The 214,787-nt window shown below is 43.6% G+C and overlaps 2 protein-coding genes and 1 non-coding gene across 4 annotated transcripts; 2 read left to right on the top strand and 1 right to left on the bottom strand.

Moving 5' to 3' along the window:
- Positions 1–10,733: 10,733 nt before the first annotated feature.
- Positions 10,734–128,757, bottom strand: thbs4a (thrombospondin 4a). The gene is made up of 22 exons (XM_041186018.1): positions 128,628–128,757; positions 123,070–123,276; positions 113,745–113,992; positions 96,060–96,162; positions 91,525–91,607; positions 77,474–77,525; positions 67,894–68,081; positions 67,575–67,712; positions 59,356–59,433; positions 56,601–56,753; positions 54,842–54,946; positions 48,464–48,571; positions 37,782–37,941; positions 32,918–33,036; positions 30,109–30,161; positions 27,279–27,472; positions 25,345–25,523; positions 24,452–24,500; positions 23,213–23,409; positions 21,001–21,173; positions 15,505–15,644; positions 10,734–10,955 (listed from the first exon to the last, which is right to left on the bottom strand). Exons 1-22 carry the CDS (start codon positions 128,707–128,709, stop codon positions 10,909–10,911), a joined length of 2,856 nt encoding a protein of 951 aa, XP_041041952.1. The 5' UTR covers positions 128,710–128,757; the 3' UTR covers positions 10,734–10,908.
- On the top strand, positions 90,442–90,544 carry LOC121277517. Its single transcript, XR_005942897.1, has one exon. It is a non-coding gene; the product is annotated as a U6 spliceosomal RNA (small nuclear RNA).
- A 31,090-nt stretch (positions 128,758–159,847) lies between the features above and the next one.
- mtx3 (metaxin 3) lies at positions 159,848–190,698 on the top strand. 2 transcript variants are annotated; one of them, XM_041186945.1, is made up of 9 exons: positions 159,848–159,996; positions 162,210–162,279; positions 164,129–164,205; positions 174,371–174,463; positions 177,850–178,032; positions 179,504–179,580; positions 184,178–184,335; positions 188,034–188,104; positions 189,199–190,698. In XM_041186945.1, exons 1-9 carry the CDS (start codon positions 159,916–159,918, stop codon positions 189,298–189,300), a joined length of 912 nt encoding a protein of 303 aa, XP_041042879.1. In that variant the 5' UTR covers positions 159,848–159,915; the 3' UTR covers positions 189,301–190,698. The 2 variants fall into 2 exon arrangements, with proteins under 2 accessions (XP_041042879.1, XP_041042880.1); XM_041186946.1 differs by lacking the exon at positions 188,034–188,104.
- The last annotated feature ends 24,089 nt before the right edge of the window (positions 190,699–214,787 follow it).

The raw sequence follows: 214,787 nt of genomic DNA, 5'->3' as shown, positions 1-214,787 counted from the left end.
ATCTTTAACATCCACTCCAGAAGGCAGGCAAAGCCTGCCTTATGTCTCATCTGAAAGACTGCCCTTTGACAGTGCAACGTCCTCTCACTACTACTTTAAAATGTCGAACTAGATAACATGCTGAAGTCTTTGGAGTGGGAAATGAGCTCACATCCTTCTAACCCAGATGCATGATTATTATCTGAGGCATGACTGCTGTGTGCCCTGCTTAAAACAAACCTCATTATTAGGGTAGTACACTGCCCACTTTTCTCTGACATCTGGATTTACTTCCATTCTGCACGCTTTACTTGCCCTTGGTTTACTAGACTGATTCCTGAGATGAGGGGATTGTTCTGAAAAGAAACTGAGTAATTAGGCCTATATTCCCTAGAGTTTGTGGAACAAGAGGGGATCTTACTGAAACATACATTTCTTAGGGGACTTGGGAGGGTATTTCCCTTGGGTGGGGACTAGAACCAGAACAGTCTCCGTATAAGTGTTGGACCAAGATGAGGATTTTTTTCAGTGTAGTGAAGCTTTAAAATTCTCTACCTCAGAAACCTATGAATATATTCAAGACAAAGAGATATGGCTTTTTGGATACTAAGGAATTTAGTGATAATGCAGGAGGTTGTAGCTGAGATAGAAGATCAGCCATGGTCTTATTGGATGGTGGAGAAAGTTTGAAGGGCTGAATGGCCTACTCAGATTTCTAATGATCCAAAGTGAAATGCGTTTGAGCAATCTGTTATGATCTCGGTAGATGAAATTTGAAACCAAGAGTTATTTACTAAAAGAATGAAGCCACAAGATTCCACAGTTTAAAACTAGAATTTTTACCTCACAAGAGTCAACGAAGCAAACACTAAATACTATCTATCCTATACTCCAACATCCAGAATTTACATGAATTAAACATGGCAGATACAACTAAAACAGAACTTACGAAGTGGCTCAGCAGTCCACTCCTTCAATTTCTGTCACCCTCGTGAAGAATTTCAGCTCTGATCCCTCCAGGAGCTTGTCTGATTTTCCAGCTGACAGCAGCACACAACCAACCTGAGTTTTGTCTGGAATTTACACTGCATGAGTTAGGCTCATAATGTGGCTCTCTTACACTTGCTAAAAGCTACATATATTCATTCACCAGGATCTGACCTTTGCAGGAAAAAGCAACATGTCCAGGCATTGCGCTTTTTTTGAATTAAACAAAAGTTGGTTGCGGGGGGGGGGGGGGGGGGGGGGGGAGATTAGTTCTCTGGTGCGTTCTCCATAGCAACACCTCGACCAATCAGAGTTGACTTGCCAATCAATCAGTACCCTTTTCTCATGCAGTATAAATTGTCACTCCCTTTGAAATTTGACATTCTTGCATCTATCCTGATGAGTTGCAAGATGAAAAGCTTTAACAGTATGTCTTTTTTTCAGCAAGATTCATAAATTAGGGGATCAGCAGGAAGGTGATGAGGGAGAATCCCCAAATGGGCTCTGCGGGGAGTAGGTTTGATGGGTCAAATGGCCTTTCTTTGCTCTAGATTTTCTCATGTTTTTGTAGGTTTTGCAGAATGTAATGAGGATAGCAATATCAGCCAATTTGTAAATGAAGTGTAATTCAACTTGTTTATATTTTAAAACGTTTTGGGTATATGTTGTAAATTAATGTAATTAACTCCCATAGAATTTACTACCAACTCACTTTCATTATAAATTGTTACAAAGAAGGGATATTTAGTTGCATAAAAGACTTCCAAAACCAAAGAGATTTACAGCACAGAGTTGTATAGAACCTTGGTGAGGCCACAGCTGGAGTACTGTGTGCAGTTCTGGTCTCCACATTATAGGAAGGATGTGATTGCACAGAGGAGATTCACCAGGATGTTGCCTGGGATGAAACATTTAAGTTATGAAGAGAGGTTGGGTAGACTTGGGTTGTTTTGGTTGGAGCAGAGAAGACTGAGGGGCAACCTGATCGAGGTGTACAAGATTATGAGGGGCATGGACAGGGTGGATAGGGAGCAGCTGTTCCCCTTAGTTGAAGGGTCAGTCACGAGGGGACATAAGTTCAAGGTGAGGGGCAGGAGGTTTAGGGGGGATGTGAGGAAAAACTTTTTTACCCAGAGGGTGGTAACGGTCTGGAATGCACTGCCAGGGAGGATGGTGGAGGCAGGTTGCCTCACATCCTTTAAAAAATTCCTGGATGAGCACTTGGCACATCGTAACATTTGAGGCTATGGGCCAAGTGCTGGTAAATGGGATTAGCTAGGTAGATCAGGTGTTTCTCATGTGTCAGTGCAGACTCGATGGGCCGAAGGGCTTCTTTTGCACTCTGTGATTCTGTGATTTTGCCTTTTGTTCCTGTCACAGCACTTTTGGTAGAGTAATCTAAAATTGCCCTGATCGTTTCCTGTAACTGATTCTGCTTCAAATATTTATCTGTTTTTCCCTTAGAAGATGCAATGGTCTCTGCTTCAACTAGTCCCTGCACAATGTATTCCATTTTCCAATAACTGAAAAGGAATTTCCCCAAATACCTCTCCCACATGTTGACCAATTTAAATTTACAACCCCTTATAGTGACTCCAACAATCAAAGGAAATTGTCTTTTCTTATTCACCTCATAAAGCCTCATAACATATTTTTGAAACAAAAAATTAAATCTCCTCTTAGCCTCTCTGCTCCAGTGAGAGAAATCCTAGAATAGTAAACCTCATATCATTATCTCCCATTCTAGGCATTCTGGTGAATTTACATCATATGTTTTCAATGGTTTTAATGTCCCTTCCATAAAGCGATACCCAGACCAGCACACTGTACTCTGACTGTGGCCCAACTAATGTTTTGTACAAATTTATCATTGCCTCTTTATTCTTGTAAGCCATGCCTCCATTTCTAAATCTCAAAATGCTATTGGCTTCCCTTTATAGCTTTATCTACCTGCACTGGTACTTTCATGGAATTATACAATTGAAATCCTAGGTCTGTCCATTCATCCATATGTTTTCATTCCTTGTTTTAACTCCTAGATTGTACTAGTTCTTGTTTCTCCACATTAAATTTAACCTGCTATTCCTAGATTCTTTTAAAATGTGCAATGTAGGCTGTCTGGTCCCGGGGGTTTTTCCTCTTTAAGTTTGATTAGTTTATTTAATTTGTCATTTTTTATTTTTAGAGCAGTTTTCTGAATTTTAATCCATCATCTGATAATGTGCACAAGATCCATCTCCCTGGTTAATATTGAAGCGAAGTAATAATTGAATATTTCTCTACAATTGCCTGTGATATTATCCTGTCCATCATTAATGACCCTATTCCCATTTCCTTTTTGTACTTAGGTGGCTGTAATATTAATATTTTGTTTTATGTTTCTTGATTAAATTCATAGTTCCTTCTAATTTTATTTTACTTATCTTTTCATATTCCCCATTGCCGCGGTCTCACCTGCTGTCAATGTACTTAGTGTATGCCTCTTTCCTTAACCTCAATTTTTTCTTATGTCTTTAATCATCCATGGTGACTCATTAGTGTTTAGCTTGTTCTTGTTTTTTAGTAGATTATATTTTTCCCGGGCTCTTTGAACACTGTTATAAATGCTGTCCATTGCTGTTCTACATCATTATCTACTGACATTGTCCATTTTATTTTCCCACTCAACTTTTCTTCATAAGCGGGTGTCTTGACAAAGTAACAGAGAAACCTCAACAATAGAGCCCTCAGACCTCAATTAGATCTCCCAGACCCTTCTCTGTCTTCTCTGTGGACCACCACCTTGACATGGTGGAAAGGCTTGAGCGTGTCGATGATCCTTTGATGCCGACGGGAGCATCTTGCTCCTGGTAGGGTCATCTCTGGTGGCGAAGTTGCAGGGCAAGTGCCAGACAAAGTGTGGTCCAAAATGTCCTTGACACATAACAGGCAAAGGAATACTGTGCGCATCCTCTGGATTCAATGGGAGGATCATCGAATGAATGCTAGTGTTCTTCTTGAAGGTAGGCCCACAAGCATTTAGGCAAAACTCCTACAAAATTAACCAGGTCCTGTTCTCTCAGCTTTCAAATGGCCAGCATTCCAGGGGAGGATAAAGAAAATGCTTCAAAGACACTCTAAGTATCTCCTTGAAGTGCAGCAGCATTGACATTAATGACTGGGAGAAGCTTGCTACCAATCGTTCAAAATGATGACAAACTGTCCATCAAACTGCTTCACGCTTTGAGACAATATCTTAATGAAGAAGCAGAGCAACGGCAGAGGTGGAAAGAAAAAGAAGTAAATCCTGCATTCCGGATCCCACTATCTGTGCGATGTTCTGCCCCATATGCCCAAGATCCCTGGGTTGAAAATCGTCCTGCTCAGTTACATGAAGATTCATGTTAGAAGATCACGACCCTGAACAGACATCATCCTTGAATCGAGGAACAGCGATCAACAACAATGACCTTTCTCTGTTCCAGTCATAATTTTTTTGAGTCTAGGCTACCTTAGCTCCTCATTCTTGATATCAACAACAACAACTTTGTATTTATGGAAGAACGTAAGGAGTAGGACCAGGCAGAGGCCTTATGTCCCATTGAGCTTGCCCTGCCATTCAAAAAGATCATAGCAGAATCTTTGACCGCAACCCCACTTTCCCACCTGATCCCCATATCCCTGGATTCCCTCGGTGTCCAAAAAATGTCTTAAACGTATCATCTTTAACATGGTACAATGCCCCAAGGCTTTTCACAAAGAATTATTGAACAAAATCTTTCTAACAGAAGCTCATTTTACCCTATCCATGTCTTCATTATCCTTCTAAATAAGCGTCCAAATCTGCATACAATGTTCCAGCTGTGGTCTAACTAATGTCCTGCAACAATTCAGCATTTCTTTACTTCTATGTATAAAACTCAGAATTCTAGATATTTATCTGCCCTCTCCTATCCACCCTGCCACCTTCATCCACCTCCCTTCATCTCTGTTGCTCCATACAACTATTGTTATCGCATCCTTTTTCACTACTTTTTCCTCAAGTACACTTATTACATTTTACTATGTTAATTTGCATCTACTTAATCTTCTAACCCATCTGACACATGCCCTAATTTGTTCTCAATATCAATATTTCCCATGACAAATCATTTATATAAATGGAAGCCAAGAGGTGGGTTATACCACAAACCATATCTTGCCATTATGAAAAGCATAAATCCTGCTGCTTAGCTATCACTCTGTACAAGTGTAGCTATACTCTTTGATGCTGCCAGCCTTACTACTTATAACTGAACTCTTAGCAAATGAAAACCTATATATGCAACACGCATTACATTTCTTTAATCCATGATTTCCTCAACTTGTCATCATTGGCCGGGATTTTCCACGTCTGCTGACGTTAGATGTGTTTGGTGGTGTGAGCAGACAATATAGCGAGAAGGCCAAAAATAGGTTTCACGACATTGTGAAACTAGTTTGTGATCGTCCGCTCAGCCTGTCGTTAGTGGGCTGGATTCCCCACCATTGGATGCTGGGAACCTCATCAGCATATCATTATAAGGCCAGCCCACTGGACTCATTTTCCCACCCTGCTGGATCATCTGGCCACGTCAGCGGGAAAACATGCCAACGTGTTTCACCACATCATATATAAGGTGTGCACTTGGCAGGCTGCATTTCGCTCAGGATTTGAAAGTTTGTTTGCCCACCTTGTTTCAGTCAGCACTCGCAGTCATCAGCGCCAGGCTTCATAGGCAGCGCCACATCACTTTTAGGGGGGGATCACGGCAGGTCTCTACCTACCAGATCAGCTATATGTGGGTGGCTTTTCAACAGCTGCAGGGCTAGAGCTTGCTTGGGGAAGGGGGAAGAAGTGACCTCAGGCAAGGGAAGAGGCTGCAGAACGAGAGCTGTACCGGGGAAGGAGGGTATCCCAGGGTTTGTGTGGGGGGCACATGTTGATCTGTGCAAGTGGCCTCAAGATGGTGAGGGCTGAGGAGGCAGATTCCTGAGGAGATGAGGCTAGGTGGACATGTGAGGGTGTGTGTGTGAGAATGGGTGGTGATTTCCCTTGAACTGACAGTGAGTGAGATGCCAGTGAATGCGTGATGGGCTTGAGTGTGTGAGTTTAGAGTGATGAGGTGGTTACCATACCCTAGCTGCATGGATGAGATCATTCATCCTCTATCTGCATTAGATGACCAACCTCTTCTGTGCAGCATTGTCACTGATCCCCACTGCCATTGCCTACCAAGCCAGAGTGGTAATGTAGCTGCCCCTCCTGTGGCTAGAGCGAGGATAGAGGACATCACAGCGGCCTCCACGGCATCCAAAAGGCGCTCGAGGTCTGCAGTCTTCTTGTTTTTGGGGGCCATGTCTCCTTTGTAGGAGCCCTGAGCTCGTAGCATTGCCCATGGCTGTACTTAGGTGTCATGCCTGGCATGGTGAAGTGGCGAGGTGACAGCTGGAGCCCGCCTGCCATGGAAACGGCATGCATCCCGGGAATGCATAATTAACACGGCGGGTTTGGGATGTTACAGCGTGAAAAGCTGCCATTGTGGCCGGTGGATAAAGCGTCATTTGCACTTAGTGCAAATCTGGGACGATTCCACCAATTAACTTTCAAGTACGCCTACGTAAGTGAGAAAAGGACAGGATAAGGCCATGAAGCTCTCGGATGATTGAAAAGCCTGATGTCTTTACTTAAGTATAAAAAATGGGCTTGGAATCAGAGACTGAGGCTTTCAGGAGAGGAGGGAAAATGATCTGTGGAAAACACTCCCAAGTCACATAGACATTGCTGTTTCCTTTGGTTTCTGTATGGCCTCTTTAGCATAGAATTTGGGGAAAAGGTACTGTTGATGCTTGTCTTTGTGAGGAATGCGTCCTCTCTCACTTCTGGCCCTGAAGTGCACGTCCCTGAGCAGATTCCTCCCTCACCCTTCCCTCTTCCCATTATCTCTGGTTTTGGTGGCCACAGCATTTGGGCATGACCAAAAGAATCAGTTTTAAATAGGCACAGCCTGTAAAAATGCATGTATAAGCTTCCTGTCTGGGAAATTCATGAGAATTCGTCAGGGATTTACAAGAGATTTGTTATTAGTCACAGTGCCTTTTATGCAGAAAAGCTTAGTGTGAAGAATAATAAATAATAAAAAACAGGCGAAATCCCTGAGAGTCAAGACTGTATTGTCCCAGAACGTCCAGGCATTGGATTGTATTTGCCTTTATAGGTAAATTACGGAAAAGCTATTTCCCAGAATTCGCTGTCTATTCACCGGCCTACAGTTGGAAATGCTCAGTGATGTTACACCGAGTTCTCTGCACACTAGAAACAATTGATTTGAAGTTTTTATTTTTGATAGATACAGGTTAAGAAATACAATACGCCTCTCTGACTTCAATACCTACGAACTAGGCCAGTTCAAAATAGATATAAACATTTAGTAAAGTGGTTATTGGTACTGAACTAATCCAAACAATGTGAGTTCAAATTCCAGCATGATAGTTTGTAAACTTAAATTCAGTACTGAAAATATGGAAATAAAATACTGAATAGGGAATATAGAGGTGGTGGCATAGTGGTATTGTTGCTGGACTAGCATTGCAGCAACCTAGGGTAATTCTCTGAGGACCTGGGTTCAAATCCCACCACAATCAATAAAAGTCTGGAATTAAAAGTCTGACAATGTTGGAAAAACCCATCTGGTTTGCTAATATCCTTTAGGGAAGGAAATCTGGCCTGCATGTGACTCTAGGTCCACAGAACTGTGGTTGACTCTTGACTGTCCCTCTGAACAAGGGCAAATGGGGATGGGTAATACATGCTGGCCTTCCAGTGACACCCACATCCCATGAATGAAGTGGGATTGTCATAAAAACATAGCTGTCTAATTGCTTTAAGAGCAGGAAACACTCAGCAGGTCTGGCAGCATCTGTGAAGAAAGAAACAAAGTTAACGTTTCAAGTTGGCCTTTTAACCTTCCCAGTTCTGATCATATATCAGAATTGGGAAGGTTAGAGATGTAATAGGCTTTGAGCAAGGGGCGGGTGGGACAAGGACAAAGGAAGGTCTGTGATAGGGTGCAAGACAGGAGAGATTGAATAACAGAAGAGTTAATCTTCTAGGGTCAAAGGGAATGGCGATGAGGCAAGAAAAGAAACAAAAGATGTACCTAGAGCAGGTGTGCTGTCATCTGAAGGCAAAAATAAGAGAAAAAGTGAAACATGCAAAGAAAAGGAAACAAAATGGGGAGGACAGAGATGGCACCTTTCCATGACAATGCAGGAGATGTAACAGCTGCGAGCAGCGATTTATATGTCCTTCTTTCAATTTAGTCTACTGTATTTGCTGCTCACACTGTGGTCTCCTCTACACTGGGGAGACCAGACTCAGATTGGGTGACCACTTTGCGGAACACCTCCGTTCAGTCCACAAGCATGACCTTGAGTTTCCGAGGCCTAACATTTTAATCCTCTACCTTGCTTTCACACTGACTTCTCTGTCCTTCACCTGCTGCACTGTTCCGGTGAAGCTCAACGTAAGCTTGAGGAACAGCACCTCGATCTTTCGATTAGACACTTTACAGTCTTCAGGCCTCAACATTGAAGCACAATTTCAACCTGTAATTCCAAATTCCAAAGGTACACATCCCTTTGAGTAAAGAAATTCCTCCTCACCTCAGTTCTAAATGATTAACCCCTTACCTAAGACTATGACTCCTACTTCTAGACTCTCCAGTGAGGGGAAACAACCTCTCTGTGTCCTCCCTGCAAAGGTCTGTAAGAATATTTATACGTTTCATTGAGATCACCTCTCATTGATCAAAACTCCAGAGAGCTCAGGCCCAATCTACTCGATCTCACCTCATAAGATATCCGCCTCATCCCAGAAATCAGTCCAGAGGACATTTGTTGCACCTCTGCCAAGGCAAGTATATCTTTCTTAGGTAAAGAGAGTTTGTTTTCATTATTGAGCTCTTTAGTATACCCCTTATACCTCATAATTAACCACAAACCAAACACACAGCAGAATTTTCGAGGGTAGAATTTTCACTCCCATTTGGGGGTGAGTGCAGAGGCAGATAGACATGAGAACTTGTGCTGCTTACCAGTGCGTCATTTTGCCATCATCATCCTTTTCCTGGAGGCCGGATTAAGGCGGAAGGACTAGCTTCTCGCAAGTGTTGGGAACTGGGCCAGTTGCCTGGAGGTAGCCTTCCAGTAAGAGATCGGAGATTGGGGGAGGGGTGGGATCAGTACTTCAGGAAGGCTTTGAGGCCCACCCCACCTACCCGGTCAAATCTGTGGCCGGAGGCCATTCTGTGGAGGGTACTTAGAGGATGCCTTATGATGGAAGCACTCTCTCTCTCCTACCTGAAAAGGCAGGCTGCAGCTTGCCTGAGCTCTGGATGACCTCCTATTGGCCCTCCAGCTTCAACAGCCCGTCCACCAACCTTAATTGGATGGTGAGCCAACCCTCTGACCACTAATTGGTCAATCAAGGCAAAATCACTGTCAAGTGACTATTTCATTTTAATTTTTTTATTGAAGGCTGACTATCAAGGTTTGCTGCACATTTACAATAATGACATAGAATCACTTTAAAACCATCCACTTGCCATGGCACTTAAATGTTGTGTTTTGAGTTGCTTAAACATAACAATCCTGTACAATGCTCAGAGATGTTTTGCCCTTTGAGGGCATATTGTTGTACTTTGGGCTGCATTTTATGGGGAGGCAGACTGCTCGCCATTGGAGTGGTGATTGCATGGAAGGTAGGGGGAGGGGTGTCGCCTTGGGGGAGGTGCCCCTGATGCACACAGAGCACCTCCTCAATGAAGTGCTCCCCCTCCTTCCTGCCTTTTTCTGATCTAGGCCACAAAAAAAGGGCTTGTCCAATCCCACCCACCTGCCCATACCAACCGTATTGTGCTATGGTGTCAGGTTTTCTTCTTCAGCAGTTTGGTATAATTGAAAGGCTTGCTAGGCCAATTAGAGGCAGTTAAAGAGTTATTCACAATAGTGTTGAACTGAAGCCACAAATGGGCTGAACCTGGTAAGGTCAGCAATTTTCCTATCCTAAAGAACATTATTGAACAGCATCTTTGGACAGCACCTTCCAAACTCACGATCACTACCATCTAGAAGGACAAGGGCAGCAGATACATGGAAACACCATCACCTGGAAGTTCCCCTCCAAGTCACTCACCATCCTGACTTGGAAATATATCGCTGTTCCTTCACTGTTGCTGGGACAAAATCTTGGAACTCCCTTCCTAACAGCACTGTGGGTGTATCTACACCACATAGACTGCAGCGGTTCAAGAAGGCAGCGCATCACCACCTTCTCAAAGGCAACTAGGGATGGGCAATAAATGTTGGCCCAGCCTGTGAAGCCCACATCCCGTGATTGAATAAAAAATAAATTAGTAGGACATGGGCTTAAACTGGACAATTGCAGTTCTGTGCAATTTTCTTCAGATTTATGGTAGTAGTGCTTTATCTTGCTTCAGCCACCAGCAAACCAACGTCATTTCCTAAACAGCAGATAGGATAGGGATGGGCAGTATAACCAAGCTCGTCAGCGTCACCCACATCCAAGAACAAATTAGAAAAAGAAAATGGACATTTTATACAGTGTGATATATTATGGAGCAAAATCTGCTTTAGAATAAATAAGTATGCCATTAATAGTTGATTTAATTAACATTTTGAAAGTCATACAGTTTCTGCTATAGTGTTAAACTAAAAAACACAAATAGAGCAATGTGGTTAAACATGGCTTCTTAAAATATTTTATTGGAATGTCTCATATAAGTGTCAGAGACAGCTCTGTAACATAAACTATGTTTACATTACTTGTTAAGCACAATTCTTCCTTTCCCAGCTGTTTTATCCCCCAGATAGTCAGGACTAGCTTCTCGTGGACCTCTCTGCTACAGCCTCTTCAAGAAGTGGCTACAACTGCTGTGCCCGAAACTCCTGGAAATCTTCAGGAACTGTATCTGAAAAGAAAGTTACTGATTGTTAACTCAAATCCTCACAAAAGAAGTTATACTCTGGACACTGAGGATCTCTTCAGAAGCAGGGGCGGGGTATTTGATATTCCCCAGTGGTTTTGGAAATTGATGTTGTGATTCTGTTGGCAGAGGTGCCAGAGACTTGGCACATGTGGTGTGCCCTAATTATTCCGACACCAGTTATGTGCTTTAGGCAATGAATATGAACAGCAAATAGATATAAATAATCATATTAATTTTTTAACTCAAATGATTTGTAATAATAATTATGAGGGGCAACCCTTCATTCTTTCATAAGAACATAAATGTCATCAGTTTTCTCATAGGCAAAATCTGAGCAGTATACATCATGGTGGCCATGGTGACACCCTCTAAGATCGTGTCAGTGGTCGCTGCTGGGACTGCAGCCGAAGGATACCTAGAGCAATTAAGTTTGGGGTCTTGGGTCAGGATAGTTTGGGTAGGTTAGGGAGAGAGGTGGTGGGTGGGGGGGCGGCGGCCGTTGGGGTGAGGGGTGGGTTTAATAGCAGGAACGGGTAGGAAGGAAGTGGGTGCTCAAACTTAGGGAGGCCGCTCCGCAATCGGCAAGGGCAGCCCCTGAAGGGCGACACCCACCACCCCCCCTTCCTACCCGCCCTTTAACCATCTCAGGGAGAAAAAAATCGGGCTGCCCACTCCTGCCTGACTGCCCATGCCAACCGTTTAATGGTGCGGTCAGCGTATTATCAAGGCCAGTTGGCTTGATAACAAGCCTAATTGACCTTTAGGTACTTATTTAAATATGGCGGGTGGGCTGCCGATTTTGGCGCCTGCCCAACCTTCATATTATGAGGCTGAGCTCGAGATTGGGTGGGAAGGTGGTGGGGTGGGCACCCAGCTGGGGGCACGCAAAATTCAGCCCCGTTAAATTTCCTAGTTTGTTAACGATGAAGGAAGAAACTCTTTCATAAAAGCCCCTGGATATCCTCATAGATTTTTATGACATGGATGTCGAACTATCATTTAATCTAGAGATTATCTATTTAATAAGTGGAAACTGAAATTCTAAATGTCAATCTTTTTATCATGTTCTGATTCACACAAAGTTGCGTGGCAGAGAAATACAGCCCATTGCCTGTGACATGATTAATTTATTTCTCTGCAACACATTATTGAGAGTAATCTCTGCATCTGGCTGGAGCTCCCCAGTCACACTACAAACTCCACATTGCTGGCTTTGAAATGGCAACAGATTCCTTTTTTAATAAACCAAAATGTTGTATGGTTAATAATAGCTATAAATCAGGCACAGTGTCCCATATAATTCACTGTGAGACATAGCAGTGATGTCAGGAGTGGAGAGGGAATGTCACAGTACAAACCTTTAAGAACAATTGTGAGAAGCAGAAAGCAACCAGGCTTCCACTGGTGATGTAAAAATGCAAAGGTTTCGAATAGCCACGCATTTTCTTGTGTTCCTCAGGAACTGTCTGGGGCCAGGGTCAGAATGTTGGCTGGGATCCAGTTACAGTGAGTCTGTGCCCCCGCTTAATACGGTGTGGAAGTTCCTGCCAAAAGTAGGGGCAGGTACTTCATGCGCTCCACCCGAGCAGACAGAATTGGCAGGATGATGTCTTCTGCCCGAATTCCTGCCTCCGACATGGCCACATGGGGCATTTTTGCCAGCACCTCACCTTGGCAGAAATGAAGCCAAGGGGCCAGTTTGCTGTGGTAGCTGAGCATGGAGCAGATTGCATAATTAGGAACCAGTCATTTAAAAAAAATGTTCAAAGTTTCTGGTTGGTTGCATCCCAGTTCTTTAGTGCTGTGGACTGGCTCCAAAAGCAGTTTCCCTAGCTATACTACCAATGATAGGGCTGCCCATCCAATGACTCCAGGAATTCGAGCAGGGTCTGGGATACAAATAGTCAATGAGCAGAAGTCCAGTTCTGTCTTTGGTGAAGGGGACCCACAGATTTTTTGGGTTTGTGTCTGTGCCTGGATCTCTCCAAGACAATTCTATGTTACGATGGGTAAGCTGCTTTAGCTCCCATTAAAATGTGAGGCAACAGTGAAAGGGAAAACAAACTCAATGCAGTGCAGTAACTGTCTTACACATAGCAAAATCTCATCAAAAGCAAAAAGATTAATGAATGGTCAATTAATCTGCTTTTTGGTGGCATTAGCTGAGGGATAAATGTTGGGCAGGATATTAGGAAAATGGTTTAATTGACTTTGCTTGGTGCAGTTGGATTTATCTAACCACACTCTATTTCAGTTTCAAGTCCCTCAGGTTATTTGTGCTGATATTCCCAGATAGCTCTCTCCTTTCGAAGGTAACTGCATCTAGAAAGGGGTGTTGTGAATATGAGTTCAAATCATTATTGAAGAAGGCTCCGCACCACCTTCTCAAGGGCAACTAAGGATGGGCAATAAATGCTGGCCTTCTGAATGAATGAATAACAATAAAAAGAAATCAAATTCAGGGCCCCAAACACTGTACTAAAAAGGACAAACCATCCGGAATAAAATAATCTTACGCCAAATAGCAATTGTGAATGGCTCTAAAGTGTCTCGGCCCTCATTAAACTGCCCCGGGGAGTCAGTGTAGAGGATGTTGGCATTGTTTCTAGGGGGTGGGGGGCACGTTGTCCACCCCACCCCCCATATTATCCCGGCCAATGTCTGCTGTGTTAATTAAAATTGAGATTTGCTACAGGAGCAGCTAAATATTGATTCTGATCTAACCAAAGATCAGTTGTATCAGGTTTGAACATGCTGATTTCTCAAATTATATACCTTCATCCTAAATAAATTACTCCTCTTCTAAACAAATGCTGGGAATTTGAAATAAAAACGTAAAAAGTAGGAAGTCCACCAGCATCTAAATTGGAGAAAGAGAGATTAACTTTTTGGGAGTACTGCCTTTATCAAAACTGGAAACTGGTAGATCATAAGGATCCCCTTTACTGGGCTGAACAAGAGGGAGAGGGATTAATGACAGAGATGAGCAAGAGTTAGGAATAATGACACATGTCACAGAGAAGCAGTTTAATGGTCTTAATGGATAGTAAACAGGTTTTCCCTCAGCCCTAGTATATGTATTTCAGATTTACTGCAATCATCCCGTATTCCTGTTCTCATAATAATAGCAGGATCTCTATGTCCTCATGCTCCACTCCACTAGGCTCCAAAATTATCAGACAACCATCCAGCATTTTGCCACCTTCAACACAATCCTATCAGCAAACACATGTTTTCCTCTTTGATTTATGGGGTACACTGCTCATTCCTCCATCATCACAGCTTCTGATGAAAGGTCATGACCTGAAACGTTAACTCTGTTTCTCTCCCCACAGAGGCTGCCAGACCTGCTGAGTAGCTCCAACATTTTCTGCCTTTATTTCATTCTTCCATCACCCAGGCTCCTCCCCGTGCAACTGGAGCACATGCAAGACCTGTCCGTTTTACCTCTTTCCACAGGGCCACAAACATGCTTTCTGTGAGAGTTGGCAATTTTCACAGGTGCATCCCCTAAGCTGTCGCTCACATTGTGGCCTCTTTTCTTTTCATTTGTTCTCAGAATGTGGGAGCCACTGGCAGGGGGCCACATTTATTGGCCAGTTGCCCAGAGCCATTAAGAACCGCATAGAGTGTGTGACAAGAGCCGCACGTAGGTCAGACTGTGAAGATATGGCTAGGTTCCCCTCACTGAAGGACGTTAGTGAGTGAGCTGTGTTTTTACAACAATCTCAGCAACTTTCATTATTTTACCTGATACTCATGCACAAATTACCAGATTCACTGAATTCAATTTCCCAGTTTACCATGGTGAGATTTAATTGTTAGTCCAGTACTGCAGCTACTAGGTTACCATATATATACTGAAGAGACTAAAGATAGATGGGTCTATGCGGAGAGGATGTTTCCTTCTGTGGGAGAATCTAGAGGGTCACAGTTTAAAAATAAGGGATCGCCTATTTAAGACAGAGATGAGGAGAATTTTTTTCTCTCAGTGGGTCATAAGTCTTTGGAACTGTCTTCCTCAAAAAATGGTGGAAGCAGAATCTTTGAATATTTTTAAAGCAGAGCTAGATAGATTCTTGATAAGCAAAGGGGTGAAAGGTTATCGGGGGTAGGTGGGAATGTGGAGTTGAGGTTACAATCAGACCAGCCATGATCTTGTTGAATGGCAGAGCAGGCTCGAGGGCCCAAGTGGCCTACTCCTGCTCTTAATTCGTACGGTCATATGTCGTATTCGCAAATGTGATCCTAATGTGAAATAATCTCTCCATTATATTATCAGCCCCTCTAACAACTCCTCCTTGAAAGGGGGTAACATTCCTGACCCAGAGCTGTAGCAGTTGATCTCCTCTCTTTGCATTGCTCAACTCTACAAAGGGTTTTACTGAGCTTTCAGTTCTGATGGATGGTTGCTCAGTCTGTCTTTACAGATATCGCTGGACCTGCTGTGCATTTTCAGATTCCACTTTATTGTTAATTGCTGATGCTGATAGCATTTCCACACAAACAGCGAGGGACAACAGCTCCTTACCATTGCAACGGTATTTGAGATTGGACCAGATAATGTTTTCCTGGGAAAAACAGAAGACACCCAGTCGTCCGCCTCGCATGGTGGTGTCTATTGTAACTCCAGAATCAGCCACCAGATCAGAACCTTCATAAAACCTCGCCCTGTAAAAAGCACACCAGCTATCATGAACTACAACATCTTAACCTTTGCATACATTTACCTTACTTCAGTTCTTTCAGTTCTGTCAACATTGATAAATGTCCTAAGGCACTTCAGGGAGGAGAGAATGGGGAGGCAACCAAAAGCTTAATCAAAGAGGTGGGGGTTTTTCAGGAGGATCCAAAAGTAAAGAGGATGAAAATCTTTTTTGAGTACTGATTAGAAATCCTGGGCCAATAATATGGTCTTTACTCTAGTGACACTAGTGGTGGCTCTTTAAAAGCTGTATGATGTAGGGGCAATACATGAGACTACATAGACTTTACAGCACTGCAACCAGTCTTGTGCTGGTCTTATGTTCCACATGGACCTCCTCCCACCTTACTTCGTCTGACCCAGTCAGCATATCCTTTCATTTCTTTCTCTCTGGTTTCTCCTTAAAGGCACCTATGCTATTTGCTTCAACTTCTCAATGTGGTATTCAACATTCAAACTATTCTTTGGGATAGGAAGATGCCCCTGAATTCCTGATTGGATTTATTAATTACAGTATTATATTTACTATCCATAGTTCTGGGGTGCCCCACAAGTGGAAACATAGGCCTAGATATTGGCCAAGGCAGGTTTTGTGAGTTGGTTCTTGGCCTGGGAGCATGGGTGTGCAGGAATGTGCCACACATGGAGAAAATATGCCATGTATGAGCAATGTCCCCTTTAAGATGCACCTTATGTGAAAATCTTTAAGGGCCCACATAGGTCAACAAGCCGGCTACACAAAGTAAACAGAAATCTGAGGGAACATTGCCCTAAAGCCAGCCTAGTTGACAGGCTAGAGTTTCGAGAGTAGTCCTGTTGGGGTCACTGGGGATTGTTTGTGGGGGAGGGGGGTGCAGGCCCTGATCTTGGGGTGGGGTTCTGATCCCCAATTGTGGGGATGTCCAATGGTCGGGAGGTTGATGATTCCAAGGAAGGAAATAAGCTCGGTGGGCTGGGGGGGGAGCACTCGTGACCCCCAACCACTGCTGTAAAGGCTTTTTCAGGAAACAGCCCTTCCCTTCAGCTGCCAGGTATCCTGAGGACTGGGAATCCCAGCTGACAGGGTTAACTAGGCAAAACAGGATAAATATGAAGCACGCAGCCTCTATAAGATATTTAAATGGTTAACCAGACTCCTAAGAGTTAACCTGCTCCTCCATCCTGTTCCTGTTAAATCCCGAAATGGGAGGGTTTGGAGTTGCCTTGGGGTCAGGTTTGAGATTTTGAAAATATTAACATCCCAACTGGACTGCAAACCACCCTCGGACTTCTCAGGTTGAATTTTACCTCCATGCAACCCCCCTTCAACTCCCCTGAAAGCAGATGTTTTGGGGTTGGGTGATTTGTTACAGCTTTCAAAAGGTCAAACCAGTCCCCAACCCGCCTGCTTCCGGGTTTACCAGAGGCAAAAAAAGGGCCGATCAGCCAACCCTTTCCCAGGAGGTGGGCTTGCTATTGAAATATTTTAATGAGATCGCAGCCCCTGATTTCATCTGTTTCGCAGATTTAACCCTCATCGGCCAGATTTGCAAGGCCTCAGGAATCACGGTTGCTTGAAGAAGGTGAAAGTGGCACTGCTTGTACGTCTAGAGAACCTCTCCCCCTGCAACCCACCCCGGCCAGTCCCATCCCAAGTTTACTCTCTTGACTTAAATTGTAATTCCCTAACCGCATACAAAGACCTTTCCCCAGGATCAAACTTCTTTCCCACCCTTGGAAATGAAGACCCCCCTGCCCCCAATTCCCCACCCCACACCCCACCACTTCCCCCCTCCCCCACGCCGGGGATCAGATGATCTGAACCCGCCCCCTAAAGTTTGTGGAAAGGACTTCACACTTCCAATAACACAGCAGCAGCTGCAGACTCCCTATCTGAGGCTGTGGCTCCCTGGCAGACTGGAAGCCAAGCCTTTCAATCAGGCTTCTTATTTAAGTGATGTCATAGGCCCAATATTGGGTACATCTGGGGCCTACCTCTCAGGCGCAGTAGGGATTACTCCCTGAACCCAACTGTTAAACAAATTGCTAGGCCAACCTTTTTCCTTTCCCCTGTTCCTACCACAATAAAGTATTCTTTGCCCGTTACTTAACTTGGCTCTTTCCCAAAGGGTGTAGCTGGGGAAATTCAGTCATCAAAGTAATATTTTTAGCTGCTGAGTATGAGCAGGATAGTTGGCTGTGCAGCATATTCCCAGCAGAGGTTTCTGGATAATAATCAGGAGCCACTATCCTGGCTGATAATTATCTTTAATAGCTCAGCATGACTAAAGCCAATTACATAATCTATTGTTCTCCCAGCTGAGACAAGGTAGCCCAACACAAATTAGGCACTGAACTTGTGCCCATATGGTCAGAACATCTTATTAATATAGCAGGCCTCTTGCCTCTGGGCCATCAGGGAGCTTCAGCAGTTTAAGTTTTAATTATGCAATACATTTGAAGCATTCTGCTTGTAGGCATAGGGTATTGCATTTGTGCTGTGATTCAGTGTAAATTATAGGATAAGCACGCGTCAGGGCAATGAGCACAGTGCAGTTGGAGGGGTGAGGTTGATGGCCTTTTTGTTTTACCAACAGGATTCAGCGGTGAAACCTGTGAATCTTTAATCCTGAGTTATTAATGTGACAGCAACCACTGTTGCGGTTCTCCATCAATGCAAGCTCACGAGGGCTAATTATAACCATCATTCCTGGACTGAACATGGGCGATAGCAAATCAGCAGCCTCTTTTACACCTCGCTCAATTTACTTTCCCTTTGTGGTAAACAATAACATGACTCCCATTTAGGATGCCAAAGCTCAACAAAGGAGTTCATCATGTATTTGGAACTTTTAACAACATAATGGTCAGATTAATGATCCAGTATGGAGCCAAAGATCCAAAGCTTTGTGACGGATGACAGTGGGCTGTGTTTTGACACCAATGAAAGAAAAGGGATAGCATGGAAATCCAAGGGATATGAGTTTAAGAGATGTAAGAGTAGGGTGGATGTCGGATGGTTCTTCTTTTCCGTGAGAGTAGCGAGCCTCTTACAAATACTGCCTGGTATGCTGGGTCCTGATTCTCTGTGCCTTTAAAATAGGGCCTGATAATTCCTGACTGGATAGAGAATCCATCACGTGGATCTAAATAACTCTGGTCCATGATCGCCTGGGCTGGTTTTGGTTGCTAGAGGGTGGCGGAGAGAAATGTTCCCTATTGGTCCTGTTTTCCTCTCGGTTTTATGTTGCCTCCCTCAGGAGATTACATGACTACACTGGGGAAGGGGGGTCTAACAATCATTCATGTGGGGCAGGCTTGAACCAACTGAACTTTTCCTGTCCTTTGGTTCCATGGGTAGAACCTTGAGGAGGCAACGGGAGTCTAAGCCACCAGCTGCAGAGTCAGCAAGCATCCTGGGTCGCCTCTTTTCAAGAAGGCCCACTGAATCTTTTGCCACTCAGGTACTTAACAGGCCAATGGCGGGCCTTTCCCTTGGAACAAGGATCCAGGGAGAGGAGGTCCTGCACACCAAGAGCCAATCGGTCAGGAGTTCTTCTGTAGTTTGCAGTGCCACCGGGGAGGCCTCAGATTGAAGAGGGACCCAGGCCACAGGGAAGTGATGGTGGGAATCAGATGTCAGGAAGGGGATCGCAGATCGCAGGGGAGGGGGTGTTGAGGGTGGGTGGGCAGTCAGCAGTAGGGGCAGCAGATGGCTCTTACTGGGCAAAACTTGGCAAATTAAAGGCCTCAACTGGAGGCAGTGTGGGAACACAGGCCTTCCCACCAAGCACTTAACCGGGGTGAAGGCGGGAAGGCGGTGGGGTCCCGACTCGCTACTCTTCCACCTGATTAAATTATCCCCCCCCCCCACCCACCAACAAACCCGCCACAGGGAAGGGCAGAGGATTTCAGCCACAACCTCAGTAAGTTATATCGAAATGGATAAGGATGAATTTGAGAGAGAGTGAAGGGTCTAAATAGACTCAATGACCAAAGAACCCAATCAACGCAGAGCAAAAAACCATTAATGTCAAAAAATGCTCTTCAATGTCAAAAGAATTTATGTTGAAACTATATCTTGAACACCATGTCCAATTCTAGTCACCGAGCTTCAAGGAAGAATCAGGAATTGGGGATTCCTAGGGCGGTATTTAATGGATGCAGTGGAGGTCTTGCCTACCAACTGGAGAGCCCTCATTGCCTCTTTTAGGAAAGACTCACAAAATTACATAACTGTACAGTGGCTGGCCTTCCCTAGGATCATGGACCCCTGGAGGCGAATGTCCTGTCAGCCAATCAGAGGCAGTGCCGCCAGGAAGCTGGTGGTTGCTGCCAGTACGACACCTGCTTGAGGTTTAGGAGCGTCACTGGATCCCAGGCAACAGGTGAGTTGAGTGGGGGGGGGGGTTCAACATTAAGGGCAGGGTTGGCTTTTACGGGCCCTCCCTTTCCCAATGCTGGATGCCTCGATCAGGCACTGGGTGCCTATGAGTTAGAGATTGCCACACAGGTTTGCTTCTCATGCTTCTCACATGGCAAACCCCCTCACCTGCTATTGGGTTAATACCAACAGGGGCAGGACGAGGCCCGTAAGTTGGCATTAATTGCCCACTTAAGGGCCTCAATTGGTGGTGGGGCTGGAAGGCCATCCATGGGCCTTTCCACCACGGACTTAATTGTGGTGTGGAGGGGAAGGTGACAGGGTTCTGACCTTCCACCCTCCTGTCTGATTAAATACCCCCCCAACCACCAACCTTACTATGGGGGAGGGCATTAAGTTCCACCCCCAGTGTCAGAGGTATGAGGAAAGATCTGAGCTCCCTGGGAGTTTTCAGCCATGAAAGGAGATGCTCGAGGTGATTTAATTCTGGTATATAAAATGGCAAATGGTATAGAAAAGGTTAATCTGGACTATTATTTCTAAACAAATAGTAAAATTAAAGCACATGCTGAGAAATTCAGGCTAATAAATCACAGATTTCGAACATAGGTACAGAAATAAGCCATTCAGCCCCTCAGATGTGTTCCACAATTTGGGACTGATATCAAGAAGTTCTTCTTCATAGAAGAGTGATCAACGTATGAAATTAATTTGCAGCTACAGAAGTGGAGGCAAAAACCATCTTCTGGGATGGTGAGATAGGATAAACTGAACAGTTTTTTCTTTATTCATAGTAATTGATATACTTTTGGTATCTGGGGTACATTATAAATGGTTTCACTCTAGGTATGAACGTGGATGTGGTTAATAGGTCTAGTTTTATCAAGATGTTTTACATAATAGAAAGAAAAGAACTAACTGGGATCTGATTCATATATAGCAACAGATTTTCACTCTACCTGATATATCCAACTTGGGGTCTATGCTGCAAAAACCAGCGGTAAGAGACCTTGTCTTCCCAACCCACATCTCTGGGGTCTTTCCATAGTAGTCGGACCTGGTCTGTGGTGTCTCCTGTGTGCCAGAGTGCATTTCGTAGATGCTCACCTGGTCCAGTGTTTGACTTGACTGCCTAAAGGACCAAGCATGACAGGAAATTAAAACTATTACAGGTATAGCATCAATCTCAATAAGCAATTAAAAAGGTAAAATGGCAACTTTGAAAATCCCTTTAGTTGCCATACGCAAATACATTTCCTATCACATTCTATGTTTCATTTTTGCAAATATGAGGGATTAGACTAATAATTGAGGGCAATGGAGCCAAATTAAAGCAAGTAACAACTTCAGTTAACACTTATATTCAATGGCCTTCTTTGGGACACCATTTTGGGAGGAAGTTACAATGCTATCAGCTTTCATCCTGTGCCAGAAGTGCACACTAGAGTCCTCTTACTAAGAATTCTTGACAGCATGTGAAGGCTGCTCTTTCTGCAAAACTCATGGGAATTGGACATACCCAAGAAGACTTGGCAAACTCAGTATGCTGAGGTGAAAACTATCCCGGAAGCACACAGGGAGAACTGCCACAAGGTAGTTTGTATTCAGTATTGAAAAAGTGTGGTGGTAAGGTGCGAGGGAAACACAAAAAAAAAATCAACCAAAGCCTTTAACTCAGCTAATCAGGAAAAACCAATTATGTGAATATTAAATCATCATAGCCCCAACATGGCAGTGACGTTGGATATTTAAGAGCTTGTGTAAAGCTAGTTGGAAGTATATTGACTGCATGTGACTTTGCAGGGTCAACTTATTTCAATAACGTTGACCTCGAAACAACAGCTGGACGAATGGGGGTTGCAAGAAAGCAGTTCAAAGTTAAAACAATGTGAAAAAATACATCTTAAGCAGAGGTAGTGACATATATGAGAAATACTGGTCTTGATGTCAATCCACTCACAATGAGTGGGAGAGGGTTGTAGTATTAGGGTATCTGGCATAGCAAGGGTTCATGTGGGGCTGGGAAACAGTACTGCCCACAGTGTGATGTAATGAGACACATGACCTGAGACTAGAATCCGTGGTGGCATGTACAGAGGCCTGTGTAGAAGCAAGCATGGAGTTAGTTTATTGCTTGGGTTATACCCTGTATATATGTACATAGTTATGTGTTATCAAGAAACAGTTAATGTTCAACCAAACAAAATTCAGAACCTCTTTGGCAGACCAACTGAACATACAAGGATTAGGAATGAGAGAGGTTTAGAGCTAAAAACTGGGGGTGTGGCATCAATCTACTGCAACCTTTCTGGCTGGCATTTTTATGGCAGTGGATTTTGTGTTGTGAGAATGTCCCACCATCAGAAGGTGAGGCAGCTCATTAACAATTGGAAATCAGGCTCTCACAGTGTAATTGGGAGCCCAATTTAAATTTAACACTTGCTGGGCGGGTTTCCCATTGCTGAGGAAACTGGGCAGCGGATGGGAGGTGGCAGCAGCCATCTCAAGAAGGCAAGTGTCTTTTGCAGCTCTCCTTGTGGGTCAGGAGGAGTGGGATTGCTCACCCCCACGCACCCCCCCAACACGGCTGCTCAAGGAAGCCATGACCTGCACTCTGCCGATCACAGTCTTTCTTTTTCTTCCACTTTGATCACTGATCTCCCCCTCCGAGCCCAGATATCTTGTCCCTTCTCTACATCCCTGCCATTAAGGCCAAAAACGTGAAAGAAAGTATTGTGAAGTTACAAAGTAACAAAGCTGAGAAGTTCCATGTGGGTTCTTGCACTCGGCTACTGTAACTTAAACAGATGATCAGAAGGAATCCCATTAACACCACAGCTGTTGTGGCGACGGATTGGGAGAGGCCCCAGGGAAGTTTCCAGCCTGTGCTTGTGCATAAGTAATAGGTGAAATGGTGGCTAATTTGTACCCATACAGAGTTTGTGCCCATATAAAGATTCCCAACATCCAGGCTTATGGCACTGGGGTAAATGCACGGCGACCCTGATTTCAGGATTTGTCATTAGCACGGTGGGCATATACTGCACTTGCTAGCATACTCATCAGGAAGGGCTATTCCAGTTTTTAATTTGGAACACCACTCAAACTCCCTCAAAGCCACTTGATTGTCCCTGGGAGAATTTAAACAATCGACTCTGGTTCTCAGTGTACCTTTAGCTGAATACCAGGCTCGGCCACTGCACGGAATGGGGTAGCTTGCCAGTAGGTCTGCTCAGTCTGTTTCCACATCACCACATAGAAGCTAGAACTGTCCTGATATCCAAATATAAACCCAGCATAGTCGTCGTCTGTCATGGTGTTTACATGGAAAGTGCCTTCAAAATCAACTCCATTAAAAGCAGTATAACCTGTAAGGTCACAAAAATCAGCTGTCAGTCCTGCTGACCATTGTTCATTCATAATGAAGACTAGTCATCAAATAGTGTAAATACTTTAAAAATGATAAAGCTGAAATATAGCAGACATTAAACTATTTGGAACTACATAGAATTACACAATAATTGCAGGACAGAAACAGGCCATTCAGCCCAACAGATCTATGCTGATGTCTTTAATGCATCCAAGCCTCCGCCCACCTTACTTCACTTTATCAGCATATCCTTCTTCCTTTCACCCCATGTACTCATTTAGTTTCCTATTAAATGCATCTGTGCAATTCGCCTCAACTACTCTGTGTGGTAGCAAATTCCACATTCTAACCATTCTCGAGGTTTCTCCTGAATTCCTTGTTGGATTTATTAGTGACCATCTTATGTTTATTATGAACTGATTTATAACTCCCAGTTCAAAGCACTGAACTTTCTCTAGGGATAAATGGAGCTTAATAGCTGATAGTGATTTATTATGTTTTAAGACATGGGGCAGGATTTCACGGTCTCCAGCCGGCAGGCTTGCAGATGGGGACGGCCTGTAAAATTCCCCGAGTGGCCTTCCTGCCACCTTCCCAACTGCCCTCTAATTTTATGGGGTGTGGGCAATGCCTAGAGTGAAATCACAGGCCAAGCAGGAGTCAACCATGAACCAGGAGACATTCATTTTGGAGTTCAGCAGAATGGTGTAAAAGCCTCCAGCGTTAGCAGCGTGAACCAGCTAAAGCAGCAGAAGAGAGGTGACGAGTGGGAGTGAAACATAAGAACCAAGAAAAGTGAAGAACAGGGATTGACGAAGGTCAAGGATAAATCTACAGAGGAGAGCTTTGGCAGAATAGAGGAATAAATTTACTAGTGTTCATTCCAAATAGTTTACCACTTCCAAAAGAAGATGAAACCTCCTCTGTATCTAATTGATTTGAGCTTTCTATCAGGTTTGATGACTGTTATTGACTACCAATATTCTAAAGCTAAAACAAGGACACCTATAAACTGAAATGTGCTGTATGATTTCACATACCAACTGCCAGGCCAGGATCACTGTTCATCGTCTGCACAATTTCCATACCCTGTAACGAATCAATTGGTTATGGAAAACGACAACAGTAACGACAACTTGCATTTATATAGTACATTTAATGCATTTCACAGGAGTGATTATCAAACAAAGTTTGACACTGAGGCACTTAAGTGACAAAATGTTTGGTCAAATTAGGTTTTACCCAGTGCCTTAGAGCAAGAGAGAGAGAGAGAGAGATATAGAGAGGCCGAGAGGTTGAGGAAGGGAGTTCTAGAGCTTAGGGCTCAGTAATTAAAGGCATCGCTGCCAGTGGTGGGGCAATGAAAATTGGGGATATGCATTGCAAGATTTCAGCAGGCTCTAGGAGTGTAGGAGATTACAGAGATAGGGCCATGGAAGGACTTGAAAACAAGAATGAGACTTTTAAAATCAATATGGTATCAGACCAGGAGCCAATGTTGATCAGTAAGCACAGGGATGAACAGGACTCGATGCGAGCTAGGATGCGGGCAGCAGAGTTTTGGATAAATTAAAGATTATTGAAGGTGCACGGAAGGAGGCAGCCAGGAGGGCATTGGATTGGTTGAATGTAGAGGTAACAAAGGAATTGATCTTACATTTATAACACCTTTAACATAGTAAGATGTCCAAAGGCACCTCACAGGAGCATTATCAGACAAAATTTGACTGAAAACTTGGTCAAAGAGTTTGGTCAAGATTTTAATCACATAAAGGAGTAGAGAGGAAATTGCAGTGCCTAAGACAGACAGAGAAGTTTAGGGAGGGGCTTCAGGGATAGACAGCTGCCAATCAAATACATAGTCTCAAAACACTGATGTATTCCAGATATATTTTAAAAATTATTACTGTAAAATAATAAAAGCTATTCTCACCTGGTTAAGTACAACCCAGTTTGGATCAATTTGTGCATCTCCTTCAGGGTCGAGAACAACAGTTTGGTAAGCTCTGAAATCAGTTAGAGTCACCTCTGCATTCTCAGGACAAACATCTATTCTGTCAATGATTGTATCATGATCGAAATCACCTTCACAAATATCTCCCACTCCATCAACTGAATAAAACAATGAAAGCACAGTAAGTATAAAATACACTTTTATCACGTTTCAGATGGGATGATAGTTGCTGTTAATAATCTGTATTTTTTAAACCAATAAATATTAAAATGTCATAGCAGCAGGCCACGGACGAAGAACCAAGATTAGGGGACACTTTTAAGTTGAATTGCTGTTTGTAATATTGAATTAGGTTGGTCTTTACAACCAATTACATGGACTGAACATAATTCCTTATTACAATATTGTATTACACATTCCCTGCATTCAATGAAATGTTGCATTTTTAATGTTGAATAGACCTTGGTCATATTACACGAAATTTCCAAACTCAGCTTCAAACAATAAAACAATTGCTGTAACCAAAGAGCAGTTCTGAGTTTCAAGTGTTGTCACCATCACATTATAATCGATCAAATTGAGGGAAAAGGTTGTAATCCATGTAAATCAATAACCTTCAAAGTCATTGGGTATCTAAGTCACAGCCAGGTATGGAGTTCAACTGGGCCCCTGCAGCACTCTGTTCACTGGGTGCACCTGGTTGTTTCTGTTCTCCCAGGGGATGAGGACATTTCCAGCTTCGGAACCCCTTCTGCTCACACCCTCCAGCCAAGTCCCCTCTGGGAAATCAGAGAGGGGTGAACAGATTCTTGGATTCTTGGCCCCATGAGAGTACAGAGAAAAACAACAATGACAATTCTGTGACTTCAGCTTGGAATGCAATTAATGGTTCACAGTATTAAACTTGTCACAAAAGTAAAAGATTGTGGGTGATGCTACAGGTCTTAAGATATGTAAGAACACAGATAACAGGCAGAATTTAATGTAGATGACGGGGGTCTGGCCTGCCAGTTAGAGGTCCCGGGCTGGGGAAGGGGGAATTGGCAGTGTGCAGGACTTGGCTCCCAGCGGTCCCATACCTCCTCCTCCCCAACTTCCCGAATTCCCGATGCTGAGTCCTGCAATCAGGCACTGAATGCCTTAGAACGAGGGACAGCCCCCCACCAACACCCCCACTCCAGCAGCCCACAAGCAACCCCGACAGGGTTTGCTGTTCAAGCTTCCCACAAGGCAAGTCTTCCATCTGACACTCAGTGAGTACCAATGGTGCCGAGATGAGGCCCTTAGGTGGGCATTAGTTGTCACAACTTAATCGGAGCAGAGGCAGGAAGGTGGCAGGGACCCTGCCTGGCACCCTCCTGTCCGATTAAATGCCCCCCTCCACCAAACTCACCGCAGGGGAGGGCATTAAATTCCACCCTGCCTATCTAAAACAGGTTATTTCACTTCAACTTGATCAAAGACCGGAAGTGGAAAAAAAAACAAAGCTTAGCAACACTGAAAATTAGAAGAAATGAGCAATTACGTGGAATAAACTTTTCATAAATGCTATGTTGAATAAAGTTGGAAGATGGAAATTGGAAGGCTAAGTGTAGGTAATCGAATGTTCTAAATGGATGAAAATGGAACCCCCTGTTAGGATCATGACAAACATTATCTGTGGGATCAATTCAAGGTTAAATAATATAGAAAGCAACATTTAATTCATATTCTAGAACTTTGTTCAATTAGCTTCAAGGCTCAGTAAGAAAGTTTGTAGTGTATAATCTATTTGGAAGTTGTTACTTGTGGTTAGATTGGGCAGAATCCCCAACAGTGTAAATTCTACATGACCTTTTGTAAAGGACAGATTTGATGTGCCAATTAGCCTTTCTTGTTCCAAACTTATGTTTTTGGACATGAGTAGTACTCACAGTTATCATCCTCCTGCCCTGGATTGGCTACCAGCCTGCAATTATCTGGGCCAGGTGGAAAAACATCCGGAATTCCATCATTGTCATCATCATCGTCGCATTCATCTCCAAGTCCATCCTTATCTGTGTCCAATTGGGAGCTGTTAATGACGGTGGGGCAGTTGTCATTGCTGTCTTGGTGCCCATCTCCATCACTGTCAAAGCAAAACAGTGTATTGAAACACAATAGCATTTTAGCTACATGTTTCTCTCTTTTAATCTCCTTTCTTCCACATTTTAGTACTTGACAAGAGCTTCAAGTAGCTGTTATAAATAATCCACAAGCTATTGTCACTTTTTGGACACTTTATTTGCAGTTATATTTATATTACTGAATGTAAACTATAGGTCCAGCTCTCAAACGCACACACACACAGGTGCACACATACTTATTCATGCACACCTAGTGAAGGCCTTGGTTTATTAGGTTATGTACAGAACATCACCAGATATCAATGGAAGTGTCCGCACATGTGAAAATTCAACTTTCCCCCATTTGTAAGTTTACATGTGTTGAAATGTTAAGCAAGATTTGTCAACAAATGGCATACTTTCCACTTCCTTTAAGGAAATCATATAAGGAATGCAATATGTTACTGCTGCCACTGTGGTTTTAAAGGTTATCACATGCTCATTGACCCAAGCGTGCTTTGACCATGGGTAAGCCAGACAAAATATTTGCATGGGCTGATCATGAATCAAACCCATTGATATTTGAGTGTACTTCACAGGAATAATTTTCCACTTCATGATGGGAAGAATTGCCCACTACAAGTCTGTATCTCAAATTTCGGTGTGCACTGTATGTGATTTTCCTATAGCCAGATTTCCAATGTGCAGCCCTGGTAGCAGAACCACCCCACCCAAGAGCTCAGTTCAAAAAAGATTCCTGCAAAGTATGGTGCCCTCAAACGTCAATGGAATTAGGTCAAAATGGGCCCAAGAGGATATTCTTCTAACAGCTGACTAAATGCCTGTTTCAAACCAAGGAAGAAAGATTTAAGAGGCTATATCCAGATTCTGAAGTCAGTATGAATGGGGTCAAGCTTCTGCATCGACTTCTAAAGACAGCGTGACAAAAAGGATGCTCACAAAAATCACCAACTGGACAGCAGCTTAGCAGTTGCTTAGGCCGTGACTATCCATGGGTATTTCCCAACCTCCTTCCGTAACTTTGGAAGAGCAGCGGAATTCCTAGGGAAATGATGTAAACTGTCATTTCCACGCAATTGCACCGTTTAGAGGCTCCACCTGCTGAAGTGATGGCAGGATGTTGAGGCAATCCCAATGTATTCCAGGACTGCATGCCTTTTCTTGCAATCATTTCGCAGGCAAACGTGCTTCAGTAGCAGTTGATGTCGTGGCAGAAAATTGGGTTTAAATTTCCGACATTTCTATAAATGGAACAGGTAGTGAATAACCAACACCTAGTCAGAAAACATCTCAAAAGCGTGTAAAGGCTGCAAATAGCTCCCTGTTGGTGATCTTGACATTCAAATAGTGAAAATAATCTCCAGAAAGAATGAGATATTCTTCGGATGTTTGTCTGAGTCAGCACAGCCTTCTAGCATTTTGATAAAGTATTTGCGTGCTTGTAGTAGTCACCCCTCATTAAATGCCACTTGGAAGTGAGGCAATGCCTTACGCTGAAGCGGGTTTAAACGCTGTCAGGCTGTTTAAACCCAAACAAAGTGGGTTGTTAATGTAGTTTACTGAGGTACCTATAGTACAGCACAGAATGTTAGGATGTAAGCTCTTAGTGCTCACGCATTCAGATTTCAGCAAGGGCCATTAGGGTTTGGCTCAGACTGTGATCAAAAATACTGCACCTCCAGTAATTATTACGTTATCTCTGTTAGAAAGCAGGAAAGAACTAATGATATGCTATTTAGATGACTCTGAAGCATATTCTAATGGATGGTTAGAGAGCTTTGCTGCCAGAGGCTTATAGACTCATTATTCTCACTCAAAAAGAGTACAGTGTGTGACATAGCAGATTGAAAAAAAAAGGGTTAAGTAACCAAAGGGAGGTAAGGTCAATAGAAACTAGGCAGGCAGGCAGTTAACATGGCCCATGGAACTTACCACATTGATCTTTTTTAAAAATTAATTCTTTCATGGGGTGTGGACATCGCTGGCAAGATCAGCATTTGTTACCCATCCCTAATTGCCCCTGAAATGAGTAGCTTGCTAGGCCATTTTAGAGGGCAGTTAAGAGTCAACCACATTACATATGAACATATGAATTAGGAGCAGGATATGCCACTCAGCCCCTCGAGCCTGCTCTGCCATTCAATAAGATCATGGTTGATCTGATTGTAATCTCAACTCCACATTCCTGCCTACCCCCAATAACCTTTCACCCACTTGCTTTCAGGAATCTATCTAGCACTGCCTTAAAAATATTGAAAGACTTTACACCAGACTATGTAGTGGTGGCAGGTTTCCTTCCCGAAAGGACATTAGGACCTTCCAATGGGTGTGATCTTTACCTCTTTCTCTTTAAAAATTCAACATTAAAATTTAAATATTGAAGTTTGGAATTAGATGTAATAGACATCTTTTTTATTGTAATTGCTAAATGTCTTTTAGAGATTATTGCATTGAAAGAATTGCGAGCGCAGCTTGCATGTATGTTACAGTGTTGTAGCAAACAACTAATGATTCCTTAACCCCCTCCTCAGCTATAAGTTAAAGCCTCCTTTTAAATAGCACAGGGAAGACTGTGTCCCTTTTCTTACCAAGGAGAGACAGTACATTTTAGAGATATCTGACCATTGTAACAAGTTACCTGTCTTGATTTGTGTCACAGGAATCTCCAACAAGATCATTATCGATGTCTGACTATAAACAGAAAGAAACATTGAGTGTTATGGGAAAAGGAAACAGCTCACAAAGCACTGCACAAACAAACAAAATTGGCCTGCACAGGAATACACATAGCACCCTGCACAAATCGATATAGAGTGCAGTTCGAAAAAGTGATTCACAGGTGCAAACCACACTTAGAAGAATAAAGACATTTTTTTGTAGGGACTGAGCAAGAAATTTCAGGATTCTGCCAGCATAGAAGGAGGATCATTTTCCTCTCACTGGAAACAAGAATCTTCAAATAAAAGTAACCAGATTTTCACCAAAATATTACCACCACCTTCTCAAGGGCAACTAGGGATGGGCAATAAATGTTGGCCCAGCCAGCGATGCCAACATCCTGTGAAAGAATGAAAAAAACTTCTCTCTTTAATGTAAGTCAACAGGAAACACACTTACCAAAATAAGATTTACTGATAATGATCTATAGATGTTGAAACATGTCACTTGCACTGAGGGAATTATTCCATACTAGCCAAAACATGCTTATATTATTGTCGGAAAGAGAACTAATAACTAGACAAGTTATACATTTTATTATGTTATATTGCAGTCTTTACAAGTGGGTGATTTGAGTTTCAGATCCCTAAATCTGTTATATATTTAGAAATAATTTTAATAATCATTGACAGATTATGTATGAACATTGTATTTGCAGAGAATTTTTTGATAATTTTTTTGGGATTATCAAGCCAAATAGCTTGTTGATACATCCTTATTTCACCCACTTAACATCAAGCATTTTTACCTTAGGTACAGGACAGGGAAAAACCTTTTACTTCATAAATTGAGTTCTAGTAGAGGGACACCAAAAGACCATTCTATTCTGTTTATATTATCAACCAGGCCTGGGCAACATTCAGGCTTGGCTTGATAAGTGGCAAGTAACATTCGTGCCACACAAGTGTCAGGCAATGACCATCTCCAACAAAAGAGAATCTAACCATCTCTCCTTGACATTCAATGGCATTACCATCGCTGAATCACCCACAATCAACGTCCTGCGGGTTACCATTGACCAGAAACTGAACTGGACTAGCCATATAAATACTGTGGCGACAAGAGCAAGGCATGGCTGGGAATTCAGTGGTGAGTAACTCACCACCTGACTCCCCGAAGCCTGTCCACCATCCACAAGGTTCAAGTCAGGAGTGTGATGGAATACTCTCCACTTGCCTGGATGAGTGCAGCTCTAACAACACTCAAGAAGCTTGACACCATCCAGGACAAAGCAGCCCGCTTGATTGGCACCACATCCACAAACATTCACTCCTTCCACCACTGATGCACAGTAGCAGCAGTGTGTACCATTTACAAGATGCACTGCAGGAATTCACCAAGGCTCCTTGGATAGCATCTTACAAACCCATGACCACTATCATCTAGAAGGACAAGGGCAGCAGATAGATGGGAACACCACCACCTGGAAGTTCTCCCCCAAGCCACACACCATCCTGACTTGGAACTATGTCGCCGTTCCTCCACTGTCGCTGGGTCAAAATCCTAGAGCTCCCATCCTAATGGCATTATGGGTCTGTCTACACAACATGGACTCCAGAAGTTTCAAGGTGGCAGCTCATCTCCACCTTCCCAGGGCAATTAGGGGTGGACAATAAATGCTGGCCTAGCCAGCGATGCCAACATCCTGTGAAAGAATGAAAAAAGCGCTCAATGGAGGCAAATTGATACGATGGAGCAATTGTTCTGCTTAATGGGTAAGTTAAGATGCTGTATGGTCTTCAAAAAGAGATTTCATCAGAAAAGAAATGACAAAGGATTTGCTTTTACCGAATTCACCATTGTCAGGATGCAGTCAAGACCAGTGCTACCAGAAGTTTATGATTAAAAGTATTTTTTGGTAGTATTTCACTGATTTCTACTGCCCTAAAAAAGATGAAGCAATGTGTGACACAGAAATGCAGAGCAAATATGATAAGATGACAATATTTTAACAGGCCCCACCCAGCTACCCCCTTTACTTCCAGGTGGAAAAGATTGCTGGAATTTGAACTCATCAATGTCATGACTCAATCATATAGATGAAGAGATGTCATTGTCAAGATAAATTACGTAATGCAATTCTAGGAAGGCCTGGATGGTTGAAGGTACAGCCACCCCTGTGGGCCGAAAGAACAACAGAGCGGGCTTAGAGGGTTGTAAGTCTGGAGAAGGTTACCAAGTCAGGAAGGGACAAGACCATGAAGCGATTTGAACATGAAGGTGAGAATTTCCAACTTGAAAAATTGGGATACCAATATAGGTCAGCATGGCACAGGGGTCACAGGTGAGTGAGGCTTGGTGTAGAAAACGACACAAGCAGCAGAGTTTTAGATGAGCTGAAGTTTACGAACGGGGGAGGTTTTGGTGGGGTGACCAGAAGACCATTGGAATAATCAAGGCTGGAAGTGATATGACATCTTTAGCAGCAGAGTAGAGGGAGTTTGTTTTGCCTTGAGCTGAGTTGACAGTGCATAATGTTGAACCTGGAACCTGAAATGAGAAGCATTCCATTCCTCTGTGCTAACACCCTTCACTTTTGTTGAGCTCAATTTGTTTCAGCAGAATGTGCTGGCAATTTAATTAATGAAGCATGCAAAATAAAAATAGAAACTGTTGCAGCACGCCTACTCTGAACACTGCTACAGAGCACAATCTGCTAAAGGTGTAATTCAGCATGTAAAAAAATGTTATCCTTCACACAGGATAATGACAAGCCTGCTTGCTCAGACCTGGTTAGGATTGATGACATCAGGACAGCTATCACAAGCATCACCGACACCATCACTATCTCTGTCCTTCTGGTCAACATTGGGAACTCTTTGACAGTTGTCCAAGAAATTTTTGATCCCTGCAGAAAGACGCAGAAAGCATACATCAACTAAACTGTTTAATCTGAATGATTAATGTTTAGGTTGGATAACAAAAACTTAGTGCAGAATAGGTTACATATTTCGGAAGATGACAGCACTGGATAAAAATGGAAAATAAAATGTAAAGACTGTTAAAGAAACAGAAATAAGCATCGAGAAAAAATGTAATATTGACAGGTATCAAGCAATGCATATAGGGAGAAAAATGGTCTATACACATAATCTGGCAAAGCTATTGAAATAGCTAATGATATAGGTGCCCAATTAGAGTCAATCATCAACCAGTCACTGCAACAATCAAATAAACAAATACAGTGTTAAACTATGCAGCCAGAAACTACTACAGTGCAACTCAAGTGATGCTCAAAGATGTCTAGTGTCCTGGTGAGACCACAGTGGAAAATCTTGTTAGTGTGGAGTCGTTTCAAAGCAGAGATATGGGGCTGAATAATATGGTCGCTCGCCAATGGCGGTTTCCAGACCCAGAGGTTGGCAGCATTCTGACTTCTGGGCCAGCCGCCGCTGCACACCCAATAATATGCTATTCGCAGAGAATTAACGGCAAACGGCTTACAGACAGTCATCCCACCCAAAGAGTGCTGGAGGGCGTGATGTCCAGTCTTGGAAGCTGCAGGCACTTGGAATATTTTAAAGGGCTCCCTGGCACTTGACAGTGTCAGGAGACACATCAGATAATCAGTCGAGTGCATCTGCTATACATAGGGGAGGATTTTGAGGTGGGTCAGGTGGGTGTGCTGGGCAGTCCCGGGAGTGGCTGGGCAATGGCCCGCAATTGGCCCCTGGCCGCAATTTCATGCTGGTTGGCCAATTAACAGCCAGCTTGTGTGAAACGTGCGCTGAAAGTCTGAGCGCTGTTAGGGTGGGGGTAGGAGGAGGGTGAGTGCTGAAGTTAGCGTGGGCACAGGGGAGCACACAATGAAAGCTCTTTGAAGACTGGGAACTGCCTCAGGGGGCTGAAGAATTTTAAGCCCTTAAATAAAGATTTTAAGATCCCGGAAGAAATTTCCACCCATAAGAATCACTCACCCAAACATGTTGTTGATAAAAATTTTGCCCAAACATTTTTATTTTTTAAAATTAATATCGGAAACCTCATCCCACCCTTGGATGAGGGTTCCTCAAAAATCCAAAGGCCGCCTGGCTGATTCACTTGCCCGTAACATTGGACAGGCAGCGAAAAATAGCGGTTAATTAACTGATTAATTGATTAATGGCTTAACAGACCTCTTAATTGTCGGTGGGCACGCCGCCAACTCTCACGCATGCCTGTCGACCGAAATATCGCGCGCTATTTCATGCTCGGTTGTGTCGGGCATGTGCCCACACGCCGAACAGAAAATCCTGTCCCTCATGAAAATTTGTGCATCTTCCAGTCTGGACAGTTAAGTCAATTTACATTTTAGCTAAAATAAAATGAAAATACTGCGGATGCTGGAAATCTGAAATAGAAACAGAAAACGTTGGAAAAACTCAGCAGGTCTGGTGGCATCTGTGGGGAGAGAAACAGAGTTAATGTTTCGAATCCGTATGAGTCTTCTTCAGAGCTGCAGAAATGTGATGGGTTTTATACTTTTTAAGAGGGGGTGGAGCAGGCGGAGCAGAATAAAAGTCTATCATTACCACTCCCTTTGCCTTGTGTCTATGACACATTTGTCAAATCTCTCCTGAGCTCCCACCTATCCCTGACCTTCTATCCTGCTCCACATGCTCCATTCCCTCTCCTCAACAATATAAAACCCATCATATGTCTACCTCTTCACAGCTCTGTTTCTCTGTCCACAGATGCTGCCAGGCCTGCTTTGTATTTCCCAGCATTTTCTGTTTTTATTTTAAATTTTAGCTAATCTCTGCCAACCATGTCAAACTTCATAGGTGGCAAAAGTTTTAAAATCCTGCAAGTCTCCCACATTTTGGCATTGAGGAATTGTACATTCATTATATATTGCCGTGATTAGATGTCTGTATCATCGGAGTGAGGGGAGAAGTGTTATAGAAGGGGCGAAGCTGCCTCCAGATTCAGTAAGGCCAGACTTGCTGCCCTCCTGCATGCAATTCATGATAGACGTCACCAGCTCATGCTGCGCACTGGGAAGCGGAGGGAGCCCAGGCTGACTCATGCTGTGAGGGAGGAGGTGGCCAATGAGGTTAACAGTGTTGAGGTGGTGAGGGAGGGCTTGGTCCCAGTGGCAGAAAAGACTCAATGACCTCATGAGGCCAGTTGCAGGAGGCTAGATCTCTGCCTGTAGGCCCTTGGGCTGGCATAAGTTTGTCTGCCGCTCTGCTGAGGGTTCCTGGGTTCTTCCTGACCCTCAGGGTCTGGCGCTGCTGAGAAACAACAGCATCCGGAGCCTCCCTGTGTTATCTTCTTCCTTTCACCCTTCTCCTTCTCCTAATCCTTCTCTCCTCCTCACTGGAGATTGTGTTTCAAACTGAGACACCAATCCCCATCTGTCTCAAACACGTTTCACCCCTCACCCCTGGGCAATGGACAGGAAAATAAATCATCAGAAGAACCCTCTTCTCCTCATGAAAAATATCCAAAAGGTTCCTCTGTCCACTCAAATGAGCAGTCCCGGCAGTTAATTGAGTTTAAACTTTAGCTGTTTTAAAACCCGCCCAGACAAGTTTGTCCTTAAAAAAAAATTATTCCCCACCTGCCGTAAATCTGGATGGTGAGTGGGTGGGTGCAGGGTGGCTGTAAAACTTTTCAGGTGGCCCTCCCACCAGGGTCCCAGCAGCTCAACCTCTCTGCAGTGCAGACGGGTGAGGCCTAGGCCAGCTCAGCCGCCCTTCCCCCAACTGAGGCCCTTAAGTGTCCAATTATTGACTACTTAAGAGCCATTTCCCATCCAGCCGCAATTTTCAGGCTGAGGGGAGGAGTTCAGGGACAGGGGGGGAAACCTGAAAAGTAGCCCTGCTCAGGCCTCAGGCGGGAAGTGGAAAGTTGGGGGTGGGTGGGTGGGGGGGGGGGGCAGTGAGGGGATGGGGCGTGGCTGCAGTGGGGGGTGGGGGGTTTGTGGTGGGTGGCGGGGGGTGGGGGGGGCCTCCATCAGCAGCCTTCTTTTAACATCAGACACCCTCTCACAAAATGTCTGGCCCTGCAGGTGCTCCCTCCCCCCCATTAGCTTTTCTACCAACACCCAACCCTGCCCCCTGGGCCTCACCTCACCTCCCCACCCTGGGACCCCCATAGTTATCTGGTCCTGTACTCCTGGGACTTAATTCTCTGGAAACTGCTTGTAGTCCCTGTCCTGTCCACTGCAGCTTCTGGCTCTGCAGGCACTAGAGAGTGCCACCAATCAGATTGATCGGCAGCTCTCTGAGGCGGGGCTTCCTCCCGAGTGAGGTGCGAAAGCCCCACCTCCAGCCAATTAACACTGGTTGGAGCATTAAATGACTGTGGGGCAGGTAGTATCGACGGGGATATGTTTGCCCCCAATTCCTCGGATGGCTGGAAGGGAAATTCACCATCCTAAAAATCCTGGCTATTGTGTCCAGACAAAAGAGAGGCATTCGAACACAAGATGCAGCTCAGAGAAGAGCCAATGAGTTGGTTCCTTATATCAGAGCTAGGAGGATAGTCTGAAAACCATAAGCTTTTCAGTCTTGTGATGGAGATGACAGAGAGGTGATCTTATTGATGTATATTAAACAGCAACTTTACAGAACAGATCAATGAGGAAAATTATTTCAAACTAAGTTTCAAGAATTGGACAAGGGGATGCAGATTTAAACTAATGAAAGACAAATTTAGGGCTGAGATGAGGAAATTGTTAATGCAAATGAGCTTCCAGGGAGAGTGATGTGAGCAGGAGAGGGGGTGGAGGTAATTCTAACTCCATGCACCATGCATCAGGTATGGGGCATTGGTCTTTAATTGCCTTGTTTTCTGTGGAATCCTGGTCACTGCACAATCCCAAGTTAAAAAACAGTCAAGGGCCCGTTACATCAATTAGACGCTTATCAGATTTTAACTTGGGCCAGAGCAGAGATATTGTCGTGACATTTCTGCCAGAATGAAGCAAGTCAGAAGCTGTTGTGAGGATGAAGTGACCCTCCAAGCTAAGTTAAAATTGTTCCTTTCTATGACCAGGAGTAAGACTGCAGCCAATCCTCTGGCTCAAATCCCCCTCCCTTCCCTCAACGAGCCTGTCTTGAAAAGCCCTCCGCACGAGCTTCCTGCCTAACAGCAAGTTATCCTTGGTTACCACACAGCAAGCCTCCAGCTGTCCAAAACATCTGCTCCTGGCAGCCAGCCAACTGTTGCTTTCGAACCGTTTCATTCAGGCAGCTGACTGTCGACATGTAGATAAGGCCCGAGAATTAAAATACCCTGGGCCTAAAATCTGGGCCAGTGAGTGCATTTTGCACTCACCCTACTCCAAGCTGCTTGAAACACAGAGAGGATTAAAATTCACCTCCCTGAAGTTCTTCAAAAAAGAAACGTTTGTTTCAATAGGAGACCTCAGGTGGGATGAAGTTAATTCCTCCTCTTAATTCATCATTAGCTCTTTCTTTAGACGTCTCCATGGTCTTATGATAGGGAAACCTAGAACACCAAGTTTTTGTTTGGTAGGAAATTTAACAATTAGGGTTTAACATAAGGAGCTTCAATGTCAGGAGAATGGATAATCAGACAAACATTTGAACAAGTTGCACAGCTGTGATGTGTTAGAGCTTTCTGCTCGAGATAAATTCTTACCATCTCCATCCATATCATCATCACAGGCATCACCTTTCCCATCACTATCTGTGTCACTCTGGTCATTATTAATTGATATTCGACAGTTGTCACAGGCGTCTCCATAGTTATCTTCATCAGTATTCAGCTGATTGACATTACGAACTAGCACACAGTTATCCTGAAAAGAGAAAGTTCGTGCTGTCGTAGAATCACAAAATGTTATGACACAAAACGTTATAGTCCGCCTCTCTTAACCTTCCTCATAACCCACGGCTATACTTGTGCAGACTTCAGTTCATGTCTCATCTTCAAATATTTGTAAATGCAGATGCAAGAAAAATCAACCAGCCACAGACAATTGGACAATTAAAATGGCCTGGTTGGAATCTGTTTGCAATGGACAGCAAGATATAACTGTCTCAAAGCTGGCTGTATATAAGCTTTTTTCTGCTCACTTCACTTCATGAATTTCAAAAAGTAAAATATTTTAGGAGTACTTAGAGAGTAGAGAAATTGGATACAATAAAAAAATAAAGAGAAGATAAAAGTTTGGCAGCGCTAAGAGTAATAATATTACCCAGATTGGATGGGATGCATCCCAGCTTGTTGAGGGAAGTTTGGTAGAGTAAGCAGTGGCCTTGGTCACAATATTCCAATGCTTCCTGGAAATGGGAGTGGTGCTAGAGGACTGATGGCTTGCAATTATTATGTCCCTATTTTTAATAAAGGGAGTCTATGGGAAATAATTGGCAGTTGCAGCATAGATTTGAAATTGGCCAATTAGAGACAGAAATCAGAGAATAGCAGTGCATGGTTGTTTTTGAGTGAAGGGAAGTGTACATGAAGTATACTGGAAGAGGTTAGTATTAGAACCACAGCTCTTTTTAATTTGACCTGGATTTGGGTATCCAGGGCAAAATTCCAAAGGTTGCAGATGACACAAAACTTGGAAATACACCAACTAACAGACTTCAGGGGAGCAGAGACAGATCGGTGAAATGGGAAGACACATGGAAGATGAAATTGAATGCACTGAAGTGTGAAGTTATGCCTTTTGGGAGGAAGATTGAGAAAAGGCAATAAAAAATAAAGGGTATAATTTTAAAGGGAGCGCAGAAATAATGACCTGGTGGGTACCTTAATCTTTGACTGGGTGGCAGGTAGGCTTAAAAACGTTAAATAGCTTACGCGGTCACTGGCTTTGTAAATTGTGGTATGGGATGAATTTAAACTCCCAAAAAAGGGTGGGTTGGGGTTGAGGGCAGATATTAAAATTTGAAAAAGATTCCAACAGCACCCCAATCTGCGTCCAACCCTCCCACATCCAGCTTTAACAGAAGCAGGACAAGGGGTCTATCTGCTCCCAGGGGGCAGGCTTGCATTTAAACATTTTGATAAGATTGGTGGCCTCTGATTGAATCTGCTTTGCACGTTTAATCTTGGCCAGCCAGTTTTCCAGGCCTCAGGATACCTGGCACCGCAGGGGGGTCGAGGACAGTTTCTGGGAGAATGTAAGTGACTTTACAGCACTTCTTGTGGGCCAGAAGCAAGCCCAGACATTGCAGTTTCCTGTCTGTTTCCTGTCCCGCCTGTGAAACCTACTTCTTCAAGATCCGAGCCTTAGAGTACAAAAATAAGGTTATCACGTCAAACTTTTATAAATCACTGACTAGGATTCAGGTGGAGTATTGTGCCCGATTCTGGCCATATAACATTAAGAAGAATGCCGAAGCCTTGGAGACACAGCAGAGGAGGTGACTGGAATGATACCAGGGATGAGGATCTTCGGCTATGTGAAGAGACTAAGAAGCTGGGATTGTTCTCCTTAGACCAAAGAAGAATAAGAGGCAATTGAACGGATGGACCAAAAGGCTTACTCCTATGTTGTATTATTCTGTGATTCTATGATTAACATTGCACATTATTTAAAAAAAACCTTAAATAATTGTATATCTTATTTACCTTTCAAAGTTCCATCAATTATAACATCTAATTGTGAATTAGTCATTGGGAAAATGAAAGCTCATGGCTTGGGGGTGGGCAGCACAGTGGTTAGCACTGCTGCCTCACAGCTCCAGCAACCCAGTTCAATCCTGACCTCAGGTATCTGTCTAACTGGAGTTTGCACGTTCTCCCCATGTCTGTGTGGGTTTCTGCCAGGTGCTCCAGTTTCCTCCCACCATCCAAAGATGTGCTGGTTAGGTGGATTGGCTAGAGTAAATTGTCCCTGTGACTGTGTGCCCTGGCATCCCATCCTGGGTCTACCCCACCTAGCACCCATTGCCTGTCAAGATAGGCTCCAACTCCCCAAAACCCTACTTTGGATGATGTAGTTCTGGAAAAGTGAGGGTGTAGGGCTTAACATATTGGTGTGGATAGAGGATTGGCTAGCTAACAGGAAACAGAGAGTAGCCATAAATGGCTCTTTTTTGGCTGGTAGGATGTGATGAGTGGTGTGCCACAAGGATCAGTTCTTTTATAATTTATATAAATGACTTGTATGAAGGGACAGGTAGTACGGTTGCTACAAAGGTAGGTAGGAAAGTACATTGTGAAGAGGACTCAAGGAGACTACAAAGTGACATAGGTAGGTTAAGTGAGTGGGCAAAGTTCTGGCAAATGGAGTATAATGTGGGCAAATGTGAAATTGTCCATTTTGGCAGGAAGAATAAAAAAAAGCTTATTATCTAAATGGTGAGAGATTGCAGAGCTCTGAGATTCAGAGGGATCTGGGTGTCCTAGTGCGTGAATCAGAAAAGGCTAGTATGCAGGTACAGCAAATAATTAGGAAAGCTAATAAAATGTTATCATTTATTGTGAGGGGAATTGATTACAAAAGTAGGGAGATTATGCTTCAGTTGTACAGGGTATTGGTGAGACCACACCTGGAGTACTGCGTACGGTATTGATCTCCTTATTTATGGAAGGGTGTAAATGCATTAGAAGCAATTCTAAGAAGGCTTAGTAGACTAATACCAGGAATGGGCAGGTTGCTGATGAGGGAAGGTTGGACAGGTTAGTCTTGTATTCACTAAAGTTTAGAAGAGTAAGAAGTGAGGCGTCTTGACAGAGTGGTTGTGGAGAGAATGTTTCCTCTTGTGGGAAAATCTAGAACTAGGAGTTCCTTTCTAAAAATAAGGGGTCGCTCTTTTAAGACAGTGATGAGGAGAATTTTTTTCTCTCAGGGGGTTGTGAATCTTTGGAACTCTTTTCGTCAAAAGGCAGTGGAAACATGGGGCAGAATCATCTCAGATTTGCATTAAGTGCGGTAGCGGGTGAGAAAACGATGTTTTACCCGTCAGCTGCAAAAGCGGCTTTTCACGCTGTATTGTCCCAATGCATTCCCGGGATACAATCCATTTCCATGGTGATCAGGCTCTGATTCACCTCCCACACTGTCACCTTGCCGCTTCATCATGCCAGGCACCACGTTTAAAGTACAGCCGCACTTACTGTTTCCAGCCCAGGACTGCAGCAAATAAGATAAGGCCCCGAAAGACAAGAAGGCTGCAGCCCTCAAGCACCTTTTGGACACCATGGAGGCCTGCTGTAATATCCTCTACCCCCACTCTGCCTTGGTAGGCGGTGGCAGTAGTGGTCAGTGCCAATGTTGCAAAGAAGAGATTGGCCATTCAATGCAGATAGAGGATGAATGATCTCATCCATGCAGCCAGGATATGGCAACCATCTCATCACTCTAAACACACACACTCAAGCCCATCACACATTCACTGGCATCTCACTCACTAACAGCTCAAGGGACATCATCACCCATTCTCACACACATACCCTCACATATCTATCTGGCCTCATCTCCTGTGGAGACTGCCTCTTCAGGCATCACCATTTTGAGGCCACTTGCACAGATCAACATGTGCCCCCACACACACCTCGGGATACCCTCCTTCCCCAGTATAGCCCTGGTCCTGCAGCCTCTTCCCTTGCCTGAGGCCACTTCTCCCCCTTCCCCAAGCAAGCCCTAGCCCTGCAGCCATTGAAAAGCCACCTACATATGGTTGATCTGTTAGGTAGAGACCTACCCATGATCCCCCCCGTAAAAGTGATGTGGTGCTGTCTGTGAAAAGCCTGGTGCTGATGATTGCGAGTGCTGACTGAAGCAAGGTTCGCAAACAAACCTTGAAGTCCCGAGCGAAATGCAGCCACCAGGTGCACGTCACTTATGTGCTGTTGTGAAACACGTCAGCGTGTTTTTCTGTTGACATGGGCAGACAATCCAGCGGGCGGAATGAGCCCAGCGGGCTGGCCTTATAATGATATGCTGATGTATTACAGTGAGGTTCCCAATGTCTGATGGCAATAAACGGGGCCCACCATCAATGGGCTGAGCAAATGATCGCAAGCTGGTGTCACGATGTCATGAAACTGATTTTTGGCCTTCTTGCCATATTGTCTGCTCACGCCACCGAACGCGCCTGAGGTCAGCAGGCACAGAAAATCCTGGCTAAGGTCTTTGAAAATCTTTAAGGCAGAGCTAGATAGATTCTTGATTAAGAGGGGGTGAAAGGTTGTCAGGGGTAGGCGGGAGGATCAGATCAGCCATGATCTTATTGAAAGGCAGGACAGGCTTGTAGGGCTGAGTGCTCCTAGTTCATACGTTCGTATGTTCATGGATAGGAATAGCTAATAAAACCCACGTTTTAACAGATGGTAGGTTTAAGATTATAGGTATTTATGTTTATGTGGTTTGGTATAGGGTGTAGTACTTGCAGAATTAAATCTGGATACATGTCTGGGCATAGTCTGGTCAAGAGAGTAAGGTTTTCATTTAAATTCTTTAGTCTATTGACAGTGATGTGGAGATGCTCAATCGCTGAAAATATTCATTTTGCCAGCACAATGGCAAAGGAGGAATGAATAGCCCAGTTGGAAAACATGAGCTGCAAGAAACAAAAACCTCTCTTGCAATTATTTGGAAATGACCAGTACATTCCTTATGGGCAGTGTATTTGCTAAAAAGTATATAAATTAAGTTGTTCAATTGTGTCCAGAGTACAGAGTACCTTCCAGGTGTTCTCAGCACTGTTCCTCGATCCACATTCATGTTTTCAAATCCCTCCATGGCCTTGCTCCTCCCTACTTCTGCAATCACTTCCAACCCTACAGTCCTGCAAGATCTCTTGTGCTCCTCCAACTCTTGACTATTGTACGGATCCAAGTTTCATTTCTCCGCCGCAGTTGCCTAAGCTTTAAGATCTGAAATTCCCCCCTTAAATTTCTCTACCTTTCTCTCTTCCTGATCTTAAAAACCTGCCTCTTTGAATTGTCATTTGGCCACCTGTCCTCATGTCTCATTACGAGGCTCGGCGTCAAATTTTGTTTGCTAACTCTCCTTTTGGCCATTTTACTGCATTATATAAGTGCACGTTGCAGTTGTTGAATTACGGGCAGGTGTGAATAGCTGAGCCCCCCACCCCCTCCCCACCGTCCCCCCGCACTCTGGTTTCTGTAAAAAAGCCAGAATAAGGTTAAGCTATTGCCGTTTCTGTGGCGACATATTGGTAAATGGGGAACTGTATGAAAATAGGCAATGGGTAAAGGCAGAGTGTAAAAGGCTTTCTGTCGAGCTCTGTCTGCACATAATTTATGATTTAATTTAATTTACTTAAAGAAAAACCCAGTTTAGATTAAATGTCCAATAAAATAGAAGCATTAATTATTGGATTAATGCACCATCTAATAGGAAAGATTGGGAGTAAATTACTGATTATTCTTTATGATAGTCCTCTTTAAATCAACTGTACAACCTTAGAGCTACTGGACAAATTCTATCAATTTCACCCTGCGGTCATATATCTGATTTGAGCTTCTCGCTCATAAACTTCAGGCTAGTTTTCCCATCGACATGTTTCTGACTGACTGACTATCCACATACCCTGTCCACCAGCAAACCCAGAAAATACACAGCCTAAGCTACGTGGAGCAGTTTCAGGTTTGGCAAACTAATGGCTGAGATTCACATGACCGAAGGTTGAACTTGACGAAATTTGTTCCAGTAGCTATCATTGCATGATGTGAATGCCCAACAGATTTATTCCGTTCAGGCAGCACGATCGCACAAATGCATTCTGTTTTCTGACACTCTCCAATTCACACCCATTCTTTTAGATCAGCCAATGCCATAAATAAAGCTTTTACTTCCTCTGTTGTTCCTATCCAGATGCTTATAATCCACGTCCATTTATTAAAATAGGACTTCACAGGCTCTGACAGAGAAGACTGTGATAAAAATGTACAACGTTTACTCGAAAGTGAAGTAAACATCCTAATCACTCTAGAAACATCAGTCTGCAGAGGGAACACTAGAATTTCACAAATTTTCACTTGGTTGGGGGTGGGGTCACGTGCAAAGCGTCACATGATTGAAACGCATATTGGGAATTTGACTGTGGAAGTTAATATATTCTGCAATGGGGTATTAAAAAAATATATATAAAAATATGTATTGTGCAACGAGATTTGATTAAGATAGCATTAATTAATTAATTGGTAGTTGTCCTAGGCCCAGCCATTTTTAGCTGCTTCACCAATGACCTTCCTTCCATCATAAGGTCAAAAGTGGTGGTGTTCGCTGATGATTGCACAATGTTCAGCACTATTCGTGACCCCTCAAGTATTGTAGTAGTCCATGTCCAAATGCAGCAAGACCTGGACAATATCCAGGCTTGGGCTGACAAGTGGCAAATAACATTCATGCCACACAAGTGTCAGGCAATGACTATCTCCAGCAAGGGAGAATCTAACCATCGCCCCTTAACATTCAATGGCATTGCCACCACTGCATCCCCCACTATCAACATCCTGGGAGTTATCATTGATCAGAAACTGAACTGGGTTAGCCATGTAAATATTGTGGCTATAAGGGCAAGTCAGAGGCTAGGAATACTGTGGCAAGTAACTCACCTACTGACTCCCCAAAGCCTGCCTACCATCTACAAGGCACAAGTCAGGAGTGTGATAGAATACTCCCCACTTGCCAGGATTAGTGCAGCTCCAACAAACTCAAGAAGCTTGATACCATCCAGAGCAAAGCAGCCCGCTTGATTGGTACCCCTTCCATGAACATTCACTCCCTCCACCACCAACGCACAGTATCAGCAGTGTGTACCATCTACAGGGTGCACAGGAGAAGCTCACCAAGGCTCCTTAGGTAGCACTTTCCAAACCCATGACTATTACCATCTAGAAGGACAGGGCAACAGATACATGGGAACATCACCATTTGGAAGTTCCCCTCAAAGCCACTCACCATTCTGACTTGGAAATATATCACTGTTGTTTCTCTGTCGCTGAATCAGAATCCTGGAACTCCCTCCCTAAAAGCACTGTGGGTGTACCTACACCACAGGGGCTGCAGTGGTTTAAGAAGTTCATCACCATCTTCTCAAAGGCAATTAGGGATGGGCAATAAATGCTGGCCCAGCCATCGAAGCTGACATCCCATAAATGAATTTAAAAAATTACCTCATAGTGAAGACATAGGTAGCAGCAATCATAATATGACTGAATTTTATATTCAGTTTGAAGGAGAGAAGAGTGGGTCTAAGACTAGAATTTTGAACTTAAATAAGGGCATTTATGAGGGTATGAAAACATAGCTAGCTAAAGTGAACTGACAAATTAGTTTAAGGGATAGGTCAATAGTTTCAGCTATTTAAGGGGATATTTCAGAATAAACAGAGTAGGTGCATTCAACGAGAAAGTAAAATTCGAAGGGGTGACCAAGTATGGTTAATTAAATAAAATTAAAGATAGTATCAAACTTAAAGGGCAGGATCTTGCCCTGTTTGGGGCGCTCGGCGGGAGCAGGCAGGGACGGCTGGGAAGCCGCCCACTGCCCATGATTGGCTCCGCACCACGATTTCACACGGGTGGGCCAATTAAGGCCCGCCCTGCATGGATCGCGAGCAGCAGCGCCGAGCACTGCCTGTGCGGGTGTGGGGAGGAGGGAGAGCTGGGCCTGGTGTGCAGTTTGCACATGCGCGAGAAAGAGCGCTTCAATCTCCCTGAGGCACAGAGCTGCATCAGGGACTTTGAAGCGCTGTTTAAAAATATAATGAAGAGAATAAAAAGTTAATAAAACATGTCCCCTCATGTGACTGTCACTTGAGCTGGGACATGTTTTTAATTCAAAAATAAAGTTTTTATTTAATGTTTATTTGCTTTAGGAAACCTCATCCCGCTTGTGGATGTGGTTTTCTAAAAACTGTAAAGGCCACTTGGCCTTTTCCGCTGCCCACCAACATTAGGTTGGACAGGCAGCGTAAATTTTAATTTAATTAGATTGTTAATGACCTTAATAGGCCTTTTAATTATCAGCAGGCGCGCAGCCAACTCAGGCGCGTGCCCAAAATCATCGCATGTCATTTTACGCTTGGGCATGTCAGGCACACGCCCACACGCCGAGTGTAATATTCTGCCCAAAGGAAAAGCATATAATTGTGAAGGATGGGTGTCAGGTCAGAAGATTGGACAGAATATAAAAAACAGCAAAGAATGACCAAAAGATTGATAAAGAAGGAAAAATGAGAATACACAAGAAAGTTAGCTAGAAATATAAAGACAGATAGTAGAAATTTCTATAGATATTTAAAAAGAAAAGAGCTAACAGAGTGAACTTTGGTTCTATAGAAAGTGAGTCTAGGGAATTAATAATGGAATATAAGGAGATGGCAGGTGAAAGGAATCTGTATTTTGCATTGGTCTTCACTATAGAGGATATAAGTTACATCCCAGAAATTGCTGTAAATCAGGAATTAGATGAGAAGGAGAACCCAGAAAAATTATGATCACCAGGGGAGTGGTACTGAGAAAGTTGTTGGAGCTGCGGGCTGACAAGTCCCTGGGTCCTGATGGACTTCAACTCGGGGTCTTAAAAGAAGTGACTAGTGAGATAGTTGATGCTTTGGTTTTAATTTTCCAAAATTCCCTAGATCAGGGTTAGGTTCCATTAGCTTGGGAAATAGCAAATGTAACTCCTTTATTCAAAAAGGGAGGGAGACAGAAATCAAGAAATTGCAGGCCAGTTAGCTCAACATCTGGCATGGGGAAAATGTTAGAAACTATTATTAAAGGCATTATAGTTGGGTGCCCGGGAAAATTCAGGGTAATCAGGCAGAGTCAACATGGTTTTGTGAAAAGGAAATCATGTTTAACCAATTTATTGGAGTTCTTTGAAGAAGTAACATATGCTGTGGATAAAGGGGAACCTGTGGATGTAATGTATTTAGAATTCCAGGAGGCTTTTGATAAGGTTATTGTGGAAAATAAAAGCTCATGGGGTAACATATTGCATGGATAGAAGATTAGCTAGCTAACAGGAAATAGAGAGTAGGCATAAATGGGTCTTTTTCTGATTGGCAAGATATAACAAGTGGTGTGCCACAGATACCAGTGCTGGGGCATCAATTTTTTACAATTTATATAAATGACTTGGATGAATGACTTCGCAGGCAGCAGCACATCACTTTTAGAGGGCAGGTCTCTACTTACCAGACCAGCTGTAAGGCGGAGGTGGCTTTTCAACAGGGCTAGGGCTTGCTTGGGGAAGGCAGAGAAGCGGCCTCAGGCAAGGGGAGACGCTGCAGGACGAGGGCTGTACTGGGGAATGGGGGTATCCCAGGGTGTGTGTGGGGGGCACATGTTGATCTGTGCAAGTGGCCTCAAGATGGTGAGAGCTGAGGAGGCAGTCTCCAGAAGAGGTGAGGCTTTATGGAGATGTGAGGGTGTGTCTGAGAATGTGAATGGTGATGCCCCTTGAGTTGACAGTGAGTGAGATGCCAGTAAATGTGTGATGGCATTGTGAGTGTGTAAGTTTAGAGTGATGAGATGATTGCCTTACCCTGGTGGCATGGATGAGATCATTCATCCATCTTCTGCACTGGATTGCCAAGCATTGACACTGACCACCTCTGTCACCTGCTCCCAAGCCAGAGTGGTGACACTGATGGGCCTCCTGCGGCCAGAGCAGGGATAGAAGACATCACGGCGTGCCTCCACAGCATTCAGAAGGCATCCCTGGGATGCACCACTGAATTGGGGGGCCTGCACTCCTCTTGGCTTTTGGGGCCATATCTTCACCGGAGCAGTCCTGGGCTGCAAACATTGAGAAGTGTACGTGGCTGTAGTTTAAATATGGCGCTCTGCATGAGGAAGCAGCGAGGTAACAACGTGGCGGGCAAATCGAAGGCTGCCCGCCAGTGAGACAGCGTGTTTCCTGTGACTGCAATAATTAATGAGGTGGGAATGGGACGATATGGCATGAAAACCCGCCATTGAGGGCAGTGGGTAAAATGACTTTTTTCCAACCCACTACCACACTTTGTGCAAGTCTGGGATGGTCTTACCTCTGGAATGGGGCTTCAACCCAGAGCTTCCTGCATAGAGGCAAGGAGACTATCACTGTACCACAAGCCCTCCACTTGGTGGTGGTGCAAAAGGCTTAAAGTATGGCTGGAGAGGACACAGAGGCCAGAAACAGAAATTAACTTAGTAGGAATTAAGGAACAGTTCAGATTTACAAAAAACGGGTTGATTTGTTCACCTAAAACCCTATTGGTTAAAATATTCTATTGTTATAATTCCTTTGACAAGACTGCAAAGCTGCACATTGCTATCAGTGCCTCAACTAAACTGTTACAAACCAGAGAAAGAAATGTTGGTGTTATATTTTAAACACATGCCTGTCCATTGAAAATACCGTCTCCATCTGCATCATCATCACAAGCATCACCTGCCCCATCACCATCAGCATCTTCTTGTCCGGAATTGGGAACAAATATGCAGTTATCCTGTGGAGCAATAAGATTAAAGAAATTAAATTCAGTGTAATTATGCATTTATAAATCACTTGAAATGATTGGCTTCAGACTTTCAGCATTGAGGAGAAAGGACAAATAGATTGATCCAAACAATAGGACTGAGGACTAAAAAGTTTTCTAGTCCATCCACAGTTCCCAGTACAGTACAGTATATTACCATCCAAACCCTGTTTCTGCTGCATTGTTTTTCGGACTGACTACAACCCTCAAAAGTCACTGCTTGGGATCAAAGAGTAGCACAGGATCTCCACAGCTGGTGGCGCACTGGACTAGATTATTGATTCTACATTGTTTCCTATTAGGTTCCAAAATCAATAACATTATAAGGATTGAAATTATAAAGTCCCACTGCTAGTGTGGAGCTTTCGCTTGATGCAAACATGCGTTTCAGAAATGGCAAGAATAACGGAACTCAAATTCTGTAATCCATTCTTGCATCCAGTGAGACATGCAGCCAGCACCAAAGATTCACAATTTCAACCCTTGAATATCTGTCAGTAGATTTAATCAGGGTTATAGCTCTCCTCGATTGTGCTTCTCAGAGTGTTTCATACAAATACCCTCAAATGCGTGCTAGCACAGTTGATTTGGTATGATAGGCTGTCTAATACTGCTATCCTCAATTAGACATGCTAGAATAACACCTAATCCACGATTGGATGTTAGAGAAACTCCTAATCATATGCATGACTGGGTGTTTCAAGAGAATACCATTAATTGTGTGTGTCAAGCATCTGGTTGCAAAGCAGATGAATGAAAGGCCACTGACCCATAACATTTGATCCCTGTCCCATTTTTTCTTCCCTGAATATCAGGCGAGAACTGTTAGGAAGAGTGTCCGAGAAGGCTTTCTGTGTACCTCACTCAGATCGGAGGAGCTGAAAGGGACAGGCAACTTTTATTATCAGGTTCCCCTGTAGATCTTCAGGGCTGGAGACAATCTGGCTGCTGCTTTTGCTCAATGGCTAGAAGGCTTTGCAGCTCGTAGCCTATAGCTCTGCTGCAGACCTGCAGCAATGGATGAACTTCTGCACAATTTCCAGCCACAGATTCCTGCTACAGCTTGTGCCTGGGGTAAATACACACAGTGGGGTCCAATCAGGTCAGAAATGGCACGTTTAAGTGGGATCTACCTAGGTACAGAGTTAGGGGAAAGTCAGCCCTGCAATGCTCAGTACTATATTGCCAAATACAACACTGGGTTATTTTTGAAGAGAAAGGCAGCTGTTTTTGATTGCAAACTCCTACTTAATTTTCTTTAATCTTTTTCCCATTTATTTGAACACAGAGTACATCTGATTTGAAATCATCCTTGCTTGCCATCTAGCAGTGTTTTAAGTGGCTGCATTGGTTAACAAGCAAATGAATTAAAATGATGAAGTGAAACTGAATTTGTAATACCAAATTCCATGTCATGGAGGCTGTGACATTCCCAATTCCAAATAAAAAGAGGCCTGGTGAAAATAGGTTAGTGTTCCCTTCTCTCAGCTATTTCACCCCCTCCCCAAGCAAACATTTGATATGGTGTATAAATGCTGGAAATACTTTGCAGGTCAGACAGTTACTGTGAAGAGGCAACCAAATTTAATGGGTTTGCTTTACAATCCAGGATCGGGAACCCAACGCCCAGATTATTTCTGGGTCCCGACCCTGTACTGCATCTGCATCGCTCACGTGGTGCAATCTTCAAATGTAAATGCCCTAATTGGGACAAAGGAGCGTTCAATGTTCAGTTAGTGACATTGAGTGTTACAAGGAGGTGGGAGCTGCCTGCAGAGCACCAAGTGGCAAAGGCAAACGGCAGCCATGATGGGGCCTGCCACTGCCTTGCAGAAGAGAGGCGGTGGAATCTCAGAGGGCCAGCAGCCTCACCTCACTAAACATGGCCAAATGGCCAACCAGACAGTACTCTGCCAGAACAAAAAACCCTCATGATAAAAGTTCTTCATCATTATATATATCTGAATTGTTGCCCACATTGAAGATGACAGCTAAGGTGCACCAGGATGTCCGGTTTGGAGATTTGCATTTTGAAAGTCGCCTTCTGGCTTGTTAACAAGCTCCTCAAGGAGCTTAATGCGCCATTAATTGGAGGCGAGCAAGTTCCTGACTCTTCCATCTCACCCTCGCTTTGAAAATTCCAGTGCAAGCCGGAGGTGTCAGGACACGGAAACACGATACAGGAATGCTATTTTCAAAGCACTACACTCTTGTCCTCTGGCCTCCACGGGGGATTGAAAATCTCGGCCAACATTTCAGGTTGATCTAAATGATGAAAGGGATAGTGGTGCAAGGGAAAAAAAGGAATGGCAATGGGACACATTAAAGAAATGAAAGATGTGTCTAGAGCAGCTGGACATAACAAGAGAAGAATCATTACCAGCAGCCACTGTCTGAACAATTGGGAGCAGTGGTTATGATCTGAAGTTGCTGAGCTCAGTGCCATGTCTGGAAGACTGTAAGGTGCCTAACTGAAAGAAGAGGTGCTGTTCCTTGAGTTTCCATTGAGTTTTATTGGAACAATGTGCTGAATTTTACTGGCCTACTGGAGACTGGCGGGGGGTGGTGACAGGAGAGGAACCCAATGTCTTCCTCCCGTCATGGAATATTGCCATTGGCAGGAACCTTAGCAGTGTGACCACCCACCAGGCAGCCAATTGTACCTCTGAAGGGGCCAATTAAGGGCCACTTCCCGACCTATGGGTCTGTGTCAGGAGGGCCCACTGCTGATTGGGGAGGCCGCAAGATAAACTCTGGCTACTCTAAATGGGTTTCCAGGGGCAGCCCCCTGCTGGCAATGGCCGCCCCGCGTCTAAGATGCCACTGCGGTAACAACCACCGCCCCCACCGCCCCCACCGCCCCCACCCATGATGGTCAAGGCCATGGCTTCCCCTAAAAAACTTACATGGCTTTGAGGGGGACTCCGCATTGAGGCACTCTCTCCCTGCTATTGCAGCCTCAGCAATGACCATCATTCCCGGAGGCATTGCCAAGGCTGCTGAGCAGCTGGCCCCTCTGAGTGGGCTGGCAGCTCTGGGTGGGGGGTGGGGGGGTGGGGGAAATGATGTTCCAGGGTCCCACTGCTTGCCAGAGCAGGTTTGGCTCCTGCCTTCAGCCCCAGCGACAGGGTTTCAAGCTCCTTGGATAAATCCAGCCCAGTGTCTGAGGCCAAGGACAGAGAAATCAAAGAGGGAGCGGGACAGAGAATTAAAATGGCAAGTGAACAGAAGCTCAAGGCATCACTCATGAAATGAATGAAGGTATTCAGCAAAGCAATCACCCAATCTGCCTTTTGTCTCCCCACTGTAGAGGAGGCTGCAGTGAACTCATTATATTAAGATGGACAAAGTGTAAGTAAATTGCTGTTTCACCTGGAAGGAGGGTTTCAGGCCCTGAGTGGCGGGAAGGGAGGAGGTGAAGCAGCAGGCGTTGCATCTCCAGAACTTACACGGGAAGGTCGGGAAAGGGTTGGAGAAGGGGGCTGGTTTCAAATTTTGGGATCAAGCAACCCAACTCCATTCCCAGTCGCTTAAAAAAATAAATAAAATCAGACCATCGATGAGGCTCCTGCAAAATGCAGGCAGGGGCCTAATTAACATTCAACATTCACAGCCCAATGCGTAACTGGCACTGCTACTTAAAGCTGATATCAGCAGGAAGAGGCCCATGCTGTCGGATGCTCGGTAGCAAAGGTAAAGGCAGAAGGTGCCGATTGACTAAGGTATGTACATGATCTGCTCCTTTCAGCAATCCTTGTGGAGCAGGAGGAGTGCAGCTTCTTCCCCACCCACCCCAGGCCTCACAAGGATGCCTTCAGCCTCCCCAAGCCTGATCATAGCCTCTCTCCCTCACCCTCCAGATCATGGCCCTGAGCTTTCAACTTCTTTCCCTTCCTGCCCTGATCATTCAGCCTCCTCTCCGGCCATGACTTCCTGCCAAGCCCCAATCCCATCTCAGTGCTTCTGCCTCCCTCTGGAGTGCTGCGGACCGATCCCACTGGCCCCTGGCTGCGGCCTGGCGTTGTTTACCTGCATTCTGTCCAGGCAGTCGATAAGGTGGGAGTCAACCCAAAATTGTCCAATTGAGGCCCTGCTGTCAAGATCAATGGGGCCTCCATGAGCCCAGCCTTGCTGTGTTCTTCACCCTTTAGTAGGCTCCCCAGCACCCTGACTATCTCCACAGTAATAGCCAGGTCAAAAAAATCACAGAGAAAATGTGAAGGAGTCAAAAGAGACAGAAAAATAAATAATTAAAGAAATGGGAGAATCTAATGGTGGAAGGAAGGAAGGAAATGCGGAATAAGGAAATGAATAGGAATGCAAACAAGATGGTGAATCAGAAAGAGAAGGGGTCAGATTGGAGGAGAGGAAATCAAGTAACAGAATTGGCTAGAGGATGAAACACAAAGGGGTTATTTTTGTTTTCTGATACACTTGGTAGCATATTCACAAAAATGAAAAAGTCGAGTGCATGAAGTAGGGCATGGAATAAATTAGCATCAACAAATCAATCTTTGCCTTAGCACCGGGAACTAAACTGCAAAAGCCCAAAACTCCCAGGCCTGGAGAAGACAGAACTTCCATTTTCGCCTTGGGAGCCAGAACTTAGGCTAGATCCTGGATCTGCCAGAATTCCATCCTATTTGGAACACACCATTAAATCCCAGATCTTGTATTTTTAAGCAGGCTTTAGTGGACTCCCGCCAGTTTGCGATCTGGCTGGGATTGATTACCTTCTCTGGTTGGAATAGCTCCAGTCGCAGCAGAAGACAGTTCATTTTCTTTTTCAACCTCAGTCTATTTGAGTCTCTGTAGGAGATTGCTCTCTGAGGAGCTGTCCTAATAACACTAATAATCCTAACCCAGGATTGAGAATGGGGTTCCAGCTTTGGGCATGGGAGGGTATATTCAGTTGGCAGAGTGAGGTTCTTCAATTTTCAAGCTCAAGATCTTTTCCTTTGTGTATGTAACTCACTCACAACACATTTCCTATGAACCTCATGGTCATTTATTTCTATTTAAAAATAGTTTGGATGAAAATAACATTGCAGTTGCATTGTTTCCATTTCTGGCATACTGCCACAGATGTACACAGGAAAAGATACTGGAAAAATACCAGAGAAATGCAGGCAACATGCAGATGGAGTTAATAGGAAAAGTTTCATTATACAGTTACATTGGCCTGGATTTTCATCCCCCAGACAGGTAGGGGGAATCGGGAAAATTCCCACTTGGCCTGCCTGCCTTGGAAGAAAGTGCCCGCAAAGGCGGGATCTTCACTGCTGGGGGGCAGGTGTGGGCCTGGGCTGCAGTCAAACCAGCTGACCCAGGAAGAAGTGCAGAGGCGGCCACAGGGGTTGCCGGATACAAAGGTGGGCTGTTTGAAAGGCCCACCTTGGTGCTGTAGGACTTTGTTCCGGTTAAAATAAAAACACAAAGGCCCTCCAACCTCCCCTTTACCGTCCAACACTCCCCATGCCCCATTCTTGCCACTTCATGCCCCCTATCCACCCCCATGGCTCCTCATGACCTGTATGCCCATCTACACACCCCCTAAGACCCCTCTTATCCCCATGCCAAGTTATGGCACTTCCATGCCCATTGTACACTTCTCGAACCTATGAATTCCATAGTGTGCAGTGGTATGTATTTAAAAAAGCTTTTAAAAAAATAATTAATCGATAACTTTCTTCTATGTTTGAAAAACAAGTCTGCACTAGGATCTAGCAAAGTTTTCAATCATCTAGGCCCTTTGAAGTCTCAAAACCCACAAATAACAAACCGTTGAAAACACTTAACTTGGGTAAACAAACATTGATGGTAAATATGAGAGAGCCTGGGCTGTCAATCAAACAATGTTTCCTTCGGGGAGAAGGTGTTCTATTATTACATTGGCTGTCTGGGCTCTCAGCCAAACCTCATTTAGACAGACTGGGAATTAGGTTGAGAATTCCGGATTTGGGACCTACCACCATTTTTAAAGGGCTCCTGAGTCAACCCAGCTCAGTGAAAATCCATGCCTCCATACCTGCAACCTGATGCTAAATATAAATCAGAAATTTACCCTTCCAAGCTCTGAAGCCAACCTACTGACTCATTTCTTTCCTTATTGCCATGAATCCTTTAAGCATACAATAGTGTATACTCAGTGCATATTTGTACTTGTGTCCTGCTGTTAATAAATCCTACCTTTTTACTGCAACTGAACCCGGCCAGTGTGAATTTGTACATTTTGCTAACCTTTTTGCAGCTCTTATCTGGGCACCTGAGATCCTGGTCAGGATAGCCATCGATGTCGGTATCTTTGCCACATATGTAACCATTTCCAGCCCAGCCGATTCCACACTACAGAAAGAAACAAGGTAGCCATGAGCAGTCTGTCATGTACGTGCTGAAGGCTGCACAAAGTAATACCCAAAGTCCTGTGAGACCCACAGATTCTGCAGCTTGGGGGCACCAAAGTGGAATCTCTATACTGACATCTTTCAGCTCGAGTAACATAAACATTTTAATATTATTGATAAAATAAACAATTAACTATCAACTGTGGAAAATTAACAGAAATAATGTTAAAAATACACAGCCAGTCGATAACATCTGAAAAGGGATGATGAACAAAAAGGTAAAACTCTTCATCAAAATTGACCACAATTTGAAACGTTAGGCTTTCCTTTTGTTTCAGATGCTGTCTCACTTGTTGCATATTTTCAACCATGTTTTATTTGTAGATTTCCAGCAACTACAGTTTTGCTTCTTTATCATTAAAGATTTCAATTTACTCCATTTTGGACTTTCAATAGGGCTACTGGAACAAGCAGTATACGCCAGTATATGCTGTCTCAAAGATTAAAGCATGCATGTTTACGTACACACAGCTACTGTTGAAATTCTAGTGTTAATCCATGCCAACGAATGCTAAAATACTGTTGAATCATTTGTCAGGCAATCTCAGATTAAAATCCCGAAATGGGACCACCTGCGGCTCAGTGAGTTAACCCAATGAATTGCTGAAACTTAAGGGACTACAATTGATTTTCATAGCCCCTAGGCTAGGGTGGGGAAGGTCAGCCAGGGTTCCCGTCCAGAATTACCATCCCGTGACCCCTGCTGGAAGAGAACATTTATAGGCAGTGGCTGAGGGCGGGATGGAGCTGAATTCTGATGCTCCCCTCAGTCAAATAGCGTGCCATGCATGATTGTGGGTCACATGACAAACATTGACAAGATGCTGGAGGACAACTGGTGCTCATGAAACCAAATCTCATCAGGGAATCAACATTTCAGGAGAGGGGAAGAGGAATAGAAGAAACAAATCTGGAAAGGTACATACAAATTAACACAGTGAGTGGTACTTGTCCAAGTACATTTAAACAAGTTGTATATTGTTAAATGATAATTAATACATTAATTACAGTAAGTGTACGTTTGTATTGCACACACCCCCAAGACTAAACTGAAGTAAACGAAATGTACTGTACCCCGTATATCAGGTTACTTTAGTTGTGGGAAGGTTAATTTCAAAACACTGTATTCCGTCACTGAAACTGAACTTGGGACAAAATGCCTATTCCACAATTATCAAAGAAGATGCTGGAATTAGGCAGTGGAAAATTTCACCTGACCCAAATACTCTTAATCACAAAGATTTGCTTGTAATAAGCCACTACTGGATACTGTTAATTGCTGCCCACACTTTAAATTAATTCAGAACGTCAGAAAGACTGGGTGAACTCACTAGAGGCCATGCAACCTTCACTTATTAAGGCTGCTTCATTCACACAGCAGGTAGAATCTGCCCTTTTGTTGGGTTCTACCCTAGCCATTTAATTTCCCAAGGCCTTGAAACATCCTCCATCGTCTCTAATTTCCCAGTGCACTGAAGCATCCAGTTTCAATTGAAAAAGAAACAGATGGCATTAGATCTGACTGAGTCACAGAGTGCTTTCTGTCACTGCACTGCTTTTATCAGCCACTCATTCACATAGTGCTGTAAACTCACAGTACATAAAATGATGCCATCCCTTTCCATAAAGCACTGTGCGTTTGCGTGGCAGGGGTTCAGGAGACTGTTGCTGCAGCTCTTCTGTTGCTTGCAACCGCTCTGTTGGTCTCCAACATATCCAGTCTGACAGGCTCCACATCTGAATGATCCCTATAAGACAAATAAATTAGAAATCTAATAGGCAAACAAATTGAATCACTGCCTACTGTGCTAGATATTTTATTTTCCGATTATGACAATGAGCAGAATGGCAATTTACTGAAAAACAAAACATTAGCATGTCTCATTTACTATGAACGGATCAGTTGTGCATTCAATGAGAGTTCATCTTTCTCCCCCATTTTGGTTAGCAGATGGCGAAAGAGGCAGAGAGTTAAAGTACACTAGGAAGAGAGTGAACGTTATAGTACAGGAGAAACAGCATAGGAAGTATAGCACAGGAGAAACTGAGAGATACAAAACAGGACAAAGAGTGTGAGAGAAATACCATATGCAAGGGAGATTAGAAGCAATATAATCTACAGAGAAACAGGACTACAGAAAGGAAAGAGTAAGTAATACAGAAGCAATATAATCTACAGAGAAACAGGACTACAGAAAGGAAAGAGTAAGTAATACAGTATAGATGGGAAGGGGGTATAGAACAAGATAAACATTATCAGGTTTACAGCACAGGGGACAGTGACAGGTATCATGAAGGACAAATTGTACGAGAGAATTACCATATAGAGAGAGTGAAAAATCAAGTGCAGGAGCTAGAGAGACTGACAAAATACAGAGGAGAGATGACGCAATACCTCACAGGAGGGCAGAAGAGATAGTGAGAGACACAGCACAGCACGGAATTCAGTGCATATCCAGGAGAGACCTATTTTAGTGGTGTCATCAGACATTGCCCCCTGAACCAGACCCCAAAGATCCCAATCTCTCTCAACCCATAGCAACATAGGAACAGGAGGAGGCCATTCAGCTTGTCGAGCCTGCTCTGTCATTCAATACGAACATGGCTGATCAAACACTTCAATGCCTTTTACCCACACTAACCCCATAATCCTTTACGCTATTGTTAATCAGAAATCTATCAATCTCTACCTTAAACATACTTGATGACTGAGCTTCCATGGAACTCTGGGGTAGCGAATTCCAAAGATTCACAACCCTTTGAGTAAAGAAATTCCTCCTCATCTTGGTCCTAAGTGGCAAAAACCTGAGGGACCCCAATCTCTCCGTAACACTCATCCCAAAGATTCTGATCTCTCCCCAACACAAACCCCAAAGATTCTGATCTCTCACCGACCCAAATCCCGGAAATCCCAATCTCTTCCTGATCCCCCAATCCGAACAGCAAAGATCTCAAATGCTTGAACCAAACAATCTCAACCCTGAAGGTCTTGATCATCTCTGCTGCTTTTCTGCTTGATAGGCAGCCAGCCTGTCAATCTGACTAGATGTCATGTGGGACACCTGTTGAAAAAATTTAAGAAGTGGTTCCTGCCATTAGATACGGCAGAATCTGTGGGAAACCTGTACTTCCTGGTTTGTCTCCTGCAAATCTTATTTCTTCCTGCATCTGAGTTATTATCAGGGCCATATTGTCCAATTCTTAATGGCACAGTGGTGGCATAGTGATATTCTCACTGGACTAGTATTCCAGAGACCCAGGGTAACTCAGTGGGGTCTCAGTTTTGAATCCCAACACGGCAGATGGTGAAATTTGAATTCAATAAAAATCTGGAATTAAAAGTCTGATGATGACCATGAAACCACTGCCGATTGTTGTAAAAACACATCTGGTTCACTAATGTCCTTTAGGGGAGGAAATTTGCCATCCCTATCTGGTCTGGCCTACATGTGACTCCAGACCCACAGCAATGTGGTTGACTCTTAGATGCCCTCTGAACAAGGGCATTTAGGGATGGGCAATAAATGCTGGCCTTGCCAGTGATGCCCACATTCAATGAATACATTAAACATATTTTCCTTTATTAAAGATGATAAAATCATAACAATACAGAAGGGGGCCATTTGGCCCATCAAGGCCATGCCGGCTCACTGTAGAACAATCCAGTCAGTCCCACTCTACCCCTGTAGCCCTGCAAGTTTATTTTGCCTCAACTGCCAATCCAATTTTCTTTTGAAATCATTGATCATCTCTGCTTCCACCATGTCATAGGCAGAGTGTTTTAGGTCATTACCAATTGCTAAAAAGGTTCCTCCTCACAGCCCCCTATATCACTTGTCCAAAACTTTAACCCTGTGTTCCCCTAGTCGTTGTACCATCAACCATCAGCTAATGGGAGCAGCTTTTCTTTACCTTATCCAAATCTGTCATCTTGTACACCTCTATAAATCTCCCTTCAATTTCCTTTGTTCGAAGAAGAACAACCCCAGCTTCTCCAACCTAACCTTGCAGCTAAAATACCCCATCCCTGGAACCATGCTCATCAGTCTTCTCTGGACTATCTCAAGGATGCTTCCTAAAGCGTGGTGATTGAATGCAGTACTCTAACCACGAGATTTCTAAAGGTTCAACATAAGTTCTCTGATTCTGTACTCAATACCTCTATTTAGGAATACCAAGATCCCAAATGCTTTGCTAATAACTCTCAAAATGTCCTGCCACCTTCAAAGATTGTTGCGCAGGAACCTTGAGATGCCTTGTCCCTGCTCTTCAGTATGTGCCTCTCCTTCTGCCAAAATGTATCACAATTCTCTGTATTAAATTCCATCGACCGTTTGTCAGGATCCTTACCATGGTGTTAATGCACTGGGAATTTTCAGCACAGCCTCCATTCTTTCCATCACTGCATTCATCTGTATCAATGCAGACCTGTTGCAGGTACATTCATTATGGTTAATCATGCTTCACAGTCCTCCATAAACTTTATTTCCTTGCCTTTTGGCATTCTTGTATGTAATCAGTAAATCCTCACCTAGTTAGACTGAGCTGTTGGTCACAATTTCTGCAGTTCTTCTGCTGCTGCTTTGGTGGACAAGTGGAGAAATTCTTGCACAAATTCAATAATTCAGTATTTTTGTTAACGACTTGGGGTTTAATTTTGACTCATTGCAATATTTAGCATTGGATAACCATTCTGTGCTATATCAATCTGCCGATCTATTTAAAATAACTTAAATGGCTTCCTGAAAATACCACCAATACAAATTTAACACAAACGCATTAGCCACTTCCTCATTGTATTAATGTTACAAAGTAGATGTGAGTAAACAGGTGAAGACTGGTACAAACCAGTAACAAACTTTGCAGACATATGTTTTGCCACTCTGAGACTTGCTGCCACTATAAACTGTGCTCACAAAAATTAATATTTTTTTCATTTTTCACATGATAAAAAGGAGATACAATAATGTGTTTCAATGTGATTTAGTATGTTTATCGTGTAATTAGAAACTAATAAGCTAGGGAAAGAGAGCAAACTTTTACAAACATCTCAAAGTTTTAAAGCAGGCACAAGTTACTTTCCATGGAGATTAGACCGATTCCAAATCTAGTTAGCTGTCGGCTAGAAACAGAAGAAAAGGGTACTAAAAATTTGCTGGATTGTTGTAATATTGGTGATATTTTCAGGTAACCATTTAATAATCATTTGGTGGTACAGAATTTGAATGTTGCTGAAAGAAGACATGTTGTTGAAACTTTTCATCTTGCACTCATCGGACATGCGCAAGAATACCAAACTGTAAAGGGAACAATAACGTACATTGCATCAGAAGAGAGTGCTGATTGGTTGACATGTGGACTCTGATTGATAGAGACATTGCCATGGAGAATGCACCAGTTAACTAGCAGCTGACAGTTAATTGCTAGGCTTTGTTCAAATTTAAACCAGGCGTGTTGACTCTGGTCAAGGCATTTCCTTGGGGAATGGTTGTCACCAATTTTGTTTAGTTGAAAAATGCGCAATGTGTGTATATTTTCTTTCTGTCTGTAAAGCAAGGACCCTGTCTATTAATATACGTAGCTTCTAGCACATGTAAGTGAGCCACACTGCAAGTCCAACTAATAATTTTAAATTGGTTATCAGTTTAATTCTTAGCATGCTCATGGTTATTTAGCAAATGTCATCCAATTGTGAAATCACATTTATTGTTGGACACTATGGCCAGGATTTTCTGGCATCATCATGGTGGGATGTGCTTTGGGAGATTCAGCAGCCCTGCCAAAATTCCATTGATTTATGGCAGGACCGGACAATCCTGGCGGCAGGTGGGGCTGGAAAATCCCACTCTACTTTTTGAGTTTTGCAACTGAAAGGCTGGCAGATTGTATAAAATAGCATGTCCCTTTAGGGATGTTCATAATAGGCAAAGTACTGACCATTTCCAACAAGCCCATGCTTGCAAAGCTCAAAACATAGTGTCCAACATTAAACGTAGCCACTACTGGACAACATTTGCTAAACAATCCTGAGTGTGCTAAGAATTACATTGACAACCAATTTAAGATTATTAGTCAAGCTCACATGTGACTCACTTACACGTGCTAGAAGCTAAATATATTAATACAAAGGGCCTTGTGCTTTGCAGACAGAAAGAATATTGTACCTTTTTCAACTAAACGAAATAGGTGACAGCCATTCTCTGGTTCATTCCCCAGGGCACTGCCTTGACAAATCAGAATCAAGCTGGCTGGTTTGAATTTCAACAAAGCATAGCAGTTAACTGTCAGCTATCAGTTAACTGGTGCATTCTCCATGGCAATGCATCTATCAATCAGAGTCCACTTGCCGACTAATCAGCACACAAACAGCGAAAGAACAGCTGGAATTTTCACAGTTTAAAACAGTGAAAGGTGAGCTGGGATTTTCACAGTTTAAAACAGCGAGAGGAGAGCTGGGATCTATAAAGTTTAAAACAGCAAGAGGAGAACCGGGATTTTTATAGTTTAAAACAGTGAGATGAGCTGGGAGTTCGGATATGGACAGTGGACCTGTGTGAGAAATGCAACGGCGATGGGAGATAAAAACCGGTGGAAGAGAGCCCCTTCAACCTGTTTCTACCTGTCAGGACCAAGAGTGAAGTCACAGGAAAACAGGTAGTTGATTAGTGGGTATCTCTTCCATGTCTCTTTTGATTGGCCAAGTGGTTTAAATCAGCAGACATTATTACAGCTGAAGAGTATAATTAAGAAATTCACTTTTAAAATACTTAACATCTAAATTAATTAATTAAATAGAATAGAGATGACTGGGCAGGCGATGTGTTGCAGCTGTAATATGTGGGAACCGGTGGACGCTGGTGCAGTCCATGGTGGTCACATCTGCAGCATCTGCTGCTTGAGGAACTTCGACTCAGGGTTGATGAGCTGGAGTCTGAGCTGCAAACACTGCGACACATCAAGAAGGGGGAGAGTTACATGGACACCGTGTTTCAGGAGGCACTCACACCCCTTAGGTTAATTACATCAAATTTGGACTGTTGTCAGGGACAGGATAGTGTGACTGTGAGTGAGGCAGGTATTGGGATCCAAAATTTAGCTCTTGTGCAATAGGTATAAGGTTCTTGCTCCCGGTGTGGACAAGGGCATAGACTGCAGGGAGGATGAACGAACTGACCACAGCATCGTGGTACAGTGGCGGGAGAAAAGAGAAATGTAGTTATAACAGGGGATAGCATAGTTAGGGGAATAGATACTGTTCTCTACAGCAAAAACAGAGGGTCCTGAAGGCTGCTTTGCCTACCTGGTGCCAAGGTTAAGGACATCTCTTCTGGGCTGGAGAGGAACTTGGAATGGGAAGGGAAGGATCCAAATGTCGTGGTCCATGTAGGTACAACGATATAGATAGGATTAGGAAAGAGGTTCTGTTGAGGGACTATGAGAAGCTTGGGGCTAAATTAGAAAGCAGAACCGCAAAGGTAATAATCTCCAGATTACTACCTGAGTCATGTGCAAATTGGTATAGGATAAATAAGATTAAAGAGGTAAATGTGTGGCTCAAAGATTGGTGTGGGAGAAATGGGTTCCAATTCATGGGGCACTAGCACCAGTGCTGAGGAAGGAGAGATGGGCTTCATTTGAACCATGCTGGGACCAGTGTCGTTTTCCAGTGAATCGTTTAACTAAGGTTGTAGATAAGATTTTAAACTAATTATTGTGGGGGAGGGTTCAATTGAAGGGAAGGTTAAAAAATGAAAAAGAAACAAGAGAGCATAGATGCAGGGTAGTGAAGAGGCGAACGGTAATCAAAGTGCGACAGGAAGGGGCAGAAAATATAAGCAGAAGAGTGCAGCAGAAATTAGAACCAGAATGAGTAATAATGGTAAAAAGTCAAAGCTTAAGGATCTTTATCTGAATGTACGCAGCATTTATAACAAGAAAAATGAGTTGATGGCACAAGTAGAAATAAACGGATATGACTTGATAGCTATTACAGAGATGTGGTTGCAGGTTGACCAAGACTGGGAACTCAATATTCAAGGGTATTTGACATTCCAGGAAAATAGACAAAAAGGAAAAGAAGACGGGGTAGCTTTGTTAATAAAGGAAGATATCAGTGCCGAGGTGAGTAGTGATATAGGTGCAATAGATCATGATATGGAATCAGTTTAGGTAGAAATAAGGAATAGCAAGGGAACGAAGTCATGGGCAGGAGCCCATGAAGACCCCGAAGAGTTGCCTCACTGTAGGACAAAATATAAATCGGGAAATAATGGAGGCATGTAAGAAGGGCACTACAATTGTCATGGGTGATTTTAATCCGCATATTTGCTGGACAAATCAGATTGGCAGGGGTAATATGGAACACGAATTTGTAGAGTGCATCAGGGATTGTTTCTTAGAGCAATACGTTGCAGAATCTACGCAGGAACAGGTTATTTTAGATCTAGTAATGAAGTAGGATTAATAAGAGATCTTGTAGTTTAGGATCCTCTAGGGGGTAGTGATCACAATATGGTAGAATTTCAAATTCAGTTTGAAGGCAAGCAACTCGGATCTCAAACCAATGTCCTCAACTTAAGTAAGGGAAGTTTCAGAGATATGAAGAAAGAGATGTCTAAAGCAGGCTGGGAAAATAGACTAAGGGGAAGGTCCGTGGATGAGCAATGGCAAACATTTAAGCAGATATTTCCTAACACTCAGCAAAAATTTATCCTGTGTCAAAAAGAAGGACTCGATGAGAAGGATGAACTACCCATGGCTAACAAAGCTGGTCAGGGAGAGAATCCAATCAAAAACTAAGCCATACAAAGTGGTGAAAACTAGTGGCAGGCCAGAGGATTGGGAATTTTTTAGGAACCAGCAGCGGATGAATTGAATATGAAAGTAAATTGGCAAGAAATATAAAAACAAACAGCAAGAGCTTCAATGGGTTTATAAAAAGAAAGAAGCTAAAATGAGCTTGGGACTCTTGGAGGAGAATTGTTAATGGGGAACAGGGAAATGGCAGATAATTTAAACGAATATTTTGCATCAGTCTTCACAGTGGAAGATATTCCAAAGATATCAGACAAGCAAGGAGCTAATGGGAGGAAAGATTTTGTAACAGTCTCTATCACGAGGAACAAAGTATTTGACAAACTAATGGGAATAAAGATAGACAAGTCGCCAGGACCTGATGGAAGTGGCTGCAAGGATAGTGACAGCATTGGTCGAAATATTCCAGAACTCATTGGATTCCAGGAGGGTCCCAGCAGTTTGGAAAACTGCTAATGTGATGTCCCTGTTCAAGAAGTGAGGGAGACAAAAAGCAGAAAACTATAGGCCAGTCAGCTTAACATCTGTCATTGGGAACCTGCTAGAGTCCATTATTAAGGAAGAAATAGCAGGACATTTAGAAAAGCTTAATGCAATCAAACAGAGTCAACATGGTTTTGTGAAAGGAAAATAATGTTTGACAAATTTGCGAGAGTTCTTTGAGGATATAACAAGCAGAGTTGATAAAGGGGAACTGGTAGATATAGTGTAGTTGGATTTCCAGAAGGCATTTGATAAGGTGCCACATAAAAGGTTATTGCACAAGATAGGAGCTCATAATATTGGGGGTAATGTATTAGCATGGATTGAGGATTGGTTAACACACAGAAGAGAGTCGGGATAAATGGATCTTTTTCAGCTTGGAAGTATGTAACTAGTGGAGTGCCACAAGGATCAGTCTTAGGGCCTCAATTATTTACTATTTATATTAATGACTTGGAGGAGGGGGCAGAGTGTAATGTATCCAGCTTTGCTGATGATACAAAAATAGATGGGAGGGCATGTTGTCAGGAGGACATAAAGAATCTGCAAAGGGACATAGACAGGTTGAGTGAGTGGGCAAAAAACTTGGCAGATGGAGTTTAATGTAGGAAAAAGTGAGGTCATGCACTTTGGTAGGAAAAATCAAAAGGCAGTTTATTATTTAAATGGTTAGAGACTGCAAAAAAGTGCAGTACAGAGGGATCTGGGTGTTCTTGTGCATGAAACACAATAAGTTAACATGCAGGTGCAGCAAGGAATTAAGAATGCAAATGGAACTTTGGCTTGTATTATTATGGGGTTGGGGTTTAAAAATAGGGAAATCTTGTTACAGCTGAACAGGGTGTTGGTGAGGCCACATCTGGAGTACTGTGTACAGTTTTGGTCCCCATACTTAAGAAAATATATACTGGCATTGGAGGCAGTTCAAAAGAGATTCACTAGGCTGATTCCTGGGATGAAGGGGTTAACTTATCAAGAATGGCTAAACAGGTTAGGCCTTTACTCATTAGAGTTTAGAAGAATGAGGGGTGATCATATTGAAATGTATAAGATTCTGAGGGGGCTTGACAGGATAGGTGTTGGGAAGATATTGCCACTACTGGGGGAATCTTAAAAAGGGGACATAGTTACAGAATAAGGGGGCACTCATTTAAAACTGAGATGCGAGGGAATTTCTTCTCTCAGATTGTAGTAAATGTCTGGAATTCTCTACCCCAGAGAGTTGTGGCAGCTAGATCGCTGAAAGTATTTAAAGGGGAGGTAGATGGATTTTTGGAATATTAGGGAATTGAGGGCTATGAGGAGCTGACACAAAAGAGGAGTTAAGGCCTGGGGCAGATCAACTATGATCTTATTTAATGGCAGGGCAGGCTTGAGGGGTTGAATGGCCTACTCCTGCTCCTATTTCTTATGTTTTTATGTTTTCATGCAGTGTAAATTGTTGTTCCTTTTACAATTTGGTATTCTTGTGAAGGTCCTGATAAGTACAAGATGAAAAGCTTTGACAACATGTGTCTTTTTTCAGCAATATGCAGCCATTTAAGTTATTTTAAATAGATTAGCAGATTAATATAGCACAGAATGGCTACACAACACTAAATGTTGAACCAAGTGGAAACTAAACCCCAATGGTTAACAAAATTGTAAAAAATTGGTTCCTCTATATGCTCCAGGAAGGTGAATTTCCACCCCTACCCAGTTTCACCTACATGTTACTCGAGTCCCACATTATAGACTGAAACTTAACTCCCAAAAATGGGTGGATTGGGGTGGTGTCAGAGGCTAAATGCAAAACAAATCTGGAACAGGAACCAAACCCACCCACTTGCAGTTTTAATGGAGGTGGGACAAGTGATGGGCAAAAAATCTACTTGCGGTAAGAGGATTGGGCTTTTAAATATTCTATTTGCCTTCATTTTAACAGTCCTCTGATTTTTAACCACAGGCGGCTGGATTTCTCATGTCTCAGGAAACTTGGCAGCTTAAAAAGAGGTTGGGAGGGCTGAATTCATCAAGGTGAGTGCTTTTCCAGCACTGCTTATGGGCCAGGTGGAGCAGGAATTTCCACTAGGCCCAACATGTTACCCAGTGATCTGCTCCCCCACAATGTCTTCTCACTCCACACCTCCTCCCCAACTATTGAACCTCCCCCAGCCCCGCAATTTGGATATCCCCATTGCATATACCAGCTCTGATAGGCTTCAGCTACATACCCTACCCAAAGTCTCCTACCCTGTCAAACAGGCCGCTTGTGGGTGGGAAGTTCACAGCAAAAATTTTAAAGCAGCCCTGCAGTTAAATTCTGCATGGCAATCAGGAAACCCATTCTTCTGCATTTCCTAACCTTACAATACACGCCCTCTTACCCCGCACTGCCCCCTCCCACCCCTACTGTTAATGGTTGGTTGTTAAAGGTATACAAGTAATGGGCACTGTTTGAATAAGGGCTAAGAGCAAATATACATGGGACACCGGGTTAGTAGTTAGGAGGCAGAGAGCCATAATGCTGTAACTGAAGTTAATATCAAGGAAACGATCTGTCTTGCTTCGTACTTCACCATCTGGCTTGGATCCATTTAACACACTACATACAGAATTTGCCTCCAGGCTAAATAGCCAATGTGATTGACTCTTATTGCCTTCTGAAGTGACCTAATCTCTCAGCAGTAGGTGCAATATTTTCAGTTTTGCCCATGGCCTGGTGAACAAATAAATAAGTAAAACCTGAAGTAAGAACTTTTAGGCAAATAACTAAAAATATTGGAGTACTTGAATGACAGCAGAACAGCATTCTTCACTTAATTTTGATTTTTAGTTTGTTCCTGAACTTAGTCTATGTTATTCATTCATACCTCAATCTGCAAGGCTATACCTGCCCTGGTGCTCTTCTCTCATTGCTTAGCTGACTCCAATTCTTCATCCTTTCTTCATGCCCATTCTACACCCTCTCCTAGCTCATTCCCCTCTTTTCAGTCTCATTCCCCACTTCTCTTGATCTAAGTTCTTACCTTCCCTTGAATCCCATTCCCTCGATCTCATTCCCTATAATTTCCTGATTTCCATCTTCTTCTGTCATCCATTGTCTATGGTCTCGTGACTTTCATTCCCACCTGTCCTTGACTCTCATTCCAATCTCATTCTGACTTTCATTCACGTTCTCTTGACTTCCAATTTCAACCCCTTTTTTGACTCTCACTCCCACTTTCAGCTCAATCCCATTCCCTAACTATTGTATTTCTAAGTAAGGCTTTCATGCTGCACCCAGTGCTTACCTGTTTATTTAGTGTTGCATATTCCAATCCTATCCCTTGGACTCTCCGTCCAGTATAACCTGCTGGGCAAGCCTCACACATGAAGCCAGGGAAAGTGTTCACACAGCTAACTCCAGAAGAACATGGGTTCACCTGGCACTACATGGGAAAATTGGGCATTAGGATCAACACATGGAAATCAAGGTTAGCCAGTTCTAAGATAACTACATACAAAGATTTACAAAAAAACCTTTTATCTTGTTTAACTGTAATCAAAAATGATACGATTACAAAATAAAATGAATAGGAGTCCATCACAGCTTTTGCCTTTGTACTCTACCTCATCTATATCGGTACACCGAATTCCATCACCTATAAATCCTGCGGGGCAGGGACCACAGTGGAAACCATCCTGAGTCTCAGTGCATTGCACACCTCGGAAACAAGAACGAGTAGTACATCTGGGTTTAGAAATGGTAGGGATCACAGGGGGTTCAATTTCTGCCTCTGACTCAATCAATCCAATACCTAAAATAGAAGATTTGTAAATACAGTAATTAATACATGGAAGTCAGTTATAGATCTGCCTGAGTAAGCCACGTCATTTACATTGATATTGTAAACCAAGTTTGTATATAATTGCAGTTAGCCTTGCTCCCATTTTTGTCAAAGTTTAAGTGTAACACGGTAATTCCGAATGGTTTTTTTTTATTCATTCACGGGATGTGGTCTTCGCTGGCTGGGCCAGCATTTATTGCCCATCCCTGGTTGCCATTGCGAAGGTGCTGGTGAGCTGCCTTCTTGAACTGCTGCAGTCCATGTGGCGTAGATACAACCACAGTGCTGTTAGGAAGGGAGTTCCAGGATTTTGAACCAGCAACAGTGAAGGAAGGAATGGCAATATATTTCCAAGTCAGTTCAGGGAACTTCCAGGTGGTGGTGTTCCCATTTATCTGCTGCCCTTGTCCTTCGAGATGGTAGTGGTCGTGGGCTTCGGAGGTGCTGTTGAAGGAGCCTTGGTGAATTCCTGCAGTACATCTTGTAGATGGTACACACTGCTGCTACTGTGCGTTGGTGGTGGAGGGAGTGAATTTTTTTTTTCTTTATTCATGGCATGTGGGCGTCATTGGCTAGTAATTTATTACCTTGTCAACCACATTCCTGTGGGTCTGAAGTCACATGTAGGCAAGGCCAGGTAAGGACAGCAGATTTCCTTCCCGAAAGGATATTAGTGAACCAGTTGGGTTTTTACAACAATTGGAAATGGTTTCATGGTCATCATCAGACTTTTAATTCCGGATTTTTTTTTATTGAATTCAAACCCTGGTCCCAAGAGCATTACCCTAGGTCTCTGGAATACCAGTCCAGTGACAATACCACTATGCCACCACCTCCCATTTGTGTATGTGCTGCCAATCAAGCGGGTTGTTTTGTCCTGGATGTTGTCAAGCTTCTTGAATGTTGTGGGAGCTGCACTCATCCAGGCAAGTGTGGGGTATTCCATCACACTCCTGACTTGTGCCTTGTAGATTGTGGACAGGCTTTGGGAAGTCAGGAGGTGGGTTACTCATCGCATGATTCCTAACCTCTGACCTGCTCTTGTAGCCACAGTATTTATATGGCTAGTTCAGTTCAGTTTCTGGTCAATGGTAACCCCCAGGATGTTGATAGTGGGGGATTCAGTGACGGTAATGCCATTGAACATCAAGGGGCAATGGTTGGATTCTCCCTCATTGGAATGGTCATTGCCTGTCATTTGTGTGGTGTGAATGTTACTTGCCACTTGTCAGCCCAAGCCTGGATATTGTCCAGGTCTTGCTGTATTTGGACAAGGACTGCTTCATATCTGAGAATATTCGGATTTATGCTACACTCCTCATATTGAAGTATCTCAAAGTGATTCATGCAATGCATTATTTTTTAAAGAGCGCTGACTATTGCCATGTAGGACTAACACCCATTGACTACGTTGGCCTGAGTTTTGATGTTGTTACTTGCAAATTTACAGGAAAATTACTTGGAGCATGAAACAGCAAATGGTACCACTTATGGACAACAGTGTTGAACACTTGCTGAGAATACTGGAAGAATATGTAGTATGCTCATATAGCATTCCCCGTCCTATTGTTTAAATGGCGATCTTTAACCATTTAAATCAAATTGTCAAATTATCAGATAAAATGGTGGCTGGAGGAGTGTCATATGTGTTGACTATTTGGCTGTTATAATTGCTAAAAGCATTATTTAATCTAATGAATTTGGAGTGTGAAAATGTAACACTTAAAACTGAATTTTTAATGCTTTAGATCTGTTGTCTGATCCCTTTCAACAGGGTGCTTATGCTGGGATTGCACTCTTTACATTTTTGTTCACACTGTCTACTAACCCCACAATATTCACCACAGAGAAGGACAAAGCAGAAATGTCATGGGAATATCTCCAAGTCACCTTCAGAGTTACAGATTATCCTGTTTTGGTTATATATTTCTGTTCTTTCAATGTGTCTAGATCAATATCTCAGAATTCCCAATCTAATACCATTATGGAATTAATTTCGCACAAGGGCGTAGTAGACCACTGTCACCTTCACGGAGCATTCAGGGACGGACAATAAATACAGCCTCGCCCCCATACATCCCAAGACAAGTTAGAGCTCAGTGTTTTGGACAGACGTGAAGTCAGCAGCCGAGGGCGGCATCAGCAGTACTTGGAATTATATATGAAAAAGGATTTTGGCCCTGAAATTGCACAGGATATTCTCCCAGTACCTTGGTGACAGACTGATGGAATTTTCAGGGTAATGGTGAAATAGCCAGTCTCTTCTGTGAAGTTACAGTGAAACACTGAGAGTAGCCGGGGGTGGGGGAGGGGGGAGGGGGAGGGGTGTGGCGTTGGGGGGAGGGCGCGGGGATTAACTTTACAAACTGAATGCATCGCAGTTTGCTTTCACTGGACAGCTGTTCGCCAGGAGGTATTTTTGTCTGAGATTTTTAGCTGCAGAGTTTACCAAGGTGACACATTTAAATCTGCATATGGGAATAGCCTACTGAAGAATCCTCTCTTATTTGGAAGGTGGAGAATGAGAAGGTGAAGGGAATCTTTAGACACGAGGCCAAGCAAACCTGGGAATGTGCGAGAAAACTCCTGGAATTTGACCTGTGGTTAACCTCCACCACAGGAACAGTACTGCCAGCTGCAGTCAGGGTCACCACAGCACTAATATTTTATATCTCAGTTCCAAGCTACCACTGGGGGCATCAGCAACACCAGTTCACAGCACAGAGATGTGTTGTAGTTGCTGGGCACAGCAAACTCCTGCTCCTGGAATCCCAAGTGCAGAATGAAAGGATTTGCAATTTTTCTGCATCACAGAATTCCCCAAAGTTCCCAGAATGATTGATGGCTCTCATTGACAACCTGAGCCCCTGCACAGATCATCAAATAGCAGAAGGGACTCCACTCCATAAAGTTCCAATGAGCTTCAATATAGGATTATACAGGTCACCGCCCACTACCCAAATGTTGGTCATGGTGCCTTAGTATTAATTCATTCCTCTGCGCAAAGGTTATTCTAAGGCGAAGGGAGACAACAAGAGTGGACTTTAGAAGAGCAAGGCCACCATCTTTCGTCCTGACAAGGGTCAACCTTGGCTCAGTGGTAACCTTGGCATCAGGTGGGAGTCAGACAGTCGTGAGTTCAGCCTGCAGTTGACAGACATAAGCATATAATAGTCTGATGCTCCAGTGCAGTACTGAAGAAATATTGTACTGCCGGGGGTCCCATCCTTCAGGGGAGGCATTAAACCGAGGCCCCTTCTAACCTCTCAGATGGATGTGCAAGATCCACTATTTGAGGATGAGTTCTCCCAGTTGCATGGCCAATATTTATCCCTTAGCTGACACCAAATGCAGATGATCTGGTCATTTATTTCATTGCTACTTGTGGGACCTTGTGTGCAAATTAGTTGCCTTCTTTCCTACATCACAACAGTGAATATGCTTCAAAGGTATTTTATGGGTTATACAATGTTTGGGGATGTCCTGAAATTGTGAAAGGTGCTATATTCTTCACATGTTGTCACTGCTGTAGTCCAATTTGACTGGGCACAGCGATTGGAGGTCTGAGATTATCTGAGCAAACCTCCAGAAATATGTCTAACCAGAATTGGCAACACTAGCGAGACCAGACTATTATAATCCAGGTAGGTCAATTTATTATAACTCCAAAGAAAGGGCAACAAAGCCTGCTAAACTCTGGTACCTTACTGTCAACTAAGATGATGGGGGCAATTTGCAGTAGCAGCCATTTGCTGTTTTAGTCACTGACTCTCTAATCATCATTGGGCATGATAATACAGAAGAACTAAAACTGTAACAAAGAAAATTATAACTTAAAATTACTTCCTATTATAACTCAGTGAGGTTTCTCATTTTTAATCATCTCAGTTCCAGGACATCACTGCAGGAGTTCCTCAGGGTAGTGTCCTAGGCCCAACCATCTTCAGCTGCTTCATCAATGACCTTCCTTCCATCATAAGGTCAGAAGTGGGGATTTTCACTGATGGTTGCACAATTTTCAGCACCATTCACGACTGCTCAGATACTGAAGCAGTCCATGTCCAAATGCAGCAAGACTTGGACAATAACCACGCTTGGGCTGAAAAGCGACAAGTAACATATGTGCCGCACAAGTGTCAGGCAATGACCATCTCCAACAAGAGAGAACCTAACCATTGCCCCATGACATTCAATGGCATTACCATCACTGAATCCCTCACTATCAATATCTTGGGGGTTACCATTGACCAGAAACTGAACTAGACTAGCCATATAAATACTGTGGCTACAAGAGCAGGTCAGAGGCTAGGAATCCTACGGCAAATAACTCATCTCCTAACTGCCCAAAGCCTGTCCACCATCTACAAGGCACAAGTCAGGAGTGTGATGGAATACTCTCCACTTGCTTGGATGAGTGCAGCTCCAACAACACTCAAGAAGCTTGACACTATCCAGGACAAAGCAGTCCACTTGATTGGCACCACATCCACAAACATTCACTCTCTCCACCACCGACGCATAGTGGCAGCATCTGTACCATCTACAAGATGCACTGCAGGAACTTACCAAGGATCCTTAGGCAGCATCTTCCAAACCCACCATCTCGCAGGACAAGGGCAGCAGATAGATGGGAACACCACAACTTGGAAGTTCCCCTCCAAGCCACTCACCATCCTGACTTGGAAATATATGTCCGCTCCTTTACTGTCGCTTGGTCAAGATTCTGGAACTCTCTCCCTAACAGCACTGTGGGTGTACCTACACCACAGGGACTGCAGCGGTTCAAGAAGGCAGCTCACCACCACCTTCTCAAGGGCAATTAGGGATGGACAATAAATGCTGGCCCAGCCAGTGATGCCCACATCCCGTAAATGAATTTTAAAAAATGTGAAAGTACTTGGTGCATTTATTCAAATTCATTTTTTCAGGCCTTGTTGACTTACAGATGTGGCACCAGAGGAAGAGCATTCCAAAGGAAGACCTCATAGCCCGATGATGATGCTTGCCCAGCTAAGTTTATGAACTGCAAGGTCTCTCTGGAAATAAAGTCCTGCAATCCCATGTGCGCGTATGTCATTGTCACCTCAGCAAATTTAATGCATCAAGATTGCATGTGGCCAGAGGCTGATAACACAAGACTTGTCCTTAAACAGATAGAGACCTTTCACAAACACTAGCTTCTTCAACACTTCTAGGATTATACACAAAGAGGAGGATTGAAATCCACAGATTTGACAAGGAATGCTAAGGCTACAAAAGCACAGTCACATTCATAAGCACTATGGGGGCCATTATTGCCTCTTTAGTTCCCCCTGCATCTACCAATAACAGAATTAAAATCAAGTGGTGACCTACTGCTGTGTTGTACCCTGATGGCTGGAACTCCCATTGGAAATTGGTGGGAACCTCACAAATATGCAAGTAGAGGCCAAGTGACAGATTTAAAATCCCAATGCCATTTTTGGCTCTGCCCCTCTGACTAGCACCAGTTGCAGCTCCTGTCCATTAGTCATGGGCAGACAAGTTGGTAGATGGCCATTTCTAAAAATATTTAAAGAAATTTTCAACTGTGGTCAGGTAAAGCAGGACGGTGCTTTAGGAGACAGTTTTCCTGGCAGCTCGTGAACTTTGCATCCTAACACTTCTGAAACTTTTTGTAATCGCTATGGTAGGTACTGCACACATTTTGCCAGCTACTGCACAGTGCAGTTTTTTTTTAACTCCACCTATAATATGCCTCCCCTTTAAGCTGCTGCAGAAGGCTGTTCACAAGGAGCTGCCTCACCCAATTTCACACCTCCAAATGGAGCCCTGCTTATTAGGGAGCATGTTTCATGCTGGCAGCTCGACAACTGTATTGTAATGAGGGCCCAATGCAAAAAGCCATTAGGCTGGTCTCATGCCAACCCCTCTAGGCAGCAACTTTTCTTTTATTCTTTCATGGGATGTGGGCATTGTTGGCAAGACCAGCATTTATTGCTCACCACTAATTGCCCTTGAGAAGGTGGTGGTGGCCAGCCCATCACCAATTGAGGGCCTTAAGTGGGCAATTAATTCCCACCTCATCCTGGAACCGTAGATATTAACCCAATGGCAAGTTGGCAGGGGGCAGGCAGTGTTCGACATGCAAGCAACACGACAAGCAAACCCTGGCATGTTTGCTTGCGGGCTCCCAGCTAGGGGTGGCCCTTCATTCAAAGGCACTCAGTGCCTGGTTAAAGAATTCAGCATCAGCTATCCAGAGGGGAGATGGGCAGACCTGCCCTTGCTGCCGACCCCCTCAATCCCGCGCCCCCTTGACTCTCACCCATGACACACCTGTGCCTGGGTGTCTCCTCAACCTGAGATCTTGAATGGGTGTAGTACCAGCAGCAGCCACCGCCTCCCCAGATGGTTCTGCTGAGTGGAGAAGAGCTGCTGGCCTCTGGTTGGCTAGCAGCATTCAGTGGGCGGGACTTCCATCCCCAGGGGTCCTTGATCCTGGGGAAAGTCCCACTGCTGGCCTGTTCAGTGCCTGAGTGGCAGGCCTTCTTGAAAAGAGGTGACAGCTGAGACCCCTGTCACCTCGACTCCGCCCTGAGTATTGACATAGAGTTGGATTTAACGGGGCACCAGCTGGAAAGTCAGGGGAGCCTGCTTCCCCACTTCAAATAGCTGCCCTGCAGCCATCAAAGGGCTAATTAGCTGATATCTGTTGAGGTGGGACTTCCACCCCACAGAAACAGGAAATCCAATATCAGAGAGCTGCCGGCCAATCAGAGGTCAGCAGGTTTCAGTACCAGCTGTGTCACCAGGAGCAGTGGCCATGATTGGTACTGCAGTGAGGCTGACAGGAGATATGTTGTGCTGCAACTGGGGTTTGAGATAAGTGTGGGGTTTCACTGGTACCAAGCTGGCACACCATGGTAAGGTGCGGGGGAGGGGGGAACGAGGGATTGGGGCTGGAACAGATAGGGGAGAGGGGAACCTGTGGGGGGTACACCTGGGGGAGCCCTCTGATGGGCCCAGGGGACACTTTAAGGATGGATTCTCCCCCCCCATCCCCCCACAAGCAGATGAAGGGAAAGCTGCCAGGCTGAGCACTTGGTGCAGGCCTTGAGCATACATAATGAGGCTTAGCTGAGAGCCCAGACAATCATTACTCTTGCTGAAACTGCTGTGCCCCAAAGAAAATATTACTTGATTGACAGCTCTCGCTCTCTATGAAATTGACCACAGAGATCAATGTTTATTTACACAAGGTTAAGTGGTTTCAAGGTTCAAAACTGGTATTGATACTTTAAACGGTATGTATGATTGACACTTTAAGTGCCTTATAGTGAAATTTCACGTGGAAAAATATGGGTTGATAAGGAAGAGCCAGCATGGATTTCTAAAGGAGAAATTATGTTTAACTAGTTTGCTGGAGTTTTTTGAAGAGGTAGCAGAAAAACTCAATGAAGGTAATGCTGTTGATGTGGTGTACATGGATTTTCAAAAGGCAATTAATATAGTGCCACACAACAGACTTGTGAGAAAAGTTATTGCTCATGGAATAAAAGGGACAGTAGCAAAGTGGACACAAAATTGGCTGAAATATAGGAAGCAGAGAGTAATGGTCAATGGATAATTTTCTGGCTGGAGGAAGATTTGTAGTGAAGTTCCCCAAGGGTCAGTATTGGGACCCTTGCTTTTCCTGATATATATTAATGATGTAGATCTTGGTGCACAGGGGACTATTTCAAAGTTTGCAGATGATACGAAGCTTGGGATTGTTGTAAACTGCAAGGAGGATGGTGTGGAACTTTAAGAGGACAGACAAGTTGATAGAGTGGGCAGATAGGTGGCAGATGAGGTGCAATGCAGAGAAGTGTGAGGTGATGCATTTTGGTAGGAAGAACATGGACAGACAATATAAAATAAGGGATAAAATTTTGAAGGGGGTGCAGGAGCAGAAAGACCTGGGTGTATATGTGCATAGAACATTGAAGATGGTAGTACAGGTTGACAGCAGTTAATAAAGCACATAGTACCCTGGGCTTTATTAATATGGGCATAGAGTACAAGAGCAGGGAGGTTATACTGAATTTACATAAGACACCTGTTAGACCTCAGCTGGAATATTGTGTACAGTCCTGGGCACCACACCATAGGAAGGATGTGAACACATTGGAGACAGTGCAGAAAAGGTTTACAAGAATGGTTCCAGGGATGAGAAACTTCAACTATGAGGATAGATTGAAGAGGTTGGGACTGTTCTCCTTGGAGAGAAGTTGGCTAAGAGGAGATTTGATAGAGAAGTTCAAAATCATGAGGGGGCTGGACAGAGTAGATAGGAAGAAGCTTTTCTGCTTGTAAAAAGATCAAGAACGAGAGGGCACAGATTTAAAATGATTTGCAAAAGAAGCAATTATGACATGAAAAAAAACTTTTTCACACAACGAATGGTTGGGTCTGGAATGCACTGCCTGGAAGTGTGGTGAAGGCAGTTTCAATCAAGGTATTCAAGAAGGCATTAGATGATTATTTGAATTGAAACAATGTGCAGGGGTACAGGGAAAAGGCAGGGCAATGGCACTAGGTCATAATGCTCATCTGGAGAGCAGGTACAGACAAGATGGGCCAAATGGCCTCCTTCTGTGCCATTAAGATTCTGCGATTCTGTGATATGACTCTTTTTAACATAATGGAATAAATGAATGACATTTTCAAAAGTTTTTGTTAATAAATCCAACTGTCACGATAAGGTTAATTGGTTCTATTCAGTATATAGTGGGTCAATAGGAATTGGCATAATGGGCATGAGGGGCCATGGGGTGTGGGTGAAGTGCCATAGTTTGCCATAATGGGTATGAGGCCATGGCGACAAGTTGGAAGGGCATACCTTGGCTTGTGGACATGAGGAACCATGGCGGATGGGTTGCAGGGCATAGCCTGGCATGGGGCATGAGGTGACATGAATGTGGCATGGGGAGTATGTGGGGGTTGAAGGCTGCAGAGCCTTTGTGTTTTTGTTTTAACTGGGACAAAATGCAATAGCACCTGTCCCCCTCAGCACCTGGCATCCCCTGGGCCTGCCTCCGAGCTTCTTCCCGGGTCGGGTCATTCAACTGAAGCCGGTCTTTGCCCCAGCAACGAAGATCCCGCCTTTGTGGGCACTTTCTCCAGAGGCAGGCTAGCCGAGCCGGGAATTTTCCTGATTCCTGCTACGCACCTCGAGGATGAAAATTCCGGCCTATATCAGAGGTGTGTGGGAGAGGAAGTATAAGAGAAGCTGGTGTACAAGTACCCGAAGAGGTGAAAATCCATTGATCTTCATATTAAATGTTATCATAACATTTCAAGTTAACAGTTAAAAATAGAAAAAGCATTAAAATGCTCACCACACGCTTGACACTCTGCAATGGTATGACGCAACAAAGTGGTTTCTGCAACCTGTAGGAAAAAAATAGAGTTTTAACAGCCCTGGAGATCAAGTAATAACAAGGTGGAGGTTGTTCTGTGGCACAATTTGTTAGCGGAGGTTAACGAGGAGCAAGAAACAAGGCTTCAATCTCTTGCTCTGCTGAGCTTCGTGTCATAGATGAAGGAAATTTGGAGGCAAATCATAGGGCATCTGTCACATGCCTGTCGGAGGCCAACCGAAGATCACCACAGGCTTAAAACTGGGCTCGGCTCACTATCTTCTCACATAAGGTGTGAGAGATATATGGGAGATATGGGAATTCCATAACATGTGGGAAATAATTACTGGAACTGTACTAGCTTGGTACACCTGCTAATGCACCAAATTCCTGTCCATGTACTCAACAAAGTCATTAACCCATTTACTTAAAGGCTTTTTAAAAAATAACACAGACAGGAAATTGATGCATATCACAGAACCACAGAATCACAGAATGGTTACAGCACAGAAGGAGGCCATTCAGCTCATCATGTCTGTGCTGACTCCCCGAAGGAGCAGTTTACCTGGCCCCAGAAAATGTGGAGAGCAGGCTTGGGGCTGGAGGGCAAAAGTACAGAATTCACACGTCTCCTGCAATGCTGGAGAATGGGAGAAACTTTGTTTTCCCCAACAGGAGAGAAAACTGAAAATTTCAGGGAAGGAGATTGATTCATGGACAATCAACACCGCTAAATAGAAACTTCAGTTAAGTTTGTTGAGATGCTGGAGGGTTGGAGAGATCATTCACAACACTGTTTGGCTTTTTTGTCCAAAGGAATTTGAGGAAGTCTAAGAAAAATGAAACCAGATGGACCACCCGGCATCAACATTGGCACCGGAAACAACAATGGCAAACTCAGACCTGTCGACCCTGCAAAGTCCTCCTTACTAACATCTGGGGGCTTGTGCCAAAATTGGAAGAGCTGTGCCACAGGCAAGTTAAGCAACAGCCAGACAAAGTCATATTCACGCAATCATACCTTACAGGCAATGTCCTAAACACCACCATCACCAACCCTGGGTATGTCCTTCCCAACAGCAGGACAGACCCAGCAGAGGTGGCGGCACAGTGGTATACAGTTGGGAGTTGCCCTGGGAGTCCTCAACATGAACTCTGGACCCCATGAAGTCATGGCAAGGAAACTTCCTGCTGATAACCATGTACTGTTTCCCCTCAGTTGATAAATCAGTACCCCTTCATGTTGAACACCACTTGGAGGAAGCACTGAGGGTGGCAAGGGCACAGAATGTATTCTGGGTGGGGGACTTCAATGTCCATCACCAATAGTAGCTCGGTAGTACCACTACTGACTGAGCTGGCTGAGTCCTAAAAGATAGCTGCTTGACTGGGTCTGCAGCAGGTGGCGAGGAAACAACCAGAGGGAAACACATAGTTGACCTCATCCTCACCAACCTGCCTGCCGCAGATGCATCTGTCGATGACAGTAATCGGTAGGATTGACCACCGCACAGTCCTGTTGGAGACAAAATCCTGTTTTCACATTGAGGATATCCTCCATCGTGTTGTGTGGCACTACCACCAGGCTAAATGGGATAGATTTTGAACAGATCTAGGATCTCAAGACTGGGCAACCATGAGGCACTGTGGGCCATCCGCAGCAGCCGAATTGTACTCAACCACAATCTCATGGCCTGGCATATCCCCCACTCTACCATTGCCATAAATCCAGGGGATCAACCCTGGTTCAATGAATAATGCAGGAGGGCATGCCAGGAGCAGCACCAGGCATACCTAAACATGAGTTGTCAACCTGGTGAAGCTACAACACAGGACTACATGCATGCCAAACAGCATAAACAGCAAGTCATAGAACAAAGCGATTCGACAACCAACGGATCAGATCTAAGCTCTGCAGTCCTGCCGCATCCAGTTGCGAAAGGTGGTGGATAATTAAACAACTTACTGGAGGAGGAGGTTCCACAAATAACCCTATCCTCACTAATGGAGAAGCCCAACATCAGTGCAAAAGGCAAGGCTGAAGCATTCGCAACAATTTTGAGCCAGAAGTGCCAAGTGGATGATCCATCTCAGCCTGCTCTGGAGGTCCCCAGCATCACAGATGCCAGTCTTCAGACAATTCAATTCACTCCACATGACATCAATAAATGGCTGAAGGCACTGGATACTTCAAAGGTATTGGGCCCTGACAATATTCCGACAATAATAGAGAAGACCTGGGCTCCAGAACTTGCCATGCCCCTCATCAAATTGATCCAGTACAGCTTATGATGAAAGTATAATAATTTTCATAATTTTTTTTGGTTCATTGTGAAGTAGGTTTATAGGGATAAGTATAAGTGGTTCTGTCTGTGTGGTTTAATTACATTTGGTGTCAAGTAGACTGAAGGCTTGAAATCATCAAAAGAAGCTAGGTATAAAAATGTGCTTGGCATGCTAATGAGTAAACATGGATGCTGGCTTACCATGTAAGGTGTGAAGGAAATTTGCATTTTTAGTAAATGAAGGAATTGTTGGATTTCAAGGGGATATTAGTCTGTTTACAACTAGCCAGATAAACAAGGCTAAGGAGTGTGCTTACTTTTGCTAAAAGTTACTGACAATATTGGCAACATGAAAGTTTTCATATTATGAGGAAGATACAATTTCAAAGACATATGGAACAATAGACTTTAAATATTAAAAACAGAGAAACATATGTAAAGGAGAATGAAAGGCTATGTGGGAGAAGGCCATGTAAGATTTGTGTGAAACAGCCTTCAAAAAGCCTCCAGCCATTTGTGCATAAGTCTGCTATGTAATGAAACGGAAGCTGGGGAAAAGCCATTTGGAATTCCACTATCAAGTGGGTACTGTGTTAACTTGTTGGTTCTGTTTTAAATTTTAAATCTATTTGGGACTGTTGCCTTAAAGGGGGGTGTAATTGGGAATCAGGTCCGTTAGGAATGTTTGGATTTGTTATAGTAGTAATTAATTGTAATCTTATGTATGTGCTTGAAATATTTTATTTTGTTAATAAATACTTTCATTTATTTTAAAAAAAAAGCATCTAAAGGTCTTGCTGGACTAATTACTTCTGAATTCAGTGTACACATCTTGTAATAAACACAAATTGCAAAATAGTTGTGATAGCGCGACCAAGTTTCCCTTGCGTATTTGGTCTGCCTGGCACACATCATCTGCCATGTCATAACACAGCTCCAACACTGACATCTACCCGGCAGGGCATAAAATTGTCCAGGTATGTCTTATACACAAAAAGGACAAATCCAACCCGGCCAATTACCGTCCCATCAGTCTACTCTCGATCATCAGTAAAGTGATGGAAGGGGTCATCAACAGTGCTGTCAAGAGGCACTTGCTTAGCATTAACCTGCTCATTGATGCTCATTTTGGGTTCCGCCAGGTTCACTCAGCTCCTGACCTGATTACAACCTTGGTTCAAACATGGATGAAAGAGCTGAACTCAAGAGGTGAGGTGAGAGTGACTGCCCTTGACATCAAGGCAGCATTTGACTGAGTGCAGCATCAGGGAGCCCTGGCAAAACTGAAGTCAATAGGAATCAGGGAAAAAATTCTCTGCTGACTGGAGCCATACCTAGCACAAAGGAAGATGGTTGTGGTTGTTGGAGGTCAATTGTCTCAACTCCAGGACATCACTGCAGGAGTTCCTCAGGGTAGTGTCCTAGGCCAAACCATCTTCAGTTGCTTCATCAATGATGTTCCCTTCATCATAAGATCAGAAGTGGGGATGTTCACTGATGATTGCACAATGTTCAGCATCATTCGCAATTCCACACAAACTGAAGTGAGACCTGGACAATATCTCAGCTTGGGCTGACAAGTGGCAAGTAATATTCACACCACACAAATGCCAAGCAATGACCATCTCCAAGAAGAGAGAATCCAACCATCGCCCCTTGACATTCAATGGAATTACCATCGCTAAATCCCCCACTATCAACATTCTTGGTGTTACCATTGACCAGAAATGAACTGGACTAGCCAAATAAATACTGTGCCTACAAAAGCAGATCAGACGCTGGGAATCCTGCAGTGAATTACTCACCTCCTGACTCCCCAAAGCCTGTCCACCATCTACAAGACACAAGTCAGGAATGTGATGGAACACTCCCCACTTGCCTGTATGAATGGAGCTCCAACAACACTCAAGAAGCTTGACACCATCCAGGGTAAAACAGCCTATTTGATTGGCACCACATCCACAAACATTCACTCCCCCCACCACCGACGCAAAGCAGCACCAGTCTGTACAAGATGCACTGCAGGAATTCACCAAGACTCCTATGACAGTACATTCCAAACCTATGACCATTACCATTTAGAAGGATAAGGGCAGCAGATAGATGGGAACATCATCACCTGGAAGTTCCCTTCCAAGCCATCCTGACTTGGAAATTTATCGCTGTTCCTTCACTGTCGCTGGGTCAAAATCCTGGAACTACCCCCACCTAACAGCACTGTGGGTGTACCTACAGCACATGGACTACAGCAGTTCAAGAAGGCAGCTCATCACCACTTTCTCAAGGGCAATTAGGGATGGGCAATAAATGCTGGCCTAGCCAGAGACACTCATATCCCGTAAATGATTTAAAAAAATAAAGTTTTGTTCCCTAAAGTAGGGAATCAGGAGATGGTGTGAGAGGGAAGTTCACCATTGTGATCAAAAGACATTTTCTTGCCATGGGTTTACTTATGTTCTTAGCAGGTAGCCTCGCTGTCTAAGAAAACTTTGTTGTGTGAAACCTCTTTAAGATTAAGAATGATAATTGAAAATTGTCCCTCTTATTTATCCCCATCTCCACTTTGGTGCATGGTAAGGATTCAAGGGGCTTTGAGATTTAAAACATGTTTTGGATGGGGCAGCGGTAAAAGAATAATAGTTTACTTTGTAGCGTACATGCATAGGACAGCTTCCTGATATAGGAAACTGTTCAATAGTCTGTTAGTACTGAGATTTTGAAGTGAAATCTTAGTTTTGGAAGTAAAATTTTAGTAACAGGACCAACCTGCATGCATTACATATTAGCCTCCCTATTTGAATATTAGTGAAAATATCACAGAAACTACCAAAACTTTTCAATTGCAGTTAATGCATTGGAATAGTTTTTAATACATATTTAATTAAAGTTTAATCTTTGTAATAGGGTAATTTCCTTTCTTTTATTGTTATTGTTCATTTATCTATTTTTTAATAAATGAGCGATGTACCCGAAACAAATTTCCATATAGATATTAATAATAAAGTGAAGTGAATTGATCTTACAGCACCAGTAGTTTAGTTCCATTTTTTGGTGTTAACAATTCTGCCAAACACACCAAGGCCTGAGGAGTGTGTGCTACACAGTATAACTGCTTGCCAGCCCATCCATCTTTCCAGCCTTACAAGGGTGTAAGAAATGTGTGACATCTTTATAAAACGAGGTGTCATCACAAGTCAGTGGAGTAACAAGCTGACATTCTCTGCACAGGAAGGAATGTTTGTGGATAGATGTAAACATTACCTTACTGTCTAATCAATTGGCAAGCCAGAAAGTTCAGCTATAAGTTTAAGAAATTTTATACAGTAATTTCAATTAGTTTCTCAAAGCGCATCATGTGATTGTGGGAAGAAAGCACAATGAAGAACTGTTGGTTCCCAAACAAATCTACAAGGCCACAAGTGCCAAAATGAATTCAGTAAGAGATAAAAGGACTGTTATATTTTGTTGTATTATCTGTAACTATCTGCACAAGGGGCGCAGGGCCAAGAGGTAGTCCAATGCCGAAGGGGCCGCAGAAGATGCCACTATCCTGCTGCCAGGGTTTACAGGCAGCGAAGCAGCTACCTCAATATGTCTGAGATGCAGTACGAAAGGAGAGTTCGTCTCTCAAGGGAAACAGACAACTCTATCTGTCAGGTGATTGGGCCTGAGATCTCTGCAAACTATGTGGGTGGACACCCCAAGCCAGTGGCTCTAAAGGTCACAGCTGCCCTTAACTTCTATGCCTCTGGCTCCTTCTAGGGCTCGGTGGGTGATCTTTGCCGTGTCTCCCAATCAGCTGTCCACACTTGTGTCAAGCAGGTTACAGACGCTCTGTCCAGCTGCGCATTGACCTTCATCCACTTCTCTTGGGACCAGGCAAGCCAGACACAGTGAGCCAGAGGCTTCGCGGCCATTGCTTGCTTCCCCTGCGTCCAGGGTGCTATAGACTGTACACATGTGACCATCAAGGCACCAGCAGGTGAGCCCGGTGCCTTCATCAACAGGAAGGGCTTCCATTCCATGAACGTGCAGATAGTGTGTGATCACAGGATGCTGATTCTACAAGATTGTGCAAGGTACCCAGGCAGCTCCCACGATGCCTACATCCTCAGGCACTCCCAGGTGCCGGGGCTCTTCAGTGCTCCAGCCCAGCTGGATGGATGGCTGCTGGGTGAAAAGGGCTATCCCCTCAGAAGATGGCTCATGACACCTCCCCACCGTCCAAGAACAGAAGCTGAGCAGCGGTACAATAGGAGCCACGTCTCCACAAGGGCTGTGGTGGAGAGAGCCATTGGTCATCTCATGATGCTCTTCCGATGCCTGGACAGTTCAGGGGGCACACTCCAGTACCCCCCAGATCGTGTGTCGCTGATAGTGGTTGCATGCTGTGGTCTCCACAATCTTGCGCTGGAAAGAGGGGACGTGTGGACGATGAAGATGTTGACGCAGTGGCTGCGGATGCACACGATGAGTCCAGCAGTGAGTCCAAGGATGAGCACACACAGGGAAATGCTGAGGGGGTAGTAGCTGACCTGGGCATACTCCAGGGAGGCAGGGACATCCAGGAGGCTTTAACTCAATGAATCTTCGGCTAGCACACCACATATGGACCTCCAGGACAAGCCTGGGCTGCAGGCTCCATACTCGATCCCTAAGTGCAAAATCTGCCTGGTTAGGAACATTAACTAAGGGCCTTGTTAATAAAGCTGAATGTCCCATAAACACTCATTACATTTTTGGAAACCATCCACATGCAGAAGAAAAGAGGCACCTTCAGCCACGGTGACATGTCTGAATTTAATATTACAAGCAAAGAAACTTAATGAAACAAAATGAAAAAGGTGCTGAAAATCACACCAACTCATAAAAACCTCATCTCGGGCCAACACAAAAGCACCAGGGATAAACCTGTGGTGTGCTTAAGGTGCATTATGTTTACGTTTTCAGATGCTACGTCTTGGTGCTGCCCCCTCACTGGGGGGAATGGCCTGCTGACTCTGCTGTCCTGTTGGCCTCGATGACCTTGGCTGTCCTCCTCTGGCCCGTGGAGCCTGTGCTGGCACCGCCTGGGAGGGAGCTGCCAGTTCCACAGCTGGCATCTCCCCAGTTGTTGCTGCCTCACTGGATGCTACAGTCATTGGGAGAGGGGCAGAGGAGCTGCTGCCCTCATCCGGAGCACCCTGAGAGGAGCCCTCAGAGACAACAGGCAGCTGCTGCGCCGACATGAGGTCACTTTGGACCTCCCTGCTCACCGTGAATGGATGGACACCGAGCTGGGAAACTTGGTGCCCAGACCATCTCCCAAATTAGCAATGACCAGCTGAGGTCAATGCCGATGTGAGGGTTTGCTGGTCTGAGCACATCCCCAGGAAGCCCTGATTGGTCTCCTGAAGGAGCCTCTCCGGAAGAGTCGCCACTCTATCCATGGAGGACGCATGGTGCTCGGACATGAGGCTCACTGCATTGGTGATAGTCCGCGTAGACTCCTCCACCACAGACACCAAGCCAAGCATAGCCTCATGTATCTTCCCCAGATGCTCCCACCCGGCCGCATTTCCTGCACCTGCTGCGTTGCGGACGACTCCAGAGGCACATCATCAGGCACCGACTGAGCATGTGCCCGGTCCCCTGCAGTCCTCTGACTGGTGGCGCTGTGGGCACTCTCTGTCTCTGTCAGCTCCAGCTCCTCCAGCGACTGTGAGGTGCCCACACTGCTGTGCCCCGGGACACTAGCCGATGTTCTAATTCCCACCGAGGCGCTAGTATCTGCGCTGGTGCCTGCCTGGCAGAGATGGTGCGATGCTGGTGAGATTTCAGGCCCCTCAGGTGTGAGAGGGGGGCCTCTGCTGCTCCTCCTCCTGGCCCTGCTCCACTGATGCTGAAAGGAAGAACAAGGAAAATGGATCAGTTAACATGGAGACAATGTCAATGTGTATCCCTGTCCCCCGGATCATTATGCGCTCATCCTTCCATAAGCAATAGTCAAGCCATGTTGCAAACTTCAATCACTCAACATTCAGCACTCCCATGGCTGCTGGGAGAACAATAGTGACCTCACTTTTGGGCAAATATGCCTGCCCGTGGCACCCCAGGCTCATCGGTGGACCTGGACGCATGGCACCTCTCCAAATCTAGGGCCTCCTGCTCGAAGTGACTGTGCCGGGCTGCTGCCAGTCCTCACCCGCTCGGCGGCATTATGTGCATTCTTCTCCTGAAAAGGAAAGAGAAGCATTGATTAGTGCTAATTGTACCTGGATTCTCTCTGCAGGTGGCCCACCACAACCAGAGTGGGACATTGCAGGGCCGCAGAGCCTCCTCACCCCGAAACTGCCAAACACTCACACAAAGATGCCAGGCCTGACCCGCCTCTACCCACACCGCACCCCCCCACCCCCTTGGACACATGCTGCCTACATCACATCAGGCACCACACGGTTTAACCTTCCATAGCAAGGAGGCGAAGGCACGTGGCGCGCAGAGGGCAGCAGATGGTTCATTGCCACGCCAACTTGAAGCTCCCCTCCCAGCATCTCATCACCCTGACTTGGACATGTCCTGGAGTTCCAGTACTGCACCTCGGTGCAGCTCCTCCAGGTTGCCCCTAAAACAGTAATGTGGGTCTCAGTGTACCACATGCTGCGGGTGCAGAACCCATCTCATCACCATCCTCTCAGGGTGACCTCAGCATGGACAATATCTGCTGGCCCACCCAGCGAAGGACACATGCTGTCAATGATTCAATGCAGTCCCTACACTCAGACTTGGGCTGGGGTTAGGGGGTGGGGGGAAGGGGGTGAGCCGCCGGCGGGAAAAGCCTACCTGCTGGGTTAAGTGACCAATGCCAACATGACATTCACCCTTCCTGAGAGTAACAGGTCATTGAAGCACTTTCAGTGGATCCAGATGCGCTGCGCCACATCCCAGGAGCTCACCACCTCCGCCACCTCCTCCCAGGCACATTTGGCCATGGGGGGGGGGGGGGGGGGGGGGCGGGCCTCCTCCTCCTGTCCTGGGGTACGAGGGCCTCCCGTCGTGCTGCCACCTCCTTGAGGAGGGCAGCAAGGCAATCATCACAAAAACAAGGGGCACTGTGCCCCCCTGCCCTACTCTCCTGCCTGACCTGTTCTCCAGCAGCAGCGTCTCTGGGGAGCCCTTCCATTGGCCATGGTTCACAGCCTTTGAAAGGCTGCAGCAACTTTTTAAAACAGGCCGGCGGGGTCGCCATTGGACCCGGCAGTCATTGCAGTCCCTCCGCCGCCCGCCCACTCCCGCTGTCCTCGGGAGCCACGATTCACACTGGGCCGGCCTTAATTGGCCCACCTGCGCCCACTCCACCTGCCCAACAGGCAGAAAATTCTGCTCCTGGGGACCAAAAGACAAGAAGAACACATAGCACGTTGGCAATGGTGAGATCCGAACCCACGCCTCCAAGGAGACTGGAAAGGAAACACTCCTTTAGTTAGATAGAAGGCCTTTGGAAACCCATTTGTTTTACTCTGTGAGATTGTCTTCTGCAACTTTTGTCTAGTATCATGATTTGCTTAGCGATATGGCAAGAGTCAAGCAGGCTGTAGTTTCAGGCCTTAAGCTGAAGGCCAGTCAACATCCTAGTTGAGTGTGTGCACTTGGGACAAGAAAACTGGCAACTACAGGCAAAGTGGAACTCCGTCTGGTGCCTCCCAGGCTTGATAATGATGGCACCAATTTTAAGGGGAGGAAGAAAGGGAGCACGATGGTGATTGGTTGGAGGGGGATTTCGGTTGCAGTGCATGTGTGATGCAATTTAATGGCAGGAGCTCATAATCATTTTTTTAATCTATTCCCCACATGGTTGCCAGCCAGATTGACAGACTACCTGACCACCGAGTGGGAAAGCTAACTGGCAGGCTGCAGCTGCGGACAGTTGGAGACCACCCAGAAACTGGGATGGAGGGGAATTGGGAGAGATCACAGGGCAGGAATATCAAGGTGGAGGGGTTGGAGCCCTGGACTCCCCAACCAGCCATGGTTTAAATTTAAATTAGTCTCCCAAGAGCACTGTGTGTGCCTGATTTAAATATCATAATAAGGTGTCCCGCCTCTCCATTAGCAGGACACTGACATAACGTGCAACCCACCAGTGTTTAAATGTAGCAGGTGGGTGTGTGGCGGACTGGGGTCTTGTTTAGTGATTTTTTAAAAATATATTTAATCCCCTCCTCCCCAACCCTCTCCCGTCCATCATGAGCGGCGTGTTAAGATTCCCCCCGCCATCAGCCTGTCCAGATTGTTGAATGAAGGGCTTCTGTCTCATTTCGTGAATTTTATTTGAAGCAAATAATAATTTTTGTAGAATCTCTTATGTAATAAATGTTTTGTAAATGAATTATGGAATGAAAGCTACACTTTCAGAATAAAGCCTGACTTCAGAGGACCAAGGGGTGTGGACTGAAACATCGAAGCCCTCAAATCAGAGAAAGGAACCACAGTGAACCTCTGGATTGACAGTCTAACAATACTTGCGTTGGGAGCTTTCCTAAGTGGCCACCACTTGCTTCTGCAAATGTAGCCAGGTCCAGTGAGCAATGTGCTTCCTCATTCTTTTTGTGCTGCGTGGGTGATTTGTTTAAGTGCATGGCCTCTTTATTTTTTTTTGCACAGCTGCACAGGCACAGCAGCTTAAAGGTCCCAACTTGTGTATGGCCTGCACAGGGACTGCTGTGTTGCTGCATGGCCATGCGGCAGCAGGAAACACGTGTGGAGCACAGAATTGGAAGCTATAAGTGCCATCCCCAGCAGGTGAGAATGCAGCCCTGGAAATAGCTGCGTGAAGCCTTTTAAAATTCCATCAGAAGTGCCCTCTCAGGCAGCTTGCTGTTAAGAGTTGGAGCTTACGCAGTCCAGCGCATATTAAAATCCCAAATATCAGGGCTGCGCTTTGAGATCAATTGCCATTTGAATAGAGCGTTGGAGGCCCATGATGGACCATGTACAACCAGTGCTTGCAGGTTTACTTACCTCTAGCAGTGTGGCTGGTGGAACTATCCAATTCTGGGGGTGTCTCACGTTACCATGGGGGAGGTCGGGATGGAAATGGAGGAAGGAGAATTATTCAACGCTACCTGAAAAAGGCAGCAATCTGCACCACAGGTCTACCCTACCTTCACCCCAGAAAATGGCATGCAATTCCTAGGCTAATGCAGATTAGAAATAATTTGCTGAAAGATTTCTCACTAGCTAAAAGTCAAAATTCTTATCTTTGCCAGTGTTGGTAAAGTTGTGAATAAATATGATATTCGTCCCCTCTCAGACCTCTTAACCTGTATCAGATTTACCCAGAATGATGCTACTTAATGAAATGATCACCTTAAATATACTTTTTACCCCTGTCCTTTTTGCGCTGAAATTAACCAAGGCAGGAGTTTCAGCCTTTCGGTTAGCCCTGGTATAGCAGCAGGTAGCTTGGCTTTAAGCGTTTTTGATCTGTATATTTGTAACAGCTTGGTATATTGCATAATTCAGCTCAGCTTTCAGTTAGTAGCAGCTCCCAAAATAGGGTCTTAGGTGCTGGTTAGATTTCCTGAAGAAAGACGTTGTGGGAATACACTCAGGAAATGAAATCATGTCAGATTTGACGCCTCAATTCATCAGTGTTAAAAGTAACACATGGAATAATTTTCAGCAGAATGTGTGTAATCTTGAGTACACCCTTCCTGTTATTGAGCACTAATCACAGAATCAGAATCACAGAATCACAAAGTGCAGAAGAGGCCCTTCGGCCCATCGAGTCTGCACCAAGACATGAGAAACACCTGACCTACCTACCTAATCCCATTTACCAGCACTTGGCCCATAGCCTTGAATGTTATGACGTGACAAGTGCTCATCCAGGTACTTTTTAAAGGATGTGAGGCAACCCGCCTCCACCACCTTCCCAGGCAGTGCATTCCAGACTGTCACCAACCTCTGGGTAAAAAAGTTTTTCCCCACATCTCCTCTAAACTTCCTGCCCCTCACCTTGAATTTATGTCCCCTTGTGACTGACCCTTCAACTAAGGGGAACAGCTGTTCCCTATCCACCTTGTCCATGTCCCTCATATCAGTTATAGCACAGAAGGAGGCCATTCAGCCTGTCGTGCCCATGTTGGCTCTCTGCAAGAGCAACTCAGATGTTCCCATTTCCCCACTGTTTCCCCATTGCCCTGCAATTATTTTTCCCTTCAGACACTTTCCAATTCTCTTTTGAAAGTCACGATTGAACCTGTCTCCTAAAAACTTATTGCTTCCCCCTCCATCAGCTTCACTCCTTTGTGTAAAAGAGCCAAGGCCTGGATGGTCAAAAAAAAGCATCTACTAGATTCTAAGAAGGAAGCAAAGAGCATGTTCCCATGTGATTGCACTCTGGGTCTCTGCATTATGAGGTAGCGCCCGGTGCAGTGACAAAGACCAGCTCCCAACTTGCAGTGTGAACTGAGAGAGTAGCACACTGCCGTCCTGATTCAAGGGGTTGAATTTTCGAGCCCCGCCGGGGTCAGAACAGAGGCAGACGGAGCCTGAAAATTGAAAGCCAGACAGCTGTGACAGCTGCTGACCCCATTCCCAACACTTTGGCTGATGTATATTTGGATCTCGGGGAGGTGACCTGCTCCACTAGTCAGGTAGTCAATTAAGCTTGTTAAGAGCATTGTTAGAGTAAATTATTAAAATTGGAACGATACAGAGAAGATAAGCATGGCCCCTGCGCAAGGATGACACGCAAATTCATGAAGCGTTCCATATTAAAAAAAAATTTAAATTGAGGAGGCCGACTGGAATTTTCCAGTTGGCCTCCAGTTTACTGAGACGTCACTTCAGCTGTCTGGAAGCAGGCACCCTGCAGCGGGCTGGGGCGCCAAGACTCCTTTCAGGCCTACAGGTCCTCACTGCCGGTCTGGCTGGAGGTGCAGCCATAGGGGCTCCCCACTGCCCGCTCCACATTGTGACCTGGCTGTTATTTTGTATTTTTTTACTGAAGTTTTTAAACGTGGCTGAGAGGCCTTTGGTTAGTCCCTGAACCTCAAAAGCCACCCTTTGTTGGACAGGGAACCTTTCTCCATCCAAACTTGACTTTAATCGTTTATTCTCCAGAGGCAGGCTCGGAACCCGGAAAGAGTCCTGAGTCCTGTTTCCTATCGCCGTGAGGAAAATTCAGCCCAAGATCTCAAATCTTGATGTTGAAGCTTAAAATTAACATCTGTCACCATACTGCAATGTTGTCAGCGTAAGCAACAGGAGCTGGTTGAGTCTGGGATTCCGTGAGTTTTGTAAGGGGGCAGAATCTCCACCCATCCCATAAAAAGCCAGTGGCAGAGGACTGGATGGGGTCAATTTGGAGGACTCCCACGTCACCAGCCTCCCATTAGCTGGCTTCTTCAGCTATGAGGGTAGGCATATCAAGCAGCTATAGTTTGTGTCCAGACCATCAAAGATTTGTAAATTGTAAATTTGTACAACCTCAGACCTCATTCAGTCCATAATATTCACAACCTCTTCAGCAGGTGAACATGCATCTCTGATTGCATAGATGCATGGCATGGCAGTCACAGTAGGGAACCTAACTCGGCCTAACGCTGTTCAATCTACTAGGGTCAGAGATGGAGGTTGGCGGTGGCCACAACCCGGCATTTACAGCGGGATGTGGTCCGTCTACACGTTTTTGGACCCGAGGTGCTTAAAGACATGTCTTAAAGCCAAACAACTTGCAGAGTAGGAAATTTATGTTACCTGCTGTCTGAGAAGCTGTTTCATTTCTGTAAGCAGTGAATTGAGTTGTGTCATCTGGGTAACCAAAAGTCTTCCCGTATCACCTGCAATGTAAAGAGAGTTGGTTATCTCGGGTTCCTATTTGGGGTAGATGTGGTGGAGATCACAAAGACAAGTTCTTATGATGGAGATCAGCCTTTGATACAAATCTGCAGCCACCTCCATCATAGCATCCAATTTCCTCCAAGCAGATCAAAGCATTCCCAGCATCATTTCTTTTCCCAATAAGCTGACCAATATCCACATGGTCATTTTTAGTTGAAACAAAGGGCTGAATTTTCATTTCGGGATCCCAACATGTAACTATTCCTGAGTCTTGACACCGCACAGCTTCAGCATCTGACACAAAACGCAATCTCGAAGAATATGGCCAGAGGGCACGCTCACCATGCAATTAAGATCAGCGGGCATGTTTCTGACCCCAGGGGGCTAATGGGGAGCCCTCCAGCACCGACAGAGTAGCTGTTAAAGGTGGGTACTGCTGATGTAGGCAGAGGGAGAGAGGAGGCACTTCAAGATGGAGGTGCCTTCGGAACCAACTTCATCATTTTTCAGAGCAAAATGTGGCCGCGGCTGTGTGACCAACATTGTGGTGGGGGATGCCTTCCAGAGGGCAGCCTGTAGGAACTGTTGTGGCCATCTTGGTATGTTGACTGTGTGGGGGCAGGGGTGGTTAAGATGATGCTGTTCTGCCGTTGGGATGCTGCCTCCATACATGACCAGGATTTGGTCACCACCGGTGACAGGAAAATTTCAGTCACTGACTCAGAACACTGACCTTAATAGGCTATCTGCTCACTGGCACTTAATTTGGATTCCGCCAGAGCCACTCAGCTCCTGACCTCATTACAGCTTTGGTCCAAATATGGACAAAAGAGCTGAACTCAAGAGGTGAGGTGAGAGTGACTGCTCTTGACTCCAAGGCAGCATTTGACTGAGTGTGGCATCAAGGAGACCTAGAAAACCTCAGTCAATGGAAATCAGGGAAAAAACTCTCCACTTTGAGTTATATGTAGTTCTGCAGTCCTGCCACATCCTGTCATAAATGGTGGTGGACAATTAAACAACTCACTGGAGGAGGAGGCTCCACAAATATCTCCATCCTCAATGAAGGGGGAGCCCAGCACATCAGTGCAAAATATAAGGCTGAAGCATTTGCTACAATCTTCAGCCAGAAGTGCAGAGTGGATGATCCATCTCGGCCTCCTCGAGAAGTCCCCAGCATCACAGAAGCCAGTCTTCAGCCAATTCAATTCACTCCACACGATATCAAGAAACGACTGAAGGCACTTGATACTGCAAAGGCTATGGGCCCTGACAATATTCCGGCAATAGTACTGAAGACTTGTGCTCCAAAACTCACTGAATCCCTAGCCTAGCTGTTCCAGTACAGATACAACACTGGCATCTACCCGGCTATGTGGAAAATTGCCCAGGTAAATCCAGGAGAAATCCAACCAGACCAATTGCCGCCCCTTCAGTCCACTCTCGATTATCAGTAAAGTGATGGAAAGGGTCATCAACAGTGCTATCAAGCAAACCTGCTTAACAATAACCTGCTCACTGAAGCCCAGTTTGGGTTCCACCAGGGCCACTCAGCTCCTGACCTCATTACAGTCTTGGTTCAAACTTGGAAAAAAGAGCTGAACTCCCAAGATGAGGTGAGAGTGACTGCCCTTGACATCAAGACCGCATTTGACCGAGTGTGGCATCAAGGAGCCCTGCCAAAACTGGAGTCAATGGGAACCAGGGAGAAAACTCTCTGCTGGTTGGATTCATACTTAGCAAGGAAGATGGTTGTGGTTGTTGGAGGTCAGGCATCTCAACTCCAGGACATCACTGCAGGAGTTCCTCAGGATAGTGTCCTCGGCCCAACCGTATTCATCAATGACTTTCCTTCCATTATAAGTTCAGAAGTGGGGATGTTCACTGATTATTGCACAATGTTCAGCACCATTCATGACCCCTCACACACCTGAAGCAGTCCATGTCTAAATACAGCAAGACCTGGATAATATCCAGGCTTGGGCCGACAAGTGGCAAGGAACAATCACACCTCACAAGTGTCAGGCAATGACCATCTCCAACAATAGAGAATCTAACCATCACCCCTTGACGTTCAATGGCATTACCATCACTGAATCCCCCACTATCAACATTGTGTTACTATTGACCATAAACTGAACTGGACTAGCCATATAAATACTGAGGCTACAAGAGCACATCAGAAACTAGGAATCCTGTGATAAGTAACCCACCTCCTGACTCCCCAAAGCCTGTCCACTATTTACAAGGCATGAGTGTGATGGAATACCCTCCACTTGCCTGGATGAGTGCAGCTCCCACAACAGTCAAGAAGCTTGACACCATCCTAGAGAAAGCAGCCCACTTGCTTGGCACCACATACACAAACGTTCACTCCCTTCACCACCGACACACAGCAGCAGCAGTGTGTACCATCTACAAGACGCACTGCAAGGATTCACTAAGGTTCCTTCAACACCTTCCAAGCCCACTACCACTACCATCTGGAAGGATAAGGGAACACCATCACTTGGAAGTTTCCCTCCAAGTCACTCACCATCCTGACTTGAGGTAGGATCTTATCTATGGAAGGCAGGCTGGACACAGGTGGGGGCGGAGCCGATCTCCGCTTGTGATCGGCGGTGCGCCGCCATTTTATGTGGGTGGGCCAATTAAGGCCCACTAAGCGTAATGTGCAGCCGGTAGCACCCAGCGCTACCTGTGCCGGCGGGGGGAGGAGGGAGAGTCAGGGCCTGCGCTCTTTCGTGCATACACATGAAACATCACAGCAACCTTCCTGAGGCACGGAGCTGCCTCAGGGAGATTAAGCAGATCATGAAAGTTTTTTAAAAATAAAGTAAAAAATTATTTAAACATGTCCCCTCATGTGACAGTGTCACATAAGCTGGGACATGTTTGTAAAGTTGACAAAATTTATTTATTAATTTTACAAAATCTTCAGGAAGCCTCATCCCGCCCGTGGATGAGGTTTCCTGGAAAACACAAAGGCCGCTTGGGCTCTTCAAGTGCTGTTAATAAGGTAAATTGCTTTCATAATGGCCTTAAAGGGCCATTCACAGTTCGGCAGGTGCGCAGCCGCCTCTAGCACGCGCCCGACGTCATCTCGCGTCATTTTACGCATCGGCTTGTCGGGCCCACCCCCACACGCCGACAGCAATATTCTGCCCTTAGAAATATATCGCTGTTCCTTCACTGTCGCTGGGTCAAAATCCTGAAATTCACTTCCTAACAGCAATGTGGGTGTACCTACAACACATGGACTGCAGCGATTCAAGAAGGCAGCTCACCGTCACCTTCTCAAGGGCAACTAGGGATGGGCAATAAATGCTGGCCCAGCCAGCAAAGCCCACATCCCGTGAATGAATAAAAAAAATTATGTTAGAACTGTATAAAACCCTAGTTAGACCGTAGCTCGAGCACTGAGTATAATTCTAGTCACTGCTTTACAGAAAGGGTGTGATGGGACTATGAAGGAATCCGTGAAAAGAAATATGGCCATACTGAAGAGTTATATTGGTAAAAGAACTAAATTCCTATAAATAAGAATTTAAAGAATTTAAAAATCGTCATCTTTTTTAAAGGATAATGCCTAACTACACATCCAAATATGCACAGACTTGTGTCTATTACAACAATAAGAGAATCCCTGATAAGAAAGACACACTCCCAATAACTGCACATCAGCACATTTTTCTGCACATTGTCAGGAAAGAGAATACAATGAGGGATTTGATAAAATGAGTTCATACTGATAATCCTAAACCACTGTCAACTGAAATTTTACAAACTAGAACCATGTTGCAATGTTAAGATGCAGACTCCTGACTAATGGAAACTAACCACCACTGTCTTTGCATGCTTGAGGTATCATCTGAGAGATACTCCTGATCTGTGAGAGTCCCAAAAAGGCGCTAGGATTATAATCCACCAAAACTATGGAGGGTTCTGAGGAGATTTATGAAGTTGGTTCCAGAACTAGAGAAGGTTAGCTATGCAGGATGACTGAATGGGCTGGGGTTGTTTTATTTGGAATAGAGGAGGCTGAAGAGGGATTTCATTGTGTGTATAAAATTATAAGAGACCTAGATAGAATGGATAGGGAGGACTTATTTCTGTCAGTGGAGGTCTAGAACCATGGGTCGTGGATTTAAAATTAGTGGGGTAAGGATTAGAGGGGAGTTGAGTAATTTTTCATCCAGAGGTTGGTGGGGTCTGGGACTCGCTGCTTGAAAGGGTGATAGAGACAGAAACCCTCATCACATTAAAAAAGCACTCGGATGTGCATTTGAGGGGCTGTAATCTACAGGGTTACAGACCAAGAGCTGGAAGATGGCATTAGAGTGTTTAGCTCTTTCTCAGCCACCAGACACACTATGGGCTACATTTCAATGTTTCCCTGGGTGACATGTTCTTCCTTCTGCCTGTGAATGTCATGCTGTTTGCTAACTTACCCGCAATTCCAGCAGAGTCACTTTGTTGCAACATGCAATGCTGCAGTGCTGCCACTTTAGAGACAGGCCCTCCAAGAACAAGTTTCATCTCCTGAACAGCATCCTACAAAGAACAAAAAAAGTGTATTTTTAATAAAATCTAGAATTCTATCTTTTCAAGTGATGGCTGCATCTCCTCAATATGTTTATGGTGTGATACAAGGCAATAGGAATTGTAAAGGGAAAGGTTTGGAGGGCTACAAACAAAGATCAAGGGGCTGCAGTTGGACTAATTGCAGTGGGCTGAATGGCCTCCTTCTGTGCCGTATGACACTATGAATTAAGTTGGCCTAGTGATCAGTGCAGTGGATAAAAGAAGCGCTTTGTTGGTCCAAGAGTTATGACAACCACAACAACTTTCATCTCTGTACCATTTCGCGCTTGCAGAGTGAGAACTCAAAGTATCTTTATATTGAAGACAAAACAGTGAATGCCAAGTCAGAGGGGGTAGAAATGAAGAGAGGGTATGATGGAGGTGGAATTGGTGGGGAGATGCGTAACAAAGACACTTTGGACAAAAATAGTTTTCAGTAGGTGCGTGATAGTAAGGAGGGAGGTGATGAAGTACAGGTAACTCTGCAGGGAGTTTCCAGAGAGCAGAACCAAAGTCATTGAATGAACAGTGATGGGCAGAAGGCAACCAATAGAGGCAAACATTAACATTTCATCAGCAATATTACTGCAAGATCTGGGCCATTGTGTTTCAACTTGCGGAGAGGAGAATGTAATAGGTCCAGTTCTGTACTTGATTCCAATGTGATATGCACAATTAAAATAAAATTCACTATTTTCTAGTTGTTGTGAAACATTAGGGTATTTTGTATCAGTGTATTTATAAAAGATGCATCATCCTATTTTACAAAATTGTCACTACATGAAGGTAGCCATGTAGCTGAGAGAAAGAGGGAACTGACAAAAGTGGAGCAAAATCACAGAATCACAGAATGATTACAGCACATAAAAAGGCCAATTGGCCCATCGTATCATTGCTGGTTCACTGAAGGAGCAACTCAGCTAGTGCCATTCCTCTGCCTCTCCCTGTAACCCTGCAATTCTTCTTTTTCAGATAATAATCCAATTCCCTCCAGAATGCCTTGATTGAACCTGCCTTCAGCACGCTCTCAGGCAGTGTATTCCAGATCCCCTATCCTCTCACTGCATGAAGAAGTTTTTTCTCATGTCGCCATTGTTTCTTTTGCCAATTACCTTAAATCAGTGTCCTCCGGCTTTTGATCCTTCCACCAATGCGGATGGTTTTCCTTGTCCTCTCTGTTCAGACCCCTCATTATTTTGAATACCTCTATCAAATATCCTGTCAACTTTATCTTCCCCAAGGAGAACAGCCCCATCTTCTCCAATCTTTCTATGTAACTGAAGTTCCTCATCCCTAGAAGCATTCTCATGAATCTTTCCTGCACTCTTCCTAATGTTTTCATCTCCTTCCTAAAGTGTGGTGCCCAGAAATGAATGCAGTACTCCAGTTGAGGCCGAACCAGTGTCTTATATAGGTTTAACATAACTACCTTGTTTTTGTACCTCTGCTCCTATTTATAAAGCCCAGGATGCCGAATGGTTTATTAACCGCTCTCTCAATCTTGTTGCCAAGATTAATGATTTATACACCCAGGTCCCTATGCTCCTGCACCCCATTAAAGTTGTACCCTTTATTTTACTTAGTCTCTCCGCATTCTTTCTATGAAAATGAGTCATTGACACTTCTCTGCATTAAATTTCGCCTGCCATTTGCCTGCCCATACCATCAACTTGTCTATGTCCTTTTGAAGTTCTACACTATCCTCCTCATAGTTCACAATCTTTCCATGGTTTGTATCATCTGCAAATTTTGAAACTGTGCTCTGTACAACAAGATCAAGTGATTAATAGATAACAGAAAGAGAAGGGTCCTAACACTGCCTCCTGGGGAACCCCAGTATAAACTTTCCTCCAGTCCGAAAAACATCCATCAACCATTGCTTTGTTTCCTGTCACTCAGCAAATTCTGTGTCCCTCTTATACCATGAGCTCTAACTTTGCTCACAAGTCTCTTGTGCAGAACGTTATCAAATATCTTTAATGTCAAACAAAAACAGAATTACCTGGAAAAACTCAGCAGGTCCGGCAGCATCGGCGGAGAAGAAAAGAGTTGACGTTTCGAGTCCTCATGACCCTTCGACAGAACTTGAGTTCGAGTCCAGGAAAGAGCTGAAATATAAGCTGGTTTAAGGTGTGTGTGTGGGGGGCGGAGAGATAGAGAGACAGAGAGGTGGAGGGGGGGTGGGAGGTGTGGTTGTAGGGACAAACAAGCAGTGATAGAAGCAGATCATCAAAAGATGTCAACGACAATAGTACAATAGAACACATAGGTGTTAAAGTTAAAGTTGGTGATATTATCTAAACGAATGTGCTAATTAAGAATGGATGGTAGGGCACTCAAGGTATAGCTCTAGTGGGGTTTTTTTTATAATGGAAATAGGTGGGAAAAGGAAAATCTTTATAATTTATTGGAAAAAAAAAGGAAGGGGGAAACAGAAAGGGGGTGGGGATGGGGGAGGGAGCTCACAACCTAAAGTTGTTGAATTCAATATTCAGTCCGGAAGGCTGTAAAGTCCCTAGTCGGAAGATGAGGCGTTGTTCCTCCAGTTTGCGTTGGGCTTCACTGGAACAATGCAGCAAGCCAAGGACAGACATGTGGGCAAGAGAGCAGGGTGGAGTGTTAAAATGGCAAGCGACAGGGAGGTTTGGGTCATTCTTGCGGACAGACCGCAGGTGTTCTGCAAAGCGGTCGCCCAGTTTACGTTTGGTCTCTCCAATGTAGAGGAGACCACATTGGGAGCAACGAATGCAGTAGACTAAGTTGGGGGAAATGCAAGTGAAATGCTGCTTCACTTGAAAGGAGTGTTTGGGTCCTTGGACGGTGAGGAGAGAGGAAGTGAAGGGGCAGGTGTTGCATCTTTTGCGTGGTCATGGGGTTGTGCCATAGGAGGGGGTTGAGGAGTAGGGGCTGATGGAGGAGTGGACCAGGGTATCCCGGAGGGAGCGATCCCTACGGAATGCCGACAGAGGGGGGTGAAGGGAAGATGTGTTTGGTGGTGGCATCATGCTGGAGTTGGCGGAAATGGTGGAGGATGATCCTTTGAATGCGGAGGCTGGTGGGGTGATAAGTGAGGACAAGGGGGACCCTATCGTGTTTCTGGGAGGGAGGAGAAGGCGTGAGGGCGGATGCGCGGGAGATGGGCCGGACACGGTTGAGGGCCCTGTCAACGACCGTGGGTGGAAAACCTCGGTTAAGGAAGAAGGAGGACATGTCAGAGGAACTGTTTTTGAATGTAGCATCATCGGAACAGATGCGACGGAGGCGAAGGAACTGAGAGAATGGGATGGAGTCCTTACAGGAAGCGGGGTGTGAGGAGCTGTAGTCGAGATAGCTGTGGGAGTCGGTGGGTTTGTAATGGATATTGGTGGACAGTCTATCACCAGAGATTGAGACAGAGAGGTCAAGGAAGGGAAGGGAAGTGTCAGAGATGGACCACGTGAAAATGATGGAGGGGTGGAGATTGGAAGCAAAATTAATAAATTTTTCCAAGTCCTGACGAGAGCATGAAGCGGCACCGAAGTAATCATCAATGTACTGGAGAAAGAGTTGTGGAAGGGGGCCGGAGTAGGACTGCAACAAGGAATGTTCCACATACCCCATAAAGAGACAGGCATAGCTGGGGCCCATGCGGGTACCCATAGCCACACCTTTTATTTGGAGGAAGTGAGAGGAGTTGAAGGAGAAATTGTTCAGTGTGAGAACAAGTTCAGCCAGACGGAGGAGAGTAGTGGTGGATGGGGATTGTTCAGGCCTCTGTTCGAGGAAGAAGCTAAGGGCCCTCAGACCATCCTGGTGGGGGATGGAGGTGTAGAGGGATTGGACGTCCATGGTGAAGAGGAAGCGGTAGGGGCCAGGGAACTGGAAATTGTTGATGTGACGTAATGTGTCAGAGGAATCACGGATGTAGGTGGGAAGGGACTGGACAAGGGGAGAGAGAAGGGAGTCAAGATAACGAGAAATGAGTTCTGTGGGGCAGGAGCAAGCTACCTCTCCCTGGACCATGACCCCACCACTGAACATCAAGCCACTGTTTCCAGGACTGTCACTGACCTCATCTCCTCTGGGGATCTCCCTCCCACAGCTTCCAACCTGATAGTCGCCCAACCTCGGACGGCCCGCTTCTATCTCCTACCCAAAATCCACAAACAGAACTGCCCCGGTAGACCGATCGTCTCAGCTTGCTCCTGCCCCACAGAACTCATTTCTCGTTATCTTGACTCCCTTCTCTCTCCCCTTGTCCAGTCCCTTCCCACCTACATCCGTGATTCCTCTGACACATTACGTCACATCAACAATTTCCAGTTCCCTGGCCCCTACCGCTTCCTCTTCACCATGGACGTCCAATCCCTCTACACCTCCATCCCCCACCAGGATGGTCTGAGGGCCCTTAGCTTCTTCCTCGAACAGAGGCCCGAACAATCCCCATCCACCACTACTCTCCTCCGTCTGGCTGAACTTGTTCTCACACTGAACAATTTCTCCTTCAACTCCTCTCACTTCCTCCAAATAAAAGGTGTGGCTATGGGTACCCGCATGGGCCCCAGCTATGCCTGTCTCTTTATGGGGTAGGTGGAACATTCCTTGTTGCAGTCCTACTCCGGCCCCCTTCCACAACTCTTTCTCCGGTACATTGATGATTACTTCGGTGCCGCTTCATGCTCTCGTCAGGACTTGGAAAAATTTATTAATTTTGCTTCCAATCTCCACCCCTCCATCATTTTCACGTGGTCCATCTCTGACACTTCCCTTCCCTTCCTTGACCTCTCTGTCTCAATCTCTGGTGATAGACTGTCCACCAATATCCATTACAAACCCACCGACTCCCACAGCTATCTCGACTACAGCTCCTCACACCCCGCTTCCTGTAAGGACTCCATCCCATTCTCTCAGTTCCTTCGCCTCCGTCGCATCTGTTCCGATGATGCTACATTCAAAAACAGTTCCTCTGACATGTCCTCCTTCTTCCTTAACCGAGGTTTTCCACCCACGGTCGTTGACAGGGCCCTCAACCGTGTCCGGCCCATCTCCCGCGCATCCGCCCTCACGCCTTCTCCTCCCTCCCAGAAACACGATAGGGTCCCCCTTGTCCTCACTTATCACCCCACCAGCCTCCGCATTCAAAGGATCATCCTCCACCATTTCCGCCAACTCCAGCATGATGCCACCACCAAACACATCTTCCCTTCACCCCCCTCTGTCGGCATTCCGTAGGGATCGCTCCCTCCGGGACACCCTGGTCCACTCCTCCATCACCCTCTACTCCTCAACCCCCTCCTATGGCACAACCCCATGACCACGCAAAAGATGCAACACCTGCCCCTTCACTTCCTCTCTCCTCACCGTCCAAGGACCCAAACACTCCTTTCAAGTGAAGCAGCATTTCACTTGCATTTCCCCCAACTTAGTCTACTGCATTCGTTGCTCCCAATGTGGTCTCCTCTACATTGGAGAGACCAAACGTAAACTGGGCGACCGCTTTGCAGAACACCTGCGGTCTGTCCGCAAGAATGACCCAAACCTCCCTGTCGCTTGCCATTTTAACACTCCACCCTGCTCTCTTGCCCACATGTCTGTCCTTGGCTTGCTGCATTGTTCCAGTGAAGCCCAACGCAAACTGGAGGAACAACACCTCATCTTCCGACTAGGGACTTTACAGCCTTCCGGACTGAATATTGAATTCAACAACTTTAGGTTGTGAGCTCCCTCCCCCATCCCCACCCCCTTTCTGTTTCCCCCTTCCTTTTTTTTTCCAATAAATTATAAAGATTTTCCTTTTCCCACCTATTTCCATTATAAAAAAAAAACCCACTAGAGCTATACCTTGAGTGCCCTACCATCCATTCTTAATTAGCACATTCGTTTAGATAATATCACCAACTTTAACTTTAACACCTATGTGTTCTATTGTACTATTGTCGTTGACATCTTTTGATGATCTGCTTCTATCACTGCTTGTTTGTCCCTACAACCACACCCCCCACCCCCCCTCCATCTCTCTGTCTCTCTATCTCTCCGCCCCCCACACACACACCTTAAACCAGCTTATATTTCAGCTCTTTCCTGGACTCGAACTCAAGTTCTGTCGAAGGGTCATGAGGACTCGAAACGTCAACTCTTTTCTTCTCCGTCGATGCTGCCGGACCTGCTGAGTTTTTCCAGGTAATTCTGTTTTTGTTTCGGATTTCCAGCATCCGCAGTTTTTTTGTTTTTATTTTTGTTTTTATCTTTAATGTCAATGTCCTTTAGTGAAGGAAATCTGCCACCCTTACCTGGTCTGGCCTACATGTGACTCCAGTGAAGTGGGTGACTCTTAACTACCCTCTGAAATGGCTGAGCAAGCCACTCAGTTAAAGGGGAATTAAGGATGGGCAACAAATGCTGGCCTTGACAGTGATGCCCACATCTCATGAAGAATAAAAAAAACCTTGTACACCACACTACCCTCATCAACCCTATCTGCATCCTCATCAAAAAAACTCAAGCAAGTTAGTTAAACGCAACTTTCCCTTAACAAATTTGTGCTGGCTTTCTTTCATTAACCTGCATTTACCCATATGCCTATTACTTTTTCCAAATTTACCATTTCCAGAAGCTTCCCCACCAAGGTTAAACTGACTGGCCGGTAATTGCTGAGCATACCTTAATACCATTTATTGAACAAGGATGAGACATTTGCAATTCTCCATCCTCTGGCACCACCTTTAAGTCTAAGGAAAACTGAAAATTACGGCCAGTCCCTCCACAGTTTCCACTCTCATTTCCCTCAGTATCCTTGGGTGCATCTCATCCCGTCCTGATACTTTATTAACTTTAAGTACAGACATCCTATCCAATACTTCCTCCTTATCAATTTTAAACCCATCAAGTGTCTTGGTAAAGACAGATGCAAAGTATTCATTTAATACCTCAGCCCTGCTCCCTGCTGTATGTGTAAATCTCTTTTTGGTCCTAATTGACCCCATTCTTCCTTTTACCAATCTTTTACTATTTATATGCCTATAGAAGACTTTTAGATCCTCTTTTATGTTAACTCCTGATCTCTTCTCATACTCTCTCTTTGCTTCTCTTATTTACATTTTCAACTCCCCTCTGAACCTTCAGTTTGGTCTACTGTATTCGCTGCTCCCAATGCGATCTCCTCTACATTGGGGAGACCAAAACAGTCAGGATGACCGTTTTGCAGAATACCTTCGGTCTGTCCGCAAGCATGACCCAGAACTTCCTGTCGCTTACCATTTCAACACACCATCCTGCTATCCTGCCCACACATCCATCCTTGGCCTACTGCAAAGTTCCAGTGAAACCCAATGCAAACTGAAGGAACAGCACCTCACCTTCCCGATTAAACACTTTACAGCCTTCCAGACTTAACGTTGAGATAAAACAACTTCAGACCATGAGCTTTCACCTCTATCCTGACCCCTTTTTTATCCCTTTTTTCAAAATTCATTTTTATTTTTTTATCCACTTATCTTTATTTTTATTCATTTTCATTCATTTATTCCCTTTTTATCCCCCCCACTTTTATCCCATTTTCGATCCTTTTTCTGCCCCATCACCACCCCCTCCCTCCATCCCACCCCCTCAAGGGCCATCTGTCACTTGTTTATGTTGTTCTTTTGAGAGTACTTACCCTTGTCCTGCTATCTTACCTTACCTTACCATTCTGCTTTCCTACCTTAATGCCACTATTAGCACCGTTTTAAACCCTTACCATTGCCATTATCACTCTCTTTGTCTTTTAGTTCATGACATCTTTGTCAATCTCTACTTTACCCCCAACTATCGCTGGCCTTCTATCCAGCTTCACCTGCTCCACCCTCCTTAAACAGTATAAATTTCATCACATTTCTACTTCTTTGTAGCTCTGAGGAAGGGTCATATGGACTCAAAACATTAACTCTGTTTCTCTCTCCACAGATGCTGTCAGACCTGCTGAGTTTTTCCAGCATTTTCTGGTCTTCTATATCCAGCCTGGTTCTAAGTTGTATTATCTACTTGACATCTGTCATAAGCGCACTTTTTCTTCTTCATCTTCATCTCTATTGCTTCTTGTTATAGCGAGACCTGGATTTGTTTGTTCTACCTTTCCCCTTCGTTGGAGTAAACCTTGACTGTGTCCAAATTATCCCTTCTTTACAAATAGCCCATTATCACATTTCTTTTGATTTAACTTTTCTCAATGGATGTCCACTGAATGTTGCTCCCTTTCAAAGGACTAGATCTAAAACAGATAGGAAGGAGCCTGAGGTCTGGGCATATTAGAGTATGAGTTGTTTACATTGATGTCATTCTTCCTAGTAAGTGCTACAGGAAAGTGAAGCAATGACATCCCCTGGTGGTAACTAATAACAGTGCAAAGTTATGTTGGAGATTCTCAATAAAATGACGATTAATATAGCTCATAAAGCTTAGCAAAAGGCCAGTTTGTGAGAAAATAATTCAAATGTGTTACTTAAGAGAAATGGTATTTTCTTTCAAGCTTGCCCTTCTGAAGTGCACGTTAGTGCTATTTTGGATCTTCATGCACGTTACAGATCCTGTCAGGATGCACCCAGAGAACAATCAGAATTAAGGGTTAGTCGCTGTAACCATTCCCATCCATATCGCTTTCCAGCCTCTCGCTTGTTCCTTGGTACATAAATGCACCCTGGGGAGGAGGAATTCAGCTTGGCACTGGTTTCCAGCACAAAATGGGCATCACCGACAGTAATCTGATTAACATCTGAAGAGATTGGCCTGGTTGAAATTGGGCCTTAGGCCTCATCTGTATGAAACCAGTGAGGTACAGGCGTCAATTGGGTTTCCCAATGCAGCATGCCAGCCACAGCCGTAGGATTAATAGCATTTCTGAGCTGGGCTGGTCGACCCTGTGGGATAAGCGGGGAGAGATGAAACAAAGACGGCCCAGCACAACAGTTCACTGCAATAATTGGCAGGAAGGAAGAAAAGAAAAGACTTGCATTTATATAGTGCCTTCCATAACCTTAGGAGATCCTAGGCTCTCACAATGGAGAGATTTGGGATCCAGAACTTTCTTTGGGGTGGATTTTATGGAAGGACGTATTACCCCCTCCCCCCAGCTAAATGTCAATCAGCACTTGGCGACGTGAAGTCTGCTGCTCTGCTGGGGCATAAACTGCTGGGGGCAGCATTAATTGAGTCAAAGTGGGACTTCTGTTCCCTCAGGGACAGGATGTCCCGACCTAGAGAGCTGCCAGCCAATTCAATTGACCCTGAAGCTCTGTCATCTCAGCAGCACCAGAAGTGAGTGGTGGCCACTCCTGGGGCTACAAACAGTTCTGAGGAAGAACTGAAGATGGATACCAGACTTCAGGTAAGTCCGTGGATTTTGGGTGGACACAGTGAGGGGTGGGGGTGTGGGGAGTTGGGTTAGAGGGGCCGGGGGTGGTGGGGGGTGCCCCCAACAGTCACAGGGGACCCCTAAAGGAGGTACCCCCCTTCCCGCCCACCAGCAGCCCATGCAGTGAAAGCTGACGAGCTGTTTGTCATGCCTGCCTTTCTCTGCAGACTAAAAAATTGCAGCAAAGATGTAATGAAGCCCTTAAGTGGCAGTTAATTGTCCACTAAAGGGCCTCAATAGGCCTATGGGCGAGCTGCCTGCCTTACCCATGGGGGAACACGTTGGGAGTGGGTGGGAAGGTGGTGGGCTGGCCACATCCTTTATTTTACGTGTTCCCCCATCTTCAGAAGCTGTAAAATTTACCCCTTTGTATTTACAACAATATATGGTGCCATTTGTGTTTACTGAAATTGCAATTCAATAAAATAAAGCAAATACATTTTGCTACCACTCCAGCAACACAAAACAGAAATGAAAATCCACTGAAAGTGTAACACCGCTCTGACACTGTCAATAACAGCTGAAATATGAACATTGTGCCTGATCTCAGGTGTCGGATGATGTTAATAAATCACTTAAGCTTTGCTAACATGCTTTAATCCATCTGAACAGCCTGCCTGTGCTACAGCCTTGTAGCATTTTGCACTGTCATTTCATGTGTTTCCAATCTCGATCTATCATCTGGAAATGGTAATCGGTGAATTACTATTCATGTCTCATATCATTATTTATGACCCATTAAAAATAAAGAACAACACTAGGAATCTGTTTCTAACTTCCAGGCATTCAGACCCTGTACACATGTTTCCAGTAGTAATTACTCCTGATTACTGCCCACGTAGAATGTCACCATGTTAAAATGAATAGCAGCTGAATTTACTGCCAACTGTAAATTAAGGCACCCAATCATATTACATACATAGTAAGCAGTCTAATTTAACAAGCAGGAAATGAGGCACTTAGCTTGTATAAGATAACAGGGTAATTCATCCAGTCTTACTGATCAGAAACTCCAAGGCCCCAATTGTGAAAAGCACACTTTATGGTGTCTGAGCCAATACAAATTAGTGGATGAGTGAGTGCAAAAAGAATCAGCTTTTCCAACCGAGAGTGGTCTCTGGAATCCACCTACAAAGAGCAGGAAGGCTAGAAGATAACACTATCAACACCTGAACCACCAGGAGTCCTTAGCAAGTAATCTGCAAATGATTTAATGACGTCAAAAAGCTACAAAAGACAAATCAAGATGTTTGATGAGCAGGCTAGAAAGAATGGCTTATCAGGAAATTGCAACAGTTAAGACCTTTAAGAGATTCTGACATAAAGCTTATCAATCCCTATTCTTTGGAAATGATTGAAGAGGTGGCTAATTGTGCAGTCATAACAATGCTGATATCAGGCATGATACAATTACTAATGATATTTTCACGAAAGTGCTCAATATTAATATATTTCCTCTTTTCTTTACAGATCAATCAGGGACCACTGGACTCCTGCATTGCACTATTACGGATATACACCAATACACAGAGATTCAGGCTCCTAGGATGCACCCTCCCCACATATGGAAACATTATCACTGGCGGATGCCAAACTGAAGAAGTCACTGCAGGGTCAAAGGTGCTGTAAGGCAGACGCACTAACAGAGATATAGCTGGGTATCACAAACAATAGCCCAATCCTCAAGAAATACTAAGACATCATCAGGATGTGCAGAATGTTGTTAGTAAATTATGTAACATGACTGATGAGCGACTTCTTCAATTTGACCATGTTAGTTCTTTATGAGCAAAAACACATTTGTTTTAGTAGCTTCCATTGAACTGTCATTATATCAGGAACTTTGGCTTCTTTAAGGCTTTCTTGGCTTCCTTCCTGGGAGCTGGTTTCTTCTCATCAACTATCTTCAGTTAGGCACAGAGGGACAGCTGTACCCATGCAATTGACAGTGGTTGTGTCCAGCAGGGGACTAATCTTCAAACAATTTCATGGTGAATGCTGACACGTTCTACAAGAGTGATATCAGACTAGTCACTGTGACTGAGACCATGCTATATTATTCCTCCTCAATCTCTCTGCAGCACTTTACATGGTCGCCCACATCATCCTCTTCCAACACGCAGTGGGACTTTCCTCATTTGTTTCCATTTCCATCAATCTGATCATTGCTGATGCATCTCTAACAATGGTTTTTCCTCTTGAGTCCACACCATAACCCCCAGAGTTGCCTATGGATCCATCCTTGGTCCCGTCTCTTCTTCATTTACAAGTTACCCCTTGGTGATATCATCCATAGACATGGGGTCAAATTTCACACTCTAATGACACTCAGCTCCACCATTCTGTCACTCATCTCGACTCCTCCATTGCATTCTGTCAGACATCTAACATTCAGGCTTGAATAAGAATTAGCTTGTTCTAGTTAAACATTATGAAAATCAAAGCCATTGAATTAGCTCCTGCCACAAACTCCATAGGCACCTCTGACTCCATCCCCTTCTCTGTCCACAATCTCACATGGAACAAGACTGTTTGTGACCTCAATATCTTGTTTAACTCTGAGCTGAGCTTCTGATCCCATCCCCGCCCCATCATAAAGTTTGATGATTTCCATGTCCTACCTCAGCCCTTCCACTGATGAAACCCTAATTCATGCCATTGTCACTTCCAGACCTGATTGCCCCAACGTTCTCCAGGCTAGCTTCTTACCCTCCACTATCCATACACTCCAACATGTCTAAAACCCTGCTACAGTATCTCTCCCAGACCAAGTCTGACTCATCCATCACTTCTGCCCTCACTGACCTACCTTGACTACCAGTTCACCAATGCTTCAAAACTACAGTTCTTATCCTGACTAGACAGCCTTTCGTTTTAGTTCCATTCATTGGGGATGAAAGATTGATCAGGGTATTGGGAGAACTCCTGCATACAAACTCCCCTACTCAACTATGAATACTGCTATGGGGTCCTTTACATCCAGCTAACGGGTCTTGATTTATCATCACATTTGAAAGGCAGCATCTCCGACAATGAAACCTCCCACGGCACTGGACTGGGTTATGTGCTGAAATCCTGGAGTGGGACAAGAACTGACCACTGCCTTACTCAGAGGTGAGAGCTCTAGTACTGAGTCAAGCCAGACACCTAAAGAGCGAACAAACAACTTCAGAAAAGCTGACAGGGCCTCCACAAAAGCAACAACTTACACTTACATACAATTTAAAGAAAGAAAGCACAACTGAAAAACAGCCAGGAATGAATAGCCAAGGCCACTGCTTCACACATAACAGTCAACTGTCCACTTTATGCTTGGACATCGGCTTTTTCTGATCTTACTTAAACAGTGTACATGAGGGTTGGGAGAGTGGCTGTTTCTCAGCTGCAAGTATGAAATTCCACATTGCCGGATAAGGTACTCAGCTTCTGTGCTGTTTAAAGGAACTGGATGGAACTGAGCTGAACTGAGCACCTCTTATGTTGTCCTCAGGCATTGTGTAGTGGTGCTTTGATCCCAGTCCTTCTGATCCCATCCGGCCCTCTGGCAAACGTGATCCAGGTCACGAAGCTTTGTCTCACTCACTCGGATAGGATGAGCACAGACCACTGCACTCCCACCCTCAGCACCTGCACTTGCTAACAGTGGATGCTTTAAGATCAGAGCCCGGGAATCACCATTGCCAGGCATCAGAGTGTTCCTGTAATCCTGGGATTATACCATTAATACAAAAATCTCAGGGGTGTCTGCTCCTTGTCGGGAAAAGATATTTCCAGGTTGCTAATTTAAGCTTCGCTGTGAAAACTGGAGCTCAAAACATATACGAAATGCCCGCCCTATGTGAGAATTATAATAAGATAAATTCACATACACACAAATGAATAAGGCTAATTTTTAATAATGTGTTGAAGGCTCTTTGCCAGCAGTCCATATGCATAAACTCAGCCCGTAATGTGTGCAAAAATCACAGGGTGCCTAACCTTTAACATCTTAATGAATTCCTGTTTCCATAGCAATCTTATCCCTTCATGTAAAAGCTATTAGTTGGTGGGTAAAATTGAGTGGTTCAGGTAATAATTCTATTCTCGCACAGTTGTGGAGTACCAGGGCACAGGAGAGTGGCCTTGGTTCCACGGGCAAAGCGCCTACTGCCTTTTATCAGGATGACAGATTGCTTGCTCACTCATCAACAACTCTGTCAGTGCCCTTGACAGTGGCACAGAGCCAGCCAGGCCAGCTGGCTGGTAGTAATAAGTGTTGTATGTGACTGGCTAAGGAATGATTGCAGAAGCATAGATATGTGTAAACAATATCTGGCTTATTGGATGAACATAACTATATACAGATATGCAAGAGGAAATGCTAAATGAGCTTTCTCCTTCTTGATGCTTAATTATGTGTCTCTCTTACATCATCATGTGGGTGGTATTGTTTTTCCAGCCCCACATATTAATCCTTTCAACCATGCTCACCCTAATACTACAATAAGGAGAGTGATGATAATGATTTTAAGTGTATTGGAGATGGGAGGCTAGTCCATATGAACACGACTGGATGAATTGCTTGCTGAGAGCTCAGGCAGCTAGAGGCACTGGTGGTCAATGTTGCTGCTGCTCTTCCTCCTCCTCCTCTTTTGCCACTGCTTCCCAGGTGTTAGTATTGACATAAAGTTAGGCAGGGTGCAGCTCATGGTCAGAACTCCAGAGATACAGGTGAGGGCTGTACTGCAAAGCTCCTCCTGACCTTTGATCGTGCACACTGACAGGTTTCTGGTGCCAATATGACTCTCCTTGTTGGCCATCTCTGCAACTGTGCCAAGGTCTTGGGTCCTGAGCCTTGTGTGAAGAGGAAAGCCTTTGTTGCCCTGTGGCCAGCCCAGTGGTTTGGTTGGGATAAAGATGGCATAGAGGGCTGGCGCAGGATAAATGGCAGCTGCCAAGAAAGTGACACAGGATTGCAAGCTGCACTGCTAGTGATGGCAAACAAAGTGAACATTAAGGGAGTGGAATCCTTTTTATTCAGAAAGATGCCAGGCTGCTGATGCAGGCACCTTGGAACCTGGGGAAGCCTGCCTGCAATGTGGATGAGTCTTAGTGCTCCGATTCTTGCTTTGTTCTGTCCATTTGAGAAAATGATGCAAGTGCTGGCCTGGAAAACCACTGTCACTTCCCAGATACAGTGCGGTACAGTAAATTGAGAATTGTCACTGCTGTCACCTGCTGCTGACTGGAAGGAATTTGTTGCATGAAAGTTAGGGGCCAAGGTGACATTGACAACCACAAGTAGTGCTCTCCATTCCCTGGCTGGACACTCCATTTATAACCACAGCAGGTGACAGCCCTCAGTGATGGCCTCCTCCTTAGTGAAATGTGATTGCTTTAAGCAGGTGCTTCCAACTGTGGGTCGCAAATGAGTTTGTGAGAGAGTGAGATACAGAGAAAGAGAGTGTGTGTATGTGTGTGTGTGTGTGTGTGTGTGTGTGTGTTTGAGAGAGATATTGCGTGAATATGAGTGTATGGCTGGCTCACTCCCAGTCTCAGGGTTCTAGTTCACCCTCAGCCCCAACGCATACTCACACCCATTCACGCAGTGGCTGTGGGTGAGGGTGAGTGTGTGTGAGCACCGGGAGACTGGGAGTGAGCCAGACACACACACAATCTCACCCTCTCACACTCATTTTTTTATTAATTACTCATTTTTTTTAAAAAATTATCAATTTATTGCTGTGACATTGCTTTGCTTTTTTGGTCAGCATGTTGTTTCACATCTTCATACCTCAACCTTTTTGTTTGAAATTCATGTTTAACATTGTGCCAAACCATATCTGTCTGAAATTTGCTCATTGGACCCTTGAATGGGAAAAACATTGAAATGTGGCCCCTCGTGCGAAAAGGTGAGACAAGCCCAATCTAAAATAACTTCCCTGAGGCCTAATTGTTGCTACAACCACAGCCTGTAAAAAGGTGGGCCTTCTTTTTTTTCATCAGTTTTAAACCCCTCCTGTCAACAAATAATCACCCTCCCCCCCCCCACTGAACAACTCTCAACCATCCCCCCCCACCCCCCCTCACTACGGTCAACCAGCCCTTCACCTTTTCTCTAATCCTGGCCAAGACCTCATGCACCCACTCACCGCCCCCTCCCCCGCCCCCCAAAAAAACTGTCATCCCAAATCAGTCAGCCATTCCATTCTCTCCCCCCACTCAACAACCATAAACAACCCCCAAGTTTTCACTCTGGGATCAATCACACAGTCTTAGTGATTAAATGAGATCACATCAGGAAGGAATTTTGGGAAGCACTGGCTTAAAGCATTGCTTCTCATTGTAATTGGAGATGTACTCCCCAAAAACCTGTTGTGGGTGTGGCCTCCTGCTTAGTGTCCTCTGCCTCTTTCTCCCAGCCTCTCCTCCTCCCTCATGTCTTCATGACTACTATCCCTCATCCTTCAGCCCTACCAGGTTACCCGACTAGAATAAAACTATTTTGATGGCAGGAAAAAAGCAATCCAACACCAGTAAAAGGTGGTTAGCAGTAGTCAATATGCAGTTGTTGAATGCAGAAAATAGGCAAAAACACATCCAGATTTAACCAGCAGTCTAAAAGGACAAACCAACAATTAACCGGTAAGGAGTGGTTGAGCCCTTTAATAAACTCTGCTACAGGGCCCCCTCTGCCTGTTAGCACCATGAATTGTGAGATGATTTTACCATGTAGTGAGTCAGGTGTTGGGGCAGACTTATTTCACAAAAGCGTCCCACAAAAAGTGCAGCACTCTTATTTAAATATTACAGTGATGGTTTTTAATACCTCTGGCAGTGCCCTGGATGCCTACTGAGGAGCCTAACCCAATATGGTGGGTGGTGCATTTTCAGAACAGAAGGAGAGTGCACCTGCCTCCTTTTGTATAGAATCGAGGCTGATATCTGTAATCAAATTTCTCAGTCATCCTGTCCAATGTAACAGATTCTAAAAGTGGTTATCTTTTAAACTATTATGGTTTTGCATGGGTATCATAAACATTAAGGACAATTGAAAGATATCCTGAAAATAATTTAACCATTGATGAGAATGTCTTTGATATTTGCTGTCACCGACCCATTGCCTTATGATAAAAAAAATCCATTTGAATGGAACACTTTACTGGGTCTAATAAATAGCATCACTTCCGTTCCCTCCCCCCATCTATGGAAATAGATTGTAATTACAAGGATGTGCCTTTTAAAGATACAATTTCTATTTTTTTCCTTTTCTGGCTGGATTTTTAAAAAAACACTGCGACACTCTCTACAGACAATGGAAAGTTGCTCAGGCAATACACACAATTTCCCATTCTACCAAATGGGATGAAAAACAAGACACTTAACCCCCAGGGGAGTGTGAAAGACCCCATCCCCTGTTAGTTTCACACCATCCTGAGACTTTTCAAATGTTTCTCAGATGAGACATCAAAATACAATTATCTGTCCTGAAACAAGAACTGCAGCAGACAACCAGCGAGGTGCTTTAAGGACTGCTTTCCAAGCAGGAAAGATAGAACAAAAGACAAATCTGTACTGAACACAGGCTGTTGGATGCTATGTGCCTCTCTGTCTCTTTCTCCCTTGGAAGTATTTTTCCCAGTTTTGCAAAGTAACCACCCTGAGAAGAGAAATCTCTTGCAAATCGAGACCTTTCAAGAAAGAAACGTGGAAATCTGCTCCATTCAACTACACCCAGAAAGACAACAGAACAAAACGGCCGCAACGTGAGGTCACTGCATCGAGACCAGCCAAGGAACAGCTAACTGTATACTCATCTGTTTTATTGTATCATGAACTGTAAAAATCCTATAAGCCTAACCTCTTACACTGCCATCCGTACTGGTATGTGTGTGGGCCCAGACGAAAGCGTGTGACTGATGAATAGTGGTTGCGATTTACCTAGTTACTTTTTTAGTTTGGGAAATAGTTTCAATAAACTTAGCTTGTGCTTTGTTTAACCTAAGGAAACCTATCTGACTAATTCTTTACAACCCAAAAGTGTAAATAGAGGGACTCATACAGAATTGGCAAAGCACATCCTCTCTAAGTTCACATAAAACCTTGTTAAGGTCAGAGCTGGAGTGGGAGAACAGGGGAGTCATCTCACTTCTCCTCATGTGGCTGTAACATGTAAAATTTATAACTGAAAAGATTTTTCTATACACACCTGTGCTCTTCTCTGGACAGTTCGAATTTCGACGGAATCTGCAGTCTGTGGCATGCTTGTGAACAAGGCTGGTAAGTTGTGAGCTGCACCTGCTTGTGTACAGTCTACATAGAGCTCAGCTGTACTAGGCCCGTGCTCCAGCCCCTTTATCTGCAGTATAACAGCATGGCGCTTCCCATCTGCTAGCTGGACATTGTGAAATGTGGTCACATGTGGCTTCCCATCATTTTTCAAATAACGAAGGCTGGCTGTGAACAGAAACACAGAATATTTGAAGACCCACACATGTGAGGCCATCCCTTTATCCTGACAGGGCCAAGAGGGTAATCCCTCAGATCCCTGGTTGACTCGACAATAAAAAAATATACCCAGTTTCACAATTCATAATACACCTTGGGATAACAAATGATAACAGTAATTTAATAAAGGCTGTGTTACATTTTATTACACGTGTAGGATGTAAGATACAGGGAACCCATTTGGAAACTCTACTTAAACCAATTATAGCAGTTGTTATTGGAGGTGAAGGTGGAAGAGGAGGCATGGGAAAGAGGTTAGAGGAGATGTTTGGTGCCAGAAGATAGAAGCCAGGGGGTTTGAGAGTAGTTCAGCGGAGGTAAGGAGAGTATTCATTGACAGGGTTAGCATTGCTCTCCAGAACCACCTTGCAGTAGCGGACAGTCGTAGTAGGTGAGGCCAAGATGCAACAGATCTTGATGGGGTCCAAGCAGATATAGTGATAGGTGACTAAACCAGTTGTGCACCATTTAGACTAAAACGTGCACCCATCTCTTTTAAGAAACAAAAGATAGGGGCAATACTAGGATGAGTGAACATGATGGAAGAAAGTAAAGGTTTTACTGGGGGAGAGGTCATCAAAGCTTGTGGTGAAGGAGCCATTAAGAAAATCATCAGTGTCATGGTGAATGGCAGGCCAAAGACTAAGCCACTGGGATTTGTAAAAAAGTTCCTTCCAGTGCCAGGTACAGGTGGAGTTGGAAAGGGTTAGAAGGACATGGGTATTGAGGATACAAGAAAGTAATCGGAGATGAGATCTAGAGAGTAGAGAAGCCATGTCACATGGCAAGGCCGAATGGATGGCCGGGGATGAGCGTTTGTATGAAGGTTGGTGGGGGGGGGGGTGGTTAAGGGAGGGCAGTGAAATTGGAGGAGTACCAGCAAGGTTAATTCAGATGAAGATTGAAATCACCATGGATGAGGATTTCCTCAATTCAGAGGTGAGGAAAGGAGGGAGAGGAGGATATCTTGTAGAAAAACCCAGGATGGAGCTTGGGGTGACAGAAGAGAAGCATAATAAAGGAGATGTTAGAGGGGTGGAACAAGGTGAGGTGCTTTAAGCAGAAGAGTAGGGAGAGAGATTAAAGTCTAATTGGTGAAGCAGAACCATAGTGCAAGCATATGAATTTGGGAGAGGTGTGATAGAAAATATATTCCGGTAAGAGACTTCAGTTAAGCACAAATTGTTGCTATCCATGAGCTGAATTTTTGTCAAAGATAAAGTCAATGTAATGACTCCCAATAGGGGCAAGGATGGCAACAGTTTTATTCACAAGTGAAAAAGTATTGTGGTAGGAGATGAGGAGAGGGTCAGTGATTGTTGATTCATTGGCAGGGTTTGTAGAGGCCAATGATATGGATGCGGTGAGTGAGAAGGGAAATGGATTGGCAAATTTAGTCCCCTCTATTGGCAAACTAGGTTGGAAGATCAGCCATAGAAGAGAAGAGAACAGAGCCAATGGAATTACTGCTGTAAAGTTTAATGTGCTAACTGCTCCGAGAGACCTTTTGGAGAATGTCAAGAGATGCACATTGGGTATCCGTAGGCTTATCAAAGGGATTGAACTTGGAACAGTGGGAGGAGAGTTGGAAGGCAGATGAGTAATGATGAATTAGAGGTTAGGAGAGCAAAATACCCCAGAGAGAAGAAATGAAAGGTCATGACTGGATGACAAATTAGGGAGTGAAGGGCTTGAGAGACATCAAGAGAACAAAATAAGAATTCAGGACCGAATATGCAGCCAAAATGTACACACAAATTGTCACAGATTCCATTTCAGATTTGAGCATATGAGCTAGGTTAACACTTAAAAGTCATATGGAGAAAGTGCTACATTGTTGCAGATATAATCTCTAGGGGGAGGCAATAAACTAAGGTCCCATCTCCCTATCTATGTGGCACAAGTGGGTATGAAAGATCTCAGGGCAATATTTAAAGAAAACTAGAAAATTCTCACAGCTGGCTTGACCAACGAACCAACATCACCAAACAGATTAAGTGATCGCTCATCTCTTTGTTGTTTGTGGGATCTTTCTGAATTATGGTGGAAAGGCCAAAGACCGAATAGCAACACATTGGAGTGGTTGCAGAGAATAAATCGATTCCAACCAATATAAAGCATCAACAATTAACTGAAAACATAGGAAGATTATTAAATAGAAAGAATATAGTGAATAGATTAACTAAATTTTTGTCCAAACCCCCTTCTGTTACTGATCTCAAGGTGGATTTCATGTCAGAAGGGCACAGAATGTCAAAATGAAAAAAGGTTACTGACTCCATTCAGCTCAGTTAGCTCATATTTCAGGATTATTTTTCATCTTTTTAATGCAACAAACCATGATTCATTCTGCTGTTTGGGTTATTACAGACTGATGACCCAACCAATGTGATTTTTTGCACTATACCAACTCTGAATGTGTGATATAACACTAACTGTAGGAGTCACAGAGTCATTACATCACAGAAGGAGGTCATTCAGCCCATAGATTCCATGCCAGCCCTCTGTAGAGCAATGCATTCAGTCCCGTTCCCCCACTCTATGCCCATAACCCTGCAACGTTATTTCCCTCAAGTGCCCATCTAATTTCCTTTTAAAGCCATTCAACATTTCTACTTTCAGCACTCATAGGCAGTGACTTCCAGGTTATCCTCGCTGGTAAGGAAGTTCTTCCTTACATCTCCCCTCCATCTCTTAACGTTTAACCTTTGGACCCTAGTCCTTGTACCATCAGCAAACTTTTCTTTGTTTAGCTTATCTAAGGAGTCAGTACTAAGACCATCTTAAAATTTAAAAGGACTCAAGTAGCCTGTTATGTTTTAAGCTTCTAATGCTAACCAAGACTAATCATAGCAACTGCTTTCCAACGTTATCAGAGCTTTGCGCATATGCTTAAGTACATGTGCTTGGAACTCTGAGATTGATGTAAGTAGTGACATTAACCATGGCTACATGCTCAAAGTATGGATAGGGTGCATTTGTAGCAGAGGTTTAGCATCAGTGTGAAGCAGTATCTATTTCACACCAATGCTAATCTTGGATAATTTTGTTAAGGCCCAAAATGTCTCGGAGTTGAAGCAGAGTGAGAATTCTGCCTCCACGGAGTATCATTCCATTGTAGTCTGCAATCAGACTCTAACTCGAGATTCAGGCTGCATTTGCATTATGACATGCAGCATTGGTGTGCTACTACAACTACAACAAGTTACATTTATGTAGCATCTTTAATGTAGTAAAAGATTCTTATGTGCTTCACATGAACGTTATGTTGGGTCCATATGATATAAAAAGAAATCCAAAACTTTATTCCTTTTGCCATGTTTAAAAAATGGACTTTCTGCTGAACTAAAAAGATGGCCTCTACAAGTCACATGATCATAGGCTTGGCCCTTTGTTCTGGGATCTATCCCCAGGAGTTTCAAGGGCAAAATAATTCTTCATTCAGCCTGTGGAATCTCACACCTCATTGTACAAACCCCTTGTAATCAAAGAAAGCAGAGAATGTGCAGACGAACTAGCTCCCCAATCTGAACCATTACAAAAACTCATTATACCAGAAGAGATGCTAATAACCACCTCAGCTCTCTCTCTCTCCTAAGGAGGAACAATGGAGTTCTGGCCAGAAGCACAGAAACTGACTGTTAAGCTGCAATTGGCTATTAATGGGCATGTCACATGACCCAAACCTCTGGCCTTTTGGACCTCTTTAACATCATATCTTTGACCTCACAGGCAATCTTCTGTTTAACAACCAATAAGGGAACCACCAAGATGCAGAACTCCAGGCAGAACAACAGCCTGGTCCTTGAAGCCTGTTTCTGTGGAAGATTTCCTACCATCACTTGCAGAACCATCCCAGTCTCTGTGTACTGTCTTCATCTTGCAGTATCAGCACCAACTGTAAAGTGAACTCTATAACTCTGGTCTTCAGGCAGCTGAACCCGAGCTCCCAAGTGAAAGAATTCCTCATTGGACTCTGACTCACATGAACTAATATCTATTTCTGTGGTTCTTGCACTGTCACTACCCATAGATGTAAAACTTTTTTTTCTACCCCCCCCCATCCCCCACTTTACTGTGTGTAGTGTATAGTGGAGTGGGAAGTTGCAAACACTCCTCCCCCGGGTATTGAATGTGGAATGAACCAACCTTCTGAGTTAATCAAAACACGAGTTCACTGCTGGTTATTAATAAGTTGGATCACCCAAACTGAGTTGCCACCACATACTTTAAAAATAATTCAAAACACCTTCTGCTTACCGGCAGTTGGTGAGAGAAAATAAGTACAGTTTACCTTTCTCTCTCCTGTTCGTAACAGTTATCTAACACAAGCCATTTAAGGCAATATCAGGATAGATGATCAAAAGCGTGTTAAGGAGATAGGTTTTAAGCGGCATCTTAAAGGAACAAAGAGAGATAGAGACATAGCAGAGGAGTTTAGAGAGGGAATTTCAGAGCTTAGGACCTAGGGAGCTGAAAGCAAGGTCGCCAATACTGAAGCAATTAATATTGGGGATTTGCAAGTGACCAAAATTGAAGGAGCACAGAGAATTTGAAGGGTTGTAGGACTGAAGGAGGTTAAAGAGATATGGGGGAAGACCATGGAGGGATTTGAAAGGAAGGATGAGAATTTTAAATCAGAGGCACTGCTGGACATGGGAGCCAACATAAATCAGTGTGCACAGCCTTGGTGGCTGAGCGAAATTTGGTGCAAGTTAGGGAAGGGGGCAGCAGAATTTTGAATGAGCTCAAGCTTATGTAGGACTTCACGCTAGGTGGGCCATAATTGGCCTGCCCAGGTAAAATGATGGCGCGCCCCGGGGCGCCAATCAGAGGCGCACCTCCACATGCCCTCTCTTAAACATCCCCCCCCCGCCCCCCCCACTGACGGGGGGAAAATTCTGCCCCTTGACTGAAGAGATTTCTCCTCATCTCAGTCCTAAATGATCAGCCCCTTATCCTGAAACTGTGCCCCTTTGTTCTAGATTCCTCAGACAGGAGAACAACATCTCAGTACCAACCATCAAGCTTGAATGTTTCAATGAGATCACCTCTCATTTTTCTAAACTGCAGAGAATAAATCAACTTTAAGCACAGCCAACCTACCCAATACCTCCTCTTTATCAATTTACAGCCCAACCCCAGTGTCTCAACTACCTCATCATTCACTATGACTTGCGTAGCATCTTTTTCCTTGGTAAAGACAAATGCAAAGTACTCATTTAGTGTCTCTGCAATGCCCCATGCCTCCATGCATAAATTGCCATTTTGGACCTTAATCAACCCCACTTCTCCTTTTACCACCCTTTAATATTTATATGCCTTTAGAAGACTATTCGGTTCCCTTTAATGTTAGCTGCCAATATCTTCCCAAAGGGCAGAATTTTGTGGTCCTCCATGGCAGGTTGGCAGGCAGGCCCTAAAATTCCCCGGACGGCCTTTCCACAGCCCTCCCACCTGCTCCAACCTATCTGCAATTTTACCGTGGGATGGCTGAGGCCTAGGCCGGCCCACCTGCCCTTGTCCCAAATGAGACCCTTAGATGGGCTTTTAATGACCACTTGAGGGCTGTTTCCTGCCCAACATCAATTTTGAGGCTGGTGGGTGGAGTTCAAGGGTGGTTGGGGGAAGCCAGGCAAGTCAACCTGCTCTGGCCTTAGGTGCAAAGAGAGGGCTTCGCCCTCAATGGCCCCCTTTCCACATCAGGCACCCCCTCCCCCCCCAAGGTCTGCCCCCGTGGGTTCTCTCTCCACCCCCTCAGCCTCACACTCCTCTTTGCCCATTCCCCCCACTCAAAGCTCACCTCCCCTCCCTGCCATGTCTCCACCCGTACTTACCTGGCCCTGAATCCAGGACTTTGAATCTAGGGACTGCTTGCAATTCTATTCCTGGTATTGTTGCTAATGGTGCTGTTGGGACTACAGAGCTGCCAGCTAAACAGATTGAGGGACAGAAAGTCCATCTCCAGCCAATTAACACTCGATGGAGTGTTGGAAACACTGCCATCCAAAAAATCCTGTCCATACACCCTCTTTGCTTTTCTTTTTTTTTATCACTTGCCCTCTGAATCTTCTATATTCAGCTGGGTTTTCAATTGTATTATCCACCTGCTATCTGTTATAATAGGCACACATTTTCCATTTTATTGTACTGTCTATCACTGTCATCATTAGGGGTACATCATTAGCCCACAAGTGAATTTATTTGCCCTACTTTTCCCCATCATGGGAATGTACCTTGACTGATTCCCCCTTTGAAGGCAGCTAATTGTTCCCCTACCATTTTACCAGCCAAACTTTGATTCCAATTTATCTGTCCTCACGTTTAACTTTTATTACTTTTGATTATTCCTTGACCTTTTCTGTGGCTAACCTAAACCTTATGATACTGTGATTATTGTCTCCTAGGTGTCTCCCTACTGACACTTGATCCACTTGAGCCATCTCATTCCCCAGAACCAGAACCAGCAGTGCCTCCTTTCTCAATGGCCCAGGAACATACTGATCCAGAAAATTCTCCTTAACAGCAAAGCATCAACAGACTTTTGTGCCTCAGTTATATTGCAAGTGATGCAGTATAGGGGCATTTCTAAAGATGTACTTAAAGTGCAGCTACAGTGTTTGTGTGAAGTAGATACTCTTTACAGCTTTATCATCCCATTTGACCCCAAGGTGAGCTTCTGGCCACACATCTACTCCATCACCAAGGTCACCTACTTCCACCTCCTTAAAATCACTTGATTCCACCCCAGACCTCATTACAGCTTTGTATCAAACATGAGTACCATGACATTGAGGCAACATTCAACAAGTATGCTATCAAGACTACCTAGTAAAACAGCCAATTGTCTCAGCCCCAGTACATCATTTAAGAATTAATAACTGCAGCATCCTATTCTGACTATCTTCAGCTGGTTCATCTTTCACCATAAGATCAGAAATAGAGCTGCTCACTGATGATTGTGATGTTCAGCTCCATTTACAATTTCTCAGATTATAGAGCAGTAGGACCTAAACAACGTCCAGACTTGGGCTGGTTAGTGTCAAGTAACATTCATATCACACAGACAATGACCATTTATAACAAGAGAGAACCAACTGCATCTCCTTGACTTTCAATGGCTTTACCATCAGCAATTCCCACTGTCATGAAGCTATTAATGTATATAATATTTTGGAAAATATTTTCTTTTAAAATAGAGGTTTAGTCTGTGGTTATGTCTTAATTGGATTAAAGCTAGCTAGTCTGGGTGTTTTGACATGTACTAGTTTTTATATGTAAGAGAGATAGTGTGTATTTGCATTTTTTCAATAGAGCATTCAAGAAGTGGGTTGAAAACTTGATGCCTTTCTAGCAGCTACCAAGCAATATGTTTATATTACTAATAAAATTTGGTATAATGAATAGGATTTCATTGTTAAAAGGCAAAGTTCAAAGAGACTGGTGAGACAATGACAATTTGAATTCAATCAGTGGTGATAGGTATAACTTCAACAGTTTTTGGGTGTGCAGAGCAGAGGCAATGCGAGATCAAAAGGCAGCTGGAAGCCTCTAACTGGCTCCACAGTGAAAAGAACCTCATTTTGCAGTCATAAGGTGAAAATGCTTTGCCTGGTGTTTGGTTAAATCTATGGGTTGCTGTTGCCTTAATGGAGATTAGTTTGGGAATTTGTTAAAAAGTTACGATAGTAGTAATTTGTAGTAATGTGTATATATATTTTCAACCTGTGTAAATTAATAAAATTTTCAATTAGTTTAATGTAAAACCTCAAGAACTGATGGTCTGATTCCTGAATTTAGAGTTGCATCTCAAACATAAGACTTAAAGTTATAGGTTATGACAGTTGTTTAAAGTTTCCATCTGGGATTTTTAAAATAACTCCGCTTTACCAACTGCATCAGTCATAACAACTGGGGGCTCATCCGGGATAAATTATATTTCTAATTCCTTGATTAGTTAGGAATTGGTGAATCTTAAGCTTATGAGCACGAGAGACACTTTGGATTCAGGAGTCAGCAAGTGACCCAATTCCTGACTCCCCCAAATCTTTCCAGCACCTACAAGGCACATGTCAGGAGTGTGATAGAATGCTCTGTAGTTACCCAGATGAGTGTTGCTGCAAAAACAGCCAAGAAACTTAATATTATTCAAGACAGAACAATCCACTGGATAGGTGCTTCATTCAGTAGCCTAAACAGCCAAACGTGCAACACCAGTATATCATGGCTGCAGTGTATACTATCTACAACGTGCATTGCAACCACTCACCAAGGCTTCTTCAGCAGCGCCTCCAAAACCCACAGCCTCTATCACCCAGGAGGACATGGTCAACAGATGCATGGAAACATCACCTGCAAGTTCCCCTCTAGGTCACACACCATTCTGACTTGGACATATATCGCGGCTCTTTTATTGTCGCTGGATCAAAATCCTAGCACTCTCTGTCTAATAGCAGAGCAGGAGAACTTGCACCATGTAAAAAAACTTGAAAGACTTGCATGCATATAGCATCCTTCACAACCTCAGGACATCCCAAAAGGAAGTACTTTTGATGTGTAGGGTAGTCAGTTATAATCTAAGAAATGCAGCCACCAATTTGCGTACAGCAAGGTCCCAAAACAGCAATGTGATAATGACTTGATAATCTGATTTTGTGATGTTGATTGAGGGATAAATATTGACCAAGGCCCCAGGGATAACTCCCTTGCTCTTCTTTGAAATTGTGCCGAGGGATCTTTTGCGTCCGCGTTGAGAAAGTGGACAGGGCCTCAGTTTAAAGTCTAAGCCAAAAACTGGAGTGCCAGCCTAGATTTTTGTGCTCAAATCCTGAAGTGGGACTTGAACCCACAACCTTTTGACTCAGAGGTGAAAGAGCTGCATCATGGCTGATACTGAATGGTTCAGGCAAGGCCCACGAATGCCGTTTTAAGAGCAAATAGAAATGGGAAATAAATGCCAACATTGCTTGTGATTCCAACGTCCTCAGAATAAATTTTTAGAAAATGATTAAAACATGCCTTCTTACCTTTATTTAATCGGCCCAACACAGAAAATTCAAAGTACTTAATATTGCTTCTGGTGGAATAAAGTCCAAAAATGGCAGCAAGGGATTTTGGTTGCAGTTTAAACGTTGACACAATATAGAATTCATTCACGGTAGGAGTATCAGTGAGAGCTTGTTGTAGCAGGTCCACATAACCTCTGTACTCTGACAAAGAAAGAAGGTCAAGAACTGCAAAAGAATTGAAGAGAAAAAGCTTTTTAGGCACAGAATGTTACAAAATTTTGCTAAAACAGTGGCATGCAAAGTACCAACTGGAAAATGCATTATAAAGGGTAGAAGTAGCTTTCAAAGCTCTCTTCCATAACTCAGAGGATTGAGTTTCCTAGTTTCAACATAATGTAATAATAATTATTACGATTGTACAACTAATAGGAACATAAGAAAGCTGCAATAATAAAAGCCCATTTAGCTATATGCCCATTTCTCTCCCAATAATAGGGAAAAGGGACTAAAGAAACAGAAGAGTTGGGGCATACTGCAAAGGCTAAGGTTGAAGTAGCTGATGTTGCTATATAATCTACAACCAACTACATATTGGCGTCAAAAACGAAAACAAAATTACCTGGAAAAACTCAGCAGGTCTGGCAGCATCGGCAGAGAAGAAAAGAGTTGACGTTTCGAGTCCTCATGACCCTTCGACAGAACTTGAGTTCGAGTTCAAGAAAGAGTTGAAATATAAGCTGGTTTAAGGTGTGTGTGTGGGGGGCGGAGAGAGAGAGAGAGAGAGAGAGAGGTGGAGTGGGCGTGTGGTTGTAGGGACAAACAAACAGTGATAGAAACAGATCATCAAAAGATGTCAACAGCAACAGTACAAAAGAACACATAGGTGTTAAAGTTAAAGTTGGTGATATTATCTAAACGAATGTGCTAATTAAGAATGGATGGTAGGGCACTCAAGGTATAGCTCTAGTGGGGGTGGGGAGAGCATAAAGGATGTAAAAAAAAAAATGGAAATAGGTGGGAAAAAGAAAATCTATATAATTTATTGAAAAAAAAAGAAAAGAAAAGGAAGGGGGAAACAGAAAGGGGGTGGGGATGGGGGAGGGAGCTCACGACCTAAAGTTGTTGAATTCAATATTCAGTCCGGATGGCTGTAAAGTGCCTAGTCGGAAGATGAGGTGTTGTTCCTCCAGTTTGCGTTGGGCTTCACTGGAACAATGCAGCAAGCCAAGGACAGACATGTGGGCAAGAGAGCAGGGTGGAGTGTTAAAATGGCAAGCAACAGTGAGGTTTGGGTCATTCTTGCGGACAGACCGCAGGTGTTCTGCAAAGCGGTCGCCCAGTTTACGTTTGGTCTCTCCAATGTAGGGGAGACCACATTGGGAGCAACAAATGCAGTAGACTAAGTTGGGGAAAAATCACCAACTTTATCACCAACTTTAACTTTAACACCTATGTGTTCTTTTGTACTATTGCTGTTGACATCTTTTGATGATCTGCTTCTATCACTGCTTGTTTGTCCCTACAACCACACCCCCACTCCACCTCTCTCTCTCTCTCTCTCTCTCCGGCCCCCACACACACACCTTAAACCAGCTTATATTTCAACTTTTTCTTGGACTCGAACTCAAGTTCTGTCGAAGGGTCATGAGGACTCGAAACGTCAACTCTTTTCTTCTTTGCCGATGCTGCCAGACCTGCTGAGTTTTTCCAGGTAATTCTGTTTTTGTTTTTGTTTTGGATTTCCAGCATCCGCAGTTTTTTTGTTTTTATACATATTGGCGTGGTGAGTGGAGCATTGAGGAGATTGAATTTAGAGAACTGAAGATGGAATGAGTGGGTATGGGATGAAGATGGTTGCAGAGAGAGGGTGGATAAAGGCCTGAAAGGGGTTTATAGCTAGGAATGAGAGTTTCAAAATCAATCCCTTGTAGAAAGGGAAGCCATTGTAGGTTAAAGATGACAAGGGTGATGTGCGAGCAGAAACTGATGAAGGACAGTTTATATGGACAGTAAAGCTAAGATTTATTTTAAGTTTCTAGATGGTGGAGGATAGGATGTCCTTCATCAGTTTCTGCTCGCACATCACCCTTGTCATCTTTAAACTACAATGGCTTCCCTTTCTACAAGGGATTGATTTTGAAACTCTCATTCCTAGCTATAAACCCCTTTCAGGCCTTACTCCACCCTCTCTCTGCAACCATCTTCATCCCATACCCACTCATTCCATCTTCAGTTCTCGAAATTCAATCTCCTCAATGCTCCACTCACCACGCCAATATGTAGTTGGTTGCAGATTATATAGCAACATCAGCTACTTCAACCCTCTAGAGGTGACGAACGCTTTAGTGACAGTGGAGGTAATGGAGGGGTAGAATCATGTAATTTTGTTCAATAAGCTACACTAATACGGATTTTATTTCACTTATTTCACCTCCTGAAAGTTCAGCAAAATGTCTTCCTATTTCTCCACCCCAAGCTAATTAGGTTTACTCTTACGTTTTACATTATTCACCTTTGGTTGATTTCCATGAAATGCTTTCAAAGCTCTTCTCCATCACACACAGGATTAACTCCCCAGTTTTTTTAACACATTAAAGGTTACAAAGATAATACAACTAAGTACCAAATTAAGCTAAATATACTGGCACTTAGTTTGAAATGTTATTGTCTAGATGACTTGCTTCCTGGTGGAACACCTAACAGCTATCTTTCTGTTTCACATTAACACTCTGCTTCTACTTTAGTTTCCTTCAGTACAGGAGAGCAGGCAGATTTTGCATTCATTCAGAGCTCAAGTGATCCTCACTTATTTTGTTGCCTCCAGTGTTAAGAATGATTTAAATATATGATTTATGACATATTAAACAAATGATTTAAACACAGAAAGGCCTGGATAACATTTGGCCTTGGGCTGATAGGTGGCAAGTAACATACAAGTACCACACAAGTACCAGGCAATGACCATTTCCATCAAGAGAGAATGCAACCATTTCCCTTTGACATTCAATGGCATTACCATTGTTGTATCCCCACCATCAATGTGCTAGGAGTTACCATTGACCAGAAACACAAATAAACTAGCCATCTAAATACTGTGGCTACAAGAGCAGGTCAGAGGCTGAGAATTCTGCAGGGAGTAACTCACCTTCTGACTCCCCAAAGCCTGTCCACCATCTACAAGGCACAAGTCAGGAGTGTGATGGAATACTCTCCACTTGCCTGGACGAGTGCAGCTCCAACAGCACTCAAGAAGCTGTTCACCATCCAGGATAAAAGAGCCCACTTGATTGGCATCCCTTCCACCACGTTCAACATATAGTCCCTCCACCACTGACCCACTGTGGCAGCAGTGTGTACCACCTACAAGATGCACTGTAACAACTCACCAAGGCTCCTTCAACTGCACCTTCGAAACCTGTGACCTCTACCACCTAGAAGGACAAGGGCAGCAGGTGTATTTGAACACCATCAACTGGAAGTTCCCCTCCAAGCCACACACTATCCTGTCTTGGAACTATATCGCCATTCTTTCACTGCCACTGGATCAAAATCCTGGAACCCCCACCCTAACAACACTGTGGATGTACCTATACCACATGGACTGCAGCTGTTCAAAAAGGCGGCTCACCACCGCCTTCTCAAGGGCAATTAGGGATGGGCAATAAATGTTAGCCTTGCCAGCAACATAGACATCCCAAGAACAAGTAAAACAATCCAATGTAAAACTCGCTTGTTTACAAGAGTACGGCTTTTATATGATCAGTATTTAAGAACCCTAGCCATTCCTTACTCCTTTGAGTTGAATTCTTACCCTCTTGGAGATCCAACCATTACTTTCATCTTCTGCTATATTTTTGTCTTTCCAAATCCCCAACGACCCCAGATGTGGCCACAATTGTTTTGATGTTGGCACGACAATGTGACCCCTATAGAAACATTGACTGAGGAACAGATGGTCACAGTAATATGTGATAGAACTCTTGGATCTTACTGATAAAAGCACCAAAAAGTTAATGGTGAAGGACAAGGCAGAGGATTCAGAATGTCCGACATCGGATGTTAAATAACACAGACCTCCTGATCCTTCCAAAAGGACTTTCAACCCTTGTTCAAATTAAAGACTGCACATTTGTTAATATACGATCCATAACCCATGCCGCCATGAATCTGCATAAATAACCCACGTTAGTAAAGAGAGGTTACATAGTTGCAGAGAAAATAGTGCCGGAACAGTATTATATTAAAACTAGGATGGTTTACAATTCGGTATTTTCATAAATACTTAAAACTACTTCTCCGTGATCAGATTTTAGTATAAAAGCAAAATACCGCGGATGCTGGAAATCTGAAACAAAATCAAAAATTGCTGGAAAAACTCAGCAGGTCTGACAGCATCTGTGGAGAGAAAGACAGAGTTAACGTTTGGAGTCCAGATTACTCTCCTTCAGAACTGAAGAGTCATACGGATTTGAAACGTTAACTCTGTCTTTCTCTCCACAGATGCTGTCAGACCTGCTGAGTTTTTCCAGCAATTTTTGATTTTGTTTCAGATTTTAGTAGCTGTTTAACGTTTTCTTATTTAATTATAACATGTTTGGTTATATTTAAATGGTAGAAGTAATTTTGCTTGGGCACCAGTTTGCCAGTCCATGGCTGGGTCTGCTATCTTGCATCGTGGGCGGAGTTCCAAAGCGAATTGAGCCTAATCTCATTCTAAAATACTTAAAATTTCCTGGAGTTGCAATAATTACTTTTCGAATTTGGGAAGAAAAGGGGGAACATGGTGGCAAACAAAGGTGCTCTTATTGTGTTCCTAACTTGATACTTGACTCGCTCTCGCTTTCCTGTAGTCTGGGTGTATATATGGACCATGGATTCGGGATCGCTGTACCTCAAAGCATCGCCCGAGTAATCAAAACTAATGAATATAACAGTTTAACATTAAACAGATGACGATCTAATGAGGAAAGTAGCAGATGGTTGTGATTATGTCTCACAACATACTAATTTTGCACTTTTACCATCAGTGGGGCAAAGCATCTAATTTAAACTGCTCTATAGACTCGAACGCATTTTAATGGGCGCGGGTCCATGTCTCACCATTGTAAACCCCGCACCACAGAGATTCCGTCTGGTAACAGCTTAGATTTCAACCTTCCACCGGGTGCTGTAACTTCTAAAACAACGAGCCAATTTCGAAGCTTTGTAACATTTTGTTTAAAATTAAAGTTCCCCCCCCCCCCAACCCCCCCATCTCCCCCTTCAGGTGCCGGATTCATCATCCCAGTGCAACATTTAACGCCTTGGAGGTAACGTTAGTGAGTCTGCACGGTACTCTTACCCCAGTCACGCTGGAAACTATTTTTTCTTCTTAAATCACGCTCTTTTCCTGGGTCATTCATTCAGTCCGGATTTCCCTCCTTTCAAAACGTGGAGCGTTAACGAGGTGCATCGAAATGTGTTATTTTACATTTTATAGCCATTAGTGAAAGAATTCCCTACTCAATGATGCGGGATCATTCGCCACCGAAATCAAAATCCAAACCCTTCTGCCTCAGTTTACCTCATATACTCACTTTCTGGTTCCGAATCGGCTGAAAAACCTGGAGCCGCCTGGAGGAGAAGTCGGAAAATCAGTATCAGACTGGTCCACTTCATCTCTTCAGGGTCTAGGAAGCCAGTATTTCAAGAAGCTGCGGAACTATTGCTGCTAAAATAATCTCAGAACAGGAGGGTTTCGAGGATGGAAGCTGGGAGTCTGGCTGGAGAAATGATTAGCACCAACACCGGGGCATTGCTGACACTTAGCTGCTGCCCCCTGTCCAGCTGTGCTGTGAGGGAGAGCTTCTGAATGACTTTCCTTTTTAAGTCCCCACCCCCCCCCCCCCCCCCCCCACCACCCTCACACGCTCGCCTCACACTGAGAGAGTGTGACGACAAAAAAAAAGTTGCTCCATATGTGTGAGGATTTGCCTGGCTTCTCCCACCCTTGGGATAATGAACAGAAGTTTACCTCAATCTTACAGATTGACGTGTGTTTGAAAAACGCAGCGGAAAACCGATTAGGCACGATGCTGACCATCCTGTAGTGGAGGAGAGGGAGGGCAAAAAGAAATACTCAGTAAATTACAAGAAGGCTGATGTTTATCTCACAGGACCGATTGCACAAGACCAGCGATGAAAAGTTAGTTTAAAAGGAGATCAGATGCACTGCTCTGACTAGATAGCTTGAAACTGTATCGCAAGTTGGTAAAGTGGGATAGACAAAAACCAGCCACATCATCCATTTTGCCCTGCTGAAGGCCAATTTCACCCCTCTGTTTTCATGAAAAACTGAAAGGAAAAAAAAGGAAAAACTTGCATTTATATAGCACCTTTCGCAACCTCGAGACATCTCAAAGTGCTTTTTTTTATTCTTCTTGGGGTATGGACGTCACTGGCTAGAGCAGCATTTGTTACCCATCCCTAGTTGCCGTTGAGAAGGTGCTCAAAGTGCTTTATAAAATGAAATACTTTAAAAGTGTAGGCACTATTGTAGGAAACAATTTGCCCACAGCAAATTCCTACAATCTTAATAAGATCATCCATTTTAGAGATAAATATTGGCCAGTCTCCTTGGGAGAATTTGTTCTGCTCTTCCTCAGCACAGTGGGATCTTTTACGTTCACCTGAAAAGGTAGGCCAGACCTTGGTTTAGCATCTCTTCCAGAAGTGTAGCACTCCCTCAGTGCTGCACTGAAATATCAGATTGGATTTTTGTGGCCAAATCACTGGAGTGGGACTTGAACATACAAATTTTTAACCCAGGGATGAGAGTGCTGCTACGTACTGAGCAATAGCTAATTGCTAAATGCAATAGAAATGCAAATACCTCTCTTTTCTTTCTTGAATGATTTCAGTGGTAAAGAAGGGTGGAATGGACTGAAGTGGAAATAAATGGAAACAGTAATTAACGATGGATTTGTTGCAAGGTTTGAAGACATCAAGACTGGATCAGCCTGAGTGAGAGACCAGGAGGAGAAGCAACAACTTGCATTTATATATCCATTAATGTAGCAAAGCATCCCAAGGTACTTCACTCTGGATTATTACTAGAGCCATGAGCAAATTGGCATAGGATAAATAAAATTAGAGAGTTGAATCTGTGGCTCAAAGATTGGTGTGGGAGAAGTGGGTTTCGATTGATGGGGCACTGGCATCAGTTCTGGGTAAAGTGGGAGCTGTACCATTAGGACAGCCTTCACCTGAACCTTGCTTGGACCAGTGTTCTGGTGAGTCATATAGCTAGGGCAGTAGAGAGGGCTTCAAACTAAATAGTGGGGTCAAGAGATCAAGTGTGGGCAGATGTGATTAATTAAAGAGAGGAGGCAAGGCAAGAGAGCAAGGTGGCAATAACAGAAGTGATAATCAGAGCGTGGCAGGAAGGGAGGAAGGGACAGAACATACAAGCTTAAGAGTGTGCCAGCAGATAGGACGAGAGACTGCCAAACTGATAAAAGGACAGAGTTAAAGGCTCTGTATCTGAATGTATGTAGCATTTACAACAAAACAGAGGAGTTGACAGCTCAAATAAAAATAAATATATACGGTCTGATAGTTATTACAGAGACATGGCTGCAGGATGACAAAGGTTGGGACCTGAATATTCAAGGGTACATGACATTTCAGAAGGACAGGAAGTTAGGAAAAGGTGGAGGCATAGCTCTGTTAATTAAGGATGACATTAGTATGGTAGAGAGATATGACCTTGGTTCTAAAGATCAAGATGTAGAATAAGTTTGGGTAGAGATAAGAAATAGTAAAGGAAGGAAGTCACCTGTGGGGATAGTTTATTGGCCCCCAACAGTAACCACACTATAGGACGGAGTATACGGGAATAAATAATGGGGGCTTGTGGGAAAGATATGATGATAATCATGGGTGATTTTAATCTACATATTTGTTGGGTGAATCAATTGACAAAGGTAGCCTGGAAGATGAGTTCCTAGAGTGTTTTTGAGACCATTTCTTAGAGCACGTGCTAAAGCCAACCAGAGTGAAGGCTATTCTGGATCTGGTAATATGCAAAGAGATGTGATTAATTGATGACATCATATTAAAGGCGCCCTTAAAGCAGACAGAAAGCAGGAAACTGCAGGCCAATTAGCTTAACATCAGCTGGAGGGAAAATGCTAGAATCTATTTTTAAGGAGATCATGGCAAGGCACTTAGAAAATCTCAATGCAATGGTTTTCCGAAAGGGAAATCACATTTGACTAATTTCTTAGAGTTCTTTGAGGAAGTAACAAGCAACATAGATAAAGGGGAACCTGTGGATGTGGTGTACTTAGATTTCCAAAAGGCACTTGATAAGGTGCCACATCAAAGGTTATTACACAAAATAAGAACTCATGATGTAAGGGCTAACATATTAGCATGAATGGAGGATTTGTTTGCCAACAGGAAACAGAGTAAGCATAAATGGGTCATTTATGGGTTGACAAGTTGTAACTAATGGAGTGCCACAGGGATCAGTGCTGGAGCCTCAATTATTTACAATCTACATTGATGACTTGGATGATGGGGTCATATGTATGACTGCTAAATTTGCTGATGACATAAAGATAGGTAGGAAAATAAACAGTGAAGAGGACATAAGGAGTCTGCAAAGGGATATAGATAAGTTAAATGAGTGGGCAAAAACTTGGCGGATGCAGTATAATGTGGGAAAATGTGAGCTTGTCCACTTTGACAGGAAGAATAAAAAATCAGCTTATTATTTAAATAGAGAGACATTGCAGAACTCTGAGGTAAAGAGGGATCTGGGTGTTCTGGTGCATGAATCACAAAAAGTTAGTATGCAGATACAGAAGTGATTAGGAAGGCAAATCAAATGTTGTTGTTTATTACAAGGAAAAAGGAATATAAAAGTAGGGATGTTTTGCTAGAGTTGTATATAGCATTGGTGAGACCACATATATAGTTTTGGTCTCCTTATTTAAGAAAGGACATAATTGCATCTGAAACAGTTCAGAGGAGGTTCACTAGGCTGATTCCTGGGATATCGGGGTTATCCTATGAGGAAAGGTTGGACAGGTTGGGCCTGTATCCACTGGAGTTGAGAAGAATGAGAGGCAATCTTATTGAATGATATAAGATCCTGAGGGGACTTGACAGGGTGGATGCTGAAAGGATGTTTCCCTTTGTGGGAGAGACTATATCTAGGGGACACAGTTTAAAAATAAGGGGTCACCTACTTACGATGGAGATGAGGAGAATTATTTTCTCTCAGAGGACCGGGAATTTTAGGAACTCTCTTCCACAGAGAACAGTGGAGACAGGGTCATTGGATATTTTTAAGGCTGAATTAGATTGATTCTTGATTGACAAGGGAGTCAAAGGGTATAGGGATAGTCAAGTTGGGGCCACAATCAGATCAGCCATGATCTTATTGAATGGCAGAGCAGGCTCAAGGGGACAGATGGTCTACTCCTGATCCTAAATTGTGTGTTCATATGTATGTTCACAGGAGAGTTATCAAACAAAATGTGACATTGAGCCACATAAAGAGATATTTGGCAGAGCATCAAAGAAATAGGTTTTAAGGGTGCCTTAAAGGAGGGGAGAAGTAAAGAAGCGGCATAGTTTAGGAGGGAATTCCAGAGGTTACGGCCTAGGCAGCTGAAGGCATGGCCAAATCAGGGAGGCGTAAGAGGCCAGAATAGAGAAGTGCAGAGATCCCAAAGGATTGGACAACTGGAGGCAGTTGCAGAGATAGGGCAGATAGAGATGAGACCAAAATTCCTGAAGGATAGTGGAGGTGTGACCAAAGGCAGGTAAGCCTGCAATTTCCCATAACCGGCTGGCATGCCAGTCTGCTACCATGGTCCCACCTCCAGGCAATTTTCATAGATTTCTGCAGGTGGGAGGGGTGGGGCTGTCTTGTCTGCCTGATCTACTGAGCACTTCCAGCATTTTCTGTTTTTAATTCAGATTTCCAGCATCAACAGTATTTTGCTTTTGTAGGCCAATTCATTTGTCCATAGAGGGCAGTTGTAAGGTGTTACGACCGGGATGGGAGGAGTGCACAGTTGATCTAGCCCCAACCCCAATACTCCACAGGCCGCAACATTAGTTTAAATGTTCAATTCATTCACTAAAATGGCCAATTATTTACCTTCACTCCTGTTATTCAGAATAAAAGAGACTTTAAGCAGGCTTCTTTCAATAAGCAACAAACTTATTACTTTATTATGAAACCAGTCTTGCCGAATAGAGAGGCAAAGCTTATCAACATGCAGTATGAAATATGAAATTATATGTATTATATTTTCAAGATTGACTTATACAAACACACACACAACACATACATACACACACACACGGAGGAAATAAAAATAGAAATGAAGAAATTCTGCCTAAGGTTAAAAGTCAGTGATTCAAAGGCAAAGGATAGATGGTGGAGTCCTTGAAATGGCCTCCGGATTATATGGTTGGTCTCTCAGCATTGATCTGCTAAACAATCAATGGCTCTGACACTGCTTTTAAAGCAGACTCAAGGAATACTCGTGAGCACTCTTCCAGCATGGAGAGCAACTCAGGAGCAACTTATATTCACTTCCGGCTGTGGACTGGCTCTGGACTACAAAAAGGCTGCTGTCTTCCTTCTCAAGCAGTTGGTCCTTCTCTTTTCAAACCAAAACCAAAACCCACTTTTTAAAACACATTTCCAGGCATGTTTTTTTTTCAGAGCCCTAAAACTCACATGACCTCCTTTGTACACAATGCACCAGGGTCAAGAAGCTTACAGTTTTTTTTACAACTGCTTAATTACCCTTTCTTGTAAAAGGATGCTTTTCCCAGGAATAGCAATCAGAGTCCTGCATTAACCCTTTAAGGGACAGTATCTTTTGAAACACAAATTCTTCCAGAATGTCCTTAGTCCTTGAAGATGAGCCAATTTCTGTGATTAAAGTGTTCATGACAAAGAAGACATCTAGAATTTCTCAGATGGGTGGGACACTGTTGAGGCTGAAGACCAGCTGATGATTTGAAGTGGCCCTACGGGTTGCAATAAATACCACAATGAATTTTACCCCCACTGAGATTTCCTCAGGACCACAGCTATGGCCTCCATCTTGAGAGGTCCTCTCACTCTCCTACCTACATCTGCAGCTCCCACCTCTGACAGTGGGGCTCCTGATCTTTCAGTGTTGGGGGGCTTGTTGTTTTCCCTCCAGCCTCAGGAGTTCCAACCCTCCATTCCTTAATTGACCAGGGTCCTGGAGGTGGGCATTTAATTTGGCCACTTCCCTGAAAATAGTCCTCTGGATCTCAGCGCCGGCATGAGTGGGTGGATTTAAGACATGGAATGAAAATTCAGCCCTGGGTGGGGGAGGCCAGAGAATGTTTGGAAAACAAGGATGGGAATTTTAAGATTAAGGCATTGCTGGACTGGGAGCCAATGTAGGTTAGTGAGCACAGAGGTGACACATGAGCGAGACTTGGTGTGAGTTAGGATGCAAGCAGCAGTGTTTTGGGTGAAGTCAAATTTATGTAGCATGCAAGATGGGAGGTCAGCCAACAGGGCACTGGAACAGTCAAATTTAGATGTAACAAGAGCATGGATGAGTGTTTCAATAGCAAAGGAAATGAGGTGGGGCAGTATAGGAGGCCATTGAATTCAGCAAAATTATGGATTCAAAGCTGATCATAAATCAACTGCCCTCAGCAGATTGTAGATGGGACTCTGATATACAACAGAAGGACATTACTAAATTGCCTGGCTTGGCCAAACAATGGCAGACAATTGATTGTGTTACTGAGTACTAAGATAGTTATTTGGTCTGTGACAGTTGATTGTGTTACTACGGTCTTGAGAAGTCCCTGCCCATGTGTAGAAACCGCTGAGATGGCAAAAAGGCAAGTTTAAAGAGCTTAATGTGATAATGCAATAAAGACCCCATATAAGATGACCTCCCCACAAGAACACTTGGGGTGGAATTTTATGCCCTTGGGGTTTTATGGTCCTGCCGAAGTCAATGGACATTTGAACAGCTCACTGCATTTTGTGGCCCTTCCCATGCCACGATGGGGCTGTAAAATTCAGCCCTTGGAGAAGAAACCAAGGAGGCGAAGACATCAAGAAGACACCAGCAAGTGACAGCAGGCTGGTCACCTACTGTCACAGGCCAACTCCATTGCTCGAAGACTAACTGAATGGCTGGTAGCATGTATAGAAGATGACATCAGATCTGCAGACCAGCAGAAAGTGACAGCATGCGAATCACACGCTGTCATGGACCTACTCCATTGTCGGGAGACTGACTGTACAGATATTGGGGAAGTTGGTGTAATTGTTCTGTATAATAAAGAACAATAATTTAGATTTCAGCTGAACCAAACCAACCTGTACAGTCTACTTTTCTCCAATGCATCTCCTTGGTAATCCTAGTGTCCAAGAACACTTGAGGCACCTTGGCTTTCAGCAGAGTGGGTGATGTTATGAAGGCAGAAATAGGTGGTCTTGGTAACGGACCAGATATGTGGGTTGGAAACTCATCTCTATGTAAAATACAACATAGTTATTTGGTAATAAAAACAAAAAACTGCGGATGCTGAAAATCCAAAACAAAAACAGAATTACCTGGAAAAACTCAGCAGGTCTGGCAGCATCGGCAGAGAAGAAAAGAGTTGATGTTTCAAGTCCTCATGACCCTTTGTTGAAGGGTCATGAGGACTCGAAACGTCAACTCTTTTCTTCTCTGCCGATGCTGCCAGACCTGCTGAGTTTTTCCAGGTAATTCTGTTTTTGTTATAGTTATTTGGTAGTACAGGATTTGAGTATTGCTGAAAAAAGAGACATTTTTTGTCGATGCTTTTTGTCTTGCAATCATCAGGACAATTCACAAGAATTCCAAATGTAAAGGGAACAACAATTTATACTATATGAAAGAGCGTGCTGATTGGTTGGCAAGTGGACTCTGATTGGTAGAGGCGTTGCCATGGAGAATTCACCTTGATGGTGACTAACAGTTAACTGCCAGCATTGTTTGAAAATTTAAACCAAACAGCTTAACTCTGATTGGTCAAGGCATTGCCCTGAGGAATGAACCAGCGAATGGCTGTCACTTTTTTTGTTTAGCTGAAACAGACACCGTGGGCAGGATTTTGCCCCCATTGAGGGTGAAGTTGAAGTGCGGGCGTGCAGAGGCAGGCCTCCGATAGGCGTCCTTGATTGGGGGCGCGCCGCCATTTTATGTGGGCGGGCCAATTAAGGTCCACCAAGTGTGACATCCGCACAGAAGCGCTATGTGTTCACTGTGTGGGCAGGGAATCCTTAAACCTGAGAGTGCACTCTTTCTCGCATGCACACAAAAGAGTGCACTCATCTCCCTGAGGCTAAGTGCTGCCTCAGGGACATCATCTCTACTGTAAAAAATATTAAGAATAGAAAAAAAATCCCTGACATGTACCCTCATGTGACACTGTCACATGAGTTGGGATATGTCCATAACTTTTTCAAAAACTTTAATTAAATTTTTTAAGACCTAAATGAAACCTCATCCCACCCGTGAATGAGGTTTCATGCTTCTTCTAATGCCCGCTAGGGCTCCTGGCCTGCCCGCCAACCTTAAGGTTGGATGGGCAGGTCCATTAATTGCTTCAATGACTCTGTCAATGGCCTCAATTGGCCATTGACAGTTCGGCGGGTGCGCAGCTGATTTTGCTGCGCCCCTGCCTACCTGAAAATTTAAATGGGGCGTAGTGACATTGGGAGTTCCGCCCGACGTCACCGTGTGTCACTTTGCGCATTGATGAGTGGGCCCTGCCCCCCAGCTCGCCGACGGGAAAATCCTGCCCAATGTGTGCCTATGTTCTTTCTGTCTGCAAAGAATAGGGCCCTATGTATTGAAATTGGATCATGCCTGAAGTGTGTTATGATCTGGTGCAGCGTATACTGCATGCACCTATAGAGGCCAGCAGCAAGACAAAGGGCAAATTGGCCCACTGGACTCATTTGTCTGTAACCCCGAGTTAATGCAGCCACGGTCATTGCCTCAAAAGCATGCTGCCGTCTGCAGTGAACAGATTTCGCAAATGAATCAGAAAGAGACGTTAGGCCCATGATTTGCATAAGCAATGAACCTAATGTTAGGTTAAGATGGACATTCTGCACTATTGGCTGCCCTAACCAATATGCCGTGCAGCATACTTCTAGTTCCAGCTCAGTGCTCACAAGTCAGATTTGGCCCTGCAATGCCCAAATTTCACCCAAAGTACAAGGGCCGTGCAATTAAATCTCAAGCACTGCACCTCCCCTGCACCACCACATACTGTCAAAAATATTGATTCACACTTTGAAATCTTGGTAAGATTTTGGTAATGTGCCCAGCAGATTGTCATAAAACCTACCACGTTCACTCTTCATGCAACTCCAGTCCCACGTTAAAACAGTTAACACAATAAAAAGATAATGCAAAAGATAAAGCTGAGCATTTGCAACAATCTTCAGCCAGAAGTGTTGAGTGGGTGATCCATCTCGGTCTCTCCAGAGGTCCCCAATATCACAGGTGCCCGTCTTCGGCCAATTTGATTCACTCCATGTGATATCAAGAAAATTTCCCAGGTATGTCCTGTACACAAAAAGCAGGATGGATCCAACTCGACCAATTGCTGCCCCATCAGTCTACACTCAGTCATCAATAAAGTGATGGAAGGCATCATCAACAGTGTCATCAAGCGGCACTTGCTTAGCAATAATCTGCTCACTGACACTCAATTTGGCCACTCAGCTTCTGACCTCATTACAGCCTTGATTCAAACATGGACAAAGGTGTTAAGGTGAGAATGACTGCCCATGACATCAAGGCCACTTTTGACCAAGAGTGGCATCAAGGAGCCCTAGCAAAAGTGGATTTAATGCGAATCAGGGGGAAAACTCTCCACTGGTTGGTGTCATAACTAGCACAAAGGAAGATGGTTGTGGCTGTTGGAGATCAATCATCTCAATTCCAGGACATCACTGCAGGAGTTCCTCAGAGTAGTGTCCCAGGCCCAACCATCTTCAGCTGTTTCATGAATGACCTTCCTTCCAACATAGTCATAAGTGGGGATGTTTGTGAATGATTGCGCAATGTTCAACACCATTGGCTATTCCTCAGATACTGAAGCAGTCCATGTCTAAATGCGGCAAGACGTGGACAACATCCAGGCTTTGGCTGACCAATGACAAGTAACATTCGTGCCACAGGAGTGCCAGGCAATGACCATCTCCAACAAGAGAGAATCCAGCCCATTGCCCCTTGACATTCAATGGCATTATCATCGCTGAATCCCCACTATCAACATCCTGGGGATTACTAGGGGTTACAGAAATACTAAGGAACCAAAAGTTTATTGAGAAGGAGGAATTGAAGGAAATTAATATTACTGTAAAAAGCGTGCTGGAGAAATTAATGGGACTGAAAGCCAATAAATCCCCAGGGCCTGATAATCTACACCCCAGGGTACTAAAGGAGGTGGCCATGGAAATAGTGGATGAGTTGGTTGTCATCTTCCAAAATTCTGTAGATTCTGCGAACAGTCCCAGCAAATTGGAGGATGGCAAATGTAACCCCATTACAGACAGGTTAGCCTAACATCAGTGGTAGGAAAAATGCTAGAGTCTATCATACAGGCCACGATAACAGGACATTTAGAAAATATCAACGGAATTAGACAAAGTCAACATAGATTTTTGAAAGGAAAATCATGTTTGATAAACCTACTGGAGGACGTAACTAGCAGGATAGATAAGGGAGAACCAGTGGATGCGGTGTATTTGGATTTTCTGAAAACTTTTGATAAAGTCCCACTAAAAGGTTAGTGTGTAAAATTAAACCACATGGGATTGGGCATAATACATTGGCATGGATTGAGAATTGGTTAGCAGACAGGAAATAGAAAGCAGGAATAAATGGGTCTTTTTCAGAGTGGCAGACAGTGACTAGTGGGGTACCAGAGGGATCAGTGCTTGGGCCCCAGCTATTCACAATATATATCAATGATTTGGATAAGGGAGCCACCAAATGTAATATTTCCAAGTTTGCAGATGACACAAAACCAGGTAGGAATGTAACTGGTGAAGAGGATGTTAAGAGGCTTCAAGGCAATTTAGACAAGTTGAGTGAGTGGGCAAAAACATGGCAAATGCAGTATAACGTGGATAGGTGTGAAGTAATCCACTTTGGTAGGAAAAACAGAATGGCAGATATTATTTAAATGGTGATAGATTGGGAAATGTTGGGACCTGGGTGCCCTTGTATACCAATCACTGACAGCAAGTATGCAGGTGCAGCAAGCAGTTAAGAAGGCAAATGGTAAGTTGGCCTTCATTGTGAAAGGACTTGAGTACAGGGGCAAGGATTTCTTCCTGCAATTGTACAGGGCCTTGGTAAGACCACACTTGGCGTATTGTGTGCAGTTTTGGTGTCCTTATCTTAGAAAGGATATACTTGCCATAGAGGGAGTGATGCGAATGTTCACCAGACTGATTCCTGGATGGTTGTATGAGGAAAGATTGGTTCGACTAGCCCTGTATTTACTGGAGTTTAGGAGAATGAGAAGGGATCTCATTGAAATGTATAAAATTCTGACAGAGCTGGACAGACTGGATGCAGGGATGATGTTTCCTCTGGCTGAGGGGTCTAGAACAAGGGCACACAATCTCAGGATATGGGGTAGACCATTTAGGACTAAGATGAGGAGAAACTTCTTCATTCAGAGGGTGGTGAACCTGTGGAATTCTCTACCACAGAGTGCTGTGGAGGCCAAGTCACTGAATATATTTAAGAAGGAAATAGATAGATTTCTAAACTCTAAAGGCGTCATGGGGTATGGGGAAAGAGTGGGAATATAGCATTGAGATAGAGGATCAGCCATGATTATATTGATTGGCGGAGCAGGCTTGAAGGGCCGAATGACCTACTCCTGCTTCTGTTTTCTATGTTCCTATGTTTCTACCATTGACCAGAATCTGAACTGGACTAACCATATAAATATTGTGGCTACAAGAGCAGGTCAGAGGCTGGGAATCCTGTGGTGAGTGTGATGGAATACTCTCCACTTGCCTGGATGAGTGCAGCTCCAACAACACTCAAGAAGCTTGTCACCATCCAGAACAAAGCAGCCCACTTGATTGGCACCCCATTCACAAATATTCACTCTCTCCAACACTGATGCACAGTGACAGCAGTGTGCACCATCTACAAGATGCACTGCAGGAACTGAACAAGGCTCCTTAGACAACACCTTCCAAACCCACAATCACTACCATCTAGAAGGACAAGGGCAGCAGATTTATGGGAACACCACCACCTGGAAATTCCCCTCCAAGTCATTCGTCATCCTGACTTGGAAATATATCACCGTTCCTTCACTGTCGCTGGGTCATAATCCTGGAACTCCCTCCCTAGCAGCACTGTGGGCGTACCTACACCACATGGACTGCAGTGTTTAAGAAGGCAGCTCACCACCACCTTCTCAAGGGCAATTAGGAATGGGCAATAAATTCTGGCCTCGCCAGCGATGCCCAAATGAATGAATTAAAAAAAAGTTTTGCCTTTTAATATGCCCACTAATATCACCCATATCAGGACAGCAGGTAATAATAAATCCCCGGTAACATCCTCATGAATTTTAGCAACTGCTTTTAGAGCTATATTTGTGGAGGCGTCTTGGTCAGAGATGAATATCACAAGGGAAAACTAGCTTAAAGCAAGGAATTACACCTGGGGGAAAAAATAACCTTTTTATAACGGCCACTTATTTATCAATGGCATGTCTGTATGGAGTGAGAATAATAAAACTCCACAGTGCCTTTTATTTAAGTGTTACAATTTTATGTGCTTGCCATCATATACTTTTAACCACAATTTTCTGAGGCTGTAAGTATCACATTTTTTTAAATTGGGATTGAAAAAGAAAAATTGATTTTGAGGTGTGTGTGTGCTTGTGTGTGTATGGAGGGAAAGCCTACTGAAAAATTTTTCCCATGACTTTTGGACTACATATGCAGTCATGATATCATCCCAAGTTTTATTTTTCATGAATGGCTAACTCAGATCAGTTTATATTTCATATATGTAACAGGTCGTAAAATTGAACAAATAAATTACAGATTCTAGGATCAAGAAAAAGGCCAGAATTTTATGCTCCCCATCCCCAGCGGGTTCTGAGGCGGGAGGGAGCGTGAAATTGCACGGACAGGATTCATTCCAGGATCCCACCTGTCCCAACCTAGTCACAATTTTAGACTGGGGTGGGCAGGGCCTCTGACAGGAAGCCCACCCTTGCCCCAACTAAGGCCCTTAGGTGGCCACTTAATGGCCATTTAAGGGCTTTTTCCTGTCCAGCCTTAATTTTTAGGCTGGCAGGCAGATCATAGATTGTGGGGGGAAATACGAAATTGAACAAAGTTCCAACTTAGGCAGGAAGTGGGGTGTGGGGCGGTGGTGGAATGCCTTTTTCAGGACCCCCCTTCTGACTGGGGGTGCCCTTGTGTTAGGGCCCAGTGACATCTGGACCTCCATCCCCTCCAACTTATCCTCCAAGACCCCGATCGGCCCCTTCACAACGACATCCCCCAGGTCTTCCCCTCCCCCACTTGACCCCTGCCACTTTCATCTCCTCCGGTTCCCGACACTTAGTTCCAGGAAGCTAGCTGCAGTGACTCTTCCGACCACTGCAACCCTGTTCCTGGAATATCTGGAGAGCTGCCAGTCAATCTGATTTAGAGCGTGAAATAGCACTGGGGCTGCTGGAGTCTGTGGGCATGTGTTCCCCTCTGACTCTTCAGATGGCGGGGGCTATCCTGAAAATCCTGGCCGTGAAAAAAGTTGTTTGCTGCTGGAGTTAGTCGCTATCAATCTTTAGACCTGACTTCCTTTCATCTGTAAAATAAAAATACCAGCTCTTGACCTAAGCCCTACACAGTGTTTGATCTTCGTTTACAATGAACATGAAGATTCATTCTGCAGATGGCTGAGAAAATCTCAATTTCATTTCAAAATGACAATTTACACAATAGCTTCCAGATGTCTTATTATTCCTACTTTATCAACAAATTGTGAATGTAATTGAGGATTAAAGGGATTTTCTACCACTCCATCTTTGCTCCATGATTTTTGATTTTTAATTATTTCTGAAAGATCTACCATTAACTGTTACTGAAATCAAACGAGATTTTTCTCAGTAAAATACATAGATGCAATCCTGATATTAAATGACAAGTGGTTGCAGGTCTCCCTAGCAATAAAACATTGGTTAATTAATATGCTGTCAGATGAAAGACATATATGTGGTTTGATTGCTGGTCAAATATCTTTGTTCCAGGCACAGAAGCTACTATTCTTACCGAAACTTATAAAATCCTGAGGAGATTTGATAGAGCAGATACCGGGAGGATATTTCAATTTGTGGAAGAGGCTAGAACCAGGGGGCACAGTTTAAGAATCAAAGGTCTTCCGTTTAATACAGAGAAGCGGAGAAATTTTTCTCTGAAAAGAGTCATTAGTATGTGAAATTCTCTTCCCCAGAAAGTAGTGGAGGCTGGGTCATTGATTTTAGTCGAGGGAGACTTAGACAAATTTTTGATAGACAAGGAAGTCAAGGGTTGTGGGGGTAGACGGCAAAGTGGAGTTGAGACCACAACCAGATCAGCCAGCACAGCAGGCTCGAAGGGCTGAATGGCCTACTCCTGCTCCTAAGTCCTATGTTCCTATGTTAATCACAGAATCACAGAATTGTTACAGAACAGAAGGAAGCCATTCATCTCCTGTGTCTGCACCATCTCTCTGAATGAGCAATTCATCTCTTGCCATTCTCCCACCTTAATCTCCCCTTAACCCTGCACATTCTTCCTTTTCAGATAACTATCTAATTTGTATTTGAATGCTTCAATTGAACCTGTCTCCACCACGCTTCTCTAGCAGTGAATTCCAGATCCTAACTACTTGCTGCATGAAAAAGCTTTTGTGGCAATACTTATTGAGAATGTAATTACTCACATAGAAAATAATGCAGAGAGGAGTCTTTTCTGGCTAACTATGCCACTTGATGCAGTATTGAACCAGACAGATCAGGATCATCCCATTTGCTGGTGCAGAGCTAACTATTGTCCATCAGGATAGCAAACAAGTCTTTGCAAGTTAACCCAGCACCTATATTGAAGAACAGGAAAGATCAACTGATTTTCATATTCCTGCTTGATGTCCAATGATAACAGCAGAATCAATGCAAATTATTGACTTAGACAAGAGACAGAGAGTAATGTATCTAAATTTGCTGGGGATACAAAGCTAGCTGGAAATGCAAGCTGTGAGGAGGACATAAAGAGTCTGCAAAGAGATATAGACTGGTTAAGTAAGGGGGCACCAAGATGGCAGATGGGGTATAATGTGGCTAGGTATGACGTTATTCACTTTGGCCATTATTATGACAGGTGCAGTTGGTAAAGCTGAGCTCTTTAAAAATCCCAGAGGGCAATTTTAAACAACTGTCATAACCTATAATTTTAAGTGTCATGTTTGAATCAGACCACCAGTTTTTGAGGTTTTACATTAAACTAAATGAAACATTTTATTAATTTATACAGGTTAAAATATATGTACACATGGCTCCAAATTACTACTATCATAACTTTTAACAAATTCCCAAACTAAGTTCCATTAAGGCAACAGCAACCCATAGACTTAACCAGACACCAGGCAAAGCATTTTCACCTTACAATTTCAAAACTAGGTTCTTAAACAATTTGGTTCCTGTGGAGACAGTTGGAGACTTACTGCTGCCTTTCGATCTCACATTGCCTCTGCCCTGCACATACAAAACTGCTGAAGTTATACCTGCCACTGCCCATTGAATGTAAATTCTCATTGTTTCACCAGCTTCTTCTAACAATAAAACCCCTTTCATAGTACCAATTTTATTAGCAATATAAGCATATTGCTTGGTATCTGCTAGATAGGTATCAGTTTTCACCTCGCTTCATGAATGCTCTATTCAAAAATGCAAATACATTCTATCCTTTTACATATCAAAACTAGTACACATCAAAGCATCCAGACTAGCTGGCTTTAATCCAATTAAGACACACCCACAGACTAAACCTCTATTTTAAAAGAAAGAAAAATATTTTCCAATAATACTATATACATTAATAGCTTCAGGACAGCCATAAGAATAGAAAGGCAGAATATCTTTTAAAATGTGTGAAACTTGCAGATGTTGATGTTCAGAAAGACTTGGGTGTAGTCATAGAAGGAACATAAATGAGCAGTCTGATAATGACCATGGAACCATTGTCGATTGTCATAAAAACCCATATTGTTCACTAATGTCTTTTAGGGAAGGAACTCTGCTGTCCTCAACTGGTCAAGCCTACATGTGATTCTAGATCCACAGCAATGTGGTTGGCTCTTAAATGGTTTGGGAAACACTTAGTTTCTTAAGGGCAATTAGGGATGGGCAATAAATGCTGGCCTAGCCAGCGGTGCCCACGTCCCATGAATGAATTAAAAAAAAGTACAGAAAGCAATTAAGAAATCAATTGACATTTTGTCTTTATTGCAAGGGGATTGGAGCACAAGAATAAAGAAAAAAGCAAAATACTGCGGATGCTGGAAATCTAAAACAAAAACAAAAATTGCTGGAAAAGCTCAGCAGATCTGACAGCACCTGTGGAAAGGAAGACAGAGTTAATGTTTCGAGTCCATATGACTCTTCATCAGAACTAAAGAGGAATAAGAAATGTGATGAAATATAAGCTGGTTTAAGGGGGGTGGGACAGGTGGAGCTGGATAGAAGGCCAGTGATAGGTGGAGGCAAAGGAGAGATTGCCAAAGATGTCATAAACAAAAGGACAAAGAGATGTTGACGGTGGTGATATTAGCTAAGGAATGTGCTAATGATGACATTAAGGATAGAAAGCAGGACGAGCAAGTGACAGATAGCCCTAGTGGGGGTGGGGTGGGGGGAAGGGATCAAAATAGGCTAAAAGGTGGAGATAAAACAATGGGTGGAAATAAATTTTCAAAATAATAATAGGAATAGGTGGGAAAAGAAAAAAAAATATATAAAAAATATATAATAATTATTAGAAAACAGGGGATCAAAAAGGATGGAGGAGAGGGTTCATGGTCTGAAGTTGTTGAACTCAATGTCCAGAAGGCTGTAAAGTGCTGTTCCTCCAGTTTGCGTTTGCGTTGAATAAAGAAATCTCGCTATAATTGTACGGGGCTTTGGTGAGACCAGACCTAGAATACTCTGTGCAATTTTGACCCCCATATTTAGGGAAGAATATACTTTCATTGGAGGCAGTACAGTGAAGGTTCACTAGATGGTCCTTGGGATGAGAGGGTTGTCCTATGATGAGAAGCTGAGTAAATTAGGTGTACATTCTCTGGCGCTTAGAAGAATGGGAGGTGTTTTCATTGAAACATACAAGATTCAGGGTGGGTTGACAGGGTAGATAATATGAGAAAAAAACAAAATACTGCAGATGCTGGAAATCTGAAACAAGAACAGAAAATGCTGGAAAAACTCAGCAGGTCTAACAGCATCTGTGGAGAGAAAAACAGTTAACGTTTTGAGTTCGTATGACTCTTCTTCAGAGCTCTGAAGAAGAGTCATATGGACTTGAAACGTTAACTCTGCTTTTCTCTCCACAGATGCTGTTAGACCTGCTGTTAGGCCTGCTGAGTTTTTCCAGCATTTTCTGTAGATACTATGAGGTTGTTTCCCCTGGCTGGCGAATCTAGAACATAGGGGCATAGTCTCAGGATAAGAGGACGATCACTTAGGGCTGCGATGAAGAGAAATCTTTTCACTCAAAGGGCTCTGAATCTTTAGAATTCTCCACCCCAAAGGGCAGATGTTCCATCATTGAATAATTTAAGGCCGGGATAGACAGATTTTTAGTCTGACAGTGAATCAAGGGATATGGGGAGCAAGCGGGAAAGTGGAGTTGCAGCCCAAGGTCATCCATGATCGTATTGAATGGCAGAGCAGGCTTGGGGCTGTGTGATCAACCCCTGCTCCTATTTCTTATGTTCTTATGGTTTAACGTTCTTATGGTTTAATGTTCTTATTAAGTTCATGAGGTAGAAATTGAGTGCATTGCACCTGTCTTTCAGATGCCTATTTCCTATTTTCATTTGCAAAATATTGCAGGTGATAGAAATCTGAAATACAAACAGAAAATCATGGAAATATGTAAGGTCAGGCAGCATCTGTCAAGAGCCAATTTGTCAAGTGTAACCGCCCCTCCTAAAAACATACTGGTGGTCTTTGATTAGCTAATGCTCCTCAAAATGTTCCTTTATATCATCCCTCATAATACTTCCAAACTTTTTCCCACTATGGAAGTAAGTCTCACAGGCCTATAATTTTATGGTTTAGCCCTAAATCCTATTTTTTAAGATGGCAATCAGAGTTGCTATTTTATAATCCTCTGGGAATTAGCTCTGATCAGTTTTTGGCATTCCTCGACTTTATAAGTCTCCCTATCCTGTTCCTTTCCTAAAGATTTCAAAATCCTGTATTGTTATGATCAATGTACCTTTTTATTTTATTTTAAACTGTCTTCTTTAATTTAAGGTAAAAAAGAGTGGCCGGAATTTTCCGTTCCTGTTGAAGGCGGGTGTCATGGCGAGTGCGAGCAGACAAAAATGGCGGGAAGGCTAAATATCAGTTTCACGCCATCGTGAAGCCAGGTTGTCATCATTCACTCCACCCATCAATGGCAGGCTGCATTTCCTGCCCCTGGACATTGGGAATGTAATGTTAATACATCTGCATATAATTATAAGCCCCACTCGCCAGAATCATCCACCCCCCACACTGGATTGTCCAGGCACGTCAGTGTGTTTCACAACTGTACATAAGTGACGTGCACTTGGCGAGCTGCACTTTGCTCGGGACTTTGAGGCTTCTTTGCCTATCTAGCTTCAGGTAGCACTCACGGTCATTGACGCCAGGCTTCGCAGGCAGCACCACAGCACTTTTAGGGGGGCTCACGGGCAGGTCTCTACTTATGAGACCAGCTGTAATGTGGGAGTGGGGGCTTTTCAGCAGCTGCAAGGCTAGGGCTTGCTTGGGGAAGGGGGAGAAGTAGCCTCAGGCAAGGGAAGAGGATGCAGGGCAAGGGCTGTACTGGGAAAGGGGCGTATCCCAGGTTGAGTGTGGGGACACATATTGATCTGTGCAAATGGCCTTAAGGTGGTGATGGCTGAGGGGGCAGCCTCCAGAGGAGATGAGGCCAGATGGAGGTGTGAGGGTGTGTGTGAGAGAGTGAGTGGTGATGTCCCTTAAGCTGGCAGTGAGTGAGATGCCAGTGAATGTGTGATGGGCTTGTGAGTGTGTGAGTTTAGAGTGATGAGATGGTTGCCTTACCCTGGCAGCACAGATGAGATCGTTCATCCTCTTTCTGCACTGGATGGCAGACCTCTTGTGTGCAACATTGGCACCGGCCACCTCTTCCACCACCCTCCAAGCTGGAGTGGTAAGATTGATGGGTCTCCTGCGGCCAGAGTGAGGGTAGAGGACACCGTGGTGGGCCTCAATGGCATTCAGAAAGCGTCCCAGGGATGCGGCACTGAATCGGGGGGCTGCACTCTTCTTGGCTTCTGGGGCTAAGTCTTCACTGGAGCAGTCCTGGGCTGCAAGCATTAAGAAGTGTGTGCACGGCTGCAGTTTAAATATGGTGCCCAGGGTGGGGAAGGATGAGGTAACAGCATGGCGGGCAAGTCGGAGGCAACATGTTTCCTGTAGCTGCATAATTAATGAGGAGGGAACGGGACGATATGGCACGAAAACCCACCATTGTGGTCGGCGGGTAAAACATCTTTTTTTCCCACCTCCTACAGCACTTAGTGCAAATCTGGGATGATTCCACCTAATGGCTTGGAATGGGGGATGGTATGAAATTGTGCCAAACTCAGTCTGGTAATGAACCCATGACTTGGTTTCCATGGTTACAATGAGATCAGGTCAAAATTTGTCCAATGCCAGGTGCGAGTTTTATCACCTGGACACAAAGAAAAAAGGCAGCTGGCCTTACTGCTGCAGACTTACAGAATCTTCGAATGAGTCAGACTGAAGGATTTGTGGTAAGTAGGGTCTACTATGGTGGGTCACCATAGGTGCTGCTATGTCAAGCAGAAGAAATGGACTGCTTTTGGGTTGATCAGCAAGCCAGGGGCTGTTGAGGGTGGATCCCATGTTTGAAGAAACAAGGATTGTGAAAAGTTAGACACCATGGAGGAGCCTTCTGATGGGGAATCCATTCAATTATCCACAAAGTTGAGTGGAGCGGACTTTGTTTAAAAGGACTCTGAAAGATTCGTCTTGGTGAAGAGGGGCAATGCTGGGAGGAGTTGCACTTTAAACTTAAGACTACATGTGAAAGGAGAGTGCGGCATAATGTATAAACATGGTGTGGGGTTTTCCATTGAAGTTAAAGGGTGGATATCTGTTCTGAAGTTTAGTCTGTTAATTGCCTACTAAGTAATGTTTAGTCAATGTTAATTTTAGTAAAAATCTTAAAATGTTAACTCTTGTGATCCTTTGGGTTGGGCACTAGAAAACTTGTATCTTTTTAAAAGTTATTGGTGTCCTTATTTCACTTTTCTTAATTATTTGTGACCTAGAGTCTGTTCTGCTTTCTCCTCCCCCCTGCTATATTTGTTTCATTCCAGGTTTGTTGCCTTATACGTCCTTTCTGCAAGCTCATTGGTATCCCTCCAAATACAGGTGAAGTCTGACCTTTTAATGTAACCACATGCTCCAGAGTGCCATGGGATTATGGATTCCCCTCTCCCATAACGGCCATCTCCTCATCTCAGGCACCACAGCATTGAGTAAAGTGTGGGCCGTTTCATATGCACAGGGTTTTCCTGCTCCCCTCCACTTTTCCACCTTGTCCTACCAGTGGACAGACACTCTTGCTCCTGTCTCCCCTCTGCCTGCAGGGTGACTTATGTCACACATACTTTCCTTCTATACAGTATGGAGAATGGTCAGCCTCTATGGTCAACTATAGTGCTCAAGTTCAGCATTTTTACTGCTTGATCAACACAAGTTTCCAGCACTTTATATATATGTTCTCTTAATATCTTGTGAATCCAGGAGGCTCGGATCATGCATGCCACACCTATCTGACTTTGCTATTGTATGTGTGACAATAACCTATTAATCAACTCCAATCTCAGAAAATAAATCCTTATATCGTGCCAAAAAGGTCTGAACTAAGTATGTCTGTTTATGACATGCGCCAAATGCTCGCCTGAGCATTTACATTCCATACAGAAACAGTCGGCTCCACATCAAAAAAATACCAGTGACTTTGTAATAATAGCTAATGGGATGTTGGTTATCTATTCATAATAGAGTGGAATATCTTGCATGCTGCTAAATTACTCTGAATACATAAATAACCTGTTGGTGCTCCCTTAACTTCATTTGTTTGAGAAATCTGGAATACAGCTCTGTGCTTTTCACTCATTTTTGCAGGTCAAAATGTTCTAAAACCAGACTTTCACAGCAGAGCAACAGAGGTAGCTACGGGTAGCTGTTTCACAAATTTGACCTTGTTCTGACTCCCCAAAGCCTGTCCCCTATCTAAACAGCACAAGTCAGGAGTGTGATGGAATACTCCCCACTTGCTTGGATGAGTGCAGCTCTAACAACACTCAAGAAGCTTGACACCATCCAGGACAAAGCAGCCCACTTGATTGGCACCACATACACAAACGTTCACTCCCTCCTCCTCTGACGCACAGCAGCAGCAGTGTATACCATCTACAAGATGCACTGCAGGAATTCACCAAGGCTTCTTCAACAGCACCTTCCAAACCCATGACCACTGCCATTTAGAAGGACAAGGGCAGCAGATACACAGGAACACCACCACCTGGAAGTTCCCTTCCAAGTCACTCACCATCCTGACTTGGAAATATATCGCCGTTCCTTCACTGCCGCTGGGTCAAAATTCTGGAACTCCCTTCCTAACAGCACTATGGGTGTACCTTCACCCCATGGACTGCAGCGGTTCAAGAAGGCAGCTCACCACCACCTTTTCAAGGGGTGAGCAATAAATGCTGGCCCAGCCAGCGAAGCCCACATCCCGTGAATGAATTTTTAAAAAATTCAAAGTCAGTATGGGTTTCTGACTGACAAGTTATATCTGAGAAATTCATTAAAATTCAGTAAGAATATAGAAGAATTAGTGCAAAAAAAGATAGTAAATCAGAGGTTATCTTGAGAATAAGGAAAATCACAAAGATATTTACAGGGGAGGCCATTTCCTTGTTTTAATTCATCCATCCCGGAACAACCCTATATTCATCCCATTCAAAAACATTGCTTCTTAAATTATTTCATGATTTTCACCTCCATCAATATGCTGGAAGTCAATTCCAAATGTTAATAAAGAAATTGAGGGGCTTGTGTCTATAGTGAATGCTTTTAGGGTAGATGGGGAACCCAAGGGTACTCACCAATAGTCGTAGTTCTCATACCATGACTATGATCAGCAGTGTGTCTCAGAGATAAACCTGGGACCTGTGGATGAATTTAGACTTTGAATAAGTAATCACAATAAAGGTAAAAGTGTAATTTCTATGATGCGTAACATCAAACTATAAGGGAAAACGAAATATTCAGGAGAAAGGGATAAATTTCGAACAGATTAACAAAAGCTACGCAGATAATTTACAATGGTGCGCCTCTGACAATGACTCTGGAGTGGCTGAGAAGTTTGATAGGCAAATAAAATTAACACCAAGGAGAAGGAAAATAGTTAAGTACACCTTTTTTCTATGCTTTTAGATGCTTGACGCTGTGGTTATTATAAGAACTATAGGCATCTGAAAAAGGGTCAGCCAAGGGTCACAGAATAGATGATGTTAGCAGGTGGCCTGGGATGAACAGTGCTGCTGGATGGCAAGCAGTTGTGATCAATTGCACTAAATGCCTTGCTGTATCTCCCTCCTGTTGAAAGTTTCCCCATGACTTAATTTTTTGATCATTAATTAATTCATTTCCCCATTTCTGCATGTAGTCCAATTCTCTCCTTGCGACGTTATACCAAAAACAAAGGTTACATAAGTTCATGTTATTAAGAGAGAGAGAAAGAACCTCACAGATAGTCTATTTCAGCAGAAACACCATTTTTTGCAGAAAAAAGCACAGTTCTGCACCGCCTTTGGTCATACACTAAAATTTTAACTACTACAAAATGTGCTCTAAAATAATAAAATAAAAATATTCAGCCCATAAACAAATTAATTCATTGTTGCCTGGGTCTCACCATTACCAACCTCTGCCACCAATGGTGGGGTAAAGTAAATTGAAGATACACATGAGGCCAGAAATGGAGAACAGAGATAATTGGAATAAGAGAGATAACTAAATTGGTAACTGTGGAATACCATTTATATCCCATCTGTGAAGATGGAGGATCTGGAGTGTGAAGAGACAGAAACAACTCAGGAATGTGCTCTACTATATTCCGAACTTTCCGCCAGGGGCTGGTTCCAGGTGCAAAACTGCACCCACTGTAAGGAAGTTGGATCCCATGTTAGGCTGCAGCATCTAGTGTTCAGCTATTGACTGAGGGGACACAAACTGAAAGGTGGGCTTGCATAGCCCTATATGGCACATTATTAAGGAGAGAGCTTTGTCAGTGTATAAGTTATTTAAGTTCCAGGCAGTATGTTCAGCAACACTTGTGCTGCAGCAAGTTACAGAGATTGGAAGGAGTCAGAGATTTTTTTCAAATTGGAAAAAGGAGCAACCAAAAGTAAATGGGAGAATTAAACTCTGAACATTGTTAATGTCATTGAAGATATTACTAATGTGATGGGAAAAAGTAAAAGCAGTTGATATTATCTAAAACAAAAATAAAAATACCTGGAAAAACTCAGCAGGTCTGGCAGCATCTGTGGAGAGGAACACAGTTAACGTTTCAAGTCGGTATGACTCTTCAACAGAACTAAGTAAAAATAGAAGGGAGTTGAAATATAAGCTGGTTTAAGGGGGGGGGGGGGGGGGGGGGGGGCTGGGTGAAGGGACAGGTAGAGCTGGTTGAGGGCCAGTGATAGGTAGAGATAACCAAAAGATGTCACAGGCAAAAGGACTAAGAGGCATTGAAGGTGATGATATTATCTAAGGAATGTGCTAATTAAGGGTTGAAAGCAGGACAAGCAAGGTAAAGATAGCGCTAGTGGGGGTGGGGTGGGGTGAAGGAATCGAAATGGGCTAAAAGGCAGAGATAAAACAATGGATGGAAATACATTTAAAAATAATGGAATAGGTGGAATATTGGGAAAAAAAGTGGGGGGGGATTGGAAAGGGGGTGGGGATGGAGGAGAGAGTTCATGATCTAAAATTGTTGAACTCAATATTCAGTCCGGAAGGCTGTAAAGTGCCTAGTCAGAAGATGAGGTGCTGTTCCTCCAGTTTGATATTGTCTACTTGGATTATCAGAAAATTTATATCAAGGTTCCTCTTTGCTAATTATTATATAAAGGAAAGAATTATGGAATTGTTGATAATAACAACAGTCACTAGATGTGAAAAAGAAACATGTTTAAGTGGTAAGACATCTGGTATAAATAGGCTCAAAGGACAACTGGAAGGTGGGATTGTGATGAATTAAAAAAAGGTATGAACTCTAATGGGTTATTCCTGTTCTTAGAAGTTATTTTTTGTTCCTAAACTTTGTACTCATAAAATTCCACTCCTGGTACACACCTAGGTTGGCAACCTAAGGTTGCCAGCTAATGATTACTGCCTGCTTGCACTGATTTGGGAAGATCAGTAAAACATGTTTTCAGACAATATCAAAAGTGGTTGCCAAGAGCATTAGATTTTATGAGGGGAATTAAACAACGACTACAATTTTATTTAATGAGGCAGCGATTGCACAAGTAAAACGACAAAGCATCTATTTTTGGGGGGATGATGAAGCACCCAAACAGAACATTTGATTTTTGTTATAAAATGGTACATTGAAATAGTACAATCACAACTATGTTTTCAGATGAGGTGTTAAACCAAGACATCATCTGCCCTCTTACGCACATGTGGAAAAATCCTGTGGCACTCTTATGAAGAAGAGCGAGGAGTCATCCTGGCCTATCCCTCAGCCAACCCCCAAAGACAAATGATCTGGCCATCATCATATTGTTTGTGGGACTTGGCTGTGTACAAATTAGCTGCTGCGTTTGCTATGTTACAACAGGGACTGAACTTTAAAAGTACTTCATTGGCTATAAAGCACTTTAGGGTTTCCTGAGACCATAACAGGTACTATATAAATTGAAGTCTTTCCTTCTATGTTTGTAGCTTTTGTTGTATAAAGGGTTAATAGCTATAATGCTAATAGCTAACATACATCATCAGTGAACACATGTGACCAGAACTCAGACAGAGATGATTCTGAAAGAAGCCTCATGCTCATCTATCCCTGTACACTGTTGTATATAGTTAATAAATGTTTGAAAGTTCCTAGAGGCTTTATTTCCAGCAGTCTGTGTTCAACTATGTGGAACCACTTCATGGTGGCAGCAGTAAACCTACCGAATAGTACAAATCCTCAACAAAACTGACGGCGAGTGAAAGCCATCAAATACAAGACACTCCGGGAATGACTATGGCTGAGAATCAGAGGGAAAACTGTCACCAGAGTCCCAAGATAGTCGACCAAAAGTAACAGACAATCAAGAAGAAAATCCTACCTCTACCCGAATCCTTTGACCATGTGGAAGGGCCCAACCAAGCAGCATGCTGGTAAAACTGGCATCACAGATCCAACAGGTATAGTGGCTGAACTCTGAGTTTCTCCAGCCATCCACCATTTGGCTCCACAGTCTGGGGGGACATCTCACTGAAGGTGCAGGGGCAGATGACTGCCGCAGTCTGTTATAAGAGAAGAGAAATTACAGAAATTCTTTGTTATCCAAAACCAGGAGTGCTCATTACTGGACCAGAGAGCCTATTCAGATTTATAACTTATTTAGTGTGGAGAAGCTGAACAAACTGTGAAAACTGGATAAGTTCAAGAGGGAATTTCTAAAGCTATTCACAGGTCTGGGGAAGCTCCAAATGACTCACCGTATCACCTTCAAGCCAAGTGCCAAGCTGGTGTGTTTGTTTACCCCAAGAAAGGTTCAAACCCACTCTTGGAAAATGTGAGATGAGAGATTGAATCCCTGCTACTTCAGGGGGAGATATCTCCAGTGACACGACCCACTTGTTAGCGCCTGTACCCAAGCCTAATGGCTCACCGAGCATTTGTGTGGACCTCACATAGTTGAACAAGGCAGTTGAGGGGGAGGTCCACCCTCTGGCATCTATCAACGGAAGCTTGGCGAAGCTCGCGAGGAGCTCGTTTTTCACGAAACTGGATGTAAATAGTGACTTCTGGCAGTTCAGATTAGACAAGTAATCACAGAATCACAGTGCAGAAGAGGCCCTTCGGCCCTTTGAGTCTGCACCGACATGTGAGAAACACCTGACCTACCTACTGAATCCCATTTACCAGCACTTGGCCCATTGCCTTGAATGTTATGACGTGCCAAGTGCTTATCCAGGTACTTTTTAAAGGGTGTGAGGCAAACCACGTCCAGCACCCTCCCAGGAAGCACATTCCAGACCGTCACCACCCTCTGGGTAAAAAAGCTTTTCCTCACATCCCCCATAAATCTCCTGCCCCTCACCTTGAACTTATGTCCCCTTGTGACTGACCCTTCAACTAAGGGGAATAGCTGCTCCCTATCCACCCTGTCCATGCCCCTCATAATCGTATACACCTCGATCAGGTCGCCCTTCAGTCTTCTCTGCTCCAACAAAAACAACCCAAGTCTATCCAACCTCTCTTCATAACTTAAATGTTTCATCCCAGGCAACATCCTGGTGAATCTCCTCCGCAGCCTCTCCAGTGCAATCACATCCTTCCTATAATGTGGCGACTAGAACTGCACACAGTGCTCCAGCTGTGGCCTCACCAAGGTTCTATACAACTCCAACATGACCCCCATACTTTTGTAATCTATGCCTCAATTGATAAAGGCAAGTGTCCCATAAGCCTTTTTCACCACCCTACTAACATGCCCCTCCCCCTTCAGAGATCTATGGACACACACGCCAAGGTCCCTTTGTTCCTCAGAACTTCCTGGTGCCATGCTGTTCATTGAATACTTCCTTGTCAAATTACTCCTTCCAAAGTGTATCACCTCACACTTCTCAGGGTTAAATTCCATTTGCCACTTATCTGCCCATTCGACCATCCCGTCTATGTCTTCCTGTAGTCCAAGACACTCAACCTCACTGTTAACCACCCAGCCAAACATTGTGTCATCTGCAAACTTATTAATCCTACCCCCCACATAGTCATCTATGCCATTTATATAAATTACAAATAATTGGGGCCCCAGCACAGGTCCCTGTGGTACGCCACTGGACACTGGCTTCCAGTCACTAAAGCATCCTTCTGTCATCACCCTCAGCCTCCTACAACTAAACCAATTTTGAATCCACCTTATCAAATTACCCTGTATCTCATATGCATTGCCTTCTTTATAAGTCTCCCATGTGGGACCTTGTCAAAGGCTTTGCTGAAATCCATATAAACTACATCAACTACACTACCCTCATCTATACACCTGGTCACCTCCTCAAAAAATTCACTCAAATTTGTTAGGCATGACATCCATAAAGCCATGCTGACTATCCCTGATCAAATCTTGCCTCTCCAAGTAGAGATAGATTCTCTCTTTCAGAAATTTCTTCAATAGTTTCACTACCACTAAACTGCTGACAACATTCATTACGCCCTTCTGTCGGTATTGTTTCAATCATTTGGAATTGCCTCAGTGCCTGAGAATTTTCAACATACCATGACTTGGGAGAATAGGAAGGAGTCATCTGTCATATGGAGGATATTCTCATTCATGGATCGACCACATTGGAGCATGTCATGAGAGTATAATAATTTTTTGTTTATTGTAAAGTAGGTTTATGGGGATTTGTGATTTTCTGTCTTTGTGTGTGATTTAGTTATATTTTGTAGCCAAGCAGACTGCAAGTTGAAGTTATCAAAAGAAGTAAGGTGAAGCAGTGCCTTTAATAAGCTAATAAGTAAACATGGTTGGGGCCTTAGCTTGTAAGCTGTAACGGGAATTTTCACTTTTAGTTAGATGAAGGGGGCTTTGGTTTTCAAAGGGATGTCAGTCTGTTTACAAGTAGCCAGACAAGCAAGCTAAGGAATGTGATTATTTTTCTCTTCTTTATTTTTCTCTACTGTCAATATATAGTGGCAACTAAAAAGATTTATATTATGAGAAAGGTAAAGGTGAAGTGATGCGGTATATAAAGAGGACCACTACTACCTGAACCAGACTGATACATCCAACCATTGCCACAAAGCACAGGATATACTAGTACTCTGGCCAGGGGAGTCTGTCTGGGTCTGAGACCAGAACATGCCTGGCCAGGTCTTGAGTCAGTCCATTCACCCATGCCTCTACCTTATGTGCACTGACCATGGTGGTCCTCAGACAAAACAGATGACCGGTGACCACCAGCTGACTGCCTTTAGAGGACTGGGTTGACCAGACAATCGAGAAGACAACCCAACCAACCTACTAAATGGTTCACATGAATCTCCACAGGAAGACTGTGATCCTAGGCTTCCTCCGAAGTAAACAAGAACATGATCTGGCAGACTGGTCAGGCCACTGCAATGGCTTTCTCTATGACTCAGTGATGCTGACAGTCACTTGGGTGGGGTTAAGTGGGATGCGTCAATATTTAATGTGTAGAATGAAAGACTTGGGAGGAGATGTAGTATAAAGGGTTAATAGTAGCTAACATCTTCAGTGAAGTCAGATCACCTGTGACCTGGACTCAGAGAGAGATGGTTCTGGAAAGAGCCTCGTGCTTATCTATCCCTGTACACAATTGTATGTAGGTAATAAAAGTTTGAAAGTCCCTCAAGGCCTCGTTTCCAGCAGTCTATGTTCAAGCACACCCTGGGACCATTTCCAATGATACTTCAGCTTTTGCCTCTGAGCCACAAGGTTGTGGGTTTAAGTCCTACTCCAGGACTTGAGTATGAAAATCTAGGCTGACATGGCAGTGCCGCACTGTTGGAGTTGCTGTCTTTTGGATGAGATAGTAAACTGAAGCCACAACTGCCCTCTTTGGTGGCATTATTTTGAACACACACAGAGACCATAAGACCATAAGACATAGGAGCAGAAATTAGGCCATTCAGCCCATCGAGTCTGCTCCACCATTCAATCATGGTTGATAAGTTTTTCAACCCCATTCTCCTGCCTTCTCCCCGTAACCTTTGATCCCCTTACCAATCAAGAACATATCTATCTCGGTCTTAAATATACTCAATGACCTGGCCTCCACAGCCTTCTGTGGCAATGAATTCCATAGATTCACCACTCTCTGGCTAAAGAAGTTTCTCCTCATCTCTATGCCCTCGGGTCCTAGTCTCTCCTACTAATGGAAACATCTTCCCCACCTCCACTCTATCCAGGCCTTTCAGTATTCTGTAAGTTTCAATTAGATCCCCCCTCATCCTTCTAAACTCCATCGAGTATAGACCCAGAGTCCTCAAACGTTCCTCATATGTTAAGCCTTTCAATTCTGTGATCATTCTCATGAACCTCCTCTGGACCCTCTCCAGGGCCAGCACATCCTTCCTGAGATACGAGACCCAGAGGGGTTAGTCCTGCTGTTCTGGCTGATATTTTTCCCTCAATCAGCACTACAGAAACAGATTAGCTGATCATTATCACGTTGCTGCCTCGGGAGCCAAGGTAAATCGTGGGAAGAGTGAAGCTATGTTCTTTGGGAACTGGGCTGACCGATCCTTTGTCCCCTTCACTGTCAGGGCTGACGGCCTGAAGGTGCTGGGGATATGGTTCGGAGGGACCAGGGCACGCGTTATAAACTGGAAGGAGCGAGTGTCTATGGTGAAAAGGAAACTGGGCATGTGGGAGCGACGCTCCCTCTCCATTGCAGGTAAGAACCTGGTCATCAGGTGTAAGGCACTCTCGCTTTTTCTGTATGTGGCGCAGATCTGGCCCATTCCACACTCCTGCATAGTGGCGATCACCCGAGCCATCTTGCGCTTTATCTGGAGATCGAAAATGGATCGTGTCCGCAGGGATGCGATGTACAAGCCTCTAGATAAAGGGGGAAAAAACTTGCCCAACATTGTCCTCATACTGATGGCCACCTTTGTATGCGGCTGCATCAAGCTGTGCGTAGACCCTCAGTACGCAAACACCAAGTGTCACTACGTGCTGAGGTTCTACCTGTCCCCGGTGTTGCGAAGGATGGGTCTGGCCACGCTGCCGCGGAACACTCCAAGTAGTTGGACCGTGCCGTACCACCTGTCCCTCGTGGAAAAATTTATGCAGAGAAACACCTTTGACCACAAGTCCATCTGGCAGTGGTCGGCATGTAACGTCTTAAAGGCCCTGAGGGAAAAGGAGAGGGTGGATCCTGTGGGATGGTTTCCCGAGCAGACTGACAAAGTCATTTGGCAGAATGCCTCATCGCCCGAACTTTCCAACAAGCACCAAGACGTAGCTTGGCTAGTGGTAAGAAAGGCCCTCCCCATCAAATCCTTCCTACGCTCCAGGAGTCTCACCCCCTCGGCACGTTGCCCTCAAGGTGGCTGTGGTGGGGAAGAGACCGTTGTTCACCTCCTTGTAGATTGTGCCTTTGCAAAGAAAGTCTGGAGAGAGATACAATGGTTTCTGTCGAGGTTCGTCCCGAGCAGTTCTGTGACACAGGACTCTGTGCTCTACGGGCTGTTCCCAGGGACACACACTGAGACAAACATCAACTGCAGCTGGAGGATCATCAACTCAGTAAAAGACGCTCTTTGGTCTGCCTGTAACTTGTTGGTCTTCCAGCGCAAAGAGTTGTCTCTGACCGAGTGTTGCAGACTGGCACATTCCAAGGTTCAGGACTACGTGCTGAGGGATGCACTAAAGCTTGGGGCAGCTGCCGCAAAGGCGCAATGGGGAAGGGTCGCTGCCTAAGACCTTTCTGCCACAGTGTACCGAGGGGCTGGGAACTGTAAAGAGCCCCTCGGGATGTACAGCTCAAAATAAATATCTGCCAATGATTGTAATATTCATTGTTTGTACTGATACACCTTGTGATTCATGTTGTAAAAGTTGAACCTGATTGTATTTTTATGATGGTGATTTTGAAATGGTTTGAAATGTTGTTGAAGATTTATGAATAAAGTATATTTTTGCAAAAAAAAATCATTATCACGTTGCTGTTTGTGGGAGCTTGCTGTGTGTAAATTGGTTACTGCACTTCCTACATTACAACAGTAACTACACTTCAAAAGTACCTCATTGGCTGTAAGGCACTTTGGAACATATAAATGCTAGCCTATTTTAAAACAAAGAAAAGGGGCCAGTTTACCACATTCATGAAAGATTTAAGAAAGCTTTACTGCAAATGGGCTTTTTGTTTTGAAACGAGGCACTGAAGAAATAGTTTGTTTAAAAGAATAATATTGTTACTTTTTTTTAAGATGGGCATAACCCTTAATATTTGGGGGGAAGGAGGAAACAAGCTAGTCTCTAAAAAATAGCAATGTGTAATAAGGGCAAGTGTGATTGATGCGGAATAGGAGAGGGAGTTGGAAGTGGCAGTGTGGAGGAGGGTGAGCGTGTCCTGGCTGACACACCTAGCGCAGCGCTGGTTAACGCTGCCTGGCCTTGCTGCATTAGCGGAGCTGCTGCGCTGCACTGTACCAGACTGAGCGAGTGGTTCCGGCTCAAACAGAGTGGGGACATGGCGTCGCCCATGGAGCTGATGTGCTGGGGAGGAGACTGGGGTTTGCCCTCCGTACACACCGACTCTCTCATCGTATTGGTAAAAACAAACAACGAGCGAGCGCTTTGCTTGTCTTGGTTAATCCTGCAAATGGTTCTATTTATTAATAATAGACGCGCACCGGTTTATTTGTTAAATGCTTCGCGTACGTGTTAAACCTAAATTGTTTACTTCTGACGCTGATTGAACAAAAAAAATACTGGATGCATAACCTTTCACAAAAGAAGTAAAATAATAAAGCGCCGCTTTCACGAAGCTCCTGTGTAAGTGTGTTATTTTCTGCAGCCAGGGCCGCGTAACCTGTCACTCAAGGTCAGTCTGCCTCCAGTGTAACCCTGCTGCCAACTCAGGGGACGGGGGGTGCGGTGGTGGGGGGAGAATTTATACAGCTTTTGCATTCTGCAGTCAATTAATGAAACCTAAAACGGATCTGATATACTAATTAAAGTGAAAGACATTTTGGAGTGTGGGAAATATAACTTGACTGTAAGTTATTGTATTTCACTGTGACGTGTCAAGTTTAGATTGTGCTGCCAGGTTTAGGGAAGTAGTGGGAGTGATGATCTTTATAATTAGGAAGAGTATAGCTGCTTTCTAAAGTACAACGATGATGATTGTTAAATTACTATAGACCAGATGTTTAATCCAAGCTGAATGGCTATCACAGGAATATAGACCTTGGACTGTCTATTTGCTTTGTTTCACAGAGCATAAGAGATTAAAGCAGGTTTGGAACTTTATAGCACACAGCGTGAGGTATTAACTGTAGTACATTACAGGGCAATCCATACTTGAGGAATTTCTACCTTCTGGAAACTTGAGGCCAGAACTCTTCTGTGTTCTCCTGACATGCACCAAGTCCTATCCCATCACCCCTGTGCTCACTGACCTACATTAGAAGCAACACCTTGATTTTAAAATCCTACATAAAATTATTTGAGTCGGGCCTGTGACTATATTATTGTCATTATCTTTTTTTAAAATATATTTTTTGGTCTCAAAATTGAGTTTCTATAAATTAACTTATAGTTTATTCAAAAATGTTGCTCCAGCACCAAAACAAGTTCCTATTTTACTGGAAATGCCAAAGAAACATTTTTTTTGGTAGCCACGTAGAATGACATGTTACAAGGCAGTCAGGTGACAAGAGGCTCAGGTATGTCAATGCAGCTCAAGTTTCACTTCCCTATTTATGACATTGTTTTAACATCAGAATGGGTTCCTGCCCTAGAATGAGCTGCAGCTGGTGTCATTTTGTATAAGTGGATGGTTTGATTCAGTTTGTGGGAAAGACAGCTGGCATACATATGGGTCTGTAATCTAGGCACATGGTTTGAGCAGCAACCTTGTAATATTTGATTTGAGATGTAAGAATCCAATTTTATTTCACTGAATGTTGCACTCTGCTTCCTGTATCCTGTCTTGCACTAAGTCCTGCTGGTCCATCACTCCCTGTGTTTGCTGACCTCTGTTGGCTCTCAGTCTAGCAATATCTTAACTTTAGTATTCTCGACATTGTTTTCCAATCCCTACATGACTTCGCCCCACTCTAACACTCTTAACTTCCTCCAGCTCTATGACCTACTGAGATCTGGGCACTCCTCCATTTCTGGCCTCATGTGCATCCCCAATATCCTTTGCTGCAGCATTGACAGCCCTCTCAGCAGAGGCCCGAAGGTGTGGAATTCCTTCCCTAAAGCTCTCTGCAACTCTATCTGTTTCTCTTCTTTAAAACTTCCCTCTGTGATCAAGCTTTTGGTCACCTGTCCTAATATCTCTCCATGCAGCTTGGTGTCAGATTTTATCTGTTACTGCTCCTGTGACACACCTTGGAATGTTTTACTACTAAATATAAATGCAAGTTGTTGTTTGAGTAATACTTAGCCCTCCCCAGTATGGAATTATAAACAGTAACACATGAGAGGTTCATAACATTCACAGTGCAAGACTGCTGTAATCTAGCAGGCTTATTCAGGCCTGATAAAGGTACCTGGTCTGATAATTAGCCCATAAGAAGTTATTATCCTAATGTCATATTTGGGGCAGAGTAGAAAAAGCTTTAGTCTGTGTCTAACACACTGCTAGTATCAAGCGGATGCTTGAAACCAGCAGTGGGTGCAAAGATTTAGACATAACAATGTTCCTCACATGGCTGAGTGGAAAATTAAATCCCTGGACACCTTTTAAAAGAAAAATGAAAGTGGCATTTTCTTGCAAACGCTGTACACCTCTAATTTTTTTTTCTACTGCAGGCATATGCCAAATTTTCACGGGCTCCTCTGAAAGTGCACTTTATTAATAATCCATGGAAAACACCTACAGGTACCATTTTAAATGTATTTAAATTGCTTTACACTGTATCTGCAGCTTTTAATATTAATCAGAGTACCAGTATTGTCACTAGGATCCTAGTAACATATCTTGATAACCTTGCGATTTTTTTTTATCCCCTGTCCATTTGAATTTTTAAATACTGTCAGCAGCATATATTATTTCCTTACACACTTATATTGCAAGATGATTTTGAGTTCCATTACATTAAAGTGAAACGATCACAGAAACAATGTGAGGTGATTCATTTAGAACATTACACGAAAGACTTAAATGCACTTTTTCCACATAGTTAATTGGTAAGAAATGTGCTAAAGATGCATAATGACAATGCAAAACTGAAAGTCCTTTCAAATTATGCACCTACTTCTTTCACAGTTGAGAAAATTATTCCCTGTAATTTTCTAATAGCACTACAAAAGAAAATTTGAAGAAAATTCAAAGATCCAGGATTTTATTACTTATTCTAGAGGTCAAATGTATGAAAACAACAAAAAAAAATCTGCATGAAGCTTTTAATATTGGATTATTAGGCATTTTAAATTATCTTTGGATTTTTCATTGAATGTATGGTGAATGGAGAAAAATGGGCAGAATCCCTTATAAGATTATATACTTACGTTGTATACTATACCAGAGCCTAGGTTTTCTGATATTGTTTTAACACTGATGCTTTTCTATTATAATCTGATCAGAAAATCTAGACTTAAAAATATAGATCATGACCAGGGAGGGGGAGGTGGGGGGGGTGGGTGGTGGTGTGGAGAAGCACAAATTGGTCGCTACTTATAACTTTTCCCTCCAAAAGAGGGTTAAGAGCTTTCTGTACATAGGCCAACCAGCTACTTTTATGTGTCTGGCCAATGACGGGCTCAATTGGCTCCAGATAAACTCCCAAATGGGCCTGAAACACTGAACTTTGATCAAGACAGTGGAGAAACTGTGGATTGTGTGGCCCTCCCCATAGCTGAGATTGTAGAAGCCAAAGAAGAAGTTGAAAACCCAGGAATAAGCAAATAAAAGATACAATTCTGAACCAGTAATATTCATCTTCACAACAATATTCCTCACACTTCTATCTTAAAATTCTCCCAGATTTTCTTTTGCTTTACTTCTGGCATGTGACCAAGTGCATCATGAATGTGGGGATGAATTTCCGCTGTGATGTATGAATTGATTTATTTAGGTATAATTGTTTGTGGGTGACCTAAAACTTAGATAGTCCTATATAGATTATAGAGTTTTCGGTAGTTAGTCTGGTCTGTAAGAATTTTTAAAATGTCGAACAGGCCATTGAGTCCAACAAGCCTTTCAATTTGTAGTTAATTAATAATTTTCTCCTAATTCCAAAACCTGTTGTACCTTTTGAATCCATACAAATAATTTGATTCAGTGGCCTTCCTTGGTAATTTATTTGATGGGTCCGTTGTTCCTTGCGTGAATAAGGTCCACCTGACTTCCCTCCTTACTTTTGATTTCTAATTTTCAACCTGTGTGTAAGCCCTACAACAGCATTTTGAGCAATTTGCCTGGAATAACTTTGATACTCCCCTTCAGAAGATGGGCCAGGATTTTTCAGACAGAGGGGTTTCCCAGCCTGCCACCTGAAGAGTGGCATACTTTCTCGCCGATGCTGGCTGCCCTGCAGCCATTTAACACCCCAAGGAGACTTAATTGGCTGGAGTTGGGCTCAATCAGGAGGAAATCCCGCCTCAGAGATCTGATTGGCCGACAGCTCTCCAGTTCCAGAAGCTGCAGTGGACAGGACTGGGACTGCAAGTGGTCCCCAGAGTCTGTGGTGAAAATCAGTTTGTAACGTTGTGATTTTCCCTTCTTACAGGACACATTCCAGTATTAACTTCAGACAATACAAATGTTGTGCAACCTGAAAACATTCTGAATTTCCTGAGAAAGCAGGTATGTTTGTTGTGCTATTTTGATTAAATGAAAGTGCATACTTGCAGATTGATTGAAAACGTGCATTTTGGATTTTACTCTTGTGGGGCATGTGAAGGGCATGCTGTGGTCTTATTCAAGGTTGAAGTGCATCAGGGGAAATCCACTTGCATTGTTATTATTGATTTTCAGAAGCCTTTCAACTTAGTGCCTCATGTAGCTCTCATAATGAGTACATGAAAGTATCTGACTAAATCTTAGATTTGTAGCTGAGATGTGTACGCCAGCTCCAAGACCTTTGTAAGGGTGGATGGTGCCCACTGAACCCATTAAGCTCAAAAGGAAAGGAAGAAACATTTGCATTTCAATAGGTCTTTCTTGGCCTTAGGGTGTCCCAATGCACTTTCAGCTATGAGCTACTTTTGGAGTGTGTTCACTATTGTAAACATAGAAACATAGAAAATAGGAGCAGGAATAGGCCATTCGGCCCTTCGAACCTGCTCCACCAATCATTATGATCATGGCTGATCATCCAACTCAATAGCCTGCTCCTGATTTCTCCCCTTTTCCTTGATCCCCTTCGCCCCAAGAGCTATATCTAACTCCTTGAAAACATCCAATGTTTTGGCTTCAACTACTTTCTGTGGTAGCGAATTCCACAGGCTCACCACTCTCTGAGTGAAGAAATTTCTCCTCATCTCAGTCCTAAATGGTCTACCCCATATCCTCAGACTGTGACCCCTGGTTCTGGACTCCCCCAACTTCCTGCATCTACCCTGTCAAGTTCTGTTAGAATTTTATAGGTTTCTATGAGATCCCCTCTCATTCTTCTGCACTCCAGCGAATATAATCCTAACCGACTCAATCTCTCCTCATATGTCAGTCCCACCATCCCAGAAATCAGCCTGGTAAACCTTCCCTGGACTCCCTCTATAGCAAGAACATCCTTCCTCAGATAAGGAGACCAAAACTGCACACAATATTCCAGGTGTGGTCTCACCAAGGCCCTGTATAATTGCAGCAAGACATCCCTGCTCCTGTACTTGAATCCTCTCGCTATGAAGGCCAACAAACCATTTGCCTTCTTTACCGCCTGCTGCACCTGCATGCTTACCTTCAGCGACTGGTGTACGAGGACATCCAGGTCTCATTGCACATTCCCCTCTCTCAATTTATAGCCATTCAGATAATAATCTGCCTTCCTGTTTTTGCTACCAAAGTGGATAACCTCACATTTATCCACATTATACTGCATCTGCCATGCATTTGCCCACTCACTCAGGTTGTCCAAATCACACCGAAGCATCTCTGCATCCTCCTCACAGCTCACCCTCCCACCCAGCTTTGTGTCATCTGCAAATTTGGAGATAATACATTTAGTTCCCTCATCTAAATCATTAATATATATTGTGAATAGCTGGGGTCCCAGCACCGATCCCTGCGGTACCCCACTAGTCACTGCTTGCCATTTGGAAAAAGACCCATTTATTCCTACTCTTTGTTTCTTGTCTGCCAACCAGTTTTATATCCATGTCAATACACTACCCCCAATCCCATGCGCTTTAATTTTACATGCTAATCTCTTATGTGGGACTTTGTCGAAAGCCTTCTGAAAGTCCAAATAAACCACATCCACTGGCTCCCCCTCATCAACTCTATTAGTTACATTCTCGAAAAATTCCAGTAGATTTGTTAAGCATGATTTCCCTTTTGTAAATCCATGCTGACTTTGTCCGATTCTGCCACTGTTTTCCAAGTGCTCAGCTAGTAAATCTTTTATAATGGACTCTAGAATTTTCCCCACTACTGACATCAGGCTGACTGGTCTATAATTCCCTGTTTTCTCTCTATCATCCTTTTTACACAGTGGGGTTACATTAGCTACCCTCCAATCTGCAGGAACTGTTCCAGAGTCAATAGAATCTCAGAAGATGACCACCAATGAATCCACTATTTCTAGGGCCACTTAAGTACTCTGGAATGTAGATTATCAGGCCTTGGGGATTTATCAGCCTTCAATCCCATCAATTTCTCCAACACTATTTCCCTACTAATACTGATTTCCTTCAGTTCCTCCCTCTCACTAAACCGTGTTCCCCAACATTTCTGGCATGTTATTTGTGTCCTCCTTTGTGAAGACATAAAAAATAGGAACAGTGACTGTAAGGTCCCCCAAACAGCAAGTGATAATGACTAGATAGTTATTGTTTTTAATAATGTTGGTTAAACACTGCGTTTTGGCCAGAACATTAGGAAGAACACCTTCCTTGTTTTATATTGCGCCTGTGAAGCACCTTGGCTCTTGATTGATGCCAACTGCAGCCTGGTCAGGTCCTTCAGTTCTGGGGCTGAAAGTAGGAAGGAGATCTTCAAAGTGTATTTGTGGCTAAGACATCTTCAGTTTTTTCTTTATGCTAAATAAATAAAAGTCACTGCTGAAATAGTACTGTGGAATTTTTATGCTCAACTGAGAGGGCAAATGGGGCTTTGGTTTAATAAAGCATCTGAAATGTGACACCTCTGACCTCCTTAGTACTGCACGGGAATGTCAAACTAAATTATGTGCTCAAGTCTCTGGAGTAGGACTTGAACCCCATACCTTCTGACTCAAAGGGGAGATACCACCATTAAGCCATCTTAAATGAGGTGTGAGGCGAAGGTTGTCTACAGTCATTAATCCTATTTGATGTTTTAATGATGTGGTGGACTGTACTGTAAAGTATGTGTTTTGGAGTTTCTGTTCCAGCTGTTTCTAGATACTGTGGTGTTCCTTTTCTATATGATACTGTGTAATTGGTAGAGTCGCCTTGGAACCTGCTGTGCTGTACCCACATCTTAATCAATGGGCTTATTGGGTGGTATCAGTAGTGTGTAGTATTATGGTCGTAGCCCTGAGAGATCGCTGAAGTATTGATTGAAGGATACATGGTGTATATGTTCCAATTATTGATCTAAACAGTCCCTGAGGCTCTTGACTGATGCCAACTACAGCCTGGCCAGATCCTTCAGAACTGTGCTGCAAGTAGGAAGGAAATCTTCAAAGTGTATTTGTGGTTAAGACGTCTTCAGTTTTATCTCATAGTTCAGAACCCCTAGGCATTAAATGAAAAGATTTCTCCTGGCCCATTTGGAAGATACAGGACCAGACAAAGAAAAGGGTTTATAACAAACAGTGGTGACTCCAATTTTTGTCAGTGTGCCACTGAGTACCCTAAAGGTGAAGTCATCTTCATGGTGGGCATGCATTAAATAGTTGGTGATGGGTAAACCTGGCATATGGCAGCTTTCCGTCTCATAAGAAGATGGATGGTGCTGTGATGGTTGGCTTTGCACTAAGCATCACGTAGTGTGGTTCAGGAGTGTTTAAATGTCCAGTGACAGGCATGATGAAAGGAGTCCTTTGCAGGCCCTTCTCATACAGAAGGTAGATGTCCATTCCATGCCAATGAAGAAACTGTTGATGTTTTCACTGATAGCTGCTGGAGCACTCTGGAGGCCGGGGGTGAGAACATGTGCTTAGCACTTGGATATATCGTTCAGTTGTAGAGGGGCTAGCTGTTGCTGAAACTCTACACTGGCAAACTATGTGGGTTTAGGTGGTTAAACAGCAGGTGCCCTTGTGCACACTTGGCGCTCTCTGAACCTTGGCTCTGCCGGCTCCTCGGTCGGCTGGACTTGGGCATGTGAGATGTAGCTCTAAGACAATAGAATGTGCACTCTGTATCAACAAGCAGAATTTATGGCTGTGATGATTTCTCAGTAGCTTGGTTTAGAGGCTGTTAAACATTGTGATGGAATTCAGTTCATAACACATATGAGGTTGGCAAAAAACAAAAATGAAATACCATTTACATACTTAGTTCCTACCGAAGGTGCAGAATGTACTCTGGGTGGGAGATTGCAATGTCCATCACCACGAGTGGCTCGGTAGCACCAAACTGGCCGAGTCCTAAAGAACATAGCTGCTAGATTGGGTCTGCGCCAGTTGCTGAGGGAACCAAAAAGAGGGAAAAATAGACTTGACCTCATCCTCACTGACCAGCCTGCCACAGATGCACCTGTTCATGACTGTATCAGTTGGAGTGACCACCTCCCAGTCCTTGTGGAGACAAAGACCCACCTTCACATTGAGTATATCCTCCATCGTGTTGTGTGGCACTACCACTCTGCTAAATGGGATAGATTTTGAACAGATCCAGCAGCTCAAGATTGGGCACCCATGAGACGCTGTGGGCCATCAGCAGTACCAGAATTGTACTTAAACCACAATCTCTAACCTCATGGCCTGGCATATCCCCCACTCTACCATCAAGCCAGGGGATCAACCCTGGTTCAAGCATACCTAAAAATGAGGTGTCAACCTGGTAAAGCTACAACACAGGACTATTTGCATGCCAAACAGCATAAGCAGCAAGCAATAGACAGAGCCAATTGATTCCACAACCAACAGATCAGATCTAAAACAAAAACAGAATTACCTGGAAAAACTCAGCAGGTCTGGCAGCACCGGCGGAGAAGAAAAGAGTTGACGTTTCGAGTCCTCATGACCCTTCGACAGAACTGATCAGATCTAAGCTCTGCAGTCCTGCCACACCCAGTTGTGAATGGTGGTGGGCAATTAAACAACTCACAGGAGGAGGAGGTTCCACAAATATGGGGGAGTTCAGCACATCAGTGCAAAAGGTAAGGCTGAAGCATTCACAACAATCTTCAGCCTGAAGTGCCAAGTGGATGATCTATCTTGGCCTTCTCCGGAGGTCTCCAGCATCACAGCCAGTTTTCAGCTAATTTGATTCACTCCACATGATATCAAGAAATGGCTGAAGGCACTGGATACTGCAAAGGCTATGGCCCTGACAATATTCTGGCAATAGTACTGACGACTTGTGCTGCAGAACTTGCCACGCCTCTAGCCAAGCTATCCCAGTACAGCTACAACAATAGCATCTACTCGGTAATGTGGAAAATTGCCCAAGTATGTGCTGCATGTAAAAAGCAGGACAAATCCAACCCATAACACAAGACCATAAGACGTAGGAGCAGAAGTAGGCCATTCAATCCATTGAGTCTGCTCCGCCATTCAATGAGATTGCGGCTGATCTGATCCTCAATTCCATTTTCCTGCTTTTTTCCCCATAACCCTACATTCCCTTGCTGATTAAAAATCTGTCTATCTCAGCCTTGAATATACTTAACAACCCAGTCTCTACAGCTCTGTGCGGTGACGAATTCCACAGATTGACTACCCTCTGAGAGAAGAAATTCCTCCTCATCTCTGTCTTAAATGGGAGATCCCTTACTCTGAGATTATGCCCTCTGGTCCCAGACTCTCCCACAAGGGAAAATAACCTCTCAGCATCTACCCTGTCAAGCCCCCCTAAGAATTCTATATGCTTCAATAAGGTCACCTCTCATTCTTCTAAATTTCAATAAGTACAGGCCCAACCTACTCAATCTCTCCTCATAAGAAAATCCCTCCATACCCGTGATCAACCTAGTGAACCTTCTCTGCACTGCCTCCAATGCCAGTATATCTTACCTTAGATAAGGGGACCAACACTGTTCACAATATTCTAGGTGTGGTCCAACTAGTGCCTTGTATAGTTTTAGCAAGACTTCCCTATTTTTATACTTCATTCCCTTTGAAATAAAGGCCAACATTCCATTTGCCTTCCCCATTACCTGCTGAACTTGTATGTTAGCTTTTTGGGGTTCATGCTCAAGGATTCCCATATCCCTCTGCCTGCAGCTTTCTGCAGTCTCTCTCCATTTAAATAATATTCAGCTCCTCTATTCTTCCTTCCAAAGTGCATAACCTCACATTTTCCCACATTATATTCCATCTGCCACGTTCTTGCCCATTCACTTAACCTGTCTATATCCCTCTGTAGAATCCTTGTGTCACCTTCATCACTTGCCTTTCCACCAATTTTTGTGTCATCCGCAAATTTGATGATAGTACATTCACTTCCCTCATCTAAGTTTATTGTAAATAATTGTGGCCCCAGCACTGATCCCTGTGGCACTCCACTAGTTATAGTTTGCCATCCCAAAAATGCCCCCCTTATCCCAACTCTCTGTCTTCTATTAGTTAGCCAATCCTCTATCCGTGCTAATATACCACCCCCAATACCATGGGCTCTTATCTTATTAATTAGCCCTATGTGCGGTACCTTATCGAATTCCTTTTGGAAATCCAAATATATTACATCTACTGGTTCCCCTTTATCTATCCTGCTTGTTACCATCTCAAAGAATTCTAATAAGTTTGTTATGCTCACCTTTGCAGGGAACAGTATCTGTCCCCTACCGCTATGATATTCCCATTTCCTCTCCCCACTTGAATGGCTCCCTGTACCACAGTGCCATGGTCAGTTTGTGCATCCTCCCTAGAGTCCCTGTTCTCATCCATACAGCTTGCAAGAACCTTGTAACTGTTGGACAGTTGCAGGGGCTGAGGCTCCTTGAACACTACCCCTTGGTGCCCAAACATGCTTCACCTGCAGTCACACCCTCCTGTCCCTGATCACAAACCAAATTTGAATTACATAATCTGAGGGGTGTGACCGGCTCCTGGAGCAAAGTGTCCAGGTAACTGTCCCCTGATGTGGTGCAATGTCAGCAGCTCAGACTCCAGCTCCTTAACTCAGATCCAAAGTTCCTAGAGCTGCAAACACTTGGTAAGGATGTGTTTGCTCTGGTTCACCTTGTGTTGCTGCTGCTCATGGACACCATCACCCGTCCTGCCATTGCTATCGTATTTTATTCATTTATTAATTAATTACTCTAGTATCCCCACTCTTTATGCTTTATTATAATTATTTTTTATACGCACCAGTATTGATCTTATACTTAAGCTATCTTTAAGAAAAAAAACAAAAGATCTTACTTTACTTTAAAGACTAGAAATACTCACCAATCCTACTCACCAATCAGCTGCTCTCCATGCTCTTTTCTCCCTCGTGCTCTTTAATGGTCCCTTCTCTCACTCTCTCACTGTTAAAGGCTCCGTTCCTCTCTCACTGTAAATGACCACGCTGTTTCTCTCACTATAAATGACCACGCTGTTTTTCTCTCACTCTCTCACTGTAAATGACCACGCTGTTTCTCTCTTACTCTATCGCTGTAAATGACCACGCTGTTTCTCTCTTACTCTCTCACTGTAAATGACCACGCTGTTTTTCTCTCACTCTCTCGCTGTAAATGACCACGCTGCTTCTCTCGCACTTCCTCGCTGTAAATGACCACGCTGCTTCTCTGGTACTCTCTCACTGTAAATGACCACGCTGTTTCGCTCGCACTCTCTCACTGTAAATGACCACACTGTTCCTCTCGCACTCTCTCACTGTAAATGACCACACTGTTTCTCTTTCACTGTAAATGACCACACTGTTCCTCTTGCACTCTAAATTACCACGCTACTTCTCTCACACTCTCGCTGTAAATGGCCCTGCTGTTTCTCTCACTCTCTCGCTGTAAATGGCCCTGCTGTTTCTCTCTCACTTTCACCCTGTAAATGACCACACTGTTTCTCTCACACTCAATTACCGTCTTGTCAACCTACTCTCGACCATCAGTAAAGTAATGGAAGGGGTCATCAACAGTGCTATCAAGCAGCACTTGCTTAGCAATAACCTGCTCACTGACGTCCAGTTTGGGTTCCGCCAGGGCCATACCTCCTGACCTTATTACAGCCTTGCTTCAAACATGGACAAAAGAGCTGAACCTGAGCTGAGTTGAGAGTGACTGCCCTTGACATCAAAGCAGCATTTGATTGATTGTGGCATCAAGGAGTCCTAGCAAAACTGGAGAAAACTCTCTGCTGATTGGAGTCATACCTAGCACAAAGGAAGATAGTTGTGGTTGTTGGAGGTCAGTCATCTCAGCTCCAGGGCATCACTGCAGGAGTTCCTCAGGGTAGTGTCCTTGGCCCAACCATCTTCAGCTGCTTCACCAATGACCTTTCTTCCATCAAAGGTCATAAGTGGGGTTCACTGACGATTGCATAAAGTTCAGCACCATTCACGACTCTTCAGATACAGAAGCAGTCTATGCCCAACTGTAGCAAGACCTGGACAATATCCAGGCTTGGGTTGACAAGCGCCAAGTTACATTCACACCACACAAGTGTCAGGCAATGACCATCTCCAATAAGAGATAACCTAACCATCGCCCCTTGATATTCGATGGCATTATCATCACTGAATCCCCCACTATCAACATCTGGGGGTTAACATTGACCAGAAACCGAACTGGACTAGCCATACAAATATTGTGGCTACAGGAGCAGGACACGTGCTAAGAATCCTGCAGCAAGTAACTCATCTCCTGTCTCCCCAAAGCCTGTCCATTATCTACAAGGCATAAGTCAGAAGTATGATGGAATATTCTCCACTTGCCTGGATAAGCGCAGCTCCAACAGCACCCAAGAAGCTTCACCTCATCCAGCACAAAGCAACCCGCTTGTTGACACTACATCCACAAACATTCACTCCCTCCACCACCGACACACAGTAGCAGCAGTGTGTACCATCTACAAGATGCACTGCAGGAACTCACCAAACCTCCTTAGGGAGCACCTTCCAAACCCACAACCACTACCATCTAGAAGGACAAGGGTAGCATGGGAACACCACCACCTGGAAGTTCCCCTCCAAGTCACTCACCATCCTGACTTGGAAATATAGTGCCATTCCTTCACTGTCGCTGGATCAAAATCCTGGAACTCCCTTCCTAAGAGTGCTGTGGGTGTACCTACACCATATGGACTGCAGCAGTTCAAGAAGGCAGCTCACCACCATCTTCTCAAGGGCAACTAGGAATGGGCAATAAATGCTGGCCCAGCCAGTGAAGCCCACAGCCCATAAATGAATTTTTAAAAATTAACTAGAAATTGAGAGTGGGCGATGTGTCAGTGTGGTGACCAGAATACTTGTGTTGAAAAAAAGTTAGAAACAATGGTGAAACCTGTGAAGGCAGGGTTGGTGGTGGGACCATGAGTAAAATTTGAAGCTCATGGTGTCAACACAGCAGCGTCTACCCACTTGGCAATGCCAAGTCGCCAATTTGGCCACTTTAGGGACTAATTGGGACAATATGCTGCTGCCAAAATCTTCTTGGCATTGATTCCCCCTCTCTCATGATGGCCTAACAGCTGTGGCAATTCGTTATTTTAAATTTGCGCCCTCCCAGTCACCTATATGGATTAGCAGTGCCCACCTGTTCCAGTGGGGCTGCCGGCTGTCCACAGCTTTGGGCTCTCTGAACTTCCTGCCTCAGGAACCTCCCACTGTCCCACATTGAATGACAAGCGCAAAGGCGGCTAGTTACCATAAAACCGCAACACTGCGCAGACCTGCTAACACAATCGAGTATGGATCCACTTTTGGTCCTGATAGCAGAATAAATTTAGAGGTGGTAAGATTCTGCCCAGTATTTCACTGGGGGAGACTAATAGAAGAAGGACCTTTAGCTTTTCGCCCCCCCTCCGCCTTTTTTAATAAATGGCAAATTAAGTCCAATGTTTTGAAATATGAGATGGTTCATTTTGGTAGGATAAATAATAAGGCCACTTATTGGAAGTTACACAAAATAGTGTAATGTGGTAATGTGATCTGAGAATGCAGATACATAATGTGCTAACAGTAGCATTGTAAATTGATAATGTGATTAAGTTTGTATTCTAGAAGATTAGGTTAGAAAACTGGAGAGGTGTTAAATCTATATAGAATCTTGGTTAGAACACACTTGAATACAGTGCACAGTCTAGTTTCCATAATGCAGAAAGCATATTGAAGTACAAGAGAAGGCGCAGAGAATCTCAGAATTTTAACAGCACAGAAGGAGGCCATTCGGCCCATCGTGTCGGCATTGACTCTCCAAATGAGCATTATGACCTAGTGCCATTGCCCTGTCTTTTCCCCGTACCCCTGCACAGTGCTAGTTGTAAGGCATGAGTGAGAGTCCTGCTGGTACTGGGTGTAAAGAAGGCACATGACTCCAGCTGTAAAAGGTATTGACCAGGAGTGGCAATGGATAGGAGGGCACAGAACAGTGTTGACTGTTAGGAAGGTTATTGAGTACACACAGCAATTCTATTTGTCACATTGTAGGCTACAGAATACATGAATTAAAACCCCATTTATTCATTCAACAATTAATTTATTTTATTTGCTTAATTTGACAGAAATACAATGCAGACTATGAATTAACAGCTAAAGAGGGAGCTGACACTCTAGCATTTATTGCACTGATAGAAGAGAAGCTACGTCCTGCATTGGTAAATGATTCGAGCAGTATATTTTCTACTGGCGTTCTTCAGTTTGTCTCTCTGTAAAATTATGATTCTTGATGTTTAAAATGTCAACTTTATTTCTCCCATCTGATACCCTAGAATAAACCTGAGCTTCAGTTGTGGATCCCTCTACGTCAAACCTTGTGATGCATCTGTCATTTAACCCTTTTGTTAGGAGTTTTTTTTTTAACTCCTTTTTTCCACAGAGAAGATTTTGGAGGGGGTGGGGGGAATGGTTACTTTTAATGCTGGAAAAATAAAATGCTATGTGTTCACAAATTCATATTTATAAAATGGTACAAGGCAAAGGATAATTAAAATGCTGAACAAAATTTGTTTCACCAGGGATTAACATTAGGCATTAGCTTGTCCAAGTTATCAAAAAACTCCTCTCACCCTTTTGTGTTGGAAAACCCTTTGATCTCCGGTAAAGAAGAGAGACAGATGCTTAAAAAAGGCATTTTAGCTTTTGCAGCAGAAGAGATGCCGAGGCAGGAAGGACCTAGAAGAGACTTTAAAAAAAAATCAGAATCCAGAGGAGTTAGTCTGTCTAAAGCAAACAAGATGACTCACTGAAGTGAGGCAATATAGCATGTTACAAAAACATATCTAACCTTTCCCTTTATGAACTTGCCGCACTCTGTTCTCTTAGGTCCAGCCCTGACTTTGTTATCAAACCTGCCGACAAGGGTGGTGCTGTTGTTGTCTGGCGTACTGACCTCTACCTCACAGAGGCTGAGTGTCAACTCGCAGACACTTCCTCCTACCTCTTCCTGGACCATGACCCCACCACTGAACATTAGCCATTGTTTCCAGGACTGTTACTGACCTCATCTCCTCTGAGGATCTTCCTTCCACAGCTTCCAACTTCATAGTCTCCCAACCTCACACAGCCCGCTTCTACCTCCGACCCAAAATCCACAAACGGGACTGTACCGGTAGACCGATCGTGTCAGCCTGTTGCTCCCCCATGGAACTCATTTCTTCCTTTCTTGACTCCGTTCTCCCTCCCCTTGTCCAGTCTCTTCCCAACAACATCCGTGATTCCTCTGATGCCCTACATCATATCAACAATTTCCAGTTCCCTGGCCCTAACCCCTTCGCTTCACCATGGATGTCCAATCCCTCTACACCTCCATCCCCCACCAGGATGGTCTGAGGGCTCTCCACTTCTTCCTTGAACATAGGCCCGAACAAACCCCATCCACCACTACTCTCCTCCGTCTGGCTGAACTTGTTCTCTCACAGAGATAAAAGCAAAAAACTGAGGATGCTGGAAATCCAAAACAAAAATAAAAATACCTGGAAAAACTCAGCAGGTCTGGCAGCATCTGCAGAGAGGAACACAGTTAACATTTCGAGTCCGTATGATTCTTCAACAGAACTAAGTAAAAATAGAAAAGAGGTGAAATATAAGCTGGTTTAAGGGGGGTGACGGGGACGGTGGGACATGTAGGGCTGGATAGAGGGCCAGTGATAGGTGGAGATAACCAAAAGATGTCATAGACAAAAGGACAAAGTGGTGTTGAAGGTGGTGATATTATCTAAGGAATGTGCTAATTAAGGATAGAAAGCAGGACAAGCGAGGTACAGATAGCCATAGTGGGGGTGGGTGGGGTGAAGGGAAAGGATCGAAATAGGCTAAAAGGTAGAGATAAAACAATGGATGGAAATACATTTAAAAATAATGGAAATAGGTGGGAAAAGAAAAATCTATATAAATATAGATTTATATGTATCACTGGGTGACCGCTTTGCAGAACACCTTCGGTCTGTCCGCAAGCATGACCCAGACCTCCCTGTCGCTTGCCATTTCAACACTCCACCCTGCTCTCTTGCTCACATGTCTGTCCTTGGCCTGCTGCATTGTTCCAGTGAAGCTCAATGCAAATGGGAGGAACAGCACCTCATCTTCTGACTAGGCACTTTACAGCCTTTTGAACTGAATATTGAATTCAACAATTTTAGATCATGAACTCTCTCCTCCATCCCCACCCCCTTTCCAATCCCCCCCTTTTTTTCCAATAATTTATATAGATTTTTCTATATGCTCAATGCAAACTGGAGGAACAGCACCTCATCTTCCGATTAGGCATTTTACAGCCTTCCGGACTTAACACTAAGTTCAACAACTTCAGACCATGAACTTTCTCCTTCATCCTCACTCATTTTTGATCAGCCTTTTTCCTGTATTCATCTTGATTTTTTAATTATTTCCATTTTTATTCATTGTTTTATCCCCAGCTTTTAGCCTATTTTCGATCTTTCTTCCCCCACCCCACCCCCACTAGGGCCATCTGTCACTTTCCAGAGTGCTTACCCTAGTCCGGCCATTATCACATTCTGCTTACCACTCTTAATGTCACCATTTGCACCTCCTTTAGCCAGTACCACCACTATTAACAACCCTTTGACCATTAGTTTATGACATCTTTTGCAATCTCTCCTTTGCCTCCACCTATCGCTGGCCTTCTATCCAGCTTCACCTGTTCCACCCCACCCTTAAACAGTATATATTTCACCACATTTCTACATCCCTTTAGCTCTGAAGAAGAGTCATACGGACTCGAAATGTTAACTCTGTCTTTCTCTTCACAGATGCTGTCAGACCTCCTGAGTTTTTCCGGCATTTTTTTGTTTTTGTTTCAGATTTCCAGCATCCGCAGTATTTTGTCTTTATCAATATAGTATGTTAATTATTTTTGTTATATCATGGCTGAGATTAAATGAGTGAACTTAAACAATATTATTATGCTGTACAAAAACCCTGCAATGGATCAAAGCAGCTTAGTGATTTGAACCAAAAATATCCTCAATTACATTGAACAACGTGGTCACCTGTCAGGGTAATTGAAGAAATAAATATGTAAAAGACCCAGCCATCCAGCTCGGGTCACATGCTGGGGTTGGGGGTTGGTGATGGCCTACTCTTATGCATCAGATTATTATATTATGCATGCAAACATAGGGCATGTAGATATTAGGAATCAACATCCATAAAAGTGAGATACTTAGAACATTTAGAGGAGTGACAAGCCACTGTGCATGAGAAGGTATCTATGTGATTCTGCATTAAATCTGGTGGACTTGAGTATTACTCAAGTATTTTTAAAAGACCATTGATTTTTAAAATGAAATGTTTTCTTCTTGTACTGTGAATATGGCAAGATCAAATAGGTCAGTAATAATAATACTTCAGCCTGATCAAATTCTGGGATAACTTGATTTAGGCTTTAAAATATTCTTTGGAGAATTGGTTCGCGGTGTAACCCAGGATTATCTAAGGGTTGCCAGTTTAGCGTTCAAGTTTGACTTTAATGTTTTATACATGAAGTTGCAGATAAATAGTGTTTTATGACATTTCTGTACAGCTGCACACTTTCTGGGTTGATATTGAGAATTACTGCAATCTGACCCGACCATGGTTTGCTTCAAGAATCCCCTTCCCATTGAACTTCTACTTACCAGGGCAGATGTCAAGATCTGCAATGAATCAGATTGTTCTGACCAAAGGAGAACCACCTTTCTACAATCTTAAGGAGGTCGAAGGACAGGTAAGGGAGCTTTCTAATCTCTGATCCTTAATAGGAGGTTTCTGATCATTGATTTTTAAAAGGGAAAAGGTATAAAACCATTTCATATAACAAATTAAAGTTAGAAATGTCAATCCATTGAAATTTGATTTCTTATTGGAAGTCATTTATTTTATGTCTTCCCTTCCCCAAGCTTTATTATAGAAATCTATTAGGAAAAATAAGGTGTACTGTTGACAATAGTGTTGCTCGACGAACATGTACATCTCCTTTATTATTAATTGAGTTTCAGTCTGTAAACCAATATGATTCTTTACCACAACTTAATCAATTTAAACAGTCCAAAGCATTATAAAATCAACCATACAGCCAAGGCCTTTGTTCAATCTCAGTGGGCCATGGAATAGCTTGCATCCTAATTAAGACATGGTGTTGTGAGTATCTGATTTCGTGGGCTGGATTTTACAAGGATGGTGGACTAGTCGGCCCCTCCCCGGATGATAATTCAACCGTCAGCCGACACGCCCGAGACAAGCCTGCCTCACAGCCACAACAAGTGGTGGGCGGGTTAACCAAGGTGATAGTGGGATTTCTGCCCCTCAGTGAGAGGAAGTCCCATCCTTGAAAGCTACCAGCTGATCTGATCGGCTCCCAGCTCTAGCAGTCCTGGCTGTGTCAGAGCTCAGTGGTAGGCGCTGCCGGGTCTTCAAGCAGACTCAGGAAGAAGAGAAGATGGACGCTGGAGCCAGATAAGCCCAGCCTTTTGGGACAGGGAGGGATTAGGCAGCTGAGGGAAGGGGGTGGGGTGGTGTGGGTGCTGGTTTTGGAGGCTAGGCGGGAGGGAACAAGGGTTGTGGGGCGGATGGTGGTTGCCTGCAATGCACACAGGGCACTCTCAAAAGGACGTACCTCCCTTCCTTTCTGTCTTTTTGTTTTTAAGACAAGAACTGCAGTCAATAAAAAAAATTAATAATTCATACGATAAATGGACAATTCAAAAGTCACATGGCTAAGGAATGCATCTTGAAAGTAGGAAGATCTCATGTTTAATTCCTGGTCAATACTGAATAAATTGGTGGTAAGGATACTGCAATTGGCATCAGTGCCCGGGATAGGGAGGGGAGAATAAACCAGCACAATTAATCTTGATCGCTACCCATGGACACCAGGGGGTAAAGTGTACTGGTGTGGAGAGGATTGGTTTGACCATAATCCTCTTTGCATGTGAATAGTCAGAAGTGGGGATGTTCGCTGATGATTGCACGATGTTCAGCACCATTCACGACTCCCCAGATACTGAAGCAGTCCATGTCCAAATGCAGCAAGACCTGGACAATGTCCTATCTGCAGCTGACAACATACAAATTATTTTGACATCAAGAGACTGCTCTGTTTAATATCTCATTACTATCCTGTACCATTCTGATTTTCTGTTGATGAGTGTAACTGTATAACTGGCTCGATTATGATACATGTGGCATGTTTCAAACAGGTCTACAGAGATGCCAAGGAGTGTCTGAACCTTCTGTCCTACAGATTGGGAACATCAAATTTTTTCTTTGGGAAAATGTAAGTATTGATGGGTAAGATATAATGACATACAATCAAATCGGTGCCAGGGTTCCTCCTGATTCTGAATCAGCATAACCACCCCTCCAGGTAATTCAGCCTTTGATTAAGGGACCAAAACTGGCTCTGCTTTAAGAGATAATGCTAGATTTTTAAAAAAAAAATTCATCCCTAATTGCCGAGGACATTAAAGATATTAAGTCCCACATTGCTGTGGGTCTGGAGGCCAGGTAAGGTGATTTCCTTCCCTATAGGGCACTAGTTTTTACGACAATTGTTTTGCAGTCATCATCAGATTGAATTCAAATTTCACCATCTGCCATGGTGGGATTCGAACCCTGGTCCCCAGAGCGTTACCCTGGGTCTTTGCAATACTAGTCCTGTGGCAATGCCACTATGCCAACACCTCCATTATAAGGTCAGAACTGGGGATGTTCGCTGATGATTGCACAATGTTCAGGACCATTCGCGACTCCTCAGATACTGAAGGAGTCCATGTCCAAATGCAGCAAGACCTGGACAACATCCAGTCTTGGGCTGACAAGTGGCAAGTAACATTCGCGCTACACAAGTGGCAAGCAATGACCACCTCCAACAAGAGAGAATATAATGGCTTCACCATCGCTGAATCCCCCACCATCAATATCCTGGGGGGGTTACCATTGACCAGAAACTGAATTGGACTAGCCATATAAATACTGTGGCTACAAGAGCAGGTCAGAGGCTAGGAATCCTGCAGTGAGTAACTTGCCCCCTGACTGGCCAAAGCCTGTCCACCATCTACAAGGGATAAGTCAGGAGTGTGATGGAATACTGTCCACTTGCCTGGATGAGTGTAGCTTCAACAAGATTCGAGGAGCTTGTCACCACCCAGGACAAAGCAGCCCACTTGATTGGCATCCCATCCACAAACATTCACTCCCTCCACCACTGACACATAGTAGCAGCACTGTGTATCATCTACAAGATGCACTGCAGGAACTCACCAAGGCTCCTTAGACAGCACCTTCTAAACCCACGACCACTACCATCTAGAAGGATACACCACCTGCTGGTTCCCCCACCAAGTCACTCACCATCCTGACTTGGAAATATATCATCGTTCCTTCACTACCACTGGGTCAAAATCCTGGCACTCACCCCCACCCTCCCACCCGTGCTCCCCCCTAACAGTACTGTGGATGTACCTACAGCACATAGACTGCAGCGGTTCAAGAAGGCAGCTCACCACCACCTTCTCAAGGGCAATTAGGGATGGGCAGTAAATGCTGGCTTAGCCAGCGACATCCACATCCTGTAAATAATTTTTAAAAAGTTCTGTTCCCTAAAGTAGGGAATCGGGAGATGGTGTGAGAGGGAAGTTCACTATAGAGACCAAAATACTTTTCCTTGCCATGGATTTTCTTATGTTCTTAGCAGGTAACCTCGCTGTCTTAGAAAAGTTTGTTGTGCAAAACCTCTAAGATTAATAATGATGATAGTAAATTGTCCCTCATATTTATCCCCATTTGTAGTATGGTCATGGTGCATGGTAAGGATTCAAAAGGCTTTGAGATTGAAAACATGTTTTGGATGGGGCAGCGGTAAAAGAATAATAGTTTACTTTGTAGCATACATGCATAGGACAGCTTCCTATATAAGAAACTATTCAATAGTCTGTTAGTACTGAGATTTTGAAGTGAAATCTTAGTTTTCAAAGTAAAGGGCAATTGGGGATCGGGAATAAACGTTGGCCTAACAAGTGACGCCCACATCCCATAATCAAATAAAAAAAAACTAGTAATCCAGAGGCCCAGCCTAATGCTCTGGGGAGGGGTGGGGGGGTCACTGGTTCAAATCCCTCAACGGCTGCTTGTGGAATTTAAATTCAATTAATAAACCTGGAATATAAAGCTGGTCTCAGTAATGGTGACCATGAAACCATCATCGAATGTTGTAAAAACCCACCTGGCTCACTAATGCAAGGAGACCTGTCATCCTTACTGGGTCTGGCCTACATGTGACTCCATACCATAAGAATGTGGCTGACTCTTGACTGCTCTCTGAAATGGTCCAGTTCAGTTCAAGGGCAAGCGGGGATGGGCAATAAATGTTGGCCCTACCGGCGACACCCACATCCCATGAAAGAATAAATCAAAAAAATACTGGGGAGAATTTTCTCCCTGTCATGTGGGCTGGGCGGGGGTGGGCATGCAGCTGATCACCGCCCGCGATCGGCTGCGCGCTGCCATTTTACATGGGGGGGGCCAATTAAGGCCCATCCAGTGTGACGTGAACCTGGAAGCGCTAAACATTCCCTGTGCGGGCGGTGGAAGGAGGGAGAGTCGGGGCCTGCGCTGTTTTGTGCATGTGCGCCAAAGAGCGCAGAAATCTGTGCCTCAGGGAGTCTAATTTCATTGTGAAAAACTGAAAAGATTTTTAAAAATTATTCAGACATGTCCCCTCATGTGACAGTGTCACATGAGCTGAGACATGTCTATGAATTTTATTAAAAAATGTTATTAAAGTTATAAAACCTTCATGAAACCTTATACCGCCTGTGGATCAGGTTCCATGAAAAATGCGAAGGCCACCTGGGCTCTTCGCCTGCCCGACAACCTTAAGGTTAGACGGGCAGCCCTGTTCATCAGTTCAGTTGGTATTTAAATGGCCTTAACAGGCCTTTGACAGTTCAGTGGGTCCATAGCCGACTCCGGTGCGCACCCGCTGAACTGAAGATGGGAATAACGCATGTCGGGACGCACGCCTGATGCCCCCACTCGCCGACCTGAAGATTCAGGCCACTGTGTTTATAATATTTCAAAGGCAAGTCAACTGCAGAACAACTGTGCATTGTTCACAACTACTGTTCAATGACTTCTTAAATTACATAGATATATGTTCCTAGAATGGTGCACTTCTGTAAACTAAAATAAAAACAGAAAATGCTGGCAATACTCAGCATATCAAGCAGTATCTATGTAGGAAGAATCTGAATTAAGGTTTCAGGTCAGAACGAAGGCTTTGTTTTGTAAAGTGATTATTTTAGTCGGTATTTTAGGTATGTTAAAAGAAAATTGGGATACTGTAATGGCAAAACTGTTAGACTTCTGTATTTTACTTCATACAATTTTGAATTAACTAGAGTTGGCATGAAGGGTATCTTGCTCAATTTCCAAATGAAGGCTTGAAAATTAATCTGTATCTGGAGGATTTTCATAGGTGCCAATTACGTTAGAGGGGATAGCATAGTGGTATTGTCACTGGACTAGTAATCTAGAGACCCAGGGTAATGCTCTGGGGACCCGTGTTCGAATCCCGCCACGGCAGATGGTGGAATTTGAATTCAATTAAAAATGGAATTAAAAGACTAATAATGACCATGAAACCATTGTCGATTGTTGTAAAAACCCATCCCTTTAGGGAAGGAAATCTGTCGCCCTTACCTGATCTGGTCTACATGTGACTCCTGATCCACAGGAAAGCGGTTGACTCTTAAATGCCCTCTGAACAAGAGCAAATTAGAGGATAGGCAATAAATGCTGGCCTGGCCAGCGATGCCCACGTCCCATGAACAAAATAAAAAAAACCAAGCCATTAACAGACCTTTCAAATAAGATAATGTGTAAGCATCCCCTCTCATCCTTGTTCTGTAAATTAGTACACGTCCTTGTGTCTTTAATCGTGAATGATTTCATGGATCTGACTTCAGATGTCTTTGGACAGCTTAAGTACTGGGACATTTTCTTTGGTTCTGTCAAATGATCTGATCCCTGTAGGTGAGCTGGAAATTTATGTCATCTGCCTACAGCATTTGCATGACTGTATATTTATTTCAAGAGTCCTGTGGTATGAAATATCTTTTAAAAGGGTCTTTTCTCTTCAAATGTGGCACTGAATTAACACAAGAAAAAAGTGTTAGGGGATGAAGTGCAATCTGCAACAATTGGCAGCTATAATGGCCTAAGTATCACAGACCAAGCAGGCTGTTTAAAGTTTAAATTAAGGTAACAAGGAACGGCTACTAAAAGCAAAAGATCCTGGAAAATGGGGACAGAGATTTAGAAGTAGCTTTGCCTGACAATAGAGGAAAGCCAGCAGTCATTATTGGAAAAGGACATGGAGTGGGTAGGCACAAGGCTTAAGAAAAGGCGTGTCACTGTAAGTATGAGGACGATGAAAAGAAATGTAATTGCAAGGCAGGGGAATAAGAAACAGCAGCACTGGAGTGCACGCAAATTGGTAGTGAGCAGCTTGGTAACTGCTGCAAAATAATTACTACATTTAACATTATTGCACTTTTTTAGGAAGGGAATGGTATAGATTAAGGACATTTGAATTATTAATGTGGTCAGTGAAGCACATCTGAAAGACTGGTGATTTTTTAAAATCTTAAAATGCAGTAAGCACTTTGCTATTAAGGAGCAAGTCTGATGCATGCTGTGCATTATAATTAAACCACCAGCATTCTGCTGCTTGCAGCAATGTATAGAATTAAATTGAAAACGTTCCCACCTTTGACGAATCAATAACACAGGACACCAGAAATAACAGCAATAGCAGCTTTGTCAGAATTGGTGTTGTTTTATAACTTGCGTCTTTGTTGTTTTATATTTAGACCAACTAGTTTCGATGCCTTTGCATTTGGATTTCTTGCTCCTCTGTGTAAAGCAGAGCTGCCTAATGCCCACCTCCAGAAGCACTTACATCAGCTTCATAATCTCTGCCAATTCTGTGAAAACATCCTGACTCAGTATTTCATGCAAAGCTCCACAGGTGAGTCATTGGACATAGTGGGTGGAATGCCGCCACAGCAACTTAATCAAGATCTCTGCAGCAATTTCTGTAAAAAAAAAGTACTGTGGCTTCCTGTTATGTGCAAAATGTAAAATAGTCCAGAAATAATTTATATAAGGAATGGACGCAAATATAAGGAATTTGTTAGGGGGAAGAGGGGATTTGGTAACTACTTGCTTTCATCATCATACATGTATTTGTATTCAAGTTACATATCCGTGGATTTCACTAGAAATGGTTACAGCTGTTACTGTGAGCCAGTTTTTTTTTAATGGTATCGTTTTTGACTTTGAATAAAGCATCAGTCATGGCAAAACTGGTGACAGATGGAGTTCAATGTAGGAAAATGTGAGGTCATTTTCTTTAGACATAAAACACCGTCGATCAGAAAAGTTTCTAAATGGTGAGAAGTTAGGAACGTGAATGAGCAGAGAGCACGTTAGAGGCCCAAATGCAGAAATCACTAAAAGCTAGTGGACAGACACAAAAAATAATGAAAACAGCCAATGGAATATTGCCCTTCCTCTCAAGAGGGCTGGAATACAAAAGGAGCTCTGGTTAGACCATATTTGAAATACTGCATTCAATTCTGGGTATTTTACCTCAGGAAGGGTCTTGGAGGGTGTGTAGTGCAAATTAACCAAAATGATACCTGGGCTAAAAGGATTGAATTATTGATGACGAATTTCACAGATTAGACTTCTATTTCCTTGAATAAAGAAGATTAAGCGGCGATCTAGTTGAAGTTACGATGATTAACGGCTTTGGTAGGGTAGATAGAGAGAAGTTATTTCTTCTAAGAGAGTCCAGAACAATGGAGCATTACCTTAAAATGGGACCATTCAGGCGATATCAGAAATGACTTCTTCACACGCAAAGTAGTACAAATCTCTCGCTCTCCTCCAGAAAACTTCGAAGCTGCACCAACTAAAAATGTCAGGACAATAGTGAACCTGATCAGCAATGAGTTTTTTCAATGGTCATCATTAAACTTTTAATTCCAGATTTTATTGAATTCATTTTCCACTATCTGCCATGATGGGATCCAAACCCAGGTCTCCAGAGTAATATCTTGGATCTCTAGATCACTAGTCCAGTGACAATACCACTACACCACAGTCTCCCCTGCAGCTGTTCAAGTTGTCTTCTTGGGTACTGTGCTCCTTTACCTTTGCTTATGCACTTTGTATTGTACACAAACTAGTATCCTCAGTCTATTTTGTTGCGAGGCTGTGCCCATACTGTATATAAAGGAAATGGTCTTCAGAGAATCATAGAATAATGCAGCACTGAAGGGGGCCATTCAGCCCATCATGTCACTGCCAGCTCTTTGAAAGAGCTATCCCATCAGTTCTTTTCTTGTAACCTGCATAGTTTTTCCCTTTAGGTATTAATTCAATTCCCTTTGGGAAGTTATTATTGAATCTGCTCCCACCATCCCTGCAGATCACTGCATAACCTTGTTTTTCTCCTCATGTTGTCTCCGGATCTTTTGCAAATTCCCTTTTAAATCTGTGCCCTCCAGTTGCCAACTCAGCTGGCCAGTGGAAACAGTTTCTCTTTATTTATTCTAGAACAACTCTTCATAATTTTGAACACCCATTATGTCCCCCCAGCTTCTCTGCTCTCTCCATGTAACTGAAGTCATTTATTCCTGGTACCATTCTAGTGCCTTCTCTGAGGCTTTGACATCTTCCTAAAGTTTAGTGCCCAGAATTGGCCTTGAATTTTCCAGCTAAGGCCAAACCATTGATTCATAATGGTTTAGCAAACTTTCTTGCATTAGTGCTCAATGCCTCTTTATAAAGCCAAGAATCTCTTATTTGAACTTGCCCTGCCATCTTCAAAGGCGCGAATACATACACCCCTCCCCTGGTCTCCCTGTTTCTGCGTCCCTTTAAGTTGATCATTTAGATTATATTGTCTCTCTTTGTACTTCATCAAAAATTGAACCACCTTACACTTCTCTGCATTAAATTTCACCTGCCATTGCCTGCTCATTTCATCAGTCTGTCTATGACCTCGTAAAAGCTGTTATAATCTGTTAACTATATTTGAGTTTTGTGTCATCGGCAAACATTGAAATTTTGCCATATATACCCAAGTCCAGGTTAATAACATATATCAAAAAAAGCAGTGTTTCCAAAACTGACCACTGGGGAACACCATTGTATGATACCTTCCAATCTGAAAAACAACAGTTCATGAGTACTCTCTTGTTTCTATCCCTTGGCCAATTTTGTGTCAGCCCAGCCACTGTCCCTTTTAATCCTATAGGTTTCAATTTAGGTGATGTCTGTTTTGTAGTAGTACTTTACCAAACGCCTATTGAAAGCTGATATGCACAACATCAACTGCACCACACTCATCAACTCTCTCTGTTTCTTCATCAAAGAGCCCGATCAAGTTAATTAAACATTTTTACCTTTAGTTTATTAGCCTTTTACCTTATTCGCCTTTATTTTTCTGAAGTTTTGGTTGACTTTTTCCTGGATTATTGTGCCTTGATGTTTTGCCACCACAGATGTGTAAGCTGACTGACCTGCAGTTGCCAGGTCTATCCCTTTTCCCCTTTTCCTTATGAACAGGGTTGTAGCATTTGCAGTCCTCCAGACCCATGGTGCCACTCCCATCTCCAAGGCGGACTGAAAGATTATGGCCTGAGCCTCCACCATTTCCACCCTTGCTTCTCTCGGCAGTTTTGTTTTATTCAAATTGTCAAGAGATCTTTTATTTAATTCTATAATCCCTTTCAAGACAAGAGTTTTAATGATTCAGTGCAAGTTTGTATTTGAATTTTCATTTTAATTCAGTGTTAATGTGATGACTTACCAAAGAAGAGCTCCATAAGTCTAAAACCTTGTCTTCTCTCTCCTTTCCTCTTAGATGTATATTTGTACAGGGACAGAAATCGGGTCACGGACCTCATACCTATATTTAATCTTGAGGATTCTTTCTGTTGACTCCCAAAGTGCATTGATGGTGTTGCAGAATCTGAAATGCATAGAAAGAGCTTTTGAGATAGATCAGACATTTATGTAAATAGTTTGCTTTTGAATACACTTAATTCAAGAGGGATTTCAGTTATGTGGCTAGATTGGAGAAGCTTGGACAGGAGAAGATTGAGAGGAGACTAGATAGAGGTAAGATCAGACAGAGTAGATATTGAGAAACTGTTCCCATTGTGGAAGCATTGACAACCAGAGGACAGTAATTTAAGGTGAATGGGAAAAGAACCAACGGTGGCATGAGGAATAACTTTGCTTTCTGCAGATGGTTGTTAGGATCTGGAATGCACAACCTGAGTGTGGTGGAAGCAGATTCAATTGTGGCTTTCAAAAGGGAATTGGATAAGAATCTGAAGAAAGAAAACAGCAAGGCTACTGCAAAAAGACAGGGGACTGGGACCAGCTAAGTTATGTTGCTATTGTAAGAGCCAGCATGAACATGATGGGCCAGATAACCTCCTTCTGTGCTCTAAATATTTTATCATTATATCAAAAATGTAGCCTGCACTCAACTGTGTACAATGGACTTGCAAACATTGTTGCTCTGTAAATGCCCAATCTCTGGGATTGTAGTAGTTCATTGCATACATACTCCTTTGTCTCACTGTTGCTGAAATACTCTTTTTCCTGCTATTTTGTCCTGTTTTTTCTCTCCTGCTGGCCTCTTAGAAGATATGGTGGATGCAAAACTACAGAAGCTGACGCAGCTTGTAAACAAGGAATCCAACCTGATTGAGAAGGTTGATTCTTTTAATTGCTTTTTCTATTGAACCAGTCTGTTCTATAAAGTGCCTTGAATAATAATTCATTGTAGTCTACTTAGCATATTTAGCGCATATTAGATTAAGTTTTTCCTATGAGTCTATTGCATAGTGCATTACAATTGAATTTTAATGTATTACCTGGTGGCATGCTGAGTCATAGAGGCAAAGGAGGCTCCAGGTTAATTGTGTTGTTTGTGCTGAATTAAAGGTACGAGCACCATGATTGTCCTGTGTTCATGTACTAGAGAAGGGAACATTCATCAATAGTTCCAGTTTCCGATGACTATCTAGTAACCCTTGCCTGCAAGTGTGGTGAGGGCAGAACCCAACTTGGCTGTGATTCCCCAGCAGTTGAATATCCTGCTAAGTCATTCACTGTCTAAATTTTCACATGGCGCTGGTTTAGATAGCAAAACTGCCAGCAGGCATTACACGTTCATGGGAAGAGGGAAGGAAAATGGAAAAGGAAATTCCAACACATATTTCAATTACGTGCAAAGCTGATCCTTTCTCACGCTCTGCCTCTCATTCTGGAAAGAGTCACAAATTCTGCTGATTATAATAACTCGCCATGTTTTATGCATTCTGGATTAGGAGTTGAGGGTTGTGAGAGGAAATTGGTGTACCTCAAACAGTACACTTTCTGTATCTAGCTTTCAATTATGGCAGGGTTAAATTTATATATTTAAAATTTGTTGGTGTAAATAACCTACCTTGAAGTAAATGGACTTGCGTTTTCACAGAATCATACAATATATTTTAATTCTTACAAATGGTCAGCTTTGAAATCTAATTGGCATTCTGACAATATAATAGTTGTAATGATCTGCAGCAGTGCGTGGGATAATACCCTATTCCCATCATCTTGTAGTCATGTATGATCTATTAAAGTGTTGACACAGATTGTGAAAAAACAGTGTTTAGGAAAAAAAATTGTTGAAGTAGAAAAAAGCAATAATAACTTAAATGTAAATTATCTAAAATTAATTTTAAATGTATAAGTTAAATCCAATAATAAGCATGAAAACACATCTATTAAATCTTTTTGGTTTTTCTTTTCCCCTCTGTAGATGGATGACAATCTTCGCAACAGCCCCCAACACAAACCTCAAGGTGCAACCTCCTCAAAACTGATCCCCGCGAGCAGTGAAACCTGCTCGGCACACCATTGATTGTCTTGACTGTTTTTATTGCCTATATATTCGCAGCAAGTCTTTGAATTAACAGAATTTAACATGACCATGAATCTAAGAGTAGGGAAATGAGAGAACTAAGAAGCGCCATTTTGAGGTGAGGTATCTGATGTGCTGCTCTGAACATGTTTCCAAGATGGAGATCTGAAAGCTTCACGTAAAACAGCGAACTCACCAGCTGTTGTTTCCAATTCAGCAACTAGAGCTCAGGAAACTGTACCCTTTCAGACATAACATTTCAGACACACATTTCTGAATTTTTTTGAACACACATTAGAAAGTTTTAAATGTTTCAAACTCCAACAGATAATTGACTGCTGTTGGGGGTTCTAGCTCTACTTATTATAGATGGAGTAAGGTGTGCCAGTTTTTGAAGGTTTGACCAGGTGGCTGCCAATTCTGGAGGCAATCGTCATCTGGAAGCAGCAGCATTTCCTAGAATACTGTACTGTTTTAGTCCTGCTGTCTATGCTATACAGAAGCTGTCTGTCTTGCAGCGAGTGAATAATCACTCTTTAATAGCTCTCATTAGTAGTTTGTTTGAACTGAAAAAGTTGTACCTCAAGTAATGTTTCTAAAGGGCTGCAGTTATTTGGCCTCAATCAATGCATTATTAACTCCATGGTTTTAGTGGAGACACCTTTAGTACAGAATGCTAAAGTATTGTAAATAATGTTAGGATATTATTTTCCTAAAATTCCATAGAACAAGTAAGAAAGTAAGGGCAATATCAGAATGCATTTAAAACATTTTTGGCTTTAGAAGCAGCAAATGCTTTTGGAGAAAAATGTGCTTTTGAACTTTGTTCTATTACATGAATGTATGTAATGGTTACTAACTAACTGAAGTACATGAGAAAACAATCAATTGGAATCGGTTTAGGTTTGTACCCTATCAAATTTAGTTCAGATGCTGCAGTGAACTGAAGTCAGGAAACTTCGTGCAGCTAAAACTGAATCGGTTAACTTGGGTTACTGTGTCGAATTTAATCTCGATTTGCGCAATGGGAAGTATCTTCTGGGTGGAACCCGAACAAGTATTTTTAATGGGCTGTTTATAACCAAATCTTTTGAACCCCAATTGTTCAAGAGAAGTTGTAACGTGGTTTAAAGGTGTGTGTTTAAACTGTAAATTGGTAGATGAATAAGTGAAATGTCAGTTTAAACAATATGCTTCAATTGCAATTCTAGTGCGATAAAACTAACTTTTTGGAAAAGGACATTATTGTGCCTTTAATTATGTTTTTGTTAAACTCAGATTCTGCCTTGATATAGTATAGCTCTATTTTAAAAAGAATTGTTCCCATGCTGAAAGAATGAACTCATATTATTATGTTAACAAAGGTCTTTGTGTACATAAATATGCTTTCAATGTTTAGTACATTTTGTGTTTTATACTGTCCTTTGTTTAATCTTCTCCACAAGAATACTTAATTTGCAAAATCACAATCTGCGGTGTGGATGCCCTCATATCAAGTGTATTGTGAAATGTTGCTAATAGCAGTTTAAATGCAAGAATGATTGTTTTCAGTACATTTCTATATCCATGAGAAATTCAGTTTCTAAGATTTTTGAGGATTGAGAATACTTGCACAAGGCTCTAAGTATGATTTTGAGTTAGATCTATACACCAAACCAGTTTCCATTAGCCACCTGCCTTTCCATAATAAAAACAGAAAGTACTGGAAGTGCTCAGCAGGTCTGGTAGCATCTGTGGAGAGAGAAACAGAGGCCGGGATTTTTCAGCCCTGTTGAGGGTGGGACCCGCCGCCACTGGAGATTCGGCGGCCCAGCCAAAAGCCCACTGACTTTCGGTCGGACCGGACGATCCCAGCAGCAGTGGGGGCTGGAAAATCCCACCCGGAGCTAATGTTTCAAGTTGATGTGACTTCTTTAGAACTGAAGGAAGATAGAAACATGATGGGTTTTATTCTGTTGACAGGGTGGAGCGGGAGGAAGAACAAAAGTGTGAATGGCAGAGTAACGAACAGCTCTGTCTGAAAGCAAAAGCATGAAAAATGAAATTCGGACTGGCACTTGGCAAACAAAACAGAATCAAGATGGGGAATGGAGTTCATGGTCTGAAATTGTTGAGCTCGATGTTAAATCCAGAAGGCTGTAAAGTGCCTAGTTGGAAGATGAGCTGCTGTTCCTCGTGCTTGCATCGAGCTTCACTGGAACCCAGCAGCAGGCCAAGGACAGAAATGTGAGCGTCAGAGCAAGGTAGCGCATTTAAGTGGCAAGCGGCCGGAAGCTGGGGGTCATGCTTGTAGACTGAGTAGAGGTCCGCTCATGTTTCTGTCCTCGTCCTGCTGCAGCGTTTCAGGGAAGCTCAGTGCCATTCACACTCGCTCTGGACAAATGCTTTGTTTCTTTGCTACAACCATTATCACCCCCTTTACCTTTTGTTCCAAGACATTTTTGTCATTTAATCTCTGCCGCCTCCTTCCTTATCCCACATAGTCCCTTCTGTTCTTCCTCCCCTTCCAGCTTTCAGTGGCATAAAACCCGCCACTTTTCTATCTCCCTTCAGTTCTGAACAACTCGTGTTTGACTTGAAACATTACCTCTGTTTCTCTCTCCACAGCTGCTGTTGGTCTTGATGAATATTTCCAACACTTGCTGTTTTCATTTCAGACTTCCAGCATCTGCAGTAATTTGCTTTTATCTTTCTATAGTATTCAGTTCACATCTAAGTAACTGAGTGTTGCACTTTCAATTGATTAGTGCTGCTCAAATCCACTAATGGCTTGTATGTTTGTTTTGTGCGTTCTTGGTGTAACTTGAGCAGGTGGGAACACAGTTTTTTCTTGTGTTACAGCAACAGAGTGGGCTTTTCTTCTGTTTCTTGTGTAACAGCTAATCTGGTTGATATTTATATTGCTGATTTAACATTTAGGTACCTATATTTCTTATATAGTCAGGTTATTAATGCTGCATACTGCACTTTATCATTTAGCTAAAGCATCTTTTGGGTGGCTTGAACTTCGACTGACTGCCTCTAAATGTTTGCGTACATTTCAAATTCGTTTTTAGAGGAGGTTTTCCTCGGTCATTTAATAGTTCCTGATCAGGTACAACACAACTGCTGTTTTTTTTTAAACTTGAAAACCTTTTGTATTCTAAAGTAGTCATAAATACTGGAATTGCTTGCCAGGGTCTGAATTTGTGTTTATTTCCTGTTTCTTTGGTGTAATCAAATTTGGTGGGGATTTTTTATGTTACAAAATTTCCATTTTCAAATGGCCTTCTTGCCTGCCTAGATCTGTGCACCGACATAGAAAGAGCATTTAAGCCAAAAAGGCAGGCAGAAGTTGCTCTGAGGATTATGTGTGCATACTTGGGCAGAGAAGAGCAACTCCTAAGGGTAGTGTGGGTGTATGAAGGCAGGCAAGTAACTCTGAGGAACAGGTATGCCATGGATGCTGGGGAAGAGTTGCTCTAAATACGTATGTATAGTGGTCCAAGGAGAAGGCCCACCACCACCTTTAGGGCAGCAAGGAATAGGTTTTAAATGTTGCTCTTGCCAGCGACACTCAATCCTAAGAATTAATTTAAAAAGCTTACAAAGCAGTTTGAAGAAGCAGATGTTGCATGGGGCTTGTAAATAAGCACAATTTTTTATAAATTTTGCATTCATAGGGTATAATCAGGTTTAACATAAAGCTAGGACTACTGTCTATAACGATGCAGTTTTTGATGCATTGAGATGTAAAATATAAATAAGCTTGCTTTCTGTTCATGATGAGGAAATAATACTTGACTCCTCCGATGTTCATGCTTAAAGAAATTAAATCTGATGCTGTTGACAGTAGCATTTCTAAAGCAAAGTAACCACTGGATGCTTTTTAAAACTTAATTCCTACTGCAGAATAAGCATTTATTCAGCATTACTTTTGCACCCTTCCCCAGTTTTTATTTGAGATTTTTATCTCTAAATCCCATAGCACTTGACTTGAAGACCTACCATTAACAGCATGGGGCGATTTTGAAAGTTTCAAAAGGTGCTTATACCAAAGATCAGTCCTGGAACAGGTGGCATGCTTTGGTTCTGCCCTCGTGTTGTAACATGGTTGAAGTAATGAAAAAACCATTTGTGACAAAGCTGCAGATGCACAGCTGTTCTACAGAGTTACTTGTCTGCCTTTGTATACACACACTACTCATAAGATCATAAGAAATAGGGGCAGAAGTAAAGCATTCAAGCCACTGAAGCTGCTCCACCAGTCACTAAGATCATGGTTGATCTGTGGCCTCAACTCCACTTTTCTGTCTGTCCCTGATAATCTTTGACTTCCTTGTCATTGAAAAATCTATTTAACACAGCCTTGAATATATTCAGTGACGCAGCCTCCACTGCTCTCTGGGGAAGGGAGTTCCACAGACTAACGACCCTCTGAGATAAGAAATTCATCCTCAATCTTGTCTTAAATGGGATATCTTTTATTTTTAAATTGTGTCCCCAGTTCTAGATTTCCCCATGATGGGAAACATCCTCTCAGCATCTACCCTGTAAATCTCCCTCAAAATCTTTTATGATTCATTAATATCACTTCTCATTCTTCTAAACTCTAATGAGTATAGGTTTGATCTGCTCAACCTTTCCTCATAAGACAACCCCTTTATCCCAGAAATCAGCCTAGTGAACCTTCTCTGAACTGCTTCGAATGCAAGGTTATCCTTCCTTAATTAAGGAGACCAAAACTGTACACAATACTCTAGGTGTGGTCTCACCAATTTCCTGTACAGTTGTAGCAAGACTTCTCATTTTTATACTTCATTCCCCTTGCCATAAAGGCTGACGCTCCATTTGCCTTCCTATTACTTGCTGTACCTGCATGTTAACTTTTTGTGATTCATGTACAATGACACCCAGATCCCTCTATACTTAAGCATTCTGTAGTCTCTCTCTATTAAATAATATTCTGCTTTTCTAGTCTTCCTGACAAAGTGAACAACCTCATTTTCACACATTATGCTCCATCTGCCAAATTTTTGTCCACTTGCTTAACCTATCTATCCTTTTGCAGACTCTTTGTATCCTCCTCACAGCTTGCTTTTCTACCTATCTTTGTATTATCAGCAAATTTGGCTAGCATACAATCGGTCCCTTCATCCATGTCATTAAAGTAACTCGCAAATAGTTGAGGCCTCGGCACTCTTTAGGGCTGCTCTTGACCAGCCAGGTATCACAAGTATCCATCTTTTGTTTGCTTCTCCAGCAAGTCCAGTATTTATTGCCCATCCCTAGTTGCCTTGAGTGGGTGGCCCCCTAAAACTACTGCTGGACATGTGGGATTCTTATTATTCATTTTGTAGTAATTTGATACAACTGAGTGGCTTGCTTTTAAACTGAGTTCATTATTCTCAAACCGACATCTTGAGATTTTTTTTTCTGGTTTAATTAGTCCAGGCCTCTGGATTTCTAGTCCAGTAACAACCACTTATACCATACCCACGTATTCTCTCCAACAATGATCTAACCTCAGTCAGGATAATATGACAGGCAGTGTGTTGTTACCTCAATTGAGTTCATTGTGTTACAGGCCTTCGTTGTCCTTTGAAGTGATATGTTGGAAATTTCATAGAGACCTTATGAAAGGTCTAGAGAGCCAAAGTAGATTCAGACCTACAGATTTACAGCTCACAGTGCAGCCATCATAACGTGCAATAGCCAGGAATTGGAAAGAAAATCTTTTTTAAAAATTTGATCGCGATGGAGGGCAGAGAGTAAAATATTCTGATTAATCTAGCTTTAATATAAAGATAACGGACTTCTAGCTGTGATTTGTTCTAAACTGAATAATGTGTCTTGGATTTAGGCACTGTGGGTACATTAACATTCCAAAAAAACCTGTTTGAATGTAGAGAGCAGGTCAGAATCACTTCATTACTGTGGTTATCAATAAAAGAAGAGTTAATAGACGGCTGCCATTGATCCTGCCAGGGAAGTGAAGGGTTAATGATGCAGAGGAAATTACACCCCACCCTCTGAATTCAGAGTCTTGTAGAAAAATAAGAAATTGCAGAAGAAATGCCACATCATAGAATGATACAGCACAGAAGGAGGCAAGTCAACTTCTTTAAAACAGCTTTCCAATTAGTCCCGTTCCTCTGCTCTTTCCCCGCAGCCCCATAGTATAGTGCATGAATCACAAAAGGTTAGTATGCAGTACAGCAAGTAGTTAAGAAAGCTAATAGGATGTTATCATTTATTGCGAGGGGAATTGAACAAAAGTAGAGAGGTTATGCTTTAGTCATACAGGACACAGGCGAGACCACATCTGGAGTCCTGTTTGCAGTACTGGTTTCTTTATTTAAGGAAATATGTTAGAAGCAGTTCAGAGAAGGTTTACCAGACTAATACCAGGAATGCGTGGGTTGCCTTATGAGGAAAGGTTGGACAGGTTAGGCTTGTATCCTCTGGAATTTAGAAGAGTAAGAGGTGATTTGATTGAAAGTTTTAAGATCCTGAGGGGTCTTAACAGGGTGGATGTGGAGAGGATGTTTCCTTTTGTGGGAGAATCTAGAACTAGGGGTCACACTTTAAAAATAAGGGGTTGCTCATTTAAGATAGAAGTGAGGAGAAATTTTTTCCGAGGGCCATGAGTCTTTGGAACTCTCTTCCTCAAAAGGTGGTGGAAGCAGAGTATTTGAATGTTTTTAAGGCAGTGCTTGATAGATTCTTGGTTAACAAGGGGGTGAAAGGTTATCAGGGGTAGGTGGGAGGTTACAATCAGATCAGCCATGATCTTATTGAATGGTGGAGCAAGCTTGAGGGACCGAGAGGCCTACTCCTGCTCTATGTTCGTATATTAATGGCTGACTCTTGTAGTTGCCTGTAGCAAGCTGGATGATGTGCTGGGTTGTAGAAGTGTGTTATTATACAATGCTGCTGAAATGAATTTGTATCCGTTTCCCAGTTAAAGGTGAGGTCAATTTGAGTTTAGTTTCTCTTGGGTTTGCAAAAGCTTGGAAGTTAGAACCATAAATAAGATGCCTGACTCTTTTTTTACAGCCACTCCAATTCCCAGGTCAGGAAATTTCCCTCACTATTTCTCTGTTTATATTGCAAGTTTACACTAATCCTGGTAAGTCAGAACATGCATCCTATAAGAATAACAACATTATACCATGTCAAACAGTGGGCCTGAAATTCCTAGAGAGCCAATGCACTAATGGAAGGTTGGGAATCTGACTGAATGATGATCTCGTACTTCCTGGATGGGATGAAATGCCGGTGCCATTTTATAGCACCTACTGAGTCTCCATCTTGCTGGGAGCCAGGAATTTTAGAGCAGAATTTGGGGCTTCAGATTTTAGAACTTTATAAAATAAATTGGAACTTTAGAATCGCCATTAGGAGATCAGGATTGTGGAACTCACTTCTGCCAGCATGTTGACCTAGAACACAAGTCTGTGTGGGATTATTGGCAGTGACATTCTCCCATTGGTTCTGCCTCTCAAGATGTTGATATTGGTAGGGGTTCAGAAAGGTCCATACCCACCTTTGTCAGAACTTATTTTTCTCGACTTTAAAATAATGTGGGACCAGGTCCTGTCCCAGGTTCTGCTCCAGCCGTCTCCAAACTTGCATTCTTTAAGCTCCCTGTCGGGCATAGCAATTTTGGGCCCATTAATATATTAGTTTACTGCTGAAGTGTAGGTATGTAAACCTTCTTAAGATGACATGATGTAATACAGCGTGTTCTTGAAATCAATGTTTGGCTTTCTCTCTTCCTTAACAAATGTTATTGCTAAGATCAGATAGGAGTTGGATATTTTGATCCCTATAATATTTTCTGTGCCAAGGAGGAATCACTCTGTATAGAGTCCCTGTATGTTGCAAAATATAAGTTCACATCTAGACAGGCATAATTTTCTTAAAAACATGCATCGACGTACTTAGGACATGTATTATAGGAGGAGCACCTCAAATTCGGCTACATGAAAACTATGGGTGTCCAAACACCAGACATTTTTTTTCCCACGGTCCCAAGTGGCTTAGTGAACATTGACCCCACTCGACCCAGAGAGAAGAGAAAGGTCATATTGTGTCCCCTATTCACTGAATTACGGGGATTCAATTTTCTTTCCGAAAGCTGGCAAGTTCTGATATCAGACATGGACTCGGTCCTGAGGTTTCTGGATTTGAGGTACCTGTACCCAGAAAATTAATCAAAACTGTGAAATATGCAGAAATTAATGCTCATATTTGATGATTTGTATTAAAACCAATTGAATATTTTGCAACCTACCCTCCATCAATCCAAGAAGTTTTTTTTTCAAGAATGACTTTAATTTCACGTTTTCCAGCTTGCAATTTTATTTTTCCTTTCACGTGATGTGGGAATTTCTGGCAAGGCCATTCAGCTGTTGCCCGTTCCTAATTGCCCTTGAACTGAGTGGCTTGCTAGGCCGCTTTGAGAGTCAGCCACATTGCTGTGGGTCTGGAGTCACATGAAAACCAGACCAGATAAGGACAGCAGCTTTCTTTCCCTGAAGGACATTAGTGAACCAGATGGGTTTTTACAACAATCAATGATAGTTTCATGTTACTGAGACTAGTTTTTTTAAATTATTGAGACCAAATTTTATTAATTAATTGAATTTAAATTCCGCCAGCTGCCATAGTGGCATTTAAACCCATGTTCCCAGGGCATTAACCTGGGCCTCTGAGTTACTAATCCAGTGACATGACCACAACGTCTCCATCTCACCAATTGTACCACTTGGCACATGTGTTTTTATCAAGATGGCCACTCTCTCTCATCTTTTTTATGCTATTGTCTGATATATTAAAGAAATGTCATTTAATTATCTGTAACTATTGAGTTTCTAATATGTCACTGCTTCTCTTTCCATTGTCATTTGCTTTTTCGCTAATCCACTGATAGGAGGGTCGGTAACCAGAGGACACAGATTGAAAATTATTGGCAAGACCCAGTGGAGAGATGAGAGTTTAACACAGCATGTTGCCTTGATCTGGAATGCATTAGTTGAAAGAGTGGCAGAGTAGATTCATTATAACGTTCAAAAGGGATAGGATAAATACTTGTAAAGAAAAAAATCTGTGTAGGGCTAGTACAAAGAGCAGGCCTGGCGTAGGACAAATTGGATGGCTCTTTCAAAGAGCTGGCACAGGCACAATGGGCTGAACGGCCTCTTTCTGTGCTGTTTCATTCTATGATAATTATATTGTTAGTGACAACAGAGGGCTGATTCAGGAGCTATTTGTTTTGTTTGCAACTTTGGAATGTAAACTGTTTTTGAAGGTTGCACATCTTTTATTGTAATGTATTTTTCTAAGCCTCAGCAGCTATTGCAACATTGAATGTACAAAAAAAACGTCAAAACCAAATAAAGATTTTAAAAGGTCCTTTTTTTGTGTAATGTATCACAGCTGATTCTTGTTTTTATTGCAACACTTCTGCCATTTTATTCATTGATGCAGGCCTTAAAAAAAACCCTCAAGAGAACCCAGACTGAGCCCAATAAAAACCAGTCAGAGACACAAAGAACCATGCCAAGAACATAGACTCTTATTGGGGGAAGAGTTAAAAGAAACTTCCACTGACCACCTTCAGCTAACCCCTGCTCAAGTTGGGGGAAGGTGGCTCCCAGCAGGGTCTCTGCCAGCAAGATGGAGCTTACTGCTGTGAGGGGCCAAAGGTTGACATGTTGCAGCAGGAACACCTACCAAACGAACCAGAGAGAGGAGGAGACATTGTAAAAGAGAAAGGAAGAGTTTATAGCAGGCTCTGCTTGAGCTGAGGAGCCTCTAACCAGAGATAAGAGGCCCTTAACAAAGGGATAGTAGCCCCCCTCGCGAAATTTTCCAGTGTAGAATTTCCAGCACCCACTTCTGGCAGGGTGGGTGGTAATGGCAGTCTAAGGCAGGAATATTGGCTGGCTGGGTCCAGTGCGTGTATACCTGCCATCATTTATATGCCATTGGCAAAAGTTGTGGTAGTTAGTGGGGTGGGAAATCTTATCGCTGTGCTGGTGGAGACTTCAGATGTGGTGCAGGCCGTCACCCTGTTTCCTTGCTCTATATTACTTGATTTCTTGAGGGGGGGAAACAGGGAAAAATTCAGGTGAGGATATTCAATACAATCGATCTAATGTCCACCCCATCAACTTTTCCAGAAATGTACATTTATTATTCTGTATAGGCTTCCATTTTGAATTGTTACATAATAATAGTCCTGGCCAACGTTTATCCATCAATGAACACCATTGTAACAAAAAGCAGATGAATTAGCTATTTGTGTCATTGCTTTGTGTGGAATCTTCCTGTGCACAAATTGGCTGTTGCATTTGCCTGGAAAACAATGTTGGCATTTCAGAAGAGTTTCATTGGTTGTAAAGCACTTTGGGACACACTGAGGACATGAAAAGCACCATATATATAGGCAAGTTGTTTTTAGCCACAGAGATGTGCCATTACTGATCTCCGCTTTCCCCTCTCTTAATTTTTTTTTACCAAAACCTGCTGGACCAGGGGCAGCTCAGAAATGTTTCATGTAGAAAGTACCCTTCCAACAAACAGGTGGGGGAATTAATTGTTCAGGCAGGCTGCATACAGGACTCACCACCCATGATGTGTCTGGAACATATGATTTTCTTCAGGGCATGTTTCTGTTCCCACGCTACAGTTGATCAGCAGCCATAGAGTCTGCAACATGGGACAAAGGTAGAGCACAGATATTTTTGTGAATCTGACCAACTCTGTTCCTTTTTAAATGGCTAATTATCACACATCAGTAACAAGATTGTAATTTGCTCGCATTGTCTCATTCACAGATAAAAGGATGAATGTAACGCCTTAGACCCAATTTAATTAAAATAAGGCTATAAAATTTACTGCATTTTACATGGCATTTGGAACTTTTTGGCAGGGATAATTATCTGTATCTGTTGATTCTATCATAATGAACAGAGCATGGCTAATTGCAGAATTAAGAAAATTTCGCTGTTAAAATGCCTGACACCTGATCTTGTGTTTCACAACTCGGCACAGGGTGTTTGAGGTGAAAGGTCAACACGAGGCATCTGTCAGATGGCAGTGTTTAACATTCAGCCCTTTGGCTGTCTTCCAAAAAAAAGTGTTTTAATATGCATGTAGCATAGTCAGAAACAGTTTATTTCACCAGGGAGTGTGCTGAAGTAAAGACTAATTATCAAGGCCACTCTTTTAAAAGTTTTACTGGGAAATCGATAGAATTGTGGAATCCAAGCCCTACAATAGTGGCATGTACCTATTCACTCCAGAGTGAAATATGCTGGAGTTATACAGCACAGAAACAGGCCCATCGGCCCATCGTATCTGTGCCAGCCATCAAGCACCTATCTATTCTAATTGTTTCACCTTAAGCCACTAGCCCTGCAGGGTAAAGCAGCATCAAAGCAATGGAAGGCATTCAGGGAAGAGATCATTCGGGTACAAACTGGGCATGTTTCTCAAAAGAGAAAAGAGGGAGCATCCGAAGCTTACGCTCATCTTATGAGAAATGTCAGGATCAAGAGTCAGTCATTAACCAGGAAGATTATAGAAAGTACAGGGGAGAATTTAAAAAAGTTAATACGGGTGCCAAAGAGAGGTTAGGAGCAAAGATTTAGCAGGCAACATTAAATTGAACCATAAAATAATTCATAAACCTATAGGTCTAGATTTTCATCTCTGAGTCGGGTATACAGAGACGGGGAAATTCCTGGCTCTACGAACCCGACTTCTAAAAAAAAATATCTGCCCGGATGTCAGATTTTCGTCCTGGGGATTGGGCTATATTAAAAGTTGGGGCAGGCGACCCTGGAAGTAGTGAGGAGGCTGCTGGGTGCAGAGGCGGGTGTGTGGAAGACCTGCCTCGGGGCTCCGGCACTGTGTCCAAATATGTTAAAGAGAATAGAACATAAAATATCCATCCAACCCATCCCCATAACCCCTCAAACCCTCCATTTTAACCTACGCCCATGTACCCACCTCAATGGCCCTTCATACCCTCCATGTCAACCCATGCCCCCTATCCAACAACCTTTGCCCTTACACCTACCAAGCCAAATCACCCAGTATCCACCATGGCAGACCTCAGGACCCATGCAGAGATGAGATAAAATTAATAAAATTATATTGAAAAAAAAACACTCATTCATGAAAACCCAATTACCACATTTACATTCCTTCAACAAAATCAAGCCTTATAACAACAAACATTGCATTCATGTGCATAATCCCCTATAACAACAAGCATTGGAATTCATAGCCCCACTTCCAAGAATCTATTACATAAAACTGTGAAATGACAAGCACCCTACTGTGATAATGGATTGTTGTGAAATCAGTCATACAGCAATAATCCAGTAATGGAAGCCCTCAGGCTTACCTCAGCAGACAGAGTGAAATAGCGAGCGATGATTTTTTTTACTCCAGGCATTCTTTTTTGGTGACTTAAAGGGCAGGACATTTAAATGCATTGACAGCTTGACAGGTCTTTTAGACAGGTGCTTCTGACAGATCCACTTGATAGTTTTGACAGCTGATTTTGACAGGTGTGTTGACTAATCCCATGAGCTTGTCAGTAAATGAGTTTGTGCACTTTTGTACACATTCATCCATACTTTTAATGCTTCTAAAGGGTACCTTATCTCCCCCAAAGGGTCCCTGACTTCCCCCACAGGTGTCCTAGGACCAGATCAAACAGAGTATGTTGTGGGACAAATGCCAGAGTCTGAAGTTAGTCACGGAAAGATATTCTTTATTGCAAACATGCAGGGGAAAGATTCAAGCTGCAGAATCTCTCAAAATAGTTACAATAACATAGATTTATACACAGTACAGTTTCGGTTGGCCCCCATGCCTGAGCGTGTTTTATCTGCTCATAGCCTCATGTGTCCCTCGTAAACATGTACAATCATATTCTCACAGATAAGCAGGCTAGAAAAACAGAAAACAGCTTGGACTTATCAGCTATAGTAACTTCACCTCTGTACGCATAGGAAAACAATAGCAGGTGCGTAGGCCACGGGTTATGGTGGATAAATACAGGGAGAGGCAGCATTCATGAACATAACTCACTTTATAGTGCATATTAATCATATTAACCCTTTAGACCCACTTCAGGGTACCTTACCTCTCCAAAGGGGTACCTTGGCTATCCAAAGAAATGCACTAATTTCAAAGCTGCTCTTACAAACCTCGGGTTTCACACTCCTGGGCTACCAAAATTTGACTTGAGTGGAGGCAGCTTAAGCGGGAAGCTGCCTCTGTGAACTGCAATGCGTGAAAGGCAAACCGCTCTCATTCCCGCCTCTACGAAAATGGGAAGTGCTGTGTGCACGGACTCACCCACCATTTTTGACATGCCAGGGAGGCTCTTCATTGTGGTGAAAATCCCTGCCATAAAGTGTGAGAGATTTTTAAAGGTTATTAAAGGACCCAAATGGAAATCGTCACATGGAGGCCGAGAACATAGCTGAAGTATTTAAATGTACTTTGCATCTTCACAGAGGAAGTGATTGATGTGAAGGTTATAGTAAGAGTAGGAAATTATAGATAGAGAAGACATACTAAAAAGATGAGCATGACTGAAAGTTACTAAGTCACCTGGTGCATCAAATCCATCCTAGGCTGCTGAAAGAAAAAAATAGTGGAGGCATTGATCACAATCTTAAAATCCTCATTTGATACAGGAGTAGTGCTGGAGGAATGTATAATGTTATACAGTAGCACTATTCAAGAAAGGGGAGAGAGATAAACTACAGGCCAGTCAGTCTAACATAGTTAGTGGTGAAAAGTATTGTCAGGACAAACTAAGCTTTCATTTGGAAAGACACAGGTTAATCATGGAGGACCAGCTTGGATTTGCTAATGGCAAATTATGGCCAAGATTTCACCTGAGGACCGAGCGCGCGGTTGTCCCAATGAAGCATTAAATGGCACGCAATGATATTGGGAGGGCATCCTGACATCATCGTGCCAAGAGGACCATAGGGCCACTGAAGATGAGGTTGCGCTGCCTGGACCGATCAGGGGGAGCACTTCAATATCCTCCTGAGAGCATCTCACTTATTGTGATAGTTTGCTGCGCACTGTACAATCTAGATCTGTCAAGGTGGGACCCATTGGAGGATGAAGGCCCCATGATGCTTCTCCACAGGTTGAAGAGGTCACTGCCAGTGTGTGGGCTTGCAGGTCCGAGCACAACCCCAGAAACCAATAATTGAGTTCCTGGAGCTGCCTCTCCTTGAGAGTCACCACTCTATCAATGGAGGAAGCTGTGCGCCCAGAGCTCCAGGTCAACAAAGCTTAGTCTCCACACTGGACTCCTCCAAGACAGAGACCATGGCCCTCTGGGATCTCCACCTGATCTTCCTCTGGATCCCGGTGGACATCCAGCATCTGCCGCCTGATGGACGATTCCAGAGGCTCATCATCTGCCCTGGGCTTGGCATTGTCCTGGTCTCCAGCACTCTTCCAATTGCCAATGCCCTGGGCACTCCCTGTATCCGCCAGCTGTTCAGGTAAATGTGATGTGCCCTCACCACTATGCACGACCATCTGATCCAGCATGATATTGCCCACCAACTGGGCTGGTGCGTGCTGTAGAATGAGGATGTGATGCAGGTGCATCTGTCCGCGTCTCCTCCTTGGGGGTCAAGGTAGGGTCCTCGGGGCCTCTGTGGCGTTGTGAGATTGGAACATCTGAGGGAGGAAGAGAAAATGTCAATGGCAAACTTCATGACAAAACCACAGTGCATGGACTCCGGCTGCTTCTCACAATGGACAAGTGCCTCAGTGAGGCATTGTAGATGGGTGAACAATTTGGTTTAAACAGCACTTTCCAAATCCCATTGCCCTCCATATCTTAAATCCTCCAAACCTCTCTTCCCTGTCCACTGGACTCTTACCTTCCTCTGACAGCCCTGCCTCTCCTTGACCTGTGGACTTGACTCCACACTCCCATGCCAACTTAAGGGCTTGCTCCTCGGCGCCCATCAGGATCAGAAGGCTGGGCACCCCACCTCCTGTTCTTCTGTGACCCTGCGCGTTATGTCTTCTCTTCCCCTTCAAGGACAGAAGTACATTCGTTACTTCCCCCTCTACATGCCATTCCATAAGAACCTCCCCACCCCATGAGACACAGGTTCAGGTGCCCATTAAATTGGTATAACTCACCCTTACATACATCCAAGGAACCGGGCACATTTTCCAGCCTTTCCTGGCACAGGGATATGTGCCCTTTGGCACTCTGCATTGTACACCCGTGTGCGCCATGAAGTCCTGTCACCTACTCAGACATCCATACACACTGCCACAGGAACTCAGTACTCACCCTGGCAGAGTGCAGAGCCTTTTTGGGGCACTGGAGTCACATCATGCCTGCTAGCCTGGGACAGCCGCCTCAGTCCTTGGCCTCTTCATCTGATGAGGTGGCCACCTCTCACCATCTTGCAGTATTAAAATGTCCCGCTGGGCAGCAACTGCCTCCAGAAGAACCCGTGGGCATGCATCCAAAAAACAGGGGGCAGATAGCCCATGGGCATTGCCTTCCTGCTTGGCATGGGCAGCAGGCCCTGAGGCCATACTTGTTGCAGGGACTCAGCCCATGCACTGGCACAGCTCCCTGAAGCTCCTGGCCACCACCTGTCAGCCTTCAGGGAGATCATTTAGCACTTTTATGTACTGCACCCCCCCCAACACCACCACCAGCACACACCCCCCAACCCCACGGTGCCCCCCCCCCAGCCCTGCACCACCCCCCACCATTGCAACTGGCAACTGCCCGATTCCAGCCCTCAACAGCAATGCTCAGCCAGTCTCAGCACGCATTTCACCTTCCATCCAGCATAAAATCGGGATTGGGAGCTGCTCGCAGGTGGATCGGCTATCACATCCCATTCTGGGCCTGCCGATTTTGCGCATGAGCCATGGGCGAAATTCAGGCCTATGTTTAATGAACTTGGTTGATTTCTTTGCTGAGGTGGGGGGGTATTGATTTAAAGTGATCGGTAGAAGGATTAGAAGGGAGATGAGGAAACAAAATATTTCACCCAGAGGGTTGTAGGGTGCTGGAACTCTCTGCCTGAAAGGGCAGTAGAGGAAGTAACCCTCAACACATTTAGAAAGTGCCTGTTTGTGTGCCTGAAATGCTGTAACCTGCAGGGCTATGAACCAAATGCTAGAAGGTGGGATTAAGCTGGTGGCTTGATTTTTCGGCCAGCACAGACATGATGGGCCAAGTGGCTTCCTTCTGTGCCATAAACTTCCCAGGATTCTATGATTCCTTGAGGTTAAGAGAAAGTTGATCAAGGCAGTATAATGAATGTATATATGGAAGGCTGAGAGGAGACTTGATTCAAAATCATGAAGGATCTAGCCAGAATAGATAGGGAGAACTAGAAGACAAGAGGATTCCAATTTAACGTGATTGGCAAAAGAGTGACATAAGGAAAACCTTTTTTTATGCAGCAAGTAGTTAGGATCTGGAATGCCCTGCCTGAGAGTGTGGTGGAGGCAGATTCCAATCAAGGCTTTCAAAAGAGATTTCAATAACTGTCTAAAGAGAAAAAAATTTGCAGAGCTACAGGAGAGAGGACTAGCTGATTTTCTCTTGCAGACAGCCAGCACTGAGACTTCAGGCCGAATTGCCCCCTCCTGTGATGTAACCATTCTATGATCCTATGGATTTTGGAATGCATTCAACAAAGTTCCACGGAGGAGACTTTTTAAGGAGGTAGAAGCCCATGTAATTAAGGAGAAAGTGTGGTTATGGATATATTGGCTCAGTAACAGGGAGCAGAAGGCAGTGGTAGATAAATGTTTTTCAGTGTAGGAGGTAGTTCACAGTGGTGTTCCATAAGGGATATTTTTAAGTCTGTTATTCTTCAATTTTTATAAACAACCTAGACTTGGAGGAAGGTTGCAGCATTTATAAAGTATGAAGATGATACCGTTTAACTTGGCAACGTAATAATAAGTCATAAGGTTGGTTGTAGACTTCAGGATGAAATAAGACAGGATCATGACATGGGCAGAAGCATAGCATGTGGTGTTTTAGACACAGAAGTATGAAGTGATGAACTTTGGAAGGACAAATATGGAAAGGCAGTATACTGTTTTTTGAAAAGTCCAGATGCTGAGAGATCTTGGCCATAGAACACTACAGCACAGTAAACAGGCCATTTGGCCCTTCTAGTCTGTGCCAAAATATTATTCCGCTAATCCCATTGACCTGCACCCAGTCCATAACACTCCAGACCTCTCCCATCCATGTATCTATCTAATTTATTCTTAAAACTTAAGAGTGAGCCTGCATTTACCACATCAGATGGCAGCTCATTCCACACTCTCACCACTCTGAGTGAAGAAGTTCCCCCTAAACCTTTCCCCTTTCACCTTAAAGCCATGTCCTCTCGTGTTTATCTCTCCTAATCTAAGTGGAAAGAGCCTACTCGCATTTACACTGTCTATACCCCTCAATTTTGTAAACTTCTATCAAATCTCCCCTCACCCTTCTACGCTCCAAGGAATAAAGTCCTAACCTGTTTAACCTTTCCCTGTAACTCAACTCCTTAAGACCCGGTAACATCCTAGTAAATCTTCTCTGCACTCTTTCAATCTTACTGATATCCTTCCTGTAGTTAGGCGATTATATAGTTCCATATAGACAAATCCTTAAAGCCAGTAGGGCAAGTTGCTAAGGTGGTTAAAAATGGGTTACTTGGGCTTCTGAAAAGTGGCATAGGATATAAAAGGACAGAGATCAAGCTAGAACTTTATAAATCATTGATTAGGCCTCAGCTTTAAAAATGGGGACAATTCTGGGCACCACACTTTAGAAATGTGAAAAGGAGTACAGGTGGCAGGTGGTGAGGGAACCAAGAAGACGGAAAAACATACTTAACCTCATCCTCACCAACCTACCTGCCACAGATGAACCAATGGATGATGGTATCAGTAGGAGTGATGACTGCACAGTCGTTGTGGAGACAAAGTCCTGTCTTCATATTGAGGACACCCTCCATCGTTTGTCTGGCACTACCACCATGCTAAATGGGATAAATTTCAAACAGATCTAACAACTCAAGACTGGGCAACCATGAGGTGCTGTGGGCCATCAGCAGCAGCAGCAGAATTGTACTCAACCACAATCTGTAACCTCATGGCCCGGCATATCACCCACTCTACCATTACCACCAAGCCACTGGATCAACACTGGTTCAATGAAGAGTGCAAGAGAGAATGTCAGGAGCAGTACCAGGCATACCTAAAAATGAGGTGTCAACCTGGAAAAGCTACAACACAGGGCTACTAGTGTGCCAAACATCATAAACAGTGAGTAACAGACAGAGCTAAGCAATTCCATAACCAATGAATTAGATCTAAGCTCTGCAGTCCTGCCACATCCAGTTGTGAATGGTGGTGGACAATTAAACAACTCACTGGAAGAGCAGGCTCCACAAATATCCCTATTCTCAATTATGTTGGAGCACAGCACATCAGTGCAAAAGATAAGGCTGAAGTATTTGCAACAATCTTCAGCCAGAAGAATTAAGTGGATGATCCATCTCAGCCTCCTCTGGAGCTGCTCAGCATCACAGATGCCGGTCGTCAGCCAATTCGATTCATTGACATTAAGATATGGCTGAAGGCACTGGATAGTGTAAACGCTATGGGCCCTGACAATATTCCAGTGATAGTACTGAAGACTTGAAGAACTTGCCACACCCCTAGCCAAGCTATTCCAGTATAGCTACAACACTGGCATCTACCCTGCTATGTGAAAAATTGCCAACATATGTCCTGTACACAAAAAGCAGGACACATCCAACCCAGCCAGTTACTGCCCCATAAGTCTATTCTCCATCATCAGTAAAGTAATGGAAAGGGTCATCAACAGTGCTATCAAGATGCACTTGCTTATCAATAACCCGTTCACTGATGCCCAGTTTGGGTTCCACCAGGGCCACCCAGCTCCCAACCTCATTACAGACTCGGTTCAAACATGGACAAAAGAGCTGAACTCCCAATGGGAGGTGAGAGTGATTGCCCTTGATATCAAGGCAGCATTTGACTGAGTGTGGCACGAGGGAGCCCTAGCAAAACTGGGGTCAATGGGAATCCAGGGGAAAACTCTCCGCTGGTTGGAGTTATACATAACACAAAGGAAGATGGTTGTGGTTGTTGGAGGTCAGACATCTCAGTTCAAGGACATCACTGCAGGAGTTCCTCAGGGTAGTGTCCTAGGCCTAACCATCTTCAGCTGCTTCATCAATGACTTTCCTTCCATCATAAGGTCAGAAGTGGGGATGTTCACTGAAGATTGCACAATGTTCAGCACTATTCATGATTCCTCAGATATTTAAGCAGTCCATGTCCAAATGCAGCAAGATCTGGACAATATCCAGGCTTGGGTTGATAATTGGCAAGTAACATTTGTGCCACACAAGTGTCAGGCAATGACCATCTCCAACAACGAGAGAGAAGCTAACCATCGCCCCTTGACACTCGAAGGCATTACCATCGCTGAATCACCCACTATCAACATCTTGGGGGTTATCATTAACCATAAACTGAACTGGACTAGCCATATAAATACTGTGGCTGCAAGAGCAGGTCAGAGGCTAGGAATCCTGCAGCAAGTAACCCACTTCCTGACTCCCCAAAGCCTGTCCATCATCTACAAGGTACAAGTCAGGAGTGTGATGGAATACTCTCCAATTGCCTGGATGAGTGCAGCTCCAACAACACTGAAGAAGCTTGTCACCATCCAGGACAAAGCAGATCACTTGATTGGCACCACATTCACAAACATTCATTCCCTTCACCACCAATGCACAGTAGCAGCAGTGTGTACCATTTACAAGCTGCACTGCAGGAACTCACCAAGGCTCCTTCAACAGCATCTTCCAAACCCATGACCTCTACCATCTAGAAAGACAAGGACACCATCACCTGAATGTTCCCCTCCAAGCCATTTACCATCCTGACTTGGAAATATATTGCCATTCTTTCACTGTAGCTGGGTCAAAACCTTTCCCTAACAGCACTGTGGGTGTACCTACACCACATGGACTGCAGCAGTTCAAGAAGGCAGCTCACTACAGCCTTCTCATGGGCCGGGATGTGCAATAAATGCTGGCCTAGCCAACGATAGACACATCCCATGAATGAAAAAAAAGACGAGGTTTACCAGGATGTTATCAGAGATGAGGGACTTCAATTATGAGAAGAGGTTGGAAAATTTGCAACTGTTCTCCTTAGAACATAGAAGGTTAAAAGTGATCTTGTAGAGCTTTTCAAGATGATGAGAGCTTTTATGGAATACAAAATAGGAACAGAAGTAGACCATTTTCCCCCTTTAGCTTGCTCTGCCACTCAATAAGCTGATCAGTTTGTGTTTTGAATTCCACATTCCCATCTACCTCTGATAACCCTTGATTCCCTTATCTAACAAGAATCTATCTACCTCTGCCTTAAAAATATTCAGTGACCCTGCCTCCACCACCTTCTGAGGCAGATTTCCAAAGTCACACAGCCCTCTGAGAGAAAAAAATTCTCCTCATCTCTGTCCTAAAAGGTTAATTCTAATTTTAAAACAGCACCCCACATACTCAGATCGATTGACATTTACAACACAGAAGGAGGCCATTCGGCCCAGCGTTTCCACACCCGTCAACCAAGATCTGACTACACTAATCCCATTTTCCAGCGCTTCGCCCATAGCCTAAAGCAAGTGAATATCTAAATACTTTTTAAATGTTACGAGGGTTTCTGACTCAACCACCCTTTCAGGCAGTGAGTTCCAGACTCCCACCACCCTCTGGGTGAAAAAGAATTCTCCTCAACTCCCCTCTTAGTCTTTTATCTCTTACCTTAAATCTATGCCCCCTGGTTATTGACCCCTCTACAAATGGAAGAAGTGCCTTCCTATCCACTCTATCTATGCCCCTCATAATCTTGTACACCTCTATTAGGTCCCCTCTCAACTTTTGCTGCTCCAAGGAAAACAACCCCAGCCTATCCAATCTTTCCTCATAGCTCAGATCCTCCAGCCCAGGCAGCATCCTTGTAAATCTCCTCTGCCACCTTTCCAGTACAATCACATCCTTTCTATAATGTGGTGGACAGAACTGTATGCAGTACTCCAGTTGTTTAATACAGTTCCAGCATGACATTCCTGCTCTTATATTCTATGCCTCGGCTAATAAAGGCAAGTATCCCATGTGCCTTCTTAACCCCTCTTCCCTCCAACTCCTGATTTACAGTTATTACTGGACTGATTTTTGCACCTCCATAGTGAAGACAGGAGCAAAATATTTGTTCATTTGGCCATTTCCTTATTATCTATTATTAACTCCTCATTCTCACTCTCTAGAAGACCAACACTTTCTTTACCTACTCTTTTCCTACTTAAATACCTGTAGAAACTCTTGCTATCCATTTTTACATTTCTTGCTAGTTTCCCTTCATACTTCAATTTCTTTCTCCTGATTAACCTTTTAGTCATTCTTCTATTCTTTATATTCTGACCAGTCATCTGACCTGCCACTCATCTTTGCGCAGTTATACGCTTTTCCCTTAAATTTGATTCTTTCCCTAACTTCCTTAGTTAACCACGGATGGTGGTCCTCCCTTTAGAATTTTTCTTTAGAGTAGGAATATAATTGTTCTGAGTATTCTGAAATACCCCTTGAGTATCTGCCACTGCTCCTCGATTGATCTATTGCCTGGCCTAATATCCCAGCTAACTGCAGCTAGCTCAGTTTTCATGCCCATGTAGTTGCCCTTATTTAAGTTTAAAATACAAGTCTTAGACCCACTCTTCTCCCATTCATGCTGGGTGTAAAATTGAGTCATATTGTGGTCACTGCTACCTAGGGGTGCCTTTATCCTGAAGTCATTAATTAATCCTATCACATTATGCCATACCAAACCTAATATAACCTGGACTCGGTTGTTGCATAACGTGCTGCTCTATGAAACTATCTCAAAAGCACTCTAAGAGCTCCTCAGCTAGGCTATTATAGCCAATCTGATTTTTCCAGTTTATATGTAGATTAAAGTCACCCACCATTATTGCCATCCCTTTATCACAAGCACCCAATATTTCTTCTTGTATACTTTGTCCTACATCATGGTTACTGTTAAGGGGCCTGTAGACTACTCCCACTACTGACTTTTTTCCCCTACTATTCCTCATCTCCACCTGAACAGATTCTACATCCTGATCTCCTGAACCAAGGTCATCTCTAACTATTGCACAATTGCCATCTTTGATTAACAGTGCTACCCCACCACCTTTACCTAGCTTCCTATTCTTCTTGAATGTAATATATCCAATAATAAGGACCCAATCCTTGTCATCCTGCAGCCACCTCTCCATAATGACCATCAGATCATGTTTATTTACTTCAATGTGTGCTATCAATTTGTTTGCTTTGTAATGAATGCTACACGCATTCAGATACGGAGCCTTTAAATTTGTCTTTTTGTTATGTTTGTAACATCTAGTTTTGATTCTTGGTGCATTCTTAGTTTTCTCTCTCTGTCCCGTCCTGCCATTCTCCGATCTTCATTTCCCATATTACTACTTCTCTCTCTTACTTTGTCTCTACTCTTTGATATACCACATCTTTCCATATTTGATTCCTTGCTCCCACTATTTAGTTTAAAACTCTTTCTACTTCCCTAGTTATGCAGTTTGCAAGAACTCTGGTCCTAGACTGGTGTAGACCGCCCCAATGGTGTAGCCCCCACTTTCCCCAGTACTGGTGTCAGAGCCCCACAAATTGGAACCCATTCCTCCCACACTTTGAGCCACATGTTCATCTGTCTAATTTTATATACCCTATGCCAATTTGCATGTGGCTCAAGTAATAATCCAGAGATTAGAACCTTTGAGATCCTGCTTTTCAATTTAGTACCTAGCTCCTCATAACCTCTAAGCAGAACCTCATTTCTAGTTCTACCTATGTCGTCAGTACCTATGCGGACCACAACAACCGGATCCTCCCCCTCCCCCTGCAAGCTCCTCTCCAGCCCTGAGCAGATGTTCTGAACACTGGCACCTGGCAGGCAAAACAGCTTCTGGACTCCCACTCCTTGCTACAGAGAACAGTATCAATCCCCCTCACGATACTGTCCCCTGCTGCCACTACATTCCTTTCTGCTCCCTCTACTTGAATGGCTTTCTATACCACGGTGCCATGGTCAGTATGCTCATCCATCCTGCAGCTCCCACTCTCATCCAAACAAGCTGAGAGAACCTCAAACCTGTTGGACAATTGCAGATGCTCACACTCCTGCACTCCTGCTCTCTGGGTTCCCTTACCTTCTCACTCACAGTCACACCCTCCTGGCCCTGACCACTGACCAAACCAGAAGACCCTATCCTAAGGGGTGTGACTGCCTCCTGGTACAAAGCATCCAGGTAACCTTCCCCCTCCCTGATGTGTCACAGTGTCTGCAGCTCAGCCTCCAGCTCAGTGAATCTGAGCCAAAGTTCCTCAAGCCACAAACACTTACTGCAGGCGTGTTTGCCCTGGATCACAATGGAATCCAGGAGCTCCCACATGCTGCAGCCTTGACACATCACCTGTCCTGCCATTCTTAATGTGTTTTAATTAATTACTTCATTATATTATTCACTTATTTATTTGCTTCGTAAAATTATTTTATTAACCTAATCAGCAATTTGTGTACTATTTCAAACCTTAGGAATAGAATAGGCCTTAAACAGATGCTCACCAAACAGCTAGCTCCTTTTCCTGTAGTAGAATAAAAAACAATTCCTACAGGATGAGAAGGATAGAAAGGGAAATGAACATCTCCTTCCCCCACCCTTCACCAAACTTCTCCACTCACCGAAGTCTGCACTCAGTTTCCTCAGCTGCACTCCATTTACCTTAGCTGCGCTAAAGTGGCCTTTAATTATAGGCAACTGGGGCTAGAGTAACCAAATTCAACCAGTTAGCTGATTAACTACTCAGCTCTCTCAGCAGAGAGTGAGTGTGCCCTGTCTAAGCTGCAAAAAAAAGAATTTAGCCTGCTTGCACAGTACTTTCCTGTTACTGCTAATTACAGATTAGATTACATTTTAAGAGCAAAATTTAAGAAAAATGCTTTAAGTGCCCCGACTTACCAAACTCCAAGTCTGCACCCAGTTTGCTCAGCTGCACTCCTTTTGACAGAGCAGACAGAGAAAGGCTGTTCCCTCTGGCAAGTGGGTCAATGAAAGATTTGGCAAATGATCTAAATAGAAAATGAGGATAAAATGTTTTCACTCAGAGTTGCTGGGATCTGGCACGCTCTGCCTGAAAGAGTGGTAGAAGCTGACTCCACACTTTTAAAATGGAGTTGAAAAGATATTCTATGAGCTTACAGTGTTATTGTCAAAAAGCCAGGGTGTAGGAGTAAGCACACTGCTCTTACAAAGGTGGATGGACATACACCTCACAGTTCAAGAAAGCTGCTCACCATCGTTTGCTCAAGGGCAAAAGGGATGGACAATAAATGTTGGCCTTGCCAATGATGCCCACATCCCATGAAAAAATGATGAAGAAGTCCTCAGAATGAGGAGCTCCTTTGAAATGTTCTAGACTGTTTCATTGGCCACGTCAAAAATAAAGTTTTGGAATTACAAATTTGTTAGTCATCTTTTTTTCAGCTTTAGGGGTGATAACCAATCAGCCAAAACAGGTGGCCAAAGAAGATTATTATTTCAAACACAAAACACTGTGGATGCTGGGAATCTGAAATTTCAAAAAAAGTGAAAATGCTGGAAAATCTCAGCAGGTCAGGCAGCGTCTGGAAACAGAAACAAAGTTAACGTTTCAGGTCAAAATTCTTTTTTTTTATTGCAACGGTTAGTGCACTTCAGCCCTACTTTGTTACCCTTGTCCTCACTAACCTACACTGGTTTCCTGTACCCCAACAAATCAAATTGAAAACCCTCATCCCATCTTCACGTCCTTCCATGACTTCACCCAACTCTACTTTGGCAGTATCTTGCAGTCTTATGCTCCCTCCCGCACTGCCTGACCTTGCCTCCTATGCAGTCCTTATTCCCCTGCTCCACCACGACTGGTGCCAAAGCCAAGAGCCATCACAACCGTACTCTCTGGAACCCCAACCCACTAAACAAACCCCATCACTTCTACTTCTAGCACAGGATATCCGTAAAGCAACAAAAATGGAGAAGGGTGTCTTCAAATAAAGCAAAGGAAAGAAATTCATCTGGATATGCTGGGTTTTTGCAATAAAAGAAAGAATTTCCTCATTACATCATTTACATTACTTGGCTGACTCAATTCTTTATGGGTTAAATAAACTGCTCAGTGGTTAGAAGTTAGACACAGGAAGAAATGAGTACGTAGCAAAAAATGTAACAGTCCCATTTTTCTGTGAAGTTCTCATTTGGTGAATATTATGCAATGGGCTGAAAAATCCATAAAAATAAAAAAAAT

This window comes from Carcharodon carcharias, chromosome 4, assembly GCF_017639515.1.
Source record: "Carcharodon carcharias isolate sCarCar2 chromosome 4, sCarCar2.pri, whole genome shotgun sequence".
Taxonomy (NCBI): Eukaryota; Metazoa; Chordata; class Chondrichthyes; order Lamniformes; family Lamnidae; genus Carcharodon; species Carcharodon carcharias.
Note: the sequence above shows the minus strand (reverse complement) of the source record. Positions and strands in the feature narration are given on the sequence as shown.

Excerpts from the sequence above, each read along its gene's own strand:
- thbs4a (XM_041186018.1), bottom strand. The coding sequence starts at position 128,709 with ATGAAGTGGACCAGTCTGATACTGATTTTCCGACTTCTCCTCCAGGCG. Across the intron at positions 25,524-27,278 it reads AGGGCAGGAGGATGATAACT|TTGATGGAGTGGGAGATATT; the intron begins GTGAGTACTACT and ends TGTTTTATTCAG. Across the intron at positions 23,410-24,451 it reads TGATCCTGGCCTGGCAGTTG|GTTATACTGCTTTTAATGGA; the intron begins GTATGTGAAATC and ends GTGACCTTACAG.
- mtx3 (XM_041186945.1), top strand. The coding sequence starts at position 159,916 with ATGGCGTCGCCCATGGAGCTGATGTGCTGGGGAGGAGACTGGGGTTTG. Across the intron at positions 164,206-174,370 it reads TGAATTTCCTGAGAAAGCAG|AAATACAATGCAGACTATGA; the intron begins GTATGTTTGTTG and ends TTAATTTGACAG. Across the intron at positions 179,581-184,177 it reads AATTTTTTCTTTGGGAAAAT|ACCAACTAGTTTCGATGCCT; the intron begins GTAAGTATTGAT and ends TTTTATATTTAG.